Raw genomic sequence first — 288,358 nt, 5'->3', positions numbered from 1 at the left:
AGGAAAGAGTAGAATTGGACCCCTCCAGAAGGCCGCTGCCCCAGACTCGACATGTATGCTGAAGCTGTCAGGAGTTGGTTAATGCCAGATTGATCAGTCGCATTCACAAGGCAGCCCCGAACGTCATCCAAGCACAGCACAATGCCATCCACGCTCTCAATACCAACCGCAACATCGTCATCAAACCAGCAGACAAAGGAGGGCCACCGTCATACTGAACAGAACAGACTACTGCAAAGAAGTGTACCGACAACTCAACAACCAGGAACATTACAGACAGTTACCTGCAGATCTGACCAAGGAACACATCCGCCAACTCAACAGACTGATCAAGACCTTGGATCCGGACCTTCAGAGCACCCTACGTGTTCTCATCCCACGTACTCTCCGCGTTGGAGATCTCTACTGCCTCCCGGAAATACACAAGGCCAACACACCAAACCGTCCTATTGTATCAGGCAATGGGACCCTGTGTGAGAACCTCTCTGTCTACATTGAGGGCATCTTGAAACCCATCGTACAAGGAACACCCAGCTTCTGTCGTGACATGACAGACTTCCTACAGAAACTCAGCACCCATGGACCAGTTGAACCAGGAACATTCCTCGTCACAATGGATGTCTCGGCACTCTACACTAGCATCCCCCATGACGACGGCATTGCTGCAACAGCCTCAGTCCTCAACACTGACAACTGCCAATCTCCAGACGCAATTCTGCAACTCATCCGCTTCATTTTGGATCACAACGTCTTCACCTTCGACAACAAGTTCTTCATCCAGACGCACAAAACAGCCATGGGGACCAAATCTGCACCTCAATATGCCAACATCTTCATGCACAAGTTTGAACAAGACTTCCTCACCGCACAGGACCTTCAACCAACGTTATACACCAGATACATCAATGACATTTTTTTCCTTTGGACCCACGGCGAAGAATCACTGAAACGACTACACGATGACATCAATAAGTTCTAATCCACTATCAGGCTCATCATGGACTACTCTCCAAAATCAGTTGCATTCTTGGACACTCTCATCTCCATCAAGGACGGCCACCTCAGCACTTCGCTTTACCGCAAGCCCACGGATAACCTCATGATGTTCCACTTCCCCAGCTTCAACCCTAAATACATTAAAGAAGCCATCCCCTATGGACAAGCCCTCCGTATACACAGGATCTGCTCAGATCAGGAGGAACGTAACAGACATCTGCGCCGGGCCCCTGTTGGGCTCCGCCATATTGCCCGGGGGCCAGCGCGGAGAAGAGAACACCCGCGCATGTGCGGAAATACGATGGCCGTTCCACGCATGTGCGAGATCGCGCCGGCCGTTCCGCGCTTGCGCGAACTCGCGCTGGTCCTTCGGCGCCGGCTGGAACAGTGGGGACGACTCCGGCGGCAACCTAGCCCCCTAGAAAAATGAGAATTCCTCACCTTGGTGTGCCGTTGACGCCGCAGCCGTCGGCCCCGGTTTTCCCGCTGGCATGGGGACATAGCCCCATTTTCAGAGAATCCCACCCCATGTGTGTGTGTGATTGTGTATGAGAAAGAGAGTGAGCGTGAGAGAGAGTGTGAGAGACAGTGTGTGTATGAGAGCGCATATGTGTTACTGTATTGCGCTTATGCGAGAGCCTGACGAGGCCGTTAGGTTGCGTGAGAGGCCAAAATCGAGAACCACGCCGGGTGCCAATATGTTTGCAATCTAACTGGCTCGTCCCGTTGGCGAATTCATACTCCCACCGTAGCCTGGTGAGATACCAAGAATCACCACTTAAGGCCAATCTCCATACAATTAATGGGAGCGACGCCCTATCTAATGACCCCCCATGATCTAACCATCTCCCTGGCAAGTGGTTACACAGGTGCCAGACACTGGAGGAGTTAGCGGTAGCAGCTTCGACAGAGACTCAAGGCAGCAGCCCATTTTTGCAAGGCCCCGCCCCACACCCTGAGGACCCAGCCTCCCATCAGTCCAGGGAGGAACCCAGAGGAGGAGGACAGCAACAGCCAAGGTGCACAGGTATCGCTGGTCTTTCGAACTGATGATGGACAGCGTGTGCCGCAGGAGGCTCTGCCTCAACGAGGGGATGGTGCAGCACCTGTGCCATGTCCTCATGAACTCGGCACCACGTGGAGGAGGATACCTTCATCTGGTGGCCGTCAAGGTCACCACAGCCCTGAACGTTTATGTCTCAGGATCATTCCCAGGCTCGAGCGGAGACTTGCACGGCATCTCACAAACTACAGCCCAAAAGTACATCCATGAAGTCAGTAATGCCCTGTTTTCCCAGGCAGCGAACTATGTAAACTTTGACAAGGGACCAGGCCCAACAAAATACCTGGGCAGCAGGATTCTCCACCATCGCTGGGATGCCCCAGGTCTAGGGGCTAATAGGTGCACGGTTGGCTGTCCGGGGATAAGGGGTACCCACTGAGGACCTGGCTAATGACACCAGTACGGAGGTCGGTGACTGAGGCAGAGACTCGATAAGGCGAAACCCACGTGGCCACCCGTGCTATGATTGTGCGGTGCAGCGGACTCCTCAAGATGCGGTTCTGATGTCTTGACCGCTCTAGTGGTGCCCTGCAGTACACCCCCCAGAGGGTCACCTGCTTTGTGGTGGTCTGCTGTGTCCTCCACAAGAGGCAAACAGGAATTCCATGTCTCGGTGCTCAGCCCGCATTGCGGAAGAAAGTGCCAGAGGCCTCATATTGATCAAGGTCAACTTTTAAATATTCTATAAACATGTGTCCCCAACTACCCCAATCCCCCAATGGTGTCGCCCCACCCTCCCTATCTCTTTCCCCATCCCCCCCCCACCAATGCAACCTTCCCAGTGCCCTCTCAGTGATCCTTGACCGGCTTAGCATTCCGTGCTCTTCCGCAGTGCCTAGGTGTGTCCCCAGGATGCACATCAAAGGTGGATGCAGTCTACTGCATACCATGTTCCATGGCCTTTGATACCTCAGGTGGGCGTCGTTTGGGGGCACTGGGGCTGGAGGGCCGCGGGCAACTTGACAGCATCATATGCAGTGCCGTGCCGCCCTGTTCTGCATACTGACTCCGAGACTCCCATTGTCAGGGGGGTGGGTCTTGAAGCAGCTGGTGGGCACCCTCGCCACTCGGTAGGGCCCTGGGATTCACCTTGGAGTGAAGGGGCAGCTGGATTGAGCCCCAGCTGCCTCTGAGTTATCTAGCTCTGCCAGTCCTGGTGGCTCCCCAATGTCTGCAGCGCAGTGTTGATGCCCTCGGCGATGCTCCTCAGTGACTGGGACACACTCTGCTGTGCTTCGGCAATGCCCACCTGCCACTGGGACAAGCTCCGCAGTGCCTCATCAAGGACCCACCCTGTATTGGGTCATGTCCCCCAGTGACTGGGACATGCTGTTGAGGTGCTCAGCCATGGGCGTCACCAACTCAGCTACGCCTTGGACACCTCCACTCATGTTGCCGACCTTGTGCACCAGGCTCTCCACTGCAGTCGCCACCCTAGCAGTGTTGGCCTTGGTGCCACGCATTGCCAGCATCATCTCCTGTTCCCCTAGCCTCTGGAGTGTCGCCGACATCCCCCACTGAATCTCTCGGCCGCAATCTAGTGTCTGCATCAGTTCCGGGTAAACCTGGTCCAGAGGCTCAGCCTCTGAGTGGGGCCCAGCTGAGTCCTGGGATCCAGCAGACCTCCAGCTGCTGTCTCACTTGGATGTTCCTGCCTCAAACTGTGTGGGGTTCACCGGAATGTGCCCCAGAAGCCTGATCACTACTGTCGCCCACCGGGGTCTGTGTCTCTGCGTTGGTGGAGGGTCGGGATGACAGCTCGGAACTCCCCTCTGAGGTGTTTTCATGGGAGGCATGGGAGAGAGAGACCACCCCGGATGGGCCGGCACCGTCAGATGAGGATCTTGCGGGGGAATGGGCAGGTGGTCAGTGGGGAGGGATGGGTCAGTCTGTATGGCATTAATAACTAATCTGTGACAGGTCATCTGGGTGGGGGGCGGTGGATCCTCACCTCTGCGCCGTTTGCCAATCTCTACATCAGTGACAGATCCGTCCTCAGCCACCCCCGCGACCTCCAGGGCCTGTTCCTCATCGTGGGTGAGGACTCTGATGCCCAGCACGCTGCCGCCCGCCTGGGCCCTCTCCCATCTGTTCTGGGCTAACTTCTCTTGCGGGGCGACAGAGGGGGCATCGTAAGCCGCAAGTATTGTTCATCGTGAGTGTGTTGGGGGGTTGTTTGGGTGGGGGAGGGTGAGATGGGCCGAATGCGGGGAGTATGGGGGGGGTGGGGAGATGGGGGAATGGGGAGAATGTGGAGAAGGGGCGTGGGGAGCATGTGGGGGTGGGGTGGAATGGGCAGCACTACTGGACATGGAACGGTGCTGGGTGGGGGCGGTGCTGGGCGTATTCCCGAGGGGCGGAGGTGGGGGGGGGGGCGGGATCGCAAGTCCGGTGCCAACCGTTGATCTTCTTATGGCACTGGGCCCTGGTCCACCTGCTCACACTCCTCGAGCTGACAGCTGCTACCACTTCCCAGGCAGCACTGGCTGCCCAGTGGCTGACCCTCCGAGACCCTCAGGGGAACCGGGAATTCAGTCTGGCCTTTACCATGTCCAACAATCTGCCCACATCGGCATCCCCGAATCATAGAGTTGGTCTCCTCGATGGTATGGCTGTGAGCTGAGTGAGGTTGGCTGTGCAGGGTCGGTTTAACTGCTGCTGTCCCTTGTTAGCAGGGGGCTGGAGAGCGCGGTCCCGGCAAATCAACCGGCGGGACCATCATTTGTGGCTTGAAGCCCGTGGGGCCTCATTAAGCGGACCAATAATGTTTTATCGCGGTGACAGCCTCACCGGGCTAAGGGTTTGGAAGCTCGCAGCAGTTTCTGCTCACTACCACATTCTATTAGAACAGTCCAAAGATGTGCGGGTTAGGTGGATTGGCCATGCTAAATTGCCCGCAGTGTAAGGTTAATGGGGGGATTGTTGGGTTACGTGGGTTTAAGTAGGGTGATCATTGCTCGGCACAACATCGAGGGCCGAAGGGCCTGTTCTGTACTGTACTGTTCTATTCTATTCTATAGTACAGCACAGAACAGGCCCTTCGGCCCTCGATGTTGTGCCGAGCAATGATCACCCTACTTAAACCCACGTAACCCGTAACCCAACAATCCCCCCATTAACCTTACACTATGGGCAATTTAGCATGGCCAATCCACCTAACCCGCACATCTTCGGACTGTGGGAGGAAACCGGAGCACCTGGAGGAAACCCACGCACACACGGGGAGGACGTGCAGACTCCACACAGACAGTGACCCAGCCGGGAATCGAACCTGGGACCCTGGAGCTGTGAAGCATTGATGCTAACCACCATGCTACCGTGAGGCCCCTTTCAGAAACCTTTTGGTCAAACTGTGCCCTATGACTGAGAGAGGGGGAGGGACACCTCTGGAACAGTGTGTGTGAATAAATAATGCTCCCAGTTTAAAACCTCAGCAATGTTGCTGCGAGTGACTTTGTTAAAAAAGCCTGATTGGACATAAACGGGGTTTTGGGAATCGCAGTTCCATGGACATGAACCCACCAGTTTATGGACAGAGGGTGAGAAGGATTTGGGTGTTGAGTCTGTCATTGACATTCTGTGCAATTAAACATCCCCTCCTAATGAGATCTTTTTCAATCCAGCTACAGGATCCAACATCTCTTATTTTTATTACTTTCACATCCGCTTTCCAAATGAACCTTCGATCATCTGTTCTTAAATCCCCAAACCTGACACATTTTTATTCAAGGCCGTTCAGCCCCTTGGGCCTGCTACCCCTATTCAATAACGATCATGGACGATCTCCTATCTCAGACCCATACTTTCCCGCCTTCTTCCTCGGTGCCAACAATCCATCGAAGGAGCCTCAACTTCTTCACTAGGCAAGGAATTCCATAGATTCACAATTCTTTGGGTGAAGAAGTTCCTCCTAAACTCAGTCATAAATCTACTTCCACTTATTTTGAGGCTATGCCCCCTAGTTCTGCTTTCACCCACCGATGGAAACAACCTGCCCGCATCTATCCTTTCAATTCCCTACATAATTTTATATGTTTCTATAAGACCCCCCCCCCCCCGCCCCCCCCCCCACCCCCCCCATCCTTCTAAATTCCAATGAGTACAGCCCCAGTCTACTCAATCACTTCTCGTAATCCAACCCCTTCAGCTCTGGGATTAACCCATTGAACCTCTTCTGCACACTCTTCAGCGCCAGAACGTCCTTTCTCAGGTAAGGAGACCAAATCTGAACACAGTACTCCAGGTGTGGCCTCACTAACACCTTATACAATTGCAGCATAACCTCTCTAGTCTTAAACTCCATTCCTCTAGCAATGAGGGACAAAACTCCATTTGCCTTCTTAATCACCTGTTGCACCTGTAAACCAACATTTTGCGACTCATGCACGAGCACACCCAGGTCTCTCTGCACAGCAGCATGTTTTAATATTTTATCATTTAAATAATAATCTCTTTTGCTGTTATTCCTACCAAAATGGATAACCTCACATTTGTCAACATTGTATTCCATCTGCCAGATCCTAGCCCATTCATTAGCCTATCCAAATCCCTCTGCAAACTTCTGGTATCCTCTGCACTTTTTGCTTTACCACTTATCTTAGTGTTGTCTGCAAACTTGGATACATTGCCCTTGGTCCCCCAACTCCAAATCATCTATGTAAATTGTGAAACATTGTGGGCCCAACACTGATCCCTGAGGGACACCACTAGCTACTGATTGCCAACCAGAGAAACACCCATTGACCCCCACTCTTTGCTTTCTATTAATTAACCAATCCTTTATCCATGCTACTACTTTACCCTTAATGCCATGCATCTTTATCTGATGCAGCAAACTTTTGTTTGGCACCTTGCCAAACGTTTTCTGAAAATCCAGATATACCACATCGATTGGCTCCCCGTTATCTACTGCACTGGTAATGTCCTCAAAAAATTCCACTAAATTAGTTAGGCACGACCTGCCCTTTATGAACCCATGCTGCGTCTGTCCAATGGGGCAATTTCCATCCAGATGCCTCGCTATTTCTTCCTTGATGATAGATTCCAGCATCTTCCCTACTACCAAAGTTAAGCTCACTGGACTATAATTACCCGCTTTCTGCCTACCTCCTCTTTTAAACACTGGAGTCACGTTTGCTAATTTCCAATCAGCCAGGACCACCCCAGAGTCTTGTGAATTTTGGTAAATTATCACGAGTGCATTTGCAATTTCCCTAGCCATCTCTTTTAGCACTCTGGGATGCATTCCATCAGGGCCAGGAGACTTGTGTACCTTTAGCCCCATTAGCTTGCCCGTCAGTACCTCCTTAGTGATAACAATCATCTCAAGGTCCTCACCTGTCATAGCCTCATTTCCATCAGTCACTGGCATGTTATTTGTGTCTTCCACTGTGAAGACCGACCCAAAAACCTGTTCAGTTCCTCAGCCATTTCCTCATCTCCCATTATTAAATCTCCCTTCTCATCCTTTAAAGGACCAATATTTACCTTAGCCACTCTTTTTTGTTTTATATATTTGTAGAAACATTTACCAGCTGTTTTTATATTCTGAGCAAGTTTAATCTCATAATCTATCTTCCTCTTCTTTATAGCTTTTTTAGTAGCTTTCTGTTGCCCCCAAAAGATTTCCTAGTCCTCTAGTCTCCCACTAATCTTTGCCACTTTGTAAGCTTTTTCCTTCAATTTGATACTCTCCATTATTTCCTTAGATATCCATGGTCGATTTTCCCTCTTTCTACCAACCTTCCTTTTTGTTGGTATAAACCTTTGCTGAGCACTGTGAAACATCGCTTGGAAGGTTCTCCACTGTTCCTCAACTGTTTCACCATAAAGTCTTTGCTTCCAGTCTACCATAGCTAGCTCTTCTCTCATCCTACTGTAATCTCCTTTGTTTAAGCACGATTTGTTTAAAATCGTGTTTGATTTTACCTTCTCACCCTCCATCTGTATTTTAACTTCCATCATATTGTGATCACTCCTTCCGAGAGGATCCGTAACTATGAGATCATTAATCAATCCTGTCTTATTATACAAGACCAGATCTAGGACCGCTTGTTCCTGCGTATGTTCCATTACATACTGTTCTAGGAAACTATCACGGATACATTCTGTAAACTCCTCCTCATGGCTGCCTTGACCGACCTGGTTAAACCAATCGACATGTAGATTAAAATCCCCCATGATAACTGCTGTACCATTTCTCCATGCTTCAGTTATTTCTTTGTTTATTGCCTGCCCCATAATATTACTATTTGGTGCCCTATAGACTGCTCCTATCAGTGATTTTTTTCACCTTACTATTCCTGATTTCCACTCAAATGGATTCAACCTTATCCTCCATAGCACCGATGTCATCTCTTACTATTGCCCGGATGTCATCCTTAAATAACAGAGCTGCACCACCTCCCTTACCACCCACTCTGTCCTTCCATATAGTTTGATACTCTCGGATATTTAACTCCCAGTCGTGACCATCCTTTAACCATGTTTCAGTAATGGCCACTAAATCATAGTCATTCACGATGAAATGAAATTAAATGAAATGAAAATCGCTTATTGTCACAAGTAGGCTTCAAATGAAGTTTCTGTGAAAAGCCCCTAGTCGCCAGCCTTGTGCCATCAACTCATTTACCTTATTCCGAATACTAGGAGCATTCAGGTAAAGTACACTTATGTTGGCTTTTATACCTCTGTTTTGAATCTTAACACCTTGATCAGTGACCTCTCCTGTTATTTTTCCTCTTAACTTTTCTCCTAATTTTCCTTGTCATTGAACCCAAATCTTCATGTAACAACCTGCCGCGTCGCTTTCCATTTATGTTTTTACTTCCCGTTTTATTCCTTTTCCTATTACTGGGCCTATTCACTGAGCTCCCCTCAGTCACTGTACCTTGTACTGTCACCCTTTTTAATTTTTGACTATGGCTTCTCTGCCTTACACTTTCCCCCTTACTGCCTTTTGTTTCTGTCCCTATTTTCTTCCTTCTGACTTCCTGGTAGTAACCTAGTGAATCTCCTCTGCACACCCTCCAGCGCCAGTACGTCCTTTCTCAGGTAAGGAGACCAAAACTGAACACAATCCTCCAGGTGTGGCCTCACTAACTAACACCTTATACAGTTGCAGCCTAGTCTTGAACTCCATCCCTCTCGCAATGAAGGACAAAACTCCATTCGCCTTCTTTTTTTTAAAAAATAATTTTTATTGAAGAGATTTTTTACATGAGAATATTTACCCCCCCTAACCATAGACTATTACACAATATTCCCTCTTAACAGATATCCCCCCCCCGCCCGACCCCCCGCGCGCGCTGTCCCTCCCCCCCCTCCCCCCCCCCCAAAAAAACAAACAAAGCAACAATTAACATCAAACATGAACTGCGAACAAATTTGTCCGCATTACAACCTTAAATAACCCACCACACCCGTTGTTGCCGCCCCCCCCCCCCCCCCCCCCCCCCCCCCCCCCGGGTTGCTGCTGCTGCGACCTCTGCACCCTATCTTTGAGCCAAAAAGTCGAGGAAAGGCTGCCACCGCCTGAAGAACCCTTGTACCGACCCTCTCAGGGCGAATTTGACCCTTTCCAACTGGATAAAGCTTGCCATGTCATTAATCCAAGTTTCCACGCTTGGAGGCCTCGCGTCCTTCCACTGTATCAGTATCCTTCTTCGCGCAACTAGGGACGCAAAGGCCAGTATTCCGGCCTCTCTCGCCTCCTGTACCCCCGGCTCCACCCCAACCCCAAAGATCGCTAGTCCCCATCCTGGTTTGACCCTGGATCCCACCACCCTCGACACCGTCCTTGCCACCCCCTTCCAGAACTCCTCCAGTGCCGGACATGCCCAAAACATATGGACATGGTTCGCTGGACTTCCCGAACACCTGACACATCTGTCCTCACCCCCAAAGAACCGACTCATCCTTGTCCCCGTCATATGGGCTCTATGTAGCACCTTAAATTGAATGAGGCTAAGCCTCGCACACGAGGAGGAAGAATTAACCCTCTCCAGGGCATCAGCCCATGTCCCATCCTCTATCTGCTCTCCCAGCTCCCCCTCCCACTTGGCTTTCAGCTCCTCTACTGATGCCTCCTCAGCCTCCTGCATTACTTTGTATATGTCCGATATCCTCCCCCCTCCGACCCAGACCCCCGAGAGCACCCTATCGCTCGCCCCCCTGCTGGGGAGCAAGGGGAACCCTTCCACCTGGCGGCTAGCAAATGCCTTCACCTGCAAATGTCGAAACACGTTTCCCGGGGGGAGCCCGAATTTCTCCTCCAGCTCTCTCAGGCTCGCAAACCTCCCATCTACAAACAGATCCTTCAGCTGCCTGATGCCCACCCTGTGCCAGCTCTGAAATCCCCCGTGCATGTTCCCCGGGATGAATCTATGGTTCCCTCTTAACGGTGCCTCCATCAGACCTCCCACTTCCCCCCTGTGTCGCCTCCACTGCCCCCAGATCTTGAGGGTGGCCGCCACCACCGGGCTCGTGGTGTACCTCGTGGGAGGGAGCGGCCATGGCGCCGTTACTAGGGCCCCCAGGCTTATGTTGCCACAGGACGCCCTCTCCATTCGTTTCCAAGCTGCCCCCTCCCCTTCCATCATCCACTTGCGCACCATCGACACATTAGCCGCCCAGTAATACCCCGAAAGGTTGGGTAATGCCAGCCCTCCACTCTCCCTACTCCGCTCCAAGAAGACCCTCCTCACCCTTGGGGTGCCATGCGCCCACACGTAGCTCATGATGCTGCTCGTCACCTTTTTGAAGAAGGCCCTAGGGAGGAAGATGGGCAAGCACTGAAATAAAAACAAAAACCTTGGGAGGACCGTCATTTTAACGGACTGCACTCTGCCCGCCAGCGACAGCGGCACCATGTCCCACCTTTTAAATTCCTCCTCCATCTGTTCCACTAGCCTAGAGAAGTTCAACTTGTGGAGAGTCCCCCAGTTCCTTGCCACCTGCACCCCTAAATATCTAAAACTCTTTCCTGCTCTCTTCAACGGGAGTCTCCCGATTCCCTCTTCCTGGTCCCCTGGGTGTATCACAAATACCTCACTCTTACCCAAGTTTAGCTTGTACCCCGAAAAGGCCCCGAATTCTGCTAGCAGTTCCATCACCTCCGGCATTCCCCCTTCTGGGTCTGCCACGTATAGCAGCAGGTCGTCCGCGTATAGCGATACCCGGTGCTCCTCCCCGCCCCTTGTCAGCCCTCTCCACCCCCCTGAGCCCCTCAGTGCCATCGCCAACGGTTCAATTGCCAGTGCGAAGAGCAGGGGGGACAAGGGACACCCCTGTCTGGTCCCCCGGTGGAGCCCAAAATACTCCGATCTCCTACCATTCGTCACTACACTTGCCGTCGGGGCCGAATAGAGCAGCTTCACCCATTTAATAAATCCCTCCCCAAATCCAAACCGTTCCAGCGTCTCCCACAGGTACTTCCACTCCACCCTATCAAATGCTTTCTCCGCGTCCAATGCCACCACTATCTCCGCCTCCCCCTTCACTGCCGGCATCATGATGACGTTTAGCAGTCTCCGCACGTTCGTATTAAGCTGCCGCCCTTTCACAAAACCCGTCTGGTCCTCGTGTATCACCCCTGGCACACAATCCTCTATCCTGGTAGCCAGGATCTTTGCCAGCAGCTTGGCGTCCACATTCAGGAGCGAGATAGGCCTATATGACCCACACTGCACGGGGTCCTTGTCCCGCTTCAAGATCAGAGAGATCAGTGCCTGCGACATTGTCGGGGGCAGAGCCCCCCCCTCCCATGCCTCGTTGAAGGCTCGCACCAGCACAGGGCCCACCAGATCCGCATATTTTTTGTAAAATTCCACCGGGAACCCGTCTGGCCCCGGCGCCTTCCCCGACTGCATATGCCCAATCCCCTTGACTAGCTCCTCTAGCCCTATCTGCGCCCCCAGCCCCTCTACCAGCTCCTCTTGGACCTTGGGGAACCTCAGTTTGTTCAAGAAGCCCTCCATCCCCCCTCCCCTCGTCGGCGGCTCTGACCGATACAGCTCCTTATAGAAGTCTCTGAAAACCCCATTTACTTCTGGCCCCTTCTGCACTATGTTCCCACCCCTCTCCCTCACTCCCCCAATTTCTCTAGCCGCATCCCGCTTGCGGAGCTGATGCGCCAGCATCCTACTCGCCTTCTCCCCATACTCATAAATCGCGCCCTGCGCCCTTCTCCACTGTGTCTCCGCCTTTCTGGTGGTCAACAGGTCAAACTTAGCCTGCAAACTACGCCGTTCCCCCAGCAGCCCCTCCTCTGGTGCCTCCGCATATTTCCTATCCACGTCCAGAAGCTCCCCCACCAGCCTCTCCCTCTCCTGTCTCTCCCTCCTTTCCCTATGTGCCCGTATGGAGATCAGCTCCCCCCGGATCACCGCCTTCAGGGCCTCCCATACCATCCCCACCTGCACCTCCCCCGTGTCATTAATGTCCAGATATCTCTCAATGCTCTTCCGGACCCTCTTATACACCTCCTCATCCGCCAGCAACCCCACATCCAGACGCCACAGCGGACGCTGGTCTCGCACCTCTCCCATTTCCAAATCTACCCAGTGTGGCGCGTGGTCTGAGACCGCTATGGCCGAGTACTCCACTTCCCGTACTTTCGGGATCAGTCCCCTGCTTAATACAAAAAAGTCAATTCTAGAATAGACTCTGTGGACATGGGAGAAAAAGGAATACTCCCTCGCCCTCGGCCTCCCAAACCTCCAGGGGTCCACCCCTCCCATCTGCTCCATAAACCCCTTTAACACTTCTGCCGCTGCCGGCCTCCTACTCGTCCTTGAACTCGATCTGTCCAACACGGGGTCCAGCACTGTGTTGAAGTCCCCCCCCATGATCAGGCCCCCTGCCTCCAGGTCCGGAATGAGGCCCAGTAGGCGCCTCATGAAGCCAGCGTCGTCCCAGTTCGGGGCATACACGTTAACCATCACCACTTTCTCCCCCTGCAGCCTGCCCTTCACCATGACATATCTACCCTCTTTATCCGCCACCACCTCCGCCGCCACGAACGACACCCTCTTCCCTACCAGGATCGCCACCCCTCGGTTCTTTACGTCCAGTCCTGAGTGGAACACTTGTCCCACCCACCCCCTTCTCAGGCGGACCTGGTCCGCCACCTTCAAATGGGTCTCTTGTAGCATTGCTACATCCGCCTTCAGCCCCTTCAAATGCGAGATTACTCTCGTTCTCTTGACCGGCCCATTCAGCCCCCTCACATTCCAAGTGATCAGCCGGGTCGAAGGGCAGCCCGCCCCTTTCCCCCGCCGACTAGCCATATCCTGTCACCTGCTCGCCCCGAGTCAGCCCTCCCTTTCTGACCCGCTCCCCATGGCGATGGCGCCCCCCCCCCCACCCCTCCAGTCCTCAACTTCTCCTCCCTGGCCTTTTCAGCAGCAACCCGGTGGCCCCCCCCTTCCCCCCTCCCCCTCCCCCCCCCCCCCCCCCACCCCCCTCCCCCCCCAGGCTAGGGCCCTTCCTAGCCGCAACGCACCCTCCATAGTACTTCCGTGAGTCAGCTGGTTTACGCTGACCCGGCTGCCCCTGCCACACTCCGGCTCCTCCCGGCATGGGGGGACGTCCCCCCCCTTACCACCCCTCCTTGACCCCGCTCCAGCGCGGGAAAGGGAGCCATTGCTGACCACGCCCCTTACTCCCACCCCCCTCCCTCCTCTGCCCCGTGCGCGGGAAACCAGAGGAAAGCCCGCGCTTTCGCCCTGCCCCTCCCCGCCCCTCCATCTTCAGTTCCACCCCCGTCCCCGATCTCCCACCGATAAATACAAAACAACCAAAAACCCCACAAGAAACACATACCCCCGGCACTCCCCCCCACCCCGCCCTCCCACCATAACATTATAAATAACAGGAAAAAGAGAGAAAAAACTGGTATAGAGAACAAAAAGGGTCCAAAAATACGGCCAAGTGAAAATCCAACCAACAGAAAGCCACGTGTCCAGCTTAAAGTACCAGAGCGGCAACGACCGCCAAGTATCCCCTGGTTCTAGTTCGAGTCCAGCTTTTCTTCCTGGACAAAGGCCCACGCCTCCTCCGGGGACTCGAAATAGTGGTGCTGGTCCTTGTAGGTCACCCACAAGCGCGCTGGCTGCAGCATCCCGAATCTAATTCTCTTGGCATGCAGCACCGCCTTCGTCCGGTTGAACCGGGCCCGCCGCTTTGCCACCTCCGCACTCCAGTCCTGAAAGATCCTCACCGTCGAGTTCTCCCATTTGCTGCTCCTCTCTCTCTTGGCCCACCTCAGCACCCTCTCCCGGTCACTGAATCGCTGGAACCGAACCAGCACCGCCCTCGGGGGTTCGTTTGCTCTTGGCTTCCTGGCCATTACTCTGTAGGCCTCCTCCAATTCCAGGGGCGAAGGGACGGCCCCTGCCCCCATCAGTGAGCCCAGCATTTCTGCCACATACCCCTGGAGGTCCGACCCCTCAAGCCCTTCTGCCAGGCCCAGGATCCTCAGGTTTTTCCGCCTCATGTGGGTATCCATCTCCTCCAATAGGTTTTGCCATCTCAGGTGGAGTGCCTCGTGCACCTCCACCTTTCCCACGAGGACCGTGGCCTCCTCCTCCCTCACAGTCATCTCCTGCTGCAGCTCCCGAATTGACGCCTCTTGGGTCGCCTGTGCCCCCATCAGCCTGGTGGTCGTCGCGTTCATCGACTCCAGCAGCTCCACTTTCAGCTCCGTGAAGAAGCGCAGGAGAGCGGCCTGCTGCTCCGCCGCCCATGTCCTCCAGTCCTCGGGTGCGCCGCCGGCCGCCATTTTGGATTTCTTCCCCCGCTTTTTTCGGGGAGCTGCTGCCGCTTTTTTTCCTGCCCCACTTCGGGTGACGACCATAAATTTGACGGGGTTCTCCTCTGGGAACCTTCCCCCACCGGGAATTGCCGTTCCAGCGCCGTTAGGGGCCCTCCAATCGGCCCGAAAACACCTTCCTAACAGGAGCAGCCAAACGTGCGACTTAGCTGGTCATAGCCGCAACCGGAAGCCCCTCCATTCGCCTTCTTAATCACCTATTGCACCTGGAAACCAACTTTTTGCGACTCATGCACTAGCACACCCAGGTCTCTCTGCACAGCAGCATGTTTTAATATTTTATCATTTAAATAATAATCCCTTTTCTTGCCAAAATGGATGACCTCACATTTGTCAACATTGTATTCCATTCATTCAAGGTTTTCACTGTAGATTATTTCAGGTCTCTGTAGGTTCAGGAATACATCAATCTACAGCCTTTCTGGAGAGAGATAGAGAGAGAGATAGGACCCTTACATTACTGACTGTGTAAACCAACACTCTCATGATTTTGAACACCTTGATTCAATCTCCACCTTAATCTTCTCTGCTCCAAGAAGAACGATCCCAACTTCTCCCAGACTCAGCGGGAAAAGGCTGAAGCATCTATTTCTGGAAGGGATCGATACATTATTTGCACGTCACTTCATCCATTGGACACCGCCAATTTGTGTGGTGGGGGAGGGCTCTTGTGACCTGGTACAAGTTGAAGGGGCCACAGAGACATGGAGAGATCAAGGAATCAAAAAAGTTCAGCGATGGCTCGATAATCACAAAGATGGATGGTAGCGTTGGTAAATATTGACTCGGGACAAGACCGGAAAGACTGTAGTTTCACGGCGCCCATCCACCACCCCAGGACGTCAGGAAACAGTCAAAGAAATCATGGAAGCAGCCCTCAAGCCCGGACGCCTAGAACTCGACCCACAGGATGCAGAGGCTAAGGAATTTTTTTCCCACTGGCTGAGGTGTTTTAAAGACTACCTGGCAGAAGCCAGCACCACCGGAACAACGGAGGAACAAAAACTCAGCCTACTGCATGCGAGGGTAAGCCACAGAATCTCCACATAGCTGAATCCAGCTGGTTCTAACACCACAGCGCTGGCAATACTGGACAAAATGTATGTTAGGCCCATTAACGAGGTTTATGCACACCACGTGTTTATGACTCGCCGTCAGCAGGCCTACAGAAACGCTAGGCGCGTTTGTAAGGGAATTGAACAATCTTTCCAATGACTGTAATTATCAAGCCGTTACCGCGGCTGAACATAGGGAGCTTGCTGTGCGGGACGTTTTCGTGGCGGGCCTTAGGTCTAACTATGTGCGCCAAAGACTGCTAGAAAAGGGGCCCAGGACTTAGACACTACTGTGGAGGCTGCTACCACTATGGAAGTTTCCTTCCGCAGCCTCACCTCGTTTCCCGCGGACCCCGCGACCTCATCGTGGACCCCCGACCAATTGTCCCCCCAAGCTTGTGCCGCACGGCACCCCAGCTACCGCGCTGCCAAAGCCAGTTACTGTGCTGCCCCAGCCAGTTACTCTGCTGCCCCAGCCAGCTACTCGGCTGCTCCAGCCTGCCATTTCTGTGGCCAAAGCCAGCACCCGCAGCAGCACACCCGGCCCGTAATGCGACCTGCAGCAGCTGCGGGCGAAAAGGACACTATGCCAGAGTGTGTCTGGCGAAGAAAGCCCCAGCCTCTAAATCTCCCACGGCTCAAAGCACTTGTTCCGCCTCAGCCTCTAACCCTCCCACGGCTCAAAGCACTCGTTCCGTGAATTCACAGGCAAGCAGGCCCCGAAATGCTGCAGCCTGTATGCCGACTCCGCCACCACCCGACATGTGCGACTCATGGGGGCGGCCATTTTGGCAATCCTCCTCCATGCGGCCGGCCATGTGTGACTCATGGGGGCAGCCATCTTGACAATCCTCCCCCATGCGGCCGGCCATGTGCGACTCATGGGAGCGGCCATCTTGGGATCCATCCCCTTCAAACTCTGAAACTCACCTCGTCGACTACGAACTCAGAGGGCAGTCATCACGGGGCCACTCCAGCACAGCTGATCAAGCCGCCGACTACCCGCAACTCAGCGCAGTCACCCTGGATCAATCCCGCCCCAAGCACCTACGAAGTTCGATGGCGGAGGTCCAGATCAACGGGTACAGCACGCCATGCCTCTTTGACTCCGGGAGCACCGAGAGCTTTATACATCCAGAGCTGGTAAGACGCTGTTCGCTTTCTATTTTTCCGGTGAGCCAAACTATCGCCCTCGCTTCGGGCTCCCACTCAGTCCAAATCCAAGGACGCACCGTTGCTACGCTCACAATTCGAGGCGCTAGTTATTCTAAATTTAAACTTTATGTCCTGCCTGACCTCTGCGCGCCACTCTTATTCGGCCTGGATTTCCAGTGCAACCTCAGGAGCCTCACCCTCAGCTTCGGCGGGCCCCTGCCCCCACTCACTATCTGCAGCCTAACCACGCTGCGCATCTCCCCACCTCCGCTCTTCGCCAATCTCACTCCAGATTGCAAGCCAGTAGCTACTCGCAGCAGGCGATACAGCCTACAGGATAGGGCCTTTATCCGATCGGAGGTCCGACGGCTGCTCAGTGAGGGGATCATAGAGGCCAGTAATAGTCCCTGGAGAGCTCAGGTGGTGGTTGTCAAGACCGGGGAAAAATTTTGCATGGTCATCGACTATAGCCAGACCATAAATCGCTTTACTCTCCTAGACGCGTATCCCCTGCCCGTTTCCGTATCTGGACAATGTTACCATCTGCGGCTATGACCAGCAGGACCACGACGCCACCCTCCACTGTTTTCTCCAAACGGCACAGAAATCAAATCTCACTTATAACAGGAGAAATGCGTTTTCCGCACAAACAGACTGACCATCCTCGGCTACGTTGTGGAGAACGGAGTCCTGGGCCAGACCCAGACCGCATGCGCCCCCTCTTAGAACTCCCCCTCCCTCATTGCCCCAAGGCCCTCAAACGGTGCTTGGGGTTCTTCTCATACTACGCCCAGTGGGTCCCTCAATATGCGGACAAGGCCCGCCCACTCTTTAAGGCCACACGATTTCTCCTGTCAGCTGAGTCGCGCCAGGCCTTCAGCTGCATCGCCAAAGCAGCCATACGGGCGGTGGATGAATCCACCCCCTTACAGGTTGAGAGCGACGCCTCAGAGGTAGCTCTAGCAGCCACTTTAAATCAGGCAGGGAGGCCCGTTGCATTTTTCTCCCGTACCCTATCCGCTTCAGAACTCCGACACTCCTCAGTCGAGAGGAAGCACAAGCCATCGTGGAGGCTGTTCGTCACTGGAGGCACTACCTCGCAGGTAGGAGGTTCACCTTCATCACCGACCAACGATTGGTTGCCTTTATGTTTGACAACTCGCAAAGGGGCAAAATAAAAAATGATAAAATCCTTCGGTGGAGGATCGAACTCTCCACCTATAGTTACGATATTAAATATCGACCGGGGAAGCTCAACGAGCCCTCGGATGCCCTATCCCGCGGGACATGCGCCAGCGCGCAGATCAGCCGTCTGAAAGCCATCCACGTTGACCTCTGCCATCCATGGGTCACCCGGCTCGCCCACTACATCAGAGCCCGAAACCTGCCTTTCTCCAACGAGGAGGTAAAAGCGGTCACCAGGGACTGCCCGATCTGTGCAGAGTGCAAACCCCACTTCTATAGACCAGACAGGGCCCACCTGGTCAAGGCTTCTCGGCCCTTTGGACGCCTTGCGATCGATTTCAAAGGGCCACTCCCCTCCAGTAACAAAAACATTTATTTCCTCAACATCATCGACGAGTTCTCCCGATTCCCTTTTGCCATTCCATGCCCTGATATGACCTCCCACACAGTCATTAGGGCCCTGCATAGTGTCTTCACCCTGTTTGGTTTCCCCAGCTACGTCCACAGCGACCGGGGTTTGTCCTTTATGAGCGACGAGCTGCGTCAGTACCTGCTCGACAAGAGCATCGCCTCGAGCAGGACTACTAGCTACAACCCCAGGGGGAACGGACAGGTGGAGAGGGAGAACGCGACGGTCTGGAAGACCGTCCTACTGACCCTCCGGTCGAGAAAACTCCAAGTTTCCCAATGGCAAGAAGTCCTCCCAGACGCGCTCCACGCAATCAGATCCCTCCTCTGTACAGCTACAAATCAAACCCCTCACGAGCGACTCTTCATTTTCTCTAGGGGCACTACCACGGGAGTCTCACTTCCGGCGTGGCCGAGGACACGAGGCCCGGTCCTCCTGAGGAAGCACGTCAGGGGGCACAAAACTGACCCCTTGTTGAAAAGGTGCGCCTCCTCCATTCCAACCCCCAGTACGCATTTGTGGAGTTCCCGGATGGTCGCCAGGACACAGTATCCCTTCGGGACCTGGCACCCGCTGAATCCAGCCCCCCCATAGCCGCTGAGGAACCCCTTACCCCGTTCCCTATGCTGCCGCCCCCTCGCGCCCCCGATTCCGCAAGCTCGCCCCACCGGTTCCACCCGCCAGAACCAGCCCGCCCCCAGCGCCCCCAGTCTCTGGTCGAGCCAGAGGTGTATAAAGTTCGGACGAGACCCGCCCCGGAGTCTGCCATCGTACCCCAGCTCTCAACACCCACCCAACCACCGCAAGAGGCTGCAACCCCGGTGCTCTGCAGATCGAAAAGAACAATTCATCCACCGGACAGACTAACTCTGTGAGCCACCACCCCCGCTGGACTCGATTTTTTTCACAGGGGGTGAATGTGGTGAATGTGATTCACACCGGATTATAATCTGTATATACATGTGTCTATATTGTAAGTGCAGTTGCACTACCTGACCACCAGGGGGAGTAGTTCTGGGAATGCTCGAGTTTTACTGGGCTTCTCCCAGGACTCCTCCCCAGGGAGCTGCTGTATAAAGATCAGTGCCACATGGTCAGCCGGCCAGTTCACCGAAAGTTCAATGGCTAATAGGCTGGCTCTGTTGTGAGTATATTAAAACCGCTATTCTAATCCTACAAGCACGTGTCCGTAGAATTGTTGGTTCCAACATTGACCCAGAGCCTCCACTGCTCTCTGATGGATGAGGAATGTGGGAGAGACAGCTCCATGGACTTACGACTCTTTGAGAGAGGAAATTGCCTCTCATCTCCGTCTTCAGCGGGAGCCTCTTTATTTTTAAACTTGGTCCCTCGGTTTCTAGACTCTCCCACGAGGGTCCTCTCAGCGACCCCCCCTCCTGTCAAGACCCTTAGATCTCGTCTACGATTCCGTAAGATCACCTCTCGTTCTTCTAAGCTCCTATGGGCACTGGTCCCCGGTGTCTCTCTGTCCATTGCTGCCACCGCTCTGCTTAACCTTCTCTCAGCCTCTCCTGATGCATTCACCATGTTCAGAAAGAACAAGGGCACAAGTGTACACAGACACCGCGGCTAATTGTGAACCACTTCGAGGCAGTCGGTGTTGCACCCCACCGATGTGTGAAAAGCATTTCAAACGCACTTTGCACCCCAGCGGCGAGGGACAGTGTGAGGAGAATGCAGGACAACGTCCGTGTGAGTGACAAGCTTGATTGGTGGTGATTGTCCCTGATCCCTCCTTGCCGTTCACTTCTCCAGAATGAATTGTTATGGGCCAGGGTTTAGAGAACCCCAAAGTGTATCATGGAGTTCACCTGACCCACAACTTTTAATAGATTGTTGTTAAGGGGAGCACACGGGCCTACTTTATAGGTATGATGCAACAGAAATCTACAGTACTTTTAAATTAAAACAATGTTTATTTATGAAACCAGTTAACACTTTATAAACCCACAGTGAACATCTTAACAACTATCAACACACAGTTATTATGGGTTATTTTGTTGCATTTCATTGTTTGTCGTTATGTTTTATATTTTCTGTAAAAAATTCCAATAAAAATTATATAAAAAAAAACAACTATCAACACCAATAAATCCCCCACAAAATATAGTACTCTCTCTGTACAGTACAGAAGCGACCAACTCTCAACGGAAAGATGTGGGCGTGAATGCAAACCTCGAGCTGAAGGTCCAGTTTGGTGAGAAATAAGGGTGTCTCTCCAGAAAGCCTGCTCCATGTGAGTACTGCATTTTTAAAAACGGCAGGAACCCTGAATAAATGACTCTACAAAGAAGACCATTAACGGCTGCAAATAACACTGTAATCTAGAAGCTTCCTATGAAGTAAGCATGCTAAGGAACCAGCATCTGAAGCAAAGACTCTTTTCTCGTTCACTTATGTTCCCCCTCCCCACCCCCTTTTCCACCCCTTTATGTTTGTCTGACTGATGTGTGTGCATAGAGGAAGGGGAGGCAAGTTAAATCAGGAGTTAGGTACTCATTAATATTTAACCAACTGTATCTACTGTGTATTTCACCATTATTCTTGTTATAAATGAACAGTAATTATGTTTACATTTACAGACCTGGTGACTGTAATTATTGGGCAGCCAAGTGCCAAAGACTTTGGGTATTTTAAAAAGAATTATTGGTTAATTCACAGTCCAGGGTGCCGTGTTAACATCAACACAAACATTCTGCATTTACACAGCAGCTCAAACTGAGTAAACCCTCCCAAGGTGCTTGGCAAGAGCGTTAATCAGACAGAAATCTGAGCCCAAGACACAACAGGAGATATTCGGGACAGACGATCAAAATCTTGGGCACAGAGTTCCGTTTTTAAGAAGTGTCTTGAAGGAGAGAGCGAGAGACAGAGGGAGAAAGACAAAGAGAGACAGAGAGAGAGAGAGACAGGGAGAGAGAGAGAAAGACAGAGAGAGAGAGAGACAGAGAGAGAAAGACAAAGAGAGACAGAGAGAGAGAGAGAGAGAGAGAGACAGGGAGAGACAGAAAGACAGAGAGAGAAAGACAGAGAGAAAGGCAGAGAGAGAGGCAGAGAGAGAAAGACAGAGAGATGGAGACCGAGAGAGAGAAAGACAGAGAGAGAGAAAGACAGAGAGAGAAAGACAGAAAAAGAGAGACAGAGTGAGAGCAAGAGACAGAGAGAGAGAGAGAGAGAGAGAGAGAGAGACAGAGAAAGACAGAGAGCAAGAGACAGAGAGAGAGAAAGACAGAGAGAGAGGGAGAGAGAAAGGCAGAGAGTGAAAGCGACAGAGAGAGAGAGACAGACAGAAAGAGAGACAAAGAGAGAGACAGAAAGAAAGAGAGACAGAGACACAGAGACAGTGAGCCAGACAGAGAGAGAGAGAGAGGGAGATGGATGGAGAGAGACAGAGAGGGATAGACAGAGACAGAGAGAGAGACATACAGGGAGAGAGGGAGAGGGATAGGGAGAGACAGAGGGATAGACAGAGACACAGAGGTTCAGGAGAGAGTTCCAGAGCTGGGGGTCCTGAGGCAGCTGAAGACACAGCAGGCAATGGTGCAGCTATGGGAATCGGGGACAATGTAAGTTCTGGTGATTATTCAGACTCACTCTGCGACCAGACTGAGAAATCAGTACGAGAAGAAATCCAGGACCTGCGACACATCCCCTGAGTCCTCAGCAGCAAACAGCAGGGGCATTCCTAAACTCCAAGTCTCTCCCGAGTCTCTCTTCTCAAACAGGGGGTAACTCCAAAGAGCACTGAGCATGAGGGAGCTGCTAATCATACAACCAAGATCTTCCAACTGTGCCAGTTCATGTGCCAAAACAGGAAATGTGAACAAGACCAAAGGTTATATCGCAGAATCAGACAGAGACTGTGGTGTCAGTAGTGGTTAAGATGGGAGGTCTCTCAGTTCCGGGTCAGAGGCTAGTGAGAGTGAGGGCTCATTGAAGAGGTATCAGCAATATCATCCCAATCAATAATCCTGGACTATCATTGAGGGAGTGCTGCTCTGTCAGAGCTTCAGCACGGAGGGAGTGCTGCTCTGTCAGAGGGTCAGCACTGAGGGAGTGCTGCACTGTCAGAGGGTCAGCACTGAGGGAGTGCTGCACTGTCAGAGGGTCAGCACTGAGGGAGTGCTGCACTGTCAGAGGGTCAGCACTGAGGGAGTGCTGCACTGGTGGAGGGTCAGTACTGAGGGAGTGCTGCACTGTCAGAGGGTCAGTTCTGAGGGAGTGCTGCACTGTCAGAGGGTCTGTACTGAGGGAGTGCTGGACTGTCAGAGAGTCAGTACTGAGGGAGTGCTGCACTGTCAGAGGGTCAGTACTGAGGAAGTGCTGCACTGTCAGAGGGTCTGTACTGAGGGAGTGCTGCACTGTCAGAGGGTCAGTTCTGAGGGAGTGCTGCACTGTCAGAGGGTCTGTACTGAGGGAGTGCTGCACTGTCATAGGGTCAGTAGTGAGGGAGTGCTGCACTGTCAGAGGGTCAGGACTGAGGGAGTGCTGCACTGTCAGAGGGTCAGTACTGAGGAAGTGCTATACTGTCATAGGGTCAGTAGTGAGGGAGTGCTACACTATCAGAACTGAGTGAGTGCTACACTGTCAGAGGGTCAGGACTGAGGGAGTGCTGCACTGTCAGAGGGTCTGTACTGAGGGAGTGCTGCACTGTCAGAGGGTCAGTATTGAGTGAGTGTTGCACTGTCAGAGGGTCAGTATTGAGTGAGTGTTGCACTGTCAGAGAGTCAGTACTGAGGGAGTGCTGCACTGTCAGAGGGTCAGTACTGAGGGAGTGCTGCACTGTTGGAGGGTCAGTACTGAGGGAGTGCTGCACTGTTGGAGGGTCAGTACTGAGGGAGTGCTGCATTGTCAGAGGGCCAGTACTGAGGGAGTGCTGCACTGTTGGAGGATCAGTACTGAGGGAGTGCCACGTTGTTGGAGTGGTTTAGCACACTGGGCTAAATAGCTGGCTTTTCAAGCAGACCAAAGCAGGCCAGCAGCACCGTTTAATTCCTGTACCAGCCTCCCCGAACAGGCGCCGGAATGTAGCGACTAGGTGCTTTTCACAGTAACTTTATTTGAAGCCTACTTGTGACAATAAGCAATTTTCACTTAATTTCACTTCAGTATCTAGGAAGTCTGATGAATCACTCCTGAGCGAAGGCTTTTGTGCTTATCCTTGCCAAATTCCCCATAAAGGTTCATAATACACTTTGGAGTTTCTAAACCCTGGTGCATACCAAAACTGGGGGCATGTGGGATAAAAGTTTATTTTTCATCATTGGGTTGGCTTAGTGAACACATAGACAGTGAGAGGTGAACATATTTGTGTTTGCTTTTCAGATGTTGTATTCAAGTTTAAATAGGGAGTGTGTTGTGGACAATGGCTCTTTCAGTGGCTCAGATGTCTTGGGGGATGGAGAAGGTCACATGCAGTACCTCACAAATGGAGACTAAAACAATGCTTTTCAAATTAACAAAATCATTGCAGTTAATCTTGCCTGTCAAAGTATGGAAAGAAGAGATAATTGCAGCGGTGGTTGAGCATTTAAAACTGCCTGAATCATAGATCATAGACTTTACAGTGCAGAAGGAGGCCATTCGGCCCACTGAGTCTGCACCGGCTCTTGGAAAGAGCACCCTACCCAAGGTCAACACCTCCACCCTATCCCCATAACCCAGTAACCCCACCCAACACTAAGGGCAATTTATCATGGCCAATCCACCTAACCTGCACATCTTTGGACTGTGGGAGGAAACCGGAGCACCCGGAGGAAACCCATGCACACACAGGGAGAATGTGCAGACTCCGCACAGACAGTGACCCAAGCTGGAATCGAACCTGGGACCCTGGAGCTGTGAAGCGATTGTGCTATCCACAATGCTACCGTGCTGCCCACGCAGTCAGAATTATTGGAAACAGCAATTACAGACAAAGCAGCTTGAACATGAAAAAGAATTAAAGCAGCGTGAATTTGAAGTGAGAGAAAAGGAGAGAGAGGAAGGGGAAAAATAAAGAATAGCGCCAGGAGAACAAAAAGCAAGAGAAAGGGAGGAACAAAAAGCACAAGAAATGAAACTGCTTGAATTGCAGATCAGGGAAAATGAAAAGGAGAGAGCGGAAAGGGGAAAAAAGAAGAAGAGAGGATTGGAAAAAAGAAAGAGAGAGAGATTTTGAAATTCAGAAACTGACCATGAAAAGTGAACATCAGGTAAAATTTGCGGAGGTAAAGAGTACAATCTGACGGTAGTGAGAAAGAGCATGAGCTTCGTAGTCAAAACCTTGGTGGGGATCTATTTAAATATGTCCAAGCTTTGCCGAGGTTTGATGATGTAAAAATCTTTTTAATTTCATTTGAGAAGATAGCTAAACAAATGAAATGGCCACAGGACATGTGGGTATTATTGATTCAAACAAAGTTGTTAGGTTGAGCCAGTGAAGTGTTTGCATCACTATCAAAGGATGTATCTGGGACGTATGAGAAGATGAAAAATCCATCTTAGGTGCATATGAAGTAGTGCCTGAAGCCGACAGACAAAGGTTCAGAAATTTAAGGAAAGAACCTGGTCAAACATACATAGAGTTTTAAAGGATCAAACAGAGTAATTTTGATAGGATAAGGGCTTTGAAAATAGATCAAACATATGAAGCCCTTATAGAATAGATAATTTTGGAGGAGTTTAAAAATTCAATTCCTGATGTAATGAGAACTCATGTGGAAGAGCAGAGGGTTAAAATGGCAGAGGATTATGAATTAGTTCATAAAACAAAGTTTGGTTTCCAATATCAGTTTCAACCTATGAGGGATAGAAACTGGGGAAAGAGAAATACTCAAGTGGTAAAGGTTAAGGAGATATAATGGGAGATAATAAGGATAGTGTACCTCAGATTAAAAAAGAAACCCAGGAGAGTGGAAGAGAAAAGAAAAGTTACAGATGTTTTTACAGTAATAAACAAGGACATGTAAAGTCGCAGTGTTGGTGGTTGAAGAAAAGCACTGGGAAGGCTGATGTGGTAAAACAGGATAAGCCAAAGAGGTTTGTGAAAGTGGTAAAGGAAAGTCCAATTGAAGCGAAGGAGGTGAAAATGAATGTACTGCCTGATCAGGAGGTGATTGATAAGAAGGTGCCAGATCTCTTTAAATAATTTACTTGTGTGGGTAAAGTTTACTCATGTGTACCAGGAGGAGTAGGTAAAGAAGTCAAACTTTTAAGAGATATGGGAGCTCGTCAATCTTTGATGGTAAGAGATGGGGAGTTATGTAGTTTGGGAGGAATATTGCCAGAAAAGGTGGTAATATGTGGAATTCAGGGTGAGAAGAGTAGCGTTCCATTATATAAGGTGAGGTTGGAAAGTCCAGTGAAGAGTGGTGAAGTGGTAGTAGGAGTAATAAAGAAACTATTTTGTCCAGGAATACAGTTTATCTTGGGTAATGATATAACTGGATCACAGGTGGGAGTGATGCCTACTGTGGTTGATCAGCCAATGGAAAATCAAACAACTGAATTGTTGAAGGATGAATAGCCTGGGATTTTTCCGGATTGTATAGTAACAAGTTCGCAAAGTCACAGGTTAAGACAAGAGGAGGAATCAAAGAGTGACGATAAAGTTGAATTTCAATTATCAGAAACAATTTTTGATGAGATGGTTGGAAAAGAACAAAAGCAGGTGGAGGATGAGGCGGATATTTTTAGTTCAGGAAAGTTGGCAGAGTTACAACAGAAAGATATAAAATAAAACGGATGTATCAGAAAGCATACCAGAATGTTGTTATCTTAAAAATAATGTCTTAATGAGAAATGGAGACCTTTACATATGCAGGCGGATGAAAAGTGGGCAGAAGTCCATCAAGTGGTATTGCCAGGTGGTATATAGAAAGGAAGTGTTGTGAGTAGCACATGAAGTATCAGTAGGAGGTAATCTGGGAGTAAGGAAAACTCAAGCTAGAATACAATAGCATTTTTATTGGCCTAGACTGCATGAGGATGTAGTTAGATTTTGTTGATCATGTCTCACATGTCAAGTGATAGGGAAACCTATTACTGATAAAACCAGCACCCTTAATACCCATTCCAGCATTTGAGGAGTCTTTTACAAGGGTCCTAATTGATTGCTTTGGACCGCTTCCTAAAACGAAAAGTGGGAATCAAATATCTTTTGACTATAGTTGATGTGTCTACTAAGCTTCCAGAGGCAATTCCATTACACAATATTACAGCTAAAAAGATTGTGTAGGAGTTACTTAATTTTTCTACGAGATATGGACTACCGACAGAAATAGAATCGGATCAAGGATCAAATTTTACCTCAAGGTTATTCAAGGAGGTTATGGATAGCTTAGGAAGAAAACAATTTAAATCAACTGAGTACCATCCAGAATCGCAGGGAGCGTTAGAAAGGTGGCATCAGACATTAAAGACATTGTTGAGGGATTATTGTTACGATTATCCAGAGGATTGGGATAAAGGAATTCCATTTGTACTGTTTGCAATTAGGGATGCACCTAATGAGTCAACCAAATTCAGTCCTTTTGTCATGAGTTAAGAGGACCACTTAAATTGACTAAGGAGGAATTGATGAGTGAGCATTTTGAAACTACATTATTGGATTATGCATCAAATTTTTGGGAACGATTAAATAGAGCAGGTGAATTAGCTGGACAACATTTATAAGTTGCACAGCATGTGATAAAACAGGAAGCAGACAAGAAAGCAAAAGTTTGTAGTTTTGCCAGTGGAGATAAAGTTTTAGTATTGTCACCAGTAGTAGGTGAATCTTTAAATGCAAGGTTTTGTGGACCTTATCAGATTGAAAAGAAATTGAGTGAGGGGAATTATTTTGTAAGAATGCCAGGTAGAAGGAAAACTCACCGAGTGTGAGATGTGAATATGCTTAAAAGGTACTTTCAAAGGGAAGAAGAGCAAAAGGAGGATTTTTTTAAGAGATTCTAACCCAAAGTGAAGAACCAAATCCAGATGACTCTGAATTTGACACTCCTCAACTTAAATTGGATAATGAAGATGGTCTTAAAATTTTGGATAAATTATTGAGTTACCTTCCAGAGAGAAAACAAACCCTGAAAGAGTTATTAATATCACATGGGCAAGTTTGCGGAAATAAGTTGGGAAGTACTAAAATGGTTATACATGATGTAGATGTGGGAAATGCTGTTCCAATTAAACAACATCCATATCATAGAATTTACAGTGCAGAAGGAGGCCATTCGGCCTATCGAGTCTGCACCGGCTCTTGGAAAGAGCACCCTACTCAAGGTCAACACCTCCACCCTATCCCCATAACCCAGTGACCCCACGCAACACTTAACTATAGACTTAACCCTCTAAACTTGACACAGGTTCAAAAAGAAATTGAAAATATGCTGGAAAATGGCATTATTGAAGTGGGTTGCAGCGAGTGGAGTTCACCCATAGTGATGGCACCATCACCAGACGGTACCCAACTATTGTGTGTGGACAATAGTTATAGGACTTATAGGAAAGTTAATGCAGTTACAAAAACAGACTTTTATCCTATCCCAAGGTTGGAGGACTGCTTTGAGAAGGTAGGCCAATCAGCTTTTATCTCCAAACTTGATTTACTCAAAGGTTACTGGCAGGCACCTTTATATGATTTTGATTTGATTTGATTTATTGTCACATGTACCGAAGTACAGCGGAAAGTATTTTTCTGCGGCTGAGGGAACGTACACAGTACATACATAGTAGACAAAAAGAATAATGAACAGAGAACATTGACAAATGGTACATCGGCAAACAGTAATTGGCTACAGTGCGGAACAAGAGGCCAAACAAAGCAAACACATGAGCAAGAGCAGCACAGGGCATTTTGAATAGTGTTCTTACAGGATCAGTCTGAGGGGGAGTTGTTGAGGAGTCTTGTAGCTGTGGGGAAGAAGCTGTTCCTATGTCTGGATGTGCGGGTCTTCAGACTTCGGTGCCTTCTGCCTGATAGAAGGTTCTGGAAGAAGGCAATGTCTGGGTGGGAGGGGTCTCTGACAATGCTGTCAGCTTTGCTGAGGCAGCAGGAGGTGTAGACAGAATCAATGGGAGGGTGGCAAGCTTATGTGATGCATTGGGCTGAGTTCACCTCACTCTGCAGTTTCTTGTGATCTTGGACTGAGCAGTTGCCATACCAAGCTGTGATGCAGCCGGACAGGATGCTCTCTATCGCTCATCTGTCGAAGTTTGTGAGAGTCGATGCTTCCGTAGGAAGTAGAGACGTTGTTGGGCTTTCTTGACTGTTGCATCAACGTGAGTGGACCAGGACAGACTGTTGGTGATGGTGACCCCCAGGAACTTAAAGCTATCGACCATCTCCACTTCGGAGCCATTGATGCAGACGGGAGTGCGTGTCGTGCTACGCTTCCTGAAGTCGATGATCAGTTCCTTGGTCTTTTCGACATTTAGAGAAAGGTTGATTTTGGTACACCATAACCAAGTGATTTATCTCCCTCCTGTAGTCTGATTTGTCATTGTTTGAGATATGGCCCACCACAGCGGTATCACCCGCAAATTTATAGATTGAGTTGGAGTTAAATCTTGCCCCACAGTCATGTGTGTATAGGGAGTACAGTGGAGGACTGACCGCATATCCTTGTGGGGCCCTGGTGTTGAGGGCTATTGTGGAGGATGTGCTGTTACTTATCCTGACAGATTGTGGCCTGTTGGTGAGGAAGGCAACGATCCAGCTGCACAGCGAGGGGTCAAGTCCAAGATTGCAGAGTTTGGTTATTAGTTTTGTCGGGATAATGGTGTTGAAGGCGGAGCTGTAGTCGATGAACAGCAGTCTTACATAGCAGTCTTGTTGTCGAGGTGTTCGAGTGTTGATTGTAGAGTCAGGGAGATAGCATCTGGTAAGGACCGGTTGCGGTGATAGGCAAAGTGCAGTGGATCGAGACCACCTGGGAGGCTGGACGGCGAGACCATCAGAAAGGACGAAGGAGATTTCAGCTTTTGTGACTCCAAATGGTTCATACCAATTCAACGTTATGCCATTTGGCATGAAAAGCGCCCCAGCCACATTTCAACGGTTAACGAACAAAAGTAATTTCAGTACTACCCAATTGTGTGGTACACATAGACGATCTGATTTTTAGTCAGACATGGAAAGAGCATTTGAAGCATCTGATGCAGTTATTTGATCCACTTCAGGAGGCGTGTTTGGTGGTAAACCTAGCCAAAAGTGAGTTTGGAAAAGCCCAAGTCACGTTCCTTGGCTATACAATTGGACAGGGACGAATGGTCCCACGGGATGTGAGAATAAAAGTTATTGGGAAGTTCCCAATACTCTCAAAATTAAGGGAAATAATTAGATTTCTTGGCATGAGTGTTTTTTTACTGTAAATTTGTACCGACTTTTAGCAGCGTGGTTGCTCCACTGACGGACTTGCTGAAGAAGCGTAGCAAATCTCAGTGGACGGTTGAGTGTCAACAGGCACTTGAGGGCCTGATAGCTCTGTTAACCACTGCTCCTGTGTTGGCCACCCCTAATGACACAAAGCTATTCAAGACGGCTATCGATGTGAGTGATGTGGCCGTAGGTGCAATGTTCTTGCAAGAAGACGAAGGAATAGAACGGCCTATTGGATATTTCTCCAAGAAATGAAATGATCACCAGAGGAAGTGTTCAACAATTGAAAAGGAGACTTTGAGCTTGGTGTTGGCTTTGTAACATTTTAACATTCATGTTACCAGCAATTCGTCTGAAACAATTATATATACTGATCATAATCCATTGACGTTTTTGAAGAAATTCAAGAATAAAAATGCCAAACTGTTTCGATGGAGTTTATTATTACAGCCATTTAATGTAAAATTTATTCATGTGGTAGGAGGAGAAAACATGACAACCGATGCTGACACAAATGTGATGAAGAGAAGCAGGTTCAATGGTGGAAGACTAAGAACTAAAATGGACCATTATTGTAAATGTTTGCTTATTTTGATGTTTTAAAATGTATGTATGTTTATTGTTAAGTGTTAGGAATGGGCAAGTGAAAAGGTGAAATATGAAACCACCTTTGAAGTTGATGCGGTTTTTGGGGGGGAGGTGTCATGTGAGTGTCCCTTTAAAAAGGTTTTTGTCTTATCACATGGCTTCAGTGATATAATTTTGTGGGTGGAGCTGTGCTGTGGCTGTGAGGTGAGAGGGGGTTTCAGTTTCAGTTTGACTGCTGTGGACTCAGAAGGAGAAAGAAGTTTTTTGCCTGTACTTCGTCTGTTTTTATTTTAAAGAGCTGTTCCAGTAAAAAGCACATTAGTTGTGGCAAACTTTAAATATATAGTTGCTTCTCGTAAGGAGTTTGAACTAGTGTTTGAGACTGGATCAGAAGCTCAGGGAAAGGACCAGTCCCATTCAAGTGAGAATACAGTGTGCTGGGCCACTCTCTTGAAAAGGGGTTTTGGTTTATTGGATTTTGTTATTGAATTGGAACAGCTAAGGGGGTATTCATTATGTGTTATACGTAGATTACAGTAGCTGTGTAGTGCCTTTATGTTTGTAATTGATAAAAATTGTTGCTGTGTTTATTTATGTTATTTATTTATTCTTAGAATAAACTTGTTTTGATGAAAGTGTCTAGGAAGTCTGATGAATCACAACTGAAGTGAAAGCTTTTGTGCTCATCCTAGCCAAATTCAACAAATTCAACAAAAAGTCATAGGTCAGATGAACTTCACAATACACTTTTGAGTTTCTAAGCCCTGGCCCATAACATTATGGTTCAGTATCAAAGGTTCAGTACTGAGCGAGTGCTGTTCTGTTGGAGGGTCAGTACTGAGGGAGTGCTGCACTGTCGGAGGGTCAGTAGTGAGGGAGAGTTGTTCTGTTGGAGGGTCAGTACGGAGGGAGTGCTGCACTGTCGGAGGGTCAGTACTGAGGGAGAGTTGTTCTGTTGGAGGGTCAGTACTGAGGGAGTGCTGCACTGTCGAAGTGTTAGTAGTGAGGGAGAGTTGTTCTGTTGGAGGGTCAGTACGGAGGGAGTGCTGCACTGTCGGAGGGTCAGTACTGAGGGAGAGTTGTTCTGTTGGAGGGTCAGTACTGAGGGAGTGCTGCACTGTCGGAGGGTCAGTAGTGAGGGAGAGTTGTTCTGTTGGAGGGTCAGTACGGAGGGAGTGCTGCACTGTCGGAGGGTCAGTACTGAGGGAGAGTTGTTCTATTGGAGGGTCAGTACTGAGGGAGTGCTGCACTGTCGGAGTGTCAGTAGTGAGGGAGAGTTGTTCTGTTGGAGGGTCAGTACGGAGGGAGTGCTGCACTGTCAGAGGGTCAGTACTGAGGGAGAGTTGTTCTGTTGGAGGGTCAGTACTGAGGGAGTGCTGCACTGTCGGAGGGTCAGTACTGAGGGAGTACTGTTCTGTTGGAGGGTCAGTGCTGAGGGAGTGCTGCATTGTTGGAGGGTCAGTACTGAGGGAGTGCTGTTCTGTTGGAGGGTCAGTACTGAGGGAGTACTGCACTGTCGGAGGGTCAGTACTGAGGGTGTGCTGCACTGTCAGAGGGTCAGTACTGAGGGAGTGCTGCACTGTCAGAGGGTCAGTACTGAGGGAGTGCTGCACTGTCGGAGGGTCAGTACTGAGGAAGTGTTGCACTGTCAGAGGGTCAGTGCTGAGGGAGTGCTGTTCTGTTGGAGGGTCAGTACTGAGGGAGTGCTGCACTGTCAGATGATCAGTACTGAGGGAGTGCTGCACTGTCGGAGGGTCAGTACTGAGGAAGTGTTGCACTGTCAGATTTTCTGCCTGTTGGATGTGTGGTTAATGAGCTCTATGCACAGTCTGTGATTGATGATTGATTGGAAATCTGCTCATTTTTACCCGATCTGGCCGACATGTGACTCCAGAGCCCATGCCAATGTGGTTGTTGACCCATTAAAAATGCCTTCTTAAACGGATGAACAGATCACACAGTTGAAGGGTAAGTCTGGATGGGCAGCAAATTCTGGCCTAACCGACCACTCCCAGATCCCGAGACCTGGTCTGCTTCTTTCCCGGACCTGACCATCTTGCAGCTGTGTCTCAGTCACTGGTCCTAATCCTTTGACCTGAATTCAAGCCTGCAATTAATTCACTTGATTCCTTGTAATTTGTGCGACTTGTACCAAAATTGTTTCTTTGAGTCATAAACCCAATAAAAACACTTTTAAAAAAATTGTCCCCAGCCAATAGTATCTGGATAGGTTATAACACTCCCTGTATCCTTTCCACTGGACCTTGCTGGTTCAGGTGGAGTATTGTTACGATCCCAGACCTATCCCAACAGTCGCTCGGATACTCGGCAGAAACCCCAATGTTTTATTTTAATTTTGTAAGACTGTGAGGAAAGGGTACCTCACTGCAGGAGTGATCTTCATGAAGAAATAGGGATGTGGGATATTTAAACAAACTTAATTACTCATGCAAGATTAAAATCGTTAACATCACACCAGAAAATAGCTTAAAATTACCTCTTATACAATACTAACCAATACAGTGAATACAATAACTCTTGCTGAGTAGGAAAGATGGCTAACATTGTGCCTTGCCACATGATAGTTAAATAGCTTGTGTGTGACAAAAGCTGCATTGGAATAGACAGAAAGACGACTTGCAATTGGACACTATTAACGCTTTGCCTTCAAAACATTGAAAGCAAAGCTCTCGCAAGGACGAATGAGGCCTATGTGCTGCAGGATTGTCCATATGAATGGACTATCAGCTAAGAGCTAAATCCTTACAAAATAGTAGGGATTTCTGAGATTCATCAGCGGTAACCCTGGGATCAACATGCGCAAGACAAGACCCTGAGTTTGGAAACTGATGGCGCACAGCCTCCAGAGCGAGCCTTGCCATGTTCTCTCTATTGGGTCGTGGTTTGAATTCAAGTTCTGAGTCTTATGTAACTGTTTGAATCAGCTTAATGAGCTAAATAAAAATCTGTATTAAAACCAAGCTTGTGTTGAGGATGGATTTGTCTGTATTCTACATTGACACCAGCAGAGGGCAGCAACACCCTTAACTGTTGTCTTTAATCCCATTCATTGTTGGTGCAGACTCGATGGGCTGAAGGGTCTTTTCTGCACTGTATTTTTCTGTGATTCAAACAACAAAAGAAAATCTAGCTCCCAATCCACTGTTATATACAGTTAGCACTCGGGAATACCTGCTTCACAGAGATGTCTGGATACTCCACTTTGAGAAAGAGTGATCTCTTTTGACATTGGTTTAAAGAAAAGACCTGAAGCATGTCAGAACCATGCAGAAACTCTGGCGGTATTCCTTCAGAAGCTGCTTCTCAGCTTGTTTCAGCTCCCCTTACAGCCGCACAATTCTAAACTGCTCAGAAAGAAGCTGCTAATCTTTCTGCAGACTATCATTAACTGAACTGCAGTGAGAGCAGATGCTTGACAAAACACAACTAAAACTGATTTTCTTCAAAATACCTGCAACGAAAGTAAGAGCAGATGCTTGACAAAACACAACTAAAACTGATTTTCTGCAAAATACCTGCAAAGGAATTCTCCATTTGGGAGACAAAGTGCTGACGCTGAGACTGAATTGCAGGCGTTCTATGTGGCTGAAAACGGTGCCAGTCCCGGAACGATTCAAGTCCTCTTAATGGGCTAGCAATGGCGCCACATGGAACTCACACAATTTCTTTTATGAAAAGTTATTTTTCCAATTAAAATGCAATTTAGTGTGGCCAATCTACCGACCCTGCACATTATTTGGGTTATGGGGGGTGAGACTCAAGCAGACACTGGGAGAATATGCAAGTTCCACATGGACAGTGACCTGGGACCGGGATTGTGCTAGCCACTGCGCCCTGCGTTGCCTGAACTCGCGCAATTCTAATGCATGCTGACCCTCTTCCCAGTCAAGATGATGGCACTGGTTGTGCTGGAGCGCGCCATCCCATTGATGGGTTAGCTTGAGCTGTGCCATTGGCATACCCACACCAGCGTGCAGCATAGAAGACATTCACACACTTTCAAGGGACCGGAGCATGGTGCTCCATTTGGCGCCCAGCGCCGATCTCGATTTTCGACTGACGCCGAATTCTCCACCCGATCGTATTTCATGATTCTGATGTCGCTGGATGGAGAATCCCGACCCTGATACCGTAGCTCCTCCCATTAATTACATGATCTCACCAAATCTAATTAACTTCACAGGAAACCCTTTAATCAAAACAAAGCTCCATTCGTCCAAGCTTTTATGATGCCTTAATTGCACTTCTGGCTCTCAACCCTTCAAACCAAGATTCTTTAAAAACACGACTGCAGCAGTCATACGCACACTAACCCAGGCTGTTAACCCTGACTTCCCCAAATACATATAAGACACTGGGGGCTATTTGATGGCCTCGTTGTGCCTGACTAGGTGTCAGGACGAGACCAATGAATCTCGCTAGATTTGCATTGCTCGAAATGTCTTCATCAGATTCAACAGAACCTCACTGGGCAAGATCCAGGTTAGCATATTCAATAGCTCATTTAAATATGCATTTGCGGGATTCTTCTGGCACCCGGAACTAACGGCCGTGTCCAGGAGACCTCGCTAAGGCGCCACCTAGTACCGGTTTCCACAAATGTTGACGAATCATAATAGCACGGGTGGGGGGCGCTCTCCCAGGCCATTAGAGACCCCTGGACAGTTGGAGATAGGGCAGGGTGACACCCTGGTGTGACATTATACAAATGTACATCATGTGAAGAGTTAATGTTATGTTAAGCCTAGCCACTAGAGGGAGCTAAGGGAGAGTACTATAAATTGCACTGGCTCTTATGCTGGGGGGAGAAAATTAGACTGGAGCTGACAAAGATAAGATTAATAGTGTATTGCAGAGTTAATTAAGAAATATGTGTTATAATTTGTAGATAGAGATAGTGTTAGTGAGTGTAGTTTAATTCTTACACGTATGTTTGCTATTCAGAAGAAGTGTCAAACCCAAATTTAGTAGTTAATAAAATTAGTTTTGTTTTTCAAAACGAGCTTTGTGTGTCTTTGTGATCACTACACCTTCCATCCTGGAAACCCCTCACGAAGATCACCACATCCTGGCACTCCCTCTGGCACCGGGACACTGCTGGCCTGGACGCCTGACACTGCTAGCCTGGCACCCTGGCAGTGCCACCCATGCACCCTGGAAGTGCTAGCCTGGCAGGAAATGAGTCAAATGTGACCTCGGCCGAGAGAAACTCCCCGAGGTCAAAAGAACCCGACAAAGTGCCATTGAATAGTGGGGTGCCACTGTGCAGCCATTGAGAAACACCCCGCTAAATGGCCCAAACTCGGACATGTTTTTCCCGTTATTTCGCAGCCACCATATCTGTACTTCTGACATTCATCACTGGTGAATGGTGCCGTGTAAATGCAGCATCTAATTATAAACTCGGTCAAGAAGCTACCCTCTATCTGTGAATTGGTCATGCACCACTGAATGCACAATTTTGGAAATACATCACACTCCAGCACTGTGGGATGTGGGGTGAATTCAGGATCATGTCTGCATTAAAGATTAGTACATTTTTGTTAGGCCTTCAATCTCTGAAAATACCCCTCTGTGCTTCACAGGAGGTCAGACAGACTTTGACTCGGAGACACAGAAGGAGATGCCAGGGACAAGTGGCCAACAGCTCGGTGAAAGAGGCCAATACAAAGCAGGAGGAGAGGAAGTGACAGAGAGAGAGAGAGTGGAGAGGTTTAGGGAGGGAATTTCAGAGCTTAGAGCCCCCCAGGCAGCTGAAGGCACGGCCACCAGTGGGTGGCAATCAGGAGACACTCAAGAGGCTGGAATTGGAGGACCAAGGAGATCTTGGAAGGTTGTGGGGGATAGAGGAGGTGACAAAGATAGGGAGGGTTGTCAGGTATGGAGGATGTTACAGAGATAGGGAGGGTTGTCTGGGATGGAGGAAGTTATAGAGGTAGGGAGGGTTTTGGGGTTGGAGCAGGTTACAGAGATAGGGAGAGTTGAAGGGCTGGAGAGGTTAGAGATATTATATTACATGATTGTCATATGTCGTTACTCTTTGCTTTACTTCTAGAATGGTCTGATGGTTTGACTTCAATGAAACTACCAATCTTCAATTCAAAGCAAAATAGATTTAATGAATAACAAATTAAATACTAATTAGTTTGTTCACTCTAACAGAACTATAACTGTTGATAAAGTAAATCAGAAGAAGTATTTAACTACACGTGCTAACTATGCTATATCTCTCCACACCCTGCTGTCTAGTCACTCCTGGTTCGAAGAGATCCAAGATCCTCTGAGTTCAGTTTCTATACCTGAATATAGTGCTGCCATCTAGTGGTTGTCTAACATTATGATGCAGTTGTTAACCCTTTACATACCAGTAGATATACAGATCACTCCATCCCCCTTTTCTTTTAACATATTTTCTGTGTAGAAAAGAAAAATGTATAACTATGTTACAATAAATTTTCAGATATATATCTGTACAAAGCAAAAATGAGTAATGACTATACACAACATTTAATATGTTACAAGCTCCATCTGTTTGGTTTCTTTCATTGTCTTGTCGATCTTCTGAGTTGACGAGGTGGAGATGTTGAAGTTTTAACTGGTTTGTGCATATCATCATTACTTCTGGTACTTGTCAAAATGTCATGAAAAATTGAGTCAGTCAAATTTAAATCTGACACGGACGACAGGATCGCAACACTGGACGAACTGACAGAGAAATTTCAGCTAGCTGGGGGGAACGAGCTACGGTACCTGCAGCTCAAAAACTTCCTACGAAAGGAGACAAGGACGTACCCACAACCGCCACGACAGAAACTACTGGAAGACCTACTGGACGCAAGTATCCTAGAGAAAGGGAACTGTAGTGACATGTATGACCGACTGGTAGATAGGGACGACACCGTACTGGACGCAACAAGAAGGAAATGGGAGGACGACCTGGGGATGGAGATAGGGTGGGGACTCTGGAGCGAAGCACTGCATAGGGTCAACTCCACCTCCACCTGCGCAAGGCTCAGCCTGACGCAACTAAAAGTGGTACATAGAGCCCACTTAACGAGAAACCGTATGAGTAGGTTCTTCCCGGAGGTGGAGGACAGATGTGAACGGTGCCAAAGAGGCCGGCCAACCACGCCCACATGTTCTGGTCTTGCCCCAGACTTGTGGAGTACTGGACAGCCTTCTTCGAGGCTATGTCCAAAGTGGTGGGGGTGAGGGTGGAGCCATGCCCGATAGTGGCGGTCTTCGGGGTTTCAGTCCAGCCAGATCTATTCCTGGGGAGGAGGGCGGACGCCCTTGCCTTTGCCTCCCTGATTGCCCGCCGTAGAATCCTGTTTGGCTGGCGGTCAGCAGCACCACCCAAAGCTGCAGACTGGCTGTCCGACCTCTCGGAATCTCTCCAAATGGAGAAAATCAAATTCGCCATCCGAGGGTCGGACGACGGCTTCCACAGAACGTGGGAGCCATTCATGCAACTGTTCCGGGACCTGTTTGTGGCCAACGTACATGAGGAAGAATAGTCGGGTGGCCAAGAACCAGGGGAAAATGGACTGGAATCGGGGGAAGGTGGCCGGGGGGAAGGGGGGGGGGGGGGGGGGGGCTACGGGCTCGGTATGGGGGTTTGATGGCAAGCCAAGGCCCAAAACCAAACCATAAATAAATGCCTATAAACATGTGCCTCGGCCATATTGGGGAATGTAAAATATGTATGCTGGCTAAAGGGGGCGGCCACAATTATTGTTATGAAGATGCTTACCTGTAAATATTCATGCTAAATTTTTGTGTTTTCCTTTTTTTTTTTTTTTTTTTTTTTTTCTCTCTCTCTAATAACTTGTAATTTGTCATATATAAAATATGAAAACTCAATAAAAAAACATTTATAAAAAAAAAAATTTAAATCTGGAAAAATTTGCTTTTGTAGTCAAATTTTTTGTCGTGCACGTCACTTTCTGTGTAGAATTAAGCCTTCCGCTGTTTTCACAATGTAGAAGTGTGTAGCTGCTTGCCTTATGATTGTTGCAGGAGCAGACCGACCTCCATCCAGATTTTTAAAAATGACTGATTTTGAAGTTAAAGCCAGAAGTTTCATTACCTCTGGATAGTTGGAGTAGTAATCAATAATTAAAACATAGTCACGACCAGCTGGGTGAAATAGGTCAATTCCTACGTTGGTCCAAGGAGATGTAACTAATTTGTGTTGTTGAAGAGTCTCCTTGCATTGCGCAGGTTGGTGTCTTTGACAAGGTTCACAGATGATAACCATGTCAGTTATGTCTCTATTTATTCCCGGCCAGTAGTCTGCCTGTCTTGCCCATCATTTACACTTCTCAATCCCGAGGTGTCCCTCATGAATCTGATCAAGTATCATAGAACAAAGACATTGTGGAATTACTATTTGGTTGAGACTCAAGAGTAGTCCATCTACGATCGTCAGATCTGCCTGAACGTTTTTGTACTGAGGACATCGCCCTTTCAGCCACCCGTGTTGAAGATGGTGAATTAACCTTTGTAGTGTATCTTCCTTCGTAGTTTCCTTTCTGATAAAGTTTAACTTCTGATCTGATGCAGGTAGGTTTGCGTTTTCTGCACGAGTTGCGCCTGAGCTTTGACATCACATATGAATTCAAATGGTTGACTAACAGACGTGATGGAGCGTGATAGAGCATCCGCCAAGATTAAATCTTCCCCTGGCATGTAGATTAGGTTAAAATCATACCGTCGTAGTTTCATCATGATCCTTTGGAGTCTTGGTGTCATGCCATTGAGATCCTTGTTGATAATGTGGACCAACGGCCTGCGATCCATCTCAACTGTGAAGTTGGGAAGCCTATAGACATAATCATGGAATTTGAGTATTCCTGACAATAGACCCACTCATTCCTTTTCAATTTGGGCGTATATGCATTCCGTCGCTGCCCTTGCTCTTGAAGCATATACTACAGGAACTCAATCTGAATTATTGCACCTATCCCATCCTGACTTCCACCAGTGGATAGCTTGGTTTCTCCTTTAGGATTTTTTCTTTTTGGGCAGCACGGTAGCATTATGGGCAGCACGGTAGCATTGTGAATAGCACAATTGCTTCACAGCTCCAGTGACCCAGGTTCGATTCCGGCTTGGGTCACTGTCTGTGCGGAGTCTGCACATCCTCCCCGTGTGTGTGTGGGTTTCCTCAAGGATGGAAGGTGTAGTGATCACAAAGACACACAAAGCGCGTTTTGAAAAACAAAACTAATTTTATTAACTACTAAATTTGAGTTTGACACTTCTTCTGAATAGCAAACATACGTGTAAGAATTAAACTACACTCACTAACACTATCTCTATCTACAAATTGTAACACATATTTCTTAATTAACTCTGCAATACACTATTAATCTTATCTTTGTCAGCTCCAGTCTAATTTTCTCCCCTCAGCATAAGAGCCAGTGCAATTTATAGTACTGTCCCTTAGCTCCCTCTAGTGGCTAGGCTTAACATAACATTAACTCTTCACAGGGCAGGACGGTAGCATTGTGGATAGCACAATCGCTTCACAGCTCCAGGGTCCCAGGTTCGATTCCAACTTGGGTCACTGTCTGTGCGGAGTCTGCACATCCTCCCTGTGTGTGCGAAAGAATCATGTCCCGGCGTCCGGGCGGCGTGGCGCGATCCGGGCTGAGAGAATCCCGCCCCGTATCTCCGAAAGATTTGAGTGTTGACATTCCAAAGTGCAATGGGAACAAAAAAGCAATGCCGACGGCAGCCTCAGCACTGCTTCTCCTACCTGTCATTGGCCTTCGCCAATGTTTTTAAAACTTAAAGGAAAACTATGAGTGCATGAAAGCTGAGGTGGCTAAAGTGAATCAGCCAATGAGGATTTGGGTAGGTCAACAGAGAGGCCTTGGCAAACATTTAAAGAGATATTTCAGAATAAACAGAGTAGATACATCCCAATCGTAGGGAGAAAATCCAAGGGACAGACACAACATCCATGGTTGACACAAAAGGTTAAATATCGTATCAAACTTAAAGAAAAAGCATATAATTGTGCAAAGTCAGCTGGCAGGTTAGAAGTTTGGACAGGATATAAGAAACAGCAAAGTCTGACTAAAAGATTAACAAGAAGGAAGGGAAAGGTTGGAGTACAAGTGAAAGATAACGCAAAGCAAATGGCCTCCTTCTGTTCCTGTGTAACAGGCTTGAGATGGGCTGAATGGGCCTCCTCCTGTTCCTGTGTAACAGGCTTGAGATGGGCTGAATGGGCCTCCTTCTGTTCCTGTGTAACAGGCTCGAGATGGGCTGAATAGGCCTCCTCCTGTTCCTGTGTAACAGGCTCGAGATGGGCTGAATGGGCCTCCTTCTGTTCCTGTGTAACAGGCTCGAGAGGGGCTGAATGGGCCTCCTCCTGTTCCTGTGTAACAGGCTCGAGAGGGCTGAATGGGCCTCCTCCTGTTCCTGTGTAACAGGCTCGAGGGGGCTGAATGGGCCTCCTCCTGTTCCTGTGTAACAGGCTCGAGATGGGCTGAATGGGCCTCCTCCTGTTCCTGTGTAACAGGCTCGAGGGGGCTGAATGGGACTCCTTCTGTTCCTGTGTAACAGGCTCGAAAGCGGCTGAATGGGCCTCCTTCTGTTCCTGTGTAACAGGCTCGAGGGAGCTGAATGGGCCTCCTCCTGTTCCTCTGTAACAGGCTCGAAAGCGGCTGAATGGGCCTCCTTCTGTTCCTGTGTAACAGGCTCGAGGGGCTGAATGGGCCTCCTTCTGTTCCTGTGTAACAGGCTCGAAAGCGGCTGAATGAGCCTCCTTCTGTTCCTGTGTAACAGGCTCGAGAGCGGCTGAATGAGCCTCCTTCTGTTCCTGTGTAACAGGCTCGAGATGGGCTGAATGGGCCTCCTCCTGTTCCTCTGTAACAGGCTCGAGATGGGGTGAATGGGCCTCCTCCTGTTCCTGTGTAATAGGCTCGAAAGTCTGAATGGGCCTCCTCCTATTCCTGTGTAACAGGCTCGAGAGCGGCTGAATTGGCCTCCTCCTGTTCCTCTGTAACAGGGTCAAGAGGTGGCTGAATGGGTCTCCTCCTGGTCCCTGTGTTTCCAAGGTCACACCCTCCCACCCACTCTGTGGGATATTACAGTGTAGGTGAAGCTATGCTCCAGATGTGGTCTAACCAGCGACCTGTGTCACCTGTGTGCATCTGTCGTTCGAGTGTGGCAGCTGAGCTGGAGGAAGCTCGGCTCCCCGCCTTTGAGATGATTATCACGCTGTGCTGTTTCCACCCTGACTCGCTACCTCTGCCGCAGTCACACGTGGTTGAGTGCAGGGCGCGTCGAGCGATTAAGCAACCCGCTGAAACCTCCCCCTCCCTCAGCAATCTGCAGACCCTCAGCAGGTCTGCCGTCTCCCTCCACATTGAGTTTGGCGGCGATTGAGAGGCTGGCGGGGGTTTGGGTCAAGGAGGGGCAGTAATCCTACTTTCCTTCTTTGATGTTACCGACGCCTATTTTCCATTACATTTTTAAAAATTAATCTCTATGACGTGGTCGTTGCTGGCCCAGCCCCGATGTTTATAGCCCATCCCTAATTGCCCGTCGCGAAACCGGCAGTTAGTCGCCTTTGTGGATAACGAGTGAAATCCCTCCGCAAATCATTGGGAAGAAGAGATAAGCGGGGACTGCGCGCGGACTGGAGTCACGTAGAGGACCGGAACAGGTAAGGGACTTGGGGTGGGGCATTTTTTATCATGAGAATCTCATACGATCTTGTCCATCTTTTACCCAAACTTTGTGTTTTATTAAACCTAGGATCTGGTTTAATAGTCTCATGACTTAAAGATAGTGACTCTTAACCTTGACTTCACTTTCCGCTGCCGCCTTTGGCAGTTTGTGCACAATGTTTTTAAGATGTAATCCGGCGGCAGACGTTGAAACTGTGACTACGACGACCCCCAGTTTCTGAGGGTTCCAAAATCGGCTGACGCAGCCGGATTACTCGCCAACATGTCGCCGCTGCATTAGTTGATTTCCTTTCCGCCATTTGCCGACGATCTTGGCAAGATTAACCTGCCTCAACGCCAGGCGAGAGGCTGGCTTCAAAACCCCCTGCCTCCCTCTGAAACACTTGCCGCTTCCCCTCCCATCATCTCGGGCCAATCAATCCCCCAAAATGCCAATGTCCTCCTTGGAGCGGAGGACACTCTCTTCCAGGAACAGAGACTTCCCCCTCTTTCTCTCCTTTGCCTCATGGAGACATTGAGAGAAGCTGGGATCGTTCTCCGCAGAGTGGAGAATGTATGGGAAGAGATTGAATTGAGATGTTCAAAATTACGAGGGGGGTTTGGATAGAGTCGAGAAGGAGAAAGTGTTTCCCAGCGGGAGGAGGCTCGGTAACCAGAGGGTATACAGATTGAAGAGAATCGGGATAAGGACCAGAGGGGGGTGGAGATGAGGAGAATATTTATTTTACACACAGCGAGTTGCTGTGATCTGGAAGGGTGCCTGAAAGGGTGGTGGAAGCAGATTCAACAGGAACTTTCAAAAGGGGAGAGTTGGAAGGGGATAAATCTGCAGGAATATGGGGGAGAAAGAGCGGGGGGAGTGGGGACTATTCGGATCGATCTTTCACAAGAGCCAACACGGACGCGATGGGCAGAATGGGCTCCTCATGTGCCGAAAGCTTGTTACGGTGTCCTGGACAAGTTGATTAGGGTGCTGTGTTCTGCAAAGTGTTCAGGTTGCTGCGTGGAGGGTTTGGCTTCGCCCCGCTGAACCTACCAGACACAGAACTGAGAGAGAGAGGGAGACAGAAAGAAAGGGCAGGGAAAAATAAAATGGAGAAGTTGCCCCTCCGCCGCACATCTCCTGAACCCGGCACTCCCCAAGATCTCCCCCCTTTTTACCCTGTCTAAACCCCCCCAGAGAATATGTTCCCATCACATCACCACTCATTCTCCTGAACTCCAAGAGCACAGACCCAACCTGTTCAATCTTTGTTCATTCGGCAGGCCCTTCATTCACACCGACACACGCTATCTGCCGTTTAGACGAACAAGAGGGGGATCTCATTGAAAGCCCTCAAATTCTCAGAGAGTTCAACAGACTCGATGCTGAGGTGCCATTCCCCCCCCACCCCCCTGCAATAATGGGGAGTCTAGAACTGGGGGAGAGGAGGAGGGTGGACGGTTACTGTCCCCGGTTCGGGGCGGCCATGTTGGACTGAGATGGGGGAAAATGCCTTCATTCGGTGGGTAGCGAATCTTTGGAATTCTCCAGCCCAGAGAGCCAGGAGGGGGAGCACCGGGCACAATCCAGGCTTGGTCGGGGGGGGGGGGGGGGGGGAGAGTTTTTTGGCGCTGAGGGAGAGTGGGGTTGAGTTGGAAGATCAGCCTCGATCTACCAGAATGATGAGGGGGAAGGCGGCTTGAGGGGCCTAATGGCCTCTTCCTCCACTCTTGTTTCTGATATTGTTCAGTTAGGGAAAACAGGGCAGCATGGTGGTGCAGTGGGTTAGCCCTGCAGCCTCATGGCGCCGAGGTCCCAGGTTCAATCCCGGCATTGGGTCACTGTCCGTGTAGAGTTTGCACATTCTCCCCGTGTTTATGTGGGTTTCCCTCCCAGAACTCAAAGATGTGCAGGCTAGGTGGATTGGCGACGCTAAATTGCCCCTTAATTGGAAAAAATTTATTGGGTACGCTAAATTTATAAAAGACACGTCAGGAAAAACCTTCCCTTCTGAAATTTAAACAGATATCTTTAATTCAGGGGGTGAGGTGGAGTAAACGACAAGAGTGAGTGGGAGCTTTGTATTCTTTGATGTCGTCTGGCTGATGGTGTCATAGTGCTGGAGGTTGCGGCCTCAAGCGAGGCAGCCAAGTTATTTTATCTCGGCCGCACTTTAACACCCAATAGCGATCAGTTTGGTTCAAGGATTAATCCAGATCCGACCGGCGGCTCACCTCTTCCCAACCGGAGCAGTCGAGGAGCCTTTATAAGCCAAATGAAATTCTGCCGAATAAATTCAAGGTCGGAGCCATTTTGATTTCCCCATTATGTGGCTGACAACACGTCACGGTAAGTAGCAATGGAGGTGGAGAGCGACATGAGAGGGAGCAGGTAGGTCTGAGGGTTAATTTCCAAAGGTACAGAATTGTAAAAAAGTAAGAGTCTATGTTAGACTTTCATCAAACTTTGGTTAGGGTTAGGGTTAGGGAGCACTGTGTACAGCACTGGTCTCCATATCCCTTGGTCAGACCACACTGCGAGCACTGTCCAGCTCTGGTCTCCATATCCCTCGGTCAGACCACACTTGGAATACTGAACATTGTGCACAATTCTCGCCTCCATATTCCTCAGTTAAACCACACTTGGAGCACTGTGCACAGTTCCGGCTTCCATATCCCTTGGTTGGACCACACTTGGAGCACTGTGCACAGCTCTGGTCTCCCTATCCCTCAGTTATACCACACTGGAGCACTATGCACAGTTCATGGTCTCTGCCATCTAGATGGATAAGGGCAGCAGATACCTGGGAGCCCCACCACCTGGAGCTTCCACTCCAAGTCACTCAGCATCCTGACTTGGAAATATATTGGCCGTTCCTTCACTGTCGCTGGGTCCAAGTCCTGGAATTCCCTCCGTAAAAGCACGGTGGATGTGCCTACACCACATGGACTGCAGCGGTTCAAGAAGGCAGTTCACCCACCAGCTTCTGAAGGGACAACTAGGGATGGGCGATAAATGCTGGGCCTACTCAGCAATTTTCACATTATGTATATGAATTTAAAAATAATTCAAGAACAACCTCTTTACCCAGTAAGTGCAGAGAATGTGGAACTTGTACCCACAGGGAGTGGGGAGAATGTGGGACTCGCTCCCACAGGGAGTGGTTGAGGTGAATAGTCTTGATGTATTTCAGGGGGAAGCTGGATAAACACATGAGGGAGAGAGGAATAGACGCTATGGTGATGGGAGGGGGGGGGGACTGGGGGAGAGATGGGGGGGGGGGGGGAAGTGGGCGGAGGCTGATGCGGAACAGGAACTCCAGCATGGATCAGTGGGACCGACTGACCTGTTTCAGTGTTGAGGAATCCCATTGAGGAATTGCTGTCAGGTGGAGGCACCTCGGCCCTGATTCTCCGATCAAAGTACACCCCGTCACCCCTGCTAACGAGGACAGAGAATCAGTGGTAACTCCATTAATGGTGGCGGGAATGCAGAATCCCAACCTGCCTGACTGGACGGGGAAATTCCAGGCCCTCATCTTTATCATCGAGCTGTTTCTTCTAACACTGGCCTGCTTCTGAGATTGAGTTCAGTGTCTGCCGGATAAGATTGATCAATGAGCCATGTATCCCTGGGCCCATGTGTGCTGAATAATTCTGAACGCAAATGGCAATTTGTGTGAAATGAAGTGGCGGCCATTTTGAATTCAAGGCCGCATTTCAAAATTGGGAACTCCTTGCCAGCAGACACCTTTAAAAGAAAATTAATAGGGATTCCAACACTGGAGGAGGCCATTCAGGTCATCCAGTCTATGCTGTCTCACTGTGTAGATCAATCCAGTCAGTCCCATGCTCCCCGTTCTATCCCCATATCTCTGGAAGTTTATTTACCTCAAGTCTCCGTCCAAATTCCTTTTGAAATCGGCCATCATCTCCACTTCCACCCCCCTCGTAGGCAGCGAATTCCGGATCATTACCACTCACTGCATAATAAAGGTTCATCCTCACATCCCCCTCCTTGCCCAAAATCTTAAGTCTGTGTACCCCCTCTCCAGTCCTTATATAATCAGCTAGCGACAACAACCTTCCTTTGTTGATCTAAACCTGTCATTATCTTGTCCACCTCAATCAAATCTCCCCTCAATCTCGTTTGGTCTAAGGAGACCAATCCCAGCTTCTCCAACCCGAACTTCCGAGCTAAAATCCCTCATCCATAGAATCCCTGCAATCCTGAAGGCCATTCGGCCCCCTGAATCCACATCGATCCTCCAAAAGAGCACTCTGCCAACTCCCCCCCGCCTTGCCCCGTATCTGCTGCGCTTTGATCATGGCCAATCCACCTAACTTACACATCTTTGGACACTAAGGGGCAATTTAGCACGGCCGATCAACCAATCCTGCACATCTTTGGACTGTGGGAGGAAACTGGAGCCCCCGGACAAACCCACGTAGAACCGGGGAGAAGGTGCAAACTCCACGCTGTCACCCGATGCCGGAATCGAACCTGGGTCCCCGGCGCTGTGTGGCAGATGTGCTAACCCATGTTCCCCTGTAAATCCCCTTCTGCACAATCTCAAGGACCCTCACATCCTTCCTAAAGTGTGGTGGCCCAAGCTGGACGCGATACTCTCATCGTGAGCCTTGTAAAGGTAACTTAATGGAATAAAGAAATATTTATTTTATTTGTCATGGGGTGTGGGCATTGCTGGCTGGGCCAGCATTTATTGGCCATTCCTGAGGACATTTTAAGAGTCAACCATATCACTGTGGGGTCTGGAGTCACGTGTAGGTCAGACCGGGTAAGGATGGCAGATTTCCTTCACATTAGTGAACCAGGTGGGTTTTTACGACAATCGACAATGGCTTCATGATCATCCTTCGACTTTTAATCCCAGATTTTTATTGAATTCAAATTCCACTTTTGCCCGGGGTGGGGTTCGAACCTGGGATTCCCCAGACCATTATCCTGGCTCTCTGGATTACTAGTCCAGTGACAATCCCACTACATCACTGCATCGCCTTATCTTATCATTGGAACATTGGAATCGTCGCTGGGTGAGAGTAATCTAGTAGATCCCGGGCAAAGTCCGGTGAACCCTGGATTTGAATCCCGCCATGGGCTAGATGTTGAGAAATTCACATTCGATAAAACTCCGGAGTTAAAAGCCCAACAATGGCTGAGAGGGACAGTTTTTTTAAAAATTGGTGAGGGAATCGCAGGTTATGGGGATAAGGCAGGAAAGTGGGAGTTGAGGGTTGTATCGGGTCAGCCACAATCTTGTTGAATGGGGACTCGATGGGCCAAATGGCCTCTTCTGCCCCTACGACCGGAAAGCTGTATAAAAAACCATCTGGTTCACTAATGTTCCTTTAGAGAAGGATATCTGTCCATCCTTACGCTGATCTGGCCCACATACTCGCAAGGCCACATTTCGAATACTGTGTACAGTTCTGGTCCCCTATTGCAGGAAAGATATATCATCATTGGAGACAGAGGAGGTTGACTAGGATGATCCCGGGCATGAAGGGCCTGCCGAATGAACAAAGAATAAACAGGTTGGGGCTGTGCTCCGTGGAGTTCAGGAGAATGAACGGTGATGTGATTGAAACATATAAGATTCTCAGGGAGGTACAACACACCAGGCCGTCCTATCGTTTCAGGCAATGGGACCCTGTGTGAGAACCTCTCTGGCCACATCGAGGGCATCTTGAAACCCATCGTACAAGGTACACCCAGCTTCTGTCGCGACACGACGGACTTCCTACAGAAACTCAGCACCCATGGACCAGTTGAACCAGGAACATTCCTCGTCACAATGGATGTCTCGGCACTCTACACCAGCATCCCCCATGACGACGGCATTGCTGCAACAGCCTCAGTCCTCAACACCGACAACTGCCAATCTCCAGACGCAATTCTGCAACTCATCCGTTTCATTCTAGACCACAACGTCTTCACCTTCGACAACAAATTCTTCATCCAGACGCACGGAACAGCCATGGGGACCAAATTTGCACCTCAATATGCCAACATCTTCATGCACAAGTTTGAACAGGACTTCCTCACCACACAGGACTTTCAACCGATGCTATACACCAGATACATCGATGACATTTTTTTCCTTTGGACCCACGGCGAGACATCACTGAAACGACTACACGATGACATCAATAAGTTCCATCCCACCATCAAACTCACCATGGACTATTCTCCAAATTCAGTTCCATTCTTGGACACACTCGTCTCCATCAAGGACGGTCACCTCAGCACCTCGCTTTACCGCAAGCCCACAGATAATCTCACGATGCTCCACTTCTCCAGCTTTCACCCGAAACACATTAAAGAAGCCATCCCCTATGGACAAGCCCTCCGTATACACAGGATCTGCTCAGACAAGGAGGAGCGCAACAGACACCTACAGATGCTGAAAGATGCCCTCGTACGAACGGGATATGGCGCTCGACTCATTGATCGACAGTTCCACCGCGCCACAGCAAAAAACCGCACCGACCTCCTCAGAAGACAAACACGGGACACCACTGACAGAGTACCCTTCGTCGTCCAGTACTTTCCTGGGGCGGAGAAACTACGACATCTTCTTCGCAGCCTCCAACACATCATCAGCGAGGATGGACATCTTGCCAAGGTCATCTCCACACCCCCACTACTGGCCTTCAAACAACCGCGCAACCTCAAACAAACCATTGTTTGCAGCAAATTACCCAGCCTTCAGAACAGCAACCACAACACCACAAAACCCTGCCAGGGTAATCTCTGCAAGACATGCCAGATCATCGACATGGACACCACCATTACACGTGGAAACACCACCCACCAGGTACGCGGCGCATACTCGTGCGACTCGACCAATGTAGTCTACCTCATACGCTGCAGGAAAGGATGTCCCGAAGCGTGGTACATTGGCGAGACCATGCAGACACTGCGACAACGAATAAACGGGCATCGTGCGACTATCAACAGGCAGGACTGTTCCCTTCCAGTTGGGGAACACTTCAGCAGTCAAGGACATTCAGCCTCTGATCTCCGGGTCAGCATTCTACAAGGAGGCCTTCAGGAGACGCGACAACGCAAAATTGCTGAGCAAAAACTTATAGCTAAGTTCCGCACGCATGAATGCGGACTCAACCGGGATCTGGGATTCATGTCGCATTACATTCGGCCCCCACCAACAAGCCTGGACTTGCAGAGGCCTACCGACTGAACTGGCTTGGGACAATTCACACCTCTTTAACCTGGAGTTACCTCTCTCTCTGCATCTTTGATGATTTGATTGCCTGCAGGTGCTCGCATTCCGGGGCATCACTGACTGTGTCTATATAAACATTTCTGGAACAAGCCTTTCCATTCACCTGAAGAAGGAGCCGTGCTCCGAAAGCTCGTGTTTGAAACAAACCTGTTGGACTTTAACCTGGTGTTGTAAGACTTCTTACAGGGAGGTTTAGACAGGGTAAATGTGGTGGGCATGCTTCCATTCACGGGGAGAGTGTAGGACCAGAGGGCAATCACAGAGTAAGGGGGCACTTGTTTAAGATGAATTTGAGGAGGAATTTCCTCTCTCAAAGAACGGTGAGTGTTTGGAGTTCTTAACCCCAGGAAGCTGTGGAGGCCGAGACCTTGAATATTTACAAGGCGCTAGATCGAGAGGTTTTTAATCAGTGGGAGAATTAAGGGGTTATGGAGAAGGCGGGAAATTGGACTCAGCGAGTTTTGGATCAACCACAATCTTATTAAATGGCGGAGCAGGTTCGAAGGGCCGAATGGCCATCTCCCATTCCTATTTCTGATGGTCTTATAGAAAAGTGAATAGACAGACTACTTTTCAAGTGTGTAGTCTCCCCCCGTCAGCCGGAAGGAAAGCAGACGTTTGAGGAAATGGTGTGCAAGGAGGGTGGGGGGGAAGGTAGGGGAACAGCACTAAGTCAGGACACTCGTTTGGGGAGCCAGTACAGACACGATGGGTCGAACGGCCTCCTTCTGTGCTGGAATGATTCTGTGATTCTATAAAGTGTTTTCTTTTCCCCCATAGCGAGTTGTTGTGATCTGGAAGGCGCTGTCTGAAAGGGCGATGGAAGCAGATTCTTTTTTTAAATATCTATTTATTGAAAGGTTTTTTATTTATAACAAGATAATCCAATATAATATAAAACAGATGTTTCAGGTTACACTAGAAAAGGTACACAGTCAACTGTTAAGAACACATCCAAACCTAACCCCTCAACAATAAACTAATCCTCCAGCAGCTGGCGGTGACTAACACTTTGAAAATGAAAATTGATGACAATCTCAGGTAGATCCCCTCTACCAACCCCCTAATGGTGTTCTCTGTGAGGTCACTCAACCAGGCCAAGGTGTTGGGTGCAGTAGGAGACTTCCACCCAAAGAGAACTTGTCTCCGGGCTATTAACCAGGTAAAGGAGAGGACATCCACCTTCACTCCATCTCCAGCACCGGAGAGTCCGATACTCTGAAAATGGCCACCAGCGGGCAAGGCTCCAGATCAACATTAAGAATCTCTGACATGGTGTTCAAGGAGACCCAAGAGCTTAATAATTTGGTTCACGACAAGAACATATCAATATGATGAGCCAGCCCATCGAGAACATCGCTCACACCTGTCCTCCACCCCAGGGAAAGAATCCACTCATCCTCACCTTGGTCAGATGAGGTCTGTGCACCACCTTGAACTGGATCAAACCAAGATGGGCACAGGGGGATGTGGAGCTGACCTTGCGAAGAGCCTTGCTCCACACCTCCTCATCCAGAATAGGACCCAAATCACCCTCCCACTTTGTCTTCACCTCATCCAACGGACCCAATTCCGCTGATAGGATCTGGCCACAGGTACCCGAAATACTCCCCTGACCAGACTGGGAGCAGATTCAGTAGGAACATTCAAAAGGGGGAGTGGGAGAAATATTTGATGGAGAACATTTGCAGGGATATGGCAGGGGAAGGCAAGAACAGCGGGGGAAGAGGGTGGGGACTAATGGATCAATCTGTCAAAGATCGACACAGGCTAGACCCAGGGGGAACCTCATAACTATCCAATATCTTGATGTACCATCAATTGGACTCGAGTCGTGAAGAAGTTCCATATATCAGGCTTTAATCAACTAGTTGTGTGCCCGGCAGTCGACTTACAGAGAAAGGCCGACTGCAGGGTCCTACGAGTTCTTATACCCCGCCTCGTAGGCGGGACTACTTGCCTCTCGGCCAATGGGTGAGCTGTCATATGACTAGCCTCAACCAATCAGCAGAGAGGCACATGACTGACCTGAGCCAATGGGCAGCGAGTGCTCTGCACTAATGGCAGATACGTACCGTAAATAGGGCAGCACGGTAGCATTGTGGATAGCACAATGGCTTCACAGCTCCAGGGTCCCCGGTTTGATTCCGGCTTGGGTCACTGTCTGTGCAGAGTCTGCACATCCTCCCCGTGTGTGCGTGGGTTTCCTCCGGGTGCTCCGGTTTCCTCCCACAGTCCAAAGATGTGCAGGTTAGGTGGATTGGCCATGATAAATTGCCCTTAGTGTCCAAAATTGCTCTTAGTGTTGGGTGGGGTTGCTGGGTTATTGGGTAGGGTGGAGGTGTTAACCTTGGGTAGGCTGCTCTTTCCAAGAGCCGGTACAGACTCGATGGACCGAATGGCCTCCTTCTGCACTGTAAATTCTATGATCTAAACCTCCTAGTCATACCACCACATATCTCCCAGCGATTGTCATCGCTCCAGTATTGACTGATCTTTCTTGATCAGAACAACTCCTGGTCTGTCATTAGAACATAGGGATAGGATGACTCCCCGGCCAGGGGAAACATCTTACCAGCATTGGCCCCTGTCTCTTCCCTTTAATTATTGTGTAGGTCTCAATGAGATCACCTCGCATTCTTCGAATCTCTAAACAATACAGGCCCGATTTGCTCAATCTCTCTTTATAAGACAGTCCTGCCATCCCCGGTGTAAATATGAAGGTGTTTTGTTTGTGTGACTGGCGCCATCGGATAATGTTCCAGAGCTGGGGAATATGTGTTGACTCCACTGCATCAGTGCAGAACTGCGCGCGTGTGTGTTTACGTGGGCGTGTACGTAGGGTTGTGCGTGCACATAGATGTATGTGTGTGTGTGTGCATGCATGTGTGTGTGTATATGTGGGTTTGTGCGTGCATGTTTTGTGTATGTGGGTGTGTGTGTACGTGGGGGGTGTGCTTGAGTGTGTGTACATGGGTGTGTGCATGTGTGTGTATGTGGGAATGTCTGTGCATGTGGGTGTGTGCATGCGCGTGCATGCGCGTGTGTGTGTATATGGGGGGCGTGCGCGGTGTGTATATGTGGATGTCTGTTTGTGTGTGTGTGAGTGTATGTGGATGTGTGTGTTTGTATGCATGTGCCTGTGTGTGTACGTGGGTGTATGTGTGTGCGTGTGCGCATGGGAGTACACGTGCCTGAATTGCTCTGTCTCTGTTCCGGGCTCTTGCTCTGCCAGTGTCTTGCAATAGTCCTGACCGAGTTGAACTAGGGAGACAGGAATTAAAGTCGGCCGCAGAGGCATTATTGTCTAGAATTCACCCACTCCTGCACACGCTCGTCGTCCCCTTGTTCACACGTTTGCTCGTACTCTCACCCACAAGTGCTTCCTCACCCACACTTTCTCCCTCACAACCTCATACCCTCGCTCACACATGCTCCCTCACCCATCCGTGCTCTCACGCCTCCCACACCCACAAGCGCTCCCTCGTATGCCCCACCCGTCTTTTGCATGCTGAACGAGCCTCACATACACACGCTCCCTCTCACACATGCACTCTCTCAAACACAGTCTCTCACCCACTCGCCCTCACACTCTCACCCACTCCCTCTCACACACACTCTCACCCACTCCCTCTCACACACACTCTCACCTACTCCCTCTCACACACTCTCACCCACTCCCTCTCAAACACAGTCTCTCACCCAATCCCTCTCACACACTCTCACCCACTCCCTCTCACACACACTCTAACCCACTCCCTCTCACACACTCTCACCCACTCCCTCTCAAACACAGTCTCTCACCCACTCGCCCTCACACTCTCACCCACTCCCTCTCACACACACTCCCTCTCACACCCACTCCCTCTCACCCACCCCTTCTCACACACTCTCACACTCACGCACCCTCTCACCCACTCCCTCACACACTCTCACACTCACCCACTCTCACCCACTCCCTCACACACACTCTCACCCTCTCACACACATTCTCACCCACTCCCTCACACACACACTCACACTCACCCACTCTCTCACAGACACTCTCACCCACTCCCTCACACACACTCACCCACTCTCTCACAGACACTCTCATCCACTCCCTCTCAAACACAGTCTCTCACCCACTCGCCCTCACACTCTCACCCACTCCCTCTCACACACACTCCCTCTCACACCCACTCCCTCTCACCCACCCCTTCTCACACAATCTCACACTCACGCACCCTCTCACCCACTCCCTCACACACACTCACCCACCCTCTCACACACACTCACCCACTCCCACACACTCTCACACTCACCCACTCTCTCACACACACTCTCACCCACTCCCTCACACACACTCTCACCCACTCCCTCACACACACACTCTCACCCACTCCCTCTCACACACACTCACCCACCCTCTCACACACACTCACCCACTCCCTCACACACATTCACACTCCCTCACACACACACTCTCACCCACTCCCTCTCACACACACTCACCCACCCTCTCACACACACTCACCCACTCCCTCACACACACTCACACTCACCCACTCTCTCACAAACACTCTCACCCACTCCCTCTCACACACACTCTCACCCACTCCCTCACACAGTCTCACACTCACCCACTCTCTCACACACACTCTAACCCACTCCCTCACACACACTCTCACCCACTCCCTCACACACACTCTCACCCACTCTCTCACCCTCTCACACACACTCTCACCCACTCCCTCACACACACCCACTCTCTCACAGACACTCTCACCCACTCCCTCTCACACACACTCTCACCCACTCCCTCTCACACACACTCTCACCCACTCCCTCTCACACACATTCACCACCCTCTCACACACTCACCCCACTCCCTCACAAACACTCTCACCCACTCTCTCACACACACTCTCTCACCCACTCTCACCCACTTCCTCTCACACACTCACCCACCCTCTCACTCACACTCACCCACCCTCTCACACACACTCACCCACACTCTCTCACCCACTCCCTCTCACACACACTCTCACCCACTCCCTCACACACACTCTCACCCACTCCCTCTCACACACACTCTCACCCACTCCCTCACACACACTCTCACCCACTCCCTCACACACTCTCACACTCACCCACTCTCTCACACACACTCTCACCCACTCCCTCACCCACTCCCTCACACACACTCTCACCCACCCTCTCACACACTCTCACCCACTCCCTCTCACACACACTCACACTCACCCACTCCCTCTCACACCCTCACTCCCTCTCACACACTCACACTCACACACTCTCACCCACTCTCACCCACACTCCCTCTCACATTCTCTCCCACTCTCAGACATACACCTCTCACACACACTCTCACCCACACACACATAACACTCCCTCTCACACTCACCCACTCCCTCTCACACACACTCACACCCACTCTCTCACACTCTCACACTCACCCACTCTCACACACACATTCTCTCACACACTCTCACACCCACTCCCTCTCACACCCACTCACCTACTCCCTCTCACACACACTCACCCACTCTCATTCCCTCTCACACACTCACCCACTCTCTCACCCACACTCCCTCTCACATTCTCTCCCACTCTCACACACACTCTCTCACTCACACAACACTCCCTCTCTCACTCACCCACTCCCTCACACACACTCTCTCTCACCCACAATCTCTCACCCACTCTCACATTCTCTCCCACACTCTCAGACATACACCTCTCACCCACACATAGAACACTCCCTCTCACACGCACCCCTCGCTCTCACACACCCTCCATCTTACACACATACTCCCTCACACATTCTCCCTCACACCCTCCACACACACTCCCTCTCTCACTACTCCCTCACACACCCTGCCTGTCATACACAGCTTCCCTCACACACTCACCCCTCACACACCCTCCCTCTCACACACCCTGCCGGTCACACAAGCCGTTCCACACCGTTCCTCTCACACTCACTCCCTCACACGCCCTCCTTCACACATCTGCCTGTCACACACATCGTCCCTCACACTGTTCCACACCGTCCCTTATACACTCTCCCTCACACACACTCTCCCTCTCACACACTCCCTGCCTCACATGCTCACACTCCGTCATACACCCTGCCTCACACATCTGCCTGTCACACACACCGTCCCTTACACACTCTCCCTCACACACACTCTCCCTCTCACACACTCCCTGCCTCACATGCTGACACTCCGTCATACACCCTGCCTCACACATCTGCCTGTCACACACACCGTCCCTCTCACACACACCCTCCCTTACACACTCTCCCTCACACACACCCTCCCTTACACACTCTCCCTCACACGCACTCTCCCTCTCACACACTCCCTGCCTCACATGCTGACACTCCCTCACACATCTGCCTGTCACACACCGTCCCTCACACCATTCCTCTCACACACACTCTCCCTCTCACACACTCCCTGCCTCACATGCTGACACTCCCTCACACATCTGCCTGTCACACACACCGACCCTCCCACCGTTCCTCTCACACACACCATTCCTCTCACACAGACTCTCCCTCTCACACACTCCCTGCCACACATGCTGACACTCCCTCACACCCTGCCTCACACATCTGCCTGTCACACACACCGTTCATCTCACACACACCCTCCCTTACACACTCTCCCTCACACACACCCTCCCTTACACACTCTCCCTCACACACACCCTCCCTTACACACTCTCCCTCACGCACCCTCCCTCTCACACACTCCCTGCCTCGCACACTGCCTCTAGAATAAAGGGATTAAGGGTTATGGTGTTCGGGCCGGAAAGTGGAGCTGAGTCCACAAAAGATCAGCCATGATCTAATTGAATGGCGGAGCAGGCTCGAGGGGCCAGATGGCCTACTCCTGCTCCTAGTTCTTATGTTCTTATGTTCTCACACACACCGTCCCTTACACACTCTCCCTCACGCACCCCCTTCCCCCTCTCACACACTCCCTGCCTCACACGCTGACACTCCCTCACACATCTGCCTGTCACACACACCGTTCCTCTCACACACACCCTCCCTTACACACCGTCCCCCACGCACCCCCCCCCCCTCACACACTCCCTGCCTCACACACTGGCACTCCCTCACACACCCTCCCTCACGTGTATACTCTCACTCAGAGACTTGCACCCAGCAGAAGCAGGAATCCACCCATTTTCCTCTCTGAAGCCCTGTGCCCCTGTTAACAGTTACAGACCCCCCGGTGAGCTGCCAGTCTGCGATGGATGAAGCAGCTGAGTATGGGGGCGGGGGGGGGGGGGGGGGGAGTATGGGCTGTGTCGGGATCACACTGATGGGTACTGGGACACCAGTGTACAGAGAGAGGGGGAGGGGGTATCTCTGATATGGGATGCTGCAGCTCTGAGCTGCTTGATGTTCACACAGCGGAACGCTGCCTGTTATCAGCTACATCAGCGGTTAATCAGCAGCACTCCAGGCAGCCAGCCCATCACAGCCCTGCTCTCTCATCAACCCCACAGAGAGCACTGGGCCTTCCGCAGAATCTCCACTACACCCAGAGACAAAACCACTTCCACACCCAGAATGATTCACATCACACACTGGGGCCCTCTCTTGGGAGAACGAGAGGGGAGGGGGGGGGGGGGGGGGAGAGAGAGAGAAAGGGTGGAGGGGAGGGAGGAAGGGAGAGAGAGATGGGGGGAGGGAGAGAGAGGAGGAGGGGGGAGGGACAGAGAGAGGAGGGGGGAGGGAGAGAGAGGTGGAGGGAAGGGAGAGAGTGGGGAGAGAGAGGTGGGGGGAGGGAGGGAGAGGTGGGGGTAGGGAGAGAGAGAGAAGAGGGGGAGGAAGGGAGAGGAGGGGAGGAAGGGAGAGGAGGGGAGGGAGGGAGAGGAGGGGGTGGAGGGAGAGGGTGGAGGGAGACAGGGAGGGAGGGGGAGAGAGGAGGGAGGGGGAGAGAGAGGAGGGAGGGAGGGGGAGGGAGGGGGTGGGAGAGAGAGGAGGGGGGAAAGAAAGAGAGGTGGGAGGGGGAGAGGTGGGAGGGAGAGATGGGAGGGAGGTAGGAAGAGAGGTGGGAGGGAGGGAGAGAGAGGTGTGAGGCATGGAGAGGTGAGACGGCAGGAGAGAGGTGGGAGGGAAGGAGAGGTGAGAGGACAGAAGAGAGAGGTGGGAGGGAGGGAGAGAGAGGTGGGAGGGAGGGAGAGAGAGGAGGGAGTGAGAGATTGGAGAGAGGGAGAGAGAGGAGGGTGGGAGAGAGGTGGGAGGGAGGGAGAGAGGTGGAAGGGAGGGAGGGAGAGAGAGGTGGGAGGGAGGGAGAGAGAGGTGGGAAGGAGGAAGGGAGGTGGGGGGAAGAGAGGCACAGCGAGGTGTGGGAGGGAGAGGTGGGGGGGAGAGAAAGCTGTGGGAGAGAGGGAGAGGTGGGAGAGGGAGTGAGAGAGAGTGCGGGGGAAGGAGAGAGGTGTGGGGGAAGGAGAGGGAGAGAGCTGGGGGGCAGGTAGGGAGAGAGGTGGAGACTGGGGAGAGAGGTAGCGATGGGGAGGAGAGAGAGAGGTAGAGACTGGGGGGAGGAGAGAGACATAGACACGGGGAGGAGAGAGAGATAGAGAGTGGGGGAAGAGAGAGAGGTAGAGACGGCGGAGAGTGAGGTAGAGACTAAGAGAGAGGTGGAGACTAAGAGGTAGCGAGGTAGAGACTGACAGAGAGATAGAGAGAGGTAAAGACTGGGGGTGGGGGAGAGAGGTACAGATAGGCAGGTAGAGACTGAGATAGATAGAGAAAGAGATGGAGACTGAGAGAGATAGAGAGAGATGGAGACTGAGAGAGATATAGAGAGGTAGAGGCTGGGGGGGGGGGGAGGGAGGTAGAGATAGGCAGGTAGAGACTGAGATAGATAGATAGAGAGATGGAGACTGAGAGAGATAGAGAGAGACAGAGACTGAGAGAGATATAGAGAGGTAGAGGCTGGGTGGGGGATAGAGAGTGAGAGGTAGAGACTGAGAGTGGGAGAGAGACTGGGAGGTAGCGAGTGATGGGGGGGGGGGAGAGAGAGAGATAGACTGCGAGAGAGAGAGCGAAAGAGACTGGGAGAGAGAGAGAGAGACTGGGAGAGAGAGAGAGACTGGGAAAGAGAGAGAGACTGGGAAAGAGAGAGAGACCTGGGGAGAGAATGAGAGGCTGGGGAGAGAGATAGAGAAAGAGACTGAGGAGGAAAGTGAGACTGGGAGAGAGAGAGACTGGGAGAGAGAGAGACTGGGAAGAGAGTGTGAGAGCCTGGAAGAGAGAGAGTGACTGAGAAAGAGAGAGACTGGGGAGAGAGCGCGAGTGCCTTGGAGAGAGAGGGAGAGACAGGAGAGAGAGACAGGGTGAGACTGGAGGGGGGCGTGAGAGAGAGAGATGGGGATGGGGAGAGAGATAGAGAGAGGTAGACACTGGGAGATAGAGTATGATGTAAAGACAGGGAGAGAGAGAGACTCGGAGAGAGAGACTGGGACCGAGAGAGTGTGGCGGGGAAAGAGAGAGACTGGGTGAGAGAGAGAGAGAGAGAATGAAAAGAGAGAGACTGGGGAGAGAGAGACTGAGAAGTGAGAGACTGAAAAATGAGGGAGATACTGGGAGAGAGAGAGACAGGGACAGACGGAGAAACTGTGGGGAGAAAGAGAGACTGGGAGAGAGAGAAAGAGACTTGGGGATGTCATGTTCTATAGACCGGCCGATATGAATGGTGCACTACAGAACACCTTGTTTAAATAATTTATTTTGAAACAACTGTGATAAAGATAACTAGAATAAATAAAATAACAAACTACTAACACTAACTAACTACTATAGAGCTACTGCAAAATATGTCTATTCACCAACATGACTTACTCCCAACTCCCCAGATACAGGCTCACGTGGTTGGTTTACACTGTCACCTGGTGGTTGGAGATTGTGTATAATATTATGTACAGAATTTCTTTATGCATATCAACTCGGGGATAGACAGAGAGTAAGAGAGAGGGAGAGACTGGGGCAGAGTGAGACGGGATGAGAGAGAGAGAGAGAGAGAGAGAGACAGGGGAGAGAGAGAGAGACTGGGGAGAGAGAGTGACTAGGAAAGAGAGAGACTGGGGAGAGACATAGAGAGCCGAGGAAGCAGAGCGAAACAGGGGAGAGAGAGAGACTGGGGGAGAGAGAGAGACTGGGGGAGAGAGTGGGACTGGGGAGAGACATAGAGAGACAGGGGGAGAGAGAAAGACTGGGCGAGAGAGAGAGATGGGAAGAGAGAGACTGGGGGGAGAGAGAGACTGGGGAGAGACATAGAGAGACTGGGAGGGAGAGTGAGACAGGGGGAGAGAGACTGGGGGAGAGAGAGAGAGAGACTGGGGTGAGACAGAGACAGGGAGAGAGAAAGACTGGGTGAGAGAGAGATGGGGAGAGAGAGACTGAAAGAAAGAAAGTGGGAGACTGTGGGAGGGAGAGGGAGAGACGGGGGGTGAGAGGGAGAGGGATACTGGGGGTGAGCGAAATAGACTGCAAGAGAGAGGGGCTGGGGAGAGAGAGACAAAGACTGTTGGGGAAGAGAGAGACTGGGGAAGAGAGATAGACCATGTTGGGGGGAGCAGAGAGAGAGGGATTAGGTAAAAGAAAGAGGGAGAGAGACTGGGGAAGAGAGTGGGAGGAAATTCTCGATGAAAGGATGAGTTAAACTGCTTGGGGCAGGAAGAGAATGTTTATGACTACCAGATTTTAAAAAAGATCTCAACGATAGCTGTAAATATCAGTCTAAATATAGACTACATTCATTTCCTCTGCTCTCTAATGCACATTTTGCAAGGACTAAAATCAATAAAAAGATCAAGACACCTGGGGTAGTCTCTCTTTCTCCTAATATTTCTCCCTCTCTCCCAGTGTCTCACTCCCTCTCTCCTAGTTTCTCTCTCTCCCATTCTTTCTTTCTTCCAGTCTCTCTCCATCTCTCCTAGTCTCCCTCTCCCAGACTCTCTCTCTTTCTCTCTCTCCCAGTCTCTCTCTCTCCCAGACTCTCTCTCTCTCTCTCCCAGACTCTCTCCAAGTATATCTCCCCCTCTCTAGGGCATGACCTACCCAAATGGAAACAGAGTTCCATAGTGCGTATGATTAGCCAGGTGTTTCCTGTTGCTCAGATCGGTGAGAAACACCACTCTATTTAACTCCTACTTAGGTCTATTGGGGCCTTAGCGGGGAATATGCGACCGAGGCTGCACTTAGTCCTGTTTCCTGCACGGAGGAGCTCCGCTCGCTAGAACTCCTTAGTACAGGGAGAGATCGGGATGCCATTTAAAAATGGCATCTCTTGACCTCCAATGCAACACCCAAACTCTGCCCCCCCCCCAGACCCAACTCACCGATAAAGGAATCCTCAGCTCCTCCCCCATAGCACCACCTGGTCCAATCCCTGCCATGCTGAAAATGCTAGCTTGGCACCTTGGTGGTGTCAGCCTGGCACCCTGGCAGAGCCACCTGGGCACCTTGACAGTGGCAGGCTGCCACCCAGGTGACACTACCAGGATGCCAGGCTGGCACTGCCATGGTTCCCAGGTGGCATCAGCAGTGCCAGCTTCCACCCTGCCCCGAGGGCAAGCATCAGGGGGCCTCTGATCCCCTAGGAGACCTCCATGAGTGCCATTCTGTCTGGATCCCGTTTGTGGAGAGAGAGTGAGAGAGTCTGGGAGCAGTTGGGACCGTTCTCCTCGCAGCGGAGAAGGTTAAGGGGAGGTTGAATCGTAGTGATCCAAATCATGAGGACGGGTTTGGATAGGAATCGATAAGGAGAAAGCTTTTCCCAGGGACAGGAGGCTCGGTAATCACAGGTGACACAAGTTGAAGAGAGTCAGGTAAATGATTTGTTGAAAGATGGTGGGCGCGTTTCTCTGCTCCGTCAGCCGTGTTTTCTTGCGCGGCTCGTCCCTGCCGGCACCAGGATTCTCCGTTCCCGCAGCCGGCCAATGGGGTTTCCTATTGTGGCCAACCCACACCGTCGGGAAACCCGTGGGCGTGGGTTCACTGCCAGCTGACTGGAGGACCCCACCGATGGAGAATTCTGCTGGTGGTCTGTTTATTCAGGAGGTCTATCAGGGAGCTTCTCAGTATCGTATCATCGATCGTTAAGCGTTTAGTAGTGACACACCATTATTTGTCCACCATCTATAAGGACGCAAGTCAGGATGAAATACTCTCCACTTATCTGGAGAGTGCAGTTCCAATGACAGTTAAGAAGCTCAATACCATCCAAGACAAAGCAGCCCTGCTTGATCGGCACCCCATTCACAAACATTCACTCCCTCCACCACCGACGTACAGTGGCAGCCGTGTCTACCATCTCCAAGATGCACTGCAGCAACTCCTTAGCCAGCACCTTCCAAACTCGTGAACTCTACCATCCAGAAGGACAAGCGCAGCATATATCTGTGAACCCCACCACCTGGGGGGGGGGGTTCTCCTTTAATTCACTCACCATCCCGACTAAGAAATATATCGTCCATTCCTTCACTGCCGCTGGGTCAAAATCCTGGAACTCTCTCCCTAACAGCACTGTGGGTGTACCTACGCATCAGGGGCTTCAGAGGTTTAAGAAGGCGGCTCACCACCAACTTCTGAAGGGGAAATTAGGGATGGACAATAAATGCTGACGTAACCAGTGGCACCCACACCCTGTAAATGTTAAGTATATATATAACTTGTCTCCATGCTGGCCTCTACACAGGGGCGGGATTCTCTGACCCCCCGCTAGGTCGGAGAATCGCCGGGGGGGGCCGGCATGATTCCCGCCCCGCCGCTCTGATGCTGGCTGCCCAATTCTCCGGCGCTGGTTTTCGGGCGGGGATCGCGCCTTGCCGGTCGGGGGATGTTTGCAGCGGCCCCCCGGCAATTGTCCGGACCCCGATGGGCTGAGCGGCCGCCCGTTTTCAGCCAGTCCTGCCGGCGTGGATTAGACATGGTCCATACTGGCAGGACCTGGCTTGGAGGGCGGTTAGTGGGGCCTTCGGGGGGGGGGGGGGGGGGGGGGCGTGGGGGGGATCTGGCCCCGGTGGGGGCCCCCACGGTGGCCTGGCCCATAATCGAGGCCCACCGATGTGCAGGTGGGCCTATGCCATGGGGGAACTCTTTCCCTCCGCGCCGGCCTCTTTAAGGCTCCGCCTTGGCCGGTGCGGAGAGGAAACCCTCTGCACTTGTGCAGGAAACACGGCAGCGGTTCTGCGCATGTGCCAGAACACGCTGGCGGTCCCACGCATGCGCCAACTCGCGCAGACTAGCGGAGGCCTTTCACCGCTGGTTGGAGCGGTGCCAACCCCTCTAGCACTGGCCTAGCCCCCGGAAGTGCAGAGAATTCCGCAACTTGCGGGCGGCCCGATGCTGGTGTGGTTCATGCCGCTCTTTGGCGCCGGTACAAGCCACCCCGCCAATTCCAGGAGAAACCCGGACCCGGTCTCGAGTTATCTGCGGGAATCTGATAGAAGTCTGTGCTGACCGTCAATGATGACAATAAATCCATGGAATCTGCTTTGGTGGCATCTGTCACTTGGCTTTGAGGCTGGATTCTCCGATTCTGGGGCTAGGTACCCATGCTGGCATGGGAACGGTAAATTGGTGTAAAACGGCCACCAATTCCCCGTTTGGCTGAGGGCCAGCAGGACGGAGGCCTGCAGCGGCTGCACCGTGCTTCTATGGTGGAGGCTGTTCGCCAACCCGGCCCGTGAAATAGCCCCCCCCTTCGGCCAGCTTGCGCATCCTGGACCACCGACCCACACTGCCCCCAGCCCCTATAATGTCCCCAGGTCTGCTTCGTTGTTCCCGCTTTCGAGCGACTGTTGGGGAACATCAACGATTCCTGCTCCACTTCCTGACGTTTCAGGCAAAGCTCAGGGAACTCCGACACTCTGAGTTCATGCAGTTCTAATTGAAGGTGTTGAATTCCCTCCGGTAAGTTCTTCATTTCCAGCCACGTTAGCCCTCTTTCCAATCATCTACTTCCTGCGAGCGGCACTCCCAGTGTTTCATTCTGTTCTGGTCTTACCTCGCCAAACGCGCCTACGTTTGTTGGTTCTTCACGCTGCTCATGTTTTCTTGCGCCGACACAATGATTATTCCTCCCTGTCCTCCAGACTGGCATTCCAGAACCAGGAATCCTGCCAATTGTTTCTGAATCTCCTCACCTTCTGACTTCCCCTGGCCATTTCAGCCCTCTCGCTTTTCAACAGCCCTTCGGTCCTCAGCAATTCCCAGGCATCCCGTGCCTGCCCTTCCCGTTCCTCGGACCTCAGGCGCGTGTTTTTGGTGGCATGCCGTTCACTGGCGCTGGGATTCTCTGTTTCCGCCGCTTGTCAATGGGATTTCTCATGGAGGCCACCCCACGCTCCTGGGAAACCCACAGGCTGGGTGGGAGGGGGGGGGGGGGGATGCGATATTGGCTGGATAAGAGAATCCCAACGGTCAGAAAATTCTGGCCTTTGCCTTCAGTCATAGCCAGGTCAGCACTTCCACCCGCTGCTCTGGGACTATGTCGAGATTTTTCAACAAGATCTATTTTTAAAAGACTGCTGATTGTCGTAAGGACGATAAGAAGTATAAGGAGTAGGCCATTCAGCCCTTCGAGCCTGTCCCTCCACTTAACAGGATCATTTGTATGTTTCATTCATAGGATGCGGGCATCGCTTGGCTGCTGGGCCAACGTTTATTGCCCATCCCCGGGGGAGAGTTAACCACATTACAGTGGGGGCCTGGAGTCACAATAGGCCAGACTGGGTAAGGGCAACAGGTTTCCTTCCTCCACAGCGACATAGCCACGTCTCTCCCCTCCAGCATCCCCCCCCCCCCCCCCCTGCCCCCACACCCCAGGGCTGAGAATTGCAAAGATTCATCAGCCTCTGAGTGAAGAATTTCCTCCTCATCTCAGTCCTCAGTCAACTGCCAACATTCTGAAGCTGCCTCCTCTGTTATTAGAGCCCCCACCCCCCACCTCAGCCAGGGGGAGATATCGTTCCTACATTTACCATGTGGAGCACTGTAAGAATTTTATATGTTCTACTTAAATCACCTCTTATTCTTCCAAACTTTCTGAAAATCTAAATATGCCGCATCCACTGGAATTCAGGACGAATGTGTGTGTCTTTTTTTAAATGACACAGTCCCTTAAAGGGTTAATGTGAGGACTCTGGTTGGTGCCATTCCCTGGAAAAGACAGCATTGCACAAGAAAAGGTAATTAAGCAGTTTTAAAAAGGAGCTGGAAACCTGTCCACCGCGGTGGACGTTGCTGAAGCCCCCGCCCCGGTGCAAAGTAGGTAGTGAGTGGAGGTTGCTCCAAAGTCTCTCGACTTTCTGGGATTGGCTGAAGTCCCCCTGAAAGTGGTGGAAGAGTCATCTATTGTTCCACAAGTCAGAGAGACGGCATGGCGGCACAGTAGCTAGCACTGCTGCCTCGCGGTGTCAGGGATCCGTGTTCTATTCTGGCCTTGGGTGATTGTGTGGAGTTTGCACATTCTCCCTGTGTCTGTGTGAGTTTCCTCCGGGTGCTCCAGTTTCTTTCCACAGTCCAAAGATGTGCAGGTTCGATGGATTGGCCATGCTAAATTACCCCTATGTCCAGGATGTACAGATTAGGCGGATTGGCCATGCTCAATGACCCGGCCTCTAAAGATGTGCCGATCAGACAGATTGGCCATACTAAATTGCCTCTCGGTGTCCAAAGATGTTCAGGTTAGGTGGATTGGCCATGAACAATATGCGGGGTTACGGGGATAGGGCGGTGAAAAGGGCCTAGTTAGAGTGCTCTTTCAGAGGGTCGGTGCAGACTTGATGGGCTGAATGGCCTTCTTCTGCACTGTAGGGATTCTGTGGTTCTATGAGATCAACTATATAACCCGGACACCATTTCAAAAGGCTCCATCAACCCTTTTCCCTCGAATCATTGGCTTTTAACCTTTTGGCAGAATTAACCTATTTTATTCAATTACTTTGCTGATGTCTGTGTGTGTTTAGTAATTAGAAAGAGAGTCATGATTTCATGTTTCATACTGCTTGTTAACTCGCTTTGTCCTTCCAGTTCACAAGTCTGGTTTCATAATAAACAAAGCGTTCTGCCGTTTATTGAAGAAACCTTGGCCTTGAGGGGTCACTCTGAGGTTAATAGATAAACTACCTACTTGACCATTTAACTATCTGGAACAATTATTTTAATATATGTTCCACAAACATGTGGGTTAGAACAAGAGACAGACAGAGCACACCTCCCATTTTTCTCGTAACAATATATATATACTTCTACGACACACTGGTTGAGTGCACAGTCAATTCCAGCCCCATAGGCCCCCGAGTCACAACACAAGTGAATTAACCAATAATTCTTGTAAAAATTCCCAAAATCTTTAACTGTTCAATAATTACAGTCACCAAGTTTGTAAGTTGAAACAGAATTATTGTTTATTTATAACAAGGAATACAGATGAAACATGCAGTAAATACAGCTGGATAACAAGAAAGCTAATCTACTACCCCCTTTAACTGTCCCACCCTCTCCTGACACACACAGGACAGACAAACACAGAGGGGTGGAAAGGAGTAAAAATAATAAGGATTAAGGTCAAAAGGTAAGAGTTCTTGCTCCAGATGATGAGTTCTTTGCAGTAGGCTTTTCTCCCAGCATGCTGGTTATTTGAAGCCTCTTGTTTACAGCCGTTGATGGTCTTCTTGGCAGCTATTAATTCCGTGCTGTACTTACAGGCAGCAGGCTTTCTTCTGGCGAGCCACTTTCGTTCTTATCAAACTGGGCCTTCAACTCGAAGGCTCACATTCAGGTCTGTTATTTTCTTGATATCCTTTGTCTCACGTCAAACCTGGCTCCCAGCCCGTGGTTTTACTTCACCTCTCTGCAGTCCCAAGAGAGAGAAGAGCTCTTACAGTGGCCAGCTAGAGGTAATTAATCAGGTATTTTAGAGAAAGAGTTAGAACTCCTCCATCCAGGCTTCAGAATTGAAAGTAAAACTTTATTTTTTCTTTTTATGAATGTTTTTTATTGGGTTTTTGACCAATGTATATTTACCGTTATGTACACAGAATAATATATATATATATATATATATATATATGGAAGAGAAGCGCACACACAAACATACCAAAAAAACAGTAATAATAAAAAATAAATAAAAAATAAAATAAAGTAACTGGTAAGGTATTATGCACCAGTTCGACAGCAGCAACTCTGTACAATTGGCAATATTATTGGGTGCCGGAGAAACAATTACAGAGGGCAATACTCAAATGGGTCTGGTGTTGGTGTTGTCACTTGCTTCTCCCGGACGGGTTTCGCTGCCATTGTCGTCTCACGCTCACTTCCGCTTCAGCCGTTCTTCCCGTCTTTCGCCTGGAGTCCCCTTGCTCTCTGTTCCTGTAGATGCAAAGTCTGTTATCGTTTCCCGTGCCATCCTTCCAGCTATCATTTCCCTCCACCCCCCCCCCCCCCCCCCCCCCCCACCCACCTCCCTGGTTCTCCTCTATTGCTCCCTGTCTCTTGATTCTAACCCCCCTCTTCTCCCCCTTCCCCCTCTTGTGGTTTCCCTTTCTTTCTTCTTCAGTTTAGCTGTCCCCCCTCACCCCCTCTCCCAGTCTATCTCTCCCTCTCATGCCTTGGCTACTTTATCAAAAGTAAAACTAACTCCAGCCCTGTGCGACACTGAGAAACGCATCAGTGAAATCAGAACCAATCACCACTAGTTACTGGGCCGGGCACAGCTCTTGGGCCAATTCGTTGGTCACCAGCTAAGCAAGTCAAACTGAAGCATCACCAATCTCTGCTGCTGCTGCAATCCTCTGATCGAATTAAAGGCACAGGCCACTTACATGTTGCTTTGTCTTAAAGTCACAGGTCCATGGATCCCCCATGGACCAGAAATGTAATGGCAAAAAGGAAAGAAAGGGGGAATAAGGGACTCAACAGGAAACAAAAGGAAGGACCTTTACAATACACAGAATAATCTAGGCCATGAGCAGCCTCTATGCTTGCATGCATTATGACTTCAGACCAGACTGCTGCAGTGGCTAGTATATTGGACAGAAACCCCAATATTTTATTTTAATTTTGTAAGCCTGTGAGGAAAATATAACTTGTTCCATGAGTGATTTCACACACAAATAGGGATTGTGGGAGGGGGGGGGGGGGGGGGGGGGGCTGGGCAGCACGGTGGCACAGTGGTTAGCACTGCTGCGTCATGGCACCGAGGACCCGGGTTCGATCACAGCCCCGGGTCATTGTCCGTGTGGAGTTTGCACATTCTCCCCATGTCTGCGTGGGTTTCACCCCCACAACCCAAAAAGATGTGTAAGGTAGGTGGATTGGAAACTAAATTGCCCCTTGATTGGAAAAAATAGAATTGGCTACTCTAAATATATATAAAAAAATAGGGATATGGTATGTTAAATCAAACTTTAGTGCTAACACAGTTGAAAATATATTTAACATCACACCAGAAAATAGCTTAAATTACCCCTTAAACAATGCTAATCAGTACATTGATTACAGTGACCCTTAACTGCTCTCTGCATTCCTCCTCAAACAACAAAACTAAACCCACCTCAGCTCTCAACCCATTGTTAAACATAGTTAGCCCTCAGGAATATCTGCTGTACAGAGATGTCGGGTGGGATTCTCCATTTTAGCGGCTGAGTGTTGACGCCATCGTAAAAGGCGGAGCGTTTTACGACAGCGTCACCTGGCCGCTAGGAGCAGTAATCCCCCAACACACAGAGGGCCAGCATGGCGCTGGAGCGCCTCACGCAGCACCGGCTGCCGATATGGGCCCTAGCACTTACGACCGCGGGTCCACGCATGCGCGCCATGGCCATTTCAGTGACGGCCCCCACACAACATGGCGGAGCTAAACAGGGGCCATGTGCAGAGGAACATAGCCCCCCCCCCCGAAATGAGCTTGGCCGCTGATCGGTAGCCCCCTATTGCGGGCCTGGCCACCGTGGAGGCCCCACCCAGAGTCGGATTCCCCCCTTCCCCCCACTAGGATGGCCCCCACAGCCAGAACGTCGAGGTCCCGCCGGGTAGGACCACATGCGAACGACGCCGGCGGGGCTCAGTGGAACTCGGCAGGCACTTGGCCGGTCGAGTGCGGAGAATTGTGGGGGGGGGGGGTGCGTTCAGTGGCCCCCGACCAGCGCCACGGTGACTGCACCAGCGCGACTGACGCCGATTCTCCGGTCGCCAGATCCCGCCCCTTCTTCGAGAAAGAGAGTTGTTTCAAGACAGCTTTAAAAAAATGACCTGAAGCCTGTCAGAACCATGCAGAAACTCTGGCTGTATTCTTTCAGAAGCTGCTTCTCAGCTTGTTTCAGCTTCCTCTACAGCCACCCAATTCTAAACTGCTCGGAAATAAACTACTGATCTATCTATGGACATATCTTTTGATTGAACCAAGATGCTTGGCTTCTGCTCACTTCTCCAACTAAAACTCAACTAACCCTGCTTTTCTGTAAAATGCCTGATACCTTGGCTCCTCCCAGTAATTACATCATCTCACCAAGCTGAAATCTAATTAATTCCACAAGAGATTCTCCCTTAATCCAAACAACATTCCATTAGCCCAAGCGTTTTACGATGCTTTAATTGCACCTCTGGCTCCAAAACCTAGCTGTCGTTCAAACTAGGATTTATTTTTAAAACATGACTGCAGCAGTGACACACACTAACCCAAACTTTTTACCCTCACTGCACCAAATACCAAATATATCTAAAATTCCTACATTTGTCATGCTTATACACAGGTCTCTGTATAATCACAGACTACCTGCTAGACTCGGGTCATGCATTCCTTTGTGGGTGTTGCTATATTTGGTGACATATTGGCTCTGTGTTGTGATCTGGAAGGCACTGCCTGAAAGGGCACTGGAAGCCGATTCAATATAAACTGTTCAAAGGGGGCATTGGAAATATACTAGAAGCACAAAGATTTGCAGGGTTATAGGGGGAAAGAGTGGAGGGTGGGGACGCAGAGCGAGTTGGAATTCATTGGATCGATCTGTCAAAGAGACAGCACAGTCATTATGGGCTGAATGGCTTCCTCAGCTCCCCCACATGAATTATTAGGATCCTGGATGAGTACCCGAGTATTTGCAATTTGTAAAACTAAGGAAACGTTACCGCCCGAGAGGAATAATAACCCTGACCAATATCTTTTACATTAAACCAAACTTTAATTTTAACACAAAATAAATCACACCAGCAACAACAAACAGCTTTTAGTTAACATTTACAACAGTTCTTAACTAAAAGAAGAAACGTCAATATACTTGATGGAACCATCGATTCACGAGACACGTGCTTTAAGATATGAACAGTGGTTTTAATCTATTTACTACAGAGCCAGCCTGTTACCCGTTGAACTCTCGATGAACTGCAGGCTGGCTCGGGACACGATTATTTATACAGCAGTCAAGGGGGAGGAGTCGTGGGCGGAGCCAAGGGTAGAGCCCTGTACAAACTCCTGAGCATTCCCAGAGCTACTCCCCTAGTGATCGGATAATGCTACTGCGCTTACAATAGTATTGATAAATACAGTGTGAATTACTAAGTTACATTCACCACATTCACCCCCTGCAAATAAATCGAGTCCGGCGGGGGTGGTGGTCTACAAAGTAAGTATGTCCGGTGGTCAAACTGTCTGCTGTGATCTGCGGAGCACCGGGGTTGCAGCCTCTTGCGGTGGCTGGATGGGTGTTGTGTGCTGGGGTACAATGGCGGACTCCAGGGAGGTTGGTGTCCAAGCTTCATACTCTTCTGGTTTGACCGGGGATTGGGGGCACTGGGGGCTGGCCGGCGCGGGTGCACGGAACTGGTGGAGCGAGCTCGTGGGCCTGGGAGCGCGAGGGGGCGGCAGCATGGGGTGTAGCGTGAGGGGTCCTTCTGTGGGGGTAGAGGGGGTGCTGGATCCGACAGGTGTCAGATCCCGGAGGGATACTGTGTCCTGGCGGCCGTCAGGGAACTCGACAAAGGCGTACTGGGGGTTGGAGTGGAGCAGGCGCACCTTCTCAACAAGGGGGTCGGTTTTATGTGCCCTGACGTGTTTCCTCAGGAGTACAGGGCCCGGTGTCCTCAGCCATGCCGGAAGTGAGACCCCGTGGTAGTGCCCCTGGGAAAAATGAAGAGCCTCTCGTGAGGGGTCTGATTGGTCGTTGTGCATAAGAGGGCCCTAATAGCGTGGAGCGCGTCTGGGAGGACTTCCCTGCCACTAGGAGACTTGGAGCTTTCTAGACCGGAGGGTCAGTTGGACGGTCTTCCACACCGTCGCGTTCTCCCTCTCCACCTGCCCGTTCCCCCTGGGGTTATAGCTGGTAGTCCTGCTCGAGGCAATGCCCTTGTCGAGCAGGTACTGACGCAGCTCGTCGCTCATGAAGGACGAACACCGATCGCTGTGCACGTAGCTGGGGAAACCAAACAGGGTGAAGATGCTATGCAGGGCCCTAATGACTGTGTGGTAGGTCATGTCGGGGCACGGGAGAGCAAATAGGAAATGGGAGAACTCATCTACGATGTTCAGAAAGTAAACATTCTTGTTAGTGGAGGGGAGTGGCCCTTTGAAATCAATCGCGAGGCGTTCAAAGGGCCTAGAAGCCCTGACCAGGTGGGCCCTGTCTGGTCTATAAAAGTGCGGTTTGCACTCCGCACAGATCGGGCAGTCCCTGGTGACCGCTTTTACCTCCTCGTTGGAGAAAGGCAGGTTTCGGGCTCTGATGTAGTGGGCGAGCCGGGTGACCCCCGTGTGGCAGAGGTCGTTGTGGATGACTTTCAGTCTGTCAATCTGCGCGCTGGCGCATGTCCCGCGGGATAGGGCATCCGGAGGCTCGTTGAGCTTCCCGGGGCGATACTTAATATCATAGCTTCAGGTGGAGAGTTCGATCCCCCACCGAAGAATTTTATCATTTTTTATTTTGCCCTTTTGCGAGTTATCAAACATAAAGGCGACCGATCTTTGGTCGGTGATGAGGGTGAACCTCCTACCTGCGAGGTAGTGCCTCCAGTAATGAATAGACTCCACAATGGCTTGTGCTTCTTTCTCGACTGAGGAGTGTCGGAGTTCTGAAGCGGAGAGGGTACGGGAGAAAAATGCGACTGGTCTCCCTGCCTGATTTAAAGTGGCTGCTACAGCTACCTCTGAGGCGTCGCTCTCAACCTGAAAGGGAGTGGATTCATCCACCGCTCGCATGGCTGCTTTGGCGATGTCCTCCTTGATGCAGCTGAAGGCCTGGCGCGCCTCAGCTGACAGGGGAAATCGTGTGGCCTTAAAGAGTGGGCGGGCTTTGTCCGCATATTGAGGGACCCACTGGGCGTAGTAAGAGAAGAAACCCAAGCACCGTTGGAGGGCCTTGGGGCAATGGGGGAGGGGGAGTTCTAAGATACGGTCCGGGTCTGGGCCCAGGACTCAGTTTTCCACGACGTAGCTGAGGATGACCAGTCTGTTTGTGCGGGAAACGCATTTCTCTTTGTTGTAGGTGATGTTTAAGTTCTGTGCCGTCTGGAAAAAACGGTGGAGGTTGGCGTCATAGTCCCGCTGGTCATAGCCGCAGATGGTGACATTGTCCAAGTACGGAAACATGGCCCGCAGCCCGTACTGGTCCACCATTTGGTCCATTGCTCGTTGGAACACTGAGACCCCATTAGTGACACCGAAGGGGACCCGGAGGAAATGGAAGAGGCGGCCATCGGCCTTGAATGCCGTGTAGTGGCGGTCCTCCGGGCGGATTGGGAGCTGGTGGTATGCAGACTTCAGATCCACCGTGGAAAAGAGCCGATAATGGGCGATCTGATTTACCATGTCTGCAATCCTGGGGAGGGGATACGCGTCGAGGAGCGTAAATCTATTTATGGTCTGACTATAATTGACAACCATGCGGAATTTTTCCCCGGTCTTAATGACCACCACCTGAGCTCTCCAGGGACTATTGCTGGCCTCTATAATCCCCTCACTGAGAAGCCTTCGGACCTCTGATCTGATAAATACCCTATCCTGCAGGCTGTACCGCCTGCTACGAGTGGCTATGGGTTTACAGTCCTTTGTGAGATTGGCGAAGAGAGGAGGGGGGGAGATTCGCAGCGTAGCGAGGCTGCAGATAGTGAGTGGGGGCAGGGGCCCGCCGAAGCTGAGGGTGAGGCTCTTAAGGTTACATTGAAAATCTAGACCTAATAAGAGTGGCGTGCAGAGGTCGGGCAAAACGTAGAGTTGAAATTTTGAGTAGCTAGCGCCTCGGATTGTGAGTATCGCGGCGGTGCGCCCCTGGATCTGTACAGAATGGGAGCCTTAAGCGAGCGAGATAGTTTGCCGCACGGGGAAAGCGGGGAGCGAACAGCGTCTTAACAGGTCTGGGCGTATGAAGCTCTCAGTGCTCCCGGAGTCAAAAAGGCATGGCGTTTTGTACCCGTTGATTTGGACCTCTGCCATCAAATTTCGCAGATGCTTCTGGCGTGATTGATCCAGGGTGACTGCGCCGAGTTGCGGGCCATGTGACGAGCACCCGGGGAGGTCGTACTCTTCCGATGAGTTGTCCGAGCGTGGAGATGCAGGTCGGGCCCGTGGATCGCACGTGGCGGGCGGCGAGGAAGATGGCGTGCAAGATGGCAGCCCCCACGAGTCGCACGTGGCCGGCCGCGTGGTGGAGGTTTGCCAAGATGGCGGCCCCCATGGATCGCACGTGGCGGGAGGGGGCGGGGTCGGGGCATAGGCCGCAGCGTTTCGGGCCCCGCGGGCCTGCGAGTGTGGGGAGCAATTACTTTGTGCCGCTGGGGAGTTGGAAGCTGGGGCCCTTTTTGCGAGGCACACTCTCGCGTAGTGGCCTTTCCGCCCGCAGCTGCTGCAGGTTGCGTTGCGGGCCGGGCAGTGCTGCCGCGGGTGCTGATTCTGGCCCCAGAAATGGCAGGCTGGGGCCGCACAGTGGCTGGCTGGAGCAGCATAGTGGCAGGCTGGGGCAGCATGGTCGCTGGGCGGCCGCGTAGCACAGGCCTGGGGGAGTCACTGGTTGGGGGCCCATGATTGGGTCACGGGGTCCGCGGGGAACGAGGGGAGGCTGCGGAAGGAGACCTCCATCATGGTAGCAATTTCCGCAGTTGTTTCTGAGTCTTGGGCCCCTTTTTCCAGCAGTCGTTGGCGTACATAATTAGACCTGAGGCCCGCTACAAAAACATCGCGTACAGCAAGTTCTCTATGTTCAGCCGCGGTAACCGCTTGATAGTTACAGTTATTAGATAGATTATTGAGCTCTCTTAAAAATTTGGCGAGTGATTCTGTAGGCCGCTGGCGGCGAGTCGTGAACACATGGCGTGTGTAAACTTTGTTAATGGGCCTTACATACATCTTATCGAGTATCGCTAGCGCTGCAGTATATGAACCGGCTGAGTTTAGTTGCGTAGAGATTCTGTGGCTCACTCTCATGTGCAGTCGGTTTATCTTCTGTTCCTCTGTTGTTTCGGCTGTGCTCGCTTCTGCCAGGTAGGCCTTAAAGCACCGCAACCAGTGGGAGAAGATTTCTTTTGCCTCTGCATCCTGTGGGTCGAGTTCCAGGCGTCCAGGCTTGAGGGCTGATTCCATGATCGATCCTGACTGTTCTTAAGTAGATTAAATTGATGGAACCATCGATTCACGAGACACGTGCTTTAAGATATGAACAGTGGTTTTAATCTACTTACTACAGAGCCAGCCAGTTATCCTTTGAACTCTCGATGAACTGCAGGCTGGCTCTGGACACGGTTATTTATACAGCAGTCAAGGGGGAGGAGTCGTGGGCGGAGCCATGGGTGGAGCCCTGTACAAACCCCTGAGCATTCCCAGAGCTACTCCCCCTAGTGGTCGGATAACGCTACTGCGCTTACAATGGTATTGGTAAATACAGTGTGAATTACTACGTTACATTCACCACAATACTCCCTTCATCTGCCTCTATATGTTCAAATATAGTTCAAATATCACTTATATATAAAGTTAACAATCAGCTTTTACCTGCCTTTTACAGTGTAGAGACCTTGGAGGGAACATTTCAAAAGCAGGCCGAAAGGCACTTCTTGTCAGACTAAAATACTCTGGCAAATTTCAATTACGGATATACCTGGCTCCTCCCTTTAACTACAACATCTGTACCCAAAGCACAAAGCATTCTTCTGTCTCCACCCACAAAATGTCCCATGACCGGTCAAGTTAGGACCAAATATGTTACCCCTCATAAGTTATCTACACCCCAGGGGACCTCCAAACCAAAATAATATTCCATTAGCCAGCTATTTGTAAAAAAGTAATATATCAGCAGATCACTCCCCCTTGCAAAATCAAGGCTGACCACACTTTTACAACCCCTTAATCACAGCTTCAGCAGACATACTGGCTGTACGCATCTTAAACTCGCTTTTTAATCACATTACTGCAACAAGTATAAACTATAACAATTTCTAACATTCATCACAGTCTAATATTTGGTCATTTGTGAAACTGACTCTCCTTTGGCCTTCCTCTTTTTAATTCTGTCTCTGCCTCCATTCCCCCACCTACTCCCTCTCCCCACCTCTCTATGCCCTCCCCTCACTCTCCCTATTTTTATCTGTCTACTTCCCTCCCCCTCCCTCTCTCCCTCTCTCCCCCTCTTGCTCTCTCTTCTCTCTCCCTCTCTCTCCTCCCAGAAGAAAATTCCAGGACTCCAGTCTGACTCCCAAAAGATATGGACAGTGCATGATGCTGCCTGATGACCCCTGACCCTGATGAACCCTAAACCTTCGAGCGCACAATTCTGCCCCCTCAGACGCTAATCCACCTGGCAATGAGGCTCCAAATCTAAACCCCACTGCGCTTCCTGTCACCCAAACTCAGCTCCAAACAGGAGTAATGAAACTCTCTATTTTTTTTGATAAACAGGCCCTGGGCTTCAGTGAAGGATGTTGGTCAATCTCCTACTCCTGATGGTGCTTGGAGCAATTGGTAAGGATTTTATAAGAAATACATCCAAAGTCTAAACCTTGTTGTTATTTAATTTCATGAAACATAACTTCCACTGGCTATTCTCATCCCTCAGTGAATTTTGCTGAAAATCTTTTGGGATAAAGAAACTGGGGCACTCCAAGCATAAACAGACCACCATTGGTTCACTGCCAGCAGAGATAGAAGGGGGAGGTCAGTCCAGAGGGAGCGCCGGACTGTCCAGAGGGAAGGTGTTTCTCTTTGGCGGCGAGAGCAGAACTCGGGGCCATTGATAGGTGACAGCAATTCATAAATCCAATGGGGAATTCGGGAGAAACCTCCTTAAGCAGGGAAGGGAGAGAATGTGGAACTCGCTTCCACAGGGAGTGGGGAGAATGTGGAATTCACTCCCACGAGGAGTGGGGAGAATGTGGGACTCGTTCCCAAAGGGAGTGGGAATAATGTGGAATTCACTCCCACAAGGAGTGGGGAGAATGTGGGACTCGCTCCCACAGAAAAACAATCAATTCGTAGGGAATACAGCGGTAGTCAGTTTCAAGGGATTAAGACGAGGCTGGATGGCCTCTACTTTAATGCCAGGAGTATTACAGGTAAAATGGATGAGTTAAGGGCGAGGATTGACACATGGAATTGTGATATATAGTAGCCATCATGGAGACGTGGCTGATGGAGGAGTAGGACTGGCAGCTCAATGTCCCGGGATATAAAATCTCCAGGCAAGACAGAGGAGGAGGCATTCCATTATTAGTTAAGGAGTCAGTTACTGCAGTAAGGAGACATGATATCTTGGAGGGGCCATCAAATGAAGCTTTGTGGGTGGAGCTTAGGAAAAAAAAGGGGCAACCACATTTTGAGGTATTTATTATAGACTCCAGATAGCCAGCGGGAAATTGAGGAACAAATATGTGCACAATTCGCAGAGGTATGTAAAAGTAATAAGAGGGTAATTACGTTAGGTGATTTCAACTTTCCCAACATTAACTGGGATAGTCACTGTGTTAAGGATTTAGATGGAGTGGAGTTCTTAAAATGTATACTGGAGACCTTTTTAGCTCAACACGCAGAGGATCCAACAAGTGTAGGTGTAGTGCTGGACCTTATTCTGGGGAATGAAGCCGGACAAGTGGTTGGTGTGTTGGTGGGGGAGCATTTTGGTGATAGCGACCACAACATGGTACAATTCAAGCTTGTTATGGACAAGTTGCAATAAAAGGTTTTGGATTGGGGGAGAGCAGATTTTAGTAAAATAAGGCAGGATCTGGCCAAGGTAGACTGGGAAGAGTTACTTGTGGTGAAATCTATAGAAGAGCAGTGGGGGCCATTCAAAAGTGAAGTGGGGAGGGTACAGGCCCTACATGTTCCCTCTAGGGTAATAGGAAGGAGTAACTAGCACAGAGAACAGATATTCAGGATACAATGAGAAGGGAAAGAGAGGCTTTTAGCAAGTACAAGGGGAGAAAATCAACGGAGGCATGAGTGGAGGACAGAAAGTGCAGGTTGGAGCTTAAGAAAGCAATTAGGAGATCAAAAATGGGATATGAGAAAGCTCTGGCTGGTAAAAGTAGGGAAAATACCAAGATATCCAAAGGGGCTGGTTTAGCTCAGTGGGCTAAACAGCTGGTTTGTAAAGCAGAACAAGGCGAGCAGCGCGGGTTCAATTCCCGCACCACCCTCCCCGAACAGGCGCCGGAATGTGGCGACTAGGGGCTTTTCACAGTAACTTCACTGAAGCCCACTTGTGACAATAAGCAATTATTATTATCAGATATTCTATAAGTATATCAATGGGAAGAGGATAACCAGGGAAGGAATAGGGCCCATCAAGGATCAAGGGGGAAATCTCTGTGTGGAGCCAGAGGACATTGGTAGGGTGTTGAATTAATATTTCACATCTGTTTTCACCCAAGAAAATGAGAAGGTAGATATGGAACCCAGGGAGAGAGACTGTGAGGTTCTTGAGCAAATTGTCACAGGGAGTGACAAGGTATTGGAGGTATTGACAGGCTTAAAAGTGAACAGATTTCCAGGTCCGGATGAATTGTGTCCCAGGCTGCTGTGGGAAGCGAGGGAGGAGATTGCAGGGGCTCTGACCCATATTTTTGTAATTCCTTTCTGCACTTGTGGGAGGTGCCAGAGGACTGGAGAACAGCTAATGTGGTTCCACTATTTCAGGAAGGTTATAGAGACAGACAGACCAGAGAGTCGTAAAGGCTGCCGTGAAACTGGCCGTGTTTCACGGCAGCCTCCGCGCCCCCTCCCGGGACCCGATTCTCTCCCCCGGTCGGGGCTAGCAGCGCGGCCCCGTGAAGAACCGCCAAGCGTCACGGCGGCTGACACGCACGATGACGTCAGCCGCGCATGCGCGGGTTGGACGGCTCTAACCCGCGCATGCGCGGATGACGTCACCACGCATATGCGTCAAACCCGCGCATGCGCGGGCCGTCATGCCCCTCAGCCGCCCCGCAGACTGATCCTGCGGGGCGGTGGAGGAACAAAGAGTGCGCGGGTATCGGACCCGCTGCCCACCGATCGCAGGCCCATGCCAATCGGTGCCATGGTTGTCCGGGACGGCACTTTGCGGCCGTTTTCACGAACGGTGAGAGCAGGTGTGTTTGCGTTCGTGAAAACGGCGATAAAGGCCTGGGAACTCGGCCCATCGGCCAGGGGAGAATCGCTGTTCGCCGTAAAAAACGGCGAGCAGCGATTCGTGTCGTGGGGCAGCCGTGGGGGGGGGGGGGGGGGAGAATAGCGGGAGGTCGGGAAAAATGTCGGGAAGGCCCTCCCACTATTCTCCGACCCGTCGTGGGCAGCGGAGAATCGCGCCCCCACTCTCTGTGGGAGAGAGTGCCACATTCTAACCACTCCTGTGGGAGCGTGTTCCACATTTTCCCCACACCCCTTGGGAGCGAGTCACACATTCTCACCACTCCCTGTGGGAGCAAATTCCACATACTCCCTGTGGAAGCGTGTTCTACATACTCCCCACTCTCTGTGGGAGAGAGTGCCACATTCTCCCCACTCCCTGTGGGAGAGAGTCCCACATTCTCCCCACTCCCTGTGGGAGCGAGTCCCACATTCACCCCACTCCCTGTGGGAGCGAGCCCCACATTTTCCCCACTCCCTGTGGGAGAGAGTCGCACATTCTCCCCATTCCCTGGGGGAGTTAGTCCCACATCCGTCCACCTCACAGAATTATAGAGTCTCAGAAAAATACAGTGCAGGGAGGCCCTTTGACCCATTGATTCTGCACCATTGCATGAAAATCATCTGACTTGCCTACCTATTCCCATTGCCAGCACTTGGCCCACAGCCTTGAATGTTATGATGTGCCAAATGCTCACACAGGTACTTTTTAAAGAATGTGAGGCAACCTGCCTCTACCACCCTGCCAGACAGTGCATTCCCGACCGTCACCACCCTCTGGTAAAAACGATTTTTCACAAATTCCCCCGTAAACTTCCTGCCCCTGACCTTGAACTTGTGTCCACTCTTGACTGACCCTTCAACTAAGGGAACATCTGCTCCCTGTCCACCCTATCCATGCTCCACGTAATATTGTACACCTCAATCAGGTCGCCCCCTCAGTCTACTCTGCTCCAGTGAAAACAACCCAAGCCTGTCCAATCTCTCTTCATAACTTAAAGGTTCCACATCAGGCAACATCCTGGTGAATCTCCTCTGCACCCCCTCCAGAGTAATCACATCCTTCCTATAATGTGGTGACCAGAATTGTACACAGTACTCCAGCTGTGGCCTCACCAAAGTTCTGTACAACTCCAACAAGACCTCCCTGCTTTTGTTTGATAAAGGCAAGTTTCCCTTATGGCTTTTGCACTACCCTATTACCCTGCCATTCTGCCTTAAGAGATCTATGGATGAACATGCTAAGGTCCCTTTGTTCCTCAGAACTTCCCAGTGTCATTCCATTCATTGAATACTTCCTTGGCACATTGCTCCTTCCAAAATGTATCGTCTCACACTTTTAAGGGTTCAATTCCATCTGCCACTTATCCGTCCATTTGACCATCCCGTCTATATCTTCCTGTAATGCAAGACACTCAACCTCACTGTTAACCAGGGCAGCACAGTGATGCCGTGGTTTGCACCATTGCCTGGCAGTGCCGAGGACCCGAGTTCGACCCAGATCACTGGCTGGGAGTATGTAGAAGACGCTTCCACAGGGAGTATGTGGAATTTGCTCCCGCAGTGAGTGAGGAGAATGTGCGACTCGCTCCCAAGGGGAGTGGGGGAAATGTGGAACTTGCTCCCACAGGGAGTGGGGAGAAAACCCTCTCCCACCGGGATGGAAGGAAAATTTGGGACTCATTCCCGCAGGGAATGGGGAGAATGTGGAATCGCTCCCACTGCGAGTGGGAAGAATGTGGGATTCGCACCCACAGGGAATGACGACAATGTGAAACCCGCTCCCAAAGGGAGTGGAGGAGAATGTGCGACTCGCTCCCAAGGGGAGTGGGGGAAATGTGGAACTTGCTCCCACAGGGAGTGGGGAGAAAACCCTCTCCCACCGGGATGGAAGGAAAATTTGGAACTCATTCCCGCAGGGAATGGGGAGAATGTGGAATCGCTCCCATGGGGCGTGGGGTGAATGTAGGATTCGCTCCCACTGCGAGTGGGAAGAATGTGGGATTCGCACCCACAGGGAATGACGACAATGTGAAACTCGCTCCCAAAGGGAGTGGAGGAGAATGTGGAACCCGCTATGACAGAATAGGAAGAATGATAGGGTGATGGAGGGAAATGAAAAGGCGAGAGGGAAGATCTTGTGTGGAGCAGGAACTCCGGCATTGAGCTCTTAAAAATAGCCACAGTCTAATTTCTAGGGAAATAAGTCCCAGTTTCCTCTGTTTATCCTGATAATTCTGTCCTCTCAGTTCAGGTATTCCCTGTGTAAATGTGCCAAGCTTTGAGAAATTCTGTCCCTGCCTTCTGTTTCAGGAGATCCGAATGCCACTAATCACAAAAACAACATGGATGTCGAAGGATCTGGTGAGTATATCTCAATCCAGAACAAGGCAGAATGAGAGAGAGAGAGCGAGAGAGGGCCCAGCACAGTGTTAATTTCACCATGATCATCAAAAGGTGTTTCAGAATGACACCTAATTGGAATGTCAGTCTAGGTTTGAAAACTAAACAGACCCCGTTGTGCTGAGGCTGTATCAAAACCTCACAATTCACTCCCTCCACCACCGTCGGACAGTAACAGCCGTGTGCGCCATCTACAAGATGCACTGCAGCAACTCACCAAGGCAGCACCTTCCAAATCCACAACCTCTACCATCTAGAAGGACAAGAGCAGCAGATACCTGGGAACCCCACCACCTGGCGGTTCCCCTCCGAGTCACTCTCCGTCTTGACTTGCAAATATATTGCCGTCTCTTCACCGTCGCTGTGTTAAAATCCTGGAACTCCCCCTCTAACACCACTGTGGTTGCAATACCTCTTTAGACCATAAGACCATAAAGAAGACCAGAAAGGAGCAGAATTAGGCCATTTGTCCCATCAGGTGTGTTCTACCATTCTATCATGGCTGATATGTTTCTCATCCCCATTTTCCTGCCTCCTCCCTATCCCCCTGATCCCTTTATTCCTCAAGAACCTATCTATCTCTGTCTTAAAGACTCTCAGTGATTTGGCCTCCAAAGCCTTATGGGGCAAAGAGTTCCACAGATTCACCACCCTCTGGCTGAAGAAATTGCTCCTCAGCTCTGATTTAAAGGATCATCCCTTCAGTCTGAGGCTGTGCCCTCGGTTTCTAGTTTCTCCTACCAGTGGAAACATCTTCTCCACGTTCTCTCTATCTCGGCCTCTCCGTATTCTGAAAAGAGATCGCCCCTCATCCTTCCATCGAGTACAAACCCTGTCTCCCGTAAGGCAAACTTGACCTTCTCCAGATGCAGGAATTCTGTCAGGTCACTCACCCACCTCCCTGCATTCAGTGGCTTTGGGCTATCAGGGAAGCAAAGGCCAAAGCATTGGCTTCACCCACACCTGGACACACGGCTCTTCCAACAAGCCAAATATCGCCACCTCAGGACTCAGGGCCATCCCCGGACCCAGAATCTCAGACATGACATCCGAGAACCCCTGCCATGCCCCCCTCAGCTTCGGCCATGCCCAGATCATGTGGATGTGATTCGTGGGCCCTCCTGCACACCATCCACACATATCCTTCCCCCCTGCGAAGAACTGGCTCATCCTTGCGCTCAGTGGCGTTTCATTCTGAGGTATGAGCGGATGTTGTCGCATTTGCCTCAATGGTAGCCCAGAGGAGAATATTGCTTAGCTGGAGGTCTCCCATCCCGCCCAGTGCTTCTACCTAGTCGAACACTAGGAGTAGAAGGTAGAAGGTGTTGCAGATGATGCAGACATTGTTACTCAGGCCGTCCTCATTATTAAGAGCTTTACTTAGGTTCCACCAGTCCACCCATCTAACGGCCACATGCAAGTCAGTCTTAACCCACCTCACCCCAGTGCCACTAACACAAGCAACATTGCAAGCGACCACACCACCCTTAAACAAACCCCCATTGGTCAGTGTCATAATTGCATAATTACATTTAATTGCCATATTTGATGTTCCATTCAGGTTACCATTCTTTCCATGAATGGAGACATCATCGCAAAAGTCTGTGACTCGTGTTTGAGTAGAATTCCTCCAATCTCTGCAATTGTGCACAACGCAACCAGCCTCCCCGAACAGACGCCGGAATGTGGCGACTAGGGGCTTTTCACAGTAACTTCATTGAAACCTACTTGTGACAATGAGCGACTATTATTATTATTATCTGCTCGTACAGCACTGTGGGTGTGGGGGTACATACACCACATGGACTGCAACCCCTCCGCAAGGTGGCTCAGCACCACCTTCTCAAGGCCAATTAGAGATGGGCAATAAATGCTGTCCGAGTCAGAGATTTAAAATAATCATGCATTCTGTGCTGCTACTCCAAAAGCTGCTACTCTTTGTCAATCATTCCAGGGGTACATCATCTCTGTCCAGCTGAGCAGAGTTTAGAGTGACCTAAACCCTCCAAAGTCAACTCGTTATTGTTGCCCCATCTCCACATTCTGCTCTTGCTCACTTCTGGTGTAAGTCTCAAAGTGAAAGAAAATGTTTTTTTTAAAGTACTTTTATTGAGCTTTTAATATTTTATATCACACATTCACAGGGCCAAACAAAACCAACACATACATCAACAACAAGAGGGAGTTCCAGCCAACAACTGTAACAACAACCCCACTTAACGAAAACACTTCTGTTGCAGACTTTACATTGCCAGACTTGTCCAAAACAAGTATTTATAGTGGTTTATGTACATTGTGGTTCAGGCATTAATTTACCAGCAAAACGGTCTCTTATGGTTTTCCTCCCTTCTGCCTGTCTTCCGTGTTCCTCATGTGGGCCCTGCGCACCAACTTGAACGGGAGGAAGCTTCACGTCGCATTGCAATGCACTGCGTCACTGTGCTGCCCTGGTAAACAGTGAGGTTGAGTGTCTTGCATTACAGGAAGGTATAGACAGGATGGTCAAATGGTCGGATAAGTGGCAGATGGTATTCAACCCTGAAAAGTGTGAGACAATACACTTTGGAAGGAGCAATGTGCCAAGGAAGTATTCAATGAATGGAATGACACTGGGAGGTTCTGAGGAACAAAGGGACCTTAGCGTATTCATCCATAGATCTCTAAAGGCAGAATGGCAGGTTAATAGAATCATAAAATCATAGAATTTACAGTGCAGAAGGAGGCCATTCGGCCCATCGAGTCTGCACCATTTCTTGGAAAGAGCACCCGACTTAACCCCATGCTTCCACCCTATCCCCGTAACTCAATAACCCCACCTAACCTTTCTGGACACTAAGGGCAATTAATCATGGCCAATCCACTGAACCTGCACATCTTTGGACTGTGGGAGGAAACCGGAGCACCCGGAGGAAACCCACGCAGACACGGGGAGAACGTGCAGACACCGCGCAGAAAGTGACCCAAGCCGGGAATTGAACCTTGAACCCTGGAGCTGTGAAGCAACTGTGCTAACCACTGTGCTACCATGGTGAAAAAGGCATATGGGAAAGTTGCCTTTATCAAACAAAAGCAGAGAGGTCATGTTGAAGTTGTATAGAACAATGGTGAGGCCACAGCTGGAGTACTGTGTGCAATTATGGTCACCACATTATAGGAAGGATGTGATTGCACTGGAGCGAAGGCAGAGGCGATTCACCAACATGTTGCCTGGGTTGGAACATTTAAGTTATGAAGAGAGGTTAGATAGGCTTAGGTTGTTTTCATTGGAGCAGAGAAGACTGAGGGACGACCTGATTGATGTGTACAAGATTGGGAGGGGCATGGACAGGGTGGATAGGGAGCAGCTTAGTTGAAGAGTTGGTTACGAGGTGACACAAGTTCAAGGTCAGGGGCAAGAGGTTTAGGAGGGATTTGTGGAAAATTCCCAGAGGGTGTGATGGTCTGGAATGCACGGCCCTGGAGGCTGGCAGAGGCTGGTTGCCTCAAATTCTTTAAAAAGTACCTGGATGCGCACTTGGCACGTCATAAGGCTATGGGCCAAGTGCTGGAAATGGGGTTAGATATGCAGGTCAGGTGTTTTTCATGCAATGGTGCAGACCCAGTGGGCTGAAGGGCCTCTTCTGCACTGTATTATTCCGTGATTCTGTGAGTGGGAAGAATGTGGGACTGGCTCCCATAGGGAGTGGGGAGAATGTGAGGCTCGCTCCCACAGGGAGTGGGGAGAATATGGATATGGCTCCTGTGGGGAGTGGAAAGAATGTGGGATTGGCTCCCACTGGTTGTGGGGTGAATGTGGGATTCGCTCCCAAAGGGAATGGAGGAGAACGTGGAACTCACTTCCACAGAGAATGGGGATTATTTGGGAGTTGTTCCTGCAGGGAGTGGGGTGAATGTGGGACTCACTCCCACAGGGATTGGGGAGAATGTGGGACTCACTCACACAGGAATTAGGAGAATAACGATAGGGTGATGGAAGGAGATGAAAAGATGAGAGAGAAGATCTCGATTGGAGCAGGAACTCCGGCATTGAGATCTTAAAAATAGCCTCAGTCTAATTTCTAAGGAAATAATTCCCAGTTTGTTCTGTGTATCCTGATAATTCTGTCCTCTCAGTTCAGGTATTCCCCATGTAAATATGCCTACCTTTGAGAAATTCTGTCCCTGCTTTCTGTTTCAGGTGATCTCAATGTCGCTAATCACAAAAACAACATGGATGTCGAAGGATCTGGTGAGTATATCTCAATCCAGAGCAAGGCAGAATGAGAGAGAGAGAGCGAGAGAGGGCCCAGCACGGTGTTAATTTCAGCGTGATCATCAAAAGGTGTTTCAGAATGACACCTAATTGGAATGTCAGGTTGGGTTTGAAAACTGAACAGATCCCATTGTGCTGAGGCTGTATCAAAACCTCACAATTTATTCCCTCCACCACCGACGGACAGTAACAGCCGTGTGTGCCATCTACAAGATGCACTGCAGCAACTCACCAAGGCAGCACCTTCCAAATCCACAACCTCTACCATCTAAAAGGACAAGAGCAGCAGATACCTGGGAACCCCACCACCTGGCGGTTCCCCTCCGAGTCACTCTCCATCTTGACTTGCAAATATATTGCCGTCTCTTCACTGTCGCTGTGTTAAAATCCTGGAACTCCCCCTCTAACAGCACTATGTTTGCAGTAACCTCTTCAGACCATAAGACCGTAAGACATTGGAACAGAATTAGGCCATTTGGCCCATCAGGTGTGCTCCACCATTCAATCATGGCTGATATGTTTCTCATCCCCGTTTTCCTCCCTCCTCCCCATAACCCCTGATTCCCTTATTCATCAAGAAGCTATCTATGTCTGTCTTAAAGACACTCAGCAATTTGGCTTCCAAAGCCTTATGGGGCAAAGAGTTCCACAGATTCACCACCCTCTGGCTGAAGGAATTGCTCCTCATCTCTGTTTTAAAGGATCATCTCTTCAGCCTGAGGCTATGTCCTCGGTTTCTAGTTTCCTCTGCCAGTGGAAACATCTTCTCCACGTTCACTCTCTCTAGGCCTCTCCCTATTCTGTAAAGAGATCGCCCCTCATCCTTCGAAACTCCAATGAGTACAAACCCAGCGTCCACAACGATTCCTCACATGACAAGTCCTTCACTCCGGCGATCATTCCTGTGAGCCTCCTCTGGACCTTTTCCAAGGCCTGCATATCCTTCCTTAGATACACGGCCCAAAACTGCTTACAATAGTCCAAATGGGGACTGACCAGAGCCTTATACAGTAGTCCCCCGTTATACCGCGCTCCGCAATACCGCGGTTCGCGATATACGGCGGGGGGGGGGGCTTATGGACCCCAACTGTCAGCTTCCCTCTTCGGATCAAAGTGAGCCGGCCGCTGAAGTTGAGACTGCCGGCTGATTGGAGGGAGATTCAGTGAGAGAGGAGCAGCTCACACAGCGTCCGGAAGTGGATAGTGCAGAGCTACAGCTGCCTCAACCCTGCACAGCAGACAGGTTCTTTAAACCGGTGGCGGTCAGAACATATTTTTGAAAGGCAATCCTTTCCTCCAGTTTGGTGAAACCCACCAGAGTTCCTGGTAAGTTTCTGTGGGTTTCCCTCTGGAATAACTCCCAGCCTCATTCTGTGGCAATCAGTGAGCTTGTTTTAATTAGATCCCGATGGGGGTTTTAAATTTATTTAAAAATCTATGCATGCGCTTCCCATTGTGAGTCTACGGGGGTCTGACCTCTCCCCCCGCCCCCCGTAGACTCACAATGGGAAGCGCATGCATAGATTTTAAAATAAATTTAAAACCCCCATTGTGGATATCCGCGGCTCGGATGCAACGCGGGTGGCTGTCTTGGACACCAACACCCGCGTTATAACGGGGGACTACTGTACAGCCTCAGAAGTACATCCCAGGTCTTGTATTCTAGCCCTCTCGACATGGTTAGTAACATTGCATTTGCCTTCCTGACTGTCAACTGAACCTGCACGTTAACATCAAGAGAATCCTGAACTAGACTCCTAAGTCCCTTTGTGCTTCTGATTTCCGAAGCCTTTTCCCGTTTAGAAAATAGTCAATGCCTCTATTCTTCCTACAAATCTGGATAACCTCACACTTTTCTACATTGCATTCCATTTGCCAGTTCTTTGCTCACTCTCCGAGCATGTCCAGATCCTTCTGCAGCTTTCCTGCTTGCTCAACACTACCTATCCCTCCACATACCTTTGTATCATCTGCAAACAGAGTAACAGTGCTCTCAGATCCTTCTTCCTGATCATTAATGTATATTGTGAAAAGTTGTGGTCCCAGCACAGACCCCTGAGGCACACCACTAGTCACCAGCTGCCACCCTAAAAAAAAGCCCTTTATCCCCACTCTTTGCCTTCTGTCAGTCAGCCAATCCCAACACCATGGGCTCTTATCTTATTTTGCAGCCTTCTGCCGGGCACCTTGTCAAAGGCTTTCTGCAAATCTAAAAAGTTCCAGTGGTTCTCCTTTGTCTAACTTTCTCATTACCTCCTCAAATAATTCTTTCTGGTTTTTCAGGCATGACCTCCCTTTGATAAACCTGTGTTGACTCTATCCTATTTTACCATGCGGTTCATTTGTCAAAAATATTTTTATTAAAGGCATTTTGCATATATATGTACATGAAAATATCAGAAGACTAAACATCTACAGTAACAGTGAAAACAGGCCCTCAACATCCCCCAACACTAACACCCCAAATCACACCGCCCTCTTAATTTTTCCCCTTATCTCCCCCCCCCCCCCCCCAAACCCCAAAGACCACCCCCTCCCTCCGCTACACTTCAATGGGAAGAGGATAACCAGGTAAAGAATAGGGCCCATTAAGGATCAAGGGGGAAATCTCTGAGTGGAGCCAGGGGACATTGGTAGGGTGTTGAATTAATATTTCATATCTGTTTTCACCCAAGAGAATGAGGATGTAGATATGGAACCCAGGGAGAGAGACTGTGAGGTTCTTGAGCAAATTGTCACAGGGAGTGACAAGATATTGGAGGTATTGGCAGTCATAAAAGTGAACAATTCTCCAGGTCTGGACTTGGGGGAGGAGCCCGAGGACTGAAGAACAGCTCATGTGGTTCCACAATTATGGAAGGTTATAGTGAGAGACATACCACTGAGTCTCACGTCAGTGGCAGGGAAACTATTGGGGGAAATTCTGAAGGAGAGAATCTATCTCCACTTGGAGACGTAAGGTTTGATCAGGAATAGTCAGCATGGCTTTGTCAGAGGGAGGTCATGCATAACCAATTTGATTGAATGTTTGAGCATGTGACCAGGTGTGTAGATGAGGGTAGTGCAGTTGATGTAGTTTACATGGATTTCAGAAAGCCTTTGACCATGTCCCACATGGGAGACTTATAAAGAAGGCAAATGCACAATGGATACAGGGTGATTTGATAAAGTGGATTCAAAATTAGCTGACTGTAGGAGACAGAGGGTGATGACAGACAGCTGCTTGAGTGACGAGAAGCCAGTGGCCAGTGGCGCACCACAGGGATCGGTGATAGGCCGCTATTGTTTGTCATTTATATAAACCACATTGATGACTATGTTGGGGGGTAGGATCACTAACTTTGCCGATAACACAAAGATTGGCCAGGTGGTTAACAATGAGGTTTTTTGAAATTAGAAGACCCAATTTTTTTTTTCAATTAAGGGGCAATTTAGTGTGGCCAATTCACCGACCCTGCACATCTTTTTGGGTTGTGGGGTGAGACCCACGCAGACACGGGGAGAATGTGCAAACTCCACACAAGGCAATGATCTGGATTGAACCTGGGTCCTCGGCACTGCCAGGCAGCGGTGCAAACCACTGCGTCACCGTGCTGCCCTGGTTAACAGTGAGGTTGAATGTCTTGGCTTACAGGAAGGTATAGACGCGATGTTCAAATAGGGGGATAAGTGGCAGATGGTATTTGATCCTGAAAAGTGTGAGATGATACACTTTGGAAGGAGCAATGTGCCAAGGAAGTATTCAATGAATGGAATGACACTGGGAAGTTCTGAGGAACAAAGGGACCTTAGCGTGTTCATCCATAGATCTCTGAAGGCAGAATGGCAGGTTAATAGGGTAGTGCAAAAGCCATAAGGGAAACTTGCCTTTATCAAACAAAAGCAGGGAGGTCAAGATGGAGTTGTACAGAACTTTGGTGAGGCCACAGCTGGAGTACTGTGTACAATTCTGGTCACCACATTATAGGAAGGATGTGCTTGCACTGGAGGGGGTGCAGAGGAGATTCACCAGGATGTTGCCTGAGATGGAATCTTTAAGTTATGAAGAGAGGTTGGATAGGCTTGGGTTGATTTCACTGGAGCAGAATAGACTGAGGGACGAATTAATCAATGTGTACAAGATTATGAGGGGCATGGATAGGGTGGATAGGGAGCAACTGTTCCATTAGTTGAAGGGTCAGTTACGAGGGGACACAATTTCAATATCAGGGGCAGCAGGTTTAGGGGGGATTTGTGGAAAATCATTTTTACCCAGAGAGTGGTGATGGTCTGGAATTCACTGTCCCGGAGGGTGGTAGAAGTGGGTTTCTCACATTGTTTAAAAAGTACCTAGATGAGCACTTCACATGTCATAACATACAAGGCCATGGGCCAAGTGCTGGAAATGGTATTAGGTAGGAAGATCAGGGGCGTGATTCTCTGATGCTGAGGTTAAGTGTTGACGCCGTCGTAAACGCCGGAGCGTTTCCCGACTGCGTCAACATGGCCTCAGGATCAACAATTCTGGCTACCTTCTCCGGGCCGGCACCGACGCAACATGGCGTAGGGCTGAAGGGGCCGGCGTGGAAGTAAGGAGGCCCCCAGCCCGAGAGGCCGGCCCACCGATCGGTGAGCCCCGATCGCGGGCCAGGCCACAACGGAGCCCGCCCCCCCTGGGTCGGACCCCCCCCCCCCCCACAGGCGCCCCTGGACCCTTCCACGCCGAGGTCCCTCCGGCTAAGAGCAGGTTATAACGGCGCTGGCGGGACTCGGGTTTTTGTTACGGCCACCTGGGCCGAGAATCGCCGGGGTGGGGGGAGGGGGCCGTAGGGCGGCCCCCCGACTGGCGTTGTGCTGATGGCGCCGATTCTCCGCTCTGCGGAGAATCACATCCCGGCGTGGCGCGATTCGCTTCAGTCGTGCCCATTCCCGCCCCAGCTGTTTTTCATGTAATGGGCCAAAGGGCCTCTTCTGCATTGTACTATTCTGTGTTTTTGTGATTCTGAGTGGGAAGAATGTGGTACTAACTCCCACAGGGAATGAGGAGAATGTGGAACACCCTCCCACAGGGAGTGGGGAGAATGTGGAACATCGTCCACGCATGTAGTGGGGAGAATGTGGAACTCACTCCCACGGGGAGTGGGGAGAATGTGGAACTCGCTCCCACAGGGAGTGGGAGAATGTGTAACTCGTTCCCAAAGGTAGTGGGGCGAATGTGGATCTGGCCCCCACAGGGAGTGATGAAATATGAGACACGCTCCTAAGGGGATTGGGGAGAATGTGGGACTCACTCCCACAAGGAGTGCGAAGACAACTCGCTCACACCGGGATGGGAGAAGAATTTGCGACTCACTCCCCTGTGGGAGAATGTGAGATTCGCTCCCATGGGGAGTGGGGAGAATGTGGGATTTGTTCTCACAGAGAATGGGGAGAATTTGGGACTTGACCCCGCAGGGAATGGGATGAGTGTGGGACTCTCTGCCACAGGGATTGGGGAAAATGTGGGTCTCACTTCCACAGTGATTGAGAAGAATGGTAGGATGATAGAGGAAGTTAAAAAGGCGTGAGGGAAGATCTCGATTGGAGCAGGAGCTCCGGCTTGGGCTCTTAAAAATAGCCTCAGTCTAATTTTGAAGGAATAAGTCCCAGTTTGTTCTGTGTATCCTGATAATTCTGTCCTCTCAGTTCAGGTATTCCCCGTGTAAATGTGCCAAGCTTTGAGAAATTCTGTCCCTGCTTTCTGTTTCAGGAGATCTGAGTGCCACTAATCACAAAAACACGGATGTCGAAGGATTTGGTGAGTATATCTCAATCCAGAGCAAGGCAGAATGAGAGAGAGCGAGCGAGAGAGGGCCCAGCACAGTTTTAGTTTCAGCGTGATCATCAAAAGGTGTTTCAGACTGACACCTAATTGGAATGTCAGGTTGGGTTTGAAAACTGAACAGATCCCATTGTGCTGAGGCTGTATCAAAACCTCACAAGTCACTCCCTCCACCACCGTCGGACAGTAACAGCCGTGTGCGCCATCTACAAGATGCACTGCAGCAACTCACCAAGGCAGCACCTTCCAAATCCACAACCTCTACCATCTAGAAGGACAAGAGCAGCAGATACCTGGGAACCCCACCACCTGGCGGTTCCCCTCCGAGTCACTCTCCATCTTGACTTGCAAATATATTGCCGTCTCTTCACTGTCGCTGTGTTAAAATCCTGGAACTCCCCCTCTAACAGCACTATGTTTGCAGTAACCTCTTCAGACCATAAGACCGTAAGACATTGGAACAGAATTAGGCCATTTGGCCCATCAGGTGTGATCCACCATTCAATCATGGCTGATATGTTTCTCATCCCCGTTTTTCTCCCTCCTCCCCATAACCCCTGATTCCCTTATTCATCAAGAAGCTATCTATGTCTGTCTTAAAGGCACAGCAATTTGGCTTCCAAAGCCTTCCGCGGTCAAGAGTTCCACAGATTCACCACCCTCTGGCTGAAGAAATTGCTCCTCATCTCTGTTTTAAAGGATCATCTCTTCAGGCTGTGCCCTCGGTTTCTAGTTTCCTCTGCCAGTGGAAACATCTTCTCCACGTTCACTCTCTCTAGGCCTCTCCCTATTCTGTAAAGAGATCGCCCTTCATCCTTCGAAACTCCAATGAGTACAAAGCCAGCGTCCACAACGATTCCTCACATGACAAGTCCTTCACTCCGGCGATCATTCCTGTGAGCCTCCTCTGGACCTTTTCCAAGGCCTGCATATCCTTCCTTATATACAGGGCCCAAAACTGCTCACAATATTCCAAATGGGGACTGACCAGAGCCTTATACAGTAGTCCCCCGTTATACTGCGCTCCGCAATACCGCGGTTCGCGATATACGGCGGGGGGGGGGGCTTATGGACCCCAACTGTCAGCTTCCCTCTCCGGATCAAAGTGAGCCAGCCGCTGAAGTTGACACAGCCCGCTGATTGGAATGAGATTCAGTGAGAGAGGAGCAGCTCATACAGCGTACGGAAGTGGATAGTGCAGAGCTACAGCTGCCTCAACCCTGTACAGCAGACAGGTTCTTTAAACCGGTGGCGGTCAGAACATATTTTTGAAAGGCAATCCTTTCCTCCAGTTTGGTGAAACCCACCAGAGTTCCTGGTAAGTTTCTGTGGGTTTCCCTCTGGAATAATTCCCAGCCTCATTCTGTGGCAATCAGAGAGCTTGTTTTAATTAGATCCACGATGGGGATTTTAAATTTATTTAAAAATCTATGCATGCGCTTCCCATTGTGAGTCGACGGGGGTCTGACCTCTCCCCCCGCCCCCCGTAGACTCACAATGGGAAGCGCATGCATAGATTTTTAAATAAATTTAAAACCCCCATCGTGGATATCCGCGGCTCGGATGCAACGAGGGTGGCTGTCTTGGACACCAACACCCGCGTTATAACGGGGGACTACTGTACAGCCTCAGAAGTACATCCCAGGTCTTGTATTCTAGCCCTCTCGACATGGTTAGTAACATTGCATTTGCCTTCCTGACTGTCAACTGAACCTGCACGTTAACATCAAGAGAATCCTGAACTAGACTCCTAAGTCCCTTTGTGCTTCTGATTTCCGAAGCCTTTTCCCGTTTAGAAAATAGTCAATGCCTCTATTCTTCCTACAAATCTGGATATACTCACACTTTTCTACATTGGATTCCATTTGCCAGTTCTTTGCTCACTCTCCGAGCATGTCCAGATCCTTCTGCAGCCTTCCTGCTTGCTCAACACTACCTATCCCTTCACATACCTTTGTATCATCTGCAAACAGATTAACAGTGCCTTCAGATCCTTCTTCCTGATCATTAATGTATATTGTGAAAAGATGTGGTCCCAGCACAGACCCCTGAGGCACACCACTAGTCACCAGCTGCCATCCTGAAAAAAAGCCCTTTATCCCCACTCTTTGCCTTCTGCCAGTCAGCCAATCCCAACACCATGGGCTCTTATCTTATTTTGCAGCCTTCTGCCGGACACCTTGTCAAAGGCTTTCTGCAAATCAAAAAAGTTCCAGTGGTTCTCCTTTGTCTAACTTTCTCATTACCTCCTCAAATAATTCTTTCTGGTTTTTCAGGCATGACCTCCCTTTGATAAACCTGTGTTGACTCTATCCTATTTTACCATGCAGTTCATTTGTCAAAAATATTTTTATTAAAGGCGTTTTGCATATGTACATGATAATATCAGAAGACTAAACATCAACAGTAACAGTGAAAACAGGCCCTCAACCTCCCCCAACACTAACACCCCAAATCACCCCGCCCTCTTAATTTTTCCCCTTATCTCCCCCCCCCCCCCCCCCCCCCCCCCCCAACCCCAAACCACCCCCTCCCTCTGCTACACTTCAATGGGAAGAGGATAACCAGGTAAAGAATAGGGCCCATTAAGGATCAAGGGGGAAATCTCTGAGTGGAGCCAGGGGACATTGGTAGGGTGTTGAATTAATATTTCATATCTGTTTTCACCCAAGAGAATGAGGATGTAGATATGGAACCCAGGGAGAGAGACTGTGAGGTTCTTGAACAAATTGTCACAGGGAGTGACAAGGTATTGGAGGTATTGACAGTCTTAAAAGTGAACAATTCTCCAGGTCTGGACTTGGTGGAGGAGCCCGAGGACTGAAGAACAGCTCATGTGGTTCCACAATTATGGAAGGTTATAGAGAGAGACATACCACTGAGTCTCACGTCAGTGGCAGGAAACTATTGGGGGAAATTCTGAAGGAGAGAATCTATCTCCACTTGGAGACGTAAGGTTTGATCAGGAATAGTCAGCATGGCTTTGTCAGAGGGAGATCATGCGTAACAAATTTGATTGAATGTTTGAGCATGTGACCAGGTATGTAGATGAGGGTAGTGCAGTTGATGTAGTTTACATGGATTTCAGAAAGCCTTTGACCATGTCCCACATGGGAGACTTATAAAGAAGGCAAATGCACAATGGATACAGGGTGATTTGATAAGGTGGATTCAAAATTAGCTGTCTGTAGGAGACAGAGGGTGATGGCAGACAGCTGCTTGAGTGACGAGAAGCCAGTGGCCAGTGGCGCACTACAGGGATCTGTGATAGGCCCCTATTGTTTGTCATTTATATAAACCACATCGATGACTATGTTGGGGGGTAGGATCACTAACTTTGCCGATAACACAAAGGTTGGCCAGGTGGTTAACAATGAGGTTTTTTGAAATTAGAAGACCCAATTTATTTTTTCAATTAAGGGGCAATTTAGTGTGGCCAATTCACCGACCCTGCACATCTTTTTGGGTTGTGGGGTGAGACCCACGCAGACACGGGGAGAATGTGCAAACTCCACACAAGGCAATGATCTGGATTGAACCTGGGTCCTCGGCACTGTCAGGCAGCGGTGCAAACCACTGCGTCACTGTGCTGCCCTGGTTAACAGTGAGGTTGAATGTCTTGGCTTACAGGAAGGTATAGACGCGATGTTCGAATAGGGGGATAAGTGGCAGATGGTATTTGATCCTGAAAAGTGTGAGATGATACACTTTGGAAGGAGCAATGTCCCAAGGAAGTATTCAATGAATGGAATGACACTGGGAAGTTCTGAGGAACAAAAGGACCTTAGCGTGTTCATCCATAGATCTCTGAAGGCAGAATGGCAAGTTAATAGGGTAGTGCAAAAGCCATAAGGGAAACTTGCCTTTATCAAACAAAAGCAGGGAGGTCATGTTGGAGTTGTACAGAACTTTGGTGAGGCCACAGCTGGAGTACTGTGTGCAATTCTGGTCACCACATTATAGAAAGGATGTGCTTGCACTGGAGGGGGTGCAGAGGAGATTCACCAGGATGTTGCTTGAGATGGAATCTTTAAGTTATGAAGAGAGGTTGGATAGGCTTGGGTTGATTTCACTGGAGCAGAATAGACTGAGGGATGAATTAATCGATGTGTACAAGATTATGAGGGGCAGGATTGGGTGGATAGGGAGCAACTGTTCCATTAGTTGAAGGTTCAGTTACGAGGGGACACAATTTCAATATCAGGGGCAGCAGGTTTAGAGGGGATTTGTGGAAAATAATTTTTACCCAGAGAGTGGTGATGGTCTGGAATTCACTGTCCCGGAGGGTGGTAGAGGTGGGTTCCTCACATTGTTTACAAAGTACCTAGATGAGCACTTCACATGTCATAACATACAAGGCCATGGGCCAAGTGCTGGAAATGGTATTAGGTAGGAAGATCAGGGGCGTGGTTCTCTGATGCTGAGGCTAAGTGTTGACGCCGTCGTAAACGCCGGAGCGTTTCCCGACTGAGTCAACGTGGCCTCAGGATCAACAATTCTGGCTCCCTTCTCCGGGCCTGCCCCGACGCAACATGGCGTACGGCTGAAGGGGCCGGCGTGGAAGAAAGGAGACCCCCAGCCCTAGAGGCCGTCCTGCCGATCGGTGGGCCCCGATCGCGGGCCAGGCCACAACGGAGCCCCCCCCCCCACCCCGGGTCGGACCCCCCGCCCCCCACAGGCGCCCCTGGACCCTTCCATGCCGAGGTCCCTCCGGCTAAGAGCAGGTTAGAACGGCGCTGGCGGGACTCGGGTTTTTGTTACGGTCACCTGGGCCGAGAATCGCCGGGGTGGGGGGAGGGGGCCGTAGGGCGGCCCCCCGACTGGCGTTGTGCTGATGGCGCCGATTCTCCGCTCTGCGGAGAATCACATCCCGGCGTGGCGCGATTCGCTTCAGTCGTGCCCATTCCCGCCCCAGCTGTTTTTCATGTAATGGGCCAAAGGGCCTCTTCTGCATTGTACTATTCTGTGTTTTTGTGATTCTGAGTGGGAAGAATGTGGTACTAACTCCCACAGGGAATGAGGATAATGTGGAACACACTCCCACAGGGAGTGGGGTGAATGTGGAACATCGTTCTCGCATGTAGTGGGGAGAATGTGGAACTCGCTCCCACAGGGAGTGGGGAGAATGTGGAACTCGCTCCCACAGGGAGTGGGGAGAATGTGCAACTCGCTCCCAAAGGTAGTGGGGCGAATGTGGGTCTGGCCCCCACAGGGAGTGATGAAATATGAGACACGCTCCTAAGGGGAGTGGGGAGAATGTGGGACTCACTCCCACAAGGAGTGCGAAGACAACTCGCTCACACCGGGATGGGAGAAGAATTTGCGACTCACTCCCCTGTGGGAGAATGTGAGAATTGCTCCCATGGGGAGTGGGGAGAATGTGGGATTTGTTCTCACAGAGAATGGGGAGTATTTGGGACTTGACCCCGCAGGGAATGGGATGAATGTGGGACTCGCTCCCACAGGGATTGGGGAAAATGTGGGTCTCACTTCCACAGTAATTGAGAAGAATGGTAGGATGATGGAGGGAGTTGAAAAGGCGTGAGGGAAGATCTCGATTGGAGCAGGAGCTCCGGCATTGGGCTCTTAAAAATAGCCTCAGTCTAATTTTGAAGGAATAAGTCCCAGTTTGTTCTGTGTACCCTGATAATTCTGTCCTCTCAGTTCAGGTATTCCCCGTGTAAATGTGCCAAGCTTTGAGAAATTCTGTCCCTGCTTTCTGTTTCAGGAGATCTGAGTGCCACTAATCACAAAAACACGGATGTCGAAGGATTTGTTGAGTATATCTCAATCCAGAGCAAGGCAGAATGAGAGAGAGCGAGCGAGAGAGGGCCCAGCACAGTTTTAGTTTCAGCGTGATCATCAAAAGGTGTTTCAGAATGACACCTAATTGGAATGTCAGGTTGGGTTTGAAAACTGAACAGATCCCATTGTGCTGAGGCTGTATCAAAACCTCACAATTCACTCCCTCCACCACCGTCGGACAGTAACAGCCGTGTGCGCCATCTACAAGATGCACTGCAGCAACTCACCAAGGCAGCACCTTCCAAATCCACAACCTCTACCATCTAGAAGGACAAGAGCAGCAGATACCTGGGAACCCCACCACCTGGCGGTTCCCCTCCGAGTCACTCTCCATCTTGACTTGCAAATATATTGCTGTCCCTTCACTGTCGCTGCGTTGAATCCTGGAACTCCCCCTCTAACAGCACTGTGTTTGCAGTAACCTCTTCAGACCATAAGACCGTAAGACATTGGAACAGAATTAGGCCATTTGGCCCATCAGGTGTGCTCCACCATTCAATCATGGCTGATATGTTTCTCATCCCCGTTTTCCTCCCTCCTCCCCATAACCCCTGATTCCCTTATTCATCAAGAAGCTATCTATGTCTGTCTTAAAGACACTCAGCAATTTGGCTTCCAAAGCCTTATGGGGCAAAGAGTTCCACAGATTCACCACCCTCTGGCTGAAGAAATTGCTCCTCATCTCTGTTTTAAAGGATCATCTCTTCAGCCTGAGGCTGTGCCCTCGGTTTCTAGTTTCCTCTGCCAGTGGAAACATCTTCTCCACGTTCACTCTCTCTAGGCCTCTCCCTATTCTGTAAAGAGATCGCCCCTCATCCTTCTAAACTCCAATGAGTACAAACCCAGCGTCCACAACAATTCCTCACATGACAAGTCCTTCACTCCGGCGATCATTCCTGTGAGCCTCCTCTGGACCTTTTCCAAGGCCTGCATATCCTTCCTTAGATACAGGGCCCAAAACTGCTCACAATATTCCAAATGGGGACTGACCAGAGCCTTATACAGCCTCAGAAGTACATCCCTGGTCTTGTATTCTAGCCCTCTCGACATGAATACTAACATTGCATTTGCCTTCCTGACTGTCAACTGAACCTGCACGTTAACATCAAGAGAATCCTGAACTAGACCCCTAAGTCCCTTTGTGATTTCCGAAGCCTTTTCCCGTTTAGAAAATAGTCAATGCCTCTATTCTTCCTACAAATCTGGATAACCTCAGGTGCGCCATCTACAAGATGCACTGCAGCAACTCACCAAGGCAGCACCTTCCAAATCCACAACCTCTACCAACTAGAAGGACAAGAGCAACAGATACTGGGAACCTCACCACCTGGAGGTTCCAATCCGAGTCTCCCACCAGCCTGATTTGGAAATATATTGCTATTCCTTCACGAACGGAACTGTGTTTGCAATGACCTCTGTAGACCATGAGACATAGGAGCAGAATTAGACCATTCGTCCCATCAGCTCTGCTCCGCCATTCAATCATGGCTGATATGTTTCCCATTTTTCTGCCTCCTCCCTATCCCCCTGATCCCTTTAGTCATCACGAACCTATCTATCTCTGTCTTAAAGACTCTCAGTGATTTGGCTTCCAAAGCCTTATGGGGCAAATTTTTTCCATAGATTCACCACCCTCTGGCTGAAGAAATTCCTCCTCATCTCTGATTTAAAGGATCATCTCTTCAGTCTGAGGCTGTGCCCTCGGTTTCTAGTTCCTCCTCCCAGTGGCAACATGTTCTCCACGTTCACTCTATCTCGGCTGCTCCGTATTTTGAAAAGAGATCTTCCCTCATCCTTCTAAACTCCATTGAGTACCGTTCCTCATATGACAAGTCCTTCACCCCAGGGATCATTCTTGTGCACCTTCTCTGTTTCTCTCCAAGGCCAGCACATACTTCCTTAGATACAAGGCCCAAAACTGCTCACAATATTCCAAATAGGGACTGACCAGAACCTTCTTGATCAATAAAGGGATCAGGTGTTATGAAAGAAGGCAGGTGAATGGCATGAGAAAATATCAGCCATGATTGGATGGCAGAGCAGACTCGATGGGCCGAGTGGCCTAATTATGCTCCTTTTATGGTCTTATGGTCTTACGCAGCCTCAGAAGTATTTCCCTGGTCTTGTATTGTAGCCCTCTCGACATGAATGCTAACATTGCATTTGCCGTCCTGACTGTCAACTGAACCTGCACGTTAACATCAAGAAAATCCTGAACTAGACTCCTAAGTCCCTTTGTGCTTCTGATTTCTATTCAAGACATTTTGCATATGTACATGAAAGTATCAGAAGACCAAACATCAACAGAAACAGAGAACACAGGCCCCCAACATCCCCCAATACCAACACCCCAACTCATCCCACCCTCTTAATTTTCCATCTTGTCTCCCCCCCGCCCCAAACCTAGAAGAGCCCCCCCCCCCCCCCCCCCCCCACTACACCTCTATTCACCTTGAGGAAATCGATAAACGCTTTCCACCTCCGAGTGGATCCCTTCCCTGCCCCACGTAAAGCAAACTTGACCTTCTCCAGATGCAGGAATTCTGTCAGGTCACTCACCCACATCCCCCTGCTTTCAGTGGCTCCGGGCCTCGCAAGCCCAACAAGATCCGTCTCTGTGCTATCTGGGAGGCGAAGGCCAAAACATCGGCCACTCTCCCCACCTGGACACCCGAATCTTCCGACAAGCCAATTATCGCCACCTCAGGACTCGGGGCCCATCCTCACACCCAGAATCACGAACATGACATCCGAGAACCCCTGCCAGGACCCCCTCAGCTTCGGTCATGCCCAGAATATGTGGACGTGATTCATGGGCCCCCGGCACACCATCCACAGCTGTCTTCCACTCCCACAAAGAACTGGCTCATCCTTGCAACCATCATGTGGGCCCAGCGCACCACCTTAAATTGGATAAGGCTTAACCTCGCACACACTTTGGACGTATTACCCTTCCGCAGGGCTTCTTTTCATGTTCCGGCCCTCACCTCCCCATCCAACTCCTCCTCCCATTTATACCTGATATCCTCCACCGGAGCGGCCTCCCTCTCCATCAACTTTCTATAAATATCCGACACCTTCCCCTTCCCTATTTCATCCTCCAATAACAGCTTGTCCTGCAGCACCAGAGGTGGCAGCCCCGGGAAGGACGGCACCTCTCTCCTCACAAAGTCCCTCACCTGCAGGTTCCTGAAACCATTCCCTTTGGGAAGCTCAAATATTTCCTCCAACTCCTCAAGACCTGCAAACATACCCCCTCTCAGCAAGTCCCTGAAGTACTGTATCCCCACCTGCCGCCACCCCCGGAACCTCGCATCCAGCCCCTCCGGCACAAACCTATGGTTGTCACATGTGAGCGCCCACAATGATAGCCCCTCGAACCCAAAATGCTGCCTGCACTAACACCAGATCCGTAACACCAAAACCACCACTGTGCTCACGGAATACCAGGTTGGTGAGAACAGAAGGGGCGCCAACAACAGTGCCCTCAGACTGCCCCTTTACACGGCTCCGCCTCCTTCTGCCGCCACACCGATCCCTTGTCCACTGGCCATTTCCTCGCCGTTGCGACATTCGCCGTCCAATAATAGTTCATCAAACTTGGCAACGCCACCCTTCCTCCCAACCCTCACCCCTCGCCCTTCTCCCAAAACACCCTCCTCACCTGCGAGGTCTTCCCCGCCTATATAAACCCCCTGAAATTTCCCATTTACCTCTCTAATAAAGGACTTGGGAACAAAGCTGGGGAGTTTCTGGAACACGAACAAGGACCTGGGCACCACCGTCATTTTAACCGCCTGCAGTTGCCCAGCCAGTGACAGCGGCAACACATCCCACCTCTTGAAAACCACCTTCATTCCCTCCACCAGTTGTGCCAAGTTCAATTTGTGGAGCTGGGCCCAGCTTTGCCCCACCTGGATTCCTAGATACTGAAAACTCGCCCCCACCACCCTCAACGGAAACTCCCCTTAGCTCCTCTCCTGCCCTGAGGCATTAATTGGGACCAGCTCGCTCTTCCCCAGGTTCAACGTATACCCCGAGAACCAGCCAAATTCCCTCAGGATCTTCGTGATCCTTTTGAAGCTGCCCACTGGGTCCGCATCCACTGAGGCTCTGTGCCCGGCCCTGCCCCACGCTCAATCCCTTTCCAATCCCTCGACTGCCGTTGCCAGCAGCTCTATCGCCAAAGCAACGGGAAGAGCGGGCACCCCTGCCTTGTCCCCTGATGCAGCCCGAAGTACACCAAATTCATCCTCTTCGTCTGGGCTCTAGCCATCGGCGCCCTGTCCAGCAGCCGAAACCAATCCACAAATGCCTACCAAACCAGAACCAAGCCAGCAACCCTAACAAGTGCTTCCAACCCACCCAATCAAAGGCCTTCTCCGCGTCAATTGCCACCACTACTTCTACCTCCTGCCCTTCCGAGGGCATCATAATAACATGAAGAAGCCTGCGCACATTCGCCGACACCTGTCCCCTCCCCTCACAAATACCGTCTGGTCCTCCCCTATCGCCCCAGGCACATAGTCCTCTATTCACGATGCGAACACCTTTGCACATAAATTCGCATTCACTTTAGCAGCAATATTGGGCGGTACGACCCACCCTGCTCTGGGTCCTTATTTTTCTTCAAAATCAGCAAAGGGAATGCCTGTGACAATGTGGGGGGGGGGGGGGGGGAGCTCCCTCCTACCTCTCGCCTCTTTGTACATCCCCACTAGCAGAGGCCTCAACTCCTCACCAAACGTCTTGTAAAACTCCAGTGGGAACCTGTCTTGCCCTGTGGCCTACCCTCTAGCATTAATCGGAACACCTCACTCTTCTCTATCTTCATCGATCCAGGGACGTCCATCACCTCCATCAGCCAAATCGGGGCCCCAATCGCTGCACCCATCCCTCCTCCACCCTAGGGAACCCGTCTAAGAACTGCCTCATACCCTCCTCCCCAGGCAGAGGCTCCTCACAGCCTTCTGCAGAACACCTAAAATACCCTATTCACCCCTTCTGGTCCCGACACCACCTTGCCCTTCTCATTTCACTCCTTACCAATCTCCCTCATCGCTCCTGGGCCGACTTCCTCCATTTGCTCCATAAACGTTTCCAGTTCTGTAGTCATGCCTGCCGTTTTCCCTGTTCTGGGGTTTGATCTGTCTGTGGGTCTTGTGCACAGTTAAAGTGCCCCCCCCCCCACCGCATGATCTCTCGGCATGTGTCTATGTCGGAGAATTCCGCCATGGTCTTCTTTCTAAATTCTGTGTCGTCCCAGTCGGGCGTGAACATGCTCACCAGGACTACCGATGCCGTGTCGAGGACAGCGCTGACCATGACATACCGTGCTCCTTGATCCGCAACCGTCTTTGTCGACGTGAACTCGGTTGTCTTACTTATCATAATAGCTACCCCACTGGCTCTTGCCCTGGAGCAGGAATGGTAGGCCTTCCCCATCCAGCTCTTCCTTACCCGCAGTCAGTCCTTCTCTCTCAGGTGTATATCTCTTGGAGGAAGATTATGTTGGCTTTCATACTTTTCAGAGTGGGCGAAGACTCTGGATCTTTTCACTGGGCCACTAAGTCCCCAAATGTTCCAGGTGACTATCCTGGTGGGGGGTTTATGTCCCCCCACTTCTGCGGGATCAACCATACTTACCTAATGGACTATTCCCTGCACTCCGGGGTTTCCCTTTGTTAGGGGGCCGTCCAAAATGGCCTTGGTCGCCGTTCTCACTCTGGGGTTTCCCTTTGTCCAGGGGCCACCAAAGATGGCTGCCAGCTGTATGTACGCCATGTGGGTGTGCTTCTGCACTCCAGGGTTCCCCTTTGTATAGGGACCCTCTAAAGTGGCTGCTTACAGTGCCATCTTGTTCCATCTTCCTGAACCTGACCTGCTGAAGCCAGTTTAGAGCCTGTCCCTTCTTTCTCATTATGCTCCCCTCGTGGATCCTCTTCTCCCCTCAATCCCCCTCTATCCCCCTCTTTGCCTTCCCCCACCCCCATGTCCCCACTTTCTATTTGTCCCCCTACCTTCTCCCCCCTTATCCACTGAGAGGTGCATTGTGGCCCCCCTCTCTTTCATGCTTCCTGGCGCTAGCTTACCCTGCTAGTGTGGTGGTCCCCCCTCTCGGGCTTGCTCTGACCCCCTCCTACGACCATTCCGTTGTTGTCCTCTCTGTCTCCTCCTCACCCTCCCCTGCACTCTGCTGCCCTCGCCCCTTCCTTCCTCTGAGCTAGTTCTCTTACTCAGCGAATCAGCCCAGTCCCATGCAAAATTGTCCAAAATTTCCTCACCGCTGCCATGTTTGCCTTTCGTCCAGTCCGTTTGTACGGACAAACTCATTCGCCTCTGCCGGGATGGTAAAATAATGTTCCTTACTCTGGTACATCACCCAGAGCCTAGCTGGGAATAAACACCCCGAATTTAACCTTGTTTTTGTACAGGGCCAACTTCGCCTGGTTGGATTTAGCTCAGCGCTTTGCCAGGTCCGGCCCAATGTCCTGGTATACCCTTATCCTGTGTCCCTCCCATCTGCTTACCTTCATCTGCCAAGCTTAACGCAGGATCCTCTCCTGATCCTGGTATCTCTGCGGCTTGGCTATTATCGCCCTCGGCTGCTCCCTGGCCTTGGGCTTTGGTCGGAGCGACTTGCGGGCCCTGTTGATCTCCAGCGCTTGAGGAAGCTGTTCTGGACCACGTAGTCGGTTGGGACTCTGCCCACGATTCCCTCAGGCAGGCCCACTATTCGAATGTTTAGTGACAGGAATCGGTTCTCTTGATCCTCGACCTTCCCTTTCTGGCACCCCTGGGTTGCCACCAAGCTCTTTATTTCGGCATCCAGGGAAATGATCTGGTCGCTCTGGTTTGTTGATGCCTTTTCGAGTTCATGGGCCTTTTCCCCCTGTGCTTCCAGCTTCCTTCCCATCCTGTTGAGGTGTCTGCATGGTAACCTGCACCTCCGCCACCCAGGCCACCATTTGGATCTCCATCTTGATCTTGCCCTTCAGTGCAGTTAGTTCCACAGTTACGAATATCTTCCAAACTTCTCCAGGTGGGGGAAGGACAGCACCTGTCTGGGTCACTGGTCTCCCTCTCTCGGGGAACCCCCGCCTCGTGGGTCCGCCGACCCTTTCGCTCACTGTTCCTACCCTTTCCGTCGTTTTGGCTTCCCTTGCGGCCTCTCGAGCTACTGCTCATTCTTTTCTTCTTCTCTGTCTTTGTGGATGAGGGGATGAATTCGGGCTAAATTCAAAATAATGTGCCTATTTTCCTGTGTTCGGGAGGAGAGCCACCTGTGCGACAACTCAGCACATTCCCATCACCGGAAGTCAATCTTCCAAATATGAGTGAAAATAGGTCTAATTTGTGAAATCTCTCCTCGTATCTCAACCCCTGTAGTCCAGCTTTAATTTTTGTCAACCTACATTGCACTCACTACAAAAATATCCTTCCTGAGGTGAGGTGTCCAGAACTGTCACAGTGACTCCAAGGGGTCTAACCATGGTTTTGTAAAGTTGCAGCATAACCCCTGTGTCTTTATACTCCAGTCGTCGAGATATAAAAGCCAGCATTCCATTAGCCTTTTTGATTATTTTCTGCACTTGTTACAGGCATTTTAAGGATCTATGCACCTGAACGCCCAAGCCTCATTGGACATCCACTGTACTGAACCTCTTTCCATTTAGAAAGTACTCTGCTCTATCCTTTATTGGACCCTCACTGCACTGATTGCTGGCGGGGTTTCCTTTCAGACTATCATCTTACCCCCAAGTTGACTTCCAGTGGCCATTTTGGTGGTGGGGTGGTGGTGGTGGTGGGGGGGGGGGGGGGGGGGGAATCCATCAAGAAACTGGAGAACCTTGTGGGAAAAGTACAGTCCTTCCAGCATCTGGCCCCTGGTATGTCACCACACATTTATGGGGAAGGAAATCGCTCCCTTCCCCGGTCTGGCCTACGTGACGCCCAGGCCCGCAGCAACGTGGTGGACACTTATGTGCCCTTGGAAATGGCTGAGCGGCGAGGGGATTGGAGCTGAACGATAAGAACATGAGAGCTAGGAACAGGAAGTGGCCATTCAGCCCCTCCACCTTCTCCGCCATTCGATAGGGTCATGGACGATCTCATGTCCACCTTACCACCAGCTCCATGTGACCCTTCAACCTGCTACTAATTAAAAACCTATCTATCCCCTCCATAAATCTATTTAGTTGTCCGGCGTCCAGAGATCTCTGGGGTAGAGAATTCCACAGATTCCTGACCTTTGAGTGAAGCAATTCCTTCACATCCCTGTCTCAATTCTGCAACGCCCCTTAGCCTAAAACTACGGCCTCTCTTTCTAGAATGTCCAACAAGGGGAAACATCTGCTCCACCTCAACCCTGTCAACCCCCTTTAGCATCTCATATACTTCAAGTGAGTACAGGCTTAAACTGCTGAATGTCTCTTCATAAGACAAGTCGTCCATCCCTGGAATCAATTTAGTGAACCTTCTGTGAACCTCCTCTCATGTATTTACATCCTTCCTCAAGTACGAGGACCTAAACAGTGCTCAGTAGACAGATGTGGTCTCATCAATGCCCAATACAGTTGCAGAAATACTTCCCTACTTTTATACCCTAGTCCATTAGCTATAAAGGCCAAAATTCCATTTGCCCTCCGTCTTACCTGCTGCACCTGCATACTAACTTTCTGCAATTCATGCATGAGGAAACCTTTCTGGCCTTCATCCCATGATGCCCATTTTGAACCATAGAATCATAAAGTACCTACAGTGCACAAGGAGGCTGTACGGCCCATCGAGTCTGCACGGGAACATCCTCCCGAGACCCTCTCCCCCGCACTATACCTGCACCCCAACCTAACTTACACGTCTTTGGGCACTGAGGGGTAATTTTATCATGGTCAATCCACTGAGCCTGCACAAGTTTGGACTGGGGGAGGAAACCAAAGCACCCGGAGGAGATCCACGCAGACAGCGTGCAAACTCCACACAGACAGTCACCCGGGGCCGGAATTGAACCCGGGCCCCTGTCGGTGTGAGGTAGCGGCTCTAATAGTTGCGCCACTCTGCCGCCCAAGGTTGAAGGTTGGAAAGATGATGGAGCTGGGCCCAACCTCAGCACCTTCTCATTCCCGATGTTCCCCCGCTGGAGCACTCGGGAAGCGAGAATCAGCGATGCAGTTGAGGGAATGGGAAAATCGGCTGTGAGATGGAAGGGGCATGCAAGGGGGGGGGGGGGGCTCTTCTTTAAACCGTAAAATTCCCCGCAGAAACCACTCTCTCGGTTCAAGCGCCTGAACCCTTTGAACTGGGGAACCAACCGATCGGCTGGGGTGGAGATCTGGCGGAGGACGGGACAGGCTAACTCAGGTGTGGAACCCTTTCTCTTTTCCCCATCCCAACAGAGAACATCCGCTTGAGGAAGGGGGCGAACAACTGCTCAGGAAGGGTGGAGGTACTATACAATGGGACGTGGGGGACAGTATGCGATGACCACTGGGGTGAAAAGGAGGCTGCAGTGGTGTGCCGGCAGCTGGAATGCGGCAAATTTCAAGTCGTTGTCAACTCCTCCGCATTTGGTCCCAGCATGGGGAGCATCTGGCTGGATGACGTGAACTGTACGGGCGAAGAGAAATCTCTGGCAGACTGTCAACACCGTCCCGTGGGCAAGCATGACTGCACCCACAAGGAAGATGCTGGCGTCATCTGTGAAGGTAGGGCGAGATTTCAGGAAAGGTTTCTGCAATCATGGGTCAGTGTGCTTACCACTTCAATTCCTGTCTCTCTCTCTCTCTCTCTCTAGCACTCAGTGGCTCTCTTTCTCTCTCTCTGTCACTGCCTGTCTCTGGGTCTCTTTTTGTCCCTTTTCCCCTCTCTCCCTTGCTCTCTACCACCCCCTGACCCCTCCCACTCTCTCTCTTTCCTTCTGATTCTCTTTATCTGACTCTGTCACTCTCTGGGTCTCTGTCCCACACTGCCTTACATCTCACTCTGGCGCGATCTGTTTCACTGCACTTCTCTCTGTCTCTGGGCTGGATTGTTCGATCCTGCGGCTATGTCTGCAGAATCTGTCTGGTCTTATGACCAAAAAGTCGCCGGCGCCCCCCCACCGATGCTCCGCCACAAAAACCCCCCGGCTTTACCTGCCGATACTTATCTATCTCACCGACTTGGTCACTCTATCTCTCCATCTCTCACTTGCCCTCTTTTTCACTCTTGGCCTCATGATTAATTTCTCCCGCTGTCCCTTTTGTCCTCTCTCTCTCTGTCTCTCTCTCGCTGTCTCTAACTCTGTCCCTCTCTATTTGTATCTCTCACTCAAACTCTCGATGCATTGATCGCTGACAGATCAGTCCGAGGGGGAGTCATTGAGGAGTCTTGTAGCTGTGGGGAGGAAGCTGTTCCTATGTCTGGATGTGCGAGTCTTCAGACTTCTGTACATTCTGCCTGATGGAAGGGTCTGGAAGAAGGCAATGTCTGGGTGGGAGGGGTCTCTGATAATGCTGTCTGCCTTCCTGTGCTGAACTGTCAGGGTCAGTACTGAGGGAGTGCTGCACAGTCTGAGGATCAATGCTGAGGAAGCACCGCATTGTCACAGGGTCAGTACTGAGGGAGTGCTACACTGTTGGTGGGTCAGTATTGAGGGAGTGCTGCACTGTCAGAGGGTCAGGACTGAGGGAGTGCTGCACTGTCAGAGGGTCAGTACTGAGGGAGTGCTGCATTGTCAAAGGGTCAGTACTGAGGGAGTGCTGCACTGTCTGAGGGTCAGTACTGAGGGAGTGCTGCACTGTTGGAGGGTCAGTACTGAGAGAGTGCTGCACAGTCAGAGGGTCAGTACAGAGCGAGTGCTGCATTGTCAGAGGGTCAGTACTGAGGGAGTGCTGCACTGTCTGAGGGTCAGTACTGAGGGAGTGCTGCACTGTTGGAGGGTCAGTACTGAGAGAGTGCTGCACAGTCAGAGGGTCAGTACTGAGGGAGTGCTGCACTGTCAGAGGGTCAGTACTGAGGGAGTGCTGCACGGTCAAAGGGTCAGTACTGAGGGAGTGCTGCACTGTCAGAGGGTCAGTACTGAGGGAGTGCTGCATTGTCAGAGGGTCAGTACTGAGGGAGTGCTGCATTGTCAGAGGGTCAGTGCTGAGGTAGTGCTGCACTGTCAGAGGGTCAGTACTGAGGGAGTGCTGCACGGTCAAAGGGTCAGTACTGAGGGAGTGCTGCACTGTCAGAGGGTCAGTACTGAGGGAGTGCTGCACTGTCAGAGGGTCAGTACTGAGGGAGTGCTGCACAGTCAGAGGGTCAGTACTGAGGGAGTGCTGCACTGTCCGAGGGTGGTTTTTACAAAACTCTCACACATGTTTTCCTTTCCAGATGGAAATTTGGAACAGCTGGAAAAGAAGTTCAACAAATGCACGGGGAACTATTACTGGAAACCCGGCGATGATCATTGCCTGCGTAAGTAAAAATCAATAGATTCTCCAAGAGCTCCTGTCCGAACGTGTCAGGCAGCGCAATATAATGGTAAACAGCAGAGGGAGCTTTACTCTGTATCTAACCCCGTGCTGTACCTGCCCTGGGAGTGTTTGATGGGGACAGTGTAGTGGGAGCTTTACTCTGTATCTAACCCCGTGCTGTACCGGTCCTGGGAGTGTTTGATGGGGACAGTGTAGAGGGAGCTTTACTCTGTATCTAACACCGTGCTGTACCTGTCCTGGGAGTGTTTGATGGAGACAGTGTAGAGGGAGCTTTACTCTGTATCTAACCCCGTGCTGTACCTGTACTGGGAGTGTTTGATGGGGACAGTGTAGAGGGAGCTTTACTCTGTACCTTATTTAAAAAATATACTTTTTTTCTCCTCCTTTTTCACATTTTCTTCCAAATTTACACCCACCAACGAACAATGCATTGTCAATCCCTTATCAACAACAGCAATCCCATCCTCACACCAAACCCCCAAACAACAGCTCGCACGTTAACAGTAACGTAAGCAAAAACAAGAAGGAATCAAGAAACACCCATAGTGGCCATTGACACATGCAGTCCCCCTCCCCGCAACCCTCCCAACCCCCGCCCCCTAATGTTCAATGAAATCTAGTTCTTGAAAGTGCATAATGAATAATGCCCATGAATTGTAGAACCCTTCCATTCTTCCCCTTAGTTCAAACTTAACCTTCTCAAGAGTTAAGAATTCCAGCAGGTCCCCCCGCCATGCCAGGGCACAGGGTGGAGAGGTTGATCTCCTTTCCAACAGGATCTGCCTTCGGACGATCAACGAGGCGAAGGCTACAACATCTGCCTCCGCGCCCGTTTCCAACCCCAGCTGGTCAGATACCCCGAATATGGCCTCCCGGGGGCCTGGGTCCAGTTTTACATGCACCACTTTGGAAACTACTCTAAAAACCAGTAATCCTTCAGCTTTGGACAGGACCGAAACATATAAACGTGGTTTGCGCCACCCCACCTTCCCCCCGCAACGTTCACACACATCTTCTACCCCTTCAAAGAATCGGCTCACCCTCGCCCTTGTAAGGTGTGCTCAATACACTACCTTCAGCTGTATCAGCCCCAACCTCCTCCACGAGGTGGAGGCGTTCACTCTTCGGAGCAGCTCACACCAGAACCCCTCTTCCATACCCTCCCCCAACTTTGCTTTGATCCCTTCCAGCGGTGCCTTTTCCCCTCCCAAAATAGCCCCATAAACCGCTGACACTACCCCCTTCTCCAGTCCCCCTGTCGTCAGCACCTCCTCCAGCAATGTGGAGGCTGGATCCACTGGCAAGCTCTGTATCTCCTTTCTGGCAAAATCTCGAACCTGCATGCATCTAAACATTTCCCCCTGCTCCAGCCCATATTTCATTCCCAGCTCCTTCAACCATGCAAACTGACCCCCAAAAACTAAATTTTTTAGTTTCCTAATTCCCTTCTCCTCCCATCTCCGAAAATTTCCATCCCACTTCCCTGGTTCAAATCTGTGATTCGCCCGAATCGGCATTTCTCTCGACTCTGCCCCCAACCCGAAGTGCTGGCAAAATTGCCTCCAAATTCTCCACAAAGCTATCAGTTCCGGAATCCGAGTATTTCCCTGGGGCCATAGGAAGCGGCGCTGTTGCTAGAGCCTTCAATCCCGCCCCCCTGCACAAACTCTCCTCCATTCTGACCCATTGGGAATTAACGCCTCTGACCCAGCTCCGCACCTTCTCCACATTTGCCGCCCAGTAATAATACATCAGGTTCGGAAGACCCAAACCCCCTGCCAGTCTTCCCCTCTGTAGCAGCACCTTTCTAATTCTGGCCACCTTCCCTCTCCATATAAACAAGGTAATCATCCCTTCAATCTCTCTAAAAAATGCCTTTGGCAGGAAAATTGGCAGGCATTGGAAAATAAACAGAAATCATGGCAGCACGTTCATTTTAACCGCCTGTGCCCGGCCCGCCAGTGACAGAGGGAGACCATCCCACCTTGCCAGGTCAAACTAGAAATATTGTACCTACAGAGCCCCCATCAATCCCGTGCAACCTGCACCCTCACGTATCTAAAGTGAGACCCTGCCCGACGGAATTGCAGCTCCCCCACCCCAGCCCCTCACTCTTGTCTATATTTAATTTGTTCCCCAAGAAAGGCCAAAACACCCGAAGCAGCCCCAATATTTCCCCCATTGACACACTCGGTTCCGACATGTATAACAACAGGTCATCGGTGTATAAGGACACCCTATGTTCCACCCCCCACCCCGTATTATCCCGTTCCATACCCCCAAACTCCTTAATGCGATGGCCAATGGCTCAATCGCGAGTGCAAACAGCAGGGGGGGCATAGGACATCCCTGCCTAGTCCCTCGGTGGAGAGAAAAGTATTCTGAGCTGATGTTATTTGTGCGGACACTCGCCCTCGGCTCCTTATATAATAGCTTTACCCAGTCCACAAATCGTGGTCCAATCCCAAACCGCTCCAGAACTGCCATCAGGTACCCCCATTCTACCCAGTCAAACGCTTTCTTGGCGTCCAATGCCACAACCACCTGTTTTCTTCCCCTCCGCTGGTGTCATAACCAGGTTCGATACCCTCATAATATTCGAAAAGAGCTTCCTCCCTCTCACAAACCTAGTCTGATCCTCACCTATCATCTTCGGGAGGCACCCCTCCAGCCTACCTGCCAGTACCTTCGCCCATATCATTGTGTCCACGTTTAAAAGTGGTGTGGGCCAATATAATCCACACTCCGTCATATCCTTGTCTTTTTTAAGCAACGGGGAAATCGATGTCTGGCCCAAAGTTTGTGGTAACACCCCCTTCCCTATCACCTCCTCAATCATCCCCACCATCAGTGGTGCCAACTTAGCCTTAAATCTTTTATAATATTCCACCGGAAACCCATCTGGCCCTGCTATCTTCCTCAACTCCATCCTCCCAATCGCATCCTTTCTCTCCTGCTCCACTATCACCCCTTCTAATACAATCCTGTCCTCTTCCCCTAACCTCGGGTACTCCAGCCCATCTAGAAATTCCTGCATCTCCCCATCTCCCCCAGGTGACTCAGACCTGTACAACCTCTCATAGAATTCCTTAAAGACCTTGTTAATCTGATCCGGAGCCACCACCAACTTCCCTGCCCTGTCTCGCACCTGAATAATTTCCCTTCCCGCCGCCTCCCTCTGAAGCTGACCCGCTAGCATATGCCCCACCTTCTCTCTATGCTCGTACACTGCACCCCTTGCTCGCCTCAACTGGCGCACCGCCTTCCTGGTAGATAGTCGGTCAAAGCTTGCCTGTAGTTCCTTCCTGTTTTCCAACTTCGCTGGATCCCCAACTTCTGCATAACTCCTATCTACCTCCAGCATCTCATCTATTACCCTCTAACGCTCCAACCTCTCCTCTTTGTCCACCCTGGCCTTAAATGAGATCACCTCACCCCTCACCACCGCCTTTAGAGCCTCCCAGACAACTGACTTTGACACCTCCCCCGTGCAGTTGGAACCAACATATTCCTCAATTACTTTTTCAATTTGGCACCAAACCCTTGGTCCCCTAACAGTCCCACATCTAATTTCCACCCTGGCCTCTGTGCTACCCATTCTCCATGGTCTGATATTGCAATTGCCGAGTACTCCAACCCCTTAACCTCAGCCAGCAGAGCCTTCCCCACCACAAAAAAGTTGATCCGCGAGTATACCTTATGGACCGTCGAGAAAAACGAGTACTCCCTCCCTCGGGTGGAGAAAACTCCAAGGATCCACCCCTCCCATTTCCACCATTAGCCCAGCCAATGCCTTCACCTCCCCCCCCCCCCCCCCCCCCTCCCGCCTTGATGGGACCAGCGAGCGCAGCTGTGACCTGTCCAAACTTGGCCCCTGCATCAGGTTCCAGTCCCCCCCCACTATCTGTTTGTGTGTGTCGAAGTCGGGGATGGCCCCACACACCTTCACAAACCCCACATCATCCCAATTGGATCCATATACACTTCCCAGCGCCACTAGCCTCCCCTCCAGCGCCCAGTCACAATCACATATCTAACCCCCTTATCTGCAACCACCTTCTCCATTTGGAACCGTACCCTTTTACTGACCATTACCACTAACCCCCAAGCCCATCCATCAAATCCAGAGTGAAACACGTGGCTGCCCCAGCCCTTTTAAAGTCTCACCTGGTCCTTCGCCCTCAGGTGCGTCTCCTGCAGCATTGCTACATCGGTTGGTCTTCAAGCTTTTAAGATGCGCAAGCACCCTTGACCTCTTGACGGGACCTCCCAACCCCCTCACGTTCCATGTTACTATCCTAAGACCCCCCCCTCTTATCCACCATCATCATACCACCAGGCCTTGCCCCATGAGCCTGACCCACCCCTATCTATTGTTAACATCGAACCCCCTCCCCTCTCACAGAATCTCCCCTGCACTTCCTCTCGAAAAAACCTCACCCAGTATTGATCCACCCCCCCACTTGCCTCGTAGGCCCATCAAAACCTAGCTAACCAGGCTCCAATATCCGCTGCCCTCCTCCCAACTCACCTCCGTTCACTAGCCGACTTTATTTAGCTAATGCGGGTGGACCCCCCCCCCCCCCCCCCCCCGCCAAGGCATTCCGTCCCCTCCCACCCAGTCCCAGAAGAAAAAAAACAATGCAACCCATACAACTCAATAAAGCAACATATAACCATCGCAACAAAGAATGTCAGTCAAATCAAACAAAAACATAAACTCTATGATAATGTGAAGTCAAGTAAGTTACATCACAAGTCAATGAAAAGAAACTTATAACATTTATACATTTTCCAGCTCCCCAATCACAGTCCACGATCTCTCTTCCAGCTCCGCTCCGCACTTCTGTCCCAAGCCTTCTGCCTTCATGATCGCCTCAGCCGCCTCCACCGTTTCAAAATAAAAATCTTTGGCGTTGCACGTCACCCTCAGCTTTGCCGGGTACACCATACCAAACCCCCATCAACTCCGCCAGCATCTTTGCAAAGTACTCTGTTGGCCTTGGGCCCTCTGCCCCTTCGGGCAAGCCCACAATTCTCAAATTGTGCTGCCTTGAGCGGTTCTCCAAGTCCTCGAGCTTTGTTCGGAGTCCTCTGTTGACCTCCACCACCCTACGCAGCTCGTCTACCATCGAGGTGAGCTGTGCTGCGACATGGCCTCCTCCACTTCCTTCATCTTTTCACCTTGTTCTCTCACCTCGGACGATGTCATTGCCACAGCTATCCTCACTGGGGCGATTGCCAACGATTTCAGTGTCACCGCCATCTCTTTCCTCAAAGCCTCCATGTGCCTCGCAAACTGCTTCTCCAGCTCCACTGCCATCACTTCAGTCATCCTTTCCACTGTAAGCAGTGCGCCCCCACCATGCGGTCCGGCATCCGCCATCTTGCCAGCACTTTTGCTGCCCCTCTCACTCGATGGAGAACCCTTGTTTCCGCACCCTTTCCAGCCTGTCCGAGCAGCCCTTTCCGCACCCTTTCCAGCTGCTCCGAGCAGCCCTTTCCGCACCCTTTCCAGCTGCTCCGAGCAGCCCTTTCCGCACCCTTTCCAGCTGCTCCGAGCAGCCCTTTCCACACCCTTTCCAGCTGCTCCGAGCAGCCCTTTCCGCACCCTTTCCAGCTGCTCCGAGCAGCCCTTTCCGCACCCTTTCCAGCTGTCCGAGCAGCCCTTTCCGCACCCTTTCCAGCTGCTCCGAGCAGCCCTTTCCGCACCCTTTCCAGCTGCTCCGAGCAGCCCTTTCCGCACCCTTTCCAGCTGCTCCGAGCAGCCCTTTCCGCACCCTTTCCAGCTGCTCCGAGCAGCCCTTTCCACACCCTTTCCTTTCCGCACCCTTTCCAGCTGTTCCGAGCAGCCCTTTCCGCACCCTTTCCAGCTGCTCCGAGTAGCCCTTTCCGCACCCTTTCCAGCTGCTCCGAGCAGCCCTTTCCGCACCCTTTCCAGCTGCTCCGAGCAGCCCTTTCCGCACCCTTTCCAGCTGCTCCGAGCAGCCCTTTCCGCACCCTTTCCAGCTGCTCCGAGCAGCCCTTTCCGCACCCTTTCCAGCTGCTCCGAGCAGCCCTTTCCGCACCCTTTCCAGCTGCTCCGAGCAGCCCTTTCCGCACCCTTTCCAGCTGCTCCGAGCAGCCCTTTCCGCACCCTTTCCAGCTGCTCCGAGCAGCCCTTTCCGCACCCTTTCCAGCTGCTCCGAGCAGCCCTTTCCGCACCCTTTCCAGCTGCTCCGAGCAGCCCTTTCCGCACCCTTTCCAGCTGCTCCGAGCAGCCCTTTCCGCACCCTTTCCAGCTGCTCCGAGCAGCCCTTTCCGCACCCTTTCCAGCTGCTCCGAGCAGCCCTTTCCGCACCCTTTCCAGCTGCTCCGAGCAGCCCTTTCCGCACCCTTTCCAGCTGTCCGAGTAGCCCTTTCCGCACCCTTTCCAGCTGCTCCGAGCAGCCCTTTCCGCACCCTTTCCAGCTGTCCGAGCAGCCCTTTCCGCACCCTTTCCAGCTGCTCCGAGCAGCCCTTTCCGCACCCTTTCCAGCTGCTCCGAGCAGCCCTTTCCGCACCCTTCCCAGCAGCTCCGAGCAGCCCTTTCCGCACCCTTTCCAGCTGCTCCGAGCAGCCCTTTCCGCACCCTTTCCTTTCCGCACCCTTTCCAGCTGCTCCGAGCAGCCCTTTCCGCACCCTTTCCAGCTGCTCCGAGCAGCCCTTTCCGCACCCTTTCCAGCTGCTCCGAGCAGCCCTTTCCGCACCCTTTCCTTTCCGCACCCTTTCCAGCTGCTCCGAGCAGCCCTTTCCGCACCCTTTCCAGCTGCTCCGAGCAGCCCTTTCCGCACCCTTTCCTTTCCGCACCCTTTCCAGCTGCTCCGAGCAGCCCTTTCCACACCCTTTCCAGCTGCTCCGAGCAGCACATTTCCGCACCCTTTCCAGCTGCTCCGAGCAGCCCTTTCCGCACCCTTTCCAGCTGCTCCGAGCAGCCCTTTCCGCACCCTTTCCAGCTGCTCCGAGCAGCCCTTTCCGCACCCTTTCCAGCTGCTCCGAGCAGCCCTTTCCGCACCCTTTCCAGCTGCTCCGAGCAGCCCCTTCCGCACCCTTTCCAGCTGCTCCGAGCAGCCCTTTCCGCACCCTTTCCAGCTGCTCCGAGCAGCCCTTTCCCCACCCTTTCCAGCTGCTCCGAGCAGCCCTTTCCGCACCCTTTCCAGCTGCTCCGAGCAGCCCCTTCCGCACCCTTTCCAGCTGCTCCGAACAGCCCTTTCCGCACCCTTTCCAGCTGCTCCGAGCAGCCCTTTCCGCACCCTTTCCAGCTGCTCCGAGCAGCCCTTTCCGCACCCTTTCCAGCTGCTCCGAACAGCCCTTTCCGCACCCTTTCCAGCTGCTCCGAGCAGCCCTTTCCGCACCCTTTCCAGCTGCTCCGAGTAGCCCTTTCCGCACCCTTTCCAGCTGCTCCGAGCAGCCCTTTCCGCACCCTTTCCAGCTGCTCCGAGTAGCCCTTTCCGCACCCTTTCCAGCTGCTCCGAGCAGCCCTTTCCGCACCCTTTCCAGCTGCTCCGAGCAGCCCTTTCTGCACCCTTTCCAGCTGCTCCGAGCAGCCCTTTCCCCACCCTTTCCAGCTGCTCCGAGCAGCCCTTTCCGCACCCTTTCCAGCTGCTCCGAACAGCCCTTTCCGCACCCTTTCCAGCTGCTCCGAGCAGCCCTTTCCGCACCCCTTCCAGCTGCTCCGAGCAGCCCTTTCCGCACCCTTTCCAGCTGCTCCGAGCAGCCCTTTCCGCACCCTTTCCTTTCTGCACCCTTTCCAGCTGCTCCGAACAGCCCTTTCCGCACCCTTTCCAGCTGCTCCGAGCAGCCCTTTCCGCACCCTTTCCAGCTGCTCCGAGCAGCCCTTTCCGCACCCTTTCCAGCTGTCCGAGTAGCCCTTTCCGCACCCTTTCCAGCTGCTCCGAGCAGCCCTTTCCGCACCCTTTCCAGCTGCTCCGAGCAGCCCTTTCCGCACCCTTTCCAGCTGCTCCGAGCAGCCCTTTCCGCACCCTTTCCAGCTGCTCCGAGCAGCCCTTTCCGCACCCTTTCCAGCTGCTCCGAGCAGCCCTTTCCGCACCCTTTCCAGCTGCTCCGAGCAGCCCTTTCCGCACCCTTTCCAGCTGCTCCGAGCAGCCCTTTCCGCACCCTTTCCAGCTGCTCCGAGCAGCCCTTTCCGCACCCTTTCCAGCTGCTCCGAGCAGCCCTTTCCGCACCCTTTCCAGCTGCTCCGAGCAGCCCTTTCCGCACCCTTTCCAGCTGCTCCGAGCAGCCCTTTCCGCACCCTTTCCAGCTGCTCCGAGCAGCCCTTTCCGCACCCTTTCCAGCTGCTCCGAGCAGCCCTTTCCGCACCCTTTCCAGCTGCTCCGAGCAGCCCTTTCCACACCCTTTCCAGCTGCTCCGAGCAGCCCTTTCCGCACCCTTTCCAGCTGCTCCGAGCAGCTCTTTCCGCACCCTTTCCAGCTGCTCCGAGCAGCCCTTTCCGCACCCTTTCCAGCTGCTCCGAGCAGCCCTTTCCGCACCCTTTCCAGCTGCTCCGAGCAGCCCTTTCCGCACCCTTTCCTTTCCGCACCCTTTCCAGCTGCTCCGAGCAGCCCTTTCCGCACCCTTTCCAGCTGCTCCGAGCAGCCCTTTCCGCACCCTTTCCAGCTGCTCCGAGCAGCCCTTTCCGCACCCTTTCCAGCTGCTCCGAGCAGCCCTTTCCGCACCCTTTCCAGCTGCTCCGAGCAGCCCTTTCCGCACCCTTTCCAGCTGCTCCGAGCAGCCCTTTCCGCACCCTTTCCAGCTGCTCCGAGCAGCCCTTGCCGCACCCTTTCCAGCTGCTCCGAGCAGCCCTTTCCGCACCCTTTCCAGCTGCTCCGAGCAGCCCTTTCCGCACCCTTTCCAGCTGCTCCGAGCAGCCCTTTCCACACCCTTTCCAGCTGCTCCGAGCAGCCCTTTCCACACCCTTTCCAGCTGCTCCGAGCAGCCCTTTCCGCACCCTTTCCAGCTGCTCCGAGCAGCACATTTCCGCACCCTTTCCAGCTGCTCCGAGCAGCCCTTTCCGCACCCTTTCCAGCTGCTCCGAGCAGCCCTTTCCGCACCCTTTCCAGCTGCTCCGAGCAGCCCTTTCCGCACCCTTTCCAGCTGCTCCGAGCAGCTCTTTCCGCACCCTTTCCTTTCCGCACCCTTTCCAGCTGCTCCGAGCAGCCCTTTCCGCACCCTTTAACAGCTTATTATCTTTCCTTCTTCAATACCATAAAAATTACCTCCGGGACCGGACATAAAACCTCTTAAAAATACACCTTAAACGGGAGCCAACGTGCGACTTCCCCTCTACATGCCGCCACCAGAAGTCGCTTTACTCTGTATCTCACCCCGTGCTGTACCTGTCCTGGGAGTGTTTAATGGGGACAGTGTAGAGGGAGCTTTACTCTGTATCTCACCCCCTGCTGTACCTGTCCTGGGAGTGTTTAATGGGGACAGTGTAGAGGGAGCTTTACTCTGTATCTCACCCCGTGCTGTACCTGTCCTGGGAGTGTTTAATGGGGACAGTGTAGAGGGAGCTTTACTCTGTATCTCACCCCGTGCTGTACCTGTCCTGGGAGTGTTTGATGGGGACAGTGTAGAGGGAGCTTTACTCTGTATCTAGCTCCCTGCTGTACCTGTCCTGGGAGTGTTTGATGGGGACAGTGTAGAGGGAGCTTTACTCTGTATCTAGCTCCCTGCTGTACCTGTCCTGGGAGTGTTTGATGGGGACAGTGCAGAGGGAGCTTTACTCTGTATCTAACTCCGTGCTGTACCTGTCTGATGAGCCATCAATTGCACGAGAGACGAGTTGCTATACAAAAGTTAGGCTTTAATAAGCTTGAACTTAGCCCTGCGGTTGTCTACAATAAAATGGACGACCGCTGGGCGCTTCGACTATTTATACCTCGGTAAGGAGGCATGGTTAACTCAGCCTCTCGACCAATCGGAGAGCTGTCACATGACTGGTCTCAACCAATCGGTCGAGAGGCACATGACCGACCAGGACCAATGGTAAGCCGGTGTTCTGCACCAATGGCAAACAACTATGCAAATCATATCACCACACTGTCCTGGGAGTCATGATGTGGAGATGCCGGCGTTGGACTGGGGTGAGCACAGTAAGAAGTCTTACAACACCAGGTTAAAGTCCAACAGATTTGTTTCAAACACGAGCTTTCGGAGCGAAGCTCCTTCCTCAGGCTCCACGCGAGTTAAAAGTGAACGCTTTCTCTCAGTTAACTTCATGGTCTTGTCGACATTTGCCTGGGTAATCCAGTGTCAGCTCAAAGGTTCAACAAGTTTTGAGGTCAGAGTACTTTAGACCATATCGTGGAACGAGGCAGGGGTGCCCTCTGTCTCCCCTGCTGTTTGCTTTGGCAATTGAAGGAGCTGCGCTCCGAAAGCTCGTGTTTGAAACAAACCTGTTGGACTTTAACCTGGTATTGTAAGACTTCTTACTGTGTCCTGGGAGTGTTTGATGGGGACAGTGTAGTGGGAGCTTTACTCTGTATCCAACCCCGTGCTGTACCTGTCTTGGGAGTGTTTGATGGGGACAGTGCAGAGGGAGCTTTACTCTGTATCTAACCCGGTGCTGTACCTGTCCTGGGAGTGTTTGATGGGGGCAGTGTCGAGGGAGCTTTACTCTGTATCTAACCCTGTGCTGTACCTGTCCTGGGAGTGTTTGATGGGGGCAATGTAAAGGGAGCTTTACTCTGTATCCAACCCCGTGCTGTACCTGTCCTGGGAGTGTTTGATGGGGGCAGTGTAGAGGGAGCTTTACTCTGTATCTAAACCTGTGTTTCATCCCCTTTTAGACCCGGAAGACCTTCGTTTAGAAGGTGGCTCTGATCGCTGTCGTGGTCTATTGGAGATTTTATACAACAATACGTGGGGGACTGTGTGCGATGATGAATGGAGTCTGTTGAACGCCAAAGTTGTTTGTCGCCAGTTGAAGTGCGGCAAAGCCTTAAGTTTCTCAGGCGAGGAGGGGAACCACACCAAGGGCAGTTTGTCTGCTTCGATATGGCTGGACGAAGTGCGGTGTCGCGGGGAGGAGCCGGTGCTGTGGGGATGTCGCTCCTCTTACTGGGCGGAACACGACTGCCACCACAAGGAGGACGTATACGTGCATTGCGAATGTACGCGGTGTTGGAAATGGTCTCCCTCTCCTTTTATTCTCGTCCCTGTTAGCATTCGATTTTTTCCCAATATCTGACGCATTCCCCTGAGCTAACGAGTCAGTCAAGTTGGGGTGGAGAAGTGTGGAAACCTATCGATAAACCTTTACCTTCCTTGAATTCTGCACGATTCAGTTTCTTGAATTCACCTCGAGAATCATCAGATTCAGGAACATAGGAAGAGGAGGAGGCCATTCAGCCCGTCGAACCTGCTCCTCCATTCAGTCTGATCTTGGCTGATTGGACAACATCAAGACCTTTTACACCCCACCTTAACCCTTTATATTATTCTCAATTAGAAATCTCTCAAACTCTGGCCTGGATTCTCCGATTCTGGGACTATGTCCCCACGCCGATGTCGGAACGGTGACGTTTTATCACAGAAAAAAAATGGCATAAAATGGCCACCGATTCGCCGTTTTTCTGGGGGCTAGCATGCCGGCAGCGTAGAGCACTCGGCTCTAGTAGCTGATATGGCTTGGAGAATTGCTGGGTCCATGGCCGCGCATGCGCATGGCGGCGGCCTACCGTGGCCGCGCTCCGCTACATGGCCCGTGAAATAGTGGCCCCCCTTTGGCCGGCTCACGCGTCCCGGACCACCCCCCTCACAGTGCCCCCAGCCCCTAATAAAGCCCCCCCCCCTGCCCGCGGATCGGCCCTCCCCCGGTTGTAGTGGCACTGGACTGAGTCTGCAGCCGCCACGCTGAGTTCCTGATGGATGAGACCACACACGACCGACGCCATCGGGAACTCGGCCGGTCGGGGGGCAGAGTATCGGGGTGTAGGCCTCAGGCAATGTCCTGAGGCCGTCGATACGTGACGTGGTGTACTCAGAGAGTACGCCGCTTTGGAGGGGGCGGAGCATCATGAAAGCGGCGCTGCCTCCAATTTGGTCGGGAACTGTGATCGTCCGGCCAATCACCGAACTCGATTTCGGCGTCGCCGACTGGAAAATCCAACCCTCTGCTTTAAACACACTCAGTCACTGAACTTCCATAGGCCTCTGGGTTCCAGAATTCCAACGATTCACAACTCTCTGTGTGAAAAAATTTCCCCAAATATCGATCGTCCCTTCTTTTGAAATTGTGTCCGCTGGTTCTGGACTCTTCGACCAAGGGCAGCACCTTAACAGCATCGACCCCCGTCTGTTCCCTTTAATTATTGTGTCAGTTTCAACAAGCTCACCTTGAACACACCTCATCTCTCGAGAATATAGGCCCAGTTGCCCCAATCTCTGTTTGTAAGACAGTACCGCCAACCCCGGAACGAATCTGGTGAATTTGCCTTGCACTCTCTCGATGGCAATAATATCGCCTCTGAGGTAAGAGGGCCAAGTCTGCACATAATACTCCAGGTGCGGTCTAACTAAACTCCTGTACAATTGAAGCAAGACCTCGTTACTCCTGTACCCGAAGCCTCTTGTGAGAAAGGCTAACATTCCATTAGCCTTCTTAATAGCTCGCTGCACCTGCACGCTTCTGTCCAGTGACTTGTTACAACACCCTGGGCTCACAGCAGTCTTTCTGGAGAGAGAGAGAGAAATGGCCGGTTCTTGCCTCTGTGCTGCCAGAATCAAAAGTGAAACTCCTTGGGACTCTGAGAAAGCATTCCACTGGGCTAGGAAATAATCACCACCCATTACTGGGCAGAGTACAGCTTTTAGGGCCAATTCATTGGCCACCAGCCAGTCAATCAATCCGAGATCCACCCCACCGCTCTGTCTGGTGCCATCATATTTGCAAAGCAGCTCAGCCTAGCAGACATCTCTCCTGTAACTTCTGAATTCAGCTGCTTGCCTTAAAGAAACATGTCCATTAATCTTGCTTGATTTAAAGAAACATGTCCATTAATCCTGCTTGATTTAAAGAAATATGTCCATTAATCTCGCTTGCTTTAAAGAAACATGTCCATTAATCTCGCTTGCTTTAAAGACACATGTCCATTAATCCTGCTTGATTTAAAGACACATGTCCATTAATCATCCATGGATCAAAAGAATAACAGCAAAATAAAAGAAAGGGGAAATAAGGGAATTAACAGGAAGGACACTGACAGACAGCGTCTGTTATAGACAAGGACACCCAGGTCCCTCTGTACATCCACACTTTCTAATTTCTTACTATTTGGGAAATGCTCTACACATCTGTTCCTTCCACCAAAATGGATAATCTCACATTTTCCCACATTATATTCCATCAGCCATGTTCATGCCCACTCGCTAAGCCTGGCTAAACCCTCCTGAAGCCGCTTTACACCTTCCACACAACCTGGCTTTGAATCATCCCAGAACGTGGAAATATTACATTTGGTTCCCACATCCATATACATATACTTTGATCAGCTGGGGTCCAAGCATTCCATTACCTCACTAGCCACGCCATGCCGATGAGAGAATGACCCGTTTATTCCAACTCTCCATTTTCTGTCTCACTCTATGTTCCTCACTCTATGCTGAAATGTTGCCTCCTACCCCATGTGGTTTAATTTTGGGACCCCGTGGGTGGCATGGTTAGCACAGCTACCTCACTGTTCCAGGGACCCGGGTTCAATTCCAACCTTGGGTGACTGTCTGTGTGGAGTTTGTACCTTCTCGCCATGTGGGCGTTGGTTTACTCCCAGTGCTCCAGTCCCCCCCCCACAGTCCAAAGATGTGCAGGTTTAGGGGGATTGGCCAGGCTAAAATTGCCTCTAGTGTCTAACGGTTAGGTGGGGTTACGGGGACAGTGCGGGTGGAGTGGGCATGGGTGGGGTGCTCTTTCAGAGGCTTCAATGGGCCAAAGGGCCTCCATCTGCCCACCGGAGTTCCGTTGATAATTAACCTCCTGCGGGGGAGGACCAAAGGTATTCTGGAAGTCCAAATATGCTACATCCGTCGCCTGTCCTTCATCAATTTTTTTAGTGACATCTTCCCAAAGACCCCAACAAGTTCATCAAACATTTAATTTTTTAATTTAAAGGGCTCAATTCTTTTTTTCCAATTGAGGGGCAATTAAACATGCCAATCCAGCTACCCTGCTCATCTTTTTGGGTTGAGGGGGTGAGATCCATGCAGATACGGGGAGAATATGCAAACTTCACACCAACAGTGACCCGGGGCCAGGATCAAACTCAGGTCCTCGGTGACATGAGGCAGCAGGCAAATTTGTCAAACATGACTTCTCTGAGTGAAGCTATTTCTCCGCAACTTGGTTCAAAATGTCCGACCTCTCTTCCTGGGACTGCGCTCTCCCCCGCCCCGAACTCCCAGCCCCAAAGTCTAGACTCTCCAGCAAGGGGTGGAGGGTGGACAGCCTCTCAGCACCAAGCCTGTCACCCTGTCTGAGATTTTGAGATGTTTCAATGAGATCCCCTCTCATTCTTCTCAACTCCAGTGGATAGAGGCCCAGTCGACCCAAGCTCTCTTTGTACAACAATCCTGCCATCCCAGGTATCAGTCTGCTGACCCTTGACTGCTCTCCCTCTGTGGCAAATATATCCTTTCTCAGATAAGGAGACCAAAGTTGCACACGATACTCCAGGTGTGGTCTCACCAAGGCCCTGTACCAGCTGCAGTAAGACATCCCTGCTCCTGTACTCAGATCCTCTCACAATGAAGACCAACATACCTTTTACCTTTCTAACTGCTTGCAGGCTTGCTTTCAGTGACTGGTGTACTGGACACCCAGGTCACTTTGTACACCAACATTTCCCAATTATCACCATTTGGGACTGTTGGAGAGAAGAAGGCTGAGAGTTGACTTGAGAGAGATGTTCAAATTCATGAGGGGGCCTGGACAGGAGTAGATAGGGAGAAACTGTTTGTAGAATTCATAGAATCCCTGCAGTGCAGATAGAGGCGATTTGGCCCATCGAGCATTGACAATCTGAAAGGACATCTGACCCAGGCCCACTCTCGTGCCCTATCCCTGTAACCCCACCTAACCTGCAAATCTTCTGACATAAAGGGCAATTTAGTATGGCCAACCCACTTACACTGCACCTCTTTGGACTTTGGGAGGAAACCGGAGCACCCGGAGGAAATCCATGTGCCACGGGGATAATGTGCAAACTCCACACAGATAGTCACCCGAGGCTGGAATCGAACACGAGCCCCTGGCGCCGTGAGGCGGCAGTGTTGACCACCGTTCCCCCTCGCAAAGGGATCGAGACCGAGAGGGGCAGTTTTGAAGTGATTCTCAAAAGAAGCAAATGTGATGTGAGAATCAACTTTTTCACATAGTGAGTGGTTGGTGTCTGGTACATTCTGCCTGGGAGTGTGGTGGAGGCAGCTTCAATCGAGACATCTGAGAGGGCATTGGATAATTATTTGAATAGAAACAATGTGCAGGGGTCTGGGGAAAAGGCAGGGGAACATCACAAAGTCAGGATGTTCGTTTGGGGAGCTGGCGCAGACACATCGAACATACAGTGCAGAAGGAGGCCATTCGGCCCATCGGGTCTGCAGCGACCTACTTAAGCCCTCACTTCCACCCTATCCCCGTAGCCCAATAACCCCTCCTAACCTTTTTGGTCACTGAGGGCAATTTATCATCGCCAATCCACCTGCACGTCTTTGGACTATGGGAGGAAACCGGAGCACCCAGAGGAAACCCACGCAGACACGGGGAGAACATGCACACTCCGCACAGACAGTGACCCAGTGGGGAATCGAACCTGGAACCCCGGCGCTGTGAAGCCACAGTGCTATCCACTTGTGCTACCGTGCTGACACAATGAGCCTAGTGACCTCCTTCTGCACCGGAACAATCCTGTGGCCTATCCACAACAGAGCCCCCTCTACCCCTCCGCCACCATCCCAGGAATCAGTCCCAGGCAGAACGTACCAGACACGAACCACTCACTCTGTGAAAAATTGGACACGGCACTTCAGGGGCGGTCTCAATGAAGAACTGCATCATTGCAAAAAGGCTCACTCCCCCCTCGTACTCCTGGCAGCAAACCACATTGCCGGCTGCACCTGAATGATTTTTTTCTTTCATGGCTGGGCCCAGCATTTATTCTCCTAATCGCCCTGGAACAGAGTGTCTCACTCGGCCATTTCAGAGGGCGGTTACGGGTCAACCACATCGCCGTGTGTGAAGCTCATGTAGGCCAGACCAGGCAAGGACAGGCAGATTTCCTTCCCTCAAGGAGACATTAGTGAACCGGATAGGTTTTTAATGACAATCACTGTTTGGGGAGTTTGCACGTTCACCCGGTATCTGTGTGGGCTTCCTCCGGGTGCTCCGGTTTCCTCCCAAGTCCACAGAAATGTAGGCTAGACGGGTTCGCCATGCTAAATTGCCCCTTAATGGTAGCATGTGGCGCAGTGGATAGCACTGGGACTGCGGCACTGAGGACCCGTGTTCGAATCCCGGCCCAGGGTCACTGTCCGTGTGGAGTTTGCACATTCTCCCCATGTCTGCATGGGTTTCACCCCCACAGCCCAAAGATGTGCAGGTTAGGTGGATTGGCCACGCTAAATTGCCTCTTAATTGGGAAAAAAATAATTGGGTACTCTAAATTTTAAAAAATAAATAAAAATAAATTGCCCCTTAGTGTCCAAAGATGTAAGGGTTAGGTGGGGTTACGGGGTTAGGACGGGGTGGGGGGTGGGGGGGGGGGGGCTAGGTAGGGTGCTCTTTCACAGGGTCAATGCAGACTCAATGGGCCAAATGGCCTCCTTCTGTATTGTAGGAATTCTAAGGATTCTGAGATTCACCGTCATCGTTACCGTGACTCGCTTTAAAATTCCAGGTTTTATTAATTGAAATTTCATGTTGGGGTTTGAACGCGTGTCTGGGTTGCCCGTACAGGGCCTTTCCCACCCATCCCACCGCGTTAACTTTCTGTGGTTCATGCAGGAGGACACACAGGTCCCACTGAGCACCGAGATTTTTTAGTCTCTCACCATCTCCAATAAGGAATCAGAGAATCATGCAGTACAGAAGGGGCCCTTCGGCCCATCGTCTCTGTACAGATGAAAAAAAACTGACCCTAGTATACACTAATCCCACTTCCCAGCACTTGACCTACAGCCTTGAATGTTACGACATTTCAAGTGCTGATCCAAGTACTTTTTAAAGGTTGTGAGGTTTCCCGTCTCTACCACCCTCCCAGGCAGTGCATTCCAGGCTTCCACCACCCTCTGGGTGAAAAATGTGTCCTCAAATCCCCTCTAAGCCCCCTGGCCTTCACCATAAAATGATGCCCTTTCATGACTGACCCTTCAAATAAGGGGAGCAGCTGCTTCCTACCCACCCTGTCCATGCCCCTCATAATCTTGTCCAACTCAATCAGGTTGCCCCCATGCCTTCTCTACTCCAAGGAAAACAACACTAACCTAACCAGCCTCTCTTCACAATTGAAACTCTCCAGCCCGTGGATCATCATGGTGTATCTCCTCTCCAGTGCAATCACTTCCTTCCTATAGTAAAGTGACCAGAACTTCTCACTGTACCCCAGCTGTGGCCGAACCGCAGTTCTGTTCAGCCCCACCATAACCTCCCAGCTCTTATAATCTATGCCGCGACTGATAAAGGCAAGTGTCCCATATGCCTTCTTAACGACCCTACCTGTCCTGCTGCATTTAGTGATCTGTGGACAACCGCCCTCTGTTCCTCCAAGCTTCCTTGCGTCTGGCCATTTATTGAGTACTGCCTTGTCGCGTTATGCCTTCAAAGGTGTATCACCTCATACTCAGGGTTAAATTCCATGTCCCTATTTGACCAATTCCATCTATATCCTCCTCCTTCTCCACGTCAATCTTCGTGACAGCTGCAAACTTACTTATCATCTCCCCCATATTTTCTTCTGTATCGTTTCTATATATATTAGAAACAATGGGACCCAGCATTGATCCCTGTGGTATGACACAGGACACTGGCCTCCAGTCTTACAAACAGCCTTCTACCACCACCCACTATTTCCTACCACTAAGCCAGTTTTGAACCCCACTTGCCATGTGCTTTTATCTTCTTTATCAGCCTCCCATGTGGAACCTTCTCAAAGGCTTTGCTGAAATCCAGATAAATCACATCAACTGCACTATGCTCATCTATACAGCCGGTCACCTCCTCAAAACATTCAATCAAATTTGTGAGGCCTGACCCCACCCTCTGTCGGTTTATGCCGACAAATCAGATGGCGCCACGCTTCTGGGTGATTTGCGAGCTGTGAATTTGATTGCAGGGGACTGGCGTGAGGGGGCTGAATGGTCTCCTCCTCTTGCTCTGTGGGCTTGGCTCGCGATCCTTCCGTTCGAGTCCTGGCCGCCCCTCCACCCAGTCACGCCCATCGATCCTCGCGCTCCGTTCTGTGCGAAGACGGGAGAGGCGGTGACAGTGGCACTGAGGTCAGATCAGGTGACATCCTGTCTCATCACCAAATTCCACTAAGGTGGCGCTCATGTCACTCGCATTACGGTCTCGAGACCCGCTCCAGGCCATGAAATGGAGGCAGTGACGGGGCTTAACTGAGAAATTAATTCCATGTCGTCACCAGCTGTCCATGGAAATATTTGTTGGATCTAACCTAACCTGTTTCACGGCATTTCCCTGCTCTGTATAATTTTTCAGTAACTAATAAGTTTGAATTTGATATTTAACCTGACTTTAATTATTTTGCTTTTCTTTCAGATCGTCTCGCCACTGAAGAATTAGGTGGGTGAAGTTACTTCCCGACATTGAAGAAGAATATTTCATTGATCAAAATATTACAAAAATCGTAAATACATTTTCAGGCTCCATACAGGCTTGCCTTAACAAGTAATATATCTCTCTCCTTCCCTCATCAGCTCAATCACACTCTTTCTTTCCCTTCCTCTTACTCGCTCCCTCTATCGATCTATTCCTCTTGCTTTTGGAGGGTCAGATTTAGACAGTGCTGCACTGTCGGATGTCAATACCGAGAGAGTGCTGCACTGTCGGAGGTCAGTACTGAGGGAGTGCTGCACTGTCAGAGGGTCAGTACTGAGGGAGTGCTGCACTGTCGGAGGTCAGTACTGAGGGAGTGCTGCACTGTCAGAGGGTCAGTACTGAGGGAGTGCTGCACGGTCAGAGGGTCAGTTCTGAGAGAGTGCTGCACTGTCAGAGGATCAGTACTGAGGGAGTGCTGCACTATCAGAGGATCACGTGGATTAGAACAGCACAGAACAGGCCCTTCGGCCCTCAATGTTGTGCCGAGCAATGATCACCCTACTCAAGCCCACGTATCCACCCTATACCAGTAACCCAACAACCCCCATTAACATTATTTTTTAGGACACTAAGGGCAATTTAGCCTGGCCAATCCACCTAACCCGCACATCTTTGGACTGTGGGAGGAAACCGGAGCACCCGGAGGAAACCCACGCACACACGGGGAGGACGTGCAGACTCCGCACAGACAGTGACCCAGCCGGGAATCGAACCTGGGACCCTGGAGCTGTGAAGCATTGATGCTAACCACCATGCTACCGTGCTGAGGGAGTGCTGCACTGTCAGAGGATCAGTACTGAGGGAGTGCTGCACTATCAGAGGGTCAGTAGTGAGGGAGTGCTGCATTATCGGAGGGTCAGTACTGAGGGAGTGCTGCACTGTCAGAGGGTCAGTACTGAGGGAGTGCTACATTGTCGGAGGGTCAGTACTGAGGGAGTGCTACATTGTCGGAGGGTCAGTACTGAGGGAGTGCTACATTGTCGGAGGGTCAGTACTGAGGGAGTGCTACATTGTCGGAGGGTCAGTACTGTGCCACCGTGTGACCTGAAGTAGAGTTGGGGGGTGGGATGGGGGGAGAGTTTCCACCCCGCCCCCCCACTTCCAGTGTCCTAGGCCACTATTTATCTGGCGTCTCTATCACATTGCCGAGTGAGGTGAGGGATCCTGCTGTGTGCACATTGGCTGCTGAGGTTCCCACATTACAACATTGACCTCACTTCAAACAAATATCCCTCTTGGCTGGGAGCAGCTTGGGAACTGACTGTGCCGTGAATGCTGAGGTAACCTATTTTCTCATTCCTCTGGTTCAGGATACAATCCGTTTCGAGATGATTTAATTCCAGTTGTAGCCAGCATCATTCTAGCCGTTTTAATCATCCTTGTGTCGATTGCTCTGGCCTATCAGATCTACAAACGGGATGAGCCAATGTCAGGTGCGTGCCATCAATTGAACGCCAAGCCATGAGGTGAGGGTTGGGCGGCTCTCTTTAACTGATAGGGACCAAGAAGAGGCCATTCAGCTCCTCGGCTCTGTCGCACGGGGTCAGCTGGAGTCCATTGAGTCCCTTGAGGGTGTTCAGCAGTGAGGATGCTTGAGGCTGACCCACGGCACCCCGTCACCCACAACCCTCGACCCCCCCCCCCCCCCCCCGGTTGATAGATCAACTTTCTATCAGATGATCCAGCGAAGAAATTGAATCAGGTTAAATATCACATTTGAATTCATCAGCAGCTGAATGATTGTACAGAGTAAGAAAAGGCAGTGCGACAGATCAGGCCAGGTCAGGGCAAGCATTGACCATGAAATGGGGGTTTATTTGTCCTGCTCAATCAGGGTACTGATTGCCTCCCTGTGCCTCCCATACCCACCTCCGCCATTGATAATTTGAAGGGGGAGTGTGTTCCAAATTTCCTCTCACCTTTGTGTGAACAAGTGCTCCTGAAGGTCCTGGCTCAAAGCTTAAGGTTCTTGTTCTAGGCTCCCGACCTCACATGTGGGTGACATGATCCAATTCACCAGGGATTACCGCACCTGTGGGCATTGGAAACTGTTCCCATTTGTGGGACCCTCCCCAGCAACGTCAAAAAATGCTTTCTTCACAGAACAGTATAGGGATTTTGCTCATGCGCAGTTTGTGTCCTTACTCGCTTGGGTCTGAAGCGCATCATTTGGTTCCCTACAGGTGGTAAAGGCACCAGGAATCTGGCTCCGGGGGAGTACGGGATTTATGAAGACATTGACTATGGACGGGTGAAGAGGCTGTCGAAGATGTCCCACGTGTCAGGTACCTGACCTCGATCGTGATCAGCCAGGCAGACATCAAAGCAACCGTACTGTTGATAGACATCCAAGTGGGGCAAATCCACATGGCACCGAGGCCAGTAACGAAGAACAGCAAACCATTTCCTGCACAGAAAGAGGCCCATCTGCTCTTAGCCCACCTTCCTGCACAACATGGGTCGCATCCCATCTTCCTCTTCATCCCCCCCCCCCCCCCCCCCCCCCCCACCCCCATCACCATATTCTTTTATTCCTCTCTCATAAGAACATAAGAACTAGGAGCAGGAGTAGGCCATCTGGCCCCTCGAGCCTGCTCCGCCATTCAATTAGATCATGGCTGATCTTTTGTGGACTCAGCTCCACTTTCCGGCCCGAACACCATAACCCTTAATCCCTTTATTCTTCAAAAAACTATCTGTCTTTACCTTAAAAACATGTAATGAAGGAGCCTCAACTGCTTCACTGGGCAAGGAATTCCATAGATTCACAACCCTTTGGGTGAAGAAGTTCCTCCTAAACTCAGTTCTAAATCTACTTCCCCTTATTTTGAGGCTATGCCCCCTAGTTCTGCTGTCACCCGCCAGGGGAAACAACCTGCCCGCATCTATCCTATCTATTCCCTTCATAATTTTAAATGTTTCTATAAGATCCCCCCTCATCCTTCTAAATTCCAACGAGTACAGTCCCAGTCTACTCAACCTCTCCTCATAATCCAACCCCTTCAGCTCTGGGATTAACCTAGTGAATCTCCTCTGCACACCCTCCAGCGCCAGTACGTCCTTTCTCAAGTAAGGAGACCAAAACTGAACACAATACTCCAGGTGTGGCCGCACTAACACCTTATACAATTGCAACATAACCTCCCTAGTCTTAAACTCCATCCCTCTAGCAATGAAGGACAAAATTCCATTTGCCTTCTTAATCACCTGTTGCACTTGTAAACCAACCTTCTGTGACTCATGCACTAGCACACCCAAGTCTCTCTGAACAGCGGCATGCTTTAATATTTTATCGTTTAAATAATAATCCCGTTTGCTGTTATTCCTACCAAAATGGATAACCTCACATTTGTCAACATTGTATTCCATCTGCCAGACCCGAGCCCATTCACTTAGCCTATCCAAATCCCTCTGCAGACTTCCAGTATCCTCTGCACTTTTCGCTTTACCACTCATCTTAGTGTCATCTGCAAACTTGGACACATTGCCCTTGGTCCCCAACTCCCTCATGTGTTGATCCAACTTAGCCCTGAAATATGCCAACACTATTCATCTTGGCCATTTCCTGAAGGAGCAAATCCCACATTCTCCTCACTCCCTGTGGCAGTGAGTCTCACATTCTCTCCATTCTCGGTGGGAACGAATCCCACATTCTCCCCACTCCTGGTGGGAACAAGTTCTACATTCTCTCCACTCCCTATGACAATTAATCCAACTTTCTCCCCACTTCCTTTGGGAGCGAGTCCCACATTCTCCCAACTCCCTGTGGGAGCGAGTTTCACATTCTCTCCACTCCCAGTGGAAAGAAGTCCCACATTCCCCCCACTCCCTGTGGATCGAAATCCCACATTCCCCTCACTCACTTTGGGAGCAAGTTCCGAACTTCTCCCCACTCCACATGGGAACGAGTCCCACATTCTCCCCACTCACTTGGGAGCGAATCTCACATTCTCCCCACGCGCTGTAATAGTGGGCGGGATTCTCCAATAATGGAGCTATGTCCCCACTCCAGCTCTCGCTGTTGATACGGGGCCCTGCACGTCCGGTCGAGAGTCCGACATGGCGGACTCACACCGCGGACCGGCCCCGAAAATACAGGCCCCCAAGAGGTGGCCCACGTTCGCTGATCGATGGCTCCCGATCGCTAGCCTGGCCGTATGTGAGGCCCCCCCCCCCGGTGAAGGATCCCCCCGCCCCCCACCAGGGTGGCCGCGGACTGACTCCGCAGACCCCACTGGCCGTTCCCGACAGGCAAAACGTGGTGAGAACAACGCCATCGGGAACTCGGCCAGTTTTCGTCGGAGAATTGTCGCGGGGCCGCGCGCGTGCAACTCGCTACGATTCTCCGGGGACTGGATTTCAACGCCAACACCCATTCTCAATCCCCACGCCAATCGCGATTTCGGCGCAGAGGCTCAGAGAATCTCGCCCATGAGTTCCACATTCTCCCCATTCCCCATGGGACTGAGTCCCACATTCTCCCCATTTCCTGTGGGAGTGAGTTCCACATTCCCCCCACTCCCTGTGGAAGTGAGTTCCACATTCTCCCCACTCCCTGTGGGAGCGAGTACCACATTTTCCCCACTCCCTGTGGGAGCGAGTCCCACATTTTCCCCACACCCTGGGCGAATTTCTCCGACCCCACGCAGGGTCGGAGAATCGGCCGGCGGCGGCGTTATTCCCGCTCCCGCTGGGTTTTGAATTTTCCGAGCGGCCAAAAACCGGCGTTGTGCAAATCCCGCCGGCAGCCTCGGAGAACAGCTGGCGCCGGCGGGATGTAATTTAATTTTTAATGTCAACAAATCTCCGGCCCGGATGGGCCGAAGTCCCGCCGACGTGGCCACGGGTCACGTCGGCGGAAATCACAGTAGGTTTATAACGGCGTCAACCATTGATGATGGTTGACGCCGTTCAGTAACCTACATCGAGTGCGGGGGTAGCGGCGTTGGAGATGGGTGGATGGGGGGGAGAGGGGCGCATGGGGGGGAGAGGGGTGGATGGGGGGAGAGAGGGGTGGATGGGGGGGAGAGGGGTGGATGGGGGGGGAGAGGGGTGGATGGCGGGGGGGGTAGCGGCGTTGAGAGGGAGGGGGGGTACCAGCATTGAGAGAGAGGGGGGGGGGTACCGGCATTGAGAGAGAGAGGGGGGGGGGTACCGGCGTTGAGAGAGAGGGGGGGGGGGTACCGGCGTTGAGAGAGAGAGGGGGGTGTACCGGCGTTGAGAGAGAGGGAGGGGGTACCGGCGTTGTGAGAGAGGGGGGGGGGTACCGGCGTTGAGAGAGAGTGGGGTACCGGCGTTGAGAGAGAGGGGGGGTACCGGCGATGAGAGAGAGGGGGGGTGGGGGTACCGGCATTGAGAGAGAGGGGGGGGGTACCGGCGTTGAGAGAGAGAGGGGAGGGTACCGGCGTTGAGAGAGAGGGGGGGGTACCGGCGTTGAGAGAGAGGGGGCGGGCGGTGTTGGAGGGGGGTAGGGGTGGTGGGGAGGGGGGTACCGGCGTTGAGAGAGAGAGGGGGGGGTACCGGCGTTGAGAGAGAGAGGGGAGGGTACCGGCGTTGAGAGAGAGGGGGGGGTACCGGCGTTGAGAGAGAGGGGGCGGGCGGTGTTGGAGGGGGGTAGGGGTGGTGGGGAGGGGGGTACCGGCGTTGAGAGAGAGGGGGGGGGTGGTGGGTACCGGCGTTGAGAGAGAGGGGGGGGTACCGGCATTGAGAGAACGGGGGGGGTGTACCGGCGTTGAGAGAGAGGGGGGGTGTGCCGGCGTTGAGAGAGAGGGGGGGTACCGGCGTTGAGAGGGGGGGGGGTACCGGCGTTGAGAGAACGGGGGGTTTGTACCGGCGTTGAGAGAGAGGGGGGGGGTACCGGCGTTGAGAGAGAGGGGGGGGTACCGGCATTGAGAGAGAGGGGGCGGGCGGCGTTGGAGGGGGGTAGGGGTTGTGGGAGGGGGGTAGGGGTGTTGGAGGGGGGTAGGGGTGGTGAGGGGGGTAGGGGTGGTGAGGGGGTAGGGGTGGTGAGGGGGGTATGGGTGATGAGGGGGGTAGGGGCGTTGGAGGGGGGTAGGGGTGGTGAGGGGGGGGTTGGGGTAGGGGGCAGCGGCGTGCAGAGGGGGGGGGGCGACGGATGCCCGGGGCCAACGCACCGTCGCCCCCCCTCTGCATGCCGCTGCCCCCTACCCCAACTCCCCCATCACCACCCCACCCCCCTCCAACGCCGCTACCCCCCTCCAATGCCCCTACCCCCCTCACCACCCCTACCCCCTCCAACACCCCTACCCCTCACACCACCCCTACCCCCTCCAACGCCCCAACCCCCCTCCAACGCCCCTACCCCCCTCACCACCCCTACCCCCCTCCCCACCACCCCTACACCCCTCCAACGCTGCCCCCCCTCTCTCAATGCCGGTACCCCCCCTCTCCTCTCAACGCCGGTACCCCCCTCACCCCTCTCCTCTCAACGCCGGTACCCCCCTCCTCCCCCCTCCCCCCTCCTCCCCCCCCTCCTCCTCCCCCTCCTCCTTCCCCCCTCCCCCCTCTCCTCCCCCTCTCCTCCCCCCTCTCCTCCTCCCCCCTCCCCCCTCTCCTCTCCCCCCTCTCCTCCCCCCCATCTCCTCCCACCCTCTCCTCCTCCCCCCCTCTCCTCCTCCCCCTCTCCTCCCCCCTCCTCTTCCTCCCCCTCTCTCCTCCTCCTCCCCCCTCCTACCCCCCTCTCCTCCTCCTCCCCCCTCCTCCCCTCTACTCCTCCCCCCCTCTCCTCCTCCCCCCTCTCCTCCTCCTCTCCCCCTCCTCCCCCCCTCTCCTCCTCCCCCTCTCCTCCTCCCCCCTCTCCTTCCCTCTCCTCCCCCCCTCTCCTCCCCCCTCCTCTCCCCCCTCCCCCTCCTCTCCCTCTCCCCCATCCCCTACTCTCCCCCTTCCCCTCCTCTCCCCCTCCCCCTCCTCTCCCCCTCTCCCTCCTCTCCCATCCCCCTCCCCTTCCCCCTCCCCCTCCTCCTCCCCCTCTCAACGCCGGTACCCGTCCCCTCGCTCTCTCTCAACGCGCCACTTCCGCAGCGAGTGAAACTGATGCGTATCACGTCAGTCCGCTGCTGGCCCTTTCGGGAACGGAGATTAACGGCTTAAAAGAAGGCCCCGACGCCGGAGTCATCCGCACCGCTTTTGCCCACCGGTAATGGGCGTCGCGCAGGTTTTCGGAGAATTTCGCCCCCTATGGGAGCATGTCCCACATTCTCCCAACACCCTGTGGGAGCGAGTCCCACATTCTCCCCACTCCCTGTGGGAGCGAGTCCCACATTCTCCCCACTCCCTGTGGGAGCGAGTCCCACATTTTCTCCACACCCTGTGGGAGCGAGTCCCACATTCTCCCCACTCCCTGTGGGAGTGAGTCCCACATTCTCCCCACACCCTGTGGGAGCGAGTCCCACATTTTCTCCACACCCTGTGGGAGCGAGTCCCACATTCTCCTCCCTCCCTGTGGGAGTGAGTTCCACATTCCCCCCACTCCCTGTGGAAACGAGTTCCACATTCTCCCCACTCCCCCGTGCAAGCGAGTTGCACATTCTCCCCAGTCCCTGTGAGAGCATGTCCTACATTCTCCCCACTCCGTGTGGGAATGAGTTCTTCATTCTCCATACTGCCATGGGAGCGAGTTCCATATTTCTAACAGCCTCGTAAATGTTTCCTGCACCTTCTCCAGTGCCTGAATCCACTTTTGAAGATGAAGACAGGAACTGTGCACAGTGCTCTAAACCTGAACTTAATATTGTGTGTGACCTTCCCTTCCAGAGGCGACAAACTCCAGTGCTTCAATTAACAAACTTGAATATTATGTCGATGAAGAGGACCTTGCTGCTGGCGCAGGTAAGTTTATCTGCAGGCAGCGGCAATCTAATTGGGAGACAGTAGCCAAGTGGTGATAATCTGTACACCCAGTGTGATGCGGGGGGGGGGGGGGGGGGGGGGGGGGGGCAGAATCCCTATCTAGTTCTCTAATATCCCTTTCGGGAGGGAAATCTGCTGCCATTACTTTGGTTTGGCCGACAGATGACTCCAGAACCCCCAGTGGGAAAATGTGGTTCACTCTGAAACGGTCAAGGATATTTCAGGATGGGCAACAAATGCTGGCAAGGAGCAGGAGAAGGCTGTAACGATATATATAGGCAAGCTCATGAAGGGTTAATTACTACATCTCTGTGTAATTCAAACACTAGAGGGCACCACCAGTTCTCAGTATATATATCAGACCTCAGGGAATGCTGGGTAGTTAGCAAAGGAGAAAGCCTGAGAACAGCACAAGGAGTAGATTAGTATAGAGAGAGTTAACACGAGGATATCATTAGTGACTACTAGATTTTACTGTATTCTTAATTACAGCTCAATAGCGTGTGCGAACTTCATTTAATTAATCGTTATCCAATAAATTAGTTTTGTTTCAATCTAATGATTGGTGGTTTCTTTGTCATCAACTCAATGGACTATTCTGGATCAAAAGATAAAGAATAACGACATATTACCACCAAAGGTAATATAACAGCGTGATGAGAGCTCGGATCATCTGATTGTGGTCTCGATCCCTCTATCCTGTGTGTCCGCCCCTGCTTCCCCATAGCCCTCAGACCCCCTCATCGATCGGAAATCTGTCTCATTCGGCCATGAATGTATTCAGTGTACTGAAGCCTCCACCGCTCTCTGTAGGCTGGGTGGGTGGGGGAGGGGGGGGGGGGGGTAGAATTCGAAAGACTGACCACCCTCAGAGAGAAGAATTTCCCGCCTGCCTCCATCTTCAATAGGGGACGGTCTCATCATTCCAAAACTGTGCCCTACGCCCTTCGATCCAGACTCCCCCGGAGAGAGGGAAAAACATCCTCTGATCATCCGTCAAATCCCCCTTTAGGATCTGACATGTTTCAATAAGATCCCCTCTTATTCTTCCAAACTCCAATGCGTACCTGCCCAGCGACTCCAACCTTTCCTCATTGGGCCTCTGAGGAATGAAATACACAAATGTACATTCCTTAAGGTACAAAAACGGCACAGGACCATAAAGAACAAACGGAATTAAAAATAATAATTTATGGGATGTGGGCATCATTGGCTGGGACCAGCATTTATTGCCCATCCCTATTTACCCTTGAGAAGGAGATGGCGAGTTGCCATCTTGAACCGCTGCAGTCCGTGCATTGTAGGTACACCCACTGCGCTGGTAGGGAGTTCTAAGATGATGCCCCTGCGACAGTGAAGGAATGGCCGATATATTTCCAAGTCGGGATGGTGAGTGACTTAGAGGGGAACCTTGATGCCATACTCAATCAAATGCTGCCTTGAGTCAAGGGCAGTCATTCTCACCTCACCTCTGGCATTCAGCTCTTTTATCTATGCTTGAACCAAGTCTGTAATGAGGTCAGGAGCTGAGTGACCCTGGCGGAACCCAAACTGAGCGTCCACGAAAAAGTCATTGCTGAGCAAATGCTACTTGATAGCACTGTTGATGACTCCTTCCATTACTTTGTTGATGATGGAGAGTAGACTGATGGGGCGGTAATTGGCTGGGTTGGATTTGTCCTGTTTCTTGTGTACAGGACTCACCTGGACAATGTTCCACATTGCCGGGTAGATGCCAATGTTGTAGCTGTATTGGAACAGCTTGGCTAAGGTACGGCAAGTTCTGGAGGAAAATCTTCAGTACATCACCTTCTCAAGGGCAACAGAGGATGTGTTGGCCTGGAATGCATTGCCAAGTGAAGTAGTTGAGGCAGATACATTAGCGACCTTTAAGATTTTTCTGGATAGGCACATGAACAGACGGGGTATAGAAGGATACGGGTGGTTGGTCTAGATCGGACATATGATAGGCACAGGCTTGGAGGGCCAAAGGGCTTGCTCCTGTTCTGTATTGTTCTTTGTTCTTTGTACTGTTGACGGAATATTATCAGGGCCCATAGCCTCTGCAGTATCCAGTGACTTCAGCCGTTTCTTGATATCCCGTGGAGTGAGTCGTATCGGTTGAAGACTGAGATCTAATAATAATCTTTATTAGTGTCACAAGTAGGCTTACATTAACACTGCAATGAAGTTACTGTGAAAATCAGTGGTCCACGTTGGGACAAACAACACAGGCAAGACTAGGAAAGAGAACCTGTTGGGAGGTTATCAGGCACTAGGAACTAAATTAAAGAACAGGTCCTCACAGGTTATAATCTCAGGATCACTATCCAAGCCACATGTGAATTGGCAAAGGGATGAGATAATTAGGGAAGTAAACGCATGGCTAAAGGAGTGGTGCACGATAGAGGGGTTTCATTTCATGGGGCATTGGCATCAGGATTGGGAGAGGATGGATCTGTACTGTTGGGAAGGTCATCACCTGAACCAATCTGGGACCAGTGTTCTAGTGGAAAGGATAAATAGGGTGGTCTCAAGGACTTTAAACAAACAAGCTGGGGGAAGGGATGGGTGAAACTACGGGAAGAATAATGGTTAATGAGAAGCAAAGCAGCAGGTTAGCATGTGGGGAGAAGGGTTCAACTACAGGGAAAATGATGAAAAAAGATGAAGGGAAGAAGAACTCAGGAAATGTTATTGATGGAGGTGTTTGGATTCAAAAAGAAGGTATAAAAACAAGAATAAAGGCACTTTATCTGAATGCTCGTAGCATTCAAAACAAGATAAATGAGGCGACGGCACAAATCATCGTGAATGAGTATGATTTAGTGGCCATTACAGAGACATGTTTGCAGGGTGATCACGACTGGGAGTTAAATATCCAGGGATATCAGACTATTCGGGAGGACAAACAGGAAGCTAAGGGAGGCGGTGTAGCTCTGATATTTAATGATGACATCAAGCCAGTAGTGAGAGATGATATTGATTGATTGGTTGATTGATTGTCACATATACCAAAGTACAGTGAAAAGTATATTTCTGCGGCCAAGGGAACGTGCACGGTACGTACACAGTAGACAAAAAGAATAATCGACCAAATACATCGACAAATAAGTAATTGGTTACAGTGTGAAACAAGGGCCAAACAAAGCAAATACATGAGCAAGAGCAGCATAGGGCGTCGTGAATAGTGATCTTAAAGGGAACAGAACATTCCGAGGGAGGCTCGTTGAGGAGTCTAGTAGCTGTGGGGAAGAAGTTGTTCCTATGTCTGGATGTGCGGGTCTTCAGATATCTGTATCTTCTGCCTGATGGAAGGGTCTGGAAGAGGGCAAAGCCTGCGTGTGAAGGGTCTCTGACAATGCTGGCTGCCTTCCTGAGGCAGCGGGCGGTGTATACAGAATCAATGTGAGGGTGGCAAGCTTGTGTGATGAGTTGGGCTGAGTTCATCACACTCTGCAGTTTCTTGTGATCTTGGGCTGAGCAGTTGCCATACCAAGCTGTACTGCAGCCGGATAGGATGCTCTCTACAGCCCATCTGTCGAAATTTGTGAGAGTCGATACAGACATGCCAAATTTCTTCAGCTTCCGTAAGGAAGTAGAGACGTTGTTGGGCTTTCTTAACTGTTGCATCAACGTGATTGGGCCAGGACAGACAGTTGGCGATGGTGACCCCCAAGGAGCTTAAATCTATCAACCATCTCCACTTGGAAGCCATTGATGTAGATAGGGGTGTGTGTTTAACTATGCTTCCTGAAGTCGATGATCAGTTCCTTGGTTTTGCCTACATTTAAAGAGAGGTTTTTTTCTGTACACCATGCAACCAAGTGATCTATCTCCCTCCTGTAGTCTGACTCGTCATTGTTTGAGATGCGACCAACCACAGTCGTATCATCCCCAAATTTATAGATTGAATCTGAGTTAAATCTTGCCACACACTCGTGTGTGTATAGGGTGTACAGTAGAGGACTGAACACACATCCATGTGGGCCCTGGTGTTGAGGACTATTGTGGAGGAGGTGCTGTTACCTATCCTGACAGATTGTGGTCTGTTGGTGAGGAAGGCAATGATCCAGATGCACAGCGAGGCGTCGAGTCCAAGATTGTAGAGTTTGGTTATTTGGCGATACGTCTGTTGAGAAAAAGGTTTAATCCATTTGGGTGGAATTTAGAAATACTAAGAACAAAAGGTAACTGCTTGGCATAGTCTATAGGCCACCAAATAATAACTTCACAGTCGGGCGACTGTTCCTTCGAAGTAAGGGAGCAAGCTATCCTAGATCTGGTCCTGTGTAATGACGCAAGAGTAATTAATGATCTCATAGTTAGGGATGCCCTTGGAAGGAGTGATCACAGTATGGTTGAATTTAAAATACAGAGCGTGAGAGGGTAAAATCCAATACTAGTGTTTTGTGCTTTAACAAAGGAGACTACAATGGGATGGGGGAGGAGTTGGCTAAGGTAGACTGGGAGCAAAGACTTTGTGGTGGGCCAATTGAGGAACAGTGGGGGACTTTCAAAGCGATTTTTCACAGCGCTCAGAAAAAGAATATACCAGTGAAGAGGAAGGACTGGAGGAAAAGGGATAATCAGCCATGGGTACCACAGGAAATAAAGGAGGGGATCAAATTTGAAGAAAATGCATACAAAGTGGCAAAGATTAGTGGGAAATGAGAGGGTCGGGAAAACTTTAAAGATCGAGAGAAAGCCATGAAAAAGTTCGAAAGAAAAGTAAGATAGATTATGAGAATAAACTAGCTCAGAATATAAAAACAGATAGCAAAGGTTTTTACAAATATATTAAATGATAAAGAGTAGCTCAGGTAAACATAGGTCCATTAGAGGATGAGTACGGGGATTTAATAATGGGGAATGAGGAACTGGCCGAGGCATTAAACAGATATTTTGTGTTGGTCTTCACAGTGGACGGCATAAATAACAAGCCAATAATAGTTGTCAAGGAGGCTACGGCAGGTGAGGAACTAAAACTAATCATTATCACTAAGGAGGTAGTGTTGGGCAAGCTAATGGGGGGGCGAAAAGTAGACAGGTCTCCTGGCCCAGATGGAATGCATCCCAGGGTACTAAAAGAAAGAGATGGCAGGGGAAATAGCAAATGCGCTCGTAGTAATTTACGAAAATTCGCTGGCCTCTGGGGTGGTTCCAGCAGATTGGAAAATAGCAAATATGACACCACTGTTTGAAAAAGGAGGTAGACGAAAGGCAGGTAATTATAGGCCTGTTAGTTTACTTCTGTAATGGGGAAAATGCTTGAATCTATCCTCAAGGAAGAAAAAGAGAAACATCTGGATAGAAATTGTCCCATTGGGCAGACCAGCATGGGTTCATGAAAGGCAGGTCATGTTTGACTAATTTACTGGAATTCTTTGAGAACATTACAAGTGCGGTGGACAATGGGGAACCGGTGCATGTGGTGTATCTGGGCTTCCAGAAGGCATTCGACAAGGTGCCACACAAAAGGCTGTTGCATAAGTGAAGGGTGTATGGCATTATGGGTAATGTTTTAGCATGGATAGAGGATTGGTTAATGGACAGAAAGCAAAGAGTGAGGATAAATGGGTGTTTTTCTAATTGGCGATCAGTGGCTAGTGGTGTGTCTCAGGGATCAGTGTTGGGACCGCAATTGTTCACAATTTACATAGATGATCTGGAGTTGGGGACAAGTGTAATGTGCCAAAGTTCGCAGATGACACTAAGATGAGTGGTAGAGTAAAGTGTGCAGAGGACACTGAAAGTCTGCAGAGGGATATAGATAGTTTAAGTAAGTGCGCAAGGGTCTGGCAGATGGAGTACAATGTTGGTAAATGTGAAGTCATCCATTTTGGTAGGAATAACAGCAAAATGGACCATTATTTAAATGGTAAATAACTGCGGCATGCTGCTGTGCAGAGGGATCTGGGTGCCCTTGTGCAGAAATTGCAAAACGTTGGTTTGCAGGTGCAGCAGGTAACTAATAAGCCATATGGAATTTTGTCCCTCATTGCTAGAGGGATGGGGTTTAAAAACAGGGAGGTTCTGTTGCAGCTGCATGGGTACGAGTGACGCCACACCTGGAGTACTGTGTACAGTTTTGGTCTCCTTACTTGAGAAAGGATGTACTGGCACTGGGGGAGGTGCAGAGGAGATTCACTAGGTTCATTCCCAAGTTGAGAGGATTGGCTTATGAAGAGAGACTGAGTAGACTGGGACTATACTCATTTGAATTTAGAAGAATGAGGGAGGATCTTATATCAAAACATAAAATTATGAAGGGAATAGTTAAGATAGAAGCAGGAAGGTTGTTTCCACTGGCGGATTAAATTAGAACTAGGGGGCATAGCCTCAAAATAAGGGAGAGCAGATTTAGCACTGAGTTGAGGAGGAACTTCTTCACCCAAAGAAGTGTGGAATTCCCTGCTCAGCGAAACACTTGAGGCTACCTCATTGGATGTTTTTAAGGCAAAGATAGATTTTTGAACAGTAAAGGAATTAAGGGTTATGGTGAGCGGACGGGTAAGTGGAGCTGAGTCCACAAAAAAGATCAGCCATGATCTCATTGAATGGCAGAGCAGGCTCGAGGGGCCGATGGCCTACTCCTGCTCCTAGTTCTTATGTTCTTATGCTGGAGACCACCAGAAGAGGCCAGGATGGGTCATCCACTCAGCACCTCTGGCTGAAGATTGTTGCGAATGCCTCAGCTTTGTCTTTTGCACATATGTGCTGGGCTCCTTCATCATTGAGGATGGGGACATTTGTGGAGCCTCCTCTTCCAGTGAGTTGTTTAACTGTCCACCATCATTCACGGCTGGCTGTGGCAGGACTGCAGAGCTTCGATCTGATGCTTTTGTTGTGGAATCGCTTAATTCTGTCTATCATTTGCTGCTTATGCTGTTTGGCACACAAGTAGTCCCGAGTTGTAGCTTCACCATGTTAACACCTCATTTTTCAGTATGCCTGATGTTGCTCCTGGCATGCTCTCCTGCACTCTTCATTGAACCAGGGTTGATCCCCTGGCTTGGTGGTAATGGCAGAATTGGGGAATTCCAGGCCATGAGGTTGCATATTGTGATTGAATACAATTCTGCTACTGCTGATGGCCCACAGCGCCTCATGGACGTCCAGTCTTGAGTTGCTAGATCTGTTCGAAGTCTACCCCATTTAGCACGGTGGTAGTGCCACACAACATGATGGAGGGTATCCTCAATGTGGAGATGGGATTTTGTCTGCACAAGGACTGTGCGGTGGTCACTTCTACCGATACTGTCATGGACAGATGCATCTGCAGCAGGTAGATTGGTGAGGATGAGGTCAATTATATGTTTCCCTCTTGTTAGTTCCCTCATCACCTGCTGCAGTCCCAGTCTACCAGCAATGTCCTTTAGGACCTGGCCAGCTCGGTCTATGGTGATGGACATTGAAGTCCCCAACCCAGAGCATATTCAGTGCCCTTGTCACCCTCAATGCTTCCCCCAAGTGGTGTTCAACATGGAGGAGTACCGTTGATTCATCCGTTGGTGTTTGCCGGTACGTGGTAATCAGCAGGAGGTTTCCTTGCCCATGTTTGACCTGAAGCAATGAGATTTCATGGGGTCCAGAGTCGATGTTGAGGACTCCCAGGGCAACTCCCTCCCGACTCTACATCACTGTGCCGCCACCTTTGCTAGGCCTGTCCTTCCGGTGAGACAGGACATATCCAGGAATGGTGATAGTGGTGTCTGGGACATTGTCTGTAGGCAGCACGGTAGCATGGTGGTTAGCATAAATGCTTCACAGCTCCAGGGTCCCAGGTTCGATTCCCGGCTGGGTCACTGTCTGTGTGGAGTCTGCACGTCCTCCCCGTGTGTGCGTGGGTTTCCTCCGGGTGCTCCGGTTTCCTCCCACAGTCCAAAGATGTGCGGGTTAGGTGGATTGGCCATGCTAAATTGCCCGTAGTGTAATGGGGGGATTGTTGGGTTACGGGTATAGGGTGGATACGTGGGTTTGAGTAGGGTGATCATTGCTCGGCACAACATCGAGGGCCGAAGGGCCTGTTCTGTGCTGTACTGTTCTATGTTCTAAATATGATCCGTAAGTATGATTATGTCAGGCTGTTGTGAGACAGTTCTCTTGACTTTGACACAAGCCCCCAGATGTTAACAAGGAGGACTTTGCACTTTTGCGGTCCCTCCGGTTTGATACAACCGTGATGGCAGTTATGTGTCAACCACATTTCTGTGTGTGGGGTCTGGAGTCACATGTAGGCCAGACCAGGTAAGGACATGCAGATTTCCTACCTAAAGGGGACCTTAGTGAACCAGATGGGTTTTTACAACAATCGACAATGATTTTGTGGTCAGATTTAGTCTTATCTGATGAGGTGGGATTTGAACCCTGGGTCTCTCGGTTGCTAGTCCAGTGAGAATACCACTACTCCACCACCTCCCCTTGGAGGTCAAAGGAAGAGGCTTAGACTTGAGGTACAGAGGGATCTGGGTGTCCTGGTACGTGAATGTTCATAGGCCGTAATAGCGAGAGATTAGGAAGGCAAGTGGAACATTGGTGTTTATTGTAAGGGGGCTGGTGTATAAATATCGGACGTCTTGCTCCAACCTGCGCAGGGCCTGATGAGGGCGCGTCAGGAGTATTGTGCGCTGTTTTGATCTACCTACATCGGGATTGGAAGAGGTTCAGAGTGAGTCAGAGGCAGATTTCTGTCAGTGAACGGCCCCTGCATCAACTGAAATGTTTTTAACTTCATTTTGCAGAGGGCTACGATGACGTGGACGATGGTGAGTGGGCGATCAACCAGGAAACAAAAGTCCAAGACACGTATGGATCAATGGAGTTGGGAGGGGCAGCCGGAGGATTAGGTAGCGAGTGAGAATAGGAAATGGTAGGAAGGTAGATGGAGATTAAGGTAGGGAGTCACATGGGGTTTGAGGAGCATTGGGGAGTTACATGAGGGGTAGGAGAGATGGGAGGGAATTACATGGCATTGGGGAGATAGGAGGGAGTTACAGGGGGATTAGGGGAAATGGAAGGGAGTTACATGGGGATTAGGGAGTTGGGCGGGAGTAACATGGGATTAGAGGATATGGGAGGGAGTTACAAGGTGATTGGGGGAGATTGATGGGATTTACATGGGGACTGCGGGAGAGGAGGGAGTTACATGGGTGTTAGGGAGATGAGAAGGAGTTACATGGGGATGAGTGGAGATGGGAGGTCGTTACATATGGATTCGGGGAGATGGGAGGGAATTACATGGAGAATTAGTGAAGAGAGGGTGTTATATGTGGATGAGTGTAGCTAAAACATAGAAGCAGGGGGAAACCGTTCCACCCTTCGTGCCTGCTCTGCCATTCACCATGTAATGGCTGATCATCAAATTCAATACATTGATCCCGCCTTCCCCAATGAGAAGTCGGGACATGGGCAGGAGTTACATAGCAATTAGGGAAGATGGGAGGGTGTTACATGGGGCTGAGTGGAGATGGAATGGAGTTACATGGGTTTAGGGGCAGTGGGATGGAGTTAAATGGAAATTAGTAGAGAGGGCAAAGAGGTTCTTGAGGATTAGGGGTGATGAGAGGGAGTTACATGCGGATGAGGGCTGATCGGAGGATGTTAAATAGAGTTTAGGGGAGATGGGAGGGAGTTACATGGGGATCCGTCGTGATGGGAGCGATTTTCATGGGGATTAGTGGAGAGTGGAAGGAGTTACAAGTGTATTGGGGAGATGGGAGGGAGTTACATGGGGATTAGCGGAGATAGGACAGAGTTATATGGGGATGAGAGAAGTTGAGAATCAGTTAGATGGGATTAGGGGAGATGGGAGGGTGCTACATGGGGATGAGAGAGGATGGGATGGATTAATATGGGTATTGGGGCATTGGGTGGGAATTACATGTGAATTGGGGGAGGTGGGAGGGAGTTACATGGGGATTGAGGGTCGTCTGATGGAGCCAAATGGGAGTAGGAAGAGGGGACGAAGGGGCTGGTTTAGCTCACTTGGCTAAATCGCTGGCTTTTAAAGCAGACCAAGCAGGCCAGCAGCACGGTTCGATTCCCGTACCAGCCTCCCCGGACAGGCGCTGGAATGTGGCGACTAGGGGCTTTTCACAGTAACTTCATTGAAGCCTACTCGTGACAATAAGCGATTTTCATTTCACGTGGTGATAAGGGTGAGGGAAAGGATTTAGATGAGGACTAGGGGAAATGGGACGGAGCTACATATGGATGAGGAGAGATGATGCGGATTTACATCGGGATTAGGAGAGACGGGAGGGAATTACATGGGAATTAGGGGAGATGGGAGGGAGTTGCGAGAGATGGGATGGGGATGCATTGGGATTAGGGAGATTGAAGGGTGTTACATGTGGATTGGAGGAGATGGGATGGAGCTACGTGGTGATTGGGGAGATGAAACGGAGTTACATAGGAATAACATGAGATGGGAGGGAGTTGCATGGGAATTAGTGAGAAGGGAGGGACGTACATGGGAATTAGGGAGAAGGGAGGTTGTTAGGTGGGGATTAGGGAAATGGGAGGTGCGTACATGGGAATTAATAATAATAATTTTACTAGTATCACAAGTAAATTTACAGTAACACTTCAATTAAGTTACTGTGAAAATCCCCGAGTCGCCACATTCCGGCGCCTGTTCGGGTACACAGAGGGAGAATTCAGAATGTCCAATTCACCTAACAGCATGGGCGAAATTCTCCCAAAACGGGAGAAATCGCCAAACTGCCGTAAAACCCGCCCGGGTTTTACGGCATCGCGCCCCTTCCCGACGGGGGACCGATTCTGGTCCCCCGTCGGGGCTAGCAGCCCGACGTCGGAGGCTCCGACAAGTCGGGTTTAACGAAAATCGTTAAGCCCGCTTGTCGGACTTAGCGCCGGCTGACGCGTCATATGACGTCAGCCGCGCATGCGCAGGTGGGAAGACTCCACCCGCGCATGCGCGGGTGACGTCATCGCGTTTTTGCGCGAAACCCGCGCATGCGCGGTCCGGGTTGCCCCTCAGCCGCCCTGCGTATTGATACTGTGGGGCGGCGGAAGGACAAATAGTGCGCGGGCATCGGGCCCGCTGCCCGCGATCGGTGCCCACCGATCGCGGGCCCATGGCACCCTTGGCACGGCCGTGGTACTGCCGTGCCAATCGGTGCCATGGTTATTTTTTTCCAGGTGGTCACGACGTTTTTACGAACGGCAGGACCAGGTGTGTTTGCCGTTCGTAAAAAGGTCGTAAAGGGCTGGGACTTCGGCCCTTCTAACAGCTGTGAATCGCTGCCGGCCGTAAAAAAACGGCGGCAGCGATTCGTGTCGGGATTTCGGCGGGGGGGGGGAGAATAGCGGGAGGGCGTCAAAAAAGTCGGGAAGGCCCTCCCGCTATTCTCCCACCCGTCGTGGGGGGGGGGAGAATTTCGCCCCATATCTTTTGGGACTTGTGGGAGGAAACCGGAGCACCCAGAGGAAACCCAGGCAGATGTGGCAAGAATGTGCAGACTCCACAATTAGGGGAGATGGGAGTGCATTGCTTGGGCTTGAGGGTAATGGGATGGAGTTATTTGGGGATTAGGGAGATCGGCGAGAGTTACATGGGGATTGGGGAGATGGGAGGGAGTTACATGGGGATGAGTTGAGATGGATATGAGAGGAAATGGGAGGTGCGTCCATGGGGATTAAGGGAGATGGGAGGGAGTTACATGGGAATAAGGGGAGATGAGATTGGGTTACATGGAGGTTTGGGGAGTTGGGAGGGAGTTACGTGGATTCAGGGAAATAGAAGGGATTTGGATGGGGATTAGCCGAGATGGAAGGAATTGTCATGAGGATTAGAAGAGAAGGGAAGGAGTTGGAATGAGGAAAAATGGGAGGAGCTAAATGGGCATGAGAGGAAATGGGAGGGAGGTCCGTGGGGGTTAGGAGAGATGGCAGCGAGTTATATGGGAATTAGGAGAGACGGTAGGAAGTTATATGCAAATGAGAGGGATTTACATGGGGAGTAGTTGCGATGGGCGGGATTTTCATAGGGATTAGGGGAGAGGGGTAAAGGGAGATGGGAGGGAGTTACATGCGGATTATTTTTGATGCGATAGATTTACATTATCGTTAAGGTGACATGGGAAGGAGTTACATGGGGATTTGGGAGATGGGAGGGAGATACATGGGTATGAGGGGAGATTGGAGATGATTACATGTGGATTAAGGAGAGGGGAGGGAATTACATGGGGTTTAGGGGAGATGGGATGCAGTTACATGGGGATAAGGGGCGATACAGGGAGGTACATGGGGATAAGGGGTGACAGGAGGGAGTTACATTGGGATAAGGGGCGATAGAGGGAGTTACATGGGGAGAAGGGGTGATAGAGGGAGTTACATTGGGATAAGGGGCGATAGAGGGAGTTACATGGGGAGAAGGGGTGATAGAGGGAGTTACATGGGGATGAGGGGGACATAGAGGGAGTTACATGGAGATAAGGGGCGATAGAGGGAGTTACATTGGGATAAGGAGTGATAGAGGGAGTTACATTGGAATAAGGGGCGATAGAGGGAGTTACATGGGGATAAGGGGCGATAGAGGGAGTTACATTGGGATAAGGGGCGATAGAGGGAGTTACATTGGGATAAGGGACGATAGAGGGAGTTACATGGAGATAAGGGGCGATAGAGGGAGTTACATGGGGATAAGGGGCGATGGAGGGAGTTACATGGGGATGAGGGGGACATAGATGGAGTTACATGGGGATAAAGGGCGATAGAGGGAGTTACATTGGGATAAGGAGTGATAGAGGGAGTTACATAGGGATAAGGGGCGATAGAGGGAGTTACATGGGGATAAGGGGCGATAGAGGGAGTTACATGGGGATAAAGGGTGACAGGAGGGAGTTACATGGGAATGAGGGGGACATAGAGGGGGTTACATGGGGATAAGGGGCGATAGAGGGAGTTACATGGGGATAAGGGGTGATAGAGGGAGTTACATGGGGATGAGGGGGACATAGAGGGAGTTACATGGAGATAAGGGGCGATAGAGGGAGTTACATTGGGATAAGGGGCGATAGAGGGAGTTACATTGGGATAAGGAGTGATAGAGGGAGTTACATTGGAATAAGGGGCAATAGAGGGAGTTACATGGGGATAAGGGGCGATAGAGGGAGTTACATTGGGATAAGGGGCGATAGAGGGAGTTACATTGGGATAAGGGACGATAGAGGGAGTTACATTGGGATAAGGGGCGATAGAGGGAGTTACATGGGGAAATGGGGCGATGGAGGGAGTTACATGGGGATGAGGGGGACATAGATGGAGTTACATGGGGATAAAGGGCGATAGAGGGAGTTACATTGGGATAAGGAGCGATAGAGGGAGTTACATAGGGATAAGGGACGATAGAGGGAGTTACATGGGGATAAGGGGCGATAGAGGGAGTTACATGGGGATAAAGGGTGACAGGAGGGAGTTACATGGGGATGAGGGGGACATAGAGGGGGTTACATGGGGATAAGGGGCGATAGAGGGAGTTACATGGGGATAAGGGATGACAGGAGGGATTTACATGGGGATGAGGGGGTCATAGAGGCAGTTACATGGGGATAAGGGGTTCGAGGAGGGAGTTACATTGGATTATTTTTGATGCATTGGATTTACGTTATTGCTAAAGTGACATGGAGGGGAGTTGCACAGGGATTAAGGATAATGGGAGGGACTACAAGGGGATTAGGGAGAAGGGAGGGAGTTACACGGGGATGATGGTGAGGGGATGGAGTTAAATTGGGAGTAACAAATATTGAAGGGATTTACATGGGGATGAAAGAGATGGGAGGGAGCTACATGGGGATTAGGGGGGATGGGAGTGAGTTACATTGTGATGAGGGTAGATGGGAAGGAGTTACATGGGGATGAGGCAGATGGGAGGGTGTTATATCGGGTGTAAGGAGATCCGAGGGAGTTATATGGGGATAAATGGAGATGAGAGGGAGTTACTTGGGATGAGTGAGATGGGAGACAGTTTCATGAGGATTAGCGGAGTTGGGATAGTATTACATGGGGATTAGGGAGATGGGAGGGAGTTACATGGGGATTATGAACATTGAAGGGAGTTACAAGGGGATTAAGGATAATGGGAGGGATTATCTGAGATGCCAGTATATTATATGGAGATTAGAGAGAGGGGAGAGAATTACATAGGGATTAATGATGATGGGAGTGAGTTACAATAGGATTAGGGAGGTGGGAGTGTGATCTCCATGGAAATTTATAATGGGATGATGGAGAAGGCAGGGAGTTAAATGGGGTTTGGAAGATGGGAAGGTGTTATATGGTGGTGACGGAAATGGGACAGAGTTACATCGGGATTGGGGAAATGCAAGAGAGTTATATGAGGATTAGGGAGACCGAAGGGAGTTACTTGGGGATAAAGGGGGATGGAAGGGTGCTACAGGGGGATAAGGGGGGATGTGAGCACGTTCCAATGGAACGTGGAGACATGCGAGGTATTTATATACTGATGAGGGGAGATGGGAGAGAGTTACATGGGGATTAGGGGGATCGGAGGGAATTACATGGGGATTAGGGAGATCAGAGGGAGTTACACATGGGGATTCGGGAGATCAGAGGAAGTTATGTGGAGAGTAGGAGTGATGGGAGGGTACTCCATGGGGATTAGATCAGATGGAAGGGAGTTACATGGGGAGTAGGAGTGATCGGAGTGTGTTCTATGAGGATTAGGGAGAGGTCAGGGTGTTACATGGGAATTAGGAGAAATGGGAGAGTGTTACATGGGGATGAAGGTGGTGGACGGAGTTACATGGGATTATAGAGATTGAAGGGAGTTACATCAGGGTTGGGTGAGATGCGAGGGAATTATATGGAAATTAAGGTGCTGGGTGGGATTTACATGGATTAGGGTGATTTAAGGGTGTTACATGGGAATTAGATGGGAGGGAGTTAAGTGGGGATTATGGAAGTGGGAGGGAGTTACATGGGGATTAAGGAAGATGATAGGGAGTTACATCAGGATTAATGATGATGGGAGGGATTTACAAGCGGGTCAGGGAGATGGAGAGGTTATTTCCATGGGAATTTACAACTGGATGATGGAGGTGGGAGGGAGTTGCATGGGGCTAAGGAGCTGGGAAAGAGTTACATGGTGATGATGGAGAAGGCGGGAGTTACATAGGTTAAGGAGATGCGAGAGAGCTATATGGGGATGAGTGAGATGATGGAAGCTACATGTGAAATAGTGGGATGGGAGGGAGTTACATAGGGTTTCATGAACGTGGGGATGTTACATGGCAATGACGGAGATGGGAGGGAGTTACATGGGATGACGGAGATGGGAGGGAGTTACATGGCAATGACAGAGATGGGAGGGCGTTATATATAGATTAGGGAGGTGGGAGGTAGTTACATGGGGATTAGTGAGATGGGAGGGTGTTACTTGGGGATGAGGGGAAATGGGAGGGAGTTACATGGGGATTCGCACAGATGGGAGGGAATTACATGGTAATTAGGGAAGTCGGGGAGATACATGGGGATTTGGATGATGGGAGGGAGTTACAATGGGATTAGGGAGATGGGTGGGAGTTATGTGAGGATTAGGGAAGATGGGACGTAGTTCCATGGGGATGAGCAAATTGGGTGGGTGAAGCATTACGTTTAGGTAGATGGGGGTGAGTTACATGGGAATCAGGGGAGGTGGGAGTGAGCTACCTGAGGATCGGGGGATGGGAGGGAGTTACTTTGGGATTAAGGGAGATGGGATAGAGTTAGATGGGGTTTAGGTGAGAATTGAGGGAAATACATGGGGATGAGCGAATTGGGTGGACGATGCATGACCTTTAGGTAGGTGGGAGGGAGTTATAAAGGGTTTTCAGGAGAGGGGAGGAGTTACATGAGTTTAGTGAGATGGGGGAGTTATATGGGGATTAGAAATTAGAACATGGAACATAGAAAATACAGCACAGAACAGGCCCTTCGGCCCACGATGTTGTGCCAAGCGTTTGTCCTAGATTAAGAACAAATCAATCTACACCCCAGCATTCTACCCTAATCCATGTACCTATCCAATAGCCGCTTGAATGTCCCTAATGTTTCCGACTCAACTACTTCCACAGGCAGTGCATTCCATGCCCCCACTACTCTCTGGGTAAAGAACCTACCTCTGACATCCCCCCCATATCTTCCACCATTCACCTTAAATTTATGTCCCCTTGTAATGGTTTGTTCCACCCAAGGAAAAGGTCTCTGACTGTCTACTCTATTTCCCTGATCATCTTATAAACCTCCATCAAGTCGCCCCTCATCCTTCTCCGTTCTAATGAGAAAAGGCCTAGCACCCTCAACCTTTCCTCGTATGACCTACTCTCCATTCCAGGCAACATCCTGGTAAATCTCCTTTGCACCTTTTCCAAAGCTTCCACACCCTTCCTAAAATGAGGCAACCAGAATTGCACACAGTACTCCAAATGTGGTCTTACCAAGGTTTTGTACAGCTGCATCATCACCTCATGGCTCTTAAATTCAATCCCTCTGCTAATGAACGCTAGCACACCATAAACCTTCTGCACAGCTCTATCCACTTGAGTGGCAACTTTCAAAGATCTATGAACATAGACCCCAAGATCTCTCTCCTCCTCCACATTGCCAGAAACCCTACCATTAACCCTGTATTCCGCATTCATATTTGTCCTTCCAAAATGGACAAACTCACACATTTCAGGGTTAAACTCCATCTGCCACTTCTCAGCCCAGCTCTGCATCCTATCTATGTCTCTTTGCAGCCGACAACAGCCCTCCTCACTATCCACAACTCCACCAATCTTCGTATCGTCTGCACATTTACTGACCCACCCTTCAACTCCCTCATCCAAGTCATTAATGAAAATCACAAACAGCAGAGAACCCAGAACTGATCCCTGCGGTACGCCACTGGGAACTGGGCTCCAGGCTGAATATTTGCCATCCACCACCACTCTCTGACTTCTATTAGTTAGCCAGTTCGTTATCCAACTGGCCAAATTCCCCACTATCCCATGCCTCCTTACTTTCTGCATAAACCTACCATGGGGAACCTTATCAAATGCCTTCCTAAAATCCATGTACACTACATCCACTGCTTTAACTTTATCCACATGCTTGGTCACCTCCTCAAAGAATTCAATAAGACTGGTGAGGCAAGACCTACCACTTACAAATCCGTGCTGACTATCCCAATCAAGCAGTGTCTTTCCAGATGCTCAGAAATCCTATCCCTCAGTACCCTTTCCATTACTTTGCCTACCACCAAAGTAAGACTAACTGGCCTGTAATTCCCAGGGTTATCCTTATTTCCTTTTTTGAACAGGGACACGACATTCGCCACTCTCCAATCCCCTGGTACCACCCCTGTTGACAGTGAGGACGAAAAGATCATTGCCAACGGCTCTGCAATTTCATCTCTTACTTCCCATAGAATCCTTGGATATATCCCGTCAGGCCCGGGGACTTGTCTATCCTCAGGTTTTTCAAAATGCCCAACACATCTTCCTTCCTAACAAGTATCTCCTCGAGCTTACCAGTCTGATTCACACTGTCCTCTCCAACAATATGACCCCTCTCATTCGTAAATACTGAAGAAAAGTACTCGTTTAAGACCTCTCCTATCTCTTCAGACTCAATACACAATCTCCCGCTGCTGTCCTTGATCGGACCTACCCTCGCTCTAGTCATTCTCATATTTCTCACATATGTGCAAAAGGTCTTGGGGGTTTCCTTGATCCTACCAGCCAAAGATTTTTCATGCCCTCTCTTAGATCTCCTAATCCCTTTCTTCAGTTCCCTCCTGGCTATCTTGTATCCCTCCAGCACCTTGTCTGAACCTTGTTTCCTCAGCCTTACATAAGTCTCCTTCTTCCTCTTAACAAGAAATTCACCCTCTCTTGTCAACCATGGTTCCCTCACGCGACCATCTCTTCCCTGCCTGACAGGGACATACATATCAAGGACATGTAGTATCTGTTCCTTGAACAAGTTCCACATTTCAATTGTGTCCTTCCCTGACAGCCTTTGTTCCCAACTTATGCACTTCAGTTCTTGTCTGACAGCATTGTAATTACCCTTCCCCCAATTGTAAACCTTGCCCTGTTGCACGCACCTATCCCTCTCCATTACTAAAGTGAAAGTCACAGAATTGTGGGCACTATCTCCAAAATGCTCCCCCACTAACAAATCTATCACTTGGCCTGGTTCATTACCAAGTACCAAATCCAATAAGGCCTCCCCTCTGGTCGGACAATCTACATACTGTGTTAGAAAAGCTTCCTGGACACACTGCACAAACACCACTCCATCCAAACTATTTGATCTAAAGAGTTTCCACTCAATATTTGGGAAGTTGAAGTCACCCATGACTACTACCCTGTGACATCGTCACCTTTCCAAAATCTGTTTCCCAATCTGTTCCTCCACAATTCTCTCCTGCTATTTGGGGGCCTGTAGAAAACTTCCAACAAGGTGACTGCTCCTTTCCTATTTCTGACTTCAACCCATACTATCTCAGTAGGCAGATCCTCCTCGAACTGCCTTTCTGCAGCTGTTATACTATCTCTAATTAACAATGCCATCCCCCCACCTCTTATACCACCCTCCCTAATCTTATTGAAACATCAATAACCAGGGACCTCCAACATCCATTTCTGCACCTCCTCTATCCAAGTTTCTGTGATGGCCACCACATCGTAGTCCCAAGTACCGATTTGTGCCTTAGGTTCACCCACCTTATTCCTGATGCTTCTTGAGTTGAAGTATATACACTTCAACCCATCTCCGTGCCTGCAAGTACTCTCCTTTGTCAGTGTAACCTTCCCCACTGCCTCACTACATGCTTTGGCGTCCTGAACATCGGCTTCCTTAGTTGCTGGACTACAAATCCGGTTCCCATTCTTCTGCCAAATTAGCTTAAACCCTCCCGAAGACTACTAGAAAACCTCCCTCCCAGGGTATTGGTGCCCCTCTGGTTCAGATGCAACCCGTCCTGCTTGTACAAGTCCCACCTTCCCCAGAATGCGCTCCAATTATCCAAATACCTGAAGCCCTCCCTCCTACACCATTCCTGCAGCCACGTGTTCAACAGCACTCTCTCCCTATTCCTAGCCTCGCTATCACGTGGCACCGGCAACAAATCAGAGATGAGAACTCTGTCTGTCCTGGCTTTGAACTTCCAGCCTAACTCCCTGCACTCGTTTATTACATCCACACTCCTTTTCCTACCTACGTCGTTGGTACCAATGTGCACCACGACTTCTGGCTGCTCACCCTCCCCCTTAAGGATCCTGAAGACACGATCCGAGACGTCATGGACCCTGGCACCCAGGAGGCAACAGACCATCCGAGAGTCTCGCCCGTGCCCACAGAACCGCCCATCTGTACCTCTAACTATGGAGTCCCCTATAACTAGTGCTCTCCTAATCTCCCCCTTTCCCTTCTGAGCCCCAGAGCTGGACCTCGTGCCAGAGATCCGATCACTGCAGCCGACCCCTGCTAGGTAATCCCCCCAACAGTATCCAAAGCGGTAAACTTATTGTTGAGAGGAACAACCATAGGGGATTAGGTGAGGTGGGAGTGAGTTACATGAGGATGAGTGGAGATGGGAGACAGTTACATGGGGATTAGGGGGGGATTGGAGTGAGTTGCAAGGTGGTGAGTGGAGATGGGAGGGAGTTACATGGGGATTAGGGGAGATGGGGTGGAATTACATGGGGATGAGGGGGTTGCAAGGCCACAACCTGGGGTGTATTGGGGAGTGGGAGAAGGATTCATGTTAACCCCAGTGTGATATTGTTTCCCAACGTTCCCTGCAGGAGATCTTCTGGAAAAGAAGGAATATTACGACGATGTGGAAGGCGAGATGGGCGGAGACATTGAGCTGAAGGTGATGGGAGGTGAGGCAGGTCAGGGGTTTGTTTGTGGGTGTGTTGTACGTGGCGAGTGTGTGGGTGTGGTGCGGGGGCATGTTCAGGGGAGGACTGTGATCCGCTGCATCCCACGTCCAAACTGACCCAAGATACTGTCCTTGTCTCCCTGCAGGTGGCGTTGGGGAGTACTATGATGATGTGGATGAGAGTGAGGATTTGAACAAGATGGCAGGTGAGGATTTCAGGCTGGCTCCCCCTATCCCTGTATTATCCTGAAGCATCCCATCCCCCTCCTCCCAGTTGGTGCAAAGGTGACTCGATGTTCACTGTGCACCAACTGGGTGTGCGGGATTCCCCCGCTTCCTAACACCATCCTATGGCGACGCGCCATGTTGAACATCCCTATCATTGTTGCTCTGGAATTACTGCGTGTTGGCCTCAAACCAAGACTTGTGTGTGGATGATAGCTGCTCGGGGAGTCCAGTTCTCCCTGGACATCTCATTCATCTGCCTGTCTCAGGAATTGACTGCAAGCGTATTGTCTTTGCGAGAAAGCCTAGATCTGATTATTATTTCTTAAAATGTTAAGTACCCAACTCTTTTTTTTCCAATTAGGAGACAGTGTAGCGTGGCCAATCCACCTACCATGCACATCTTTGGATTGTGAGGGTGAGACCTACGCAAACAGGGAGACAATGTGCAAACTCCACACAGATAGTGACCCGGGGCCGGGATCGAACCTGGGTCCTCAACGCTGTGAGGCAGCAGTGTTAACCACTGTGCCACCGTGTCACGCTCCTAGATCCGATTATATACCATATTTTTCTCATTCATTCAAGAAAGCCCCATTTACAAATCTGCAAAGAAATATTGTGATGATGTGGCAAGCACAGGCACAATGAATGACCGTGAGTCTCAACAATGCGTAACTCATAGCATAATCTAATCCCCACTGAATCTAATCTGTTGCATCACACATTAAATACCTTGCATAGTTCCTGTCTCCAAATCTCCTGGTTAGACCACACTTTAAACACTGTGCACAGTTCCTGTCTCCAAATCCCCTGGTTCGACAACACTTGCAGCACTGTACACAGTTCTGTTCTCCATATCCCTCGGTTAGATGACACTTGGAGGCCTGTGCACAGTTCTGGTCTGAATATCCATCGATTAGACCACACGTCACATACAGACTGGAACTGTGTCCCTTGAAAAGGTGGTGGCTGAGCCATCTCCTTGAATCGCTGCAGTACGTGTGGTGTAGGTACATCCACAGCGCTGTGAGGGAGGGAGTTCCTGGATTTTGACCCAGCGACAGTGAAGGAACGGCCAATATATTTCCAAGTCAGGATGGAGAGAGGCTTGGAGGGGAACCTCCAGATGGTGGGGTTCCCAGATATCTGCTACCCTCGTCCTTCAAGATGGTGGTGACTGTGAGTTTGGAAGCTGCAACCTAAGGAGCCTTGGTCAGTTAAGCAGATGGTGTTGCTGGGCAGTGATTTGCAGTCTTTAGTGATGTGACTGGGACCAGATGTACGACGAAAGTACAATCTTCTTCCAATGAGTGACATTAACCAGTCCTTGCTCCTGAAGACTGGAGCTATCTCCGCGAATATATCTGACTGCACCTTGGGAACATGTCTGTCAGTGCAAATCGCAATGGGTAATGGGAACCTTCCATCTATTCAAGGCCACACAGCCCAGAGAATGGTTGTGACCAGGCAGCTGTTGCCTGAAACGGCGGTGGAAGCCGTTCAATAGGAACTTTCAAAAGGGGCAAATTGGAGAAATATTCAAAGAGGAAATGTATGCCGGAATGTTGGGGGGTTAAGAGCAGGGTGGGCCCGTGTGCGGACTAATTGGATTGATCTTTCACAGACCCAGCTACAGACTCAATAGGACAAATGGCCTCCTTCTGTACGGTGTCATTCTAAGGGCAGCACGGTAGCATTGTGGATAGCACAATTGCTTCACAGCTCCAGGGTCCCAGGTTCGATGCTGGCTTGGGTCACTGTCTGTGCGGAGTCTGCACATCCTCCCCGTGTGTGGGTGGGTTTCCTACGGGTGCTCCGGTTTCCTCCCACAGTCCAAAGACGAGCAGGTTAGGTGGATTGGCCATGATAAATTGCCCTTAGTGTCCAAAATTGCCCTTAGTGTTGGGTGGGGTTACTGGGTTATGGGGATAGGGTAGAGGTGTTGACCTTGGGTAGGGTGCTCTTTCCAGGAGCTGGTGCAGACTCGATGGGCCGAATGGCCTCCATCTGCATTGTAAAGTCTATGAAAAACTGAGGGAATAAATGCGGCATGTTGGCACGGTGGTTAGCACTGCTGCCTCAAAGCACCAGGGACCCAAATTCAATTCCGGCCGTGGGTCACTGCCTGCGTGGGGTTTGCATGTTCTCCCTGTGTCTGCGTGGGTTTCCTCCAGGTGCTCGGGTTTACTCCCACTGTCCAAAGATGTGAAGGTAAGGTGGATTCGCCATGCTAAATTGCCCCTTAGTGTCCAGGTATGTGCAGGTTAGGTTATGGGGTTACAGGGATAGGGCGGGGTGGATAGGGGAGTGTAAATCGGTAGGTCATTCGAAAGGTCGGTGCAGACACAATGGGCAAATTGGCCTCCTTCTGCACTGTAGGCACTCTGCTATAAATCTCAGTCGGAGACTGACCTCGTTGCAATTTCTTTTGAAGGAGTTTATGATGATGTTGAAACGGAGTCTGGAGCAAAGCAGGGTAGCTATGAAAATGTTCCCAGCCACTGCACACGACCTGCTCCAGAGATGAGAGAACCTGCAGCAGGTAAGCTGCTAGAATCACTGTATCATTCAGGGACAGAGTGCGTAACTCACTGAAATATTCACCTGGTCTCATCCCTTTCATTTCACTGATTCACTCACAGCACGCGTAAGATACAAAGTAGAGTCCCTCCATACTGTCCCCATCAAACACTGCCAGGACAGGTACAGCACGGGTTTAGATACAGAGTAAAGCTCCCTCTTCACTGTTCCCATCGGACATGACCAGGACAGGTACAGCACGGGGTTAGGTGCAGAGTAAAGCTCCCTCTACACTGGCCCCATCAAACACTCCCAGGACAGGTAACAGGGGGTTAGATACAGAGTGAAGCTCCCTCTACACTGTCCCCATCAAACATTCCCAGGGCAGGTATAACAGGGGGTTGGATACAGAGTAAAGCTCCCTCTATATTGTCACCATCCAACACTCCAAGGACAGGTACAGCACGGGGTTAGATACAGTGTAAAGCTCCCTCTACACTGTCCCCATCAAACACTCCCAGGACAGGAACAGCACGGGGTTAGATACAGAGTAAAGCTCCCTCTGCACTGTCCCATCAAACACTCCCAGGACAGGAACAGCACGGGGTTAGATACAGAGTAAAGCTCCCTCTGCACTGTCCCCATCAAACACTCCCAGGACAGGTACAGCACGGGGTTAGATACAGAGTAAAGCTCCCTCTACACTGTCCCCATCCAACTCCCAGAACAGACCCAGCAAGGGGTTAGATACAGTGTAAAGTTTCCTCTACACTGTCCCCATCAAACACTCCCAGGACAGGAACAGCACGGGGTTAGATATAAAGTAAAGCTCCCTCTACACTGTCCCCATCAAACACTCCCAGGACAGGAACAGCACGGGGTTAGATATAAAGTAAATCTCCTGCTACACTGGCCCCATCAAACTTCAGAGCTTCCCCCAACCACCACAGCAACACACAGCTTGGTTCAACATCCCTTCCCCAAATATCCTTTTCCCCTTTACACTCGGCTTCCAATAAACATCAAATGACCCTTCCGACTCGTCTTCTCCTGAATGTAAAAAAGTATCAATTTACACATTTTAGAACATAGAACATAGAACATTATAGCGCAGTACAGGCCCTTCGACCCTCAAAGTTGCGCCAACCTGTGAAACCCCTCTAAAGCCCATCTGCACTATTCCCTTATCATCCATATGCCTATCCAGTGACCATTTGAATGCGTTTATTGTTGGCGAGTCCACTACTGTTGAAGGCAGGGCATACCACACCCTTACTACTCTCTAAGTAAAGAATCTACCTCTGACATCTGTCCAATATCTATCTCCCCTCAATTTAAAGCTATGTCCCCTCGTACTGGACATCACCATCCGAGGAAAAAGGCTCTCAATGTCCACCCTATCTAATCCTCTGATCATCTTGTATGCCTCAATTAAGTCACCTCTTAACCTTCTTCTCTCTAACGAAAACAGCTTCAAGTCCTTCAGCCTTTCCTCGTGAGATCTTCCCTCCATACCAGGCAACATCCTTGTAAATCTCCTCTGTACCCTTTCCAATGCTTCCACATACTTTGTATAATGCGGCGAGCAGAACTGCATGCAATACTTCAAATACGGCCGCACCAGAGTTTTGTACGACTGCAACATGACCTCATGTCTCCGAAACTCAATTCCTCTACCAATAGAAGCTAACACACCATATGCCTTCTTAACAACCCTCTCAACTGGGTGGCAACTTTTAGGGATCTATGGACATGGACACCGAGATCTCTCTGCTCGTCCACACTACCAAGAATCTTACCATTAGCCCAGTACTCTGTTTTCCTATTATTCCTTCCAAAGTGAATCACCTCACACTATTCTGCATTAAACTCCATTTGCCACCTGTCAGCCCAGCTCTGCAGCTTATCTATGTCCCTCTGTAACTTGTAACATCCTTCTGCACTGTCCACAACTCCACCGACTTTAGTGTCATCTGCAAATTTACTTACCCAATCTTCTACGCCCTCCTCCAGGTCATTTATTAAAAATGACAAACAGCAGCGGCCCCAAAACAGATCCTTATGGAACACCACTAGTAACTGGACACCGGTCTCAACATTTCCCATCAACCACCACACTTTGTCTTCTATCAACTAGCCAATTTCTGATCCAAACTGCTAAATCACCCTGAATCCCATGCCTCTGTATTTTCTGCAATCGCCTGCCATAGGGAGCCTTTTCAAACACTTTGCTGAAATCCATATACACCACATCAACTGCTTTACCCTCATCCACCTGTTTGGTCACCTTCTCGAAGAACTCAATAAGGTTTGTGAGGCACGACCTACCCTTCACAAAACCATGTTGTCTATCTCTAATCAAATTATTCCTTCCCAGATGATTATACATTCTATCTCTTATAAATCTTTCCAAGACTTTTCCCACAACAGAAGTAAGGCTCACTGGTCTATAGTTACCGGGGTTATCTCGACTCCCCTTCTTGAACAAGGGGACAACAATTTTCCCTCTGCTCTTGGGACGATAACATTGAATATACCTTTCCTGGTTTGCTCGCGAGACACCATTAATTGCAAATGTTCCTCGGCACCTCTGAACTCCCTTTGGACAAACGAATTCCCCCGCCGATCTCACAATTCAAATTTTGGATCCAACATATTTACTTGTACCTGAGACACAACAGACCCTCTCATTATGAATGCGCAAACCTAGACATTTAAACTTACATCTCGCAAAGCTCACAGACAACCTTTCTCTAGTAACCGTCTCCTTCAATTAATCCTGGTGCCCACCACACACACACGCATCATTGATACAGCTGTATAAAATTATGAGTGGCACCAATACATTGGCTGGGAAGGAACATTTGCCCTTAGCGGGGGGGTCAATGACCGGAGTGATAGATTTAAGGTACGGGGGATTAGAGGGTATGTGAGGAAAAGCTTTTAACCCAGAGGGTGGTGGCAATCTAGAACTCACTGCCTGAAAGGGTTGTAGAGACGGGAACCCCAACAACATCTAAGGAGCATTTAGATGAACAGCTGAAACACCATAGCATACAAGGCAAATAGAGGAAGTGCTAGAAAATGGGATTAGAATAGATCGGCGTTTGATGGCCAGCATGGATACGATGCTTTTGGACACAGGACACAGCCTCTTTTGGTGCTGTAAAAACTCAAATGACAAACATGCACAAACGAGTGCTCACACATGCACACTGACCTGATCGGAACATTGGTGATCCTGAGGGGTATTGACAGGATGGATGTGCAGAGCATGTTTCCTCTTGTGGGAGAATCGTGAATTCCGGACCATTGTTTAAAAATAAGGGTCACCCATTTCAGATGGAATGAAGAGAAATCTTTTCTCCCTGAGAGACGTGGGTTTCTGGAACTTTCTTCCCCAAAAGGCGGTGGAACCAGAATTTAGAATTTAGAATTTAGAACAGTACAGCACAGAACAGGTCCTTCGGCCCTCGATGTTGTGCCGAGCAATGATCACCCTACTCAAACTCACGTATCCACCCTATACCCGTAACCCAACAACTCCCCCTGAACCTTACTTTTTAGGACACTACGGGCAATTTAGCATGGCCAATCCACCTAACCCGCACATCTTTGGACTGTGGGAGGAAACCAGAGCACCCGGAGGAAACCCACGCAGACACGGGGAGAACGTGCAGACTCCACACAGACAGTGACCCAGCCGGGAATCGAACCTGGGACCCTGGAGCTGTGAAGCATTGATGCTAACCACTATGCTACCGTGCTGCCCACGGAATCTTTGAATATTTTCGAGGAAGAGCTGGTTAGATTCTTGATCAACGGCAGGGGTGAAAGGTAATCGGGGGGTCAGCTGGAACGTGACGTCCAGGTCACAATCAGATCAACTAATGATCTTATGGAACGGGAGAGCACGGCTCGAGGGGCAGAATGGTCTTACTCATGCTCCTATCTCACGTGTTCATATGTAAGCTAAAGGTTACTGAATTTGAGAAGGAGACTGAGCTCGCTCCAATTTCTTTTGAAGGGGTTTATGATGATGTTGAAACGGAGTCTGGAGCAAAGCAGGGTAGCTATGAAAATGTTCCCAGCCACTGCGCGGAATCTGCTCCAGAGATGAGAGAACCTGCAGCAGGTAAGCTGCTAGAATCACTGCATGTTGAGGGACAGAGTGCGTAACTCACTGAAATATTTAACTGGCCTCATCCTGAGAGGATTTGGACGTGAGGAAGGAGCTGCGCCACAAAAGCTAGTGATTCGAAACAAACCTATTGGACTTTAACCTGATGTTGTAAGACTTCTTACTGTTAGACAGGTACAGCACGGGGTTAGATACAGAGTCAATCTCCCTCTACACTGCCCCATCAAACACTCCCAGTCCAGGTACAGCACGGTTTAGGTACAAAGTAAAGCTCCCTCTACGCTGTCCCCATCAAACACTCCCAGCACAGGTACAGCACGGGGTTAGATACAGAGTAAAGATTTGTCTGCACTGTCCCATGAAACACTCCAAGGACACAGACAGCACAGGTTTAGATAAAGAGTAAAGCTCCCGCTATGCTGTCCGCATCAAACACTCCCAGGACAGGTATAACATGGGGTTAGATGCAGAATAAAGCACCCTCTATACTGCCCCCAGTAAACAATCCCAGGACAAACCCAGCAAGGGGTCAGATGCAGAGGAAGCTCCCTCTACACTCTCCCCATCAAACACTCCCATCACAGGAACAGCACGGGGTTAGATACAGAGTAAAGCTCCCTCTACACTGTCCCCATCAAACACTCCCAGGACAGGTACAGCACGGGGTTAGATACAGAGTAAAGCTCCATCTACACTGTCCCCATCAAACACTTCCAGGATAGGAACAGCACGGGGTTAGATACAGAGTAAAGTTTCCTCTACACTGTCCCCATCAAACACTCCCAGGACAGGAACAGCACGGGGTTAAATGTAAAGTAAGGCTCCCTCTACACTGTCCCCATCAAACACTCCCAGGATAGGAACAGCACGGGGTTAGATAAAGAGTAAAGTTTCCTCTACCCTGTCCCCATCAAACACTCCCAGGACAGGAACAGCACGGGGTTAGATATAAAGTAAAGCTCCCTCTATACTTTCCCCATCAAACACTCCCAGGACAGGAACAGCACGGGGTTAGATACAGAGTAAAGCTCTCTCTGCACTGTCCCCATCAAACACTCCCAGGACAGGAACAGCACGGGGTTAGATACAGAGTAAAGCTCCCTCTACACTGTCCCCATCAAACACACCCAGGACAGGAACAGCACGGGGTTAGATACAGAGTAAAGCTCCCTCTGCACTGTCCTCATCAAACACTCCCAGGACAGGTACAGCACGGGGTTAGATACAGAGTAAAGCTCTCTCTGCACTGTCCCCATCAAACACTCCCAGGCCAGGAACAGCACGGGGTTAGACATAAAGTAAAGCTCCTGCTACACTGTCCCCATCAAACACTCCCAGGGCAGGAACAGCACGGGGTTAGATATAAAGTAAAGCTCCCTCTACACTGTCCCCATCAAACACTCCCAGGACAGGAACAGCACGGGGTTAGATACAGAGTAAAGCTCTCTCTGCACTGTCCCCATCAAACACTCCCAGGACAGGAACAGCACGGGGTTAGATATAAAGAAAAGCTCCTGCTACACTGCCCCCATCAAACTTCAGAGCTTCCCCCAACCACCACAGCAACACACAGCTTGGTTCAACATCCCTTCCCCAAATATCCTTTTCCCCTTTACATCTCGGCTTCCAATAAACATCAAATGACTCTTCCGACTCGTCTTCTCCTGAATGTAAAAAAATATCAATTTACCCATTTTAGAATATAGAACATAGAACATTATAGCGCAGTACAGGCCCTTCGGCCCTCAACGTTGCGCCAACCTGTGAAACCCCTCTAAAGCCCATCTGCACTATTCCCTTATCGTCCATATGCCTATCCAATGACCAGCTTATCTATGTCCCTCTGTAACTTGTAACATCCTTCTGCACTGTCCACAACTCCACCGACTTTAGTGTCATCTGCAAATTTACTCACCCATCCTTCTACGCCCTCCTCGAGGTCATTTATTAAAAATGACAAACAGCAGCAGCCCCAAAACAGATCCTTATGGTACACCACTAGTAACTGGACACCGGTCTCAACATTTCCCATCAACCACCACGCTTTGTCTTCTATCAACTAGCCAATTTCTGATCCAAACTGCTAAATCACCCTGAATCCCATGCCTCTGTATTTTCTGCAATCGCCTACCATGGGGAACCTTTTCAAACGCTTTGCTGAAATCCATATACACCACATCAACTGCTTTACCCTCATCCACCTGTTTGGTCACCTTCTCGAAGAACTCAATAAGGTTTGTGAGGCACGACCTACCCTTCACAAAACCATGTTGTCTATCTCTAATCAAATTATTCCTTCCCAGATGATTATACATCCTATCTCTTATAAACCTTTCCAAGACTTTTCCCACAACAGAAGTAAGGCTCGCTGGTCTATAGTTACCGGGGTTATCTCTACTCCCCTTCTTGAACAAGGGGACAACAATTTTCCCTCTGCTCTCGGGATGATAACATTGAATATACCTTTCCTAGTTTGCTCACGGGACACCAATAATTGCAAATGTTCCTCGGTACCTCTGATCTCCCTTTGGACAAACTAATTCCCCCGCCGATCTCACAATTCAAATTTTGGATCCAACATATTCACTTGTACCTGAGACACAACAGACCCTCTCATTATGAATGCGCAAACCTAGACATTAGGGCCTCACGGTAGCATGGTGGTTAGCATCAATGCTTCACAGCTCCAGGGTCCCAGGTTCGATTCCCGGCTGGGTCACTGTCTGTGTGAAGTCTGCACGTCCTCCCCGTGTGTGCGTGGGTTTCCTCCGGGTGCTCCGGTTTCCTCCCACAGTCCAAAGATGTGCGGGTTAGGTGGATTGGCCATGCTAAATTGCCCATAGTGTAAGGTTAATGGGGGGATTGTTGGGTTACGGGTATACGGGTTACGTGGGTTTAAGTAGGGTGATCATTGTTCGGCACAACATCGAGGGCCGAAGGGCCTGTTCTGTGCTGTACTGTTCTATGTTCTATTTAAACTTACATAGAACAGCACAGAACAGGCCCGTCGGCCCTCGATGTTGTGCCGAGCAATGATCACCCTACTCAATCCCACGTATCCACCCTATACTCATAACCCAACCCGTCCCTTAACCTTACTTTTTAGGACACTACGGGCAATTTAGCATGGCCAATCCACCTAACCCGCACATCTTTGGACTGTGGGATGAAACCGGAGCACCCGGAGGAAACCCACGCACACACGGGGAGGACGTGCAGACTCCGCACAGACAGTGACCCAGCCGGGAATCGAACCTGGGACCCTGTAGCTGTGAAGCATTTATGCTAACCACCATGCTACCGTGCTGCCCCTAGGGTAAATCACGGAAGATCACAACCTTGAATCTCGGAAAACTCACAGACAACCTTTCTCTAGTAACCGTCTCCTTCAATTAATCCTGGTGCTGACCACACACACACGCATCATTGATACAGCTGTATAAAATTATGAGGGGCACCGATACATTGGCAGGGAAGGAACATTTCCCCTTAGCGGAGGGGTCAATGACCAGAGTGATAGTTTTAAGGTAAGGGGGAATTAGAGGGGATGCGAGGAAAAGCTTTTAACCCAGAGGGTGGTGGCAATCTGGAACTCACTGCCTGAAAGAGACGGGAACCCCAACAACATCTAAGGAGCATTTAGATGAACAGCTGAAACACCATAGCATACAAGGCGAATGGAGGAAGTGCTGGAAAATGGGATTAGAATAGATCGGTGTTTGATGGCCAGCATGGACACGATGGGCCAAAGGGCCTCTTTTGGTGCTGTAAAAACTCGAATGACAAACATGCACAAACGTGTGCTCACACATGCACACTGACCTGATCGGAACATTGGTGATCCTGAGGGGTATTGACAGGATGGATGTGCAGAGCATGTTACCTCTTGTGGGAGAATCGTGAATTCCGGACCACTGTTTAAAAATAAGGGTCACCCATTTCAGATGGAATGAAGAGAAATCTTTTCTACCTGAGAGACGTGGGTTTCTGGAACTTTCTTCTCCAAAAGTCGGTGGAAGCAGAATCTTTGAATATTTTCGAGGAAGAGCTGGTTAGATTCTTGATCAACGGCAGGGGTGAAAGGTAATCGGGGGGTCAGCTGGAACGTGACGTCCAGGTCACAATCAGATCAGCTAATGATCTTATGGAATGGGAGAGCACAGCTCGAGGGGCAGAGTGGTCTTACTCATGTTCTTATTTCACGTGTTCATATGGAAGCTAAAGGTTACTGAATTTGAGAAGGAGACTGAGCTTGCTCCAATTTCTTTTGAAGGGGTTTATGATGATGTTGAAACGGAGTCTGGAGCAAAGCAGGGTAGCTATGAAAATGTTCCAAGCCACTGCGCAGGACCTGCTCCAGAGATGAGAGAACCTGCAGCAGGTAAGCTGCTAGAATCACTGTATCATTGAGGGACAGAGTGCGTAACTCACTGAAATATTTAACTGGCCTCATCCTGAGAGGCTTTGGATGTGAGGAAGGAGCTGCGCCACAAAAGCTAGTGATTCGAAACAAACCTATTGGACTTTAACCTGATGTTGTAAGACTTCTTACTGTTAGACAGGTACAGCATGGGGCTAGATACAGAGTCAATCTCCCTCTACACTGTCCCCATCAAACACTCCCAGTCCAGGTACAGCACGGTTTAGATAAAGAGTAAAGCTCCCTCTACACTGTCCCCATCAAACACTCCCAGCACAGGTACAGCACGGGGTTAGATACAGAGTAAAGCACCCTCTACACTGTCCCCATCAAACACTCCCAGCACAGGTACAGCACGGTGTTAGACACAGAGTAAAGATTTGTCTGCACTGTCCCATGAAACACTCCCAGGACAGGTACAGCACAGGTTTAGATAAAGAGTAAAGCTCCCTCTACGCTGTCCGCATCAAACACTCCCAGGACAGGTATATCATGGGGTTAGATGCAGAATAAAGCACCCTCTACACGATCCCCAGTAAACAATCCCAGGACAAACCCAGCAAGGGGTCAGATACAGAGGAAGCTCCCTCTACACTGTCCCCATCAAACACTCCCAGGACAGGAACAGCACGGGGTTAGATATAAAGCAAAGCTCCCTTTACACTGTCCCCATCAAACACTCCCAGGACAGGAACAGCACGGGGTTAGATATAAAGTAAGGCTCCCTCTACACTGTCCCCATCAAACTTCAGAGCTTCCCCCAACCACCACAGCAACACACAGCTTGGTTCAACATCCCTTCCCCAAATATCCTTTTCCCTTTTACATCTCGGCCCCCAATAAACATCAAATGACTCTTCCGACTCGTCTTCTCCTGAATGTAAAAAAATATCAATTTACCCATTTTAGAACATAGAACATAGAACATTATAGCGCAGTACAGGCCCTTCGGCCCTCAATGTTGCGCCAACCTGTGAAACCCCTGTAAAGCCCATCTGCACTTTTTCCTTATCATCCATATGCCTATCCAATGACCATTTGAATGCGTTTAGTGTTGGCGAGTCCGCTACTGTTGAAGGCAAGGCATACCACGCCCTTACTACTCTCTGAGTAAAGAATCTACCTCTGACATCTGTCCTATATCTATCTCCCCTCAATTTAAAGCTATGTCCCCTCGTGCTGGACATCACCATCCGAGGAAAAAGGCTCTCAATGTCCACCCTATCTAATCCTCTGATCATCTTGTATGCCTCAATTAAGTCACCTCTTAACCTTCTTCTCTCTAACGAAAACAGCTTCAAGTCCTTCAGCCTTTCCTCGTGAGATCTTCCCTCCATACCAGGCAACATCCTTGTAAATCTCCTCTGTACCCTTTCCAATGCTTCCACATCCTTCGTATAATGCGGCGACCAGAACTGCACGCAATACTCCAAATACGGCCGCACCAGAGTTTTGTACGACTGCAACATGACCTCATGTCTCCGAAACTCAATTCCTCTACCAATAAAAGCTAACACACCATACGCCTTCTTAACAACCCTCTCAACTGGGTGGCAATATTAGGGATCTATGGACATGGACACCGAGATCTCTCTGCTCGTCCACACTACCAAGAATCTTACCATTAGCCCAGTACTCTGTCTTCCTATTATTCCTTCCAAAATGAATCACCTCACACTATTCTGCATTAAACTCCATTTGCCACCTGTCAGCCCAGCTCTGCAGCTTATCTATGTCCCTCTGTAACTTGTAACATCCTTCTGCACTGTCCACAACTTTACCGACTTTAGTGTTCATATGTAAGCTAAAGGTTACTGAATTTGAGAAGGAGACTGACCTCACTCTAATTTCTTTTGAAGAGGTTTATGATGATGTTGAAACGGAGTCTGGAGCAAAGCAGGGTAGCTATGAAAATGTTCCCAGCCACTGCGCGGAATCTGCTCCAGAGATGAGAGAACCTGCAGCAGGTAAGCTGCTGGAATCATTGAGGGACAGAGTGAGAAACAAACCTGTTAGACTTTAACCTGATGTTGTAAGACTTCTTACTGTTAGACAGGTACAGCATGGGGCTAGATACAGAGTTTAAAATTTTTTTTTATTTATTTAAATTTTAGATTACCCAATTATGTTTTCCAATTAAGGGGCAATTTAGCGTGGCCAATCCACCTACTCTGCACATTTTTGGGTTGTGGGGGCGAAACCCACGCAGACACGGGGAGAATGTGCAAATACACTGTCACACGGACAGTGACCCAGAGCCGGGATCGAACCTGGGACCTCAGCGCCGTGAGGCGGTTGTGCTAACCACTAGGCCACCGTGCTGCCCACTAGATACAGAGTTAAGTTACCTCTACACTGTCCCCATCAAACACTCCCAGGACAGGTACAGCACGGGGTTAGATACAATGTAAAGACATGTCTGCACTGTCCCATAAAATATTCCAAGGACAGAGACAGCACAGTAGATAAAGAGTAAAGCTCCCTCTACTCTGTCCGCATCAAACATTCCCAGGACAGGTATAACATGGGGTTAGATACAGAATAAAGCTCCCTCTATATTGTCCCCATCAAACACACCCAGGACAGGTACAGCACGGGGTTAGATACAGAGTAAAGCTCCCTCTACACTGTCCCCATCAAACTCTCCCAGGACAGGTACAGCACGGGGTTAGATACAGAGTAAAGCTCCCTCTACACTGTCCCCATCAAACTCTCCCAGGACAGTTACAACACGGGGTTAAATACAGAGTAAAGCTCCCTCTACACTGTCCCCATCAAACACCCCCAGGAGCGGTACATCACGGGATTAGATACAGAGTAAAGCTCACTCTGCACTGTCCCCATCAAACTCTCCCAGGGGAGGTACAGTACGGGGTTAGATACAGAGTAAAGCTCCCTCTACACTGTCCCCATCAAACTCTACCAGGACAGGTGCAGCACAGGGTTAGATACAGAGTAAAGCTCCCTCTACACTGTCCCCATCAAACTCTACCAGGACAGGTGCAGCACAGGGTTAGATACAGAGTAAAGCTCCCTCTATACTGTCTTTATCAAACAGTTTAAAATTTGTTTTAGTTGTTAATGATATGTGGGCATCACTGGCTGGGCCAGCATATATTGCCCATCCCTAATTTCCCCTTGGAAAGGTGGCTGCTGAGTCACCTTCTTGGACCCCTACAATCCGTGTGCTGTAGGTAAACCCCCAGTGCTGTTCGGGTGGATGTTCCAGGATTTTGACCCAACGACAGTGTAGATCGGCCGATATATTTCCAAGTCAGGGTGTTGAGTGACTTGGAGAGAAACCTGCAGTTGTTGGGGCTCCTAGTCATCTGCTGCCTTTTTCCTTCTAGATGGTAGTGATTGTGGGTATATGAGGTACTGTTGAAGGAGCCTTGATGAGTTCTTGGAGATGATGTTCCACAGTGCTTGCAGAGTGGTTATTGATGCAACCGAAACCATGGGTGTGATTCTCCGTTTTGCCGGCGCCGGGGGGTTTCCCGACAGCGTGGGACTGCCCCACAATGACTGACTGGCATAACGGAGAATCCCGCCAGGGGTCGGGGGAAAAATGTGGCGTGGCGGGGTGGAAAATCCAGCTTCCTACCTCTGGGGGAGGAGGCAGTGGGACAGTGGTGATGGGAGGGTTTTAGCAGCAGTTTTATGACCACAGCTAATGTTATTAATGAGCAAGCCAGACTCCCGAGCAAAAACTGCGTCACTCATCACTGATTCACCAATTTAATGTAATGTCCCTTCAGTAGCGTCATCGCTTCTGTGTAGGCGGGCGCATCCCGGATGAGGGAAAAAACTTGAGGGCTTACCCGTGAGTAGAGGACCTGGAGCTTCTGTGGGTCCGAGGGGTCTTCAGAGGCTGATCTGAGGTAGCCTACAAAGCAGGCTAGCCAGTGCTTGAAGGTGGACGTGGCGTTGGCTGCGTGAGGGCTCATCTCCAGGCGATCAGGCTTGCTGAAGATGTTCATCTTTTAAAATCTTGTGAAATAAATTGATGTGCCGTCAATTACCACGAGACGAGAATGTTGAAACAATCGAGGCTTTATTGCACAAGATGTTGTGCCTCCTGCAGCTGGAACCAGAATGGGAGCAGCGCAGGAGAGCACACACTTTTATACACCGCCTGCTGGGAGGAGCCAACAGGCTGGGATTTACTGTGGTACCTGTAATACAGTGGCAGTACCATAATGTGTGCAATGTGTTACCAGTGGTGTTTATCACATTTACCCCCTGTTTAAAAAAGGAGTCCGGCGGAGGTGAGGAAAACATTACAGATTGAGACTGTTATGTCCTCTGACCCTCTGCTGCGATCGCCTCAGTCCTGGTGGTGGTGTGGGCACTGATGTGGTCACCTGCGACTCCGGGAGCGTGTTGTCCTCTCCTTCGTCACCCCTGAGTGGATCCAGTGAGGTGACGGATCCTGCTGGGTAGGGGGCTGCGGTGAGGTTCGCTGGTGGGAGGGTGGATGGCGCAGGGGTGAACGAGGTTGGGAGTTGTGGGTGGGGACCCAGCGGGTGCCAAGTCCCGGAGAGAGACTGTGCCCTGTCGCCCGTTGGGGTATGTCACGTAGGCGTATTGTGGGTTTGCATATAGGAGGTGGACTTTCTCAACCAAGGGATCCGATTTATGGCTCCACACATGCTTCCGGAGGAGGACGGGTCCAGGAACTGTCAGCCATGTTGGGAGCGAGACCCCGGAGGTGGACGTCCTCGGGAAGGCTAACACGTTTGCCAAATGTACACAGTTAAACAACCTGTTCGTCATCAACCCTTATAGTCTCTCAATCTTTGGAAATCCAATAAATATTACTTCAGTCAAGGAATTGTTGTCACCTTAATGAAGTTACATCTCACAACTTCTCGGACTCCTCCATTCGTAGGTAGATTCCGAACGGAGGGTCCAAAGCAATCTACTTCCCAAAGACACAGGGCGGGATTCATGCCTGCAGGTGCTGGTTGCCTGCAGACATCCCCTCCTGTAGTCCCTGGGTCTCTGACTGCACCTGCACTGTGGCTGGGACTTGATGTTCTCGGAGCCCGGGATCCATCTGGACGGCATCTGGTTCCTGGGGCCAGGCTGCCCTCCGACTGTCCGGCCCCTCGGCTGCTCCTACCTCCGCCTACTGTAACGCATGCGACGTGTGGTGCGCCCCAGAAAGTGTCCCAGGAGCCTTTTCACTAAAGTGCCCAACTGAGGTGATAGTTTCTGAGATGCTGGAGGGTGTTGGAGACAGCTGTGTCCGAAGGTCCGTGCCCTCCTCCGACCCGAACTCCGGTGTGTCCTGTGCCTTGGGCAGAGGGCTGGTGTCCGGGCTGCTACCCCATCATAGCTTGGCTGTCTGGGGGGCACTGGCTCCCACTGGCTTGGGGCAGGGGCTCCGGATGGACCAGCCCCATCGCCGGCAAATCCTGCAAGACACAAGACGACATGTATGATTAGACAGTGGGCCGAGGATGTGTGTGTGTGTGTGTGTCGGGGGAGGGGGGGTGAGGGGGGGATGAGGGGGCGGAGGGGGTGAGGGGGCTGGGAGTGGGGGGGTGGGGTGTGAGGGGGTCAGGGGTGAGGGTGAGGGGGGGTTGGGGGGGTCTTGACACACGCGTCATGGCAGGGTGCACTTGCTGGTCCGTGACCGCACTCCACCTCGGCGACATCCCTTTCCTCTGTGCCACCGGCCACATTCAGGGCACTCTGCTCGGGCATGGTGAGGGCCCATACTGTTCGTCCCCCTCCAGTCTTCTCCCGCTCCCGGCGGTTGTGCGCGGCCTTCACCTGCTTGGGGGGGGGACGACGCCACACACAAATAACAAATCAGTCAGCCGGTCCGACACATACAGCCCAGGGATTGGTTAGATGGTGGCCTCAATGGCCAGGGCACCCGGCCATGACGGCTGGCCTGATTGCTGGCATCTGGGGAAGGGTGGGGGTTCGTCCGTCCCCGGGGGGATGGAGATGCCGGGTTACAAGTCTGGAGGAGGGGGGGGGGGGGGGGTTGGCGGGGGCAGGGTTTGTGCCAAGGTCACGGAGCAGCAAACTCATCCAGGCCACCCTGAGAAGGTTGTAATGTTTCTTCCGGCACTGGATGCCAGTCCGGGTGACGATGCCCAAGGCGCTGATCACCTCTGCCACCTGCGCTCAGGCCCGACGAACAGTGGCGACCTTGCTCCCGGGCCAGGGTACTGGCTCATGGTTCTCTCCTCCACGGTGTCCAGCAGGGTGTCCAGCTCAGTGTCCCTGAACCATGGCGATGCTCTCCTTCCAGCCATCTTGTTGACTGGGACGGTGTGTGGGGGGGGGGGGGGGGATGGACCGTTTAAGTGCGGCTGCGGTGTATGAGCCTCGTGCGCCAATCATGGACCTGGCACCGTTTTCGATGGAATTTGTTGTGTTCCACATGACGTTGGTGCTAGCCCATTTAAAGTAGCTGAATCAGTGCAGCTGTTGCACCGTTGTTTCTGTTGTCGAAGGACACACTTCCTCTGCTGGGGTCAGAAACAGAGGATCCAGCCTACAGACTCTCACGGCTTAATGCTGGGGGCTTCCCCCAGTTCAAAACCTTTGCAGCTTTTCAGCCACTCCCACGCACAGAAGTTGGTCTTCAGAGCTTCCCCCACCACCCACGGCAACACATAGCTCGGTTAAACATCCATTCCCTAAATATCTATTTCCCCTTTCCATCACGGCCTCCATTATCCTCAAATGCTTCTTCCTTGTCCGGAAAAAATCTTAAATTTTTCCCGTTTTCCCTCTACTCCCGGGACAATAGCATTGAATATACTTTCCCTGGTTTGCTTAAGGGACCCCAGCAATTGGGGCAGCACGGTAGCACAGTGGTTAGCACAATTGCTTCACAGCTCCAGGGTCTCAGGTTCGATTCCGGCTTGGGTCACTGTCTGTGCGGAGTCTACACGTTCTCTCCGTGTCTGCGTGGGTTTCCTCAGGGTGCTCCGGTTTCCTCCCACAATCCAAAGAGGTGCAGGTTAGGTGGATTGGCAATGCTAAATTGTCCTTAGTGTCCAAAATTGCTCTTAGTGTTGGGTGGGGTTACTGGGTTACGGGGAGAGGGTGGGGGTTGTGGGCTTGGGTCGGGTGCTCTTTCCAAGAGCCGGGGCAAACTCGATGGGCCAAATGGCCTCCTTCTGCTTTGAAAATTCTATGATTCCTTGGCACCTCTAAACTCCCTTTGGACAAATTATGTCCTCCACTGATCTCACAATGCAAATTTTGAATCTGACATATTCTTGTACCTGAGACACAACACACCCTATCATTATAAATGCGCAAATTAAGGGGCGGGATCCTCCGACCCCCCCACTGGGTCGGAGAATCACCGGGGGGGGGGGGGGGGTGGCGTGAATCCCGCCCCGCCGCTCCAACGCCAGCTGCCGTATTCTCCGGCGCAGGTTTTCGGGTGGGTTGGTGTTTACGCCATGCAGGTCGGGGGCCGTTGGCAGTGGCTCCCCCGGCAATTCTCCGGGCCCTGATGGGCCGAACAGCCGTCAGTTCCTGGCCAGTCCTGTCGGCGTGGAATGGACATGGCCCCACACAGCGGGACCTGCTAGGCCGTCTAGTGGAGTCCACCGGGGGGTCGCGTGGGGATTCGGCCCCGGGGGGGGGGGGGGGGGGGGGGGGCACGGTGGCCTAGCCCGCGATTAGGACCCACCGATCTGCAGCCGGGTCTGGACCGTGGGGGCACTCCTTCCTTCCTCGCTGACCTCTGTCGGGCTCCGCCATGGCTGGTGTGGAGAAGAACCTCCCTGCGCATGCGTGGAACCATGGCGGCGGTTCTGTGCATGCGCCAACTCGCCTTGGCCCTTCGCCGCCGGTTGGTGCACCGCCAACCCCTCTGCCCGCCTAGCCCCCAGACGTGCGGAGGATTCTGCAACTTCCAGTTGGCCCGACGCCGGAATGGTTTGCGCCGTTCTTGGCGTCGGCTGCAGGCCATCCCGCCAATTGCGGGAGAATCCCACCCAAGACCTTTGAACTTTCATCACAGACAACCTTTCTCGAGTAACCTTCCCCTTGTTCAATTAACCCTGGTGCCCCCGCCCCCCGCCCACACACACACACACATTGATTCAGTTGAATAACATTATGAGGGGCATCGAAAGGGTGGCCAATCCACTTACCCCGCACATCTTTGGTTTGTGGGGGTGAGACCCACGCAGGCATGAGGAGAATGTGCAAACTCCACACAAACAGTGACCCGCGTCCAGGGTCAAACCCGGGTCCTCGGCAGTGTAAGGCAGCAGTGCTAACCACTGCACCACCATGCTGCCCATTGTGGGAGAATCTAAACTCAGGTCACTGGTTTAAAAATAAGATGCTGCTCGATAAGACGGAAATGAGGACTACGTTTTTTTCCTCTCTGAGAGGAGTCAGTTTCTGGAATGTTCTTCCCCAAAAGGCGGTGGAAGAAGAATCTTTGAATATTTTTAAGGAATAGCTGGATAGATTCTTCATTAATGAGGGGGGGGGGGGGGTGAAATGTTATTGGGGGTTCGGTTGCAACATGGGGTTGAGGTCACAATCAGATCAGCTAATGATCTTATTGAATGGGAGAGCAGGGCTGGAGGGGCAGAGTGGTCTTACTCCTCCTATTTCACAGGTTCACATGTCAGCTATAGGTTACAGAATTTGAGAAGGAGACTGAGCTCGCTCCAATTTCTTTTAAAGGAGTTTATGATGAAGTTGAAATGGAGTCTGGAGCAAAGCAGGGTAGCTATGAAAATGTCCCAAGCCACTGCGCAGGACCTGCTCCAGAGACGAGAGAACCTGCAGCAGGTAAGCTGCTAAATTACTGTATCATTGGGGGACACAGTGAGTAACTTACTGAAATATTTAACTGGCCTCATCCTTTGGATTTCGCTGATTCACTCACAGTACGGGGTTAGATACAGAGTAAAGCTGCCTCTACACTGTCCCCATCAAACACTCCCAGGACAGGTACAGTATGGGGTTAGATACAGAGCAAAGCTGCCTCTACACTGTCCCCATCAAACACTCCCAGGACAGGTACAGCACAGGGTTAGATACAGAGTAAAGCTGCCTCTACACTGTCCCCATCAAACACTCCCAGGACAGGTACAGCACAGGGTTAGATACAGAGTAAAGCTCCCACTACACTGTCCCCATCAAACGCTCCCAGGACAGGTACAGCACAGGGTTAGATACAGAGTAAAGCTGCCTCTACACTGTCCCCATCAAACACTCCCAGGACAGGTACAGTATGGGGTTAGATACAGAGTAAAGCTGCCTCTACACTGTCCCCATCAGTCTGTGTTTATTGATGTGACGGGATTGAACTTTCATTGACGGATATACCTTTCTCCTGCCAGGTGAATATGACGATGTTGTGTCGGGGGCCCAGGAGAGTGAGTCCGGTTATGGGAATATGGCTGATTGTACCTCAGCTCGCCCTCGTTCTGGGGACTTCCTGTCAGGTATGTGAGTGCTTCAGAGCCTGTGTGGCCCAGTGCTTCTTGGAATCCAGCACCACTGGGTACCCGTTTTTTCCTTTCCAATATACAGGGGAGATGATCTTGTAACTTATTCACGAGCCTATGCCAAGGCATGTTGCTCCAATTCTGACATCTTGACATCCATCACTCGACAAATAGTGGACAAGGCTCACGATGTCTGTGCACTGTACACCTGGATTCATGGCGGAACACTCGAGTATTTGACCACATGTCCACAACCGCTGACATTCCTTAGGTCCGAATTCCTCCAAGGACTCCTCACCCACGCCAACCGCTACATATCTCTGTAACTTCCTCAACACCTACAACTCTCCTTATCTCTGTAACCTTCTCCAGCCCCACAACCCTCCCTATGTCTGTAACTTCCTCAGCACCTACAACTCTCCCTATCTCTGTAACCTCCTCCAGCCCCTACAACTCTCGCTATCTCTGTAACTTCCTCAGCACCTACAACTCTCCCTATCTCTGTAACCTTCTCCAGCCCCACAACCCTCCCTATGTCTGTAACTTCCTCAGCACCTACAACTCTCCCTATCTCTGTAACCTTCTCCAGCCCCACAACCCCCCCTATCTCTGTAACGTCCTCGAGCCCCGACAACTCTCCCTATCTCTGTAACCTTCTCCAGCCCCACAACCCTCCCTATCTCTGTAACTTCCTCAGCACCTACAACTCTCCTTATCTCTATAACTTTCTCCAGCCCTACAACCCTCCCTATCTCTGTAACGTCCTCGAGCCCCGACAACTCTCCCTATCTCTTTAACCTCCTCCAGCCCCCACAACTCTCCCGATCTATGTAACCCTCCCCCTCAGCCCCGACAACTCGCCCTATCTCTGTAACCACCTCCAGTCCTGACCACCCTCCCTATCTCTGTAACCTCCTCCAGCCCCTACAACCCTTCCTATGTCTGTAACCCCCTCCAGCCCCTACAACTCTCCCTATCTCTGGAACCTCCTCCAATCCCTACAATTTACCTTTTCTCAGTAACCTCCTCCAGCTACTACAACGCTTCCTATCTCTGTAACCTCCTTCAGCCCGACAACCCTCCCTATCTCTGTATCCACCTCCACCCCCCTACAACCCTCTCTATCTCTGTAACCTCCTCCAGCCCCTACAACCCCCTGAGATCCAATTCCGACCTCTTGTCCATCCACCGATTCCCATCGCTCCGCCATTGGCGGCTGTGACTTCAGCTGCCTGGGGGGCCCCGAGCTCTGGAATTCCCTCCTCAACCCTCTCTGTCTCGCTCTGTCTCCCTCCGCTTCTCTCTCTCTCTCTCGCTTCTTCCTTAATATATTCCTTACAAACAAATCACTTTGACTGAACTGTTGGCCGCCTGTCTCTAATATCATGCCGTGTCCCTCAGTGCTTAAGTTTGTTTCACAGCTTGAAGGTGATTGCAATGTTTTATTACATTAAGCCACAATGAAAACTTAGCAACTTGCAATAACCTTCCTGGGACTTGCAAAAATAACTTTTTCTTGATTCATGGGTTGTGGGCTTTGCTGGCTACTCCGCCATTTATTGACCACATTTGGAGTTGTGTGTGCTGTTTTGATCTCCTTATCTGAGAAAGGATACACTTGTCACAGAGGGGGAGCAGCAAAGGTTCACCAGACTGACGGATTGTTGTACGGGGAGAGATTGGGTTAACTGGGCCTCTATTCACTGGAGTTTAGGAGAATGAGAGGAGATCGAATTGAAATGTATAAAATTCTGACAGGGCTGAACAGACTGGATGCTGGGATGTTGTTCCCTCTGTCTGGGGGCGGGGTCCAGAACAAGGGGTCACAGAGTCAGGATACGGGGCCGGCCATTTAGGACTGAGGCTAGGAGAAACGTCTTAACTCAGAGATGGTGAACCTGTGGAATTTTCGACCACAGAATGTGGAGACCAAGTCACAGAATATATTCATGAACGAAATAGATAGATTTATATGACTCTAAAGGTGTCAAGGGAATGGGGAGATGATGGGAGTGTGGGGTTGAGCTCAAGGATCGGCCATGATCATATTGAACGACGGAGCTGTTCCGGAAGGCCGAATGCCCTCCGCCTGCTTCTACTATCTGTGTTTTTCCCCCAATTGCCCTTGAAAGTGTCTTGCGCGGCCAATTCCTGAGGGGCAGCTAGGAATCAGCCACGTTGTTGTGGGGTCAGGACTCCCATGTAGGCCAGACAAGGCTACATCGGCAGGTTTCTGAAGCAGATGTTTTTTGTTTGTGACATGGTTCCCGTTAATAATTCCGGATTTTTATGGAATTCAAATTTCTCTATCCACTGAGGTGGGATTCAAACCCAGGTGCCCAGAGCCTTTAGATTACTCGTTCAGTGTCAATGCCACCATGCCACCACCCAGGCCCTGTTTGTAGGTGCCACAGATAAATGCACACGCTGCTGTAGCTCGTGCACACACCAGTCGTGACCACCAAGTGCAACAACAGGAAGTAGATTTCAGAGGCAGGAAATGCATGCTTAATACCAACATTTTGAATCTTTGATCTCCCAGGTAATGTGTTTGCTTTTCACATTTAATCGATAAAGTTTACCCAGCTGTTTCCTCCGTTTCTAGGCAGTGAACTGATGACTTTATGGCTCCTCAGGCACTCTGCTGGCCGCTATGTGTCATTTGAGTTCCCCATTCTCCCCATTCCCTGTGGGAACGAGTCCCACATTCTCCCCACTTCCTGTGGACGCGAGTCCCACATTCTCCCCATTCCCGTTGGGAGCGAGTCCCATATTCCCCCTCGCTTCCTGTGGGCATGAGTCCCACATTTTCCTCGCTCCCTGTAGGAGCGAGCCCCACATTCTCCCCATTCCGGTTGGGAGCGTGTCCCCTTTTCCCCCTCGCTTCCTGTGAATATGGGGAGTGAGCCCCATATTCTCCCTCCTCTCTGGGCAAAACAATGGCCAAAGGAACTGGTGAAAGGTGCAATCTCCACGTCAATTCTCAAGGGCAATGAGGGATGGGATACAAATGGGCCTATCCAGTGAATTTCATAACCCCATCAAATTAATTTTTTTAAAAACGGGTTAAATTTAGGAGGGTTCATTTTTCTCTTCAATAGACTGAATTTTAGTTTGGAAGAGGGCAGAGCCTGGGAGTGTGGGGTTATGATATTAAAGGCGGGTGTGTTTCGAGAGGAGGTTCAGAATCTGGGGTTGGGTTTGGGGTTCAGTGTCTGGGGCTGGGTTTGGGGTTGTGTCTGGGGCTGGGTTTGGGGTTCAGTGTCTGGGGCTGGGTTTGGGGTTCAGTGTCTGGGGCTGGGTTTGGGGTTCAGTGTCTGGGGTTCGGTTTGAGGTTCAGTGTCTGGGGCTGGGTTTGGGGTTCAGTGTCTGGGGTTGGGTTTGGGGTTCAGTGTCTGGGGCTGGGTTTGGGGTTCAGTGTCTGGGGTTGGGTTTGGGGTTCAGTGTCTGGGGCTGGGTTTGGGGTTCAGTGTCTGGGGTTGGGTTTGAGGTTCAGTGTCTGGGGTTGGGTTTGGGGTTCAGTGTCTGGGGTTGGGTTTGGGGTTCAGTGTCTGGGGTTGGGTTTGGGGTTCAGAATCTGGGGCTGGGTTTGGGGGGGTCAGTGTCTGCGGCTGGGTTTGGGGTTCAGTGTCTGGGTTTGGGGGGGTCAGTGTCTGGAATTGGGTTTGTGGGGGGTTCAGTGTCTGAGGTTTGCGTGGGGGTCAATGTTTGGGGTTGGGTTTGGGGGGTCAGTGTCTGGGGTTGGGTTTGGGGCGTCAGTGTCTGGGGTTGGGTTTGAGGGGGGTCAGTGTCTGGGGTTGGGTTTGGGGGGCCAGTGACTGGGGTTGGGTTTGGGGGTCAGGGTCTGGGGTTGGGTTTGGGGGGTCAGTGTCTGGGTTTGGGTTTGGGGGGGGGTCAGTGTCTGGGGTTGGGTTTGGGGGGGTCAGTGTCTGGGTTTGGGGGGGGTCAATGTCTGGGGTTGGGTTTGGGGGGGTCAGTATCTGGTGTTGGGTTTGGGGGTCAGTGTCTGGGGTTGGCTTTGGGGGGTCAGTGTCTGGGGTTGGGTTGGGGGGGTCAGTGTCTGGGTTTGGGGGGTCAGTGTCTTGGTTGGGTTTGGGGGGTCAGTGTCTGGGGTTGGGTTTGGAGCGGTCAGTGTCTGGGTTTGGGGGGGTCAGTGTCTGGGGTTGGGTTTGGGGGGGTCAGTGTCTGGGGTTGGATTTGGGGGGTCAGTGTCTGGGTTTGGGGGGTCAGTGTCTGGGGTTGGGTTTGGGGGGTCAGTGTCTGGGGTTGGGTTTGGAGGGGTCAGTGTCTGGGTTTGGGGGGGTCAGTGTCTGGGGTTGGGTTTGGGGGGTCAGTGTCTGGGGTTGGGTTTGGAGGGGTCAGTGTCTGGGTTTGGGGGGGTCAGTGTCTAGGGTTGGGTTTGGGGGGTCAGTGTCTGGGGTTGGGTTTGGGGGGGTCAGTGTCTGGGTTTGGGGGGTCAGTGTCTTGGGTTGGGTTTGGGGGGTCAGTGTCTGGGGTTGGGTTTGGAGAGGTCAGTGTCTGGGTTTGGGGGGGTCAGTGTCTGGGGTTGGGTTTGGGGGGTCAGTGTCTGGGGTTGGATTTGGGGGGTCAGTGTCTGGGTTTGGGGGGTCAGTGTCTGGGGTTGGGTTTGGGGGGTCAGTGTCTGGGGTTGGGTTTGGAGGGGTCAGTGTCTGGGTTTGGGGGGGTCAGTGTCTGGGGTTGGGTTTGGGGGGTCAGTGTCTGGGGTTGGGTTTGGAGGGGTCAGTGTCTGGGTTTGGGGGGGTCAGTGTCTAGGGTTGGGTTTGGGGGGTCAGTGTCTGGGGTTGGGTTTGGGGGGGTCAGTGTCTGGGTTTGGGGGGGTCAGTGCCTGGGGTTGGGTTTGGGGGGTCAGTGTCTGGGGTTGGGTTTGGGGGGTCAGTGTCTGGGGTTGGGTTTGGGGGGTCAGTGTCTAGGGTTGGGTTTGGGGGGTCAGTGTCTGGGTTTGGGGGGGTCAGTGTCTGGGATTGGGTTTGGGGGGGTCAGTGTCTGGGGTAGGGTTTGGGGAGGTCAGTGTCTGGGGTTGGGGGTCAGTGTCTGGGGTGGGTTTGGGGGGGGTCAGTGTCTGGGTTTGGGTTTGGGAGGTCAGTGTCTGGGTTTGGGGGGGGTCAGTAACTGGGGTGGGTTGGGGGGGTCAGTAACTGGGGTGTAATTGGGGGGGGTCAGTAACTTGGATGGGTTTGGGGGGGTCAGTAACTGGGATGGGTTTGGGGGGTCAGTAACTGGGGTGGGTTTGGGGGGGTCAGTAACTGGGGTGGGTTTGGGGGGTGTCAGTGTCTAGGGTTGGCCTTTGGGGGTGGGGTCTATGTCTGCAGTTGGGTTTTGAGGGGGTTTGTGTCTGGGGTTGGGCTGGAGGGGATGGTCCGGCTTGTGTCTGACTTTGGTAGGTATGAATATATCTGTTTGAGGGTGAGAATTTCAGTAGCACTGTATTGTTTTCACATCATCTTTCGTGCTCCTCCGCAGAGCTGTGAGATGAAAAGGACCCACAAGGATAGCAGAGCCTGCAGCTGAAAATCTCCATCTCCTGAACATCAATTGAGCTGTCCGAACTCGGTGAACACTGTGGGGTCTGCACCATGTGTAATTGCTTTGTAAAGAATGACTAGGTTCTGTCCCGGGAATGGGGGTGGGAGGCGGGAGAAGGGGGGGTGGGGGGTTTGGGGAGGGGGGGAAACCTGTTTGTCAAATCTCCTTTATGGGGGTACAATCTCAGAGATCATCCATGTGAGGAACACTTGGGGGTAACGGGTTTGGGCTGAGATGCCGGTGTGCGTCCAAGGCAACTGTTAACGCTCATCCGTGAGTGAGGGTCATTCCTGTCTACACCACACTCACTGCTCCTAAAAAGACTTTTGCAAAGATCTTCTGGAGCTCGAGGTGGCAGCCTGCTGGCCAATGGACATCGAAGATAACACCACTCACTGAGGGGTACAATTTTAAGCAGAAGTTAGTGTTCGTTGTCGGGGGTGGTTCAACTAGCTCCGAGCTTTGCCCAATGCCACCCTACCGACCCAAACCCCAGACACTCCACCAACCCGCGCCGCACTCTGACCTACCCATCTCAATTTCCTGATGGGACAGCAAAGTTAGCACCGAGCTCCTGAGACAAGTGTTTAGGGACTGTAACTACGCAGAAGGTTTGAAAACTACTGCCAAAGCGGCAAAGGTTTTTACTGCATTCCTGGATGCATCGTGCCCAGGAGCAGACCATTGAGTCCATCATCGCCGTGCTGGCCCTTTGAAAGATATCTTTGATTAGTCCCCACTCTCCCTCCTGCTCTTACCACCCCTCCCAAATATTCTTGCAAATTTTCCCCCTTCCAGTATTTCTCCAATTGCCCTTTATGAAAGTTCCTATTGAATCTGCTTCCTCTGTCCTTTCACGCAGCACCTTCCAGATCACAACTACTCGCTGTGTGTGAAATAAAAATTCTCTTCCATCTTCCCCCTCCCCCCAACCCGGTTCTTTTACTGATTCCCTTAAATCTGTGTCCACTCTGGTTACCGAGACTCCTCCCGCTGGGAAACACTTTCTCCTTATCCACTCTGTCCAAACCCCCCTCGTGATTTTGAACGTCTCAATTCAATTTCCCCCTTTACCGTCTCTGCTCTGCAGAGAACGATCCCAGCTTTACCCAGTCTCTCCGCATAAACTGAAGTCCCCTCATCCTTGGGAATGTTCTCGTAAATCTATTTTGATTTTGAATGCCTCAGTTCAGTCTCCCTCTTCACCTTCTCGTAGAAATGTCGTCCTGTCCTTGACATCTAAAATTTTCCAAAAAGTCAGAAGGAAGAACGGGTGTTAAAGAATTGACGATATTCGTGTGTTGCTCGTTGGGCAAGTGTAACCAATGAAGAGAGGAGCTACACTGAAACAGGTCCGACAAATATCTAAAATTGAATAATTCTTTCAAAGAGCCAGAGAAAACACGATGGGCAGAATGGCCTCCACCAATGCTGGAATATTCCGTGCCATGTCCAAAGCAAGACCCTTGCTGCCACTTGGAAGCAGTACACTGTCAGTCCTGAGGGGGCGCCATACTGTCGGGGGGTGGGGGAGGGGTCAGTACTGCGGGAGTGCTGCACTGTCAGGGGGTCAGTACTGAGGGAGTGCTGCACTGTCAGAGGGTCAGTACTGAGGGAGTGTTGCACTGTCAGAGGGTCAGTACTGAGGGATTGCTGCACTGTCAGAGGGTCAGTACTGAGGGAGTGCTGCACTGTCCGGGGGGTCAGTACTGAGGGAACGCCACACTGTCAGAGGGTCAGTACTGAGGGAGTGCTGCACTGTCCGGGGGGTCAGTACTGAGGGAACGCCACACTGTCGGAGGGTCAGTACCGAGGGAGTGCTGCACTGTCAGAGGGTCAGTACTGAGGGACTGCTGCCCTGTCAGAGGGTCAGTACTGGGGGAGTGCTGCACTTTCAGAGGGTCAGTACTGAGGGAGTGCTGCACTGTCAGAGGGTCAGTACTGAGGGAGTGCTGCACTGTCAGAGGGTCAGTACTGAGGGAGGATCAGTTCTGAGGGAGTGCCAGACTGTCAGATGGTTAGTGCTGAGGGCGTGCCAGAATGTTGGAGGTTATAGTCCAGCTTGAATGGAGGCTGCCTACACTGCCAAGTGGATATGAAGCATCCCGTGGCACTATTGGGAGGATGGTTTGGGGCCTGGGACAGTGGGGATGGAGCAGCACTACCTGATGTCCTGGGACGTCACCCAAAAACAGTTCAGCATTGTTACATTGCTGTTTGTTTGATTGTGCAGGGCTGCCATTGGCCTCTGCATTTCCCAAATTACAGCAGCGACCTGACTTCAGAAAACACCTGATTGGCTGCCAGCTTCTTTTGAACATCCTGAGGCCGTGTGCGACGCTTTTTAAATGCAAATCTGCCTTTGTGTAATGTTTATTTTAAATAAAATCAATCACAATTGTAACCACACAAAAAGCGAATACTAAAATGTCATTATTCAGCCAAGCAAGGAGCATCAATTGATTTGAGATCAAGTGATGATGAATGTCCGCAGGGTCAATGAAATGAATGAACACTTCACACTGTTGTGAAATAATACATGAGGAGTGTGTCATAAATAATAATCTTTATTGTCACAAGTAGGCTTACATTAACACTGCAATGAAGCTGCTGTGAAAAGCCCCTAATCATCACATTCCGGCGCCTGTTTCGGTACACAGAGGGAGAATTCAGAATGTCCAAATTACCTAATAGCATGTCTTTCAGCACTTATGGTTAGAAACCGGAGCACCCGGAGGAAACCCACGGAGACACGCGGAGAAGGTGCAGACTCCGCACAGACAGTGACCCAAGCCGGGAATCGACCCTAGGACCTTGGAGCTGTGAAGCTACCCACTGTGCTACCGTGCTGCCCTCGATTCTCAGAGGGAAAACCCGATCTGATTGTACAACATTAATTACTATTAGCAAAACCCTTAAAGAGATATACGAGCAGGAGCGCCTTGCGCCTGTTACACAGGAACTGGATGAGGCCCATTTAGCCCCCTACTCGAGCCTGTTAAGCAGGAACAGGAGGAGGCCCATTCAGCCCCTTCGAACCTGTTACATAGGAACAGGAGGAGGCCCATTCCGCTCCCTCAAGCCTGTTACACAGGAACAGGAAAAGGCCCATTCTGTCCCTTCAAACCTGTTGCACAGCAACTGGAGGAGGCCTATCGACCTTCTCAAGACTGTTTAACAGGATCAGAAAGAGGCCAATTCAGTCCCCCTCAAGTTTTGATATGGCGCTCTTCATGAGACGGGAGTACTGAGGATGGACATAGAATAATGCATGGTCAAAACCAATCAACCGATGGCTGAGCTTTGGAGATTGAAGTAACATTAAAGTCAATGTATCAGATGAAGTATAAATTGTTGTTCAGTTTACCATTTTGTGTTGTTGCGAATATGTCCTGATGAGTTCAAGGTGACAAGCTTTGACAGGGAGTGTCTTTTTTCAGCAGGACTGATGCGACTCATCTTTAACATTGAGATGGTCTGAGCCACGTAGAGGGGTTTCATGTTCAGTCCTTTAATACATATGGGCTGCTTGTTAGCACAGTAGTTTGCACTGCTGCCACATAGCGCCAGGGACCCAGGTTCTGTTCCGGCCTTGTGTGACTGTTGTGGTAATATAATCAGGGCCTAGTTTTAAGGCCGATTAAATTGGATATCCTAAGTTAAAGAATTGGGCATTTTAAATTAAAGCCACAGTCCGCTCCAGCAAGAAGCCTGTAGAACATCCGACTTGAATCCGAATATACAGAACTCATACAGGCTGCCGGGGCATGTCTGGAGTAGACCTGATAATCCATCAAGTAATTATTGCTCCTACTTGAGATGCATTGGCCTATTGTCCACAGTTCCTGATAACCCATCAAGCAATCACCACTCCTCCTCGGGCACCCTGTCAACAGGTCATCAACCAGACCATTGGGCGCTGAGATCCTGCCTCCCGAGACTCCACTGGCAGAACGGCAAGAGCAGGTGGAAAAGGAGGTGGGTGGCGACAGGGGGATAAAAATAGGCACTCCGGACGTATAGGAAGCGAATCTCAAAGCGGAGACTCGAGATGGGGGGTGGGACCGAGAGCAGATGAGACAAGGAAGGAGGGAAGTAAGCAAGCAAGGAAGAAACAGCCAGTGAGAATCACCTTCGCAAAGAAGAACCAGAGGGACTCAGGGATCGGATCTACAACATATCAAACCACCTTTGCGGGTAGTATCGTCGAATCTTGGGTGTTTGTTGCATATATAGAGGGTAATTTATGGGTTAACTATATTCAATAAAGTGTGTTGCATTATATCTGTGTCTGCACTTTATTCTCCTCATAAATAAAGAAACCTGGGTAAACTTTGATTAAGGAGCTGGTTGAAGTATCTGAATTGGACAGATACAACACTGTATGGAGTTTGCACATTTTCCCTGTGTCTGGGTGGGTTTCCTCCGGGTGCTCCGATTTTCTCCCACAGTCCAAAGATGTGCAGGTTAGGTGGATTGGCCATGCTAAATTGCCCCTTAGAGTCCAGGGTTATGGGGTTATAGGGATTGAGCAGGAGAGTGGGCCTTGGTAGAGTGCTCTTTCAGATGGCTGGTGCAGGGTCAAGGGGCCGAATGGCCTCCTTCTGCACTGTAGAGATTCTATGATATTTAATTGAGTTCATAGTAATACCAGTCTGTGTGCAGCTCCCGAGAACACCTCTCTGACCCTCTGCAAAGCAGAGAGAAGTATTACAGATGAGAGTAGACCGCCCCCTGCCAACCCTTAGAAAGCTACCTACAAGGCGGCAATATTATTTGTTGATTCCTTTCCCTGAGGTGGGGAGATAGATTAGACCTTCAGGCCAGAATCCATGTCAGTGTGGGAAGTGAATGTATAATTGTCAAGTTTGCGGATGACATGAAGGTCAGCGGAGACACAAAAATAGGCGGGAAGGCAAGTGATGAAGATGATTTGGAGAGTCTACAGAGGGATAGAGACAGGTTAGGTGAGTGGGCAAAAACTAGGCAGATGGAATATAATGCGGGAAAATGTGAAGTTATGCACTTAGGTGGGAAGAATAAAGAAGCTGAATATTATTTAAATGGGAAAAGACTGCAGAAAGCTGCAGCACGGAGGGATTTGTGGGTCCTCATGCATCATTCACAAAAATCTAGCTTGCAAATTCAGCAGGTTATTGGGAAGGCAAATAGAATGTTGGCCTTTATTTCAAAGGGAATGGAATAAAAAAATAGCGAAGTCTTGCTAAAACTATACAAGGCATTAGTTAGTCCAGAGAAGGTTCACTGGGTCGATCCCGGGTGTGGGATTTCCTTATGAGAAGAGGTTGAGTGGATCGTGCCTGAACTCATTGGAGTTTAGAAGAATGAGAGGTGACCTTATGATAATAATCTTTGTTATTTTCATAAGTAGGCTTACATTAACACTGCAATGAAGTGGGCAGCACGGTGGCCTAGTGGTTAGCACAACCGCCTCACGGCGCTGAGGTCCCAGGTTCGATCCCGGCTCTGGGTCACTGTCCGTGTGGAGTTTGCACATTCTCTCCGTGTCCACGTGGGTTTCGCCCCCACAACCCAAAAATGTGCAGAGTAGGTTGATTGGCCACGCTAAATTGCCCCTTAATTGGAAAAAATAATTGTGTAATCTAAATTTATAAAAAAAAAACAAAAAAACACTGCAATGAAGTTACAGTGAAAATCCCCTAGTTACCACATTCTGGCACCTGTTCGGGTACATCGAGGGAGAATTCAGAATGTCCAAGTCACCTAACAAGCATGTCTTTCGGGACATGTGGGAGGAAACCGGAACGCCCGGAGGAATCCCACGCAGACACGGGAGAACGTCCAGACTCCACACAGCCAGTGACCCAAGCCGGGAATCGAACCTGGGACCCTGAAGTTGTGAAACAACAGTGCTAACCACTGTGCTACCGTGCTCGAGACACATATGATTCTCAGGGGTTTGACAGGGTAGATGCTGAGAGATTGTTTTCCTCTCGTGGGAGTGATCAGATCTTGATGCGACTTTAGGTGTACGTCCCATCCACACCTTGTGGTTTTGTGGGTCAGTTCACTTGGTAGCTTGATGCTTATTTTCGCTTTCGTGATATAGTGTCAACTACAGATTGGCGTCAGAGGCAGAGAGATGCAAAACCACATTTGAAGATAGTTTACAGTTCAATACCCCCGATGACTCCCTGCCGACTGCACGTCCTATCTCCAATTCGTTGGCTTAACAGTGTCCGTTCACTAGCTCGCAGCACACTGCAGGCAGCATTCCGAGGATGGGTCCGAGCCACGGCGGCACTCCCAACCCCACCCAAGAAGCATTTAACCAGTCCAATGGTGGTGGCTGTCATAATATACATCCAGGTATATAATGGTGTGCAGACAGGCAGTGATTGACACACAGGATGACCAGTGAACACACAGAACACAGCAGCCAATCACCAGACAGGACACGACCACTATAAAGCCAGAGGCCACTAGTTTTCCTACACTCTCGGGATCCAGCCTCTGAGACAGTCAGAGCTCGTGAGCAGCAACGAGAACAAACACCATGTGGTAGTAAAATAGTCTGATCAGGTTAGCCTCAGGTCTCCAGTCAAGTCAGCATAGTGTCAACCCACAGTTAAAGCATGTAAATAGTTAAGTGTTCAATAAAATCGAGTTGCATTTCTTCAAGTGTTGGAAGCCTGTCTCTCTCACCACTGCAGTAAACGCAGTCCTCGCAGACCCAGCTTACCCAACACATCAGTGGCAACACTCCAGTCATGGAATCAACTGCAACAACATTTCGGCCGAACCGAAATGTCCGACAAAGCCCCCATCTGCAACAACCAGAGGTTCACGCCAGCGCTCACAGATGCCTCCTTCAAAAGGTGGAGGCTGGACAGGTGGGAGGGGGGGAGATGCTGACAGTTAGGGATCTGTACACGGACGGTGGGGTCATAACACTGGATCGGCTGACAGAAAGATTCCAACTTACAGGGGGCAATGAATTCAGATACTTGCAGCTTAAAAACTTTCTGCGAAAAGAAACAAGGACGTACTCACAACCACCGCGACAATCCCTCAGAGAGGAATTGCTGGACACAGCCATCCGAGGCAGAGGGAACTGTAGCGACATGTACGCATGGCTGCTGGGGAGGACTGATGCCCAACTGGATGCAATAAGGAGGAAGTGGGAGGTTTGAAATAGGACGGGGACTCTGGAGCGAAGCACTGCACAGAATCAACTCCCACCTCCACATGTGCAAGGCTTAGCCCAACGCAACTAAAAGTTGTACATAGAGCCCACCTGTCCAGAACCCGAATGAGTAGGTTCTTCCTGGAGGTGGAGGGCAAATGTGAACGGTGCCAAGGAGGCCTGGCCAACCCACATGTTCTGGTCTTGCCCCAGACTTGCTGGTTACTGGTCAGCCTTCTTCGAGGCAATGTCCAAAGTGATGGGGATGAGGGTGGAGAATGGCAGTCTTTGGGGTCAGCCAGATCTCTTCATGAGGAGGAGGGCCGATGCCCTTGCCTCCCTGACCACCCGCTGTAGAATCCTGCTCGGTGGGAGGGACCGGGCAAATCGGAAAGTACAACCACACCAAACAGGTGAACCAGGGGTCAGAAGGGAGGGCAGGTGCAACGACAATGGGAACCAGGGGGGAGAAAAGAGGGGAAAACCGGTGGGGAGGGACACATAGGGGACAACAACAGCCACAGCAAACGCTGCGAGGAAAGAATGAAGGAACTGAAAGCGGAGACTGTGAAAAACCCATGTAAATACTTAAAATAACTTGAACTTTAAGGGTACGCCTCGGAGCTCCCTTGCAAAATTCGCATTGTTATGTTCGTATTTATATTTGTTATGTACATCAAAACCCAATAAAAGCATTCATTAAAAACAAGCTTTCTGAAGATGGGCAGCACAGACTCAGGGCAAGGGCGCCCTCTGCTGGAACATTCCACCAATGCTTGGCCGCACATCCAGGTTGGAGGAATTTACTTCTTCAAAATCGTGGGTGGACCTCTTCTGAGCAGAGGAGGCTCGGGGGAAATTTAATTGAGGCATTTGAAATAATCAGGAAGTTTTGATTGTTTAAATGAGGAGAAAGTGTCCCAGGTAAGGAGGAACACTTCAGGAAGAGGCATGATTGTTGGTGGGCAGCACGGTAACATAGTGGTTAGCACTGTGGCTTCACAGCACCAGGATCCCAGGTTGAATTCCCTGCTGGGTCACTGTCTATGTGGAGTCTGCACGTTCTCCCCATGTCTGCGTGGGTTTCCCCCGGGTGCTCCGGTTTCCCCACACATTCCAAAGATGTGCAGGATAGGTGGATTGGCCATGCTAAATTGCCCTTAGTGTCCAAAAAGGTTAGGAGGGGTTATTGGATTAGGGGGATAGGGTGGAAGTGAGGGTTTAAGTGGGTAAGTGCAGACTTGATGGGCTGAATGGCCTCCATCTGCACTGTATGTTCTATGTAAAGGTGCTTCACAACATTCCGAGGCAATGTGCTGTGCTATATAAATTTAAGTATGCCTTTGTGTCATCTTTATTTTAAATAAAACTAATCACAATTGTAACCACACAAAAAGTGGACACTGAAATATCATTATTCAGCCAATCGAGGAACATCAACTAATTTGAGATCAACTGAATTCAAAAGTGATGATGAATGTCCTCAGGGTCAATGAAATGAACTAACACTTTACACAGTTGTTAAATAATATGAAGGCGTGAGTTATAGAGATTCACAGAGAGAAAACTCAGTGTGATTATTATACTTCCGTATGTTTTCGAATACTCATGGATAAGGACAAGAGTGGTCCTCAAGTGAGGCCACTAATTTGGGGGAAAACTAACTACAAAATAATTTGTCAAGAACTGGAGAATGTGGATTAGGAGCGGCTGTTTGAGGGTAAATCCACATTTGATACGTGGGAGTCTTTTAAAGACCAGTTGATTAGACAGGGCAGGCATGTTTCTGCGAAAATGAAGGACAGAAATGGCAGGATTGTGGTAGTCGGTATTAGGGGTATTACGGTACCCTGGACAATACTGTAAGACCATTGGTGTGGGAGGTACCTGAGGCTGCTGTATCATTGGTGAAGCATGCCTGCTGGTTCTGCCAAGTAAGGCGGAGTATAAGAGCCTGTGTCTCCCCAGCAGCTGCATTCTGTACCCGTGCTGCTGGGGGAAACATCTAGTCCAATAAAGCCTTCAATTGTCATCCAATCTCGCTTCTGGAGTTATTCATCGAGCATCAATTTATTGTGCTAGATTTTAAAGAATGGAGCTTCGAATCAAGCCGGGGTGTCTGCAACTCAGCCCCCACGCGGCAAACTCAGCGGCAATGTTCAAACACTGGCTGGCGTGCTTCAACGGGTACCTCAGGATGGTCACAGCTACACCCACGGAGGACCAGAAGATGCAAGTTCTTCACTCAAGGGTGAGCCCAGAGATCTACACCCTCATCGAGGATGCGGATGATTTCGAGGCTGCGATGGCCCTGTTGAAAGGACACTATATTCGCCCAGTAAACCAGGTCTACACCCGGCTTCTGCTAGCGATGAGACGGCAAATCCCCGGGGAATCACTGGAGGAGTTCAACCGTGCGCTCCTGGTGTTAGGTAGGAACTGTAACTGCCCACAAGTTTCAGCCAGCAGCCACACAGAACTTTTGATCCGGGATGCATTCGTTGCAGGTATGCTGTCCTCCCAAATCCGCCAACGGTTGCTAGAGAGAGACACCAGGCCTCAAGGAGGCACGGGCCCTTGCTAGCTCTATGGATGTAGCCTCCCGAAAAGCCCACGCGTACGTCCCCGACCGCGCGGCAGCACCTTGGGCAGCGTGGAAACCCCCCACGGCCGACTCCGATATATCTCCCATCCCCCTGCAAACTTGTGCTGCGCGACTACCAGGCAACCCCAGGGGGGGCCCGCTGCTATTTTTGCGGGCAAGCCAAGCACCCCCGGCGGCTCTGCCCGGCCCGCTCCTCCACCTGCAAAGGGTGCGGCCTAAAGGGCCATTTCGAGGCGGTATGCTAGGCCCAGGCGGTCGCCGCGGTCTCCGGGGGCGAACCGGGACCGCCACCCCAACCCTCTCCACGAGCCATGTGCAGCCAGTGGGCGCCGCCATCTTCCTTTTCCCGAGCCACGTGTGGGCCCCGGCCGCCACCATCTTCCTCCCCAGGGACCACGTGCAACGGATGAGCGCCACCATCTTGCACACCCCCAGCCATGTGCGACCAGTGGGCGCCGCCACCTTGGCTGGAGTCTCAGGACCCCGATTCGGATGACCACACATCGCCCGAAGAAAACCTCCATCTTTTGCCACGACCTGCCTCGGTGACCCTGGACCAGTCTCGGCCCCGAACGCTCGCGACCGTGACAAGGACCGTGCTCATCAATGGCCATGAATCATCCTGTCTGATCGACTCCGGGAGCACAGAGAGCTTCATACACCCCAACACGGTAATGCGCTGTTCTCTTCCCATCCACCCAGTTAATCAAAGAATCTCCCTGGCCTCCGAGTCTCACTCTGTACAGATCAAAGGGTTTTGCGTAGCGAACCTCACGGTCCAGGGAAGGGAATTAAAAAATTTCCGCCTTTACGTCCTCTCTCACCTCTGTGCTGCCACGCTTAAGGTCGAGCCGCCTTCCCTTTTTGCGAACCTCACCCCGGATTGCAAACCCATCGCCACCAGGAGCAGACCGTACAGTGCCCAGGACCGGACCTTCATTAGGTCGTAAGTCCAGCGGTTACTGAAGGAAGGTATTATCGAGGCTAGCAACAGTCCCTGGAGAGCTCAGGTAGTGGTTGTAAAGACCGGGGGGGGAAGCACAGGATGGTCACCGATTATAGTCAGACCATCAACAGGTATACGCAGCTCGACGCGTACCCCCTCCCCCGCATATCTGATTTGGTCAATCAGATTGCACAATACAAGGTCTTTTCCATGGTGGATCTCAAATCTGCCTACCACCAGCTCCCCATCCGCCCGAGCGACCGTAAACACACAGCATTTGAAGCAGATGGGCGATTCTACCACTTCCTGAGGGTTCCCTTCGGTGTCATAAATGGAGTCTCGATCTCCCAACGGGAGATGGACCGAATAGTTGACCGGTGCGGTTTGTGGGCCAAGTTTCCGTACCTCGACAATGTCACCATCTGCGGCCACGACCAGCAGGACCATCACACCAACCTCCGTAAATTCCTCCATACCGTAAAAATCCTTAATCTAACCTACAACAAGGACAAATGCATATTCAGCACCGACCGTCTAGCCACCCTCGGCCAAGTAGTGCATGATGGAGTTATGGGCCCAGATCCCGAACGCATGCGCCCCCTCATGGAGTTTCCCCTCCCCCACTGCTCCAAGGCCCAGAAACGCTGCCTGGGATTTGTTTCATATTATGCCCAGTGGATCCCCAATTATGCAGACAAGGCCCACCCACTAATCCAATCCACGGTTTTTCCCCTGTTGGCAGAGGCCCACCAGGCCTTCAAAGCGGACATTGCAAAGGCCACGATGCACGCAATCGATGAATCCCTTCCCTTCCAATTCGAGAGCGACGCGTCTGACGTAGCTCAGGCGGCCACCCTCAACCAAGCAGGCAGACCCGTGGCCTTCTTCTCATGCACACTCCATGCTTCAGAAATCTGCCATTCCTCGGTTGAAAAGGAGGCCCAGGCCATAGTAGAAGCTGTGCGGCACTGGAGGCATTACCTGGCCGGCAGGAGATTCACTTGCCTCACTGACCAATGGTCGGTTGCTTTCATGTTCGATAATGCACAGGGGGGCAAGATAAAGAACAATAAGATCTTACAGTGGAGGATCGAGCTCTCCAGCTACAACTATGAGATCTTGTATTGTCCCGGGAAGCTAAATGGGCCTCCTGATGCCCTAGCTCGCGTCACATGTGCCAACGCACAAGTGGACTGACTCCGGGCCCTCCACGAGGACCTCTGCCACCCGGGGGTCACTCGATTCTTCCATTTCATCAAGACCCGCAACCTGCCCTACTCCATCGAGGAGGCCAGGACCGCCACCAGGAACTGCCAAATCTGCGCGGAGTGCAAGCAGCACTTCTACAGGCCAGAGAAAGTGCACCTGATAAAGGCTTCCTGTCCCTTTGAACGCCTCAGTACGGACTTCAAAGGGCCGCTCCCCTCCACCGACCGCAACACGTACTTCCTGAACGTGATTGACAAGTACTCCCGGTTCCCATTCGCCATCCCCTGCCTCGATATGACCGCAGCCACCGTCATAAAAGCCCTCCACAGTATCTTTACACTGTTCGGTTTCCCCGCCGACATACACAGCGCTAGGGGGTCGTTCTTTATGAGCGACGAGCGACAATTCCTGCTCAGCAAGGGCATTGCCTCGAGCAGGATGACCAGTTATAACCCCCGGGGTAACGGACATGTGGAGAGGGAGAACGGAACGGTCTGGAAGACCGTCCTACTGGCCCTACGGTCCAGGAATCTCCCAGTCTCCCGCTGGCAGGAGGTCCTTCCGTATGCTTTCCACTCCATCCGATTACTGCTGTGTACCACGACCAACCAAATACCTCACAAATGTTTCCTTGTCTTCCCTGGGCAGTCCTCCTCCGGGACCTCGCTCCCAACCTGGCTGGCAGCTCCTGGACCCATTCTGCTCCGCAAACACATGTGGGTGCACAAGTTGGACTCATTGGCCGAGATGGTCCACCTCCTTCACGCTAACCCTCAATACGCCTACGTGGCGTACCCCGACGACCGACAAGATACGGTCTCCCTTTGGGACCTGGCACCTGCTGGGTCCCCACCCACACCCCCACCACCACCACCCCCTTCCCTCACCCCACAGTTGCCCCCTTCCCAGGTGGATCGGTCCTCCCACCGTTCCCATCCAGGGGTGATGAAGCTGCCGAAGAAGCCAAAGCCATGCTCCAGGAGTCATGGATGCACAAGCCGGCACCTGCATCACCGCCGAAGCTACGACGATCGCAGAGGACAACCAGGGCCACCGATCGACTAATTGCTTCATTCTGACTTTAAATAAATACTGTAAATGGTTGCGGCATGTAACGAGGCAAAACAATGTGCTGATGTATACCGGGTACCACCATAACCTCAATCTCCACCACTGTATAACACGAGACCATCACCCCGCCGGACTCTTTCTTTAACAGGGGGTGAATGTGGTAGTCGATATTAGGGGTATTACGGTACCCTGGATAAAGCCGTAAGACCATTGGTGTGGGAGGTACCTGAGACAGCAAGATCATTGGTGAAGCCTGCCTGCTGGTTCCGCCCAGTAAGGCGGAGTATAAGAGTCTGTGTCTCCCCAGCAGCTGCATTCTGTACCTGTGCAGCTGTCCTACAATCTCGCTTCTGGAGTCATTGATCGAGCATCAGGGATTAGGGAACCATGTATGACAGGGGAAATTGTGAGACTAGAACAAAAAGAAAAAGGAAGCCTGCATAAGGACTATGTGTTGTTATGTTACCTTGGGTAACAGAAACCGCTACTTGGTGTAGGCGCTGTTGAAGAATACTCCAGAACTTGAGGTAAGTTAAACGTATTTATTGAGCAATTAACAAAGTTCCTAAATGAACTCTACACTCTACTGATCTGACTCTAGTAACACAGTGCACACTACTAACTATATGAACTTACTCTAGACCACATGTGGTGGTGTGAGGGTGCTGCTTACTACACACGTCTTGCTCTCTAGGTTTCTGCCAGTGGAAAGGGCAGAGGGCCTGTGTGTCTTGTCTTTTATTGTGGTCGTCTGATGCCCTCTTGTGGTGATGCCACCGCTGGGTGTTCTGATTACCTATTGGTTACATGTCTGTATATCATTACATCTCCTCCCCCTTTTTTTTTGTGCGTTTCTAATGTGATGATGGTAGCTATGGTTGACAGTACTAAAGATAATAACATGATATGCATGACTTGGATATACAGTAGACATGAGAAGGAAAATGTTCATAAGTCCAGTCCTTGGGGTCTCCGTCTCATCCTTGATGATCTTCTGAGAGGTGGCGGAGGAGATGCCGATGTCTTGATAGTCGTGCGGGAGCCATGACTGGTGGAATCGTGGTTTGTGGTGTCTTGAGGTGGCGCTTCAACAGACGGCAGTGGAGGGGGAATTGGTCGTGGGCGTATGATTTTCCGAAGTGCCCTTCGATTTCTTCGAATGATAGTGCCCTAAGCCGTTTGTATCACATAGAATCTGCCGAATGATGACAGCTGGGGCAGATCACCCGCCATCGGGTATTTTGATCCTGACGGTGTCTGCTGGGGATAGCACGTCCAGATCGGTGGCATGTGCGTCATAGTGATGTTTCTGACTGTCACGAAGCTGTGCATCTTTTTTAGTACCGGTAGGTGATCTGGGTTGGGCAGGTGTAGGGCCAGAAGTGTTGTTCTCAGGTCCCTGTTCATCAGCAGTTGAGCTGGTGACATGCTAGTTGATAAGGGAGTCGCCCGGTACGATAGTGGTGTAAGGTGTATGTCGGAGGCGGAGTCCGAGGCTTTGTGGATAAGTTCTTTGATGACGTGCACCACCTTTTCGACTTTGCTGTAGGACTGAGGGAAGTGCGGACTGGAGGTAACGTGCTTGAAGTTGTAGCCTTTAGCAAACGTGATCCATTCTCGACTGTGGAAGCATGGTCCATTGTCGCTCATGACAGTATTCGGGATACCATGCCGTGAAAACGTTTCTTTACACGCTTTGATGACGCTTTGAGGTGAGGTCGGACACCTTCAGCACCTCAGGATAGTTTGAGAAGTAATCAATGAGTAGGATGTAGTTGCGACCATTCGCGTGGAATCGGTCAATGCCGACCTTGGACCATGGAGAGGTTTCCAAGTCGTGTTGTTGAAGCGTCTCCTTACCCTGTGCTGGTTGGAACTTCTGACAGCTCTCGCAGTCCAGGACCATGTCCGTGAAATCCTGGTTGATGTCGGGTCAGTAGACGGCTTGTCGGGCCCTGCGGCTGCATTTTTCTATGCCCAGATACCCCTCATGAATTTGCCGCAGTACCACGTGCTGGAGACGCAGCAGGATCACTATTCTGTCCATCTTTAGCAGGATTCTGTTGATCAGCGTTAGGTCATATTTGACGTTATAGAATTGAGGGCATTGCCCTTTCGACCACCCATTGTTGAGGTTGTAGATGACTCGCTGCACAGGGGGTCTTTGTCCGTCTCTTCTCTGATGAGAACGAGTTTTTTATCTGTTGTTGGGAGGTTGCTTGCGCATATTTGTACCTGCGATTCAATGTGCTGGATGATCTCCAGTGGCTCACTCGGTGAGGTGACAGAGTGGGACAATACATTGGCAATGATGAGCTACTTGCCAGGCGTGTACACAAGATTGAAATCGTACCTCCAAAGTTTGAGCAGAATTCTCTGCAATCGGGGCGTCATGTCATTCAGGCTCTTTTGGATGATGTGGACCAGAGGTCTGGGTTCTTTTTCAACAGTGAATGTTGGCAGGCCGTAGACATGGTCATGGAATTTGAGGATGCCGGTGAGACCTAAACGCTCCTTTTCAATCTGCACGTACATGGTATCTGTCGGTGTCATTGCCTGTGATGCGTATGCTATTGGGACCCATGATGATGTGTCGTCTTTCTGTAGCAGTACAGCTCCAATGCCATCCTGACTTGCATCGGTCGAGATGTTAGTTTCACGATCTGGGTCAAAGAGTGCAAGGACGGGTGCTGTGGTGAGTTTGGCCTTCAGCTCCAACCACCCTGTCTGGTGTTCCATCGTCTACTCAAAGGCGGTTGATTTCTTTTCTTTGGGACTTTATGTGTGTGGCCAAATTCGGGATGAATTTGCCTAGGAAGGTTACCACTCCAAGGAAGCGCAGCACTGCTTTCTTGTCCTCAGGGACTTTCATTGCCTCAATGGCTTTTATTTTGTCCGTGTCCAGGCGGACACCGTGTTTCGATATCTGATCACTGTTATAACCTGCCTGCTTATCATTGGCTGGGGACTAATGCCAATCCCACATTTCTATGGGAGTATGAGCTTCCCCAATGAGGGGGGCGGAGAAATCATTAGCAGACTCCCTGCATAAATAGAGCTGGCCAGTTTGGAACCAGCAGAGAGAGGCAGGAGTGAGCTGCAAGGGAAGTTGCTGCTGTTGTATATATATGTTATTGTAAATAAATGTTATTTCTTTGTATCCTGAAGACACGTGCTGGATTCTTCGTGGCCCTCACAAAAATCACCCAGGAACTTGAGTGTGGACATCCCAAAGCTGAACTTGGATTTGTTTAGCTTGAGGCCATGCTCATGTATGCGTCGGAATACTCTCTTCAGTCGTGACACATGTTCCTCTGGAGTTGAAGACCAGATGAGGACATCGTCAACGTAGACACGAACCCCATCCATTCCTTCCATCATCTGTTCCATGATGCGGTGGAATATTTCAGAAGCCGAGATGATGCCAAATAGGCATTTGGTTGTAGCAGAATTTGCCAAAAGGCGTTTTGAATGTGCAGATCTTTCTGCTGGATTCTTCGAGTTGGATTTGCCAGAATCCTTGGGATGCGTCTAGTTTCGTGAAGAAGCGCGCCTGTGCCATTTCGCTCGTGATTTCTTCCCTTTTTGGGATTGAGTAATGAATGATTTTGTTTAGATCCTTGGGGTCGATGCAGATTCGCAGCCTCGAAGGCGTCTTGATGCACACCATCGAGCTGACCCAGTCAGTTGGTTCAGTGACCTTAGAGATGATGCCTTTCTTGACTTGCGAGTTCTGCTTTTAGTCGATCCCTCAGTGGGGAACTCTCCTTGGTGGGTGGACCACTGGTTTTGCATCAGCTCACAGTAGAATTTTGTACTCGTATGGAAGTGTGCCCATTCCGCTGAAGACATCTGGGTATTGGTTCAGTATGTCATCGATGCTGACCTGAAGATCCTGATGAGACGGCATCATGGTGTAGACACTTTGAATGAGGTCCAGTTGCTTGCAGGCTTGCGCATCTAGCAGGGACGCCATGTCTGGTTGGAAAATCGCAAATCTCAGGCTTGTCTCTGTGTGTCGGTTGGACACTGTCAGATGGCATGACCCCAGTGCCGTGATTGCGTTGCCATTGTAGTCCTGGAGTTTCCAGGCAGCTGGAAGGATTTTTGTGAATTCAACCTTCACGATCAGGTTGGCGGAGGCACCTGTGTCCAGTTTGAACTGGATGTGGCATTGGTTGACATCCATCACTGTGTTCGATTCATCCTCGGAATCAATGGCAAGGATTGATTTGACTTGCGAGATGGTGTGGCGTTTTCGCACTTTGTGATGATGCCTAATCGGAATGTTTTAGCCAGGTAGCCATCGTCTGGATCTGTTGCACTACCTTGATCAGAGTCACCCATTTGGTGTTGCACACTTCTGATGCGGTTCTGTTTGAACTGTGTTCGCCGACTCCTGAATTGTGGTGCAGATCTGCACTGGGCAGCATAGTGGTTGAGTCTCCCACATTGGAGACATTGTTTGCCTTTTGCAGGGTATTTTTTTCTAAAATGGGTGATTCCACACTTTGTACACGTCATGATGTCGGCGTCATGACGTCCCGTGCGTCGTCGCGCATACACGATGCGGTTCTCGGCCGTTTCATTCCTTTGGTCATAGTGCGCATGCGTGTTGCGGTCCTTGGCTGATTCGTGTTTCCGGTCGTACTGCGCATGCGCCGGGCGCAAGGAGGAGCGTGCAAGATGGCTGCCATCGGAGATGTGGAGGCGCTGCATTCGAGAGATGGCCTGACCGCTCTCCGCCTCGTGGGAGGTTTTTATTTCACTCTCAGTGTTTCTGTATTGTAAGTGGCAATTTTCTGACTGTTCATTTACAGTGCACGTTTCGATAGCGATCTTTAAAGTCATATGTTTAATTTTTAGCAGTTGCTCTCTCCGATAATCAGAGTGGATTCCAAAAACGATATGGTCTCTAATCATGGAGTCAGTTAGTCACCGAAGTTGCAGGATTGGGCGAGCAATCTAAGGTTAGTGAGAAAACTATTCAAGGATTCATCTTTACCTTGCATCCTTTGTTTAAAGATGTAGCGCTCAAATATTTTGTTTGTGTCAACCTCGCAGTGGCTATCAAATTTTTTCAGCATAGTTTTGTATTTTGTTTTGTCCTGCCCTTCTGTGTATTGAAACGAGTTGAAGATCTCTATCGCGTGGTCACCCACAGTGGTCAGTAGGAGAGCTATCTTCCGAGCATTGGTCGCGCTGTTCAAGTCAGATGCTTCTACATATAGTTGAAATTTTTGTTCAAACAAACGCCAGTTAGCACTAAGATTACCGATGGTCCTGAGGTGACGAGGAGATTGTATTTTGTCCATCGTGCCTGGATTTGGTAACTTTGTTCCAGAGGTGATGCTTGTATTGCTTCTGTTGCCAAAGACCTGTCTGAGTTTGTCTCTGAACTTACTGAGTTTAACTAGGTAGATACAAGTAGCCAACCCTTGTACCATGTGTTGTTTGAGTAGGCGCTGTTGAAGAATACTCCAGACTTCGAGGTAAGTTGAACGTATTTATTGGGCAATTAACAAAGTTCCTAAATGAGTTCTACATTCTACTGATCTGACTCTAGTAACACAGTATACTCTATTAACTATATGAACTTACTCTAGACCACATGTGGTGGTGTGAGGGTGCTGCTTACTACACACGTCTTGCTCTCTAGGTTTCTGCCAGTGGAAAGGGCAGAGGGCCTGCGTGTCATGTCTTTTATAGTGGTCGTGTGATGCCCTCTTGTGGTGATGCCATTGCTGGGTTTTCTGATTACCCATTGGTTGTGTCTTATTCTGATTACCCATTGGTTACATGTAAGCATGTCATTACAGTCTAGGCAACTAAAAACAGACAAAGCTGTTGAAGAATGTAGGAAAAGTAGGAACAAACTCAAACGGGGAGTTAGGAGGGCTAAAAGAGGCCATGAAATGTCATTGGCAAGCAGGGTCAAGGAAAATCCCAAAGCCTTTTATACATAAATAAGGAGCAAGAGGGTAGCTGGGGAAAGAGTAGGCCCACTCAAGGAGAAAGGGAGAGAAGTTATGCGTGGAGTCAGAGGAAGTGGGTGAGATCCTTAATAAGCACTTTGCATTGGTATTCACCAAGGAGAGGGACAGGATGGATATCTTAAAATGAATTAAGGTCGGCAAGTCCCCTGGACCGGATGGGATATATCCCAGGTTACTGTGGGAGGCAAGAGAGGAAACAGTGGGGCCTTAACAGAAATCTTTACATCACCTTTGCCAACAGGCGAGGTTCCAAAGGACTGGAGAATCGCCAATGTTGTCTTTTGGTTTAAGAATGGAAACAGGGATAATCCAGGTAGTTATGGACTGGTGAGCCTGACGTCAGTGGTGGGGAAGATGTTGGAGAAGATACTGAGGGACAGGAATTATTCACATTTGGAAGCATATGGACTTGTCAGTGAGAGGCAACATGGTTTTGTGCTGGGAAGGTCATGTCTTCCAACCTGTTAGAGTTTTTTGAGGAGGTGACAAAATTAGTCGATGAGGGAAAAGCTGAGGGTGTCATCTACACAAACTTTAGTAAGGCATTTGACAAAGTCCCTCATGGCAGACTGTAACAAAAGTTAAAGTCGCATGGGATTCGGGGCGTGATAGCTAGATGGATAACGATCTGGCTTGGCAACAGGAGACAGAGAGTAACAGTGGAAGGGCGTTTTTCAGAATTTACATCGATAACCAGTGGTGTACCACAGGGATCAGTGCTGGGATCACTGTTGTTTGTAATATATAAAAATTATCTGAAGGAAAATGTAGATGCTCTGATTAACACATTTGCAGATGACACTAAGATAGATGGAGTTGCAGATAGTAAAGGGGACTGTCAGGGAATGCAGCAGAATATAGGGACATTGGTGAGTTGGGCAGAGAAGCGGCAGATGGAGTTCAATCCTGACAAATGTGAGATGATGCATTTTGGAATATCAAATTCAGGTGTCAATTATACAGTAAATGGCAGAACCCTCAGGAACACTGACATACAGAGGGATCTGGGTGTTCAGGTCCACGGTTCCATGAAAGTGACAATGCAGATGAATAAAGTGGTCGAGAAGGCATACGGCATGCTTGTCGTCATCGGCCGGGGCGTTAAGTACAAGAGTTGGCAGTCATGTTACAGTTGTATATAACTTTAGTTAGGCCACATTTGGAATATTACGTGCAGTTCTGGTCACCATACTACCAGAAGGCTGTGGATGCTTTGGAGAGAATGCAAAGAATGTTTACCAGGATGTTGCCTACTCTGGAGGGTATTAGCTGTGAGGAGAGGTTGAATTAACTCAGATTGTTTTCATTGAAAAGACGGAGGCTGAGGGGAGACCTGATAGAGGTCTATACTTTTACGAGAGGCATAGTCAGGGTGGATGGTCAGAAGCTATTTCCCAGGGTGGAAGTGCCAATTACAAGGGGGAAAAGGTTCATGGTGAGAGGGGGAAAGTTTAAGGGAGATGTGCAGGGAAACTTTTTCATGCAAAGGGTGTTGGGTGCCTGGAACGTATTGCCGGTGAAGGTTGTGGAGGCAGGCACGATAGCAACGGTTAAGATGTATCTTGATAACACGTGAATGGGCGGGAATGGATGGATACAGATCATTGGGCAATAAGTAGTAGGTCTGAATAAGGAATCTGGATCGGCACAGGCTTGGTGGGCTGAAGGGCCTATTCCTGTACTGTAATGTTCTTTGTTCTGACATTGCTATTAGCAAAACTGTATGAAAATTCCCTTAAAGAGATATATGAGAAGGAGGTTGTCCGCTCAGCACCCCCGAGCCTGTTATAGAGGAACAGGGGGAGGCCATTCAGTCCCCTTGAGCCTGTTACTCAGGAACAGGAGGAGGCCCATTCAGCCCCCTCGAGCATGTTACAGAGGAACAGGAGGAGGCCCATTAAGTCCCCTTGAGCCTGTTACACAGGAACAGGAGGAGGCCCGTTCAGCCCCCTCGAGTCTGTTACACAGGAACTGGAGGAGGCCCATTCAGCCCCACGAGCCTGTTGCTCAGGAACAAGAGGAGGTCTATTTCGCCCCCTCGAGCCTTTTACTCAGGAACAGGAGGAAGCCCATTCAGCCCCTCGAGTTTGTTACACATGAACAGTAGGAGGCCCGTTCAGCCCCCTCGAGCCTGTTACACAGAACCAGGAGGAGGCTCATTCAGTCCCCTTGAACGTGCTACACAGGAACAGGAGGTGGCCCATTTAGCCCCATCGATCCTGTTACTCAGGAACAGGAGGAGGACCATTCAGCCCCTCAAGCCTGTTACTCATGAACTGAAGGAGGTCCATTCAGTCCCCTCGAACCTATTATACAGAACTAGAAGGAGACCCATGCAGCCTCCACCTTACACCTGTTACAGAGGAACAGGAGGAGACTCATTCAGCCTCCTCGAGCCTGTTACAGAGGAACTGAAGGAGGTCTATTCAACCCCCTTGAGCCTGTTACACAGAAACAGGAGGAGGCCCATTCAGCAACCCTCGTGCATGTTACACAGAAACAGGAGGAGACCCGTTCAGCCCCTCAAGTCTGTTACACAGGAACAGGAGGAGACCCATTCAGCCCCCTCGAGCCTGTTATACAGAAACAGGAGGAGGCCCATTCAACCCCCTCGAGCCTGTTGCACAGGAACAAGGGACGGTCCGTTTTGCTCCCTCGAGCCTGTTACGTAGGAACAGGAGGTGTCATGTGAGAGTACCTTTAAGAAATTGGTGTTTATAAATAGGTGTGTATATAAATATCTGTAGTGAGAGCACCTTTAAGAAATGGGTGTTTATTACTGCAGTGATGTCAGAGAGTGGGTGGAGCTGGGCTGTCTGTCAGTTTTTTTACTTTCGTTTTAGGTTGTTTGCTGCAGGGTGTGTTTTAGTTTCATTTTTAGAGCTGGATAGCTGCAGTCACAGCCAGAAGGTGTATGAATCTCTCTCTGTAATCTAAAGCCTGTAAATCTATCCTGGTGATTTAAAACTAGAAACAGTAGTGACTTTAACCTAATGTGCATCTGTTAAAAGTTGTTTCTTTTGTCTGGATGTTGTTTGGGAAGTTATTAAGCATTACGTAGTGTTGTATTCTTTGGGGGTTGTATTTGAATTAATGGTTGTTAAAATGTTCACTGTATGTTTTAAAAAGGTTAACTTGAGATCATAGAATAAACATTGTTTTGCTTTAAAAAATACTTTTCCATTTCTGCTGTACCACACCTGTAGAGTGGGCCGTGTGCTCCCCATACCACAATCTATTAAACGTTGTGGGTCAGGGGAACTCCATGATACACTTTGGGGTTCTCTAATCCCTGGCCCATAACAGAGGGGGCCCTTTCAGTCCCTTCGAGTTACAGAGGAACAGGAGGAAGCCAATCCAGCCCCTCGAGTTTGTTACACATGAACAGAGGAGGCCCATTCAGTCCCCTTGAACGTGTTATACAAGAACAGTCGGAGGCCCATAAAGTCCCCTCTAGCCTATTATACAGGACTAGGAGGAGGCCCATTCAGCCACCTCACGCCTGTTACACAGGATCAGGAAGAGGCCCATTCAGCCCCCTCGAGCCTATTACACAGGAACAGGAGGACCATTCAGCCCCCTCAAGCATGCTGCCCCATCCAATACGAGCGTGGCTGATCTCCTAGCTGAGTCCCACCTTTCCGCCCTGGCACCAACAATTTGTCGATCCCCCCCGGAATATGCTTGATGCCGTGGCTCTCTGGGCCGGAGAATTCCAAAATTTCGCCACCCTCTGAGTGAAGTTATTTCCTCTCAGCTCAGCCCAAAATGGACGACACCCTCATCCTGGGATTGTGACCTCCTGTCTCCCCCTAGTTCCAGACTCTCCAGCTGGGGATGGGGAGGAGGGGTCCAAGTGGGGGGGGGGGGGGGGGGGGGGGGTGGGAAATAGCTTCTCAGCACTGAGCTTGGCAAACCCTCTGGCAATTTGAGATTTGTCGACGTGTTCACCATTTATTTGTCTAGCCTCAAGAGAATATCGAATCATTTACCTCCATCCCTCATCATCAGTCAGCGCCCCACCTCACCATCCCAGGAACCGGTCCGGTGAATCCTCGTCACACACCCTCCGTAGAAGGTAGAAAGTTTTCAAGTAAGGAGACCAGAACTGTACATCATGTGCCAGCGTCGGCCCCGTCGCCGCCCTATGTGATTGTACTAAATTTAACTTGATGTGACTTTGCATGTAAGTTCCATCCCAAATTCTGGTTTTGTGGGTCAGTTCATTGGCAGCTTGATGGTTATTTTCACTTTCATGATATCGTGTCCACTGCAGACTGGCGTCAGAGGCAGAGAGCTATGCAAAACCACATTTGAAAATAGTTGCAGTTCAATCCCCCTGGTGACTTCCTGCTGACTGCACGTCCTGTCACCAATCTGTTCACTAGCTCGCAGCACACTGCAGGCAGCATTCCGAGGATGGGCAGCACAGACCCAGGGCGGGGGCGCCCTCTTCTAGAACATCCCACCACTGCCCAGCCACACGTCCAGGTAGGAGGAATTTACTCATTCAAAATCTCAGAGCAGGGGAGGCTCAGGGGGAAATTTAATCTCGGCATTCAAATCACGTTCGAAATATAGATTTGCCGGAATGTTGCTGGAGCTGAGAGGACTTCAGTTCATGTGGAGAAGCTGGGATTGTCCTCCGCAGAGCAGAGAAGGTTAAGGGGGAGATCAAATCGAGACATTCAGAATCATGAGGGGGTTTGGATAGAATCGATAAGGAGAAAGTGTTTCCCAGCGACAGGAGGCTCAGTAACCAGAGGGGACGCAGATTGAAGAGAATCGGGAAAAGAACCAGAGGGAGATGAGGAGAATTTTTATTTCACACAGAGCGAGAAAGGTAATTCAACAGGAACTTTTAAAAGGGGGAGAAATACTGGAAGGGAACATTTTTTTTTCAAATATTTTTATTGGCATTTTCAATTTTATACATTGCAGTTTGTGTTTGTTTACTGTACAGTACAATTTGTCACCGTCTGACTCGAGATGCTATCACCCTTCCCCCTCCCTCACCTCCCAATGCCCTCCCTGCTCAATTGGGGGGGATGTTGCCCCTCTACCTCGGTTCCCCCCATTCTCCCCCTTTTTTCCCTCCCAATTTCGGCTGTGTCCGTTTTATGAATGGGGGGGGGGGGGAGTTCTACCCCCTCCCCCTCTCTTTGTGTTGTCCCTTATGTCTCCCTCAGGCTCCCTCTTATCTTCTTCCCTAGGTTGTGTGTCCCTGACATTCCTCTTTTACTTTTCAGTTTTCCTCTCTGCTAGTTGCTGTTGGCTTCGAACAGGTTTTGGAACAGGCTGACAAATTGTCCATGCTGAAAGGAAGTCTTCCTTCGACCCTTGGATGGCTTATTTGATCTTCTCCAAGTGGAGAAATTATGATAGATCTGCCAGCCAGCCTGCAGCTGTGGGTGGTTCTGCTGATTGCCAGCCGAGCAGGATTCACCGGCGTGCGATTAGGGAAGTGAAAGCCAGGGCGTCAGTCCTCTTCCCCATGTGTAGCTCTGGCTGCTCTGATACCCTGGAGATTGCCACATTTGGACATAGCTCTACCCTTACCCCCACAACCTTGGACATTGCCTCGGAGAAGGCTGTCCAGAGCCCAGCAAGTTTGGGGCAGGCCCAAAACATGTGGGTGTGGTTGGCCGGGCCCCTCTGGCACCCCTCACATTTGTCCTCCACCTCCGGGAAGAACCTGTTCCTTCTGGTTAGGTCCGCTCCGTGCACCACTTTGAACTGCATGAGGCTGAGCCTTGTGCAGGAGGAGGTGGAGTTGGCCCTGCTCAGTGCTTCGCTCAATAGTCTCCACCCTACTTCTGTCCCCAGTTCGTCCCCCCATTTGCGTCTGGTCTTGTCTAATGGTGTTCGGGCTCTGTCCATATATTTTCCCACGGAGTTCCCCTTCCTTACTTTCCATGTTCATCAGGTCCTCTAATAGTGTGGTCTCCGGGCCCTGGGTATCCCACTGCCCCTTTGCGGAGGAAGTGTTTTATTTGTAGGTGTCTCATTTCCTGTCCTGTCGGCAGTTCCCATTCCTCCGTCAGTTCGTTCAGCGTCGCTAGTCTGTTTCCTATGCAGAAGTCCCTAACTGTCAGCGTTTCCCCGTCCTGTTTCTATTTTGTAAAAGTGGTGTATTTTGCCTGGAGGAAACCTGTGGTTTGTGCAGATGAGGACCATATGGGACATCTTGGTCAGTGTTGCCTCAATTGGATCTACGTTTTCAGTGAGGCCGCTACCACTGGGCTGGATGTGTATTTCCCCGAGGTGGATGGGAGTGCTGCCGAGGGCTCGGAGGGTCGTTCCTTTGCAGGAGGCCTCCTCCATCCGCACCCATTCCGAGTTGGGGTTGTGTACCCATCCCCTTACCCTTTCCGCTGTTGCTGCCCAGTTGTAGTATTTCAGGTTTGGTAATGCCAGGCCACCCTTAATTTTCCTCCTTTGCATAACTGGTTTGGGGACTCTTGGATTCTTACAGATTCCCACACACAAATGCCATGATTAAGCTGTCCACGTTTTGGAAGGGGACCTTGGGGATGAAGATCGGTATGGATCGAAACAGGAAGAAGAACCTCGGTAGTATGTTCATTTTGATCGTCTGCACACTCTCCACCAGGGAGAGTGGGAGTGTGTCCCACCTCTGTCGGTCCTTTTTGACTTCCTCCACCAGGCTGGTCAGGTTCCACCTGTGGATCTGTGTCCAGTCTCTGGCTACTTGGATCCCCAGGTAGCGGAATCTATTTTGGGTTATTTTGAAAGGGAGCCCCTCCAGCTCTGTCCCTCTCCCATCAGTGTTCACTGGGAATGTCTCACTCTTGCCCAGGTTCAGTTGGTAACCCGAGAAGGTTCCAAATTCTTTCAGGATCTCCATAATCACTTTCAGCCCTTCCTGTGGTTTCGTGACATACAGGAACAGGTCATACGCATGGAGTGAAACTCTGTGCTCTCTGTCTCCTCTCTGGATGCCTTTCCAGCTTTTCACGTCCAGCAGAGCTATCGCCAGGGGTTCGATTGCTCGGGCAAACAGGGATGGGGACAGTGGGCATCCCTGCCTTGTGCCTCTTTGCAGCTGGAAGTATTCAGAGCTGGTGGAATTGGTTCAAACACTTGCCTTGGGAGCGTTGTACAGGAGTCTCACTTAGGCGGTGAATCCCGCCCCTAGCCCAAACCGCTCAAGTACCTCGAGGAGGTAGTTCCATTCTACTCTGTCGAAGGCCTTTTCTGCATCCAGGGAGACAAAGTGTGTGGGGGGGGGGTACCATTATTATATTAATCAGCCTCTTGAAGTTCGCAGTGAGCTGCCTACCCTTGACAAAGCCTGTCTGGTCTTCCGCAACCGCCTCTGGTATACAGCCCTCCAGCCTTTTGGCCAGGACCTTTGCGAATATTTTCACGATCACATTTAGCAGCGAAATGGGTCTATATGAGCCACATTCCATTGGGTCTTTATCTTTTTTGGGTATCAAAGAGCTCGTGACCTGTGCTAGTGTAGGAGACAAAGTGCCCCTTAGATGTAGGGCCAGGGCTGCTGCATATTTCTTATAGAAGTCCACCGGGAACCCGTCAGGTCCGGCACCTTCCCTGCCTGCATGGAGCTGATACCCTCCATGATTTCTCCCAGATCTATTGGTGCTTACATCTCCCCCGCCTGTCTACCCCACAACTGGAATATCCAGTCCGTCGAGGAACTGTTTCACCCCCACATCCCCATCTAGGGGCTCAGAGGTGTACAGTCCCCGGTAGAAGGTCTCGAATGCCCGATTGACCTCTCTTTGTACCGCTACCAGCCTGCCTCTGCTGTCCTTTACCTGGACTGTTTCCCTCGTGGCTGCCTGCTTTCTCAACTTGTCCCCGTGTTTATAGACGGTCCCCCGTGTCTGGTGGGAGTTGGTATACTGCTTTCCTGGTGGATAGCAGGATAAAGTCTATTTGCAGGTTTTTCTCTCCGCCAGAAGCTCTATGGTCGTAGCCTCGGAATACTTTCTAGAGTTGGGTACAACTGAGGCTTTATTGCTCTAAGATGTGTGGCCTCCCACAGCAGCTGGCGAAATGGCTGCTGCATGGAGGACACACATATTTATACTCCGCCTACTGGCCGGAGCCAGCAGGCAGGGTCTACCGCCGTACCTGTAGCACAGGTCCTACCATACATCACCTAATAAAGGTGCAACAGTGGTTTACCACATTCACCCCCTGTTAAAATTGAGTCCGGCTGGGGTGGTGGAGAACTATATACAGCAATGAATTTAGGGCTGGTTTAGCACAGGACTAAATTGCTGGCTTTTGGAGCAGACCAAGGCAGGCCAGCAGCGCGGGTTCAATTCCTGTACCAGCCTCCCTGAACAGGCGCCAGAATGAGGCGACTAGGCGCTTTTCACAGTAACTTCATTTGAAGCCTACTTGTGACAATAAGCGATTTTCATTTCATTTCACTTCATTTCATTTTCATATTTACAATGTTTGAGAGCAAAAAAAATGTCCTTTGATGTCCAGTGGACCAGTTAGAGGTTTAACCGGTCCAGGGCCTTGATGTTCCGCTGGGAGCGATGTAGTGGTGACGGCAATGTCGATGCTGGCCTGATGTTCGGTGACTCCGGGAGCGTGCCAAAATCCTCTTCATCCTCGGGCGTGGGCAGGAGAAGGACTGATGGTCCTTGTGGGGTTGATGCTGGGAGTGCCGGGGGAGGGGAGGGTGGTGCCGGGCCAGAGGAGTGGGTGTGTGTGGAACCTGCTGGTGCCAGGTCTCTGAGGGAGACAGTATCTTGGCGGCCGTCGGGGTACGCCACACAGGCATGCTGGGGGGTTGCATGGAGAAATTGCACCCTCTCCACCAATGGGTCCGCCTTGTGGAGTCAGACGTGTTGACGGAGCAGGACTGGTCCTGGAGTTGCGAGCCAAGACGGGAGCGACACCCCGGATGTGGACTTCCTGGGGAAGGCAAAGAGACGTTCATGGGGTGTGTTGTTAGTGGCGGTGCACAGTAGTGACCGAATGGAGTGTAATGCATCAGGGAGGACCTCCTGCCAGCGAGAGGCTGGAAAGTTTCTGGACCGTAGGGCCAGTTGGACGGCCCTCCATACCGTCCCATTCTTCCTTTCCACCTGTCCATTTATCCGGGGGTTATAGCTGTCGTCCTGCTGGAGGCGATACCCCTGCTGAGCAGGAACTGAAGCAGCTCATCACTCATGAATGAGGATCCCCTGATACTGTAGATGTAGGCGGGGAAACCGAACAGAGCGAAGATTGTGTTGCGGGCTTTGATGACGATGGCAGACGTCGTATCGGGGCATGGGATGGCGAAGGGGAATCTGGAGTACTCATCGACCGCACTGAGAAAATACGTGTTACGGTCGGTGGAGGGGAGGGGCCCTTTGAAATCCACGCTGAGGCGTTCAAAGGGGCGGGTGGCCTTCACCAGGCGCGCACGGTCCGGCCGGTAGAAGTGCAGTTTGCACTCTGCACAGATCTGGCAGTCCCTGGTGATTGTCCATACTTCCTCGACGGAGTAGGGCAGGTTGCGGGCCTTTATGAAATGGTACAACCGTGTGACTCCCTGGTGACAAAGGCTGTCGTGCAGGGCCCGGAGTCTGTCTACTTGTGCCCTGGCACATGTACCTCGGGATAGGGCATCTAAGGGCTTGTTGAGCTTGCGGGGTGATACAAAATCTCGTAATTGTAGGTGGAGAGCTCGATCCTCCACCTCAAGATCTTATCGTTCTTGATCTTGCCCCGCTGTGTGTTATTAACATGAAGGCTACCGACCGTTGGACAGTGAGGAGAGTGAATCTCCTGCCGGCCAGCTAATACCTCTAAGGCCGCACAGCTCCAACAATAGCTTGGGCCTCTTTTTCGATGGATGAGTGCCGAATTTCTGAGGCATGAAAGGTGCGGGAGAAGAATGCCACAGGTCTGCCTGCCTGATTGAGGGTGCTGGCTAGGGCTACGTCTGATGCGTCGCTCTCTACTTGAAAGGGCAGTGTCTCGTCTACAGCGTGCATCCCGGCCTTGGCGATATCGGCTCTGATACGGGTGAAAGCCTGTTGTCAGGGGAAAGGTGGTGGACTGTATGAGTGGGCGGGCCTTGTCCGCATAGTTTGGGACCCACTGGGCGTAGTATGAGAAGAACCCGAGACAGCGTTTGAGGGCCTTGGGGCAGTGGGGAAGGGGGAGCTCCATGAGGGTACGCATGCGGTCGGGATCGGGCCCCAGAACTCAGGTCTGGACCACAAAGCCGAGGATGGCTAAGCGGGCCATGCTAAACACGCACTTCTCCTTGTTGTAGGTGAGGTTTAGGAGAGTGGCGGTGTGAAGAAATTTGGCAAGGTTGGCATCGTGGTCCTGCTGGTCATGGCCGCAGATGGTGACGTTGTCTGGGTATGGGAAGGTGGCCCGCAAACCGTACCATTTGGTCCATCTCCTTTTGGAAGACCGAGACCCCGTTCGTGACGCAGAAGGGAACCCTGAGAAACTGGTAGAGGCGACCGTCCGCCTCAAAGGCAGTGTATGCACTATCCGATTTACGAATGGGGAGCTGGTGGTAGGCGGATTTCAGGTCAATTGTTGAGATGACCCGGTACTATGCAATCTGATTGACCATATCAGATATGTGTGGGAGGGGGTACGCATCGAGCTGCGTCTACCGATTGATGGTCTGGCTGTAGTCCATGGCCATTCAGCGTTTCTCCCCAGTTTTAACGACTACCACATTGATGAACCATCAATCGAACGCGAGACGAGTTGCTGTACAAAAGTTAGGCTTTAATAAGCTAGAAGTTAGCCCTGCGGTCGACTACAGTAAATGGACGACCGCCGGGCATTCTGGTTATTTATACCTCGATCTGGAGGCGTGGTTAACTCAGCCACTCGACCAATCGGAGAGCCGTCACATGACTGGTCTCAACCAATCGGTCGAGAGGCACATGACCAACCAGGGCCAATGGTAAGCCGGTGTTCTGCACCAATGGCAGACAGCTATGCAAATCATACCACCACACACTTAGGCTCTCCAGGGGCTGTTGCTGGCCTCGATGATGCCTTCCCGAAGCAGACACTGGACCTCGGACCTGATGAAGGTCCTGCCCTGGGTGTTGTACCGTCTGCTCCTGGTGGCGACGGGTTTGCAATCCAGGGTTAGATTCGTGAAGAGGGAAGGCGGATCGACCTTTAGGGTCGCGAGGCCGCACACAGTGAGGGGTGGTAGGGACCCGCCGAATTTTAGGGTTAGGCTCTGGAGGTTGCACTAGAAGTCCAGGCTTAGTAGTAGGGCAGCGCAGAGGTTAGAAAGGACGTAGAGGCGGATGTCGCTGAATTCTACGCCCTGGACCGTGAGTGGGACCGTACAGTACCCCTGGATCGCGACGGAATGGGATCCGGAGGCCAGGGAGATTCTTTGGTTGGCGGGGTCTACCACGAGGGAGCAGCGCCCTACCGTATCCGGGTGGATGAAGCTTTCAGCGCTCCCTGAGTCCAGCAGGCAAAGGTCACATGGCCGTTGATTTTCACGCTGGTCGATGCGTTTGCCAGGTTGTGCGGACGAGATTGTCACTGAGGCGAGTCGTGGTTGGTCGTCGCTGGTGTCGGATGGTGGGGAGCCTGGGGTGCCCAGGTCCTGGAATGCTGTCGGTGTCCATGTGTCGTGGGGGAGATGAGATGGCCGCGCCTGAAGATCTTGAGGGGGACAAAATGGTGGCACCCATGGGCCCCACGTGGTCTGAGGGGGGGAGGATGGCGGCGCCCACTGGCCGCGCGTGGTCCGGGGAGGTAAAGATGGCGGCGCCCACTGGCCGCACGTGGTCCGGGGAGGTGAAGATGGCGGCACCCATTGTGCGTCGACTAGGGGGGTGGGGCCGATAGCGGCGACTGCACGGGCCCGACACACCACGGCGGAGTGCCCCTTTTTACCGCAAGCTTTACAAAGGGCAGCGCGGGCCGGGCAGCGTTGGCGAGGGTGTTTCTGCTGGCCGCAAAAGTAACATCGGGGGGTCCCCGGGGTGCGCTGGCTGGCGTGTGGGGCAGGGGTATTGGCTGGGTAAGGCTCCCGCTGGGGCGGCCGTCTGTGGGGCCCACGATGTGTTGGAGGGGTGGGCCGCGCGGCTGGGGGTGTAGCCTGAATGCTGCGCAAGGTAACCGTCATAGAGAGCGCTAGCTTCTTTGTCTCAGCGAGACCAAGCGTGGCCCCCTCTAACAGTCTTTGGCGTATGAGGACCGACCCAATCCCCGTAAAGAATGCGTCCCTCATAAGGAGGTTTGAATGTTCAGTGGCCGTAATGGCCTGACAGTTACAGTCCCGGACAAGTGGGATTAGGGCCCGCCAGAAGTCTTCGATGGACTCACCAGGGAGTTGTGAGCGAGTGCCTGGCGAAAAGCGTGTTCGTCTTCTGCGTGTCATTTTCTTTGAGAAGCGTCATGGCTTCGGCCTAGTTCGACGCGTCCTAGGCATGGCCCGTTTCCAACCACACATCCACATAGCGTGGAGTGTGGTCGGAGATGATGATTGTGGAATATTCCACTCTTACTATTCCTGGAAGCACCGATTTCCCCTCTGCAAAGAAGTCAATATGGGTCCACCGCCCCCATCTGTTCCATAAATGCTCCCAGTTCCTTAGCCAGGCGTGGCTTTTTCTCCGTTTGCTGGTTTGAACAGTCGGTCAGTGGCTCCTGTATGTAGTTAAAGTTGCCCCCCATTATCAATCGGTGTGTGTCAATGTCGGGGATTTCCGCAATTGTCTTTTTTATAAATTCTGTGTCGTCCCAGTTGGGAGCGTACACATTCACCATCACCACCGGTGCCCCTTCCTGGACACCGCTGACCATGACGTACCACCCCCTTGCTGATCAGTATGGCTACACCCTTAGCTCTCGTCCTGGAGCATGCATGGTACGTCTGTCCCACCCAGCCCTTTCTTACCAGTAGTCTGTCCTTCTCCCTCAGGTATGTTTCCTGTAGGCAGATGATGTCAGCCTTCAAGCTCCTGGAGTGGGTGAAGACTCTGGATCTTTTCACTGGGCCGTTATGTCCCCTGACATTCCAGGTGACTATCCTGATGGGGTGTTTTTGCTCCTCCCACTTCCTGCGGGATCAACCATACTTACCTGACGGGCACTCTGGGGTTCTCCTTCATTATGGGGCCGTTCAAAATGGCCGTGTTTGCCATTCTCACCATGAGGTCGGTTCCCTGGTTTTCCTCTGTCCAGATGGCACCCAAAATGGCTGCCAGCTGTGTGTACACAACGTTGGTGCGCCCCTGCAATCCGGGGTTTCCCTTTGTTTCGGGATCTTCCAAAGTGACTGCTTGTGGCACCATTTTGATTTCTTGGCCTGCTGGATGCCCGTTGAGGCCTGTATCTATCTTGCTGCCAATCCTTTCCTATCGTTTTGTTCCCTGTCTGTTCTGTGAATCCCCCCTGTCCCCCTCCCCCATCTCCCCCCCCCGCCCTTTGTCTCACCCCTGTATTCTCCCTCTCTTCTTCCCTGTGACTCCGCCTTTGGCCAGGCGCTCCCCCTCCTCTGAGAGGTGCGCTGCGGCCCCCCCTTACTGCCTGTCTTCCCGTGCTAGCCCTCCCTGTTAGTACGGTGGCTCCCCTCCCCAGGCTGGTCCAGCCCTGTATCCGTTCTGCCCGGCTGTCTCCGTTCCCTTCATTGACCCCTCACCTGCTTTCCCTATCACCGCTCCCTTCTCTCTGTTCCAACTTTAAACTGAAAACAAGACAGTACAGTCCCATGCAACACAAAGTCCATACAGTAGTCTCTGGTCTCCGTTCTTCGTTCCCGCTGCGGTCCGTTTTCAGCGCGCCCACACTGCTGCCGAGTTTGTTCCCTCTCCAGGTTGTTCACTCTGATTAACTCATCGGCCTCCGCCAGGGTGCAAAATAGTATTCCTTCCCTTGGTATATGATTCAGAGTCTGGCCGGGAACAGCATGCCGAACCTCATCCCATTTTTATAGAGTGCCGACTTTGCTCCATTGAACTTGCAAGGTCTGCCCTAATGTCATGGTAGACCCTGATTCTGTGTCCTTCCAACATTTGGGTGATGTAGTCCGTTTGGTCCCTTCCCTCGATGCCCCCCGGCAACCCCACGATGCGGACATTTTGCCGTCGGGACCTGTTTTCCTGGTCCTCGACCATCCCCTTCTAGCATCCCTGGGCCACCATCAACCTCTTCACCTCGGCCTCCAGGGCCACGATCCTGTCGCTCTAATCCGATAGCACCATTTCCAGGTCCAGGATCGTTCTTTCCTGCGCCTCCACCTTCTTCCCCAGGGTGTCTATCGTGCGCTGGAGGGAGGCCATTGCTTCCGTCACCATCTCCTTCACCACCAACTGGAACTCCATTTTTATCGCCTCCCTCATGGTGGCCAATTCCTATTTCAGGAAACTCTTCCATCCATCCCCTGGTGTGGAGGGAGAGGCCGGCGCTCGCTCTGGTTCTGCTATTCGGGTCACCGGTCTTCCCCGCTCCTGATTCGCCAGGGCCTCCACCTCGCCTCATGGGTCCGCTGGTCCATCCGCCTGTTGCCCGTGCCCCTTTCCGCTGCTTCTGCCTTCTTGCCGGCACTTTCAGTTACCGCTTGCTGCCATTCTCTTCTCCGCTGCTGTTCTTCATCCCGTCTGGGTTTGGGAAAGTTTTGGATAACTTTTTGAGCCAGAAATCTCAGAAAATCGGGCAGGCTACTGATTGGGGACCACCAATCTGCGGGCGCACGCGATCTGGGGAGGACCTATGTTTTTGGTCCCGGTCCGCGGTGTGGGTCAGCCATGTCACGTGGGTGAGTGACGCAGGCCGCCGCTATGCACATGCGCTGACCCCCCGACCGGAGATTGCAGGGCCCCGTAACGGCTGTCGGAGTTGCGATGAGTACTTTGGGGCCCTGCTAGCCCCCTGCAAATCGGAGAATCACCCTGGACTTTCTTCAGGAAAATCCGGAGTGATTCGCACGCATTTTTTCGCGGGTGTGGGGACATAGCCTGATTATTGGAGAATCCCGCCCCTGAACTTTCAGTGAAGCTATTCTTCCTCATCTCTCTCTCAATTCTGCCCCCCCTTAGCATAAAGCTATCAGGCGAGATTCACCGTTGGCCGACTCCGAAATCGCATTACGCAGTAGGCGCCGGTTTAGGCTAAATCGGGAACCTCTGACACCCCGATAATGGTGTAAATGTGTACCCTCCGCGCAGCGTTTAAGCACCGTTGGCAGATCATTAGCGGCCTGACCCTCTATTCTCCGGGTCACTTATGGTCTCAGCGGTTGGGAATCCGGCGTGACGGCTGCGCACTGTTTTCAGGGTTGCCACAGTCGGCAGGGAGTCATGCTGCTTGCCGGGGTCAGTATTTGGCAGGTCGGGTCCGCGCATGACCAGCGCCATGTTTTACGGCGCAACCGCTGCAGGTCGTTGCTGTGCACATGCACGTCCATGGATCCAGCCATTCTCCAGCGTTTTTTGTTGTGGGCGTCGGGTGTTTTATTCATCACAGCTGCTAGTCCCTCAGCAGTCGCAGGATCGGTGAGGGTGATATGGGCCAGAGTTCAACAACTCCAAAGTATATTATGGAGTCCACCTGACCTACAACCTTTATGTTGAATTTGGCTAAGATGAGCACAAGAGCCTGCCTTCAGGTATTATACAACGGACTTCTGAGGCGCTTTTAATCAAAAGAAAACAAGCTTTATTTTGAGAATTTAATTAACATTTGTATAAACACACCCAGCAAGACATTTTAGCAACTACAACCATAAAGACCCCACACATCTACAGTAATCTATGTATAACCCTTAATGAATTCCCCCTTAACTGTTCCAATTCAATAATAAAATCCAAGTACAACCAGAAAACCCTTTTCAAAGTTGTGGCCAAGCACATGGCATTCTTTGGTATAAGACTTGTTATTGATACTCTGTTCCCCTTTTCAAACAGTAGGTTTGAATTCCTTCCAGAAAGCAATTATCTCTTTTAAGTTATCACGCGGTCTGGAAACGGCTTTTAAAATGAAGATAGAGAGGCAGGCCAAACAAACTTGTGTTCTCTGTCTGAGTCCACAGCTGCCAAATGTGAAAGTTAAACCAAAAATAGCTCTCAGAGCCACAGCCCAGCTCCACCCACACAATGACATCACTGAAGCCATGTGATATGACAAAAAACATTCTTAAAGGGACATTCCCATGACAAGAGTTCGGTGGTGATTTTTCTTTGTAAAACGCCACAGTTCCTCCGCTGGCGTCAACACTTTGTCCCAAAAATAGTGATTTCAGCCCATGGCCTCTGGCTCTAGAATGTCCAACAAGGAGAAACTTCACCTCTATGCCTACCATGTCAATCCCCTTCAGCATCTTGTATACCTTAATTACTGTGTTTGGGGTGGCACCGTGGCTACTGGTTAGCACTGTTGCCTCACGGTGCCGAGGACCTGGATTCGATCGTGGCTCCGGGTCACTGCCCGTGTGGAGTTTGCACATTCCCTCCGTGTTTGTATAAAGACAAATTCCTGCGGATGCTGGAATCTGAAACCAAAGAGAAAATGCATGGAAATCTCAGCAGGTCTGGCAGCATCTGTAGGGAGAGATACATACATCATTATAACTCATCTTTCATTCTCACTCCACAGTATAAATACTTCCCACTTTCTCTGTCTGTTAGCTTTGACAAAGAGTCATCGGACTCGAAATGTTAGCTCTTTTCGCTCCCTACAGATGCCGCCAGACCTGCTGAGATTTTCCAGCATTTTCTCTTTCCTCTCCGTGTTTGTGTTGGTTCCACACCCATAATCCACAGATGCGCAGGGTAGGTGGATTGGCCACACTAAATTGCCTCTTAATTGAGGGGGTAGGGGGGTGGGGGGTTCCTAGGTGCCGCTAGGGATGTTGCCCTTTCTCTGAGGAGCCTTTGAGCGCATCCCCGAGACATTCCCACATCTCCCGGGGCTCGCTTGCCGTCTCGAAGCTCCAAGTGGAGCACTCTATCGGGATCCTTGTGTCAGGTGTACGGACTGTGTGGCCCATCCAGTGTAGCTGACAGACCGTGCTCAATTAGTTGACGCTAGGGACGTAGGCCTGAGTTGGTGCGCCTATCCTGCCCAATTGATTTGCAGGATCTTGCATCAGAGGGCTTGATGGTGCTCCTCCAAGGTTTTGAGGTGTCTGCAGTACATAGTCTCCATCTCTGAGCCATATAGGGCCAAGATTCACAGGCCAGGTGAGCTTCAGACAGAACTGGAAGATGCCGGAGAGATGCTTTCGGAGACTTTTGGCACTAGAAAAAAAGTAAGAGAAGGGAGGGAAGAGACCCAGTGATGCATTTTAATAAGAAGGACAGTAGACTTAACAGTGAAGTATAAATAGTGTGTGGAAATCCTGGTGAGAGGCAATAGAGACATAACAGTACAGTACAAATAGTGTATGGAGATCCTAGTGAGAGGCAATAGAGACTTAGCAGTGAAGTGTAAATAGTGTGTGGAGACCCTGGTGAGTTGGAAGCAGGAGTGATTGATTGAACAAAGGAATGTGTAACAGGACACAGAAAATACAAAAATGTTGCTGCCAGAATTTATGTAAATAGTTGACAACCTGCATTTACATAGCACATTTGATAAGAAAGTGTTCCAAGGAGCATGAATCAGAGCAGAATCTTATCTCGAGCTAAAAAAAATATTTTCATTGAAGTTTTTACATTTTCCCCAATTTTTAAGGAGTGTCTTAAAGGAGGAGAGAGAGAGAGTGAGGATGGAGAGAGAGGTAGAGACAGAGGTAGAGAGAGAATGGAGAGAGGGAGAGAGAATGAGGCAAAGAAAGGCAGAGAGGATGGGGAGATAGAGGGACACAGACAGAGATAGAGAAGGTATAGAGAGAGATATATGCAGAGAAGGAGAGGGAGCGAGGCTGAGCGAGATAGAGGCTGGAGAGAGAGAGGGAGAGAGAGAGAGGGAGAGATGCAGAGAGAAGCAGAGAGGGTGGAGGAAGATGTGGAGCTGGATTCTCTGATTCAGAGATTATGTCCCCACGCTGGCCTGGGCACAGTGGCGTTTAATGCCAGGAAAACCGGTGCAAAATGGTCACCGATTCCCCGTTTTGCTGGGGCTAGCAGGACGGCAGCGTAGGGCACCTGGTTCTAGCCGCTGATACACCTCGAAGAATTGCCGGGTCCGTGGCCACACATGCGCACGTTGGCGGACTGCAGCGGCCGTGCTTTATGGTGGAGGCCACTCGCGGACCCAGCCCGCGAAATAGTGCTCCCCTTTCAGCCGGCTCATGCACCCCGGACCACCCTACCACAGTGCTCCAGCCCCGAATAATGTCCCCCCCCCCCACCCCCCACCCCCCATCCTCTGCCCACGGATCGGCCCTCCCCTGACTGTGGCGGTGCTGGACTGAGTCCGTAGTCGCCACGCTGAGTTCCCGAAGGACGAGACCACACATGTCCCGTGCCGTCGGGAACTCGGCCAGTCAGGGGCAGAGCATCAGGGCAATGGCCAGAGGCCGTTGATACGTGGCGTGGCGTACTCCTAGAGTATGCCGCTTTGGAGGAGGCAGAGCATCGCAAACACGGAGGGTCCCCAGTTCGGTCGGGAAATGTAATTCTGCGGCCGTTCGCTGAACTCGATTACGGCATCGCTGAACGGAGAATCCAGCCCGTGATATTATCATAACTATCAGCATTACAAGGATTGATTTAGTACTATGAATAGCCACTGGAGGGAGCTGCAGAGCGTACTATATGAAGCAGTGATGCTAGATCTTGGGGGTGGAGTAAGCAGGAGACAGCTAGTGAATGTCATCAGAGCAGTTAGTGTGAGAAGGTTAGATTAAAGTTAGATCTGTGAGTGAGATTAGCAGTAGGTGAGTGTAGTTAGATGTTATTAATCAATTCTGCATTCTAACAAGGACTAAGTTAGTAGTGCAAATAAAATCATAGCTTTGTTTCAGTAAAAGCTGTACTGTGGTCTTTGTGGAACACTGTGCCAACCATCCTAAATAAGCAACACAAAGGACATCACAGGAGAGAGAGGCAGATACAGGGTTTTTTTTTAGAATTAGAACAGTACAGCACAGAACAGGCCCTTCGGCCCTCGATGTTGTGCCGAGCAATGATCACCCTGCTCAAGCCCACGTATCCACCCTACACCCAGTAAACCAACAACCCCCCCCCTACCCCCTACCCCTACTTTTTTTTAGGACACTACGGGCAATTTAGCATGGCCAATCCACCTAACCCGCACATCTTTGGACTGTGGGAGGAAACCGGAGCACCCGGAGGAAACCCACGCACACACGGGGAGGACGTGCAGACTCCGCACAGACAGTGACCCAGCCGGGAATCGAACCTGGGACCCTGGAGCTGTGAAGCATTTATGCTAACCACCATGCTACCATGCTGGAGAGAGGATGGAGAGAGAGCAGTTCAGAGGGAGAGGATGGATGGAGACAGAGAGGATGAAGAGAAAGAGGGAGGTTTGAAGGGGCTGAAGGAGGTTACTGAGATAGGGAGGGTTGTAGAGGTTGGAGGAGGTTACAGAGATAAGGAGGGAGCACGAGGATGAATTTGGAAAAAGTAGAATTATTTTAATATGAAGACATTGATGGACTGGGAGCCAGTCAGTGAGCAACCGGGGTTGAAGGTTGAGGGTGGGTTAAGGGGATTTGGAGAGCAGTAGAGAGGGAGGGTGGCTGGAGGAGTCTGGATGGAGATTTATGATTTAGTTTGCGTTACTGAGTTGGTTTTCCTCTTGGAGGCCGATGTGGGTTAATCACTGTGTCTTCAGGCAGGGATAACAATCTCAGCCACTGAACTCTCAACTTAATTTCCCCCCCCTTTCCCACAGATCACCTACTTCAGCAACTCACGGAAGATATTCCTGCTACTCCTCTTTCTCATCGGTAAATGATCCGGAACCTTCCATGATTCTATTCCAGTGCGTGCCGAGGCTGCTCGTGGCAAGGAAATCCTCCTGGAGGAGGCAGAGTCGATCGAGGCTTTCGAAACTGGATCGGAAATTCAGCCAGAGTATAAAAGTTTACAAGGCTGTGGGGAGAAGGAAGGGGTGTGGGGAAAATGGAACGGCTCTCACTGAGGACCGGCACAGACCCGATGGGCTGAACGGCATCCTTGGGTTCTGCAATTCAATGATTCTCCCTTCCAGACTTTGATTGGCAAGCAATAGAGTGGAGAGAGAGAGACAGAGAGAGAGGCAGAAAGAATGAGAGGAATCACGTGATAGAGGCAGAGAGAGCGACAAACAGAGAGAGAGAGAGAGATAGTGACCAAGAGTGAGAGTAAAAGAGAAAGACGCAGATGGTGAAAATGAAAAGCAAAGGCTATTTAGGGACCACAGGAAGTCCCGAAGTTTTCACAGGCAATTATTTTTTTTTCCTCTGAAGTATGGTCCTTGTTGTGATGTCGGAAACACAGCAGCCAGTGCGAGCACGAGATCCCACAAGCAGCAATATGATAATGACCCCAGATCATCAGTGTTTTTTTCAGCAATGTTGGTCGAGGGGTAAATATTGGGCCCAGGATCCGGGGAGAATGCCTCCCGCTCTCCTTCAGTATAGTGACTGTGAGATGATTCACATCCTCCCGAGAGGGCAGAAAGGGGTCCTGGTTTCTGTTATTCTCTGTGTCAGTAATGAGTGATTGTTTGACGAGAAAGATCCTCTCAAACAGCCTGTGCAGTTTAACCACATTGAAATCTGCAGCAAAAAACCCTGTGGCAGGATTAAACCCACACACAACATGACATCACAACAAAGTTTAGCAGGAAACAAACCTTTTGCCATCGTTAAAGTTCAGCTGCATCGAGTCTGCAGCAAAGAGAATTAGGCAATTTGGCCCACCTGCTCCATGCTGTTATTCCTGTTCCACCCAAGCGTCCTTCCATGCCCCCCTCATATCCCCCATCACCATATCCTTCTATTCCTCTCTCCCCCATATGTTTATCCAGCTTCCCCCATAAATACATCAACATAATTCATCTCAACCACTCCCTGTGGGAGTGAGTCCCACATTCTCCCCACTCCCCGTGGGAGCAAGTCCCACATTCTCCCCATTCCCTGTGGGTGTGAGTCCCACATTCTCCCCACTCCTCATGGGAGCAAGTCCATGTTCTCCCCACTCCCTGTGGGAGTGAGTCCCACATTCTCCCCACTCCCTGTGAGAGCGAGTTCCACACTCTCTCCACTCCCTGTAGCAGCGAGTCCCACATTCACCCCATTCTGTGTGAGAGCGAGTCCCACATTCACCCCATTCTGTATGAGAGCGAGTCCCACATTCTCCCCACTCCCCGTGGGAGCAAGTCCCACATTCTCCCCATTCCCTGTGGGAGTGAGTCCCACATTCTCCCCACTCCTCATGGGAGCAAGTCCATATTCTCCCCACTCCCTGTGGGAGTGAGTCTCACATTCTCCCCACTCCCTGTAGCAGCGAGTTCCGCATTTTCCCCAGTCCCTGTGGGAGCGAGTCCCACATTCACCCCATTCTGTGTGGGAGTGAGTTCCACATTCACCCCATTCTGTGTGGGAGCAAGTCTCACATTCACCCCATTCTGTGTGAGATCGAGTCCCACATTCACCCCATTTTGTGTGAGAGCGAGTCTCACATTCACCCCATTCTGAGTGGGAGCGAGTCTCACATTCACCCCATTCTGTGTGAGATCGAGTCCCACATTCACCCCATTCTGTGTGAGAGCGAGCCTCACATCATTCACCCCATTCTGTGTGAGATCGAGTCTCACATTCACCCCATTCTGTGTGGGAGCGATTCTCACATTCACCCCATTCTGTGTAAGATCGAGTCCCACATTCAACCCATTTTGTGTAGGAGCGAGTCCCGCATTCACCCCATTCTGTATGGGAGCGAGTCCCACATTCACCCCATTCTGTGTGAGAGCAACTTCCACATTCACTCCATTCTGTGTGAGATCGAGTCCCACATTCACCCCATTTTGTGTAGGAGCGAGTCTCACATTCACCCCATTCTGTGTGGGAGCGAGTCCCACATTCACCCCATTCTGTGTGAGAGCAACTTCCACATTCACCCCATTCTGTGTGAGAGCAACTTCCACATTCACCCCATTCTGTGTGAGATCGAGTCCCACATTCACCCCATTCTGTGTGCGAGCGAGTCCCACATTCACCCCATTCTGTGTGAGAGCAACTTCCACATTCTCCCCATTCTGTGTGAGAGCAACTTCCACATTCACCCCATTCTGTGTGAGAGCAACTTCCACATTCACCCCTTTCTGTGTGAGAGCGAGTCCCGCATTCATCCCATTCTGTGTGGGAGTGAGTTTCACATTGTTCCAACTCTCTGGGTAAGGATGTTTCTCCAGAATTCCCCTTGGATTGATTCGTGACAGTTGAATATCGTTGGGCCCGAGTTCTGGTCGAAACATCATCTCTCCTTTGATCCTATTGAAACCCTTTCAAAATTTTAAATACCTCGATCAGGTCACCCCCTCATCCTTCACTTTTCAAGAGAAAAGAGCAACAGCCTGTTCATTCTTTCCTGATTGTTATAATCTCTCAGTTGTGGTATAGCCTCCTGGAGTGATACAATCAGGGAAGAGACGATTCGGCCCATTGTCTTTGTGCCGGTTCTTTGAAAAACCTAGTTCCCACTCTCTCCCCCTTGCTCTTTCCACCCATAATCTTGCAAATTTTCCCCTTCCAGTATTTCTGCAATTGCCCCTTTTGAAGGGTTCCTATTGAATCTGCTTCCACTGCCCTTTCAGGCAGCACCTTGATTTGATTTGATTTATTATTGTCACATGTATAGTACACAGTGAGAAGTATTGTTTCTTGCATGCTATACAGACAATGCATACCGTACATAAGGAAGAAAGGAGAGACTGCAGAATATAATGTTACAGTAATAGCAAGGTGTAGAGAAAAGATCAACTTAATACGAGATAGGTCCATTCAAAAGTCTGATGGCAGTAGGGAAGAAACTGTTCTTGAGTCGGTTGTTACGTGACCTCAAACTTTGGTATTTTTTACCTGACGGAAGGAGGTGGAAGAGAGTATGTCCGGGATGCGTGGGGTCCTTAATTATGCTGGCTGCCTTTCTGAGGCAGCGGGAATTATAGATAGAGTCAATGGATGGGAGGCTTGTTTGCGTGATGGACTGGACTACATTCCTTCATTTTGTTGACATTGAGGGAGAGATTATTGTCGTCACACCAGTTCACCAGATTCTCTATCTCATTCCTGTACTCTGTCTCGTCATTGTTTGAAATCCGACCCACTACTGTGGTGTCATCAGCAAATTTGAAAATCGAGTTGGAGGGAATTTGGCTACAGTCATAGGTGTATAAGGAGTATAGCAGGGGGCTGAGGACACAGCCTTGTGGGGCACCGGTGTTGAGGATGATCGTGGAGGAGGTGTTGTTGCCTATCTTTACTGATTTTGGCCTGTGGGTTAGAAAGTTCAGGGTCCAGTTGCAGAGGGAGGAGCCGAGACCAAGGCCCCGGAGTTTGGAGATGAGTTTCGTAGGGATGATGGTGTTGAAGGCTGAGCTGTAGTCGATAAATAGGAGTCTGACATAGCTGTCTTTGTTATCTAGGTGTTCCAGGGTTGAGTGCAGGGCCATGGAGATGGCGCCTGCTGTGGACCTGTTGCAGCGGTAGGCGAACTGTAGTGGATCAAGGCAATCCGGGAGGCTGGAGTTGATTCGTGCCATGACTAACCTTTTGAAGCACTTCATGATGATGGATGTCAGAACCACTGGACGATAGTCATTAAGACACGCTGCTTGACTTCTTTTTTGGTACAGGGATGATGGTCGTCTTTTTAAAGCAGATAGGGACCTCAGATTGTTGTAAAGAGAGGTTGAAGATGTCTGCGAATACCCCCGCCAGCTGATCTGCGCAAGACCTGAGTGCTCATCCGGGTACCCCATCTGGGCCAGTGGCTTTCCGTGGGTTGACCTTCGAGAAAGCTGCTCTGACGTCTGCAGTGGTGATCTCAGATTCAAGTTCATCCGCGTCTTCTGGGGTGGAGGGCTCGCTCTCGCTGACCTCTTTCTCAAAGCGGGCATAGAATGCTTTGAGGTCATCAGGGAGGGGTGCATTGGAGCTGACGATTTTACATGCCTTCATCTTGTAGCCCATTATTTCTTGCAGACCTTGCCATAGACGGCGGGGATCCCTGTGGCTAGCCTGGGACTCGAGCTTGGTCCGATACTGTCTTTTGGCATCTTTGATGGATTTCTTTAGCTCATATCTGGCTTTCTTGTAGAGGTCAGGGTCGCCTGACTTGAACGCCTCAGACCTAGACTTCAGCAAGCAGTGGATATCCCTGTTCATCCAGGGTTTCCGGTTGGGAAACACGCAGATTTGCTTCTTTGATACACCTTCCAGATCACAACTCGCTGTGTGTGAAATAAAAATTCTCCTCATTCACCACCCCCCTCTGGTTCTTTCCCCGATTCTCTTCAATCTGTGTCCCCTCTGGTTAACGAGCCTCCTGCCGCTGTGAAACACTTTCTCCTCATTGACTCTGTTCAAACCCCCTTCTGTTTCTGAACGTCTCGATTCAATCTCCCCCTTAACCTTCTCTGCTTTGAGGAGAATATAATCTTTTCCCAGTCTTTCCGCGTGAAACAAAGTCCCTAAATTCCCAGGAACATTGCGGTAAATCCTCCTCCGCACCCACTCCGAGGCTCCAGCATCCTTCTCAAAGCTTCCCGCAGCGCATGTCCAAAGATGTGCAGGTCAGGTGGGGTTACGGGGATTGGGTGATAGAGTAGACCTAGGTAGGGTGCTCTTTCGGAGGGTCGGTGCTGATGGGCTGAATGGCCTTCTTCTGCGCTATAAGGATTCTATGAAAAAACAAGCCCAGACTTGGATACAATTCCCCTGCTGGTACCACCCCAGAGTTTTTGTTTTATAAATGTGTTTGATACATTCAGATTATCCTGAAAATATTTGCTTCACAGTCAGATTTTTAAGAATTCATTTATGGGATGTGGGCATTAGCATTTATTGCCCATTCCTAATTGTTCCTCGAGAAGTTGGTGGTGAGCTGTCTTCTTGAACCACTGCAGTCCCTGTGGTGTACGTACACCCACAGTGCTGGTGGGGAGGGAGTTCTAGGATTTTGCCCCAGCAACAGTGAAGGAACGGCCGATATATTTCCAAGTCAGGGTGGTGAGTGACTTGTAGGGGAACCTCCAGGTGGTGGGGTTCCCAGGTATCTGCTGCTCTTGTCCTTCTAGAATCTAGATGGTAATGATCGTGGGTTTGGAAGGTGCTGCCGAAGGAGCCTCAGTGAGTTCCTGCACCTTGTAGAAGGTACACACGGATGCCACTGTGCGTCAGTGGTGGAGGGAGTGAATGTTTGTGGAAAGGGTGTCGATCAAGCGGGGCTGCTTTGTCCTGATGGTGTCGAGCTAAGTGAGTGTTGTTGGAGCTACACTCGTCCAGGCAAGTAGAGAGCATTCCATCACTCCTAACTTGAGTCACAGAAGGTTGGTTTACAAGTGCAACAGGTGATTAAGAAGGCAAATGGAATTTTGTCCTTCATTGCTAGAGGGATGGAGTTTAAGACTAGGGAGGTTATGTTGCAATTGTATAAGGTGTTAGTGCAGCCACACCTGGAGTATTGTGTTCAGTTTTGGTCTCCTTACTTGAGAAAGGACGTACTGGCGCTGGAGGGTGTGCAGAGGAGATTCACTAGGTTAATCCCAGAGCTGAAGGGGTTGGATTATGAGGAGAGGTTGAGTAGACTGGGACTGTACTCGTTGGAATTTAGAAGGATGAGGGGGGATCTTATAGAAACATTTAAAATTATGAAGGGAATAGATAGGATAGATGCGGGCAGGTTGTTTCCACTGGCGGGTGACAGCAGAACTAGGGGGCATAGCCTCAAAATAAGGGGAAGTAGATTTAGAACTGAGTTTAGGAGGAACTTCTTCACCCAAAGGGTTGTGAATCTATGGAATTCCTTGCCCAGTGAAGCAGTTGAGGCTCCTTCATTACATGTTTTTAAGGTAAAGATAGATAGTTTTTGAAGAATAAAGGGATTAAGGGTTATGGTGTTCGGGCCGGAAAGTGGAGCTGAGTCCACAAAAGATCAGCCATGATCTAATTGAATGGCGGAGCAGGCTCGAGGGGCCAGATGGCCTACTCCTGCTCCTAGTTCTTATGTTCTTATGTTCTTATGTAGATGGTGGACAGGTTTTGGGGGGGTCAGGAAGTGAGTTACTCGCTGAAGCCTCTACCCAGCCTCTAACCTGCACTTGTCGCCACAGTGGCTGCGTCCAATTCAGTTTGTGGTTAATGGTAACCCCCAGGATGTTGATTGTGGGGGATTCAGCGATGGTAATGCCATTGAATGTCAAGAGACGGTGGTTAGATCCTCTCTCGTAGGAGGTGGTCATTGCCTGGCACTTGTGTGGCGCAAATGTTACTTTTTCATTCCACTGAACTGTATAAAGATGCGTGGAACCTCTTGGGTAATAACTGTTTGTTACTTACTGTATTTGTAAGTTGTTGAATGTACTGGCCCTTAATAATGGCATCTTGCCCAAGAGGAGTGGAATTGTCACAGACAGAAGCCAGAGCAGAACAGCTCCCATTGTGCTGAGGCTGTACAACCACCTAAACATTCACTCTCTCCACCATCAACAGTGACAGCCGTGTGGACCATCAATTAGATGCACTGCAGGAACTCACCAAGGCTCCTTAGGCAGCACCTTCCAAACCCACAACCTCTACCACCCAGAAGAAAAAGGGCAGCAGATACCTGATGATAATACCCATTATCATCCTGACTTGGAAATACAGAGGCTGTTCCTTCACTGTCGCTGGGTCAAAATCCTGGCAGTCCGTCTCCAACAGCACTATGGGTGTACATACATCACATGAGACTGCAGTGGTTTAAGAAGGCAGTTCATCCACCACCTTCTCAAGGGGAAATTAGGAATGGGTGATAAATGCTGACCTGGTGTGCCTGCCCCTTACTCCCTATTTCTGTAAACTCCTCCAGCCCCCACAGCCCTCCCTATCACTATAACTTCCTCCAGTCCCTACAACACTACCTATTTTGTAACCTCCTCCAGCCCCAAAACCATCCCTATCACTGTCACCTCCCCCAGACCCTAGACTCCTCCCTATCTCGGTAACCAACTCCAACCTCTAAACCCCCCCTATCTCTGTAACCTCCTCCAATGTGACATCACACGAAACTGTGACCTGATTGGCTGAAAGGCAGACTGGACTAAATTTGAATATCTGGAGTTACTGATTTAAATACTAGTTTTGATTTGACTTAGATTACCATTTTTAAGTTGATTTGAATTACTATTTTAAACATTTTAAATTTGAGTTAAATAACTATTTTAGGTTGATTTAAATTACTATTTTTAATTTGATTTAAATAACTTTTTAAATTTCAATTAAATAACAATTTTTAATTTGTTGTCAGATCAAGAGGGATAAATACTCAGTTTAAAAAAAAAATCTAATTAAATGGTATACGGGGATTGGATTTAATCTGCCACAAAACATCTTTCTAAAGTTTAATTTTAAAGGTTTAATTTAAAGTAATAATTCATGGCAGGACAGCTCCAAGGCATTGTCTCCTCCTCTTGCTCCATGGGGCAGGCTGGGGACAATTCCAGTCCCCACTGTCAGCATGTGTGCAGGAAGTGTCTCCAGTTACAGCTCCTGGAAGCTTGAGTTTCAGAGCTAGAGCGGCGGATGGAGACACTGTGAAGCATTTCCCCGAGTTGGAGAGTATCGTGGATTACACGTATAGAGAGGTGGTCACACCGCAGGCTCAGACCCCGCAGGCAGGAAGGGAATGGTTGACCACCAGACAGAGCAAGAGAGCGAGGCAGGTAGTGCAGGAATCTCCTGTGACCATTCCCCTGCAGAACAGATATACCGTTTTGGATACTGTTGAGGGGAATGGCCTCTCAGGGGAAAACAGCAACAGCCAAACTCGTGGCACTACGGTTGGTTCTGTTGCAGAGGGGAGGGGTGATAAGTGTGACATTGCAATAGTTATGGGGGATTCAATTGTAAGGGGAATAGACAGGTGTTTCTGTGGCTGCAAACGAGACTCCAGGATGGTATGTTGCCTCCCTGGTGCTAGGGTCAAGGATGTCTTGGAGCGGGTACAGGACATTCTGGAGGGGGAGGGTGAACAGCCAGTGGTCATGGTACACATCGGTACAAACAACATAGGTAAAAAAAGGGATGAGGTCTTAAAGGCAGAATACAGGGAGCTGGGACGGACGTTAAGAAATCGGACCTCAAAGGTCATGATCTCAGGATTATTACCGGTGCCATGTGCTAGTCAGAGCAGAAATGACAGCATATATAAGATGAATACAGGGCTGAAGAGTTGGTGTCAGGGGGAGGGTTTCAGATTCCTGGGGCATTGGGACCGGTTCTGGGGGAGGTGGGACCTGTACAAACTGGACAGGTTACACCTGGGCAGGACTGGAACTGATGTCCTATTTGTTAGAGCGGTTGGGGAGGGTTTAAACTAAAATGCCAGGGAGATGGGGACCTACACAAGGCGTCAGAGAAAGAGGGAACAAGGACAAAAGCAAAAGATAGAAAAGTGAAGAAGAAAAGTGATAGATGGAGAAACCAAGGACAAAATTAAAACAGGGCGAATGAGAAAAATATTGGGAGCAAGACAAACATTGTGAAAAAGACAAACTTAAAGGCTCTGCGCCTTAATGCACGGAGCATTTGCAATAAAGTGGATGAACTAATCGTGCAGATAGATATAAATGGGTATGATATAATTGGGATTACGGAGACATGGCTGCAGGGTGAACAGGGATGGGAACTGAATGTCCCAGGGTTCTCAGTATTTAGGAAGGACAGGCATAAAAGAAAAGGTGGTGGTGTAGCACTGCTGGGTAAAGAGGAAATTAACACAATAGTGAGAAAGGATATTAGCTCTGACAATGTGGAATCTGTATGGGTAGAGTTGAGAAATACCAAGGGACAAAATACATTAGTGGGTGTCATATATAGACCCCCAAACTGCACTGGTGAGGTTGGGAATGGCATTAAACAAGAAATTAGTGATGCATGTAATAAGGGAATATCGGTGATCATGGGTGATTTTAATCTTCACATAGATTGGGCAAATCAAATTAGCTACAATGCCATAGAGGAGGAATTCCTGGAGTGTATACGGGATGGTTTTCTTGACCAATATGTGGGGGAACCAACGAGAGAGCCTCATCTTAGACTGGGTACTGTGTAATGAGAAGGGAATCATTGCCAATCTGGGGATGGGCGACCATAACATGATAGAATTTTTTATCAAGATGGAGAATGAAGTAGTTGATTCAGAGACGAGGGTGCTGAATCTTAAGAAAGGGAACTATGAGGATCTGAGGCATGCGTTGGCCTTGATAGATTGGGGAGAGTTACTTAAAGGGATGACAGTGGATAGACAATGGCAAACATTCAAGGAACACATGGGGGAACTACAACTGTTCATTCCTGTCTGGCACAAAAGCAAAGGGGGTAAGAGGGCCAATCCATGGCTTACAAAGGAAATTAGAAATAGTATCCGATCCAAGGAAGAAGCGTCCAGATTGGCCAAGAAAAATAATAGGTCTGAGGATTGGGGGCAGTTTAGAATTCAGCAAAGAAGGACGAAGGGATTGATTAAGAAGGGGAAAGTACAGTACGAAAGGAAGCTTGCAGGGAACATAAAGACTGACACTAAGAGTTTCTACAGATATGTGAAGAGAAAGAGTTTGGTAAAGAGAAATGTAGGCCCCCTGCAGACAGAAACAGGGGATTATCATAGAATTTACAGTGCAGAAGGAGGCCATTCGGCCCATCGAGTCTGCACCGGCTCTTGGAAAGAACACCCTACCCAAGGTCAACACCTCCACCCTATCCCCATAACCCAGTAACCCCACCCAACACTAAGGGCAATTTTAGACACTAAGGGCAATTTATCATGGCCAATCCACCTAACCTGCACATCTTTGGACTGTGGGAGGAAACCGGAGCACCCGGAGGAAACTCACGCACACACGGGGAGGATGTGCATACTCCACACAGATAGTGACCCAAGCCGGAATCGAACCTGGGACCCTGGAGCTGTGAAGCAATTGTGCTATCCACAATGCCGCTGTGCTGCCCCGAATTGCACAATAGGGGACAAAGAAATGGCTGAGTAATTGAATACATACTTTGGTTTTGTCTTCACAAATGAGGACACAAATCAGATCCCAGAAATGTTGGAGAATGAAAGGTTTAGTGAGATGGAAGAACTGAGGGAGATCAACATTAGTAGAGAAATGGTGCTGGGAAAACTGATGGGATCAAAGGTGGATAAATCCCCAGCGCCTGAGAATCTGCATCCCAGAGTGTTTAAGGAGATGGCTCTGGAAATAGTGGATGCATTGGTGGTCATCTTCCAGGATTCTATAGACTCTGGAACTGTCCCTGCAGATTGGAGGGCAGCTCACATCACTCCAATATTCAAAAAGGAAGGCAGAGAGAAAGCAGGGAATTATAGACCAGCAAGCCTAGCATCAGTAGTGGGGAAAATGCTTGAATCCATTATCAAGGACTTTATAGCTGAACATTTAGAAAGCAGTGGCAGGATCAGTCAGAGTCAGCATAGATTTATGAAGGGAAAATCATGCTTGACAAATCTGTTGGAATTCTTTGAAGAGGTAACCAGTACAGTCGACAAGGGGGAGCCAGTCTATGTAGTATATTTGGACTTTAAGAAGGCGTTTGTCAAAGTCCCGCATAAGAGAATATTATGCAAAATTAAAGCACATGGAATTGGGGGACATATATTGAGGTGGATAGAAAACTGGTTGGCAGAGAGGAAACAAAGAGTAGAGATTAATGGGGCCTTTTCAAATTGGCAGGCAGTAACCAGTGGGGTACCACAGGGATCGGTGCTGGGACCCCAGCTATTCACAATATACATTAATGATTTGGGTGAGAGAACAAAATGTAACATCTCAAAGTTTGCAGATGATACCAAATTAGGTGGGAGGGTGAATTGTGACGTGGATGCAGGGATCCTACAGCAAGATCTGGACAGGTTGGGCGAGTGGGCAAATCAATGGCAGATGCAGTATAATTTGGATAAGTTATTCATTTGGAAGCAAAAACAGGAAGGCAGATTACTACCTGAATGGTTGTAAATTAGGAGAGGGGAGTGTGCAATGGGACCTGGGTGTCCTTGTGCACCATTCGCTGAAGGTAAGCATGCAGGTGGTAAAGAAGGCTAATGGTATGTTGGCCTTCATTGCAAGAGATTTTGAGTATAGAAACAGGGATGTGTTGCTGCAATTGTACAGGGCCTTGGTGAGGCCACACTTGGAGTATTGTGTGCAGCATTGGTCTCCTTCTCTGAAGAAGGATGTTCTTGCTCTCGAGGGAGTGCAGCGAAGGTTTACCAGACTGATTCCAGGGATGGCGGGACTGTCATATGCGGAGAGATTGACAAGGTTGGGATTGTTCTTGCTGGAGTTCAGAAGAATTAGGGGGGATCTCATAGAGACTTATAAAATTCGAACAGGACGAGACAGGGAAGATGTTACCAATGAAAGGTGTGTCCAGAACCAGGGGTGACAGCCTGAGGATTATGGGTAACCATTTCGACAGAGATAAGGAGACACTTCTTCACACAAAGAGTGGTGAGCCTGTGGAATTCATTACCACAGGAAATAGTTGATGCTAAAACTTTGAATTTATTCAAGAGGCAGCTGGATATTTCACTTGGGGAGAATGGGATCAAAGACTAGGGGGAGAAAGCAGGATTAGGCTATTGAGTTGGATGATCAGCCATGATTGTGATGAATGGCAGAGCAGGCTCGAAGGGCCAAAAGGCCTCCTCCTGCTCCTATCTTCTATGTATCTATGTAACCCTTACAAACCTCCCTATATCTGTCATCTCCTCCAGCCCCTACAACTGCGCTGATCTCTGTACTTTCCTCCAATCCTTGTAACCCTCCCTATCTCTGTAACTTTCTCCAGCCCCTACAACCCTCCCTATCTCTGTAACTTTCTCCAGCCCCTACAACCCTGCCTATCTCTGTAACTTCCTCCAAACTCTACCACCCTCCATATCTCTGCAACCTCCTCCAGCCCCTACACCCCTCCCTATCTTTGTATCATCTTCCTTTCCAGTTCACACTTCCCTATCCCTGTAACCTCATCCAGCCCATACTGCCCTCCCTATCTCTGTAACCTCCTCCAGCCCCTACAGCCCTCCCTATATCTATAACCTCCTCCAGACCCTACAACCCTCCCTATCTCTATCATCTCCTGCAGAACCTACAACACTCCCCAACTCTGTAACCTTGTGTCGCCCCGACAACCCTACTAGCACTCTCTCTTCCATTCATCTATCCGTCTTTCCATCCGTCCGTCCATCCATCCATCCGACAATCTGTCCATCCTTCCATCCCTTCCTCCATCCATCCGTTCCCCCCGCCAATCTATCCGTCCCTCCATCCATTCCTCCCTCCATCCATCGATTCCTCCCTCCATCCATCCATCCCTCCCTCCATCCATCCATCTATCCCTCAGTCCCTCCCTCGCTCCCTATCTGTCACTGTCTCTCTCTCAATGAAAGTTTGACCTTGTGAGGTTTGGTGTGTGAATGTGTGCAAGTGTGGGAGCTGTTCTGTCATTGATTCCACAATTCCTCATGTTTTCCTATCCCAGGTTGTCTCCATGGTGATCTGGTGGTTGTCCAGGAACCCTCATTCGTCAGTGGATTAAAGGGACAGTCCGCCTTTCTGAACTGCGGCTACACATCCGATGGCGAGGATGTCTACCGAAGTGTGGTCTACTGGTCTATAAAAGAAGGCAAAAACCCCACAGTAATCCACCCCGCACCTCCCCCTCGCTACCAAAACCGGGTGAAGTTCAGTAAATACAGCGGGAGCGTCAACACCACATTCCAAATCCGCCCCCTTCAATTGAAGGACACAGAGACATATTACTGTTACATCTCATTCCTGGTAGGAGAACAGACCTTCACCAAGGAAGGGCCGGGGACAAGGCTCTTTGTCCACGGTACGTGCGTCTTATTCAGTCCCTGGGCAAGATACCCAAAATTTGTTAACCCCGTCCCCTCTGCGAGAACGTTATCAGCACAAGCCCCAATTTGTTAAATTCCGAATGGGACAACCCGATATTGGTGAATATGCTCTCTTTCTTCATTCAATCCCTTCAGTTGACCGTAGGATTATTTCAAAAAGGATAATAATAATCTATATTATTGTCACAAGTAGGCTTGCATTAACACTGCATAGCCCCTAGTCGCCACATTCTGACGCCTCTTCGGGTATACAGAGGGAGAATTCAGAATAAGGCTCAAATGCGGCGGCAAAATCGCGTTCGGCAATCGGCCGGAGAATCAACGTTCGCACCGAATACGGAGTACGCCGTAGCGACGGCCTCAGGATGCTGGCTGAGGCCCTCCCCCCATTGGTCTGCCCCCGACCGGCCAAGTTCCCGATGGCGTGTGTCTCTCATGCTATTATTTGTCGGGAACTCGGTGTAGCTGCTGCGGACTCAGTCCAATGGCGCCGCCACAGTTGTGGGAAAGCCGATCCGCGGGCAGGGAGGATTTGGTAGGGGCTGAGGGCACTGTTGGGGGGTGGTCCGGGGGTTGTGAGCCATCCAAAGGTGGGGCACTATTTGGCAGGCCGGGTCTGCGCGCAGCCGGCGCCATGTTGCACGGTTTGGCCGCTGCCGTGCGCACGCGCGGCCATGGATCCAGCAATTCTCCGGCCATATCGGCAGCTGAAGCTGGGTGCTCTACACTGCCTGCTTGCTAGCCCTCAGCCAAACGGAGGATCCGAGGCTGGTTTGCACTGAATGTTCGGTCGTAAAATGTCACCGTACCCATGCCGGCGTCATGTCATAGCCTGAAATCAGACTTTCGCCAATACTTCTAAATAGGGAGAAGCCAGAGAGGAGCGACTCATGTACACTGAAGTTCTAAACAGTCTGCAGCTGCATGACCTGTTCTTTTACTCTTGTACAAAATATTTTGAATATGCAGTAAAGTATTCCAGTAAAGGGAGGAAAAGTAAGGCTTCGGGGCAGGGGATCAGTGGCGATCATATTGGATGGGACATCAGGCTGGAGGGGCTGAATGGCCTCCCCCTGTTCCTTGTTTCTCTCGCCGCTATACAGATGGACGTCCTTGTCAAAGCCAATCCCTCGACCAGACCACTAACCACCACCCGCTCTCCCTTCCACAGAACCTCTGGTCCTGACTCCTCCCAACTCCTCGTCTGACGCTCCGCGGCAACGCTACATCTCCTGTGGGACGCAGGTTCTGGACGGGAACCTCGTCCGGATAGACTGGCTGAGAAATGGTGAGGTGGTCAGGCAGGAGAACGAGACGCGGTTGGTCAAACCCACCGGCGACGGCTCAGAGACATTGGAAAGCCAGCTTCCACTGCCTTTGTGTTGCCTCAGCATGAATCTCAACTACATCTGTATGTTGAAGCACATCTCCGGCGGCATCATCGACAAGAGTAAGCACACAGTGGTGCGCGGTAAGTGTCCCATTCTCCCACCCTCCCCACTGGGTTAGGTCAGAGCTCCGACCCACTGGCTTTAACCCTCGGCCTTTCCAATCTGAGTCACCAGGTCACCAGTTTGAGTCCACTCTCAAAACCTGGTCCTACTTTTCCAGCGTCACAAACCTGGAACCCCGTCCCTAACAGCACTGTGGGAGTGCCTACACCATATGGGATTGCTGCATTACCGGAAAGCAGCTCATCCACCATCTTCTCAAGGGACAATAAGGGGTGGGAAATAAATGCTGAGCCGCAGCCAGAAATGACCCACATCCCAGAGCACTGCACTGTCAGAGGGTCAGTACTGAGGGAGTGCTGCACTGTCAGGGGGTCAGTACTGAGGGAGTGCTGCACTGTCAGAGGGTCAGTACTGAGGGAGTGCTGCACTGTCAGGTGGTCAGTCCTGAGGGAGTGCTGCACTGTCAGAGGGTCAGTACTGAGGGAGCACTGCACTGTCAGAGGGTCAGTACTGAGGGAGTGCTGCACAGTCAGAGGGTCAGTACTGAGGGAGGGCTGCACTGTCAGAGGGTCAGTACTGAGGGAGTGCTGCACTGTCAGAGGGTCAGTACTGAGGGAGTGCTGCACTGTCAGGTGGTCAGTCCTGAGGGAGTGCTGCACTGTCAGAGGGTATGTACTGAGGGAGTGCTGCACTGTCAGAGGGTCAGTACTGAGGGAGTGCTGCACAGTCAGAGGGTCAGTACTGAGGGAGTGCTGCACTGTCAGAGGGTCAATACTGAGGGAGTGCTGCACTGTCAGAGGGTCAGTACTGAGGGAGTGCTGCACTGTCAGAGGGTCAATACTGAGGGAGTGCTGCACTGTCGGAGGGTCAGTACTGAGGGATATCTGCACTGTCAGAGGGTCAGTACTGAGGGAGTGCTGCACTGTCAGAGGACTAGTACTGAGAGGGTTCCGCACTGTCGGAGGGTCAGTACTGAGGGAGTGCTGCACTGTCAGAGGCTCAGTACTGAGAGAGTGCTGCACCGTCAGAGGATCAGTACTGAGGGAGTGCTGCACTGTCAGAGGGGTCAGTACTGAGGGAGTGCTGAACTGTCAGAGGATCAGTACTGAAGGAGTGCTGCACTGTTAGAGGGTCAATACTGAGGGAGTGCTGCACTGTCAGAGGGTCAGTACTGAGGGAGAGCTGCATTGTCAGAGGGTCAGTACTGAGGGAATGCTGCACTGTCAGAGGATCAGTACTGAGGGAGTGCTGCAGTGTTGGGGGGGGGGGTCAGTACTGAGGGAGTGCTGCACTGTCAGAGGACTAGTACTGAGAGAGTTCTGCACTGTCGGAGGGTCAGTACTGAGGGAGTGCTGTACTGTCAGAGGATCAGTACTGAAGGAGTGCTGCACTGTTAGAGGGTCAATACTGAGGGAGTGCTGCACTGTCAGAGGGTCAGTACTGAGGGAGAGCTGCATTGTCAGAGGGTCAGTACTGAGGGAATGCTGCACTGTCAGAGGATCAGTACTGAGGGAGTGCTGCAGTGTTGGGGGGGTCAGTACTGAGGGAGCATTGCACTGTCAGAGGGTCAGTACTGAGGGAGTGCTGCACAGTCAGAGGGTCAGTACTGAGGGAGGGCTGCACTGTCAGAGGGTCAGTACTGAGGGAGTGCTGCACTGTCAGAGGGTCAGTACTGAGGGAGTGCTGCACTGTCAGAGGGTCAATACTGAGGGAGTGCTGCACTGTCAGAGGGTCAGTACTGAGGGAGTGCTGCACTGTCGGAGGGTCAATACTGAGGGAGTGCTGCACTGTCAGAGGGTCAGTACTGAGGGAGTGCTGCACTGTCAGAGGGTCAGTACTGAGGGAGTGCTGCACTGTCAGAGGACTAGTACTGAGAGAGTTCCACACTGTCGGAGGGTCAGTACTGAGGGAGTGCTGCACTGTCAGAGGCTCAGTACTGAGAGAGTGCTGCACCGTCAGAGGATCAGTACTGAGGGAGTGCTGCACTGTCAGAGGGGTCAGTACTGAGGGAGTGCTGAACTGTCAGAGGATCAGTACTGAAGGAGTGCTGCACTGTTAGAGGGTCAATACTGAGGGAGTGCTGCACTGTCAGAGGATCAGTACTGAGGGAGTGCTGCAGTGTTGGGGGGGGGGGGGGGGTCAGTACTGAGGGAGTGCTGCACTGTCAGAGGACTAGTACTGAGAGAGTTCTGCACTGTCGGAGGGTCAGTACTGAGGGAGTGCTGTACTGTCAGAGGATCAGTACTGAAGGAGTGCTGCACTGTTAGAGGGTCAATACTGAGGGAGTGCTGCACTGTCAGAGGGTCAGTACTGAGGGAGAGCTGCATTGTCAGAGGGTCAGTACTGAGGGAATGCTGCACTGTCAGAGGATCAGTACTGAGGGAGTGCTGCAGTGTTGGGGGGGTTCAGTACTGAGGGAGTGCTGCACTGTCAGAGGACTAGTACTGAGAGAGTTCTGCACTGTCGGAGGGTCAGTACTGAGGGAGTGCTGTACTGTCAGAGGATCAGTACTGAAGGAGTGCTGCACTGTTAGAGGGTCAATACTGAGGGAGTGCTGCACTGTCAGAGGGTCAGTACTGAGGGAGAGCTGCATTGTCAGAGGGTCAGTACTGAGGGAATGCTGCACTGTCAGAGGATCAGTACTGAGGGAGTGCTGCAGTGTTGGGGGGGGTCAGTACTGAGGGAGTGCTGCACTGTCAGAGGACTAGTACTGAGAGAGTTCTGCACTGTCGGAGGGTCAGTACTGAGGGAGTGCTGTACTGTCAGAGGATCAGTACTGAAGGAGTGCTGCACTGTTAGAGGGTCAATACTGAGGGAGTGCTGCACTGTCAGAGGGTCAGTACTGAGAGAATGCTGCACCGTCAGAGGATCAGTACTGAGTGAGTGCTGCACTGTCAGAGGGGTCAGTACTGAGGGAGTGCTGAACTGTCAGAGGATCAGTACTGAAGGAGTGCTGCACTGTTAGAGGGTCAGTACTGAGGGAGAGCTGCACTGTCAGAGGGACAGTACTGAGGGAGTGCTGCACTGTCAGGTGGTCAGTCCTGAGGGAATGCTGCACTGTCAGAGGGTCAGTACTGAGGGATATCTGCACTGTCAGAGGGTCAGTACTGAGGGAGGGCTGCACTGTCAGAGGGTCAGTACTGAGGGAGTGCTGCACTGTCAGGTGGTCAGTCCTGAGGGAGTGCTGCACTGTCAGAGGGTATGTACTGAGGGAGTGCTGCACTGTCAGAGGGTCAGTACTGAGGGAGTGCTGCACTGTCAGGTGGTCAGTCCTGAGGGAATGCTGCACTGTCAGAGGGTCAGTACTGAGGGATATCTGCACTGTCAGAGGGTCAGTACTGAGGGAGGGCTGCACTGTCAGAGGGTCAGTACTGAGGGAGTGCTGCACTGTCAGGTGGTCAGTCCTGAGGGAGTGCTGCACTGTCAGAGGGTATGTACTGAGGGAGTGCTGCACTGTCAGAGGGTCAGTACTGAGGGAGTGCTGCACAGTCAGAGGGTCAGTACTGAGGGAGTGCTGCACTGTCAGAGGGTCAGTACTGAGGGAGTGCTGCACTGTCAGAGGGTCAATACTGAGGGAGTGCTGCACTGTCGGAGGGTCAGTACTGAGGGATATCTGCACTGTCAGAGGGTCAGTACTGAGGGAGTGCTGCACTGTCAGAGGACTAGTACTGAGAGAGTTCCGCACTGTCGGAGGGTCAGTACTGAGGGAGTGCTGCACTGTCAGAGGCTCAGTACTGAGAGAGTGCTGCACCGTCAGAGGATCAGTACTGAGGGAGTGCTGCACTGTCAGAGGGGTCAGTACTGAGGGAGTGCTGAACTGTCAGAGGGGTCAGTACTGAGGGAGTGCTGAACTGTCAGAGGATCAGTACTGAAGGAGTGCTGCACTGTTAGAGGGTCAATACTGAGGGAGTGCTGCACTGTCAGAGGGTCAGTACTGAGGGAGAGCTGCATTGTCAGAGGGTCAGTACTGAGGGAATGCTGCACTGTCAGAGGATCAGTACTGAGGGAGTGCTGCAGTGTTGGGGGGGGGGGGTCAGTACTGAGGGAGTGCTGCACTGTCAGAGGACTAGTACTGAGAGAGTTCTGCACTGTCGGAGGGTCAGTACTGAGGGAGTGCTGTACTGTCAGAGGATCAGTACTGAAGGAGTGCTGCACTGTTAGAGGGTCAATACTGAGGGAGTGCTGCACTGTCAGAGGGTCAGTACTGAGAGAGTGCTGCACCGTCAGAGGATCAGTACTGAGTGAGTGCTGCACTGTCAGAGGGGTCAGTACTGAGGGAGTGCTGAACTGTCAGAGGATCAGTACTGAAGGAGTGCTGCACTGTTAGAGGGTCAGTACTGAGGGAGAGCTGCACTGTCAGAGGGACAGTACTGAGGGAGTGCTGCACTGTCAGGTGGTCAGTCCTGAGGGAATGCTGCACTGTCAGAGGGTCAGTACTGAGGGATATCTGCACTGTCAGAGTGTCAGTACTGAGGGAATGCTGCACTGTCAGAGGATCAGTACTGAGGGAGTGCTGCACTGTCGGAGGGTCAATGCTGAGTCATTACTGAACTGTCAGAGGATCAGTATTGAGGGAGTCCTGCACTGTCAGAGGGTCAGTCCTGAGGGAGTGCTGCACTGTCAGAGGCTCAGTACTGGGGGAGTGCTGCACTGTCAGAGGTTCAGTACTGAGGGAGTGCTGCAGTGTTGGGGGGGTCAGTACTGAGGGAGTGCTGCACTGTCAGAGGGTCAGTACTGAGGGAGTGCTGCACTGTCGGAGGGTCAATGCTGAGTCAGTGCTGAACTGTCAGAGGATCAGTATTGAGGGAGTGCTGCACTGTCAGAGGGGTCAGTACTGAGGGAGTGCTGCAGTGTTGGGGGGGTCAGTACTGAGGGAGTGCTGCACTGTCAGAGGACCAGCACTGAGAGAGTTCTGCACTGTCGGAGGGTCAGTACTGAGGGAGTGCTGTACTGTCAGAGGATCAGTACTGAAGGAGTGCTGCACTGTTAGAGGGTCAATACTGAGGGAGTGCTGCACTGTCAGAGGGTCAGTACTGAGAGAGTGCTGCACCGTCAGAGGATCAGTACTGAGGGAGTGCTGCACTGTCAGAGGGGTCAGTACTGAGGGAGTGCTGAACTGTCAGAGGATCAGTACTGAGGGAGTGCTGCACTGTTGGTGGATCAGTACTGAAGGAGTGCTGCACTGTTAGAGGGTCAATACTGAGGGAGTGCTGCACTGTTGGTGGGTTGTACTGAGGAAGTGCTGCACTGTTGGTGGGTCAGTACTGACGGAGTGCTGCACCGTCAGAGGGTTGTACTGAGGGAGTGCTGCACTGTCAATGGATCAGTACTGAGGGAGTGCTGCATGGTCAGAAGGTCAGCACTGAGGAAGTGCTGCACTGTTGAGTGGTCAGGACTGAGGGAGTGCTGCACTGTTGAGTGGTCAGGACTGAGGGAGTGCTGCACTGTTGAGTGGTCAGGACTGAGCGAGTGCTGCACTGCTGGTGGGTTGCACTGAGGGAGTGCTGCACTGTTGAGTGGTCAGGACTGAAGGAGTGCTGCACTATCAGTGGGTCAGTACTGAGGGAGTGCTGCACTGTCTGTGGGTTGTACTGAGGGAGCGCTGCACTGTCAGAGGGTCTGTTCTGGGGAAGTGCTGCACGGTTGCTGGGCAGTTCTGACGGAGTTCTGCACAGTTAGCGGGCAGTTCCGAGGGAATGCTGCGCTTTTGGAATATCAGGACTGAAGGGCCCTGCAATGTCACAGACAGTAATGAAGGATTGCGTACATCTGTGTGTGCCTGTTTAACCATTGTGTGTCGGAAGCACATTCGCCCTCATTCTTCCTTTCTGGGTTTGATGAGCAGGCAGTGTTTCTAACCGACCCTCACAGATGGAAAATTTTGATTTGAGTCAAGGGAGATTTGTCCATTTGCAGAGATTTACAAATGTCAGGGAGTTATGTTTGATCACGCTGAGCCATAATAATCTCCGATTATCTCTCTTGTTTCAGAATCCCCTGGACACCCCTTGCTCTTGTATGTTCTGATATTAGGAAAGTCAGCCATAATTCTGCTGTTGGTCCTTGTTTGTGGTCTGAAGAAAGGATCCTTGTTCAACCGGTGCAAAGCTCGCTGATCTCCCTCTCTCCCTTTCTCCATCCATCCCTGAAATCACTGCATGCACAAAGACATTCGCTGCCAAAATCAACACCCACACCCTTTAACCCCCTCCCTGCCACATGTGAGCTCAGTCCCTCAGCGCCCCTACCCTCCGCATCAAACTTCCCTGCTTTTCCTCACATCATCGCCGTTCACCCAAGGGAGAATGGTTTTAAAGTTGGGATCCAGTCAAGGGAAGTAGGCCCAAAGCATCTATCTTACCCAATGAAGCACACACTAACCCTTCAATCCTGAGAGTGTTGAAAATTAAGGTCATCCTTATCCATCATGTGTGGGTTTTTTGAAGAATTAGAAAGTCATCCTGAGCCCGCAACGAGCCTTGGTCGGAGAACCATGAGGGTGCAGTGTGTGCTTCTGGTGACCCTTTTGTTAAGAGGATAATGAGATACTGGAGAGGGTGTAGAGAATATTTACAAGAATGATCTCAGAAATGTGTGGGTAAATATACCAGGAAAGGATTGACAGGCCGGGTCATTTTTCCCTTGTACGAGGAAGGCCAATGGGGCAGCCTATTCGAGATCTGGTGACCTAATCAAAATCTGGTGACCTAATCAAGATCTGGCGACCTAATCAAGATCTGGTGACCTAATCAAGATCTGGTGACCTAATTGAGATCTGGTGACCTAATCAAGATCTGGTGACCTAATCAAGATCTGGTGACCTAATTGAGATCTGGTGACCTAATCAAGATCTGGTGACCCAATCAAGATCTGGTGACCTAATCGAGACCTGGTGGCCTAATCAAGATCTGGTGACCCAATCAAGATCTGGTGACCTAATCGAGACCTGGTGGCCTAATCAAGATCTGGTGACCCAATCAAGATCTGGTAACCTAATCAAGGTCTGGTGGCCGAATCGAGAACTGATGACCTAATCGAGATCTGGTGACCTAAACGAGATAGAACATAGAACATAGAACAGTACAGCACAGAACAGGCCCTTCGGCCCTCAATGGTGTGCCGAGCCATGATCACCCTACTCAAACCCACGTATCCACCCTATACCCGTAACCCAACAACCCCCCCCCTTAACCTTACTTTTATTAGGACACTACGGGCAATTTAGCATGGCCAATCCACCTAACCCGCACATCTTTGGACTCTGGGAGGAAACCAGAGCACCCGGAGGAAACCCACGCACACACGGGGAGGACGTGAAGACTCCAAAGATCTGGTGAACTAATTGAGATCTGGTGACCTAATCGAGATCTGATACCCAATCAAAGTCTTTAAAATTTCAAAAAGCTTTGATCGAGCAGACAAAGGAAGAACACTTCCTGTGGAGGGAGAAACCAGAACTTGGGCCCATCACATTGTGACAGTCATTAATAAATCCAAAGGGGAATTGAGAAGAAATGTCTTTTCCATAGAGTAGGGAGAATGTGGGACTCTCCCCGAGGGAGTAGGGAAAATGTGGGACTTGGTCCCACAGGGAGTGGGGAGAATGTGGAAATCTCTCTCACAGGGAGTGGGGAGAATGTGGGACTCGCTCCCACAGGGAGTGGGGAGAATGTGGGACTCGCTCCCACAGGGAGTGGGAAGAATGTGGGACTTACTCCCACAGGGAGTGGGGAGAATGTGGAACTCGCTACCAGAGGGAGTGGGGAGAATGTGGAAATCTCTCCCACAGGGAGTGGGGAGAATGTGGGACTCGCTCCCACAGGGAGTGGGGTGAATGTGGGACTCGCTCCCACAGAGAGTGGGGAGAATGTGGGACTCGTTCCCACAGGGAGTGGGGAGAATGTGGGTCTCGCTCCTACAGGGAGTGGGGAGAATGTGGAACTCGCTCCCACAGAGAGTGGGGAGAATGTGGGACTCGTTCCCACAGGGAGTGGGGAGAATGTGGGACTCTTTGGCCGGGATTCTCCTTTCCGGGGACTCAGTCCCCACGCCGGTGGGAAAACCAGCGCCAACCACTCCGGTGTCAACGGGTCCCCAAGGTGAGGAATTCTCCACTTACCTCCACTTTCTCGGGGGCTAGGTGGACGGCAGACTCGTTGGCGGTGCTCCAGCCGGCGGTGAAGGGACTGTGCAAGTTCACGCCTGCGCCAAAGGGCCAGCGTGATCCCGAGCATAAGCGGAACCGCCAGTGTGTTTTGGTGCATGCGATAGGGTTCTCTTCTCCGTGCCAGCCATGGTGGAGCCCTACAGGAGGCAATGCGGAAGGAAGGAGTGCCCCCATGGCACGGGCCCGCCTACAGATTGGTGTGCCCCGATCGTGGGCGAGGCCACCATGGGGGGCCCCCCCCCGGGGTTGGATCCCCCCTGCGCCTCCCCAACGACAGCCCCAGCTAACTTACCTGCCGGGGAGGCCGCTGAGTGAATCATGTCGCTGTCTGTCAGGGGGAAGCTGGATAGACCCATGATGGAGAGAGAAATAGAAGGATATGGTGATGTGTGGAGATGAAGAGTGGGGTGGGAGGAAACAGCGGCACAGAGCAGATGGGCTGAATGGCCCTGTTATTTTGCCACATATCCCTTCAAAAATTCAAAAATTCATTCAGGGAAATGGCTGTCGCTGTCTGGGCCAACATTTAGCGCCAATTCCGAATTGCCCTTGAACTGAGCAGCTTGCTGGGACACTCCAGAGAGACATTTAAGAATGAGTCAGATTGCTGTGGGGTCTGGAGTCACATTAGGCCAGATCAGGCAAGGATGGCAGATTACCTTCCCGAAAGGGACATTCGTGAGCCCATGGGTTTTTATGATAATCGCTTAATAGAGCGTTAATTATTGAATTCAAATTTCACCATCAGCTGTGGCAGGCTGCGAGAGCGCTAACCTGTGAATCCAGTGACAATTCCTCTGCGCCATCACCTTCCCCATAACATTTAATGAAACCTTGTGGGGCGCAAGTTTGCAGGTCCGATACCAGCTGAGGAGACTTACAAAACCCAAACCACATTTACCCGCATGCTCTGGTCGAAATGAAACAAAGCCCTCCCAAAGCCAGGGCCGGATTTCTCACAGATACACAAGAACCCCTGCAACTGTGACAGGGAATAAAGCTGTTGAGAGCCCCCCACCACCCCATCCCCCCACCCCCACCCCCATCCTTCAGCCATGAAAAGAGATTTATATTCGACGGACGAGCCACATTTTCAGTGCCGTGGTGAGACACCATATTTGCCCCAATGCCCGGTGAGCTGGTGTGCTGAGCGATTAAAGGACAGGGACGATCCGAAAGTCAGTTTCTGAGCTGAGTCCGTCAGAGACGGAAGGTGAATGCGCAAAAGCACACGGAGGATGGAGAATGGTGGGCCGGGCTTCAGCACCATGGTTTAGACAAAGAACCTGACCCGCCGATGACATCACGGAAGACACTTAGGTGACACAGAGGTCCTGCTGGGGTGAAAAATGTGTAAAAAAGCAGTTATTTCAGTGATCCCGTCGGTGCCTTTTCTGGGAAGCGGATTGTCGCACTGTCTGCAGTCAGCAATGTCCGATCATTCATTGTTTGTTCGGAAGGTGATTATCTCTCATAGCTCATAATTTGGACTTTTTTCACAAAATATGGACTGCGTGGTTGTCGTGGTTTGATTCTGCCTCAAACCACCAATAAAATATTGTCAATGGAATCTATGTGTGTCGCACATGATATCTCAGGAATCCTGGGAGCAGAATGACGAATCTGTGGACTCCAATCGTGAGGGGGTCAGTAAACCTCAATCATGCCGTCGTTCTCATCCCCAATCAGACAACATCTAGTAGGCCAAACATGGATTGCAAACTCAACAGGAATTAACCACAAACAATCTGTGCAGCCTCCTGGGGTATCCGATGCTCCAAACAGATATTTAATGGAACGTTGACGCATTTTATAAGATCACACTGATCTGACACTTGCTAAATCCACTTTCCTGCCTTCGCCTTCGTGACCCCTTTATTCCCTCGCTGATTAAAACCCCTTTTGATCTTGGGCTTTGTAAATGTTCAATGCCTTGGCCTCCAGAGCTTCCCAGGTTTCAGAATTCCGGAGATCATGGGCAGCACGGTAGCATAGTGGTTAGCAGTGTGGCTTCACAGCACCAGGGTCCCAGGTTCGATTCCCTGCTGGGTCACTGTCTGTGCGGAGTCTGCACGTTCTCCCCGTGTCTGTGTGAGTGTCCTCCGGGTGCTCTGGTTTCCTCCCACAGTCCAAAGTTGTGCAGGTTAGGTGGATTGGCCATGCTAAATTGCCCTTAGTGTTCAAAAAGGTTAGGAGGGGTTATCGGTTGAGGGGGATAGGCTGGAAGTGAGGGCTCAAGTGGGTCGGTGCAGACTCGATGGGCCGAATGGCCTCCTTTTGCGCTGTATGTTCTTTGACTCACTACTTTTTCAGAGAGGAAATTCCTCCTCAAATCCATCTGAACCAAGCGCCCTCTTATTCTGCGACTGTGCTTTCTGATCCTACACTATCCCCATGAGTGCCAGGGTCTCGGGTTCAATTCTGGCCTCGGGTGACTGACTGTATGGAGTTTGCGTGTTCTCCCCGTGTCTGCGTGGGTTTCCTCCAGATGCTGCGGTTTCCTCACGCGGTCCAAAGACGTACAAGGTTAGGTGGGGTTACGGGGATAAGGCAGGAAGTGGACCTCGGGGGTCGGATTCTCTTTTCGAGGGTTGGTATAGACTTGATGGGTCGAATAGCTTCCTTCTGCATTGTGGGGATTCAATTGTTCTATAGTTCTATGGCACTGCCTCCCAGCACCGCTCCCTGGCAATTCCCCCACAACACAGTCGCCTGGCACTGCCCCCGGCACCTCCCCTAACGCTGACCCCTGGTATTGACCAGGCATATCCTCCTGAACTGACCCCGGCACTGCCCACGTTGCTCTGCCCCCGACACTCCCCCTCCCCCCCCCTCTCCATGCCCCCGGCACCGTCACATGTCACTCCTCCCTACACTGCCCCCTGGCACCATCCCTGGAACTGTGCCCTGAACCCCCGCAACCCCTGGCACTGCGGGGCACTGGAAACACTTTCTCCTGGTTTACTGGAACTGGGTTAGGTTGCTGGAAAGGTCTCAGAGATGTGCCTCTACCTGTTTGCTGTCTGCAACGAGCCTGTTTCTGAATCACGATCTACCTGCGGTATACACTAGCCGATGTTGCAATCGCAACACTGAACAACTAGCTCCAATTGATTCACATCCTTTCATCACGTCCTCCAATTTTCAGCATTGTTAGAACCGGTCTCACGGGATGTTTCACCCAGTCTGCACAAGAGGAAAGTAACTGAAACTGGTTAAAGTACTTCCTTGTTGCATTTCCGACTCGCTGCCCTCGCTGTTGTTTATTTTTAACCCTGGCCGTGGAGGAGAGATGGAGGTTTTAAAGAGACAACAAAGGAGGAGATCGAATCGAAGTATTGAAAATCACGAGGCGGCAGGGAGGGCGAGTGTGGTTTAGATCGAGTCAATGAGGAGAATGTGTTTCCCAGCGGCAGGAGGCTCAGTAACCAGGGATTAAAGAGAATCGGGAAAAGACCCAGGGGGAGGTTGGTGGTGGGAGTTGGACGAGGGGTCGGGGCGCAGCGAAGACGAGGTGAATTTTTATTTTACACACGGCGAGTTGTGATTTATAGTGGGGAAATTAGTCAGGTACAAGAACGTAAGAGTTAGGAGCGAGAGCAGACCATTCAGCCCTTCGAGCCTGCTCCACCATTCAATGCAATTATCGCTGATCATCTGATCTCAAATTAATTTTCGCGCCTGCTCCGCATATCTAAAAATCACCCCCCCCCCATCCCGCGAGAGGCTGTAAATCTGTCTATCCCACAGCATTAAATGTCTTCACCGATGGTGTTGCACAACCCTCTGGGGTGGAGAATCCCAATGATTCACCGCCCTGTTACAATACCCTGGGCAAGTTTCAAGATTTAACGGGATGTGGGCATCGCTGGTTAGGCCAGCATTTGCTGCCCAGCCCTAGCTACCCTTCAGAAGGTGATGGGTGAGCCACCTTCTTGAACTGCTGAGGTCCCAGAGGTGTAGGCAGCCACAGCGCTGTTCAGAGGGGACTTCCAGGATTTTGTCCCAGCGACAGTGAACTAACAGCGATATATTCCAAGTGAGGTTGGTGAGTGACTTGGAGGGGAACCACTAGATGGTGATTGTAATGATATGTGTAACCTAAGGAGAGTAAAGGGTTAACAAGATGATGTTCATGTACTTCAACACTAGATGGCATCACTGAGCAGTCTTATAAAAGGCTGCGGCTCTAAGCATTCTGGGAGAAACTGATGGAGAAGGATCGTGTGAGGTTGAGTTAGAGGGCGGGATTCTCCAATAATGGGGCTATGTCCCCACACCCGCGAAAAACTTGTGCGCGAGTCACTCTGGACTTACCTGGAGAAAGTCCAGGGTGATTCTCTGATTTGCAGGGGGCTAGCAGGACCCCGGAGTGCACCTCGCAGTTCCCGCTGCCGATATGGGGCCCTGCACATCCGGTCGGGGGTCCACGCAAGTGCACAACAGCAGCCTGCCCCGCGTGACATGGCTGACCCACACCGTGGCCGGCACCGAAAACATAGGCCCCCCCCAGATCATGCGCGCCCCCAGATCGGTGGCTCCTGATACCGCGGTGCCTGGCCGTCCTGGAGGCCCCCCCATGAATGATCCCCCGCCCCCACCAAGGTGGCCGCGGGCTGAGTCCGTAGCCGTCACGACGAGTACCCGATGGGTGAAACCATGAGAGAACCATGCCGTCGGGAACTCGGCCAGCTACACTCGGTGAATCGCCACAGAGGCCTCTTTCAATGGCCGCCATCCAGCGCTGTGTCGACTGCGGGCGTGCGATTGGCGGCGATTCTCTGAAGACCGGAGAATCGCGGGAAGCGGCTTTGGACCCGATCTCGTGTTTGACGCCCATTATCCGCTACCGCGCGATCACAATTTCGGTGCAGAGGCTCGGAGAATCCCGCCCAGAGTGTTGGTTGTATTAGAGAGTCCTAATAGATTATTGTAACATACATTCAATACTGTTATTTTGTTAGCTATTGCTTATAGAGGGTGCAAACTATTTAAAGTAGTGTAAAATAAACTAGTTTTGCTTTAAATACATAGCTGGATGTTCTTTGTAAACATTTCGACTTTTAGCTATCTTGGAGAACAAAGGATATCACAGTGATGTTCCAGGTATCTGTTGCCCTTGTACTTCGAGATGGAAGGGGTCATGGGTTTGGAAGGTGCTGCTTACGGAGCGGTCAATTCTGGCCCCACTCGTCCTGGAGTCACAACGGCACTGAATTAACCAATAACACTCAAGAAATTGCCCTTGGTGGGCAGCACGGTGGCCTAGTGGTTAGCACAACCGCCTCACGGCGCTGAGGTCCCAGGTTCGATCCCGGCTCTGGGTCACTGTCCATGTGGAGTTTGCACATTCTCTTCGTGTCTGCGTGGGTTTCGCCTCCACAACCCAAAAATGTGCAGAGTAGGTGGATTGGCCATGCTAAATTGCCCCTTAATTGGAAAAAATAATTGGGTAATCTAAATTTAAGAAAAAAAAAAGAGAAATTGCCCTTGGCTGCCCAATAATTGCAGGCAGCTGGGGCTGGATTCTCTGCCGGTGGGATGCTCCATTTTGCCAGCAGCCCGGGGGTTGACCCAATTTAAAGCTATGTCCCCTCGTACTAGCCATCACTATCCGAGGAAAAAGGCTCTCACTGTCCACCCTATCTAATCCTCTGGTCATCTTGTATGCCCCTTTAAGTCACCTCTTAACCTTCTTCTCTCTAACGAAAACATCCTGACTTGGGACAATGTCGCCGTTCTTTCAGGGTCAAAACTGTGGAACTCGCTCCCTAACATCACTGTGGGTGTACCTACACTACACGGACTGCAGCGGTTCAAGAAGGCAGCTCACTACCGCCTTCTCAAGGGCAATTGAGGATGGACAACAAATACCGGCCCAGCCAGCTATGCCCACATCCCATGAAAACACAAATAAAAAAAGTAGTTGGGTCTTAAGGTGACAAAGGCATGAATGAAGGCGTCAGCAATGATGTTGCAAACTGCCTGGTGCAGTCTCAGACAGTTGACATGGAGAGGAGTGGAGCCATTGGCTCTAAAGCTGGCTTGATCTCTTTGGAAGACAGAACTCTAGTCAGAAATGTAATAGAGGTGCTCCAAATAATGAGGGCCGTTGATAGGGCAGATAGAGAGAAACTTTTTCAGTTGGTAGGAGGGACTTTAACCAGAGGACACAGGTTTGAGATAATTGGCAACAGAGCCAGAAGGCATTTGAGGGGGAACATATTACACAGCGAGTCACTACTGTCTGATCTGGTGATGAAAGCAGATTCAATAGTAATTTTCAAAAGGAAATTGGATGATGATGATTTCAGTGAGAAATCAGCTGAAGCATGGGCGGAGTTGGGTGATGTTATGGAGATGGCAGTAGGTGACCACAGTGATATGTACAACCAATGCAACACCAAGGTTGCATTTGTTTGATAATTCTGATTTGGTGTTGGAAGCAGATTCAGCAGTAACGTCTAATAGGAAATTGTATAAACACTTTTTAAAGGGGAAAAATTACTGGGGAAGTGGGACTAATTGGGCATCTGTTGCAACCAGCCTCGAAGGGCATGATGGGACACATGACCACCTTTGCCATCTCATTCTCTGATAGGATTCAGCACTAAAGTGGGCATTGCTGTATCAACCCTGCCTTGGTGCGCTGGGCGACTCTACAGCTTATACGTACAACCAGTACGGCTGCAAATTTCTCCCCATCTTCCTTTTTCTTTCCATTGCTGTTGCCATGTCAGTATGTTTTGTCATCCTGCACCATCTGGTGCCTAGTTGCATTGCAAAATGCAGCAGCAATCTCCTGTCAGGTAGCTACCTGAACCTACAGCTCTGTCACTGCTGAGGTCTGGGCATGGGGGAAAGGAATCTGATGCACTGGCATGTGAGCATTGTAAATTGTGCAAGATGTTTTTTCAAACATCTCAGCGTTACGGTCTGATAAGTGAGTGTCGCCTTGGGATGATCTCTCAAAAAATATTTGATCTTGATCTGTAGATAGGATACTCATGACTTAAGAACAAGTACTTCTGTTTTCCTCATCTCATTTGAAATAAGATCTGAAAATTCTGTACAATTTTGCTTTATATAGGAATAGAAAAATAAAAGACTCGAAACCCTCCATACAGTATATTTAAACTGATCGACGAATCGTATGAATAGAAAGCATGTGGAACACTAGCACATTTCCAGGCCAATGTTATTCCCTAGCGTAACTGCATTCATGCTATATGAGATTTTTATGAAAGATATATGGGCTTATAACTGCCAAAAATAAATTGCAACACTAAAACGTTACAGTTAATTAGTATTTGACCCCTCAGTAATTATTGATTGACCCTGTTGGAGTGTAGTGGTTTGAAGCCATTCTTTTAGTCAAATACTGAACCCGACTGGACGATCTTCATTACTGTAGCACTTGGTTAATACGTCCAGTGTTGGGACGGCACATGGTGCAGTGGTTAGCACTGGGACTGCGGCGCTGAGGACCTGGGTTCGAACCCCGGCCCCGGGTCACTGTTCGTGCGGAGCCCACACACCCCCTTCCCGCGTCTGTGAGTGCCTCGCCCCCACAACCCAAAGACGTGCAGGCGAGGCGGACTGGTGTAGAAGCCAGGTATTCCTAATACACCTAATATAGGCATAAGATAGCTGTTTAAGCGTAAATATTAAGCCCCAGTTATAAAATTAAGGATTAAAAACACATATTCTGCAAATTTATTGACATAGTTTTAAAGTAACACAGAAGTCTGATAAATCAAATACTTCTCATTACATTTCTCCAAGGACAAGGGCTGAATCCATGGCAACGAGGTGGCAGGAATTAAGGCTCCATTGTTCTCATTTCATGTCACTCGTGATTACAGCCTAAACCACATTCCATAACTTATGCAGGCTGAAACATTTTAGACTATGTTTCCTTGTTTTTAATAAATGGACAGTGAGAACATCGAACCAAATATATTTGATTCCAACATTCTCAAAACATAACAATTTCATAGAAGCAGCATAATTCACTTTACTAGATTAAAACAGACACTTTGATTTTTTTTTTCAAGTCATTGTCCAGCATGGCATGACAAGATAACATGAGGTCTCCATTGTTACAATAGTCAAGTCAGCATAAAACCAGTTTTTGCTGGCTTTGATAAAGCACAATATTGAATTCTTTAACATGCACAAGAATGCAGATAGGCAACAATTAGAAGAATGTTACATATTGAAGATGGACAGCTTGCCATCAAATCAAATGTGTTTGAGTCTAACCCAAACCAATTAGGATTATATTGGGGTGTGGTCAGATGATTTAAGACAGATATCAAACTGTATAACTGAGAGTTTTTGTTCTGCCATTTTTGGGTTTAGTTGTTTAGTTTTAGTTTTTGTTTAGTTTTCGGTTAGTTTCCGCCATGTTTTTGGGGGATTAGTTTTAACTTTTGAGGAGGGTAGTTTTTGAGGATAGATTTTGGGATAGTGGGGTAGGTAGCTTCAGTTAGTCTTTGGTAGGTTGTGTTGGGAGGTTAGAAGCATCTATACTTTGATCTGAACTATTCACTTGTCTCTCTGTATTCATATTTTATTTTCAGACTTTGACTTTTAAAAGTTATGTTTCGAGCCGTTTGCCTAAGAAGATAATTCCTGTGATTCTTTGAAAGCTTCAAATTGTCTACGAATTGCCTTTTAAATGACTTACAAGTTTTAATCAATAGAAGACAAATAAAACAATTCTTATGGGCACCTGACAAGTTTTAACTTAAATTTCTACTGAGTTCCAGTAATCACAAGTGCAGCTGGTAACCTTAAATGGTTTTTCAAAATCCCTCAACTGACACAGTCAAATCTTACAACTGGCCACGCAAAATTGCCCCTTAGTTGGGAAAAATGAATTGGGTACACTAAATGTATTTTAAAAAGTCCAGTGTTAAACCTTTGGCTACTGACTGGAACTTTAGGCTAAATAACAAGTCCCAGGGTCTTGACTAAAGTTAATAATAATCTTTATTGTCACAAGTAGGCTTACATTAATGCCGCAATGAAGTTACTGTGAAAAGCTCCTAGTCGCCACGTTCCGGCGCCTGTTCGGGTACACAGAGGGAGAATTCAGAATGCCCAATTCACCTAACAAGCTCGTCCTTGGGGACTTGTGGGAGGAAAGTGGATGCTGCTCTCTTTCTGGTCTCAAATTAACCTCCCTGCCTGTTCCCCAAATCCTTTTTTCCCATAATATCAATTGGAAAATAGCTGAGGCCCCAGCGCTGACACATCCCATTACCACTGTCTGACACACTGAAAACTCCATTTATTTCCGTCCTCTCTTTTAAACCTATTAACTTATCTAGCCATGCTAATGCATGGCCCCCAAATCCGTGAATCCTTATCTTATCTACAAGCCTTTTGATTGGCACCTTATTAGGGGTTTTCACAGTAACGTCATTGAAGCCTACTTGTGACAATATGCAATTATTATTATTATTATTATTAAATACCTTTTGGACATCCAGTTTTGACCCCCCGTGGGCTAGTACATGGTCAATTCCAGCCCCACTTGACCCGGTGTCCAATAATTCTTATAAAATTGACCAATAATTCTTATAAAATACCTGAAGTCTTTGTCCCTTGGGTGCCTAATAATTACAGTCACCAGGTTTGTAAGTTTAAACACAATTAACTGTGTAAACAGTACCCACCCTCTACACACACACATGACAGACAAACACAGAGGGGAGAAAGGGGTAGAAACCTGTAACACCCTTTGTTGTAGAAGAGTGTTTCCGGAACTTTGCTCCTCTTCAAACCTTGCCTTCAGTTTGAGATTTTTACTGTAGATTCATTCAGGGCTCTGTAGATTTTGGAAGACAGCACTCACAACCTTTCTGGGGCAGGATTCTCCATAGCCCGACGGCGAAATCGTGTTCAGCGAGCGAGTGGAGAATGGATTTTTCTGCCGAAATCAGGGCTGGCGCTGGTTTGACGCCAGTCCACCATGCCCCGCTTCCCTCCAAACTGGGGTCATTGTGACGCGCACCACGCGCAGTTGCCGCATCATTACTGGCCTACCTGTGATGCTCCGCCCCCAATAGGCAGAGACCCCGATGGTGCGGGACACGTGTGGTCCCAGTGGCCAGGAACCCGGTGTGTCAGCTGCTGACTGAGTCCAGCACCGCCGCACTTGGTGGGATCCATGCTGCTAGCTGGGGGGGCATCTGCGAAGGCTGTGTGGACTGGTAGGTGTGGCCCAGGGGTGGCCAGCGGGTGAGCTGTGCAGACGCGGATAGCGGGTTTGGTTCACGCACAGCTGCCGCCATGTTGTAGGGTGTGACCATTGCAGGCCGTCAGCCTGCGCATGTGCTGCCAGGACACGGCCATTCTCCTGCAGTTTTCGGTACAGAAAGCGGGAGTTTCAGTTGGCGCCGGTACTAGCCCCTCATCGGTGCCGGAATCGGTGAGGGTTTCACGCCGATTTTTCAGTTGTAAGAGACCACACATGCTCCGTTGGTGCCAGCACTGAGCCGCTGAAACGGGGAATCCAGCCCCTGGTCTTTGGCTGCAGCCTGTAATGGTTTTCCTGTAGATTCGTTCGTCCGGGTTCTCCACAGCCCCCGGAATACAGCAATTACAGCCTTTCTGGAGAGAGCGAAAGAGCAGGTATGAGTCTTACTGTGTCCAGGAGTCAAACTGAAACCTTTACATCCCAGATAATCACTCCACTGGGACAGGACCCAATCACCACTTGCTACCTGACAGAGTGCGGCCTTTTGGGCTAATTCATTGGCCCGCAGCCAATCAAACAAACTGAGTTCCAGCCCATTACTCTCTCTAGTGCTAAAGAGTCTGAAGCCTCCTGTTCAAACTAGCATAATGTTCTCTCCGGTAACTTCTAAATTCCCCATTCTTTCTGCTGCTTGACTTAAAGACACATATCCATCAATCATCTGTGGATCAAAAATGATAACGGAAAATGTAAAAGAAAGGAAAAATAAGGGAATAAACTGGAAGGGCCCTTACACCGGTATGCTACATCTACTGGTTCCCCTTTATCTATACTCCTGGTAACATTCTTGAAATAACAAACATCGTGAATTTATCAAACAGGATTTGCCCTCTGTTACACCATGTTGAACAATTCTAATCATATTATGCCCTTCTATGTACATGGATATTTAATGAAGAATAGATTCCAGCTTATTCCCAATGGCTGATGTTGGACTACTGGCGTGAAGTTTACTGTTTTCTCTCTCCCTGATTTCTTGAGAATCAGAGTAATATTTTCCAACTGGGAATGTGAGGGAAAATTGTAGGTAGGACAGCCATTATCGTTGCAGCTGTCTCTTTTACAACCGCTAGGGGGTAGGCCCTAGATTCATGTGGTATCTTGAGTTCTGTAGAAGAGAAATAGCTGACTTGAAACATAAAGATTAGGACTCTGGGGTTAGGATGAGGAAAAAGGCCACTCAGCCCAATTCAATGAGATCAGATTGTAACCTCAGCCCCTCGTTCCTGCCAAGCCCCTGTTAATTGAGAATCTATCCATCTCGGCCTTAAAAATATTGACACATCCTGTTAATTGAGAATCTATCCAGCTCGACTTTAAAAATATTCAAAGATTCTGCTCCTAACGCCTTTTGAAGAAATAAGTTCCAGAAACCTGCAACCTTCTGAGAAAAACAATTTGTCCTCATCTCTATCTTAAACGAGCAACCCTTGATTTTTAAACAGTGAACCCCCCCCCCCCCCCCCCCCCCCCCCCGAGTTCTAGATTCTCCCGCCGGTAACATACTGTCCACACCCACCTGTCAATAGCCCTCAAGTTTCCGATCAAATCGCACCATCCCCAGTGGATACAAACCAAACCTCTTCCAACCTTTCCTCATCAGACAACATGCCCATTCCTGGTGTTAGTCTGATATACCTTCTCTGAACTGTTTCCAACACATTTATATCCTTCCTTAAATAAGGAGACCAATGCTGTCCACAATACTCCAGATGTGGTCTCACAATTGCCCTGCACAATCTCCCGAGTTTTGTATTCAATTCCCCTCACAATAAGCAATAACATTCTATTGACTTTCCTAATGACTTGCTGTACCTGTACACCAGCCTTTTGTGATTCATGCACCAGGACACCCAGATCCCTCTGCACCACTGAGCTCTGCAATCTCCCACCATTTACATAATAAGTTTCTTTTTGAATCTTTCTGACAGAATGGACATTTTCACATTTGTCCACAGTATTCTCCATTTGACAGATTTGTTCCCCCTCACTTAACATCTCTGTGTCTCTTTGTAAGCGAGATCCTTAGGACCTCTTCATGATTTACTCTCCTACCTATCTTTGTGTCATCAGCAAATTTAACAACTGTCCTTTCATCCAAGTCATTTATATATATCAGGAATAAGAGTAGGCCATTCAGCCCCTTGATCCTGTCCCGCCATTCAATGAGATCATGGCTAAGCTATTACCTAACTCCATAGACCTACCTTAGGCCCATAATCCCAAAATACTTTGTTTAACATTTCCCTGTCTCTCAGATTTAATTGACAACTGTTCTAGCTTCAACTGCCGTTTGTGGGAGAGAGTTCCAACCCTCTACCATCCTTTGAGTGAAATTGTAAAAGGTTGAGATCCCAGTGCTGATCCCTGTGGACCACCACTTGCCGCATCCAACCAACCAGAAAAAGACCCATTTATTCCAGCACTCTGTTCCCTGTTAACCATCCAATCTTCTACCCATCCCAATATGTTACCCCCTGCACCATGAGCTTTTATTTTCTGCAATAACCTTTCATGTGGCACTTTATCACATGTCTTCTGGAAGTCTAAGTCCAGTACATCCACTGGTTTCCCTTTATCCACAGCACATGTGACACCTTAAAAACCTCCAGTAAATTGGTTAAACATGAAGCCAGATTCTCCGATTCTGAGGCCAAGTGTCGAGGATCCGTGGCGTTTTACGTGAAAAAAATCGGCGCTGCTCCCTTACCGATGCTGTGACCATTGAGGGGCTAGCAACCACGCCTCCACAAAATGAATGGCCGGAGAATTGCCGGGTCCATGGCCGCGCATGTGCACGGTGATGACATGCAGCGGTCGCGCCATACAACATGGCGCCGTCCATGCGCGGACCCGATCTGCCAAATAGTGCACCTCTGGACACCCCCTGGTCACCCCCTGGCCACGAGGCCACGAGCCATCGAGGAAGCCCACCCGGCAAGCAGCACGGCTCCTGCCCAACTGTTGCGGAGCTGGACACAGCCTGCAGCCGTCATGCCAGGTTCCCGCACGGCTGGGACCATACGGCCCCCAAGCCATTGTGAGCTTGGTTCATCGGGGGCGGAGCATCGGGGACGGCCTTCAGGTGACGTCCTCAGGCTGTCCCAACAGCGTGCGAGCATGCGACACCACCCCCTATTCCGTTGTAAAATGGGATTTTCCGCCTGATTGTCGATTACGAAATCGGCGTCGGGAAACAGAGAACCTTGCCCATGTTGGCTCTCCCTAATTATCTTGAATTTTTCCAAGTGCCCTGCAATAACATCTTTAATATTGGCTTCTAACATTTTCCCTCTGACAGATATTAGTCTAATTGTCCTGTAGTTTCCTGCTTTCTGTTTGCCTCCTGTTTTAAATAATCGATTTACATTTGCTACCTTCCAATCCCATGAAACTTTCTCCGAATCTAGGGAGATTTAGAAAATTGAAACTGCTGCCACATCGTTTAAGACCTCTGAGTGAAGCTCATCAGCTCGGAGGACCAACAATTTGCTCGATGCCACTTCCCTGGTGATTGTAATTTTCCTAAGTTCTTCCCTCCTTTCCATTTCCCGATTCGCAGCAATTTCTGAGATGTTGCTGGTACCCTCCCTTCTGAAGGCAGATACAAAATACTTGTTTTAATTCATCCGACATGACCCTACTTTCCATCACCAATTCCCCAGACACACTTTCTGTCGGACCAACGCTCACTTTGCAAATTATTTTCGTAGGTAATGTGTTAACTCTGGTTCCCTCTCCACACACATGCCAGACCTGCTGGGTTTTTCCAGCACTTGTTCTCTCTATTGTCGAAATCTGATCTCCGGGGACCGTCTGAACTTGTCTTTCAGGTGGGTGGAGAATGTGGTGTGAGCCAATTTGTTCGTATAAATATCTGGGTGTGTTACCAGAGGAAGCAAGGGGAACCTCACAGTTCTACAGTATATATCCTCCTCACACCCTCCCGAGCAGCAAGAAGATAGACACCAGGTAACATGTTTTGCTTCATTGGTTCGTTGAGGGATAAATATTGGCCCCGGGATGCTGGGGAGATTTGTGATCTTCCTCCAAATAGTGATCTTGTTGGGATCCGTTGTGGGTGTCCCAGTAGATGAATCACGAAAGGTTAGACCGCAGGAACAGTGGGTGATTTGGAAGGTAAATGGAATGTTGCCGTTCATTGCGAAAAATTGCCCTTAGTGTCCAAGGTTATGCAGGTTAGGTGGGTTATGGGGATAGGGCCTAGGTCGAGTGCTCTTTCAGAGGACAGCACAGACTTCTTCTGCACTGTATGGATTCTATGGTCCTATGATACTTGCATCAGGAGCGGTTCAGGGAAGGTTCACTGGTCCGATTCTTGGGATTCGGTGGGTGGGGATTCATCTTTTGAGGAAAGGTTGGAGAGTCTGGGGCCTGTACTCATTGGGGTTCAGAAGAACGAGGGGTGATCTTATTGAAACATTCCAGATCCTGAGCGGGGGGTTTGACAGGGGTGGATACTCAGAGTGGGGTACACCTCATGGTGGGGTGGGTTGGCGGGGAGGGTGCGGGGAGGGAGTCGAGAATGAGGGAGGGAGCACAGGACATGGTTTCAGAATGAGGGAGTCTCCCAGTGAAGTAGGAAACACAGGGGAATTTCTGCTCCCGGATAGTGCTTAGTCTGTGGAATTCTTTCTCCTCCAGATCCTCCCTCACCCGAGACAGCGGCAGGCGCTGTGGGTCACTGAATACATTTGAGGCCGAGTGAGATGCGTTTCCAATCGACGAGGGGGTCCGAGGTTTCTGAGAGGTGCAGTCAGGCAGGAAAGTGGGATGGAAACCCCAGTTGCAATGGCTGTGATCTTATCGAGTGAGGGAGCAGGCCCGGAGGTGGCGGGGGGGGGGGGGGGGGGGGGGGGATCCAGGCGGCCTCAACCTATTCCCAACTCTTGTGTCCTGTATTCAGCCGCAAGGAGAGACAGGGGCCGGGGTTCAAACTGAACTAAAGGAGCCGCAATCCGGTTGTTGATAGCGGCAGAGAGGACAGAACCCAGGTCCAGGGCGAGGGATCGACAAAGTGGAAACCTCGAAGGGCGTCCGGTCAAAGAAATGGCTGTGCAGGCTGGGAAGGGGGCAATCGACAACTTCAGAATCGGTGATTGATAGATTGTTGTTGGACACAGGATTAAGTGTTACGGTCCATGATCATATTGAATAGAAGGGACAGGCTCGAGGAGGCTGAAACCTCCCCAAAGCACAGGCACCTACTCACTAAATAATAACACTGTTCTATTCGACCTTATTTCCTGCTTAAATCCTGTAATAATTTGCATGAGTTATGGTCCCAGGGAAGCATAGAATCATAGAATTTATAGTGCAGAAGGAGGCCATTACGCCCTTCAAGCACCCTCCACCCTATCCCCACACCTCCACCCTATCCCCACGCCTCCACCATACCCCTATAACCCCACATATCCATTTTTGTTTGGACACTAAGGTCAATTTAACATAGCCAATCCACCTAACCTGCAGGTCTTTGGACTGTGGGAGGAAACGGGAGCACCCGGAGGAAACCCACGCAGACATGGGGAGAACGTGCAGACTCCGCAGAGACAGTTACCCAAGTCGGGAATTGAACCTAGGACCCTGAAGCTGTGAAGCAACTGTGCTACCGTGCTGCCCTCGTGGAATCAGGAACGTCAGGTCAAAGAACAAAGATCAAAGAACAGTACAGCACAGGAACAGGCCCTTCAGCCCTCCAAGCTTGTACCGGTCATGATGCCACCTTTGGCCAAAACCCTCAGCACTTCCTAGTGCCGTATCCCTCTATACTCATCCTATCCATATATTTGTCGAGATACCTTTAAATGCCGTTAATGTATCTGCTTCCACAAGCTCCCCTGGTAGCGCATACCAGGCACTCACCACCCTCTGTGTAAAAAAACCTGCCTTGTATATTGTGGTAGTATGACTGGGGGTATTACGGTACCTAGGAGTGTGAGCTGCCATTGTTGCAGAGGGCTCGCTACCCATTGGCCCAAGTATCGTGTTCTCTGTATTCTCATTGGTCGAGAGGAAGGTAGCTCCGCCTATGAGGCAGGGTATAAGAACCCGTGTTCCCCAGCAGCCAGGTCATTTCTGTACTCCTGCTGCTGGGCACAATTCTTGCTGATTAAAGCCTTCGATTCGGACTACTCCTTCGTTTTCGTGTCCATTGATTGTGCATCATATATCTCCTCTAAACTTTCCCCATGGACCTCAAACCTATGCCCCCTACTGACTGAACTGTCCACCTTGGGAAAGAGTGCCTGCCTATCCACTCTATCCATGCCTCTCATAATCCTGTAGACCTCGATCAGGTCGCCCCTCAACCTCCGTCGTTCTAATGAAAACAAATCTATTCAGACTTTTCGCATAGCTAACACCCTCCAGACCAGGCAAAATCCTGGTAAACCTCCTCGGCACTTTATCCAAAGCCTCCAAACCACACTATCCTGATGGTAGTGTGGCGACCAGAATTGTGTGCAATATTCCAAGTGCGGCCTTACCAAGGTTCTATGCACTGTATATTCCGTATGCTTTCATGACTACCTTGTCCACTTGTGTTGCCACTTTCAAAGATCTGTGAACCTGCGTGCCGAGTTCTCTCTGACTTTCTATATTCCTAACAGTTTTGCCATTTACGGTATATTTCCCCTCAATGTTAGACCTAACAAAATGCATTACCTCACATTTGTCTGGATTAAACTCCATTTACCATTTGTCTGCCCAATTCTCCAACCTATCTATGTCTGCTGTATCCTCTGACAATCCTCAACACTATCTGCCGATAGACTCTACCGACCTTGGCGTCATCCACAAACTTACTAATCAGACCAGCAACATTTTCCGTCAAATTGTTTATGTATACTACAAACAAGATCCCTGTGGAACACCACTAGTCATAACCTTCCATTCAGAAAAACACCCTTCTACTGCTATCCTCTGCCTTCTGTGACCGAGCCAGTTCTGTATCCATCTAGCTAATTCATCTCTGATCCTGTGTGACGTCACCTTTTGTACCAGTCTGCCATGAGGCACCTTGTCAAAGGCTTTACTGAAGTCCATGTAAACAACATCCACCACCCTCCCCTCATCAATCATCTTTGTCACCTCCTCAAAAAACTCGATCAAGTTAGTGAGGCACGATCTCCCCATCACAAAACCATACTGTCTATCGCTAATGAGTCCATTTGTTTCCAAATGGGTATAAATTCTGTTTCCTGAGAACTCTCTCCAATAATTTACCTACTACCGACATGAGGCTCACCGGACTATAGTTTCCTGGATTATCCCTGCTACCTTTCTGAAACAGTGGTACCACATTAGCTATTCTCCAGTCCTCTGGGACCTCGCCTGCAGCCAATGAGGATACAAAGATGTCAGTTAAGGCTCCAGCAATTTCCTCCCTTGCTTCCCTCAGTATTCCCTCAGGGCAGCACGGTAGCATGGTGGTTAGCATAAATGCTTCACAGCTCCAGGGTCCCAGGTTCGATTCCTGGCTGGGTCACTGTCTGTGCGGAGTCTGCACGTCCTCCCCGTGTGTGCGTGAGTTTCCTCCGGGTGCTCCGGTTTCCTCCCACAGTCCAAAGATGTGCGGGTTAGGTGGATTGGCCATGCTAAATTGCCCGTAGTGTCCTGAAAAAAGTAAGGTTAAGGGGTGGGGGGTTGTTGGGTTACGGATATAGGGTGGATACGTGGGTTTGAGTAGGGTGATCATGGCTCGGCACAACATCGAGGGCCGAAGGGCCTGTTCTGTGCTGTACTGTTCTATGTTCTATGTTCTGTTCTGGGATAAATCCCATCAGACCCAGGAGACTTATCTACATTAATGTCTTTTAAAATACTCAATACCTCCTTTTTGATGTCAAAATGACCCAGACTATCCATGCACCTGACCCAATAATCATCTTCCACAAAGTCCTTTTCTTTGGTGAACACTGATGCAAAGTACTCATTTAGTACCTCACCTATTTCCTCTGGCTCAACACATAGATTCCCCCCACTGCCCTTAAGTTGGCCAATCCTTTCCCTGGTCACCCTCTTGCTTTTTACATATGAATAAAAGCTTTGGGATTTACCTTAATCCTACTTGCCAAGGATTTTTCATGACCCCTCCTAGCCCTCCAAATTTCTTGCTTAAGTACCTTCCTACTTTCTTTATACTGCTCAAGGGTTTTGACTGTCCCCTCCCTTCTGGACCGCACAAAAGTCTCCTTTTTCTTTTTGGTAAAGTTCACAATATCCCTCATTATCCAAGGCTCCCTAAACTTCCCAAACGTATCTCTCGTTCTCTCAGGAACATGACTTTCCTGAATCCTAATCAACTGTTGCTTGAAAGACGGCCACATGTCGAATTGATTTACCCTCCAACAGCCGCACCCAATCCAAATTCTTCAATTCTTGTCTAATGATATCGTAATTTGCCTTTCCCCAATTTAGCACCTAACCCAAGGGCCACCCTCATCCCTATCCAAAAGTACCCTAAAATTTAAGTAATTATGGTCACTACCATAATTACCACTGCCAGGGGCCCGGGTTCAATTCCAGCCTCAGGCGACTGTTTATGTGGAGTTTGCAAGTCCTCCCCGTAGCTGTGTGGATTACCTCCCGGTGTGTGGAGGGATTGGTGACCAGAGGGGACACAGATTGAAGGTGATTGGTGACGGAAGAGAGAGAGAGACGATGAGGAACTTTTCCACCCAGTGAGCGGTTAGGATCGAGAATACGCTGCTGGAGAGTGTGGGGGAGGCAGATTCAATCGAGGATTTCTAAAATGAAATGGATCAGAATCTGAACAGGAAGGGTTATGGGGAGAGGGTGAGGGAGTGGGGGTTTGGAGGGAGGTGAGTGCCTGTTGCAGATGGCCAGCACAGAGATGATGGGATGAATGGGCACTCTCTGTGCTGTACCGAATCTGCGATTGCATGAGTGATTATCCGTTACTTTCTGCCCGGTGAGTGTTGTCTTGTTATGCTCTAGGTGTAGCATAAGCGGCTTCCTTGTGGTGCACTTGACCAAGGAAGGATCAGACGTGGAGATAACTTCAACACGTTCATTAAACTATATGCACTTCTATAACTTGGGTTCGACATACTGTTAATTCTTCTATAGCTACCCAGACTGACTAACCAGACTGCTACAATCCACGTGGTGGGAGTGATATCGAATCAACCCTGTGTCTCTACTCACTGACTGTCTCCACTGGAAAGAGGCAGATCATGTATGTGGTGTCCTTTATATATGGGTTGGTGTAATGCCCTCCTGTGGTCGTGTCACCTCTGTGTATCGCAAATGCCCATTGGTCGTGTCCTATCTAACTGATCTATTGGTTGAGTGCTTGTGTGTGATGTCTCTGGTGCTCCCTAGTGTCTAGCTAGTCTACATGTATTTACATTAACCCCTTGTGTATTTACAATGATGCACATCACCACATCCCCCCCTTTTTTATATGTTGCATATTTTCTGTGCACTAAGAAAATTGAACAAAAACAGGTAACTAAGGGATGCTATGTACAAGTCATGAGAACAGTGATTAAACAATAAGTCCAAATGATATGTGTAAGTCCAAAACCCATTATCATGGTTGAATGTCTTTCTTGTTGGGTTGGTGAGTTGGTGATTTTGATGGTGGCATGTCCTTGTGAACGCCATCAGTGTCCCTGTGCATAAGGAACCAAGAAGTGGTCAAATCACTTTGTTGTCTGATTTGGAGTCTTTTTTTCTTCCAATCCTTGTGATAGCGATGTTGGATGGCATCTGTCCTGAAAGCCAGGTTGCCTGTTGGTAGTGCAGAACACGTGAATTGGGAAAATGCATCTTCCAGCCATGGTATGTACTGAGCTGAGCAGTAACAGCGTCCCTCATGGGCAGAATTTGAAACTGTTGCTTGAACAATTTCCAATTAGAATGAAGATTACTGGTTGTCTTGAGTTGATGTGGAGCTTGTGCGTGATCCATCGAGGTGGTTTTACTGCGAAGGATCTGATTGCTGCGAAGCTTCCCCAGTTGAATATCTGCTACGAATTTGTTCTTTTCTTGAATTTTCTAATCTAACCAGTTAGTTTTTTTGAAGTCAAGACCTGGTACCATGTTCTTTAACTTTTAGTAATATCTTGTTACTCATTTGCTTACTGCCAGAATGGTCGTATGCTTGATGTTCAGTATCACTTAAAGTCTTCAAATAAAGCATATACTGTTTATTGAGTAACGATTATAAATTAACTATGAGTTTGTTCACTCTTCAATAACTATAACTATAGATTAGATCAATAAGATTAAATATATATATAATGATTGACTACACATGCACACTAAACTATATCTCTAAACCTGTTCACTAGTCACTCCTGATATGAAGAGGCGGGAACTCTCGCTGAGTTTGCCTTATATACATATATCTGGTGCTGCCAGTTAGTGGTTATCGAGCACTTGCTGATGGATGTTAACCCTTTACATACACTCAGATATACAGATCACTACAAAAGGTTATCGGGGAGGAGGGGTGTAAAAGGTTATCAGGAGGTCAGCAGAAACATATGGTCGAAGTCACAATCAGATCGGCCAATGGTCTGCTTGAATGGGGCTAGCAGGGCCTGAGGGGCGGAATGGCCTTCACCTGCTGCTAATTCGGCTTGACACTTAAAAAAAATCTTTCAATACGTGCAAAATGAATTGGGACCTCCAGAGATGGTGGACGTCGCTCCTTAAATCTTTCGCTCTCTCTGTTCCAGATATGTGGGTGCTTGTGACAATAATTGTCTTGACTCAGCTACAGAAAACTGCTTATGAGAACCCTGTAGGTAAGTTAGTTTCTCAGATACCTGTTCACAGTTACTTCAAAGGGCTTTGTAAACACCTGGTATGCAGATTGTCGAGTGGGTATCTTGCGCGAGAAGGCAGGAAGGTTGAATGTCACTCGAGAGTTTTTGGGCCCCATAATCTAGGATGATAGTTTTTAGTGCTGCACAGTCGGACGGTCAGTACTGTTAGAGGGAGGGTCAATAACAAGCGAGTGCTCCATTGTCGAAGGGAGGGTCAGTAGTGAGGGAGTGCTGCATTGTCAGAGGGTCAATATTGAGGGAGTGCTACACTGTCGGAGGGAAGGTCAGTACTGAGGGAGTGCTACACTGTCAGAGGGTCAATACTGAGGGAGTGCTACACTGTCAGAGGGTCAGTACTGAGGGAGCGCTGCACTGTCAGAGTGTCAATACTGAGGGAGTGCTGCACTGTCAGAGGGTCAGTACTGAGGGGGAGCAGCACTGTCAGAGGGTCAGTCCTGAGGGAGTGCTGCACTGTCAGAGGGTCAGTACTGAGGGAGTGCTGCACTGACAGAGGGTCAGTACTGAGGGGGAGCTGCACTGTCAGAGAGAGGGTCAGTACTGAGGAAGTGCTGAACTGTCAGAGGGTCAGTACTGAGGGGGAGCTGCACTGTAAGAGGGTCAGTACTGAGGGGGAGCTGCGCTGTCAGAGGGTCAGTACTGACGGAGTGCTGCTCTGACAGAGGGTCAATACCGAGGGAGTGCTGCTCTGTCACTGGGTCAGTACTGAGGGAGTGCTGCAATGTCAGAGAGAGGGTCAGTACTGAGGGAGTGCTACACTGTCGAAGGGTCAGTACTGAAGGAGTGCTGCACTGTCAGAGGGTCAGTACTGAGGGAGTGCTGCACTGTCGGAGGGTCAGTACTGAAGGAGTGCTGCACTGTGGTGGGTCAGTATTGAAGGAGTGCTGCACTGTGGAGGGTCAGTACTGAGGGAATGCTGCACTGTCAGAGGGTCAGTACTGAGGGAGTGCTGCACTGTCAGAGGGTCAGTACTGAGGGAGTGCTGCACTGTCAAAGGGTCAGTACTGAAGGAGTGCTGCACTGTGGAGGGTCATTACTGAGGGAGTGCTGCACTCTCAGGGGGTAAAAGCACACCATGGGGAAAATAATCAAAAGGATGTTTTGATTAGATGTAAATTTTATAACAAGCCAAGTGACTGAGTGTTAAATTTAAAAAAAAACATTTTATTTGGGTATTTATAGTTTTTATAATAATAACACTAACAACAACATAAACATAGTATATAAAACATTTCCATCCCTGACATGTTCCTCACCCCCAACAAAGACACAGTAGCCTAACCCCCTACCCCATTAAATTTCTGCCTCTGCTGACATTTTAATTTTCCCCACAAATGTCGACAAACGGCTGCCACCTGATGAACCCTAACATTGACCCTCTTAGGGCAAACTTTATTTTCTCGAGACTGAGAAACCCAGCCATGTGAGGAACCCAGGCCTCTACACTTGGGGGCTTCGAGTCCCTCCACATTATCAGTATGTGTCTCCAGGCTACCAGGGAGGCAAAGTCCAAGACGTCTGCCTCTCTTGCCCCCTGGATTCCCGACTCTTCCAACACTCCAAAGTTCACCACATCTGGACTTGGCACCGCCCTTGTTTTAAGAACCATGGACATATGGACATGCCAACAGCGAAACCTTGCCAAAATCCTCCAATCTTCGGGCAAACCCATAACATGTGGACATGATTTGCTGGCTTTCGTGCAAACCTCGCAAACCTCTTTCCTAAAAAAACTTGCTCATCCAGGTCACCGTCATGTGTGCCCGGTGGACAACCTTAAATTGTATCAGGCTGAGCCCGGCACATGATGAGGATGTGTTATCTCTGCCTAAGGCATCTGCCCACAAACCCACCTCTATCTCTACAACTTGCCCTTTAGCTCCTCTATCTGAGTTTCCTCTGACTCCATAAGTTCTTTGTGGATATCCAAGACCTTCCCCTCTCCCACACCCGTTCTGGAAACTACCCTGTCCTGTATCCCCTGTGGTGCAGGAGCGGGAATGTTGGAACCTGCCTTCTCAAAAAATCCCCGCCCCACTACCCGCTTCCTGATGATGGCTATATTTGCCGCCCAGTACTAGTTACAGAAGGTCGGCAATGTCAACCTACCCATCCCCCGGCTACACTCCAGCAACACTTTATTCACTCGGGGGGTTTTACCCACCCACACAAAGCCCAAAATCACCCTATTTACTCGTTTAAAGAAGGCCCATGGGATAAAGATGGGGTGCACTGAAAAACTAACAGAAATCTGGGGAAGACCATCATTTTCACGGTCTGTACCCTCCCCACCAGTGACAGCCAGAGCATGTCCCATCTCCTAAAGTCCTCCTTCATTTGCTCTATAAGCCGGGACAAGTTTAACTTGTGCAATGTCTCCTATTCCTGTGCCACCTGGATTCCCAGATACCAAAAGCTCCTTCCTACCATTCTGAACAGCAGCTCTCGCACTCTCTTCTCCTGCCCCCTCGACTGGATCACGAACATCTCACTTTTCCCCGTATTCAATTTATACCCTGAAAACCGACCGAATTCCCCTAAGATCCGCATAATCTCCCCCATCCCCCCTAACGGCTCAGAAATATACCGGGGCAGGTCATCCGTGTAAAACAAGACCCGGTGTTCCACCACCACCACCCCAGACCAGTCCTTTCCAGTTCCTGGAAGCTCTTAAAGCCATTGCCAATGGCTTTGTGGCCAGAGCAAACAACAGTGGGGAGAGGGGACACCCTTGCCTTGTCCCTCGGCGCAGCTTAAAATAGCCCGACAACAGCCGATTCGTTCGCACGCTTGCTACCAGTGCCTGATACAGTAACCGCACCCAATCAATGAAGCCCTGACCAAACCGGAACCTTCCTAACACCTCCCACAAATAATCCCACTCCACCCGGTCAAAGGCCTTCTCCGCGTCCATCGCGATCACCACCTCCATCTCCCCCCCACCGCTGAGGGCATCCAGATAATGTTTAGGAGCCTTCTAACATTGACCGTAAGCTGCCTGCCCTTCACAAACCCCGTCTGGTCTTCCCCTATCACCTCCGGAACACAGTCGCCTATCCTTGTGGCCAATATTTCAGCCTGCAGTTTGGCGTCACATTCAATAGGGAGATTGGCTTGTATGACCCGCATAGCTTAGGTTCCTTTTCCCGCGTCAGAATCAATGATATCGAGGCCTGTGACATTGTTGGGGGGAAATACATTCCGCTCCCTTGCCTCATTAAATGGCCTCATCAGCAGTGGGCCCAACATCTCTGAGAACTTCTTGTAAAACTCCACTGGGTAGCCGACCGGTCCCGGAGCCTTACCCGACTGCATGGCCTCCAGCCCCTCCATTATTTCCTCAATTTCAATTGGGGCCCCAGACCTTCCACCAATCCTTCCTCCAGCTTCGGGAACTTCAAATAACCAGGTACTGCCTCATCCCCTCCAACTCAGCCGGGGGTTCCGACTCATATAGTTTGCTATAAAACTCCTTAAACACCCCATTCACCCCTACTGGGTCCACTTCTGTCCTTTACTCTCCCTATCTCCCTGGCCGACTCCCTTTTCCTCAGCTGATGTGTTAGCATCCTACTGGCCTTCTCCCCATACTCATATACAGCCCCCCTCACCTTCCTCAATTGCTCCACTGCCTTCCTTGGAGTATCCCGCCAACCAGCCTATCCATCTGCTCGTTTCATCTTTTCTCTATGGGCCCGTATCGCGATTAACACTCCCCTGACCACTGCCTTCAGAGTTTCCCACACCACTGCTGCTGAGACCTCCCTCATGTCATTCATTGCCAAATAGTTCTGAATGGACTTGCTCACCCGCCCGCAGACCCCCTCATCTGCTAATTGCCCCACATCCAACCTCCATAGCGGGCGCTGCCCTCTCTCCTTACTCACCCGTATATACACCCAATGTGGGACATGGTACGACACAGCGATCGCCGAATACTCTGTATCAACCATCCCTGCCAGTCGCGCCCTGCTCAGGATAAAAGAATTGATCCGAGAATATACTTTGTGTGCATGGGAGAAAAAAGATAACTCTTTCACTCTCGGCCGTCCAAACTTCTATGGATCTAACCCCCCCACCACACCTGCTCCATGAACCCATTTAGTTCCTTTGTTATGGCTGGCACCCTCCCTGTCCTAGATTTTGACCGGTCCCACCCTGGGTCAATAACCGTATTAAAATCTCACCCCGCGACTCTAGGTCCGGGATCTTACCTCATACCCGCCTCATGTACCAACCGCATCCCCTCAAGCGTCCCACTCACCATGATGTACCTGCCCCCACAATTCTCCCTGCCTCAAATGCCACCCGTTTGTTGATCAGGATCGCGACCCCCTAGTCTTAAAGTCCAGCCCTGAATGAAATACTTGGCTGACTCACCCCTTCCTCAGTCTGGTCTGGTCCATAACCTTTAGATGTGTCTTTTGTAACATTGCCACGTCCGCTTTCAGTCCCCTCTGATGCACAAACACACGGGTCCTCTTAACCGAACCATTTAGCTCTCTGATGTTCCAAGTGATCAGCCTAGGGGGGGGCTACCTGCCCCCCCCCCCCCCCCCCCCCCCCCCCCCCCCCCCACCCGCCGATCAGCCATCACCCTTCTTAGGTCAACCTCCAGCTTGTGTCCCTCGCCTCCTCGGGCCCGCCCTCGGGCATCTGCCGCCCTCGACCACTCTTTTGCCCTCTAGCAACATTTCCTCCCCTGTCAGCAGAGCAGCTGCCCCCCAACCCTCTCCCCCCTATTAGAAGCACCACACTCCCAACCCCCCATAACAAGCTTATCATCTCCTCACCCCCCATTGCACTTCCGTGAACTAGCTCACTTAGCTAGCCTGGTAGTTCCCGCCCATGACGCCAGACACCCTATCTCCCTATTGTTCTCCCTCCTCCTCCCTGCTCAGACATACATATTCAGAGCATCACAGTCCCCAGGAAACGAACAGTAGAAAAAATCCCTCCACCCATCACCCACTAGAACAGAGTTAAATTCAATTTCTGAGCAACTATTCAAACATCTTAATAAAATGAAAATCAAAGAAGGAGCAAAAAACAAGAATAATCCTTTGTTGCAGAGAACATTGCACATCCAGAACATCACATAACTAACTTTAAACCAAATCAACCCCGCAATGCCCTTCCCCAAGTTTCAGTGTCCTTAGACCCCTGCCAGCCTTTTGTCCTTGATAAAATTCATTGCTTCATCCGGCGATTCAAAGTAAAGCTCCTGGCCCGCAAATGTGACCCACAGATGCATTGGATATAACATCCTGAACTTTACCCCCTTCTTGAAGAGGGCCGATTTTGCCCTATTAAATCCGGCTCGCCTTTTGGCCAGTTCCGTGCCCAGGTCCTGGTAGATGCGCAACTCACAATTCTCCCACTTGCAGCTCCGTATCTGCTTGACCCACAACAAAATCTATTCCTTGTCCAGGAACTGGTGCATCCGCACCATCATTGCCCTCGGCGGTTCATTCTCTCGCGGCTTCCTTGCAAGCTTTCTAAGTGCTCTATCTACCTCCAAGGGTCGAGTAAACATCCCCTCGCATCAACATTTCCAGCATACTTGCCACATATGCCCTCGCGTCCGATCCCTCACTGCCCTCTGGCAGGCCTACGATCCTCAGGTTCTGTCTCCTGGACCTGTTCTCCAGATCCTACATCTCCTCCTGCAGCCTTTTCTGGTGGTCCTTCATCAGCCCCATCGCGGCCTCCAACGCGGTTAGATAGTCCTCGTGCTCGGACCCTTATCCTCTACCTTCTGGATCGCCCATCCGTGGACTTCTAGCCCCTCTTCCACTCGATCAATCGATGCCTTAATCGGGTCAAGCGTATCCTTCTTTAGCTTGGCGAAGCTCTCAAAGAACTTCACCAGCTGTACCGTCGACCACTGTGCCACCACCCCAGGATCCTGTGCCTCCGCCATGCTTTCCTGTGCTGCCAGTCATGCTCGCACCTTCTTTGCTCGACTATGTCTCCTTGTAAGGCCACTTCTAGTCCACTGCTCCATACACTGGTGGGGAATTTCTCCCCACTGTCTCACTCTCCACCAAATATTCCAGTAAAATTCCGAAACAATCAGGAGAAAAGGTCCAAAAGTTCCATCACACGCGGGACTACCAAATGTGCGACCACCTCCTCCATGGAAGTTGACTGAGTGCGACCTTGAAGATAATTGTCTTTCTCTTTCAGATGTACAGAGTGGGTGCGCTGGGGAAACTTTTACAATGACATTCTGGGATTGTGTAAACAAGACAGAGAAGCCTGTGCTGAAACGAGGCTTGAACGAAGAAATTTGCAATGCCATAGTATGTTTCAATGAATCATACAACGTAACATACAACCAGAGTGATTGTTACAACGTTGTAATCACTGAACTTTTGGATAAACATAATGAAACTTACTACTTCGAATATGGTTCCAAGGATCAAGCAATAACGAAGAAAATACTTGTTACAAGTGAGTCCCGCAAATAATAATGCTTGATTGAAGACAACTTAAGAAATACAGAATCCTGCAAGAGGGTGCAGAGTGATGTTTACGAGAACGTCTCAGGGATAGAGGAGGCACGCTGGCACAGTGGTTAGCACTGTTGCCTCACAGCGCTGGGGGCCCGAGTTCGATCCCGGCCTCGGGTGACTGTGTGGGGATTGCACATTCTCCTCGTGTCTGTGTGGGTTTCCTTCAGGTTTGAAGGTTTCCTCCCATAGTCCAAAGATGTTAGGTTAGGTGGGTTACTGGGAAAGGGTGGGGGTGTGGGCCGAGGAGGGATGCTCTTTCAGAGGGTCGATACAGACTCGATGGACAGAATAGCCTCCTTCTGCACTGTAGAGCTTCTATGGCTCTATGGATGAGGGACATCAGTTCATGCGGAGAGACTGGGAGAAGCTGGGGTCATTCCTCTCGGAACAGAGGAGATTAAGGGGGAGATTGAATCGCGACGTTCAAAATCATGAAGGGGGTTTGGATAGAGTCAATAAGGAAAAAGTGTTTCCCAGCGGGAGGAGGCTCGGTAACCAGAGGGGACACAGATTGAAGAGAATCGGGAAAAGAACCGGAAGGGCGGGAGGTGAGGAGAATTTTTATTTCACACACAGCGAGTTGTTGTGATCTGGAAGGTGCTGCCTGAAAGGGCGGAGGAAGCAGATTCAACAGGAACTTTCACAAGGGAGAGTTGGAAGGGGGACCATTTGCAGTAATATGGGGGGAAGGGGAGGGGAGAGAGTGGGAACTAATTGGATAGATCTTTCAAAGAGGCAGCACGGTGACGATGGTCCAAATGGTCTCTTCCTGGGCTGGAAGATGGTGATCTCTGTAACCTCCTCCTACCCCTACAACCCTCCCTATCTCTGTACCCTCCCCATGCCTCTACAACCCTCCCTATCTCTGTAACCTCCTCCAGCCTCTACACCCCTCCCTATCTCTGTAACCTCCTCCAGCCCCTACAACCCTCCCTATCTCTGTAACCTCCTCCAGCCCCTACAACCCTCCCTATCTCTGTAACCTCCTCCAGCCCCTACAACCCTCCCTATCTCTGTAACCTCCTCCAGCCCCTACAACCCTCCCTATCTCTGTAACCTCCTCCAGCACCTACAACCCTCCCTATCTCTGTAACCTCCTCCTGCCCCGACAACCCTCCCTATCTCTGTAACCTCCTCCAGCCCCTACAACCCTCCCTATCTCTATAACCTCCTCCTGCCCCTACAACCCTCCCTATCTCTATAACCTCCTCCTGCCCCTACAACCCTCCCTATCTCTGTAACCTCCTCCAGCCCCTACAACCCTCCCTATCTCTATAACCTCCTCCTGCCCCTACAACCCTCCCTATCTCTATAACCTCCTCCTGCCCCTACAACCCTCCCTATCTCTGTAACCTCCTCCTGCCCCTACAACCCTCCCTATCTCTATAACCTCCTCCTGCCCCTACAACCCTCCCTATCTCTATAACCTCCTCCTGCCCCTACAACCCTCCCTATCTCTGTAACCTCCTCCTGCCCCTACAACCCTCCCTATCTCTATAACCTCCTCCAGCCCCTACAACCCTCCCTATCTCTGTAACCTCCTCCTGCCCCTACAACCCTCACTATCTCTATAACCTCCTCCTGCCCCTACAGCCCTCCCAATCTCTCTAACCTTGTCCAGCCGCTACAACCCACCGTATCTATGTGCCTTCCTCCTGCCCCGACAACCACCCCTATCTCTCTAAGCTCCTCCAGCCACTACAACATTCCCTATCCCTGTAACCTCCTCCTGCCCCTACAACGCTACCTATCTCTGCAACCTCAGTCAGCCCCTACAACCCTCCCTATCTCTGTACCCTCCCCATGCCTCTACAAGCCTCCCTATCTCTCTAACCTCCTCCAGCCTCTACACCCCTCCCTATCAGAATCACCTCCTCCAGACCCTTACAATCCTCCCTATCTCTGTAACCTCTTCCAGCCCCTACAACCCTCCCTATCTCTGTAACCTCCTCCAGTCCCGAGAACCCTCCCAATCTCTGTAACCTCCTCTAGCCCCGACAACCCTCCCTATCTCTATAACCTCCTCCAACCCCTACACCCCTGCCTATCTCTGTAACCTCCTCTAGCCCCTACAACCCTCCCTATCTCTGTAATCTCCTCGAGACCCTACAACACTCCCCCCTATTTGGGGCAACACGGAAGCATGGTGGTTAGCATAAATGCTTCACAGCTCCAGGGTCCCAGGTTCGGTTCCCGGCTGGGTCACTGTCTGTGCGGAGTCTGCACGTCCTCCCCGTGTGTGCGTGGGTTTCCTCCGGGTGCTCCGGTTTCCTCCCACAGTCCAAAGATGTGCGGGTTAGGTGGATTGGCCATGCTAAATTTCCCGTAGTGTCCTAAAATGTAGGGTTAGGGGGGGGGGATTGCTGGGTTATGGGTATAGGGTGGATACGTGGGTTTGAGTTGGTGATCATTGCTCGGCACAACATCGAGGGCCGAAGGGCCTGTTCTGTTCTATCTATCTATCTATCTCTGTAATCTCCTCTAGGCCCCTAAAACCCTCCTTATCACTGTAACCTCCTCTAAACACTACAACTCTACCTACCTCCATCACCTCCTCCTGTCCTGGCAACTCCCTATCGCTGTAATCTCCTCCAGTCGCTGTAACCCATCTAATCTCTATAAGTGCCTCTAACCCCCACCATCTTCTGCGATCTCTCCGCTCCTTCAATTCTGGCCTCTCGAACATCCACCTGATTCCCATCGCTTCAATATTGGTGACCGTGCCTTCTTGCCTTAGCTCTCTGAGGAAGCCCCGAGCTCTAGAAATCCCTCCCCAAGCCTCTCTCCCTCTCTCTCTCTTTCTCTCTCTCTTTCTCTCTCTCTTTCTCACTCTTAACAGTCTTCTCGTTTAAAGCTCTTCTTCAATCAACAACTTTGATGATCTTTTGGTCGCCTAACCTGAGGTGTATTGGACAGGGTAAATAGTCAGAAACTGTTCCCTTTCAAGAGTTCATCAAGAACTCAGGGACAGAGACTCAAAATGAGTGTCAAATACATTCGACGTCGATTGATCGAGGTATTCAAAAGGGAATTGGATTGCTATCTGAAATGAAAGATTGTGCACAGTTATGGGGATATGGCTGGGGAGCGAGTTCAGCTAGAATGCTCCTTCAGAGAGTCAGTGCAGACTGGATGGGCTGAATGGCCGCCTTCGGTACTGTATAATGATTCTGTGATTCTGTGAATATGTTCTGATTGGGCTTTGTGTTAAATAGCGGCTTTCAGATTCCAACCAGGCACTTGAGACATTTTTCAATGTACTCTATGAATACAATTGCTTCTTGTTGAAAACTGTGGGCTGAAGATCATTTGTGACCTACATAGATACATAGAAGCAGGGGGAGGCCATTCAGCCCTTCAAGGCTGCTCCATCATTCATTATGATCATGGGTGATCATCAAGTTCAATAATCTGATCCTGCCTTCCCCTCTTGTCCCTGGATCCCGAAGAACTATATTTAATCCCTTCTTGAAATTACACAACAGGATGGTGAAGGTTGTAGTGCTGACAAAAAACAGCAGGTTGTGTGTTAATAAACAAAGATAATTTATTATACTATACTGAATTAGATTTGAACATATTACTTAGGGAATAGTTAACTAAAGATTATACAATATATCTACACTATTAACTATACTATTCGTTCAACTATCTCCATCTGCCTCCCATAAGTCAAGGAGGCATCTGATATTTTTATGGTTGCTCTACAGCACCATCTAGTGACTAGAGTAGTAACATTACATTAACCCTTTATGTACTTTACAATATCCACATATTGTGACAGTTTTGGCCTCAACTACTTTCTGAGGTAGTGAATTGCACAATTCACCACTCTAGATGAAGAAATTTTTCCTCACCTCAGTCCTAAAAGGTTTACCCCTTATCCTCAAACTATGACCCCTAGTTCTGGACTGCCTCACCATTGGGAACAGTCTTTCCGAATCTACCCCTTCTAACCTTGTTAGAATTTTAGAAGTTTTTTTTAGATCCCCTCTCACTCTTTTAAACTCCCATGAATATAATCCTAACCGGCTTAGTCTCTCCTCATATGACAGTCCCACCATCCCAGGAATCAGTCTGGTAAACCTTCTCTGCACTCCCTCCATAGCAAGAACATCCTTCCTCAGATAAGGCCACCAAAACTGCCCACAATATTCCAGGTGTGGCCTCACCATTGCCCTATACAATTGCAGTAAAGCATCCCTATTCCTATTCTGAAATCCTCGCGCGATGAAGGCCAACACACCATTTTCCTTCTTTACTGCCTGCTGTACCTGTACGCTTACTTTCAGCAACTAAAGCACAAGGGCACCAAGGTCTCTCTGAGTATCCATCTCTCTCAATTTACACCCTGTAATGGGAGTGAGTTTTAGCATGCTGGATTCTCACAAGAGCACCTCACGCAACAATCACACTTCTCGGTGTCTGTACGATCTGCTGACTGGGTGAATTTACCTTTCAGATTGTGCAACTCGGGGGAAGGAGAAAAGTTCAAGCACTGCATCAGGTAAACAACATCACCAGATTTCAGGACAAGGTGTTTGGGGTGTTGTGCTGTCCGTGGACAGTCTGGTCATACAGAGGTCGAGTGAAGGCTCTGGGGACGTGGGCACTAAAAAACCAATAAAATCTGGAATGAAAAGCTAGGCCGGATCTCTCCGGTTATTGGGATTCTCTATTCCCGCTGAAAGCACAACCCGGCCCATGGGGTGGGGTGGCTTTAATGGGAAATCCTATGGCCGAGCAGCAGGACCAAAGAATCCCGCAGCCTGCGAATGGTGCACGGCCGAGAAACAGCAGTCTAGGGAATCGGAGAACCCAGCCCTTAGTCTGGTTTATATATAGAATAACAGATACCCAGGAGTGAGTTACAGACTGGAATCTAATCGAGGGGTTCGGGATAGTTTATATATAGAATAACAGATACCCAGGAGTGAGTTACAGACTGGAACCTAATCAAGACTTCCGGTGTGGTTTATATATAGAATAACAGATACTCGGGAGTGAGTTACAGACTGGAACCTAATCAAGGCTTTCGGTGTGGTTTATACATAGATTAACAGATACTCGGGAGTGAGTTACAGGCTGGAATCTTATTGAGGGGTCCGGGGTGGTTTATATATAGAATAACAGATACCTGGGAGTGAGTTACAGACTGGAATCTTATTGAGGGGTCCGGGGTGGTTTATATATAGAATAACAGATACTCGGAAGTGAGTTACAGACTGGAATCTAATCGAGGGATTTGAGTAGTTTATATATAGAATAACAGATACCCGGGAGTGAGTTACAGACTGGAATCTTATTGAGGGGTCCGGGGTGGTTTATATATAGAATAACAGATACCCGAAGTGAGTTACTGACTGGAACCTAATCAAGGCTTTCGGTGTGGTTTATACATAGATTAACAGATACTCGGGAGTGAGTTACAGGCTGGAATCTTATTGAGGGGTCCGGGGTGGTTATATATAGAATAACAGATACCTGGGAGTGAGTTACAGACTGGAATCTTATTGAGGGGTCCGGGGTGGTTTATATATAGAAATAACAGATACCTGGGAGTGAGTTACAGACTGGAATCTTATTGAGGAATTCGAGTAGTTTATATATAGAATAACAGATACCCGGGAGTGAGTTACAGACTGGAATCTTATTGAGGGGTCCGGGGTGGTTTATATATAGAATGACAGATACCCGAAGTGAGTTACTGACTGGAATCTAATCGAGGGGTTCGGGGTGGTTTATTAATAGAAGAGTTTATTTATAGAATAGCAGATACCCATGAGTGAGTTACAGACTGGAATCTAATTGAGGGGTTCGGGTGGCTTATATATAGAGTAACAGATACCTGGGAGCAAGTTATAGACTGGAATCTAATTGAGTGATGCAGGGTGGTTTATTATAGAAAAACTATACCATACCCGGAAGTGAGGTATAGACAGGAATTTGTTTTGTTAGTTTTTACCATTTTTGGGCATTGCTGGCTGGGCCCAGAATTTATTGACCCTTGAGAAGGTGGTGGATGAGCTGACGTCTTGAACCGCTACGGTTCTTGAGGTGTCGGTTCACCCACAGTGCAGTTCGGGAGGGAGTTCAATGTTATTGGCCCAATGACATTGAAGGAATAGCCAATATATTTCCAAGTCAGGGTGATGAGTGTCTCGGAGGGGCACCTCCAGGTGGTGGGGGTTCCAGGTATCTGCTACCCTTGTCCTTCTAGATGGGAGAAGCTGTGGGTTTGAAGGTGCTGCCTAAGGAGCCTTGATGAGCTCCTGCAGTGTATCTTGTAGATGGTACACATGACTGCTGCTATGTGTGTCGGTGGTGACAGTTTGAATGTTTGTGGATGTGGTGACGATCAAACGGGGCTGCTTTGTCCTGAATGACATCGAGCTTCCTAAGTGTTGGAGCTGCACTCATGCAGGCAACTGGAGAGTATTCCATCACACTCCTGACTTGTGTCATTGTAGATGGTGCACAGGATTTGGGGGGGGTTGCCCAAAGTGAGTTTCTCGCCACAGGATTCCAGCCTATGACCTGCTCTGGTAGCCACAGTATTTATATGGCTGGGCCCAGGTAGGTTTCTGATCAATGGTAACCCCCAGGATTGTGGGGGTTTCAGCGAAGGTAATGCCATTGAATGTCAATGGCGATGATTAGATCTTCTCTAATGGAGATGCTTGTTTCCTGGCACTTGTGTGACGTTAATGTTATGATGTGTCATATTTGTGGACAAAGGTTTTTGGACAGTATGTGCAACACATGAACCATACACCAACCTCTCTCTGTCTTTCTCCCTCGTTCCAAACTTTTCACAGAGAATTTCAGTAAGCGTTTTGGACTGATTTCAGCGGCAGTGCCGATCATGATTGCAACATTTATCATGTTGGGTGAGTGTCAGACTTCATAGAAATTGCAGAATTTTCCATTCGGCCCATCGCCTCTGGAGTAAATCACCCCATTCTCCACCCCCACTCTTTCCCTGTAGCCACTAATGATTTTGCTCCAGATTCTGATCCAATCCCCTTTTGAAACCCTTGACTGAATCTGTCTCCCCCTCCCCCCACACTCCCGGGCAGCGTATTCCCGATCCTCACCGCTTGCAGTGTGAGGAAGATTCTTGTGGTGTTGCCCTCGCTTCTTTCACCAAAATAGGGAGATGATAGCATGGTGAGATTGTCAGTAATGTAGAGATCTCAGGGTAACACTTGCTCCATCATTGGTGGCTGTAACTTTAGCTGTTAGGGGTGGGGTGGGGGTGTGCAGGTGCCTAAGCTCTGGAATTCCCTCCTCCCTAAACCACTCAGCCTCTCCCTCTCCTCCTTCATGAAGTTCCTGAAAACCAACCTGTGGGGTGGCATTTTGGCACAGGAGTTAGCACCACTGTCTCACAGCACCAGGTAACCGGATTCGATTCCACCCTCAGGTGACTGTCTGTGTGGAATTTGAATGTTCTCCCTGTGTCTGCGTGGGTTTCCTCCGGGTGCTCCGATTTCCTCACACAGTCCAAAGATGTACAGGTTAGATGGATTAGTCACGCTGAATTGCCTCAGTGTCAAAGGTGAGTTTATATTATGGGGATAGGGCGGGGGAATGAGCCTAGGTAGGTTACCTGTTTGGAGGGTCGGTGCAGATTTGATGGGCCGAATGGTGTCCTTCTGAACTCAAGGGATTCTATGGATTCTTAGAACATAGAACATAGAACGATACAGCGCAGTACAGGCCCTTCGGCCCACGATGTTGCACCGACATGGGAAGTCAAAAACTAAAGGCCATCTAACCTACACTATGCCATTATCATCCATATTGAAGTTAAAACTCACCACTATTCTTAGAATTCCCCCTATACCAAAAAAGGTCGATATTCTAAATGGTGAACAGGGATTCTCACTCCCTGACTCCGATGCAGGCTTCTGTGGGTGCTATTCAGGTCAAACTATCTTTTCAAGTTATCCCCCGGTATAACCCATACCTTCACCGAAGAATTTTACCTACTTACCCCTTAATAGCATCGATGTCCTGGGTCCTGCGTTATTAAGGAAGTGAAGTAAGCTAATAACCACTTTTTCAGGTTAAGTTAAGTTATTTTATTATTATAATTTTTTCTTTTAAAAGCTGCAAACACTTTCTTTACAGAAAGGTAAAAAGATCTTGCTTCTGGATGCTGCTGCTGGATGCTTCAGGCCCACCTTGGCAATCGATCTTCTTAAAATCTGGTCTTCTTGAGTTGTATTCGCTGGTGAACTCGGTTGCTGTGTCCTGTTCTTCCCATGCACCGAGCTGTGAGAGCTGGCTCTGGCTCTTGTTTAAATTCTAGTCTTCCTTAGATGTATAACTGTTTAAACTCGGCTGCTTGCCTTGTCTTTCCCATGACCGAGCTCTCTCTCTCTCTCTCTCTCTCTCTCTGAGTTCTCCTCCCCTTCTCTCCTGTTGCTGGTTTCCTCTGTCCTCTGTCTTCTGTGCTCTGCTCCCTGGGTTTATATTCTCTTTCTGAGAGTTATTAAGTTTTAACGACTTTATTGTAAATGGGCTTGTTTCACTTTGATAGTTTAAAAGTATCGTTGATGTAAACATCTTACTACAACTAATTATTTATTTTGGGCATATCGTCTCCTCTCAGATCTGATTAAAAAATGCTTTGGTTTCAATAGTTAACTTTTATTTCTGTGATTTCGAATCGTTTAATTTTCCAATTGTCCCCAGCTCATAACTTTGCCTTTGATTTTGACTTAAATGATGTTTCTCGTAGACAGGTCATCTCCAATTTCTTTTAATTGACTTGATGTTCGTAGAATTTTACACTTTAAAATTGACACCAAATTCGACTGGGCATCTTCCATCCTTTCCAGCTGTTTACTAAGAGAGTTTATTTCAATTAAGGTGTGAAACTTTGCTTTTAGCTGTATGCTAAAATTTAACTTGGTTATGACTTGAAAGACTTGCCTGTTTTAAACATTCGTCACTTAATGCAATTGAAACTCTCATCCATGCTTTTTCAGATGCTTCCTGAGATAGTTACATTCCATGAAGGTGTGAGCCATTGTTTTAGCTTACCACATGAAACCTCTGTGTCTGCAAAACCTGCTTGTGAGCAAGAATCTGCATTTTATAACCCTGCTCTTTGCAGCTGCTATTAACCTTTTGTGGGATCTTTCCCTGTACCCTCTCAAACCAGATATTGCCAGACTTCCATGTTTCAAATGACACATTTTTCTGTATTTTCAAGAACAATATGCTTATCCAATAAACTTTTAAATGCCCTCAATGTTGGCGAGTGCACTACTATTGCAGGTAGGGCATTCCACAGCCTCACCACTCTTTGCGTAAAAAACCTACCTCTGACCTCTGTCCTATATCTATTACCCCTCAATTTAAGGCTATGTCCCCTCATGCTAGCCACCTCCATCCGCGAGAGAAGGCTCTCACTGTCCACCCTATCTAACCCTCTGATCATTTTGTATGCCTCTATTAAGTCACCTCTTAACCTTCTTCTCTCTAACGAAAACAACCTCAAGTCCATCAGCCTTTCCTCATAATATTTTCCCTCCATACCAGGCAACATCCTGGTAAATCTCCTCTGCACCCGTTCCAAAGCTTCCACGTCCTTCCTATAATGAGGCGACCAGAACTGTACGCAATACTCCAAATGCGGCCGTACCAGAGTTTTGTACAGCTGCAACATGACCTCATGGCTCCGGAACTCAATCCCTCTACCAATAAAGGCCAACACACCATAGGCCTTCTTCACAACCCTATCAACCTGGGTGGAAACTTTCATGGATCTATGTACATGGACACCGAGATCCCTCTGCTCATCCACACTACCAAGAATTTTACCATTAGCCAAATAATCCGCATTCCTGTTATTCTTTCCAAAGTGAATCACCTCACACTTCTCTACATTAAACTCCATTTGCCACCTCTCAGCCCAGCTCTGCAGCTTATCTATGTCCCTCTGTAACCTGCAACATCCTTCCACACTGTCTACAACTCCACCTACTTTAGTGTCGTCTGCAAATTTACTCACCCAACCTTCTGTGCCCTCCTCAAGGTCATTTATAAAAATGACAAACAGCAACGGGCCCAGAACAGATCCTTGTGGTATGCCACTCATAACTGAACTCCATTCTGAACATTTGCCATCAACCACCACCCTCTGTCTTCTTTCAACTAGCCAATTTCTGATCCACATCTCTAAATCACCCTTCTTTTATCTCTGAATATTTAATTATGTAGGTTAGTGTCAAATTGTGTTTTGTTATGCTCTTGTGACGTGTCTTGAGACGTTCTTCTTTGACCTTGTCTTCCCTTTGCCTTTTTTGAGTTGGCCGATGAGCCAACACGTCCAGTGACCGAAGAAAAGGTTCTATACAGCCACTGACACAACGTGGTAGAACTTTCTGCCTTTGTTGCAATATCTCCTTTCACAATTCCTAATTTGGGAATTGGATTATTTCAAAATATCTGTAATTGGAAACTCTTAATAATAATCTTTATTGTCACAAGTAGGTTTACATTAACAATACAATGAAGTTATTGTGAAAATCCCCTAGTCGCCACACTTCAGTGCCTGTTCGGATACACTGAGGGAGAATTCAGAATGTCCAAATTACCTAACAGCGCATCTTTTGGGACTTGTGGGTGGAAACCGGAGCACCCGGAGAAAACCCACGCAAACACAGAGAGAACGTGCAGACTCCACACAGACTGTGACCCAAGTCAGAAATCGTACCTGGGACCTAAGAGCTGTGAAGCTACAGTGCTGCCCACTGTGCTACCTGTAATAAGTCCACAGAGGTAGAAGTCCCTCCACCAGAATTATTTTATTTACAAAATCAACAGCCGAACAACCAGGTGCATTCAGCTTGCTGTCTACACCGGGAGTGCATTCAGCTTGCTGTCTACACCGGGAGTGCATTCAGCTTGCTGTCTACACCGGGAGTGCATTCAGCTTGCTGTCTACACCGGGAGTGCATTCAGCTTGCTGTCTACACCGGGAGTGCATTCAGCTTGCTGTCTACACCGGGAGTGCATTCAGCTTGCTGTCTACACCGGGAGTGCATTCAGCTTGCTGTCTACACTGGGAGTGCATTCAGCTTGCTGTCTACACCGGGAGTGCATTCAGCTTGCTGTCTACACCGGGAGTGCATTCAGCTTGCTGTCTACACCGGGAGTGCATCAGCTTGCTGTCTACACCGGGAGTGCATTCAGCTTCCTGTCTACACTGGGAGTGCATTCAGCTTGCTGTCTACACCGGGAGTGCATTCAGCTTGCTGTCTACACCGGGAGTGCATTCAGCTTGCTGTCTACACTGGGAGGGCAGAGGATCTGACACTCCCTGTTATATGCACAGAAAGGGATTCCCTGATTGGGACACTAATCAGGGAACTCGTATTCTAATTGGCCATGTCAAAAACCTGGCCTAAGTCATTACACACCCCCCCCCCCCTCCCTCCCCCAAGTGCGAGGAGCCCCCATGGTCCTCGTGACTCATAGGTCTCCTACATTGTTTCTGCGCTGGGTCCGGATCCCACTTTGGCCTCCGACGTAGGGGGGGGGGGGTGTAACAGCTGGGCGCCCGTCTTTTCCGATGAGAGCGCCTGAGAGGTGGATTGCCCCCTTCCTCCGGCGGCAGTGGGACAGCCGCAGCATTGTCCATAGTGTCCATATCCGGGTTCGATGTTCTCACCAGTGGTGCCGGAGAGGCGTGAATAGTTTGTCGGGGAGGACTCTCCACGGTCCACGGTCCGCTGGTCTGAGTCAGCTCCGGGGAAGGAAACAAACCCAAGGCCTGCACCTGGTCCAGGTGCTTTTTTACTATGTGCTCTCCCACACAGATCTCATACAACAACATGTCCTGTCCTGGCCTTGACCATTCCTGCTACCCATGTGGGTCCACATTGCATAATTTCTGACCCATACCTTTTCACCCGTGTTGAACTGCCTTTCTTGGCGAGTATTGTCGTGGCTCCTGCTTTGGGTCTCTTAGTGTTGTTCAACTCTGCCGCCTAAATTTAGGAATAGTAGACTCATTCTGGTTCGGAGTCGTCTGTCCATGAGTTGCTCCGTTGGTGCTATTCCCGTTATGGCATGTGGGGTTGTCCTATAGTCGAATAGTCAACGCGACAGTTTAGTCTCTACTGATGCTGCTGACATTTTTCAACCCGACTTTTAGGGACTGGAAGGCTCTCTCTGCCAACCCATTTGATGCTGGGTGGTATGATGCTGTCCTTATGTGCCCAATGACATTTGACTTCATGAATATTGTGAACACCTGGCTGGTGAAAACCGATCCATTATCTGAAACTAACACCTCCGCGATACCATGTGTTGCAAACGAGGTGCAAAGTTTTTCGATGGTTGCTGTTGTGTTGCTGAGTTCATTTTGTAGACATCCAGCCATTTGTAATGGACGTCTACTATCACAAAAAACATTGAACCCATAAACGGGCCTACAAAGTCAACAAGAAGTCGCAACCATGGTCTACCCGGCCATTCCCATGGGTGCAGCGGGGCTGTCGGTGGCATCTTCTGCCCTTGTTGGTATTCTTGGCACCCACCTACCAATGCCGCTATGTCTGTGTCCAGGCCCGACCACCAAACATAGCTCCTGGCCAGCATCTTTGCACAATATAGGGGCTTTTCATTGAAGCCTACTTGTGACAATAAACGATTATTATTATATTATGTTCATTTTTGAGACTCCAGGGTTCCCATGATGTAGTTCAGCCAGTATGGTGTGACGGCCTTGGAGTTATTACTCCAGCTCCCCATAGCAGTATCCCATCTTCCACAGTGATCTGCTCCAATAGGGGTGGAATTCTGCCAGGACTGGTCTTTCCATTTCCCTCGTTAGCACCATATGTTTTATTTTTGCTAAGACCAGGTCCCTTTGTGTCCACAAACAAATGTTTTGTGCGGCCACTGAAGGGTGTCCAGGAAATGTACTGTCATAACCGTTTCTTCTATTCTGGGTACCAATGGCGGTGTCCGGTAATGGCAGCCTGCTTAGTGCGCTGGCGCTTGCCACCCGGGTTCCCGACCGATGCCCCAATTGATATTGGTATGCTGCTCGTAGTAGGGCCCAGCGTTGGATCTGGGCCGAAACTATTGGTGGCACCGCTTTGTCTTCTTTCAACAAACCCAGCAACGGTTTGTGGTCTGTGATTATTGTCAATTTCCGCCCATACAAGCATTGGTGAAATTTCTTCACCACGAATATCACAGCCAGTCCTTCTTTTCCATTTTGGGAATACTTTCGTTCTGCTGGTGCCAGTGTCCTGGAAGCAAACACTATAGGCCGTTCCTGTCTGTTTTTCCCTCTGTATGCCAAAACTGCCCCAACGCCATATGGAGACGTGTCGCACGTGAGCACCAACTCTTTCCTGGGGTCGTAGTGTGCCAAGACGTTTTCTGAGCAGAGCTGTTTTTTTATCTTCTTGAAAGCCCTGTCTTGGCAGGCGGACCTGACTTACCCCTTGTTTAGTAATTGGTGTAGGGGGTCCAGGATGGAAGCCCTGCTCTATATGAACTTTCCATCGTATGTCGCCAGTTCTAAAAAAGATCTTGGGCGGGATTCTCCGGTACCCGGCGGGCAGGCCGTACCGGCGCCAAAGAGTGGCGTGAACCTCTCCGGCATCGTGCCGCCCGGAAGATGCGGAATTCTCCACACCTTTGGGGGCTAGGCCAGCGCTGGAGTGGTTAGGGCCGCACCAACCAACGCCGAAGGGTCTCCGGCGGCCGGCGCGAGTTGGTGCATGCGCAGGAGCTCCAGCGTGTTCCCAGAACTGCTGGTGTGATCCCTGCGCATGCGCAGGGGGTTTCTTCTCCATGCCGGCCATGGCAGAGCTTTGCAGAGGCCGGCGTGGAGGTAAAGAGTGGCCCCACGGCACAGGCCCGTCCGCAGATCGGTGGGCCCCAATCGCGGGCCAGGCCACCGTGCCCCCCCTCCCCTGGGCTAGATCTCCCCACGGCCTCCCGAGGACTCCGCAGGCCGCTTGCTGAGCCAGGTCCCACCAGTAAGAACCTTGTGTAATTTACGCCGGCGGGACTGGCCAAAAATGGGTGGCCGCTCGGCCCATCGCGGAGCGGAGAATCGGTGGGGGGGGGGGGGCACTGCCAACGGTCCCCGACCGACGTTGTGCGGTTCCCACCCCCGCCAAAAAACCGGCATCGGAGAATTCAGCAGCCGATGTCGGGGCGGCGGGGCAGGATTCAAGCCACCTCCCCGGCGTGGCGGGGGAGACGGAGAATCCCGCCTCTTAACTCCTGGATTGTGGTGGGGGCCGGGGCATCTTTAATCACCCTCACCCAATTCTCCAAATGGTGTAGCCCTGACTTATCAACCTTGTAACCCAGATATGTTACTTGAGGTGCGAGAAAAACACATTTCTCCATCTTCGTATGCACGCCTGCTGCTGAAAACCTCTTAAGGACTTCCTCTAGGTTTTGCAGGTGTGCTGCCCTTGTTTTTCCCATAATGAGGACGTTGTCTAGGTAAATGGCAGCCTGTGGTAACCCTTGTAATTTATTCTCCTGTGACCATCTAAAATAGGCGCCAGCAAAGGATGATGGGAATTATGGTCAGGTTGGGACATAGACAGTACACAGCCCCTGTGTATTGTGCAAAGGGAAACCAGACCTAACAGAAACTCACATCTACTAAAGGTCAATCACCGATTTCCCCAGGACAATGGGACACAGATCGAAATGTAGCAACAGTAGCAGGCTCGGGGTGCCTATTTACCCCATTTGGAAGTGTATACGTGCGTGGACAATAGCAGCTAGGACCCTCCCACACCAGCGAGGTACCTGCCCCTAATTGGCCAGAATCGATGAGGGTGATCAAAACCCTATTGATCCATTGTATCCCGAGTTGGAACCGCCCAAAAGGGCGCGCAAGATCGGGGGATAAGAAGAACTGCGCAAGCAGGATTCGGCCTCTTTTGGGACGGGCCTCTGCCCCTACCAACTGCAGCCCTCGACCAGCCAAGTTCAAGGACCCGCGATCGCTGCCTGAAGGACGAGCCGCAGCCGAAACAAACCTGAAGACTTCCAGCCGACACATGTGAGGATCCAGATAAAGGCCTTGTCTGCCCTACACAGAGCCGGTCTCTTAGAAGTTAAGTAAACGTCATTTTAGTTGATAGGTGCAGTTTAATAAGTAGTCGCCTGAAGATTATTACACATAGCCCTAGCCTGCATCTAAGAATAAATTATAATTGAACTAACATACTGGTTGTGTGGTCATTTGTCCAATACAAGAAACGTACTCAGGTCTGGTGGTTCAGGTAAAAGAGCAAAATTTAATTGGTGACTCTGATGGGACTCGACTAATTCGATCGACTCCCTATTCCCCCGTTCCAAATTAAATTAGTGAAGAGATGGCAGCTCAATTGGTTGGGAAGATGGTGAATCAGCAGCAGCAAATCGAGGTTAAGGTAGTCAACATGTCAGAGCAGTGCCCCGTGTGGGAGGATGTGTTGAGGAAATACTAAAAGGGGAAAGGATGGCCCCTGTTGGCAAAGTTTTGTGTGAACACCGAGTCAGGTCCAGAGGACAAACTTGGTGGGAATATTTGTGCAACATTTACAAGAAAAATGCGACAAAGTTTAAGAAGCCAATGGCCATAGTGTGCTGCTTGGCTCAGTTAAGAGGAACTGAGGAGGCCGTGGAGGCGTTCTGCGGTCAGTTGTAGAGAAGGAGGAGAATAGGAAAAATGATGAGAAACTCTGGAAGATGTTAGCCGCCAAGGATAGGGAAATCGCGGATATTAAACTCGCCCACCAGTCCAGTATAATGCATCTTAGCAGCTTCGACCCAGTACGACAAAGCCGACTAGGACACACAACATGCTATCTTGGTAAGGGAGGAGACCGAACAAAAGGTCAGTCAGCTAGAAACTAAATGTGCCAATTTGTAGGCAGCTTTAAAAGCACTCCACCTGTCCATTAAGGAGCAAAGGCAAAGTACCGCTGACCACACCAAGTGCCAGTGAGAGACAGAAAGATTAAAGGTGCTACTTTTGGTTCAAAATGGATTTATGTGTACCTTCAGGACAGCAGGGACAGAGCACCTTAGCAACAGCTTTACAAGTCCCGGACCCTGACTTGCCATATGCCATCAAAGTGGCAGCCACGGAGCAAACCCTCTCAGCACTACTCCTACAAGAACGACATGACAGATTAGGACCAGTAGCCTGGGCTTCTAGAGTTTTAGACCCCGTAGAACAAGGATTTTCTGGCTGTGAACGGCACCTGCTTGGTGTCTTTTGGGGAGTTCAATATTTCGCATACATCGTGGGCCTCAACCCGGTCACCATTCACACCGAGTACCCCCCCACTCAGCTTTTGTTAGATGGTAGATTTAAGGAAGGTTCAGTTAGCCAGGTCAGAGCAGCGTGCTGGACACTACTACTGCAAGACAGGGACATCTCTGTAAAGCGCACCAAGGTCCCCACATTTTGGCAGATAACTTACAATACGCAGGAACCCCACCTGAGTGCCAGACCATTACAGCCAAACACCGCACAGGACCCTTTATTCCCAAGTCACTACAGCCACGAGCAGGCAGTGAGAAACCAGACTCCATACACTCAGGGGACACATTTAAAATCTATGGGGATGGCTCCTCCACTATTGAAGATAGTGTTAGGATAACTTGATGCGGTATATATATATGGAAGATCCACAGGGACGTTCGCTGGAAGAAGTAGCTTTAAAATTGCCAGGACTAGGAGCCCAAGCAGCAGAACTCCCAGCCATAGCTTATGTAGTCGCCCCCCCGGAGTCGTTCCCAATGCCTGCGGACATACACTCAGACAGCAATAGTTTGACTGAATTCCTCCCCTTATGGGAGTTTTGTGTCCGCCGACAGAAAACCCCTACCCTCAGCCCCATTACTGAAACACATCCTTGAAGAAGCCACCGGCCGCATATACAGCATAATTAAAGTGAAAAGCCATCACCGCACCTCCCCACCCGGTAACCCCGAGGCAGATGCCTTAGCTAAAGCTGGAGCCCGCTATGGTCACTTCTGGCAGACACCCGACGGTGAGCAAATGCATGCAATCCAGGTATCCCAAACCAATATCAGAGATCTACCCCATGCCCAGGCCGCAGACAAATCCCTCAAACAGGATTTAAACGGCACCTACCCAGCCCCTTATGATAAATGGAAGGACACACTCACTCTACAGGATGGCATAGTTCTAAAGGCAGGAGTTTATGTGATCCCCACCCAGGACAGGAATCAGCTAATATACCAGTTCCATGATGGACATGGACATCAGGGAATAGACACAACCATCGGCCATTTAAAAACTTAGTGCTGGTGGCCTGAATTGAGGAGCGACGTCACCCATTATGTTGACAACGGCCTCATTTGCGCCCAGAACAATCCCGATCGTTATGCAAAGAAAGGACAATTAAAACACACCCAACCTGTAGAAGGTCCCTGGACAAACCTGCAAATCGATTGCATTGGTCCCCACCCCCCCTGCAGAAATGGTTTCAAATATGTTCTGGTTGTTATCGACACATTTACTAAACGGGTCGAAGCCTTTCCCACGTGTTCCAACACAGCAAAAGCTGCAGCTGAAATTCTGACCTTTCAAATATTCACGCGCTGGGATCTTCCACGCAGCACTGAGCTCGACCAAGGCACACACTTCACCGGCAGGGTAATGCAAAACATAATGGCTATCTTTGGAATGAAACAAAATTTTCATATAGCGTACTGCCCCCAATCCAGTGGCATCGTCGAGCGCGTGAATCGCACTTTAAATGCACTTTAAAGTTAATTATTAGGAAAACGGTGCAGCAAAACAACACCACTTGGGACGCAGTACTTCCTCGTGATCATTAGGAACACTATTTCCAGCTCCACAGTCTCTCCCCCCCCCCCCCCCCCCCCCCCCCCCCCCCCCCACACACACACACACACACTCACACACATACTTATGACTGGCAGAGCCATGAAAGGAATTCAGGATTTACTAGGACTTGATTTGGCCAATCCCGCAGTAACTGCCCTCACCCACGAAAAAGCAGTGCAACAGGTCACAGAGAACATTAAAGCGGCACAACTGGCTGCTGCCGTCTGTCTAGGCACTAGGAAAAGGCAGGGTAAAGCCTACTTTGACAAAAAGGTCCACCCCATAGAATA

General features: G+C 50.4%; 2 protein-coding genes and 1 long non-coding RNA gene across 4 annotated transcripts; all 3 read left to right on the top strand.

Annotated features, from left to right (window-relative positions):
* The first annotated feature begins 61,418 nt into the window (after positions 1-61,418).
* On the top strand, positions 61,419-168,968 carry LOC119974255. The gene is made up of 21 exons (XM_038813024.1): positions 61,419-61,495; positions 75,550-75,612; positions 80,569-80,619; positions 84,836-84,886; positions 90,639-90,686; positions 96,439-96,486; positions 105,911-106,219; positions 107,871-107,954; positions 118,786-119,109; positions 126,765-126,788; positions 128,135-128,257; positions 129,008-129,109; positions 134,598-134,672; positions 143,438-143,461; positions 154,517-154,597; positions 154,743-154,802; positions 157,259-157,366; positions 161,372-161,479; positions 165,759-165,866; positions 167,765-167,872; positions 168,964-168,968. Exons 2-21 carry the CDS (start codon positions 75,570-75,572, stop codon positions 168,966-168,968), a joined length of 1,884 nt encoding a protein of 627 aa, XP_038668952.1. The 5' UTR covers positions 61,419-61,495; positions 75,550-75,569.
* A 5,626-nt stretch (positions 168,969-174,594) lies between these two features.
* LOC119974977 lies at positions 174,595-180,975 on the top strand. Its single transcript, XR_005462625.1, has 3 exons — positions 174,595-174,698; positions 175,253-175,357; positions 180,842-180,975. It is a non-coding gene; the product is annotated as an uncharacterized LOC119974977 (long non-coding RNA).
* Positions 180,976-204,295: 23,320 nt separating this feature from the next.
* LOC119974972 lies at positions 204,296-251,213 on the top strand. 2 transcript variants are annotated; one of them, XM_038814375.1, is made up of 5 exons: positions 204,296-204,390; positions 219,709-219,763; positions 232,565-232,918; positions 234,115-234,414; positions 251,150-251,213. In XM_038814375.1, exons 1-5 carry the CDS (start codon positions 204,319-204,321, stop codon positions 251,161-251,163), a joined length of 795 nt encoding a protein of 264 aa, XP_038670303.1. In that variant the 5' UTR covers positions 204,296-204,318; the 3' UTR covers positions 251,164-251,213. The 2 variants fall into 2 exon arrangements, with proteins under 2 accessions (XP_038670303.1, XP_038670302.1); XM_038814374.1 differs by lacking the exon at positions 251,150-251,213 and adding an exon at positions 240,389-241,515.
* The last annotated feature ends 37,145 nt before the right edge of the window (positions 251,214-288,358 follow it).

This window comes from Scyliorhinus canicula, chromosome 12, assembly GCF_902713615.1.
Source record: "Scyliorhinus canicula chromosome 12, sScyCan1.1, whole genome shotgun sequence".
NCBI classification, from domain to species: Eukaryota; Metazoa; Chordata; class Chondrichthyes; order Carcharhiniformes; family Scyliorhinidae; genus Scyliorhinus; species Scyliorhinus canicula.
This window is presented reverse-complemented; position numbering and strand designations above follow the sequence as displayed.

What these genes read in the sequence shown, in the direction of transcription:
- LOC119974972 (XM_038814374.1), top strand. Translation starts at nt 204,319, where the DNA reads ATGGGCAGCACAGACCCAGGGCGGGGGCGCCCTCTTCTAGAACATCCC. An exon ending in CTGCCCAGCCACACGTCCAG is followed by an intron (nt 204,391 to 219,708) that starts GTAGGAGGAATT and finishes CCTTTCCCACAG; the next exon opens with ATCACCTACTTCAGCAACTC. An exon ending in TAAGCACACAGTGGTGCGCG is followed by an intron (nt 234,415 to 240,388) that starts GTAAGTGTCCCA and finishes CTCTTGTTTCAG; the next exon opens with AATCCCCTGGACACCCCTTG.
- LOC119974255 (XM_038813024.1), top strand. Translation starts at nt 75,570, where the DNA reads ATGTTGGTCAATCTCCTACTCCTGATGGTGCTTGGAGCAATTG. An exon ending in CGGCGATGATCATTGCCTGC is followed by an intron (nt 107,955 to 118,785) that starts GTAAGTAAAAAT and finishes ATCCCCTTTTAG; the next exon opens with ACCCGGAAGACCTTCGTTTA. An exon ending in GGACCTTGCTGCTGGCGCAG is followed by an intron (nt 134,673 to 143,437) that starts GTAAGTTTATCT and finishes TTCATTTTGCAG; the next exon opens with AGGGCTACGATGACGTGGAC.